The sequence below is a fragment of the Alligator mississippiensis genome, chromosome 3 (genome assembly GCF_030867095.1).
Source record: "Alligator mississippiensis isolate rAllMis1 chromosome 3, rAllMis1, whole genome shotgun sequence".
Classification (NCBI taxonomy): Eukaryota; Metazoa; Chordata; order Crocodylia; family Alligatoridae; genus Alligator; species Alligator mississippiensis.
Window position 1 is genome coordinate 88,170,917 of NC_081826.1, and position 288,358 is coordinate 88,459,274.

At 43.4% G+C, this 288,358-nt stretch overlaps 1 protein-coding gene and 1 long non-coding RNA gene across 10 annotated transcripts; both read right to left on the reverse strand.

Annotated features, from left to right (window-relative positions):
• Window positions 1-1,243: 1,243 nt before the first annotated feature.
• On the reverse strand, window positions 1,244-217,377 carry GREB1L (GREB1 like retinoic acid receptor coactivator). Of its 9 annotated transcripts, none has more exons than XM_014606644.3 (35): window positions 217,287-217,377; window positions 212,051-212,146; window positions 118,886-118,996; window positions 100,126-100,285; window positions 99,738-99,935; window positions 86,701-86,877; window positions 82,884-83,060; window positions 80,740-80,862; window positions 68,590-68,724; window positions 68,075-68,212; window positions 67,618-67,737; window positions 64,780-64,917; window positions 62,872-63,057; window positions 46,847-47,173; window positions 45,566-45,694; window positions 44,917-45,051; window positions 42,253-42,450; window positions 38,937-39,117; window positions 36,758-36,950; window positions 36,148-36,281; window positions 31,420-31,759; window positions 26,830-26,945; window positions 26,190-26,434; window positions 23,139-23,701; window positions 21,114-21,216; window positions 19,852-20,007; window positions 19,503-19,642; window positions 15,589-15,750; window positions 15,099-15,303; window positions 13,995-14,160; window positions 11,483-11,710; window positions 8,893-9,034; window positions 7,693-7,893; window positions 6,080-6,218; window positions 1,244-4,699 (listed from the first exon to the last, which is right to left on the reverse strand). In XM_014606644.3, exons 4-35 carry the CDS (start codon window positions 100,280-100,282, stop codon window positions 4,536-4,538), a joined length of 5,916 nt encoding a protein of 1,971 aa, XP_014462130.1. In that variant the 5' UTR covers window positions 100,283-100,285; window positions 118,886-118,996; window positions 212,051-212,146; window positions 217,287-217,377; the 3' UTR covers window positions 1,244-4,535. The 9 variants fall into 9 exon arrangements, with proteins under 9 accessions (XP_014462130.1, XP_019345966.1, XP_019345964.1 ...); XM_019490421.2 differs by having other exon boundaries at window positions 15,099-15,306; XM_019490419.2 differs by having other exon boundaries at window positions 15,099-15,306; window positions 80,740-80,877.
• A 34,591-nt stretch (window positions 217,378-251,968) lies between these two features.
• Window positions 251,969-254,930, reverse strand: LOC109283836 (uncharacterized). Its single transcript, XR_002091102.2, has 2 exons — window positions 254,755-254,930; window positions 251,969-252,407 (listed from the first exon to the last, which is right to left on the reverse strand). It is a non-coding gene; the product is annotated as an uncharacterized LOC109283836 (long non-coding RNA).
• Between the last annotated feature and the right edge of the window lie 33,428 nt (window positions 254,931-288,358).

The window sequence follows — 288,358 nt, forward strand, 5'->3', positions numbered from 1 at the left end:
GAGAGAGAGGGAAGGGGAGAGAAAAAGGAAGAGCCAAAATTCGGACACAGTTTTAAATGTTTTTTCTATGTACCTCAAGGTACCAAGCAGCTTGTGAATGCTGCAGTGGTGGGGCAGATGGAGCATCCCACAGGAGTGCAGGGGAGTCACCAGTGCACTTGGCAGCAGACCTGGAAGTGCACAAGAAGCACTTCCAGTCCACTTCTTGGTCCACCGGGGAGTTTGCAGGTGCTCCCCCCCACCCCTGTTCAGTGACTGGTGTCTCCTGGGTTGGGGGGGGCAGGGCGCGCACCCGTGGTCTCCCCATGGCTGATCATCAAGCGGGGGTGGGGGCCTGCACGCTCAGCGGCAGACCCAGAAGTGGACCGGAAGTCCTTTCGGTCCATTTCCGGGTTCACTGCTGAACATGTGGGGGGACCCCCATGCTCCTGTGGGACGCTCCATCTGCCCCACCATCGCAGCACTCACAAGCTGCTCCTGGTACCTCGAGGTATGTAGAAAAAGCATTTAAAGCTGTGTCAATGGCCGAATTGCTGATTCTCTGAATCGGCATTGAATCTACAGATCCAGATTTGGCCGAATCGAATTGGGACAGTGATCCAAATCAACGAGTCAAATCAATGTCCCCAATTCGGGCCGAATCCAAATTGAATAGGGCCAGTTTTGCACACCCCTAGTTAACATTGGAGTAGTTTTGCTACACTTAGCTGCATAATTCAACCACTGCATCAGTATCCTTTGATTTTTTGCAACAGTTATGTCTGTTTATAATCCTTAGTGATTTTTTTTTTCAATTGAGGGCAGGGGTAAGTAAAGAAAACTTAGAATAAGCTAGATTGTTAAAGAGCTCTTTTGGCTTTTTAACTAATACATTTGTATACAGTTGTTTCCATGTTTTTCCATTAATTTAAAACTCTAATTTCAAAACGTTCTCCTGTATAAGTTTTCCTGGAAGGTGATAACGTTTTTAGTCTTAATCTGTTCTACAGCACTTTCTCAAAACAGCAAGCACAAAGAGAGTGAGGCTGTCTTTATGGACAACACATATTGTTATGGGTAAGTAACTTTTGCTGTTAAAAGTATGTACACAAAACTAAGATATTTATGTACATGGAAAAGCCTACAAATTACATCATTTTTCATACTGCACAATAAAATCACTACCAACACTGGGAAGTTAGGGTGTATCTGGAAGAGGTAATGCTCCTTGTAATGAGTTACTGACAGCACAACTACTCAGTAGTGAGCAAATTTAAGATTATTTATTGAAAGAGTATAACATAAGGAAATCCTTTACACTCCTATTCTATCAAGCTGACAAGTCTGAAGAAAATGCAGACTTACATAACAACTTTAATATATTCAAATTTAATGAAAGCACATTATAAACATACTTGTAGCCACAACTGCAGACAATTTTAATCATAAACAATAAAATGTGAGGTAGACTGACTAGTGAAGCTAAATTCACCAAGTTTTTTAAGAAAAATTGTACACTAAGAAAGCAACACTTTTACCCCCTTCCAAAAGCCATAAAAAGCAATTGCATAAGTAACAGCAAGACATATCTGAATATGATTTTCATTAAAATCTTAGTTTACATTCAGTATTAACCTGTGAATGGACATTCATGTCTACAGGTAAAGTATAATGCTGGCCTATGTAATACATTCATAAGAGTGGCCTAGATGGTAAGGCTTAAAACCAAAACAAAATAGCAGTACTCTGGGTGTCAAATAACCGTCTCCTTCCCTTGTAGTCAGTGACAGCAAGCTATATTTTTCAGGCAGGCAGGCCTAGGATTCTTGTAACTATCTGGTGCTGTAGTGTTAACATATCAAGAATACAAAAATACGCTGCCAAAAAACCCTTTCTTCTGCACTGGAGATAGTGTTATGGAAATCAGTTGTTCTTGTTTGGTAACGGAAGGTAGATACACTGACTTTCTGATTTCATTCTTGACTTTGAGGGCAATTTTGCACCATGACTTCACCACAGGACTAAATCACATTAGTAGTCTTAGCACTGGAATTTTAAGAACTTAGTGCAAACATATAGGAAACAATTTAGAACATTTTATATCTTCAGGTTTGCAGAATACAGGTAATTTCTGAAACTTACACCATGCTATATCTCAAAGTTATTCAGTCAACAGTAAGCCTTTCTAGCAAAATCAGATCTACATTTAGGTGTATAACAAAAGCTTCAAGTAATATCTCTGGATCTTTTAATTTTGCCAAATTCAAAGTATATTTTAAAATCATAAGGCAGATCTTGTATGAAGGACAATTAAAAACAAATCTAAAGAGGGTGGGTCATTTACTACATTTACAGCATCACAGTTAAGGTATATTAAAACCAACATATGCAAAGCCTTTCCCTTCTGGCTTCAGTCTAAATATATTACATTTTTCATTATCTGTAAACATCTTTTCAAAAGACGAAAGAAGTTGCTTAACACTTTGTTCAAAATGCAGTTTTGGCAGGCCCTTCCTGGTTGAGTTGCAGGTCAACTATAAAGTCCGTCATAACTTCATAAAAATGTAAAGCAGGGAATGAGTATTACTGATTTACCATCTTACAAAATGTGCTATATATATCTTGGTAAGAGGATAGAAAGAAAGTGTATGGGGGGATATATTTAGAGAATGCAAAATATGTAATCATTTGAGTAATCACAAATAGGGAATACTACAAATGTTAATTGTACTAGTAAAACTGATGCCATTATGATGTAAACCCTGATGCCAACCATTAACGCACCAATTTCATTCTAGAACAGCCCAATAGTAAATTGAAGGGAGTAATGTTTTAAAATGAAAGAAATGTACAAATATCACTACAACCAATATTTACAGAAGTTCAGTATTCATAATAAGAGAGCAGCTTATTTCAGGCACTGTATTCAACTCTGTCATTTGGATTATGAGCAGATTCTCTTGCAAATGGTCCCAGCTCACTTGGAAATGATTTTTTGGTTGGTTAGGCAAAGTCCCAAGTTATCATACTCTACCCCAGGTGTCAGCAACCTGGGGCCTGCACAGCCATTGGATCCAGCCTACAGATGGGTGGGGCTCAGGTGGCAGGGGGCTTTATTTACCCCTGCTAGGACCAGCTGCCCAAGAGCTTCACCCATGCTGCAGTGTGGCCAGGTGGTGGGGGAAGCAGCAGCAATGACAGCTAGGTCCTACTGCTGGACTGCCTCGGCGCCAGAAAAACATTGTCAGCCATTACCCAACCCTGTTTTGGCTTGCTTTAAATACTGTGCCTGGTTTCTGTACCTTGTCACCCTGTTTGAATGCTTTATTCACCACTGGGTGGGCAGGTGACTTTGGACTTAGGTAAAACAATTTTTTAACCTCAGCATGTGCACTCTAAGGCAGGACACCCAGAATAACTGCATTGCAACCTGTGCTGACAGGAGTTGATGCATGAAGATATTTGCCTGTATTACGTAAATGGTGGTTTCACCAATTTTAAAGCCTTTGACATAGGCAAGTAAGGTTCTTTGGGTAGATGTGATAACTTTTTTCCAACTAGCAGTTGGTCTAATAAAAGCTCTTAGCAAGTTTTTGGGCCTACTCACCCTTCATCAAAGCTGGCTAAGAACTTTTTTCCAACTACACAGCTGGTCTAATAAAAGCTATCACATCTACCCAAAGAACCTTGCTGACCTGTGTCCTTAGATCAACGTGGCTACAACCGAAAACCCAGCAAAACCTTTGACAGTAATGACAATTTGAGTAATGTTGCTGGTGTTTCATGACTAACTGAAGGGACAATATGCATAAGAAATCTTTTTCTTTTCATTATCGTAGCCAGTTATTCTACCCACAGAGCAGACTTTTAAAGAGGTGAAATAATGTAGAGAACCTGCGTGTACAATACCTGCCATGCATTTACTGATTTGTTCGGGTTTAAGTAGTAAACTTTAACTCCTGTGGAAAATTTGCCAAAGAGTTTCAATACATATATAATTACAAATCTTAAACTAACACTGCACCAAGAGAACAAGACTATTCCTTTTAATACAAATATCTAAGTTACTTTGTAATTTCAAACCCCTGAGTATTACTGTACCAAAGTACAGATCTGAAGAGAAATGGAGGGCTCTCCTCAGCATGTTATCTTCAATGAATTCCACATGACTAGTGAGAGTCAGGTAACATTCAGGCTAGTGGATGCTGAAGGCAGTTTTTCCCCTAGCTTAGCATAGTACAAAAAAACCCCTCTTGATTAAGCAAAATATGTCCTACTCCTGTAATCACAGAACATAGCTGATATATATTGTTAGTCACATATGTCAATTGATGAGGAATCATCTCGACTCCAAGATCCTTTAATCATAACCAAAGTGATGTTTATGCCTAAAAAAAAACCTAGTTTAAATTTTTGGGGAATCCTTTAGAGTAGTCTAGATAAATAATGGTTGCACTTTGCTCCACAGTGATTGTACTTTAAAAGAACAAAACAAACAAACAAAAACCCAAACTGTCAAGTTCTTTTTCCCTTTGTTACTTGGTCTCCTCTCCGACTTAAATGTGACGCCCAGTCAGAAAATAGAGTGGTTTGTCATCACTGCTGTTGGCAGTTTGAAACTCATCTCTGAGACGGAACTGCCACTCATCTTCCAACTCTAAACGGACTATTGTTTGGCGTAATGAACTTCTGTCTTGGCATATGACACACAAGGTGGCACCTTTGAAAAAAAGGAGGGGGGAGGGAATAAGGTTTTAGGCTACAAAATTACACTTGCAAATGAAGCAAGAAAATGTAAGGAGACATTTATTTTGAAACCTTGCCATTAGAAACATTTCCTCTGAAAAAATACACTCTTGAGAGGCTACCAAGGAATCTAACAAGTAGTAAATAGCATAGCCAGCATGTTCAGCTTCAAAGCAGTCTGTGTCCTCAGAAAAAACAGGCAAGTATCTCTACTTGCAGTGTAATTTAAAAATGAATACCATATATAGTGGAGAAAAAGTTATGCAAAAGATCTGAAATTCAGAAATTTACAATGACACAAGGAGAGGGTAGTGGTATAACACACTTTTCTCTCTTTTACTTAGACAATGCTATGTGAAATTAGGGTACATGTGCCAAGGAGGAAAAACAGAATATGCAAGCGCAGCTTGTTGCACTGATGTTGCATTGGTATAATATAAAAATGATAGACCATACAGAATGAATGTATTCAGTAACCCTAGCTATTCTGTTATCAACTGTGCATCATGCACATGAAGGGCAGAAACTATACATTAGTCCTCAGATACTTTATTGATGTCAAGTAAGATCTACCACATTTTCTTTGGCTGGAAAATCGGGTTTATCAAGGGTGGATTAGAAATCAGACTTGCATTTATCCCAACTCCCCTTTCCTTCCATGTCTTACTGTTACTATTAGCCATTCAGCCTCTGCCCCCATATTTGACAGCACTGTATTTGACAGTTCTTATTGAAAACTGAAGTAAAATATTCAAATGAATGAGGATTTCCAAGAAAATAGGCAGGACTGAGGGAGGTGGAGAACTGTTATTTATTTGCAATGTAGTAGTACTTAGCTCCTTAATCTGGGCAAGGCATTGTCCAAAAACATAAAAAGACAATCCACGCCCAGCTGAGCTTTCTACTTGTACAACTTTGGTTACACCCACTCTGTAGCTATTCACTACTTCACTGGCAGGCTCATAGTTCTGAATGGGTGAACTACCTGCTCTACCCAATATGGCAACTTCTGTGTACTGAAATCTACTTTAAAGTCATACCTTCCTAAAGTGGTCAGCTGCCTGTTGCACTGAGTTAATTTTACTTGCAATTGTATCTGATCTGCCCACCTGTTTTTATTGACAGTACTTTCATTAATGCAATTTATTAAGGCTTCTTTTCATTTAACTACCCTTGATACTTTGGTGGGAGTTCTACACAACTCAAAATAGAGGGAATGCATTTCTTTCTGGAATACGACTAATTATAACAACGGAGTTGCTAATTAATCCATTTCTTTTTCCATATTTTAGTTTTGTAAGCTTTTACTTTGTGCCTCAAGCAAGAGACGTGTCCAACAGAGAAATCAGATTACCTTTCAAGAATCTGAACTTCTTCAGAAGGTCTGCACCTACAAAAGAGTCACAGAGGTACAACAGCAGTCCACTGAAAAACACCCCCTCACAGTTGACATTGACAGAGTGCGGGCGGGAACTGACATAGCATATGGCCACCTGAAACCAGAAAGCAAAGCACAACTTTTTGGTTAGAAAAAACATGCAAAATAGACCTTTATAGGGAGGTGGAACATGAAATAGCCCTAAGTGGCCAGAGTTAACTGGCTCAGGTGAAGAGGGAAAAAAGACTTTTTTTTTTTGGTGGGGGGAGGGGGGGGGTAAAGTTAAAACAAGGACTAAAACATGCAACTATCTAAGATTAATGACTATAGTCAGAGAAAGTCCTAAATTCATCAGGCTTATCTGTTACTTTTTCATGGTCCTATACAGAAATACTGCTGTCATTCTTACTCATTCTGTAGTTTTAAACCTATTTGTCAATTACTTTTGTGTGCTAAACTAAGCCCTGGGATTTTCCTTTAGTTATTTTTCCCTCAAGCAAACAGAATGGTACACAGTGGGCATGTCTACACGTTCATAAATGCACTGTAATTACAACATGTTACATTTAGTACCTGTAATGCCAGGTACTCAATGCACCATAATTGGTGGCCCTACTTCACATTACTGCAGGTGAAGGCATTTTCTGCAACCTTTAATATGCATTAAACAATCTATTTTGCACTGTTTTGCCTGTGGCAGTAGAATTACTCTTTTGCCTATTAAGTGTCTCATGTAGATGCGCTCACTAGTGTTTAATTCTATTTCCCATGAGAGAATGATTTCAAGAAGGGGAGTGGTGCCTGCAGGGGAGGGGAAGTTAAAATCTCCGTTGTCAAAATCATCTGAACACCAGAAAAATACATTCACCCTCTTGAAGGGACCCACTGTAATCTTAATTCCCCGAGTCTCCATGGGTTAAATTGTCTGCAGTTTGAACTTATAGCAGTTGTATTATTTGTTTTGTTTTTGCTTATCTGACATTTGAAGTATATTCCATGTAGAAGGGAAAAAAAGTTCTTGCAATGGGTACATTACAAAAAAAAAAAAAAAAAAAAAAAGAGTATGTATCATTGGTGTGAGCAGCCAGAATGGCATGCCAAAGTGGTATCAGAAATGGGGCAAGCAAAAACATGGTTGCAAAGACATTTCAAATGCATTTTTGAAAACAATAAAAATTTGGGGCGCACAAACAGTAAGGAAGTACATGGATGAAGAGCATTATCTAGAGATAGCTAAGCAGCACACTAAACTGTCTCAAGAATAATCCAACTGGGGCTGTTGCTGAAAAGAAATTATTACATTGTTATTTCTGATAAGCATCCTCAATCACTGCATAATCAGTATTGGCAGAGCACAGAACTTTGCTCCCACACCTAAGGTTCCCTGTAACTGGACCGCCTAAGAGTTTTACTGCTACTGCTTCCAGGCTAATAAAATTTGTCAAGCTGTAGAGACTGTTTGAGATCATGGCCCCAAGTTCAAAATCCAGGGATGATTCTAAGATGACATCATACAGAAATAGCAGTTGTAAAAATAAAAACAAAATTAAGAATTTATATTTTCTGGATCCTACTTTCCAATTCTGTACCTCAGCTCCAATGTTCAGATAGCAGTCAATTGCCAGTACAGGGTTCTTGAAATTATGGATCGCCTTTGGGAAAAGTTTGTAAGTTGCATGCTGAAGGAATTTCTCCAGGAGGAACTGAGCCGGGGCAGCCAGAAGTGTGTGTTCACTGTCTGGAGCACAGACATACTGAAGAGGCATTATTGGAGCCAGGCTTTCAGATACCTACAATGAAAATGATGGATCAGTAAGCACTCCACAGCTTCTATCTTCACTGCCTAGACTGTCTCTTTAGCAAGTAGCAATTACACAAATACAGCAACAAGAAAGTAAACGGGAAACTCCAGGACAGGCAACTCAGCAATGCCAAATGGAACTAGGATTTATTCCTCCTCTGATTATGTTAGAGACTTATCTCACTTTGAGGACATCCTCCATTCCTTTAAGTGACTGGTTTCATTTACATGGAATTAAAACTCAAGCATTTGCCTTTTCTGGCTTAGCCTGTGTCTGCTTCCTTCCCCGAAAAGATTCCTAGAGTAAGGCCATCACCAGCAATTGGAAGCCAAATATAGTTTCCTGACCACAGGTGAAATGTATTCTTCTGCTGAAACATCACTTAACAGCAACCAGCAAATTCTGTAACAAAGTTTCCAAGTAAATGTTAAAAAGTGTTTCAACATCTGTGTGGAATGGCTGTTTGTTCATCGATAATATCAATGACTGAAGATCACTACAAACTACTACTGACAGGAGATGGACCAGTTACATGTCTTGTCTAGTCACATCCAGTTTAAGATTTAGTTTAGAAAGATTTACCCAGTGCTAATTAGAATTTAAGACTAGGAGCCCTTAAACCAAGCAACTGCTCAGCCAAAAATACCAGTGAATAACTAGAAATTAAACACTTCCAAGATCCCAGCTGGCTCTTGGTGGTCCCATGTGATGAAACAGCTGTGTTTTCATGATTGTGATATCAAAGACACTCCTGGGATTGGTGCTGGAAACAGATATTTGCATTAATATTTATTATTTACTGTTTGTATGTACTGCAGTTGTGTTTAGGAGCTTACCCACAGACCATGGGTAAGCAAATCAAGTACTGAGCTAACCCAAACAGCTTCCAACATTCACGTAAAATATTCCATTTTGAGGGAAGAAAAAGAAAGCACAGGTTTTACCTCATGCCCATTGCTGATTTTCTGCCCACACCACCAAACTCACCATAATTTTTGGCTTAATGACAAAGTCCTTTTGCCCTCCAACTTGAATGTGTTTCTTCATGACACTGAAGTTGTTAAAGCGGCAGATTAGCAGGCCACTGCTGTTTGTTCTCAGGTTGAAATCTACATCTTCACAGAAGTACCTAGGCATTAAACACAGGGTTACTTAATCTGATTGTGGATCTGCCAAAAGTAATTTTCTGTCCGTGATACATACAGTTTATTTCAAGTAATTAAAAAGGGTTTTATGTTGTAGAAATGGTCTATAATGAGACTAACCAACCTTGCTAGTTCAGGTGAAGCTGAAACTATATTCCTTGGCCTGTCAAATGAACTGCACACTTGCATTTTGGACTGTCTTACCAGCTGCTTTGTTGGAAAAATTTGTATAACTCCTACATAAATCCCCTACCCAAAACTGAACAAATGTGTCTGCCAACATACTGGCACACTCCCACTGTTGAAAGACCTTCGCATACTAATTTTAAATTGAGAAACAGGTGTCCATCTTTTTTTTAGTATAGAGTTGGATAGCCCCTGCCATGTTCTGGCATGTAACACTTTATTTAGGGTTTGGGGGGTTTTTTAGTTTTATGCTTTATTTTTGACCAAATAAAAATCTACAGGTGAACAATCTCCCTTTCACAATGGACCCATTGTCTCTGAAATATTATCCAGGTGAAATGTTTTTGTAATTATGTGGCTTCTTTATGTTCATAGCCATACACGTACTAATCATAAGGGGCTATACTGCAGATAATAAAACCAGCTGCTACCAGTTTATTCTATTTGGGTGAGGTAAAGATCTAAAACTGCTGTGTTATGAAGGATGCAGACCAGAGAACTGCAATAGCAGTATCTTTGGCACCCATATAATGAACTGAGCACACCAGAAGGTGGTCACTCATACATACAACAGCCATGCAGATGATGGAGGCAGAATCCAGTACAAGCCACCTTGGAGTCAATGGTGAACACAGCTTGGTCGGCTAGTTATGGGGAAAAATTAAATTCTAGTCTTAGCAGGAATTTAGATTTTGCTTTGGGCTGTGGCCTTGAAAGGAAGCTACAGATAGGAATGGAAGCTGTCAGGTGAGCAGAAAAAGGAAAAGAAATGGTAGGTATCAGAGGAAAGTTAGTGTTCTTTATCTTTTTAAGCCCATATATAGATGGAAGGTGGAATATCAAGGCAGAAGGAAAGAGAACCTGAGTGCTTCCTGGAAAAACCTGACATAAAATTCAGAAGTGATTTAGCTCCAAAAGAAATACAGTATCTTTCGCTCCCTGTGTGCTTGATGCCATGCTTCAGTGGTTTCCCATTCTCTTACCTTCAGTCAGGTGAGCTTGGCTTGGCTTGCCTAGAGATTCCTGCCACTGGCTGGTGCATTGTGGAAGCAGTGCTTCCTGTGACTGACAAAAGGTGCCATCTCTGGCAGGGTAGACTTTCTGCCTCTCTTTTCATTTCTTCCTCTTTCTGTCTTGCAGTTTAGGTCTTCTCTGTTGTTTAACTGCAGAGGTTTCATCCCTCAGACTCACCACTCCCCTTACTAATCTCCTAGCCTATCTGCATACCCTGCTTCATCCTTCCCACAGGTGTTCACTCCTACACTACTCCATTCTTCCAGTTTCTGCTCCAGGGAGCCCTCACACACAATAAAAGCAGCACCAATAGGGAAAGGCAAATCCCTGCTTCTGGATTCTATGCATTGACTACTTTTTCCTGCCAGGCAGATAGCTGTCAGCCCCACTGAACTGCACCAGTACTATACCAGGGTACGTCAGAGCTATACCAGGGAATAGGAACAAAGATCCCAAACCATCACCCCAGTGCTCCTTTTGTTCTAAGAGAAAAACACCACCCTCTCCCTCACCCAAGGATAAATTAATTTACTAGAACTCAATCCAATTGCTGGCTGTAATGGGACATCAACCCTTACTGGCCAGTTAGGATTCCCCAGGTCTGAGAGCTACAGGAGTTGTAGTTTCACAGCCATTAAGACCCTTGCATGCTAATCAGCAAAGAATATCTAGTCTGTTCTCCCACCCTTCCCTTCAGGGTCCACAAGCTTTCTATCATAAATAAATATGTATTGATAGAACACAGGAAATGGAGCCAGAAGGCTAAAAATAAACACATCAAGCAGTTGTGATTGTCATGGCAGCCCGCAAGTGCAAAACCAGTGGGTTTTGTGATGACATAAGTGGAACTTGTAGTTGGTATTTTTAGAATTTAAAATCACAAAACAAGTCTATTCATATCATATACAGGATTCCCATTTGTCCCTTCCATTAGTTGAATAGGCCCCTTCTGTTCCTTAGAAAGAGATTCTTTTTAACTCTCTGTCTGAAAAACTCATTTTTGTATAGCAGGGTTGTGACAACAGAAGCAGCTCAGCCAATCATACGAATGATTTTCATGTGTTTGGCTGCTGCAGTCATTCATTAATATACTGCACATTTCTTTGAAAGTCCTATTTTATGGCTGTGACCTCACACCATGGTAACACCACTTTCTATTATGCCTACAAAACACAGAACATGAGTTAGCTGATGGTGAGATTTTTACTGTCTGTGAAATCTGCTTTGCCTACCTGTTTAGATCATATTGCACATTCTGGGTCAGGTCTATGTTGAGCAGTATGAAGTCATGCACATGGCACCTGGAGAATGGAGCTTTTGATTTCCTGGAATTCAACTTGCTGTTCCATTTCTGAATACCCAGGATTGCATAATGAACAATTTTTGGTGTGGCTTCAATGTGCTGTAGAACACTCTTCAAAGATACATTCTTACTGGTCGCCCCTGGCTCCATGGACTGGCTATGAAATTTAATCAGGTACACATATGATTCAGATCTCTGCTATCATTATAACTGATCTGTAAAGTGTCTATTATCACCATGCCAAAGATCCCAATCAGGAGCCTTTCATCCTTCATATTATGTAAAATACACTCTTTACATTTTTAATTACTAAAAATAGCTAGAAGCAAATGCTAATTAATTCCACCTCTCCTCTCAATCTGGCCATAAGCAACATGTATTAGAGCAGAGATGGGCATTAGAGAGACATCTGGAGAAGTAGAGAGAAGTAGCCTTTTGGATGAGCGTGGGGACAGGCATTGTGAAGGCACTGAGATCTTACAAATCTGGCAAGCCAGGATGCCCCATTGTCTCTGACATGGGCACAATCACAAGAGAATTTCTGGCTATTGCTGACTCTATCCTATTCCCACTGGAGCTGCCAGCTGTTTGAAAGACACTACAGATTTCTTAAAGAAACTGGGCTTTCATTGAGAAGCTTCCAGCAACATCATATTGGTTACCAAGCATGTCTCGCATCTCTGTACACCAACATTCCACCCTGAGGATGGATTACAAGCCATGAAGAACATTGTCCCCGAGAAGAATACTGCTTCTGTTTCCATCAAACTCTTCTGCTTTGTCCTCGCACACAACTGTTTCAGATTTGGGGACTCCCTACATCTACAAGCTAGTGATACCACCCTGGGCAAACGTATGGCCCCACAATGTGCCAGCATATTTATGACAGACCTTGAAGTCCGATTCCTCCACAGCTGCCCTCTCATCCCCCGGGTATGCCAAAAGGGCCTGGATGGACTGTATAGACACACAGGAAGGAATCTCTAAAGAAATTTTACCAGGACTTCAACAGCTTCAACCTCTCCATCAAACTGACTCTGGAATACTCCACCTCGCACATTTGTTTTCTAGACATCACAATGAAAGTTTGCAGTCACCACTACTTGGTATCAGAAACCCACCAACCACCACAGCTACCTTCACACCACCAGCTTTCACTGTAAGCACACCACTATCTCCACTATCTTTAGTAGCCAACTTCTACATTACAGCTGTATCAGCTCTGATTCCACCAACCAGGATACACAACTTAGGGGTCTGGAGCAGGGTTTCTTACAATTACAATACAATCCCAAAACTGCAGCCACTCAAATCAACAAACCCTGACTCAGACCGTGCACTTACTGGCTACAATACCAATCCTGAGACAAGGATAACAATCCTTCTGGTTGTCACCTACAGCCTCCAACTTGAACACCTTGGACACATCATTAATGACCTCCAATCCCTCTATCTCAAGGTAGCCGTGGACGACAAACCTGTCCTGGCTTGCAGGCAGCCCCCAACATAAAACATGATCTCTTAAGCAATAGGCTACCTAGCTCCTATTGTAACCAACACACCAGACCATGCAATAGACCCAAATGCAAGATGTGACCCTTCTTAAATACCTACCACATCATTACTGGACCAAACAATGCAGATTATAACATCCATGGTTCATTTACCAGCATCTAGACCAATGCCATATATGCTATCATCTGCCTACGGTACCCCTCTGTTTTTGACATTGGACAGACAGGGCAATTCCTATGTGAAAGAATGAATGAACACCGATCAAACGTCAGTTCCAAGAAGACACACAAGCCTGTGGCAGAAGAGTTCAGCTTCCCTGGATGTTCCATCACTGACCTCAGAGTAGCTGTTCTTAGACAACAAAGCTTTAAAAATGAACATGAAACTGCAGAACAAGAAATCATCCACAGTCTGGATTAAGTATGGTCTAAACCAAGACTACTGATTCTTATCCCATTAACTGCATTAGCTTTTGTGACCCCTTTGTCCCTCCCTATGGGTTTATCACTTGTTTGACTCTCAGCACTGCCCCCCTCCTCTCCTGGTCTTTTGTATTTAAATCGCTCTATCTGATAGCCTGTTCTGTGCATGTCCTTTTACAGCATGTGATGAAGTGATCTGGGACTGTCAAAAGCTTATGCATTTCTGATTTAGTCAGTCTATAAGGTGTATCATTATCCTGCCTTCCAACTGAGAATAGTGGCATCATGCTTCCCAAAATAAACTGCTTTCAGTGACAAGCAAAATGCACTTTAAAGATTCTGCTCTAACATGGTCAACGCCTGTTTTGAGTATTGCCAAATGCTACGAAGGGGCAAATTTTCAAGGAGTTGACCCAGACCATAATGTTTGAGGTGTCTGACCTTAGGGCTATGTGTGGAGCCCACCTGAAAACTCCAGTCATTGTTTGTGAAAAGTGAATTTACCTGGACTGTTCTTGGACACCTTGCATATTCCATAAGACACACGAGTCATCCATGACGACAATAAATGGCCAGACACATTGCCGTTTAACTCCTAGTTCTTCTAAGCGGTTTCTTTCCAGTTCTAGATTGTGGTAGGAAAGTTCCTTAATAAGGAATCTGGCAGCACCTGGGAAAGTGCATAATACAGAACAACCTCTATAAGAGATCCATAATAGACTTTTGCCCCATAAAAGATGCAGAAATTTTTAAAAGAGCTGCCTATTTTGCCCTGAACAACACTTTGTGAAAGTACTTCTTACCTCTTAACTTCCAATTAGTAAATGTTCAAGTTCATTTGAAAAACCTGGGCCTATTCCTGTGTGTATTATCTGACAGACAGATAATAAATCACTTTTTCAGGCACTGAGGAAAATATGACACTGAAAGAGTGACTTGAACCAACTACAACCAGCCTTTCTGAAAATGCTAGTTAGCAAGATGCATCTGCTACTGTAATGGCATTTGAAACTCAGGTGGGAAATGACTTATTTAGCCTGCAGTGCTGAGGAAGATGACTGAAGCATGTCTGTAAATCAGCTGCTCTCAAACTATGATCCCTTCAAAAACTATCAATTAACAGGAAATACAAAACAGGAGTGCCTAGGAGGAAAAAAAAATGATACTGTGGAAAAGTGACCAGACCACACATTCTGTGGACTCAGGCAAAAGGAGAACCCAGCAGCACAGAAACAGATACAGGGAGATAGGACAAACAGGCAACAGGGAGACATACAGAGAGAAATAGGAAAGGAAGTAGGAAGCTGGGGAGCAGGTGGACAGAACAAAATGGAAAAGATGGAGAAAAAATAAGCACAATGCAGATCATGATTAACCTGGCTCGCAAAGAACAAAATAATTATCCCATGGAAGTTAGAGCAGATACTTCCCTCACATCATCTTCTGAGCAACATTATATATACAGTGTGACAGCTTCAGCAATTGTATACATATAATCACAGTGGGAGGGACATGCATCAAGTTCTCCCTAAAGATATGGTGCCTATTATAAAACAGGTTTGAGTTTGCACCCTGCTTTCTAAATAATACATTGTTGTTTCCTCTTACCCACTCCAGCATTGTTGAACATGCCTGGCAGGACTAGCATGATATGATTGGGCCAGTATTTACGGTAGAGTGGCATTTCATACTCCTTGACCACTAGGAGATGAAGGTGATTGATGCCTTCCATAGCATGGTAAAGGTTCAAGAGGCCATGCTCATGGCGACCGCTAGAAGGAGTGAAGATAGGACTCTTTACTGCATTCAGATTCTGCTGAAAGACCAACAGAAAAATATTTTATAAACTCTTGAAAAACAAAGATTGATGCTGATTGACTTCTTTCCAGGAGAAAGACCATCTCAAAGATGAGTATTTATTGTAGTAGCTAAATATAGAAACCAGTTTACATCTATCCAAGGAGGCATGGGTCGTACCCTGAGAGACTCAATCTATGGAAATCAGAGATTACAGGAAAGGCTGGTTTGGTGTTTTTTTTTTAGTGAGTTAGATTCACCATGGGCAGCAAGTATGAGGAGGTAAAAAGTACACACCCACCTTGTCATATACAAGAGGGAGACGCATGCTTTCCAGATGCTTTCCCTGCTTGCTGAAGACAAAATGGTTCTCTTTGGACTTGGGGATTATAAAATGAAGTTGAACCTCTTCTCCTAACATTGAAGATGAAAATGTGAAAGCATGCAAGGTGGAGTCAGATATCTGTAAGCAAGAAAGCAATCAAACTGTAATCAGATAAAGAGGGTATAACACAAACACGAAACTCAAAGTACAGCAACTTTAACTGCACTGAAGAATGCTGGAAGCAGCTAGAAATGAACACTAAACATTTGCTTAAAAATCAAGTGAATCTTGATCAAAATCAAGAATCCAAATCAAGTGAATCCGATTCTATTACATTCATATTTTCCCTCCCAGAAGTGGAATTAGGCATGTAACCTGTCAGCTTTCTGTATCAATAATGTGATCTTCAGCCCAGCTATGCTCTTGCTTAAATTCATGTTACTTAGAAATACTGACACATTTATACAGAGCACTGGAGAATCTAAGTGCTAGAAAACAACATCTCTTATCAATATGTGCCACTACCAAGTGTTCTGAAGACTAAGCTTTAGGTCCCATATTATGTAGGCGTACCATAAATTACCACAGACTTGCACAATATGACAAAACTCCAGCAATTCATAGTTTACTACACCTTAATAGTCTTAATGTATATAAAATGAACATAAGCTAAAAAAGTTCAACTGAGTCTTTCCTGCATTATTCATAAGTGCTAGTGTATTTCAACACTCATTTGCCTAAAAGTCGTTTGAGAAAAAAAAAAAAAAATCAAAAGACAGACCTCAACGGACCTTACGTCCAGAGAACTTGGTGACCTTCTTCCACTTGTCTGTTTCTCCATTCAGCAGCTTTTGACCTCATTCTGGTAATGGGTTAGTTTACAACAGAACAGAGATCATTAGCACGAGTAAGTGCCCTTTTTATTCTGCATGTTAACTTCCACTTAAGTGTTTCACTTTATCAAAGGAAGAAGAAAGGCCCCAGTTCAGGAAAGCAGCCAGGGCCAGATTCCAATGAGTTATGTAGGCACCTAAATATGGGACTGAGGCAGAATTTGTCTGCTTAAGTCACAACCAGGGATTCAAATGGGCCCTGCACCAGCAGCCACAAAACACATTTGATGCCTAAAATAATGAAGCACCTCTGTGTTTCAAACTGTAAAATCTAAAGTAGGAGCATAAAAACACCTAACTGCCATGTATAGAGGTGCCTACACTCCACCTAAATCCCTGAAGTGGCACCATCTGGGCATGCTCTGAGCTCGCCTAAATGGCACCAACAGCATTTAATTCAGCTAAAAAACGCCCCCCCCAGTTGCCCACCATCTGCCCAAACTCTAGTAGTTAGTGGACTCTTCAGTGAACACCCTCAGAAGCTAGACTGAAAACCAGAAATAAGCCTGGAAAGCAAGCATGTACGCCTTCTTGGGGTGGAGAGTTCCAAGTCCCAGCTACTAGGGTTATTTTTGGTTTTAGCCAACAGCTGTCTAATATAAAACGCAGAAAGAGTCTGCACCTCTTTGTCCTGTAGGCAAAAAAGGGTTCGAGCACGCACCCCTGCAGTGGAAGACCTGGGTTCCAGGCCCTCTTTAGCTACAGGGGATTCACACCCACACCTATTTCCCAATTTCCCATTCCAAAATGGCAGTTATAAGGTTATGTAAGTGCTGCTTAGGCCACTGACAGACATTCTGCCTAGACACTGGGGGAGATTTCTGAGAACTTTCCTCTGGGAGAAATCCTTCTGGGAAAGGGAGCAGTACAGATATTCAGTCTGCAGCTGCCTCCTCTCCCCTGCTTGCAGTGCCTTCCTGAGACTGGGGTGATCTCAGTCTGGGGAAGGTGAGGGGAGCCATGCATGGCTGCTCCACCCCTCAGTCCAAAAGGAGTGCAGCAGCAGGGAAAGACTCCCTACACTTGCACCAGAACACTGTCCCCCAAGCTGGCAGGGGAAACACCATGTATCTGGGTCTGTGAAAGCAGTTTTCCTCAAGTGTTCACAGCGGTAACTTCTTCTGGCGTGGTTTAGTACCTGCCGAGGTGTTGGGGCTTAAAGCCCACTTTATGGAAATAGGAGGCTCCTCCCTAGCTTGCTTCTGCAGTCATATGGCTGAGGGCAGGTGAAACTTGGGGGCATCTGCACCCCAAGCCTCTGGGCTTGGGTCTGCATGTAGGATGCCTGCCAAAAGACTTTGGAAATATCTGAAGTCCCTGGTGGGGGTGGAAGATGTTTGCCGGTTGTAGGGCCACTTATGCTTCTGGACTGACTCACGGATTTGGACTTGATTTGTCTTGGAACACAAAAAATGTCTTTAAAAAAACCCAAAACAAACAAACCAGACCAGGCTCTTGGAAACAGGGTGGAGGCTACCCATTTTGACTCCACTCCCCAGTCTCAGGGAGTGGAGAGGAGGGAGCACTGGGATAAAGCCCCCAGTCTCTCTCTCAAGCCTGGCAGTGTCCAGCATGGGGCAGAGGACAGGAGCAGTAGTAGCTACTCCTCTCTCCTCCTGGATCAGTTGGAGAGGGGAAGGGACTGGAGAGGCCAGACACTTCCCTGGCTTAGAGAAGGGACTAGGAAGTGGGCTTTACCATTCCCCTTACCTCCCAGACTAATCTGAGAGAGGAGAAAAACAAAGCTGAGTGGGAGCAGAGTGGAGGAGGGAACACTAGGGCAATCCATGCCCACTTCTCATTCTGGACCTGGGGTGGGAGAAGCAGGCAGGGGACTCAGTGCTGCTCCGCCTGGTCACTCCTGGTGCAGGGGGTGAAGGGCACAGAGCAGAGGGGCAAAGTCCTCACCCACTACACACATCTGTGACTCCGCTCAGTTGAAAGTGTACAGACATTCAGTCTGGGAGCAACTTAACCCTGAATGTTTCTGGAGTAGCTATTGGGTGTTCCTGGAGTAGATATTTTTGCTCCATAAGAAAAAGCCTGAATGTCTGTCTGTACACTTCTGGTTTCTGTCCAGAGAACAGCAATTTTCCCAATAGAGACTGAATGTTTGCATGTAGCCTTAGACACATAGAGGTGAAATAGACATAGTGCTAAAGCCTATGTTGGTTCAATTTAATAACAGGCTGTTGGAAAACCAAGCACGGAGGAATGCAGTGACTTGCAATAAGAAACATCTCAGTAAACGCTTCACGGTGGCTAAAGAACAAAGCCCTAAATTCTTAATTGGGAAGATTTTTCAGGCTCCTGCCAGGTTACACACATTTGTACTGGTGGGTCCCAGCAAAACAAAGGGATATAAATAATTTTTGAAATGCCTTTCTGAAGGTTTGAAGAAGCTAAGCTTTCCTCAGTTCCCATCACATAGGGCAGAGGACTTATAAAACATACTAGTAGATGTGGAGTGTTGTTGCAGGTATGAAAATCCAGGCAACATGCAAGAGGCAAGGGTTTTTAGTATCATAGTGCTTAGAGTCGGAAGGGACCTAAATAGATCATCAGGTCCGACCCCCTGCCCCGGGCAGGAACGGGTGCCAGGATCATATCACCCCAGCCAAATATCTGTCCAGCCTCCTCTTGAAGACCCCCAAGGTAGGAGAGAGTACCACCTGCACTTGGGAGCCCATTCCAGAGCCTGGCAGCCCTAACTGCAAAGTAATGCCTCCTGATGTCCAGCCTGAACCTTTTCTCTAACAATTTGTAGCCGTTATTCCTAGTAACCCCAGATGGTGCCCGGGGGAACAGAGCCTCCTCCAATTCCTGCTGGTCCCCCCTGGTGAGTTTCTTTTGGGTGATATCTTTTATTGGATCAACTCCATAGTGGGGAAAGGTGCAAGGACAAGGGTGCAAAGTGTCCTTCCTTTGGGTGTAGACAGACAGATAGACATGCTATGCTATGCTAAGCCGTAGATATATATAAGTTCCAATACCAACCTGTGCAGCAGGATTAATATCCATGTACTGATGGCACTGTTCACAATGATGAAATGTATTGTAAGCTGCATATTTGGTCAACATCATGGACACTGTCTCTCTTTTTCTGGGCTCCTCAATTTTAGTTTCTTTATTGTTTTCTGCAAACCAAGATGATAAACAACAGATTTTTTAGATCACTGATACACTTGCAAGTCAAGTGTAATTTGAGTAACTATTTTAAAGAAAACCAAGCACATCAGCAGTTACTTTGTAAGTCAAACCTCACCTCAGCTGTACAGCTAGTCACCCCCTATGTCAGCCTCTAATTCTTAGCAAAAAATATAAAAACATAAAAACATTTACTGACCTTGTTTTACTCTTGACAGTTGCTCTGCATACACTGGACTTATGGAACTGTATTTGGGGTCATGCACACTCAGGTCAAAGGTCATTTTACTGAAGATTTCAATATCAGGCCAGTGATCATTGTTAGACTGAGTGACTTCACTACTTTCTGCATGATCTGTGCAAGTAAAAAACATACATTTGGTGCAAGCAATGGAAAAGAACAGGTGAAATGGGTTTCCTTGGCATTTGTAAGCCAACAAATACACAGAAACAAAAATAAAAGTTGAACATACAAACTGAAACTGGCATGAGAAATATGATGCCATTTGAAAGAATTAAAATTCCTTAGAAAGGGGAGAACCAAAGGAGCAGTCTCAGTAGCTGAGCTTCCATTTTATTCACCTGTAAGTATTTGGAAGGTGCCCATCACTAAAAGCTCTAGGCACTGGATAAAATTAACTAGTGATGCAGTCAGTTTTCCATCTCAGCTTCCATCTTTTTCATCTCATGTCATTAAGGATTAATCATCCTTGTAACAGCTTCAAACTAAAGAGTTACATTTTAACTCTATTACACCAGTCTTTGATAATAATTATACACTAGTTTGTTCAATGGATAGAAGATAACCACCCTTTTTCAGGGCTGGTGCCTTGGTTGTAGGGCTCATGTGTTAGGAGATGTACACAACTCAATTGTAATGGTTTGTTACTCCATAAAGAAGTATACCTGGTTATGGATTTGTATTCCCTAATAATGAGCAGATCCTACCCAGAGGTTTCATCCCCAACTGACAACTTTTAAGTTTAAAACGTAACAGAAGCTTCCACAGAAATTGGTAGCTAATTTATAATGAGCTTATAACTACTACCCAAACTGCAAAGTGAAAAAAACCTTTTAAAATTCATTTTGTTGGCTTAAACGAGGACAGAGCCAATACTGGGGAAAGAAAAATATATGAAAGCCAGGAAGAAAGGACAAAAGAGACAGACTGCATCTGCATGAATTTTACTGCCTTCATTTGCTTTCCCAGTACTGCCTAGATATAGTATTTCTTCACTTAAAAGTATTCCGCTGGTCCATGGATAATTGCATCTAACCCCCCTAAAAAGGAAGAATGTATTTAAAAACCTCCTGAGAAACATGTTAATGATATGTCATTTAACATACAAGACATTGTTAATTTTAATTTACAAAATGATTTTATTCAGTCAAAAACTTTCATTTTATTTTATTAGAGCTCATTTCTGCATGAGGTACAACAAAATACTCCTTCATACTTACTACAGTTAATTTCTTCTTCATCATACACATCAACCTCCAGTAACCTGATCAGCATGCGAAAGAGAATCCTGAGGAACTGCAAGTATGAGCCAGTCTTTCCCACCTAAACCGAAGGAGGAAAAACGCAGAAAATTGAGTAGAAAAATACAGTTACAGCTAACCTATTTGGGTTTCTTCCTCTTATTTTGCTTTCCAGTCCTGCCTGAATAATGTCTGTATATGGTAAGAGTGCACTATTAATAAATACTGCTCTCAGTTACACAATTGCACCAGCTTCAGTGGGATGTCACCATTGGAACTGGTTGAAAATCAGGCCCAACACCTTTCAAGTTGTTTTATATCAGTGTCTTGCAGAAGTTAAACAGATCTGGAGAGAGAAGATTAAGACAGGAATGTGTACCAGGCCTGACACAGAACCACCTCCCTTAGAGCAGGGGGCTCCTGAAATGCAGCCTGCAAAGCTTGTGAACATAGCCTGCAAAAGGTGGCTATCCTTGACAGGGGCAGCTCATGAGTGAGGCTCTAGCCATTGACCATTCATGAATAACTGCTTGACAAGCCTTAGCAACAGCCCAACTGTTCTCCTTGCTATAGATTTGTATGCGAGGCATATCGGGTGCCTACAGATGTGCTGCGGGGCTGCTCCAATGCGCTGTAATCCCAGCATGTCAGAGCAGACCCAATCAAGACTGCTGGAGTGTGGTAATTACCAGGGCTGTGTGAAACAGCACGGTTTCATTTCAACGGGACAGTGTTTCACTTCGAGTTTTGTTTCATTTCAAAACCACTCTTCTGTTTCATTTCGTCAAAATTGTTTCACTGTTTAGACGTTTTGCCTACAGGTTATAATGGGGACCCACAAAACTGCCCATAACTTTGTCAGTTCTTGCCTGATTTGGATGGAGCTTGCAGGGACAGTAGCTCCTTCTGAGGCCACGAAGCCTGCCAAGTGTCAAGGACAGAACAGGGGTTTCTGGGAAACCACCTCAAATTCTTGAAAGCAAAACTTGTGCCACATGTGTGTGTTAAGGCACAGCAGGGCGAAAACTGTGGGGATGGCAGCCCCTGCTAAGACCATGAAGCCTGCCAAGTTTCAAGGAGATAGGTCCAGGGGTTCCTGGGAAACTGCACCTCAAGCTGCTGACAAGTAAAACTCATGACGTGGGTGACAGAAAGCAGGTCAGTTCAAACAATGCTGCCTTTTATGCTGTTTTTCCGTCCCGCCCCCAGAGCACTGGGATTGGAAGGGACCTCAGGGAAAGATGACATCACTGGCCAGCTACACAGTCAGTATGAAAGCAGTCCTTCCCCCCTCCTCCCCCTCCCTCTCCTTACTTTGTTTCCCAGCAGGCAAGCCCTGCTTGAGTTTCGAAACGTGAAACATTTCAAAATGTTTCGACTGCCCTCATTTAGTTTCAAGGCGGTTTGAAGCCCTTAGTTTCATTTCGATTTTGCTGTTTCGAGCTTGAAACAAGTTGAAACAGCATCGAAACAAAACAGCTGGTGAAATTTCGCACAGCCCTAGTACTTACTGTACTCCAGCCAGGTTCTGCATCTTGTGTATTAGCATCCCCAAGCTTCAAAATGATGGCGGGGGCGTTTGAACTAAAGCTTGTCGGATGAGCTTTAGTTCAAGCACTCCTGCCACCATTTTGAAGTGTGGGGATGCTAATACAAGAGATGCTACAGCACTTTAATTAGAGCAGCTCTTGCCCGGAGCACATATAAAAGTGTGCATTATGTTACGCCAGTTGAACATAAAAGTACTGCACTTTAAGTTCATTTTGTTATGTGGCCCCAAACGTGACAACCCACACATTAAGTGGCTTTCCATGAACCAACTAGGGAACTCTTTATTTTTTAGATGAGTATCAATTCTAGAAGCATCGTACCACAAAGTGTGGCTTTAAACAAACCCAGTAAACAATGCCATTTGTGTCTTGCCATGTGCCTTGAAAAGAAAAAAGTGTCCTCCCTGTTTGTAGCTACATTTTGTTCCACCTCTACTGTGGGGAAAACTCATACCTGAGGGGGTCCTGTCAAAAGCAGTCGTCGTGGGTGGAAATTCCTGGAACCAGCAGTTTCGCCCTGATTACTGTAATCTGCATGATGTTGCCTGGCTGTGGTCCACTGTCTGTAGTAGAGAGACTGTTCGTCACTATTCATGTCCTTGTGAAGCACAGACCTCAAAGAGCTCAGCCAAGACACATCAGCATGAGGCAAGAGAGAAGAGGAGGAAGGCAAGTGCCCATTTTTCTGTGAGCTAAGGAGACAATAGGCAGCTTTAGACAATATAACAATGCGTGGCAGTGCAGCACGTAGGGTCTTGCCCTCCTTGGCAGACTGGCTAGGCCACCGAAATGTCTGGGATGCGGAGGACGAGGACGAGAACTTAGAAGTGGTGCTGCTTGCCATCTGGTTGCCCAGAGAGTCACATTCTTGTTTCAGAGTCTCCCCAGATGTAAAGCCAGGGTAAGTTCCTTCATCCACTGAACTATGGGCTACATGCTGAAAGTTAAGGGATGCTGGTTGTTTCTGAGACTTGTCTGCAGCACTGGAGGAGCTCACACCATTTTCAGCTAAAGAACCTGGTAGGAAAAAGCAGGAAATAAAAGGAAACAATCAAGCCCTGAAAATACCCAGACAATCTCATAAGAAGGGATCCTGATTGTCTCTGTTTAAAAATCACAAATACTCCAATATAAAAAAAAAATCATGTATTTTCTGAATAAAAAAAACCCAAAACCCACAATTAAAATGAAACCCCACTATACATATATAGGTATCAGTTGAACACAATGTTTTATTGATGCATTTGCAATTTTAAAGCATTTTGGAATCCTACCAGTGTCACTATAATAAAATAAAGTAAGTACCTATACATTTTGGTATTTGATTTTGGGTTTTTTTATCATTGAAAATCACAGCTCCCTCTAACCCCTTCGCTCACTAGGATGGAGGTCCAGTCCCCTCACTTCTCACCTCCCTATAGGGGCCTCAATCCCTCCCCTCCCACCCTACCTGACTTACCTATGGGAACTGCTCTCTCTAAGCTCCCTGGTAGCCATGTGCACATGATGCCCCCAGCCTGACAGCCTTCTCCTGCTCCCCCCAGCCCCTTGCAGGCTGGAACTCTGCCAGCCTGCACTGAGCTCCTTGCAAAAGTGGAAAATCCATGTGTTTCTCCGTTAAAATTAAAATCTGCATTTTCTCCGTTAAAAAGAAAAATTCGGGGTTTTTTTTTTCCATTTTTCCCTTGGGAACAGAAAACCCAGATTCCTGTCTCATAAAATACGAACCCAACTGATCTAAGTTTAATACACTAATGTTTCTGTTTAGTTAAACCCTGTGGTGTCGGGTCTTCACCTGGTATTAGTCAAGGCAGCTCTACTGAAATCAGTTGAGTTAGAGACGTAGATCAGCTGAGCCTATGACTTGCTCTCTCCACCAGAACCAGAGGGGAAAAATCCTCTCAGTGAACAGAAATCAACAGTAGTGCCCCCATTTGAGCATAAGGATCATTCTCAAGCTCTCTCTTACATTGAGACATTTTGGGATTTGGAAAGGCAAGGCAGCTTTAAGTTAATATATTAAAGGGAAGACAAAGTAGTAAGCAAAGGTCCAACTCAAATGATTAATAGCAGGAAAACTGGTGGGGTGAGTGCGATAAACAGTAGGAAACCAGGCCAAGATGGCTGCAGGGAAATTTGTCATCAGGGAATTTTCTAGATTTTATCCATTATCAAAATTCAGAAAAGAGGGAATGATTCTCCAAACTCTTGCATATGCATATTTTTAGGGCCAGCTCCAGGAGTTTTGCTGTTCTAGATGAATAAGCAAATATCCAAACTTAGTATCCCACGGTTACTGAGCATTTTGCTGTTCCTAATATTTTATACTACTTATTTTATTTGTTAAAGATTTTAAGGTTTTCAGTCTCTCCCCAAAATACAATAAATAGAAAATTACATTTCAAAAACAGTCCCAGCTGGTTCAGCTTGTGTTATCTAAACATCCCAAACCAGCACCTGCCCCTCACTCTAGTCAGGAAAAACCTGGGAACATAAAGATGCAACCTGAAAGTTTTAGCATGAAATTAGACGTTACAATTAAACATTGTTACGGGCACTTAAACCATGAAGGATTACACAGTCACGCTCATGAGGAAGTGTTAAGGGCCTTCTAAGTGTCTTAACCCTTACCTCAAATAGCATAATTTTATATTGTGCTGTGCTAACCAATCTGACTTAGTCTAACTTCCAATTGTTCATGGGAGATCAAACAACCAATTCACAGTTCTCCTGTATCTCAAGAGGCACTGCTTCTTCTGGTCCAGTTATCCTGGACTCCGATGGCTTCTCCCACCCAGCGACAGCCTGGGCAGCAGAAGAGCAACTAGTGACTAGGGAGGTGAGCTTCCAGGCTGTTGGAGGAGGGAGGGAAGGTACAAAACTGCATACACAGCACACCACTCACACATGAGCGACGGTGCGGGGGGAGGTGATGCATGTTCATATGGTGCACTATGGGCTGCTACCCAGAACTGACAGGGAAGCTCCTGGGCTCCTACACGGTCAAGGATGGCTGCTTCCTCACTGCCTTCCCCACACCCCAGCAGTGCTGCTTGACAGTAGCCAAAGGCAAGTCGGGATGGGGGTACGTGAGCTGTGGGCTGTGTATGTGAGCTGGTGGGGGGTGTGCTCTGCATGTGCTGTGCTGTGCTGGTGGGTGTGGGTTGCAGCTAGAGCTGGCAAACAGGGCAGGCATAGAGCAGACTTGTCAGGTCCTAGCCACACCCCCACTCGCCAACCCTCTAGTACTACCTTAGAGCTGTGCAACTTACAGAGGGTATTAACCCCAAACATATCACTGCTAGTGATAGCAGGGACAAATTGTAATGTGTAAACATGCTCTTCCACTCTGGAACGAGTACACAAATTTTACCTTGCAACCTGAAGTAAAACACAGCTGCCGGCTGAAATTTTACTACATGCTTTAAAAAAGGTTTTTATTTACATTCATACAATAGATAGATCAAGATGAACTCTCCAGGGAATAGCAAAACATGTAACTGACCTGATGTTCCAGTAACTGCACTGCTATTACTCTGGGGTCTCTCCAAGTCGATCAGCAGTTCATCAGAGTCATTTTCACTAACATTAGCCTTTTCGTGCTCCTTCTCACTAAGGTCAAGAGCTACAACAGGCCCTCGAATTGCCTCTTTTGAGACGTAGCAGCATGCCAGGCCCACTTCTTGCTCTAAGGCAGTGCGAGTTAAAAAGCTTGAGTCAATTAGTCGTAGGTCACAATATTTCAATGACCTAGAAAAGCAAACCCAAGAAACAGGATGTTTTATGGTTTTCTGGATTGTAAAGAGTTACTTTCACTATTAAATTCAAATTGTTAAAAGAACATCTATTAGCAATTCTGTCAGTAGAAATTAAATTAGTTTAGCCCATGAACTATGGGCCTTCATACTTGATACAGCTGTTCAATTAACTGCACAATATCTAACCCATTTCAAGCAATTTACTTTTTACATGCACATTTTTATACAGCTGAGAAAAGCTGTACCCAAAGGAAGGCTTCAAAACTCTCTCAGAAATTTGCACAAAATCAGCATGTTGTATCAGCATCTCTGACAGCTTTACATTTACTCTCATAACCATTACAACTTCTAAAAACAACATTTATATTGCAGTAGTTCAAATGGTACCTGGGGAAAGTCTCTCCTAGAGGGTCTTTGCCAGTTAGAATGACAATGCAAGGTAGACCTTCTAAATCCTGGTAGGTATGAGGAACCCAGTCATCCTGTTCACTGCCTCTCCAAGCCTGTGAAGAGAAAATGTCCAGGCAAGCATGGATTCTATTTTTTTATTTTTCACTTGCTTTTAACTTTTCCAATTCTATTTTTTTCCTCTGCACATGGTTCAGTGTATCAACACCTGACAGGGAAGGTAACCTATGGACTAGCATGCATTTTTCCAGGTAGCCAAATACTAGGCAAACAATAAATGCATAATAAGGTGCATGTTTTTGTGTTAGTAATGTCCAAGTGGCTGAGGTATTAGCAATGAATCATAAAGCCTGCAGTAAACATCTTTGGGTATTATCCACACTCCCTCCACCCTTTTATGCAACAGGGCACAATGATTCCAGCGGAGCACAGCTGTATTGTTGGGTACAGCTCCTTAAAAATCTTGCTACACCTTGAGCAGGAGAATCTAACTGATTTCACTGCACTTTTATCCCCCTTACCGCCCACCCCTCTTGAAGAGGCAGGCAGGTTTAAGTCACAGAATATCCTTTTAAAAAAGAAAGTCTCTCTCAGAGTAGAAAGAAAAATAGAAGGCCTTACTGCTTTCTGAATTAACACATATTAGTAGTTCAGAATATTATTGTATTTGAAGAATCTGCCTCGCCTTAATAATGAACAGGAATCAGTTCCGAATTATATTTCTATACTTCAGCCTTGCAAAACTCTCAGGGAAATTTACCATCTGAGGCACAAAATCTACTTTGCCAAATGAATCATGAATATGATTATTTAAAAAAAAAAACCAAACAAACCTTAACAGGTTTTAATTGCTCGTTGAAGATATGAGAATGTGCTACTATTTTGGAGGGAGAAGACTGGCAAAAATATGAAAATGCCTGAAGAAGTGTGTTTGTACCAGAAAGCTTGCAAAGAACATTTTTTTCCAGCTATTTAGTTGGTCTAATAAAAGATATCACATTTACCCAAGGAACCTTGTCATAATATAACCTGCACATTTGTGTCTTCACAGATTACTTAGATTTGTGCAACCTTTGTGACAAACGTGTAAAGCCAGGAAGAACAATGTTGTTTTTATCTCAGCTTGTCAATTCTCCACCTGTGTGCTCCATTTTCTCTCTCTCTCCTCCCCCACACCTCAGAAAGGTCACATCTTATGAGTCATTTCTTCTCAGGCAAAGGAGCAGGCTTGAAAAGGAAGACTCAGCAGCAGATCAATGACTCAATATGCTGTCCTATATTTAAAATTTTCCACTGTGAAAAACCAAATGACTAGCTCTTGGGCTTACAGGTAGCACTTTATCTCTTCTGCTATACACTAGACCAGGGGTGAGCAGTTATTTGGGTCCAAGAGCCACATAGGGAGTTTTGTGGAGCTGTTGTGCACCGCGTCAGCACCTGCTTCCCCACCCCCAACTCACCAAAACTCCCTTTGTGGGATGGGGCTGTGGGCAGGTGGGGAGCAGTATTCAGGAGCGGGATGGGCAGGCGAAGCTGGGATCATTGGGCAGGTCAAGGGCCAGTGACAGTGCAAGGCTGTAGCCCAGAGCAGAGCCACAATCTGTCCTACACATCCCTGCAACTGGTGCAGGTTCAGTGGGCAGGGGCATGCAGGGAGCAGATCGTGGCTGTCCCAGCCCTGGCCCCGCGCTGTCATTGCCCCAAGATCCTGGACCCGGCTCCAGGTGCAGCTCCCAGCAGGTCTTCATGGAGAGCCAGGGATCACGGCATAGTGACAGTGTGGGGCCAGGGCAGAGAGGCAATGCACTCCTCACACATCCCTGCCTGCAGAACCAGGGTCCTGCCCTGGCTCCAGCCCTGTGCTGTCACAGCCCCATTTTCACAGGGCACGCAGCTGGGGGAGATTTGCATCCAGGGCTGGGGCAGAGACCAGAGTCTTGGGGCAGTGACAGTGCAGAGCCAGGCCTGGACAAAGCTTCAATGTGCTCCCTGCGTGCCCCTGCCCATGGAACCTGCACCCGTTGCAGGGGCGTGCAGGCAGCGGATCATGGCTCTGCCCCAGGACACAGCCCCATGCTGTCACTGCCCCAAGATGCTGGAGTCTCCCTGGCCCTGGACACCTATCTCACTCTTAGACACTGCTCCCCACCACCAGGGCAGGCAAGAAATGGAATTGGCTGACAGTCCACTCCAGCCCCACTGTGCACCTAGGGACAACAAGACCAGCTGCATGTGCCACAGCCTGGGCAGCCCCCATGACTGGGCCGGACAGGGCCAAGGGACCTCCTATGGGTCAGGCAAAAATTGCTCCATGGGCCAGGTTTGGCACACAGGCATATTTTGCTTGCCCCTGCACTAACCCCTCACATATCAGGTCCCCACAGGACAGTCCCCTGTTCAAAAAGAAAAAGGAACATAAAAATTAAACCCATTCACAGCAGTCTAAAAACACAATAAGAATAATATAACAAAGTCTGGTACAAAAAACCTGTACATCCAGAGGTATATGCTTTTCTTGAATTTCTGGTGACCAAATTGGGAATTAATATAATCTCAGTGTTAATATAAATGCTGTTCAAATAAGCAAAGGTCTACTGTAGCCCTATTTTATTTCCCCACCCAAATAGTTTACTGATTTCTGCAGCTTGTGTGTAGCAGATTTTTGGAAATAATGCAAATGGTTCTGACTGCCTTCTATTCTCAGCAGGTAGGTTCAGTTAGCAGGTCTGCACTTGCTCAGTAGAGTTAATCTGGACACAAGAGGCCACATTCACATATCATCCAGAAGAGCAACTTTGGACACTTTTGGTACGTACACTGCTGGGAATGGAGACAGGATTTTGGTGCATAATTGTGAGCACGTGTGCATGCTTCAGTGCATAGGTTTTTTCCTCATGCATCTGATGTGAAATATGAAAACAAATGTTGGACCTGAAGAGAAGACATTGTGTCTTGTGTGGGAGAGTTGAGAACAGCTAGCTTCGGGGTTTCTCAATCTCTACTTGATTGTGGGGTTTTTTCACAGCTTCAAGGATTCCCTGCTATCTTAGTGGGTTTGATACCAGTCCCAACTCTAGCCCCTGCTGCTGTCCTGGCAATGTTACAGGGGGCACAACTGTTTAACAAGAGTCCAGTGAAAAATTACCACAGCACAATTATAACCTAGGATCACTCTTACAAGCCCAGAAACAGCCTATAGGAAATATCTTCATGCAAGGAAGCTCCTTGGGAAGCAGCTCTTTGGTACCCCCCATTCCCAGCATATCTGCAGTAGTGTAACAAGGGGAAAGGGGTGTGATGCCCATGCCCTGTTCACTGCCCACACCGCCCTATCTCCAGATATGGTAGCGGGCAAGGAGCTGCACCTCCCATAACAAAACTCGGCAGCAGAAAGAGGTGGGGAAGGTAATTTTATTCCACTCAACCCCTCCTGTCTGAACAGGACACAGGGCTGCCCAGCTTCTATGGCTGGGTAATGTGTGTCTGTACCTGCCATAGCGGAGACACCCAGATTCCCAGTGGGGAGTAGTATTCTGGCAGCCAGAATACCCTCTTGCAGCCAGGGTGCAGTGAGCCTGCTTCTTACCTGCAGCAGCAGTTGCTACCAGAGTATAGGAAGAGCAGGGGGAGGTAAGACTCTGCCCTGCACTCCTCTTCCTCTCCAGTGGTTGCACTCTGCCGAAGGTACTGCAAGGGCTTGCTACATCTCCATGTGCCCTAGGGACAAGGTCTGAGAAGTAAGGACTGGGAATGTCCCCTGCACTTTTCCTGTGCTGAGTACACCTTGGTCAAAATGAAGGATATGGCCCATGGGCTCCAATTTGTACATCACTGCGCATCTCATAAAATGGGTGCGAATAGGATAACTAGTCAGAGAACAACCCTCCAAGTGCTGCTAACTACAGACCAGTTAACCCAGAAAATGCCCTTCCACTATCACCAACCATTCCAGGAAAAGCAGTCTGTTTCCAGTAGTTTTGATATCCAGTAGTTTCACTAATGCTGGCAAGCTCACTGCAGAAGACAGCCTTGGCTAAGAATGTCATGCACTAGCAAAGCCATGCTTGCTAAAGGCATAAAAGTTCTAATCAAAATGTTCAGCATGGCACAGATCAGTTGTGAAGAGGAGGCCTTCATCATGCATTGGACTGAAAGAAGATGTAGTCCTATGCCAGGAGAATACTTTACCAGCTATCAGGACAGTAGAAGACAAACTAGACAGACACAGATGAAACAGAATTAGTTCACCTGGTGAGAAGCAAGATGTGCTCTCAAAGATTCAAAAAAGTAACCTATCAGGAATTTAACAAAGATTATTTCATGCTGTTGTTTAGTTTTGCAAGCAAGATAACATGCTGCACTTAGGTTAACAATGCCAAATTACTGTTCTGACCTTAAAGTGATTACAAAAATATACCATACCAGCACAGTGCTATACCTGTTAATTATGCCCCTTTTTCTACATAAGAATGAACATACAAACCCATAAGATCTGTAGGCAGGCACATAAGATCTGTACATTTACACAGGTAATGTAGTTGGATGCAGAAATATTCAACTGCTGCTAACCTTTAACCGTGTCACAAAGTGCTTGGCAACCAAGAGCTCCGAAGCAGGATTCCCAAGAAGGATCTCAAAACGATACTGCAGACCCAATTTGTCTCGCACTTCTTGCAATCTCTCTTTTGCCAGCATTGCCAGCTGCAAGGAAGGAACTCTAATAATAAGCATGTGGCCACAACCATTTTTATCCTTTCCTGGTGAAGTGATGAGATCATCCATGATGCTGAGGGTCTCAGGTGTACTATGGTCTCTAAGTGAGGCCATGGTTGTGAGGGCCATCAAAGCTTGTGAATACTGCTGAATGAGAAGGTAGCAGCGAATCACCATGCTGTGCAGCCTGGGGTACCTTTAAAGAAATACAGTTACACATTAGTGGATATGTTAAATAAAATCATCAGATGAAGATCTGGAAATAAGTAGGCCCAGATGGCAAAAGAGGAGCTCATTTTCTGTGTAGTGCATGGAAACTGAATTTCTCAACTTCTGCTTGAGGCTGGATGCATCAAATAGAGCTTTACATAGGTAAGCACAGCACTGTACAAGTAGAGAAGATTTTGAATGAAGACCTGGCAATACTGAAATAAATAGGCTTCAGAGGGATCAGGATTTCGCCTATAGTTTTTACTGAAGGAGGTCAATCCAACTTGAACAGAGTAAGCACCAGCAGATGCATACAATACAGGTGGATGAGCCCATTTCTCATATCTGCCCCAGGTTTTTTTCCTTCTATCAACTTGAAGGACCATCACTGGAAAGTTGTATAGAAGAAGCAAGTTTTAAGTAAGTCTATAAAAGTACATCACTCACCCAAATCATCAAGCTGTACTTACCAATGTACTAATGCAGGGTTTCAACAAGTTGAATTAACAGTTCAGCTTTTTGGCTATCCAGCCCTGTATATTTTGGGGGGGCTAAATTCAATGACAGTGGATCTGAATAAATGGGACTATATATTAAGTAAATGTGAAACTAGGGGTGCACCAATAAAGATTTTCTTGGCTGATACTGATGGCCAATGATTAACCAGCCATATCCGCCAACACCAATCCAATAGCCGATTTACAGGAATGCAGCTTGGAAAGCAGTGTCCAGCCAATAAGTCTGTGGGGGTGGGGATAAAAAGGGGCACAGGGAGAGCAGACTGAGGCCCCCACAGTGAGGGAGGGAGTGAGGCAGAGGCAGGGGCTGGCAGTGAATGTGACCCTACCAGGAGCATGATGGAACCACGGGCAGCTACCACCTGCTATTGCACTCACCCCTGGGGGAGGTATGGGGAGCATGTACCCTCCTGGATTTGTGTGGAGTGGGTGGAAGGCTCTGGGAGAGGAGGCTATGCCCTCCTGACGCTTGTCCAGCCAGGGTGCGGCGGAGCTGCTGCACTGCCTCCGGATGAGTGGTGCGCAGTGGCCAGAGCTGCTGCAGCCTCCCCGCGCCAACCCGCCCTGGCTGGGCAAGTGGCAGGAGAGCATTGGGGGAGGCCACACACGGATGTGTGCCCCCAGATTTGTGCAGGGTAGGCGGGGCCTGGGCTGCTCCAGGCTGTACTCCGAGCAGGCGGCAGGGGCTATGGAGAATTTTAGGGTAGCTGCAGCCCCTCCCCCATAGCCTCCACTCCACTGCCTGCCCCACCCTGATCTGGGGGCACACTCCCTCCCTCCCATGCCACTGCCGCTTGCCCAGCCAGGCAAGACATGGCTCATCCAGGAGGCATGGGGAGACTGGGGTGGCTAAGGCTGCTGCGTGCCGCTTGTCCAGAGGCAGTGCAATGGCTCCACCCCGCCCCGCCCCAGCTGGGCGAGCAGCAGGAGGGCAGAGCCTCTGCTCCCAGCACCTTCCACCACCTGCCCAGAGCACAGCCCAGGCCCCACTCGCCCCATGTAGATCCGGGGGCACACGTTCCCTGCCATGCCCTGCCAGACCAGCAGCGTACAGCAGTGAGAGCCTCCGGATGAGCTGTCAGACGAGCAGCTCCTGGACTGGTAAACTGCAGCAGCAGAAGCTGCCCACCCCCTCCCCATGCCCCCCCTGTCCCAGTTGGGCAGCCCTTGCCCCAGCCCCAATCCCACCCTTGTTTCCGGGGCGTTGATCTGCACCCCCACCACAACAGTTACCAGCTTGAGGCAGCCGTGTCCAGTGTGGTAAAGGAACCAATCCCCCTTTTATAACATTGTTCCTATAGGAAAACGGGTTCCGAGTTACAGTATTTCGACTTAAGATGCGGTTTTCAGGAACCGATTGCATCGTAAGTCAGAGGACTGCCTGTACCTGGGAATAGACTGTAGGTCATATCAGTCCCTGTAACACTCCACATTCCTCCAACTTAGCATGTATATTCCATTATATTTTGGCCTATATATGGGGAGTTTCCAAAATCTCCAGAAGAACGAGGATCATGTTTCAGTGTAACATGCAATCCTAAGTCACTTTGGCACTATTTAAAACAACACTACTGAGCCTTAGATACTAGTCTTATGTGGTACTACAGCAAAAAAAATCTTTCACAAATAAATTTCTTCACCCCTACGAATTCGTTGTCCATTCCTTGAATTACTTAATCATATTTATTAAACATGATGTTCCCTTTTATAAATCTGTGCTGACTGCTTTTGACCAGCCTGTACCAAGAGGTCTGCAAATAATTCTGTGGTCTTTAGCCCAATAAGTTTTAAAAGCACTCTTTGCTCAAATAAAGGAAAATTTACAACTGTGATACTAATAAAAAAAATACTAAAATGTCTGAATTTTTCCTTAGTAATGCTAAACTTGGACAATCTGTCTACCTCAGTACTCTGCTCCACCTGAAGAGCCTTGTTTCATAAAACAGAATGATCCCCACAACAAAAAATGAACCTAAAATTAGTAGGAAAAATAGCACGGAAACATAACACTACCATAGAACACAGAAATTAAGGTCAGTTAGCAGAATCACAAATGACATATATAGGTAATATACTCTGTAGAGAGATCAGCATTTTTTGAAAGATATGACTGCCCTTCTCACCATATTTGGCTTCTCTTAGAATATGTTAGGCAGAAAGCAAGGCAGAGTGGCACTTTAGGCCCCCTCTACACATTACAACAAAAGTGTGATTAACCAGTTAACCAATTAATGACATGATAAAATAACCACAGAAAATGTGTAGTGTAGCTTGTTCCAATCATGACATTAATGGAATGTGTGACCACGTGCTCCCCTACAGCTGGGAGTCCCATCAACTGTGGAGCTCTCAGCCACAGGGGTGTCCCATTCACTGCCAACCCTGCAGCTGACAAGGCTTGAAGTGGTTGCAGCATTCCTGGTGCTACCCCCAGGGTGAGCCTCATCAGCTGCGGTGCTTGCAGCTGGGAAAATGCTGCCCCCCTGCAAGCCTCATCCCACTCACAGCAGGAACAATACTGTGAATGATGCCACCACTGCAAGCCTCAGCAGCTGTGGGACTCACAATGGGGGCAGAAGGGAAAATGCTGCCACTGCTGCAAGCCCCACATCTCAGGAAGCTCACAGCAGCAGCAGCAGCATTCTTCCCACTTTTTTTTAAAGTCAAACCTTGTATCTCAGGCCAAAATCAGTCACATCCATTCCAAATTCCATCAACTGAGCAGAGCTCAGTTGTTCACATCCATGTGGCACCATCCCAAACTCCTCAGCCTGGTGCTTCCGATATCCTCAACATGCTACCACTGGCAAGTACCTTACCTCCCCAACTCTTCAGCCTGGAGCTACTTCCAAATCCATGGCAGGCACCCTACATGCAGGCCCAAGGCCAGAGGTCTTGGGGGGTTCAGATGCCCCTGATTCTCACTTTCCCTTCACCAACAGGTCAAAAGGCACAAGCTAGGGAGTAATCTCCCATCTCCATAAAATAGGCATGTAGCTGAGATCCTTCCATTGGGAGGCTATAGTAGATTCTCATAGAGGGCCCTGTCTACATTGCATTGGATGGGTCTGCACCCTTCACTACACAATGCCATTCAAGGTGATCTGATTTCAACAAGAAAACCACACCATGGCACCTGCTCAGGCTAAGTCAAAAGTGCTGCCCTGCACTGCAAGCCCCACAGCCCACATCAGCTGTGGGGCTCACCTGCTGCAAGCCTTACGAGGTGTGGGGCTTGCAGCATGGGCAGTGGGAAGAGCTTTGCCACTGCTGTGAGCTTTGTGAGGTGCGGGCCTTGCAGCAGTGCTGGGGAAGCCCAGGATTGTGATACTGGGCTCCTCCTACACCAACAAGAAGGTGTGATGGGATCTGATGCATGATCCCACAATCATGCCTCTGCTATGCACGTGTGGCATGTCAAGAGGTGCAATTGTGTAGATTGTAATTGTGTGGAGGCACAATTGTGTAGATGCCATTGTGCCTCTCTACCTGTGTGTGTAGAGGGGTCCTTACTATCCTGTTCAGAAAGGCATTAACTTTTATAGGCAACAGACTACTTCATCTCAGTATGTTGCAGTACATCCAGGCTTCCTGATTAGGAATATCTTATGGTACAGGACTGTCTAGTGCTAAATGAGGAGATATGAAGCAACTGTTAGTTAACTTTTGGTCTCTGCTATTTGAGGCTAGATTTATCGCCATGTGTCTATTTTTACTTTTGCTGAGTCTCAATCCAGTTACCAGTATCTATCACACTGTGATATCATACCTCCATCCAAAGTATATAAAATTGTAACCATCTTCTGTATTTGGATCAGAATTAAGCACTGTTCAAAATTCTCTTCTTACTGTTTACCTTTCCAAGAGTGTGTTCACCATTTTTTCAAATGTTTCATCACATCTCAGCAGGGGACTTGTGATTCCCCATTGTAGAGATTTGCTATATTCAGTTAAGCCAAAATACAGCTTTTCTTCACTGCCCACATCGTCCTGTTCCAGAGAGATCAGAAACATAACAAAGGTCAGAGATAGTTTACACTTGTCACACAGCCACAAACTCTAGTCAATACATTTTCACTAGGGCTGCAATCCACCTACATACTTAAACACACAAAAGCTGAAACACATGAGCAGATTTACTGAAGTTAATGGGCCCATGCACATGCCTAAAGTTATTCCTATTGTACAAGTGCTTTGCTGCATCAAAGCCTGCTTTAGCCTTTCTTATACCATCTGGCTTGGGTAAAGGAAAACACCATGTTCCTTATTCTAGATATCAGTTGCATTTCCAATAGCTCCAAGGAAAAAGGGTCAGGGGCTTGCACTGTCCCATCAGGTAAGAAATGAATTCCAGCCTGGAAAATAGATTTCTCCAAGATTTCTGTTTATACACCTGGGTTACACAAAACAGAATTTGACAGATGTAGAAGATGCTACAATTCAAGGCTCAGCAGTTAAATACTTACTGTATTGTCCAATTGTATCCAGTGTACCTCATTGTTAGAGCTTATCCTGGACTGCTGCGTTTGTAGAGTGTAGGGAAAGGAGCTGACCTGAAGAACAAGGAGATTGAAAGCCTCAAGAACCTCTCTGCAATTAATAACTCTATCTGCCAATCCATGACTGGGTTCCCCATGTGACAGTGAACTTGAGATGGCACTGCAAAAATAAAAAAAATGAAATGTCCATTTTGTATTTTTCAAATTCAACTGGTCAAAATAAAATCTCCAGATGAATAGCTCCAGATGAATAGGTTCTCTGAAAAGAGCAAGAGATGCCCAAACCACCTAGATGACCTGCAGAGAAAAGTTCAGGAGTGAGAGAGAAAAATAAAACAAATAATGGAGCAAAGTCTCCCACAATGATATGACTAAATCAGCCTGCCAATTTAAAGAAGTACCAGAAGGGAGGATATTATAAACAAGCTGAATACAGATTAACTGTCTTTTAGCTGCAGAGAGCTGTTCCATGTGTTTGCAGAAGGTGAGTAACTGAATTCCTCAGACAGAACCAGTCCTTACATACACAAGTCAAGGCAGGAGGACACTCCCCTGTGCTCACTTATTTCAGTGGACCTACAGGATACAATAGACCAAACCTGGAATTCCTCAGAGAAAACACAAATTTGTTTTTGGGAAAAAAATAATTGACAAGATGCTTTCATCTCCTTCAGTTGAGGGTTACTTCATAGACTGTGTTTTGTATATTATAATTCTACCAACAAAAGGAAAGAGAGAGGTAGCATGAGAGTGAGAGAGAGCACACAAGAGCATGAGAGAGAGCATAAGAGAGCGCGCAAGAGCGGCATACAAGAGTGCACGTGTGTGGTCACAGGGCTAAAGGTCCATGAGCAAGCTGCAACCAACAGATACTTTGGACAGATCAGTTGTTCTTGAAAAGGTAACTAATAGAAAATTACCAGTGTGTTGGGATGGCATGTTTAGCTGCTGTTTATGCAAGTTGCAAGTAACTGTTCCATATTGTTAACATTTTGCACAAAACTATTATCAATGTGATAGACAATATACTCATGAATAAGTAATTTTATGTTCAGGACAATATCAGGGTGAAGCTGAGATGCTTGAATAAAATGGACTTGACCAGTATATGTCCTTGCTGGACTTCCCAACAGGCAGTAAGGTTCTTGTCAAACTTTATATGCTGTACCCTATGATGCTGACAATATGCCGTCGTATGGCTTGTTCCCAATAAAAGGGTTGTCTCATGCAAGAACTCATTTTGTCAATTCCCTTGCCATTGAGAAGGGGGATTCATAACAGCATGTATTTGCATGCTTGCATTTTCTTTTCAGACCAAACACTGCCAGTTAACCTCCACACTCATGATGCTTTATCAATGTTCCCAATTTAAAAATCTTTGACTTAAAATTAACTATGGTTGCATTTAAAAAGAAGAAACACCTGTTACAGAAAAAGATAACAAATAACTCCCTCTCTTTGAGAGATCTCTGTTTCTGAGAGAAAAAAATCAGTTCTATTTTCAATAAACCTATTTAAATGAAAAACATTAACAACAACAACAACAACAAAACACTTTGGTTTAAAAAAATGTGGCTAACTGGAAACCTCCCAGTTAGCTAATCTAACCAGGAACATGGAATGAGCCTGAGGGAAGTGGTCTATTTTTGTAATATTGGATCACAGTTCTCTTTTCTTATCTTATTTGGATAGAGAAGAAAGGCAGTTCTTTTATCTCCAAGCACTCAAGTACCATTTTGTATGGCAAGGAGTACACCATCAGTTGTTTCTCTCTGCTCGCTGCCTGTTGAGAAGGAAAGGAAACTGGGAAAGCCCCAAGAAATTGGAGAAGGTTGTTAGGAGGAGGCTGAGGAGGGCAGAGGGAAGAGAAGAGAGACCATGAAGGACCATCTCCTATTGGAGGAGCTTTTTTTAGAATCTAAAAATCTCAAGTTAAGTCTATTTATAGTGCCTTAAATTGAATCAGCATTATAAATTTAGAAATATCTAGGATGGGTAAAGCAAGTGATATATGTTCACATAGACTGAAACGGCTCAGGTACAAAGTAAAAGCAAACTCCTACAGCACAGTTTTGATTTTGTTTTAAAACCCTCATACGAACAGACAAAGAAGAAATGTTTTGTCTCGTTATTCCAAAGTACTTACCTTGTTAAATCCACATGAGCATTGTCATGAACCAGCACAAACAGTGTGTATGGATTCTGCTTTACCCGCCTCATAAAAATTTCAAACTTAGCTTGGAGCTCATTGTCAAGGCGCACTACGTATTTCTCTGCCCTCTGATAGGCTGAACCATTGTCTTCAAGGCCCAAGTCTACAAGAACACCTGCCAAAAATAAAAATTAGAAAAGGGGGAAAGTGTACTTTCACTCTGGTGGTGACAGTGATTTCTCCATTTCTAGATTTTCTCCAGGAGAGAGAGATGTACGATCATTCCAGAGAGTCAAAACATTACTAGAAAAATGTCAGACCTACATAAAGATGCTCCAAAATTCCACTGACTTGGCTTTACACAGTGACAATAGGCCAAGTTTTCCCATGTTCTGCTAATGCATTATATCCCACTAGAAACAGAAAAGGTACTTTGCCTCCCACACCACTTCAAATATTTATAAATATACAGATTTCTTGCCAATACTGTGTCAATCTTTTCTGCTTTCCTGAGACAAAGCTAAAATTGCTGCCACCTCCTACAGCCTTTTCCAAACAGCAGGAAGTACAACATATTGTGTGCAGTTCTTGTAAACTGTCTAACAAACTGTACCTTTATTCATAAGGCAGACAAAATGTATTCCTTGGTTTGCAATAGAAACTGTTTCCAAGTAATACTGTTAACAGCAGTCCACAGTAAAACATTTATTCTGGATTGTCAGATTTTTAACTAACTATAAATCACTCAGTTAAAAAAAAAAGAAGAAAAAAGACCTGTACTTATAGTATCCAACTATCCTGTGGAACTCCCTGCCATAAAACACTGCAGACCAAAAGTTGAAAGGGATTCAAAATGGATTACAAATGTATATAGATAATCCACAGTTACATTACACAGGATACTTTTAAAGAAAGCTCATAAATCCTGATGTTTCAGGCCACAGAACAATCACTGACAGACTATGTGAGACAATATCTCCTTCAATAAGGAGAGATTTTTTTTTAGTCAATTTTTTTTTTATTGGATCAACTGTATAGCTGGGAGGGACACAAGCTTTCAGGTATGAAGTGCCATTCCTCAGGTCTAGACCTCAGAAGACACCTAAGGAAGTTTACTTCATACCCAAAAGCTTGCCTCTCCCCCTCCCAACTATTACTGGTCCAATAAAAGATACCACCAGCAAAAATCCTTGCCCCCCCATATTTTTCCTGGACCACCACAGCTGCAACACCACCAAAGCTCTCTCAACAGCCAAATCAGTCCATAAAAAAGGACACCATGAGCCTTCTTCTACTTCTCTCTGGCTATTCCAGTCACAGAATACTGGACCAAAAAGATTACTAATTGAGTCAACATGGCATTTCCTATGTTACAGTGTATGTAGATACAGGCATATTAAATTTAAAAAAACAAACAAATCTGGGTTTAATAGTATGAGCAATAACAAGGACTTTAGTTGTAATATAGGAGCACATAGACTGGAGACACCTGAGAAAGACGGAGACCTGGGTGTGCTGGTTGATCATAGGATGACCATGAGCTGCCAGTGTAATGCAGCAATGGAGTAAAAAAAACAAACCTAATGCAATTCTAGGTTGTACTAGGCAGGATATGTGCAGTAGAGACAAGGAGGGTATTAGTAGCATTGTATAATGTATTGGTTTGACCCCATTTAGAATACTGTATGCAGATCTGGTAACCAGTTCAGTAAAGATGAACTAAAACTGAAATGAATTCAATGAAGGGCCTCTAAGATGGTTAAAGGAATGAAAACATTTTCTTAAGAAAGAAGATTAAAGGAGTCTGGCTTTTCTCATATAGCTAAATGGAGACTCAGAGGGATATGATCCTATTTTACAAATGCATTCATGGGTGAATATTTAGGAAAGAAAAGGGTTTTTCAGGCTGAAAATAGGCCCGACACAAAAATCAAATGACTACAGACTAGCTATGAATACATTTAAAGTGGAAATTAAGATTTCTGAATATCAGAAAAATCAAGTTTGAAATGGTATTCCAAGCCCACAGGTAGTAGGCAAAAAACCTGATTTGCTTTAAGATGAAACTGGATACGTTTATGGAAGGATGGTATGAGAAGACAAGGAGTTCTGGCTGAACAACCTGGGTGTTTATGGTCCCCCAGGCTGGGACAAATACCTTATAGTGTGGGAAGTGTCTTGCAAACCTCTCTCTCAGGACTTCTGCAGGTCACCCGCTGAGACCAGGAAGACTTTTTTTCACCTCATGAATGCTATCGACTTCTGGGTTTGGGGGGTTATTGTTTATCTTTCGCTGAGGCATTGGAATATTAGCCACAGTTAAAGCTGGTGTTTTTTGACTGGGGTACATTGATGCTCCCACTGGCACTTAGAAAACCAGAGGGTACCTGGGTAGAGGGCCTTGTTCTGCTCAGGCTCATATCACTCAATTTTGAGGTCATGAGGGAATTTTCCCCCTAGGTCAGATTGGCGAGGACTGTGAGGTTTTTTGCCTTTCCTGTAGCATAGTCCTTTTCCTCAAAATTTCTGAGCGTATATTAACCAACTACTTCCTGTTGTAATAAAGGCACAGCATGAACAATACCTTCATCTCCATTTTACCTCTGCCATCCTCCAGGGTGCTCTTAATGTTCTGAGTATTGGGCTTTTTAGTCATGTGCAAAGGTTTAAAGTAGCGATTTTGGTGGCCCTTTGACTTCCAGCAAAAGCAGGGGATTAGATTCAAAGGCTCAGGTGACCCTATGTCCCTAAGAAAGTATGAAAAGACATTTGTTTATTCTTTCTTTCGCTTTCATATTGCTGGTTGTTGCCTCTGCTCAAAGATAATCCAACTGTTACAGAAACGTAGCAGGGTCCTTTACCAGCTATGCAGTAGATGCAATAGATTTGTTTTTATGAAAGGTGATCTGTTAGACCTTTTTAGCCTCAAGGCACCCCTTGGAAAATGCCAGCTCTTAGTTTTCACTCTTTGACTACAGAAAAATTAGAGCAATTCTTCTGTAGCAAAGAACTTATAAAAATCACTGCAAATCAGAAAATTTTTAACACTATGGATTCCTGCGAGAAAGCTCCTGGGTTTATCTTGTTTGCACACCTAACATGTGGCACACTCGACAGGATCTCAAGGTATCCCAGGATGCCATGGCACCCTGGTTGAGACTCATTACTTTAGACCTTATATGACACTAACTGGACAAATGTGGGATTTGCAAAATAGAGTCTGGAACAAGTTATTCAAGCACTGCATGCCAGGTGTACATAAATGAACTGGTTTGATTTAATAAAAAAACCTCACTCTCCATCGCTTTACCTGATTGTCGAATCCGTTGAAGAGTCTGCTGGACCAGGACCTCTGAACGAGGAACTACAATGATGAAGTCTACTTTACTAAAGTGGCCCAGATCCAGACTTTGATTGCCACTGTCTGCTATAGCACAGACTTGGGACAAGAGCTTTCTGGCAACAGTAAGCTGTGGCTGGTAAATCTGGAAGGTGTCAACATCCAAATCTAATAAGAAAAGGCATCAGATTTTAATTCAGTTTATGTTAAACAAATCTTCAAAATATTCTAGCCTATACAGTATAACCTCATAAATCCGGATATAAAAAATCCGGAATTCTTAAAAATCTGGCACTTTTTAAAAATACGCTAAATTGGGGAGTAGCGGTGGCCAGTCCCCGAGGAGCGGAGGGGGAAGCTTGTACACGGTGGCTGCTGCCACCATCCACCACCCTGTGCCGCCGCTCTGCATATGGTCACTGCTCCAAAACTGGCTGCTGCTACCCTCTACCGCCTCCCTCCTCCCTACCCGTCTGGTTTACAAAATCCAGAATTTTCACATTTCCAGCAGGTGCTCGGTCCTGAGCATGCCAGATTCATGAGGTTATACAGTATTATCAAAAAAAATTACTTAGCAGAATAAATCCACTTACTTCCTAGTGGCACTGTATAGAATTTACTTTTGCAATAAAAACATGGCTGAAGCTGGCGTACTGGACAACCAAGATTGCTAGAATCATGAGGCTAGAGGGAGAACAAACAAGAGAGAGCCTGGCTCTGTAGCTTTGTTGTTACAGCAGTTATCTGGGAAAAGGGAACCCTGGGTTCTGGTCCCTAATCCATCCAAAACTTATACATTTTACATTAAACAGTCTGGGTAAAAATCAAATATAATCCTGGAAGCAAGGAATAGATTCCTCCGTCCGAGCCGAGTGCCCTAATTTCAATGCTGCAGTCAGGTTCCTTCTTGCTTTTACTCCATTTAGCTTCATGACTCTTGCACTCTTGGCTTCAATGAGAGGGGTAGAGGTGCAGCCTCACAGAACATTCAACAGCCTGACGACTGGAGCACTCTCCTAGGAAGTGGAAAATTTGCTTTTCAAACTCCCCTTCCTGGATGAGTGCTGTAACCACTACAATCTGATGTTAAAAGATTGGTCCCAACCATACCTCCTCCTCAGGTCACATTCTTGAATGAATATGATTGTGGCTGCAGTATTCTGCAATGAACTCAAAGCCGTTCAGGTAAGTTAAGTGTGCTCTGGGTGCACCTTGTGAACTTGGCCCCTCCATGGATTTAGGAAGAGTTCAGGGAGTATCCCACTTCCATTCTAGATTGCTGCAGGATTTAGGTGTGAACTAGACACCTATTTGCTTATGGATATGTGTGGAAACTGAAATGTAAAGTCCTAAGAATCCAAAACACAGGTGAATAAACAATTTAGGTACCTATGGAATTTGGTGGCTACTAACACAGGGATAATTTGGATGAGTTAAGAATAGGGCCAGATACAGGGAGGGTGCAGGGGCGGGGGTGCAGTGGTGTACCCCGCCATCTTTGAGTGGAGCAGGTATCCCCTGCTCCATCCAAACTTTAAAAACAACTGCCTGGAAGGTCCAGTAGTATTTCTATGCAGGCAGTGCTGAGAGAATCAATTGAATGGATCATTATCATCTCCACTCCATGCATGTTAATGCTCCTCTATCCTCTTCTATCCTAGATGTTCCAATGTTCAAACTATCTTTTTTTTCTGAAATGTTTATGTCTCTAAGCTATTCCTAGTAGTGTCTCCTTTTTAACAGCCCTGAAGACCGCTTTTAGCTCTCCTAAAAAGCCTCAGGTGTGGCAATATTAACTTGGGTGTAGAAATGAGGAACAGTGAAATACTGGGAGTCAAAATGCTCAAGAAGGCTAGATTTTGTTTTATGAATCTGAATGTAAGAGATGTATATTTAATTATAATGACTACGGGACTAATGACACTATCTTTTAACTAGTTTTTGGATACTTTTCTTTTTTCTTAACTTAAATACAGAATCTAGGAAATTGTGCACAATTCCAATCATTATATTTGCTTTTGCTTTGATCTTAAACTGAATAATTTAGCGCTAGCCCCCTAGAAAATAACAGAGCTTCTAGTTTCTCTAACTGGAGAAAAATGTGCTGCGTTTTCAAAAGTGATGATGTGCCACACCATCTGCAACCACCTTTTCAAAATTTTAGATTCACCATTGTTTAAGGCTCAAAGTAATAATATCTGTAACCCAGACAAGCTACTTTATACAATGAAGCATATACAATATAAAGCTACCTGTAAAAGGCCACACAGGTAGTCTAAGCAGTCAGATACAGGACACAGATCTCCTTTGCTTTTACTTCAAGACAATGTTCTTTTTCCCAGGCATAAGAGTGTGAGAACAGTCCAGAATTTAAGTCTTAAACAGGAATTTCTCCATGTTCATGCATTGTACAAACTTAAAGTCATATATTTTAGATTAAGGATTGTTAAGGGTAAAAAGAAGAAGCTGTTTGTGATACAGGTTTTGTGGCAAGATTATTGCTTTGCTTTCTCTTGTTGATGCATTCTGCCAGAAATGCTAATTTTGGCTGAATGCCTTCAGAAAGCTCTGAGACATGCATTTTATGACATCTACAAATAAGTAGATCTTTACATCTTATGAGAAAAATATTACCTGGTTCTTGTCCTGAAACCATGGCAGCTGCCTCCTGAGATGATACACATTCATTAACATCTCCATTAAAAGGGATTACAACACTGTCTCCTCGCTGATGCTGCATTTTCTCTAGCAACTTGTCCAAATCATCACCTATTTAAGAGTTAAGAATAACGTGCATGAGTAGAATTTAGTATAATTGATGTAAAACTTTATACCACATATAGTCTAATATGATTTATGTCATATTTGCTATCCTCAATTTTACTAGTGGCTTACTATGAAGCTTAACTCCAAAAGGTAATCAGAACTGGACACTTTCTTTTCCTTTAGTTAGTAGTGATATTTGATAGTCACTGAAGAACAATTACAATGAAAATATGCTGACAGATCAGCACACAAGCCCTGTGTACTTCTGGATGCCCCACAATCAGATTCAGGACAAGTAGGGTAAGGCTAGACTAAAACAGGATGGTAGCTCTCATTGCACTGGCCTGAAAGAAAGAAAACTCCTTTATACTCAGTATGCCAAAGGCCACAGAAAGGAGAGGGAGTTATGGTACTCCTTACCCCTTTACTTCAACCCCTAAAAGAAGATATGCCAATACAAAGCGCATTAGGAAATTTCCTCTTTTAGCAGGAACTTGAGAGTCTCCAATTCACTCACCCAAAGATGTATTTTTGAAATGTGATGCCAGGAAACTAACTTTTCCTGTGATGAGCTCATAACTGATCTCTTTTAAAAATTCACTGGTTGTAAGCATACTCTCTGCTAGGGCTCTAGACTGATATTGACCTAAAGAATGCAAAGGACATATCAAGATTAGATACAGCCCAGTGTCATTACAAACTCTTCAATATGTCAAGACTTTATAGAGGCAAAGTTAATCTTCAGCTATAGGTTTCCACTGTCTTTTCAGAGAAGAGACTGGTAATATCAAGGAGTAAGATGTTCAAGCCTATTGCAATAGGAGGCAGGAGAATGAGTTATGTCTGTTTAGCACATTTCTTGCAAGTTACTGTCCACAAACATGTTGGCTGAGCTCTAGGATTAAAAAGAAATATGCAGTGTTAGCATTTCATCTATCCCTCAGAAGGATGGCAAACTTTGCTAAAATGTGTAGAGAAAATTATCACTAGAATCTAATTTGTCCACAGAGAAAGGGGACAAACCCAGTCACAAATTCAGCTCCTCTCAGGCACACAAGTATGCAATACAGAGCTTCTGTAATGGCCACTAGTGAAAAATGGTACAGCTGAAGTAGTGTCCTGTGTTTCATACTGTTAAAAAATTAGTCATTTGGAGGGAAGGCATGGTGGCAGAGTAGTTAAGATCCCTGGCCCATGAACAACAATAGTAGCCAAAGACCTCAGAGCAAGCCATGGGATGGAAATCATTTTGCTTGCTCTGAACTCAGGCAGAAGAATGCCCTCAGTGAATCGAGCTGTAAATGGGTACCTAGTCATTGCCTAGGGAATCAAAGTAACCAGAAATGATGCTGGATGCATTGCTTCGCGCCGCCACCAGCATGCCTTAGGCACATAGCCAAACGAGCTGCTTAGGCTCAGTTTTGGTTTCACCTAGATATTCACCACCATAGTGTAAAAACTATACAGTGCTGTATAAATTATATGAATGCTTTATATTGCACAGAGGAACTCCTTAAGCTATTTTCCAAGGCAGCTGAAGAAGCAAGCACAGTTTCAGGAATCTCAAGCAAAGGATGACTAAATAATCTGATTCAGTGTAGATGCTGGAAGCATGCAGCTATGTTCCATCACCTGCTGAGATCCCTGTAGCCACTAATGCACAACATCCTTGTGGAGCAGAAGACAGAGCAAAGTGAAAAAATAAAAGGGAAACAAAAAATGAAGAGGGAGATTTTAAACTTGAAGCACTGCAAACACAACTGTCTTTGTAACCAGAGAGTATTGTAAAGTTACTTACCTAAAACTACCACACAGAACTCATTTCCTCTAATCTTGGATGCGCAAATTGCAACAACATAATCTGGTAGTTTTTGCTGATGTTTCATTTCATTGAGGGATCTCAGAGTCTCCGAAATACCTTCAGCCAAAGAATTCTGGGTAATTACCACATGCACCATGTCCCGAGATACACTGGCAATTAACCTAGCAAGCCAAGGGAGCTGACCTGGTGACACTGAGACACACTGAGTGCTCATTTGCAAGGAGCGCTCTCTCAGTGTAAACTCCTGCATAGCTTTCAGCATGATCTGTTCGAACTCTTCCCTGAGTGGTATCTGGTCTGGACCTATAATTAAAATAGAACATCTCTTCATCACAATATTGTTGCATTAAAAATAATCAGTCATTTGCCCACCTGGATTTAAGACACTCGTTTAGACTAACCTAGCATTTTTTTCACATTTTTAATGGATACCTACCAACCTGAACACATTCTCACTGTTTAACTGTAAAAGTTCTATTTTTAAACAAAAACTGTCTCCTCCCTGCTTCTCTGTCCTCTACAATGAGGCTACTGAAAAGTAGATCAAGCAAAGGGAGAGAAGAAAATTTGTACCCTTTAGCTGAAATGGAAGCAATTTATCTATATTATAAATACAGCCTCCAGTGGTCCAGGGAACAGGAAATCCAATACTCACCCTTTAATCATGACAATGCAGTATGCCAAAACTTGAGGACTGGCCTGAATTATGCTTTTTCTATCACCTCTCCAAGTAAACTGAATTTGGAAATTACTGGGTAATTGAGTAACATGATTTAACAAAATATCAAGCTTCTGATCAAAAGAATTGTAAGCATATCTAACACTTGAAATGGACTTCTGACATTGATTACATTAGTTTGAATTGGTGAGTTATCTCAGTATCAATTCCCAGAATAATTCAGTTTTATTAGCATTTTCCCACTAGTATGAATCTAACAAGATTAAATATAGCTAGCTTCCAAAGATATCCTGAACAGACAAAACTGTACTCATAAATGAAAAAAAAGAAATACCCAAGTTACAAGTTGCCAATATTCCATATTAGCACCACAGGAAACTAATGGATAGTCTAGCAATTTGTTCTTCTGTGCAAATATATGAAGCATATGTAATACAAGTTTTCAAGTTATGCTTATGTCAGGACAAAAAAACAGGGGTGAAGGAAAGAGAAGTTAATGGAAAGGAAAAAGTCGACTGAGAAGTAGGAAAATGTGTAAACAAGTAATTCAACACACCCAGTTTAGGTCTACCTGGCTTACTTTAAGCTGTTAGGAACAGTACAGTCCTGGGGTTGTGCTGTGAACATATGCAGGTCCTGTGTTAACCCTTTGTAGATTTGGTTAACCTTTCTAGCTCACCTCAGGATGTGAACTTAGATCAGGCATGCCATTTTTGGGGCAATTTATACCCTGGGAACATCTGCACAATCTTGGTTATGTCAATCTAAACGTAATGCCTGTATGTATCCTAAATGTCAATGCAGAACCATCTTTTCTACTAGATTATGACCACCAACATGAGTAGGACAAATCTAATTTTCTGAATGCCAGGCAATTTTCACTTTTGATTTGAGGCAAAAGGTCCTGACAAGTACAATAATGACACAAATGACTAAAACTCTGTATTTTCCATTCCCCTTCTGTAGAAACATGTTAGTATCGTCAAAATTGTCTCAATACCTCAGCTATACCAAGGTATCATATCCATCTCTAAAAATCTGGATTAGCAGAGAAACGATGGCTGATGATCTGTAGTGAAAATTATTACCATCACAAGAAAATGTAAAAAGTCTGCAACATGATAAAGAAAGAAACTTAAATCTGCACAGAAACAAAAGCAAAACTGTGCTGAAAGTGGCCAATTATGTAGCCTGCAAGTTCTAGGCTGAAAGAGTTTGAAAACACCCAAAGAAGACAAAGGTAATTGTACAAATAGAAAGACACAAAATACAGAATGCTGTGAAGAGAGCTGAGGTGAAGTTACCCACAGTTCCTGAAGATAAGATAGTCAAATGCAAAATCTGTAAGAGCATAGGAAATAGACTGCAAGAACCACTGAAACCACATAAATTTCCTGATCACTCTGGTTCAGGAAAGATCATCCCCTATTAATGGACTACTCTCAAGTTATTTTAAAAATTAAGCCATCACAAAAAAGTGAGTGGCAATGTAAGAACCCACTGTAAAATTTCAGTTTGTTCTAGACAAATTAACAACAAGTATTAACGCACAATCCCAACTGGCTCATTTCTTCAGTTCTCTTGGCTGTCTGCTCAAGTACATCATGTAAAGTGCTTATTATGCACAGACAAAAGAGGTAGAAAGAAAATAATTAAATTACAAAAAACCTGGAGGGTTCCAGGGTTCCACAGTGCACTCCCATCTGCATCATGATGCTTTTCTCATTCACGTGTTCAGAGTCATAGGCAATAGGATAAGCATGTGAGAACCAATGTCTAACAAATCTCTCAACCTAAAGAAAATTAATCCTTTAGTAGCTAAATAAGATACATTAGAACAGAAGAAATATTCTGACAAGAATGCCAAACAACTACCCCACACTGCTAGTAACTGAAAATACAAAGTTTCAGACAGAAAACAGCTGGCAACTTGCCAAAGAGTAGTCAAAGCCACCAGGAGTGGCAAGCAAAAGGACCAGTGGCATATCTACCTTTGCCGCCAAACACCGCAAAAGGAAATGTTCTGAGCATGCTCTTCATCTGTGCAAGGGCTGACCCTTGAAATTCCTCCTAATTTTGATTCTTTGCAAATGCAGCCTTGTCTACATTGTATCAGGATAAGGCTGAGAATTCCCTGCCTCTGCTCCATACAAATAAGTCCTCTCTCAAGTACCAGAGCTTGAAGTTTGAAATTGAGTCTCCTCTGATCTTATTCCTAGCACATGCTGCCAGGCACATCAGAAACTGTGGGCTCAAGAGCAGATACCAAAGGATAAACTTGGAGTAGCCTCACTGGTGAACTTCTGGCTCTGGACCACATCAGCAGACTAAGATGAGCAGGGCATCCTCAGTCTCAATCTTGCCAGGACATTCTACTGCCACTATACGAACCAGTGATTCTCAACTGGGTGCTCATGGCACTTTGGAGTGCCATAAGATCCACTGAAGGTTATTGTGAGGTTTGAAGAGATAAACAGGTAAGCAAAGCACAGGCTCAGCTGTGTCTCTGCCTGGCCACTCACCTACTCCCACTACCCACCTGAAAGGAGGTAAGCACTGTAATAAATAAATCAATTTTTTAAATAGGATTCATAAAAAGTTATGAATTGAGGGGGTGCCTTGAGTCTAATGTAGGGTGTTTTGAGTCTAATGAGAGATGCCTTCAATATATAAAGACAATCGGTATAGATAAACTCTATATGATAAGAAATCCATCAATGTTCAGAGAGCTGTAGCTGAAAGACATCTAGATTCACTTTGGTATTAACCTTTCATAACCTGAACTCATGTCACGTGCCTCAGTACATAAAATAAAAGTTTATTCTCATAGCTTTGTTACCATAATCAGAAGAAGTACTGTATCATGCACAGCAACCAAGAGGGCTCATGATCTTAGCATTACACACACACACACACACACACACACACACACACACACACACACAAGATTTAACAAAAAGGCTTCAGAACTGTGGAGATGCTTATATTAATGGTCTTTTTTATAACTTGTAACGTTACAGTGAGACTTTGTTCAAATGCTTTCTGAAAACATAATAGATTCAGTCTCAAATCCAATTATGTGGCCATGATTTTGCAATAAAGTTCCCAGGAATGTGCAAAATCAATCTTCCTCCTAAAAGGAGCTCTTCCATAAGAAATGTCCTGTGATTTGGGCTCCAGAATAAGAATGACATGAAAAAAAATGTTGCAGCAATAGCGGGACCAGTAAAAATAACTCAGTCTCAGGATGGGGCTTTCTACTATCTGAAATTCTGCTCCTAATTTAGTCTTCTGTAGTGAGAAATAATTGCAACACATTCTGGATAAAGTATCTTGTTTTTCTTATACTTTAACTGACCTAGTAAAAAACTGGTTTCATAAGTAGAGCAATTTTTTCCTTAAAGTTAATTCCTGACCCTAACAAATCCATCATCATTTGTAGAAGTTAAAAAGGATGCAGTCAGTTTCAGGGAGGACAGAGTTGAGCATGCCAGCCCACAACCTGCCAAACTGAACTCCAGGAAAATTACTCCAATAAAGCTTGGTCATTCAGTAATTGGGAATATGCAGGAGTTGAGGGATGCGGTATATAGATTTTTATTTTTCAAGCATTCTGTAGAAATTTATACCAGGGAATATAATTTGTTTATCAAATACTGAAGCGTGGTTCAAAAAAAGAAAAACAACAACAAAAAACAAAAACAAAAACCCAGAAAGGCTGATTTTTCTACTGAATTTTTGTCAAGAGAAAGAAGCTCCAAGAGAAGGACTTTTTCAGATGTATGGAATATTCTTGGTAATTTTGCAAAAGGAGTAGTGTATAAAATATTAAATGTGCATACCATATTAAGTTTGGTATGTGCTTTCCAATTTTGCAGTGTACTTTAGAAAGCAAATAATAATTTAACAAATAAGTTAGCTAAAATGTAAAGGTCCCCTGGCCTATAAAGGATGCTAACCAAGCTTCTGTAAATTTAAAAAAAAAATTAGAAAATGACCTAGGTCATTTTGTAAATAATCAGTTATCTATACAATATGTGATCCTGCAAACACTTATGTCCACGGAGAGCTTTGCTCAAGTAAGCAGTTATGTTGAAGTCAAGTGGATATATTGAACTCTACATCAGTCTTCCCTTGCAACTTCCTTGTTTCACAGCCATATCTCCCTTGAAGCGGGTGGAATTACTCAAGTAGGCTGCCCCCTGTGAATGCTAATGCCTCTCAACTGGTTAGTCAGTCTCTCAGGTGCTACACTACACTACCTTCTGCCTCACCAGACTAAGCATCCACAAGTGTCTTCTATCAGTATGTTTTTGTGGGTTTGCCCCTGCAAGGTTCATGTAACTAGATGAACAATGCATTACTATCATCAAAGTACTTGTCTGGCAAAAGCATGTGCAAGTAACTTTGTATCTCCTCCTGTGTGCAAACAATATACTGAGAGCTACGTGAGAACTCCTATCATCATACAAAAACTTTAACCAGTACCTGAGTAAGAAACTTCTAAATCAAGAGAAAAATACATAACAATAATCATCTAGAAGAGATAACTTCTTGCCAGACATAGGCCCCCCCTTGACACATTACAGGTTTCACATAATTAACTGGTTAATTGTACAGTTGCCTTGAGACCATCTACACACATAGAGTACCTATCAAGTCATAAAAAGCTTCAACCAACTATAAAGTTAGACCTTGAAAATCATAGAATAATAGTAATAGAAAATTAGAGTTGGAAAGGACCTCAGGAGGTCATCTGGTCCTCAAATCAGGACCATCCCCAAACTACATAATCCCAGCAAAGGCTTTGTGTTTACCTGGGTCTTCAGCGCCTCTAAGGAGGAGCTTCCACAACCTCTCTGAGTAGCCTGCTCCAGTGTTTTACTACCCTCCTAGTGAGAAAGTTTTTCCCAATACAGTAAAATCTCTGCTATCTGGTACTTAACCAATGGGAATACTCCATTAACCGTAGTTTCCGGACAGCTAGGGGTGAAGCTTGCATGCAGCGGGTGCTGCTGCCACTCACCACCCTGACCCCCCCTCAACTCCACTGGCTGGATGTGTTGGGGGGGGGGGGGGGAGCTGCAGGGGAAAGCATCTACCACCCTGTGCTGCCACCATATCCCCCTTCCCCTAGCTCCACATTACCTGAAAACCCTGCCTGGTTATTTCAGATAACCAGAGATTTTATGTAACCAGCAATCCCCTTCCCCCAGAGATGCCAGGTAACAGAGATTTTACTGTATCTAACCTAAACTTCCCTTGCTGTAACTTGAGACCATTATTTTGTCATCTACTACTACTGAGAACAGTCCAACTCCATCTTCTTTGTAGCCACCCTTCAGGTAGTTGAAGACTGTTATTAAATTCCCCCCTTAGTCTTCTCTTCCCCAGACTAAATAAGCTCAGTTCTCCCAGCCTCTCCTCAGAAGTCATGTTTCCCAATCCTTTACCAATTTTCATTATCCTCTGCTGGACTCTCTAATTTTTCCACATCCTTTCTGAAGTGGGGGCCTCAAAACTAGACACAGGTGTGGCCTCACCAGTACCAAATAGAGAGGAATAATGACTCCCTTGATCAGCTAGCAACACTCCTACTCTTGCAGCCCAGTAAGCTACTAGCCTTTTTCGCAACAAGGGCACCTGTTGGCTCACATTCAGCTTAATGTCCACTGTAACCATCTGGTTCTATTCTGCAGAACTGCTGCTTAGCCAGACAGTCCCCAGCCCATACTGGTTCATGGGACTGTACCATCCTAAATCCAGGACTTTGTGTAGCAAATGCTCATCCCAGGAGTGGTCACAGTGCCCCTAGTAGCTGCTCAGCCCTTTCCAAAGTGGCTCCCCTGGGTCCCCCTCCGTTACTCTTATAACCACACATGCTTGTGGTCATTGCCTTAAGGGCTAGTTTTGTGGGCTCTATCCTCCCCATTACCCACTGCCAAGCCTCACAGGTGATCTACTAACACAACTTTGCTCTGTCCCTTGGCTTGGGCCCCTTTGGCCCCATACTCTGCCCTCTGGCAGGCCTCAGGCACTGGGGCAGGCCCCCATGGGCAAAGCCATCCCTAGGGGTGTGTGGCTGCCAGGGGGAGGGGCAGAGGGAGGCTGGCAAGCGGCCGGTGCACAGCTCCATGGCCAGCTCTGCAGCCGCAGTGAAGGATGGGGGGGCTTGGGCTTGCATGCGGCCGCTGCTGCCGCTTACCTGGAGGCCCGTGATGGCGGTGGCGGCTGCTGTCTCCAAAACCTCCCGCTGCCGCCGCTGAGCCGTGCTCGGGGCTGTGCGGCCGGCCGCAGCGACACAGCGTGGGGCGGTGGTGGGGATGGCTGCATGCCGCCCGGCCACCACCACGCTGCCGCCCGGAGGCTGCCCGCACAGCTCCGAGAACAGCTCCACAGTGGCAGCGGCAGGTTTTAGAGGCAGCAGCCACCACCGTCATCACGGGCCTCCAGGTAAGTGGCAGCAGCCGCCGCGTGCAAGCCCAAGTCTCCCCATCCTTCGCCGCGGCTGCAGAGCTGGCCATGGAGCTGCTGAGGGCTGCTGAGACTGTGGGGGGGAGTGCGGGCCACCAGCAGCAGTGGGAGGGGCTGTGGGGGGGCCTTTCATTTTTACCCCGGAATTTGGGTTTTTAATCGGAGAATTTGCAATTTTTAATCCGAGAAAACCAGGATCCCTGTTCATCACCAGCCTTTTTGGGCCATTGCCTCTGTCCCCAGGCCTGCCTCATCCCTCTCTATTCATTAGCTGGGCTTTGGGCACCTTGGCCCTCCACCCTCTGCTGCCCCTCTCCAGGAAATGGGCTCACCTGCTCCTGTTTCCAAGCCTGTCTGTTCCAAGGTCTGGTCGGTTCCTGGACTCAGTGTTACTTACCCCAGCTTGGCAGTGATCAGGAGCCCTGCTGCCAGGAGCTCCTCCCACACTAGCACTCATGAGTACACTGCCTGACCAGCTCAGGCCCTGGCTTTTATGCATCAAACCCTGCCGCCTTCCCATCAGGTGACCATCTCATCACCCCCCTGCCACACCCTCAGGAGGCTTCTCAGGCAGCCTCTTCTCTTAAAGCGACAGGAGTGCACCAAGTACCCTGTCACACTTTGGACTTCTCCTTATTGAACCTCATGACATTTGGCCCAGTCCTCCAATTTGTCTAGGTCACTCTGAATCCTAGCCCTACCCTCCAGCATATCTGCTACTCCCCACAACTTGGTGTCATGCACAAACTTGCTGATGGCACTCTATACCATCTTCCAGATTGTTGATGAAAATCTTGAACAAAACCAGCCCCAGGACCAACCCCAGCCCTGGGACTTGACACCAGCTGCCAACTAGACATTGAACCATTGATTATTGCTCTAGGCAAGCAGCAGACCTCCCAAGACAACAGGTCAAGCCGGCAGATCAGGGCAGCAGTCAGTACACATATATACAAGCTTTAATTTGCACATGTAGCAGGGTCTTCCCCTGCAGGGCTCCCAGCCTCAGGGGTGCACCATGCCCAGCCAGAGCTGGGAGTCCCACAGCTGAGGGGGCTCTCAGCCCCAGCAGCTGGTGACCGAGTCCTATCCTGTAAAACCCCCCAAGGCTCAGAGATCGCAGCAGCTGTCTCAGCTCCCCATGGGAGCTTGCTCCTTGCAGTAAGACACAATGGGAACTAATGCACAATCCCAGAATCGTAACTTAGATCCCCTTGCATCTTTACCTACACATGTAGAGGTGCCCTTATATATTCATAGATTCATAGATGTTAGGGTCAGAAGGGACCTCAAAAGATCGAGTCCGACCCCCTGCATAAGCAGGAAAGAGTGCTGGGTCTAGATGACCCCAGCTAGATACTCATCTAACCTCCTCTTGAAGACCCCCAGGGTAGGGGAGAGCACCACCTCCCTTGGGAGCCTGTTCCAGACCTTGGCCACTCGAACTGTGAAGAAGTTCTTCCTAATGTCCAATCTAAATCTGCTCTCTGCTAGCTTGTGGCCATTGTTTCTTGTAACCCCCGGGGGCGCCTTGGTGAATAAATACTCACCAATTCCCTTCTGTGCCCCCGTGATGAACTTAAAGGCAGCCACAAGGTAGCCTCTCAACCTTCTCTTGCGGAGGCTGAAAAGGTCCAGTTTCTCTAGTCTCTCCTCGTAGGGCTTGGTCTGCAGGCCCTTGACCATACGAGTTGCCCTTCTCTGGACCCTCTCCAGGTTATCCGCATCCTTCTTGAAGTGCGGCACCCAGAATTGCACGCAGTACTCCAACTGCGGTCTGACCAGCGCCCGATAGAGGGGAAGTATCACCTCCTTGGACCTATTCGTCATGCATCTGCTGATGCACGATAAAGTGCCATTGGCTTTTCTGATGGCTTCGTCACACTGCCGGCTCATGTTCATTTTGGAGTCCACTAGGACTCCAAGATCCCTTTCCACCTCTGTGCCACCCAGCAGGTCATTCCCTAAGCTGTAAGTGTGCTGGACATTTTTCCTCCCTAGGTGCAGCACTTTGCATTTCTCCTTGTTGAACTGCATCCTGTTGTTTTCTGCCCACTTGTCCAACCTATCCAGGTCTGCCTGCAGCTGTTCCCTGCCCTCCGGCGTGTCCACTTCTCCCCATAGCTTTGTGTCATCTACAAACTTGGACACAGTACATTTGACTCCCTCGTCCAAGTCACTGATGAAGACATTAAAGAGGATCGGTCCAAGGACTGAGCCCTGCGGGACCCCACTGCCCACACCCTTCCAGGTCGAGACCGACCCATCCACCACGACTCTCTGGGTACGACCCTCTAGCCAATTCACCACCCACCGGACTGTGTAGTCATCCACATCACAGCCTCTTAACTTGTTCACCAGTATGGGGTGGGATACCGTATTGAAGGTCTTCCTGAAGTCTAAGTATACAACATCCACCCCTCCTCCTGTGTCCAGGCGTTTCGTAACCTGGTCATAGAAAGAGACTAGATTGGTCAGGCACGATCTGCCCGCCACAAACCCGTGCTGGTTTCCCCTCAGCATAATTTGCCCTGCCGGGCTCTCACAAATGTGAGCCTTGATAATTTTTTCAAAGACTTTACCAAGGATGGAGGTGAGACTGACTGGCCTATAGTTGCCCGGGTCCTCCTTCCTCCCCTTTTTGAAAATGGGGACCACGTTGGCCCTTTTCCAGTCCTCCGGGACTTGGCCCGTGTGACACGAGCGTTCGAATATTCCCGCCAGTGGCTCTGCAATGATGTTGGCCAGTGCCTTCAGCACCCTCGGATAGAGCTCATCCGGGCCTGCCGACTTAAAGGCATCCAGTTCTTCCAAGTGACTCTGCACCATCTCAGGGTCTACGTATGGAAGTCTGGCGCCTTGCTGCTGCCTCTCTACAACCCCAGTGAGAGACTTGTCGTGTCCCTCGCTTAGGAACTCTGAGGCAAAGAACTCGTTGAGGAGTTCAGCCTTGTCCCCCCTGTCACCAATTGTTTCTGCCCATTTAGCAGGGGTCCTATTCCTTCCTGGGCCTTCCTTTTACTCCCAATATATCTAAAAATCAATTTCTTGTTGTCTTTTACTTGGGTTGCCATCCTCAGCTCCATGGTAGCTTTGGTCCGTCTAACTGCCTCCCTACAAGCACGAGCAGAGGAGGTATATTCATCTTTAGTGATCTCACCCTGTTTCCACTTTTTATGTGCTCCCCTTTTGGCCCTTAGGCTGCCCTGGATTTCTCTGGTCAGCCATGGAAGCCTCCTGGCCCCTTTCCCTCTTTTGCCTCGCTCGGGGATCGTCTTGCTTTGTGCCCGAAGGATCGTTTCCTTTAGGCACAGCCACCCTTCTTGGGCTCCCATCCCTTCAAAACTCCTACTCTGCAGTGCGTCCTTGACTAATTGCCTGAGTGCATTGAGATCAGCTTTCCTAAAGTCTAGCACTTTCACCCTACTAGTTACCTTACCCACTCAACGTCTTATGTTGAATTCTATTATTAGGTGATCACTGTCTCCCAAATGGCTACCGATCTGGAGGTCCCCTATCATGTCATCTCCCGTTGCCAATACCAGATCCAGTATGGCATTCCCCCTAGTGGGACCATGCACCTCCTGTGTCAGGTGGAGGTCCTGTACATAGGTTAGAAACCTGCGTGAGCGATGGGACCTTGCTGTCTGCGTCTCCCAGCAGATGTCCGGGTAGTTTAGGTCCCCCATGACTGCCGCCTCTTTAGCTTTTATGGTCTCCGAGAGTTGCCTCAGGAGCCCTGCATCTATTTCTTCCCCTTGGTGTGGGGGTCTGTAGCAGACCCCTACCACCAAATCCCTTTCTCCTTGCCCCCCATATATACATTTGTTTGTAACCAATTTATTGCACAAGACTTTTTATCATAACCCAACAAGAGAAACTACAGAAACTCCAAGAAATATCTGTCACACTATTACAATAATATTTGATTCTCAAAGAAAGGAATATCAGACTCCATATATCACATCCTATCTGGATAGCCAGGGTTCCCTTCTCCTATCCTATCCCCTCTGTAAAAATCAGCCTAGCTCCTTTCACCTTCCTCCATATCCAAACTTGCTGTGGAACTCTGCTTCATTCTTCTGCTACTGAGCATAACCTGTCCAATTATTATCTGCTCTGGTCTGCAGAGCTCTTCCCATGATCTCTGAGATGCATGTACAGCACACAGTAGACATTGCTGCTCCTAAATCCTCCCTGACCAATACATATCCAACCTCTTCTTGAACACCTCCAATGAAAGAGATTCCACAACTTCTCTAAGCAATGTATTCCACTGCCTCACTGTTATAACAATAAAGAAAATTTATCTGACAGCCAATCTAAACCTGCAATTTCAGGCCATTATTGAGTGTTCTACTTATTATGTTTGTCCATGGCATTCATAAATAAATTACGCCAGCCACAAGTGGGGGAAAGTACTGCCAGACTGACAAGTATGGAATATATTGTAAACCTAAAGTAAAACTATACATTCATTACCATTAGCAGATTAAACAAAAAGTAACTTTAGAGATACATAGCCAGATTCAACACATCTCACATCTTGTCCCCTCTTTTATAAAAAGGCTACAGCATAACACAGATTGCAAGATTCGCAGAGAGCTTGCATTCCCAGTTTCTGGGTAACACCCATCGCCTTTCTGATAGCTTCCCTGAGAATGTGCTGCACTGACTGCTGTGTCAGGTTCTTATTTATGTTTCCTTCCTGGGTAGTGGCTAAGGGGGTGACCTTCAGAGGAGGTGAGGAGATAGGCTTCCTTCCTCCATGTTAGATTCCAAGGTCTCCTCATCGAATGTAGGTTGCTCAGCATTAATAGGTCCTGGCTGGTCAAGATTGCCATTTTTTGGTGTAGCAGCAATATTGGTCATCACTATAGGGTACAAAACTGATGGTTCAACAAAAGGTGGGGCTCCAACTGTTGCTTCTGTGCTCTGTTTGGTAGTATGTGCCTCATAATTGGGTGATATGGCGGTACCAAACAATATTAAGCACCATTTGCACTGCATAAGACAAAGGACCTGTTTCTACACTCCCAAATGTAAGCTGCCATTTATTCAGTCTTTGGTAATCATGGGCCAATACTTTTTGGCCTTGATGTAGCTGCCAAAGGGTGTCTTTTCCCTTTGTTCCAGCCTTAGTTGGCAATTTCTAATATGTTGCTGCAAGTCCAGTTTTGATAAATCGAACAGTGACCTGAGATTCCCAACCCATAAACAGCATCGCTGGCAACTCATTCCTTGTAGCATGTACTGCATTCCAATACGTTAGCAAAAAGGCAGGCCATCTTTTGAGGTACAGGGCCTGCCCTCTTCTTTCATGCAGAGCAAGGCATTTTTGAAAGACTACAAATCATTTAGCCAGCCCATTTATGACTGGGTAGCATGGCGCAGAGGTGATATACCCAATATTATTTTTTTTCATGAACCCTTGAAATTCATCTGAACTCAACTGTGAGCTACTGTCAGTTACAACTTGTCCTGGCAATTTTGTCTTTTTAAACAGACCACACACTTTTTCTACTGCCTGTGTTGCTGCAACAGTTTTCATACAAAATATTTCTGGCCATCTGGAGTGGGCATCCACCAACACTAGGTACATCATCTCTAAAAATGTCCTTCAAAATCAGTATGGGGCCATTGCCAGGGAATGGACAGCCATTCCCAGCATGTAATGGTGCTGGTTTGGGTTTCTTCTGTACCTGCTGGCATCCCATACATTCCTTAACAAGATGTTCTATTTGTTGGTCAATACCTGACCCATCATACAAAGTTTCTGACTAATGCTTTCATTTTTACAACTCCTAGATGCCCTATGTGAAGCTTTTCTAAAACCCTTGTTCACAGTTTCTGAGTATAATACCACAAATCCCCTGCATGACACATCCCTGATATATAGTAATTTCATCTTTGTGTGCATAAAAAGGTGCTAAAACAGGATTGTCCATATATCTCCAACCTTTCAGTGTGGCGTCATACATCTGTGCCAGTGTGGGATATTTCTTTGTTTCTTGCCTAATCATACTGAAGGTCACTAGGGCATACTCCTGCTGAAATAAGTTAATGATTCAGTAGATTCTGTTTCTACTACAGAAGGCTCTTTTCACAGGTAAACAAGAGTCCATCAGCATTTCCATGTGCCTTTGCTCTTTTTTATTTAATGTCATAAGTGTAACTAACTAAGAAAAGACCAGTGTTGAATATATGCTGCATTTATCCCAGTTGACACTTCTTGACAACTGAGATTAAAGATTGGTGATCTGTAATCAATGTAAACTTTCTCCCATATCGTACTGGTTAAATGTTTTCACTTCCAACACCAGAAGTAAAGCTTTTTGTCTGTCTGTGCATAATTCCATTCTGTTGCTGTAAGGGATTATGATAGACAGGCTGTGGGTTGGTCAAGGTCATGGTATGTGATATTACAGCTCCAGTGCCATATGAAGATGTATTATATGCTAGCTTGATAGACAATGATAGGCCAAAGTGAACAAGTACCCCACTAGATATGACCAGCATTTTGCTTTGAGAGAGCTTTCTGACACGTGACCACATCGATGTGTGGTTCATTTGCAACAAACAATATAAAGGATACAGTACAGTTGCTGGGTTTGGTAAAAATCTACTAAAATAATTTCTAAATCCTAGAAAATATCTAAGTTGTGAAGCACCTTTTGGCTGTGGGGCTTCCAGAACTGCTTTAATCTTAAAATATATGTAATCTTAAAATATGTGTGTTCTTGGAATACCCTGTAATACTTGATCCATTGCTCACTGCCATACAGCAGGAACAGAGGCAATGCCAAACATTAATCTATTATACTGGTGTAACACTTTCTGTGTATTTATGTTAAAATAAACATTTGAATCTTCTTCTACTTCCATCTCTAAGTAAACTTTCACTAAACCAATTTTGCAAAATCTCTGTCCCCCAGCTAATGTGGAAAAGTATCTTCAATTTGAGGTAGAGGATATTTAGACATGATCAGTACAGGGTTTACAGTAACCTTAAAGTCCCCCGACACACTGTACCACATTCTTCTACAATTGAAAAAGAATGCAGTAAACAGTATGCCCCACTCACTCTGAGCTACTTTTGAAAGTACTTTTGAAACCCTTTCTAAGCTTTACAATTCTGCATCTATCTTGGCGTACAGAATGTAAGGAACTGGATGAGCTTTGTGAAACTTGGCCTGAATGTTTTCCTCTATCATTATCCTAGCTTGGAAATTTTTGAAGTTTCTATGCCTTCCCTGAACAATTTGCAAGCCTAGTGTAACATCCCTTCTAATTGTTGTTTAACAGTTTCTGCAGGGGTCTCTGAAAGTGCCTGCAGCATCTTTACACAATTCTAGTCCAGGGGAATCTCTTAACCATTCACAATCCCACAGAGCAGTTCCCCTCTTTCAATGACATGTAAGTTGAAGACATGCTGCTTATTGTTATAGTCTACCAACACTAATCCTTTAGTATAATTTTCTCTACTGTGTATGTTTTTAACAGCACTGGTATCTTCTTTAATTTCATATTTTTAGAAATTGTTCATAGCCTGAATACGAGATAACAGGTTCAGAAACTGTATTCAACTTCATTTTAAGGGTTTTCCCAGAAACCTGTGGTGGGAAAATGTGCTAACAGACTGGCAGGCACAAAATTTATTGTGAACATAAAATAAAACTATGCATGCACTGACATTAGCAGATTCAACGGAAGGTGACTTTAGATTTACATGTGAAAATACAGCACACTCGCATCTTATACTGCTCTCTGCAGCAAAGGAGAAAAGATGTTTTCCCTTTTCTTTATGGCAGCTCTTCAGATATTTAAATATTGCTATCATGTCCCAGCTTAATCACCTTTTCTGAAAGCTAAACATTCTTAGTTCTCTCAATGTCTTCCTGTATTGTACTCCTCTGAAGCCCTTTATCTTTTTTTGTTTGTTTTTTTGCCCAGCTTTGGACCCTCTCTAATTTCTTGTAAAGGAAAAGCACTTCATAGTTTCAGCCCAGTCCCTAGCAGACAACTGAACCTAGTCCAGAAATCAGAAATTAAAACACAGATCACGTTTATAAATTGTGGGACAATAGTGAAAGGATTATTCAAACTGTTGGGCATATTTCAGTCTCATACATAACTGTAGCACATCAGAGAGACGAGTACACTGGGAAATCACACAGTATCTAGAATTGTTCAGAGCAGATCTACCCCAAATTTTGGTGATTCTACACCAGAGAGAGAGAGAGAGAGTGCGTCTAATATGTGCTTGCCACTACTGTTTATGCTTATATTTATTATCACTAAATTTGACACCAATTTAGGGAGAAGGTCTCTAACAAAAAGTAAAAGAATCATTAGACTGCCTTAAAAGCCTATTTAGGAGTATATATAAAATAGACTAACAAGAATTAAATCATTTGCTTTAGTTTGCACAAGACAGTTGGTTTTCATGTAAATACTTAATCCCCTAAACAGTGGTGACATCTGCAAGTATCTGTCATGGAACTGAATAAAAGATGGAATGGTCTGAGAAAGATACCTGAAGGTTTGATAGCCTAAGCAAATGAGATATTTGCCTTTCAAAGCGAGTACGGATTTTCACAAAAGTGACCTGGTGAAACATCACAGAAGAAGGCAGAGACAGCATTATCCTTTTCACATTCAACTCATCTTTAATTTGATTCACAAAGTAGCCAAGTCACCAACTCTAGATGGAGCTCTGAATCTCTTTAAGCCAGATAGACAGCAGACTGCTGGCTGCCTACATAAAGCAGGGTTAATTTTGATATACAAGGTAAAAAACATAGAGAGTCATGAGTAACAATTGGAATTAATATGAAAAATGGCTTACCTAGCCGGACGAGATACTGGATAGTTAAAAGAATCATGTTCTCCACAGTTAGTAACTGACTGCCAGTCAAACCCAAAAGATCCAAATCCTTGTTCTCTAGCTGTGGACTCTTGTAACAATTTACCAGCAAGGGACTTACTACAATGTCCCCAACATTTCCATAGAAATAGGGTAAAGTGCCATAACCTTCAAAAATAAAAGCACTTAAGTTACTAAGCAAAAATCTTGTGACTGCTATATTCTGTAACATCTACTTCAAGCCACATAGCAAATCATTGGCCATCACCATGACCACACTTGACATTACAATTAAAGAAAATTGGATATATAATATAAGGCAAACCAGCATTGGCATTTGTTTTTGGCTGTTCTGAATTGACAATTGCAATTATCTTCTTCCCACCAGGAGAGTAATTTTTTTTTGTTATCGACAGACAAATATTTAAGTCATCTCTTCAGTTCTTATCATGATCCTTTAGGTACAAAACACTCACATTTCCAATAATGTAGTGTCCAAAATCTGTGCAACTATGGTACCTCAATCTTAATGTGATAAAAGCAGTGCAAATTGAAGCAGATATTTCAAATGCTGCTATATTGCTTTGATCAATATAATTTTTCATCTGCTTTTAAACTCTACTTTTGTGAACAGATTACACAAACATCAGCTACTGACAGAGGCTTTTCTGTATGGTAAAGAATGACAGACAGAAGAGACTAGTTCTTCTCTCCAAAGAACATTTCTCTTTTAAAAACATATTCTCGGCAGTGTTTGGTAGGCCCATCAATGCTGGTACATCTGGTTCTGTGCTATTAATAGGACACTATTTTCCAGGGACACTAACGTTTAGCCTAACAGAGGTTGGCCCTGGCAATTCTCCAGGAACCCAAAGGCTGTACTTAATTTACACTTAAATTGAAATGACTTCAGGCACTGACATCTTTAATAAGGAAATGCAGTCTTGGAAATTACAGACTAGTATTCTGGGGCCCAGGATCTCTCTAAATTGTGTTCCCATAAATGAAAAAATATAAATGAACTATAATCCTAACCTTGCATACTTTACTCATGTAAGGAGCCCATTAAATCTCATGATAAGGACTACTTGCTCAAGTAAGAACTTGTGTGAGTGCTTTCCCTCTACTTATTCATAATTCATTCTAGGGATAATACTGGCATATATGTTTCTATTATACTCAAGGAGCTTTACACAAGGACAAAGGATTGCACTGAATTGAACAGCCATGAAATTGCCTTTTGAAATGACACCAATTTCCAATCTTAGATTTTAAAATTTGACTTGGGCATCACATATCAAAAGGAGTTATTTACATTAGAAGTCATGTTTTTAAAGTAAAAGTAATATTCTTATACAGGCTACTAATAATGTACCTTGTATAGGTAAAAGGTTTTAAAACTCTGATTTAGGTTTTATAATTTGCACTAATTTTTATTTCTATTACTCTGTACTCTGGGGAAAAGCTAGTCAAGTTTTACTTTTAACTGGTCACTTCAAACTAAATTTTCATTTCTGCTTCTCATGTAGTGGCACAGAGCTGCAGAGTTGCAAACACCACAGAGGAATATACATTTGTTTTCCACTTGTTTTTATTTTAATTCCTTAGAAATATGTTTATTCTTAGATTTTTTTTTTAAACCTTTATAACATAAAACCAAAATTGAGGGTAAATGTTGACTCTTTTGTATGTCAGGTCTTACTCAATTATTCAAATTACTCTATTTTTCATCATAAGAATTGCACAATTAACACAGGATGTCACTGACAGTCTTAAGAAACACAATGACCCCATGCTGCACTGATGGGCTCAGCATAAAACAGAGGTTTCAGTGCTACAAAAATTCTATTTATTCAGGATACAGAGTGTTATTCACAGTGTGAGGCTTACCTATCAGAATCACTGGTCTGACTCCTGAGTTATTCAGCAGGTTTTCAGGAACTATTACAGTCTCCCCTGCAGGGATGGGTTGAGGCTGTAAAATTCCAGTTAACATTGATTGAGGAACTGGGACTGACAAAAGGGGCTCTATAAAATAAAGAAAGAAAAACTTCCATTACTGTAAGTCTCATACTGTGATTTGGCCTTATGAACAAATAAGGACACTACCACAGATCACTAACTGCAATAAAATTCAAAATACTTTCGCACTTCCTTGGATAGTTGCAAAGAATTTAAATTAAGAACCAATATCCTTCCTTTGCCTCATCCCTAAAGTAAAACTTTATTTCTTTCTGACTACTGTATTGTTTATGGAAGAGGGAGATGAAAACCTAGATTTGAATATGCATCACTAACAAAGCTAAAAGCTAGGCTAAAAGTATTTACACAGGTCATCTTTCAGTGCTACCTGTCAACACAAAGAAGGGAGAGATCTCGCTAACTTTTCACCTACAACAGGTTGATTAAAAAGCCAAAGCACAGGCCAAAACCTCAAAGCTATTTCTATACCATCTCACATAGTTCTGAAGTAATGAAGACAAAAACTAGGCTTTAGTTGTGAAAAAAGCAGCTGCATTTTTTCAAAAGGAAAAGGAAACACAATGCCTCAATTTTTGTAATCAGTGAAGTATTGGCTATAGCTACCTCTCTCACAGGAATGTTACAAGCTGTTTAAAGTAACAGATTTTGCAGTCATCTGATGAAAGGTGATATAAACTATATATTTTTAAATTGTTTTTGTTTCTAGAACCTTAACTCAGAACTTTCAACAGCAGAACAAAAATAACAGGGACCCACCAAAAATCTATGTAACTAATGCAACACGGGGCATGTAATATGCAAGTAAAGAGCAATATAAGTGGTAAAATGGCTTTTTAATGGCATATTGTTTGATCCTGAGAAAATAAATAACTTTAAAAGCAAAAATTCTTCAACAAGGACCACTGCTTCTGGATGTCCAAAAAGACAGGCATGCCCTGATTTCAGGTGCGGGCATGGATGGATTAGGATTTACTAAAAGGGGGTGGGCACACTGCCCTTCAGACCATGGATGGATGGGGCAAGGCATGGCTGGAGCCCCTAGGTAGGCAGGGGACACTAGGAAGCCAGGCAGGGAATAGGCACATAAAAGCAGGCAGGACTAGAAGCTGGAACTTGTGTGCCACCACCGCTGTCCCCAGAGGTGCTTGCCACCTTCTGCAGCCGCTTAACACAGCTCCCCGACAGAGCAGGGCAGGAGCAGTGTGGGGGGCTCCTCAAGCATTTATAGATATGCTCTGGGAGCGGGGTGCTTTAATTAGCAAGGCTCTAAGAGCCACGCTAATTAAAAACACCCAGGGCATCTCATGTATCAGTGTACCCATGCTGGAAAATGCTGGTAAGGCTCTTTGAACTAAAGCTCATTGAATGAGTTTTATTTTGAAGCACCCTGCTGCCATTTTTCAGTGTGGAGATGCTGATATACGTGACACTGGAATCTGCTGGAGCACAGTAATTACCACACTCCAGCAGGCTTGATTAATCGAGTCTGCCCCAACATGCTGTAGTTACAGCGTGTCAAAGCAGCTTCCCTGCATGTGTGTAGAAGCCCCTCCTGCACCCAGTCAACCATGAACAGTGGCAGCAGCAGAAGGGGGCTGTACCACAACAACTCCCCTGGATCTGCCCCTGGGGCCTAAGCCCCTGCCATTCCCACTGATTCTTTTCGGAGTTGTAGATACCTTGCACCTCTAAAACTTAGGTTCAAACTGAAAAGCCAAAAAACTGATGCTCTCAAAATCCTTGTTACTATGGACAATTTGAGTCTAACTTTGTCTCAGCTTCTTTCCTTTAAAATGAGATAAACCACTCCCCTTTGTAAGTACCCTAAATGCAAAATCTGAAAACTGTTATTGTGACAAGTAGTTACATTTCAAAATGTGAATATTTAGTATATAATCCCACCTCTTATCCCACCCACGGATAACATCACATGTCCCTGTCAGGTCTCTAGGGATTCACTAGATGCCTTGCTGTCAAGGCAGAATTGCACCTAGCTGAGGATGACTTAACGGGACATACAAAGCAGCCAACATTAAGTCTATATAAGGTCCTTTTTTCCTATGGGGAAGCTGAGCATGCTGTTTCTGCCACATGTGGTACCTGCCTGAAACTAACAACTCCAAGTTGAGGAGCAAAAGAAATTTTATGCATTTGTATCAAAAAGTCAAAAGTCCGCCAGAGCCTCATAGCCCAGTGGGCTAGCACAGTTAAGGCACACCACTTTCCACAGCCAATGGCACACAAGACAGTGCTGTGGTTAACACCACATCCAACTGATGTTGACCTTCCTGCCTGAATGACCAAGGTACTCATTTACTGCTCAGATGACTAGAGGCAGCCAGCCTTCAGCCCAGGTTTGGAGACAAAGCAAGATGCCTTAGTTGTTCTGCCTCTATACTCTTTTATATTGGTAGACATACATGCACATACATATAGCTACCCTTGCAACCTAGCATTTTTATTACTACCACTCTCATCATACCTTCTCCTGTCCCATTAATTGCTATGCTTCTTTTTGTCTCATCTCAAATTAGGGAGCATGGGGTTTAATAATCACTGCTGCTTGTAAGGGGTTGAACAAATTAAGGCACTGATCCTTAGCAAGGCCAGTTACTTCCTCATGGAAGTGATGAAGTGTTTTATGCAACTGTTCAGAGCAGCATTCCTAAGTCACTGAGCCAGCTAAGCACAGAATTTGTACAAAGGTTAATCAAAAGGAAATGTACAGAATTATTTAAGCCTTACCTGTCCTTGCTAGAGGCCGAATCGTAGGAACAGGTACAACTAAACCAGGAGGGGGCACCGGTGACCCAAGAGACCATCCCCTGTGTCGTTTCTTTGGTGGTCCAGAACTGGACATGGATGCTGAGAAGAATGAAAGGAAAACATAATTCAAAATACCTTCCCACACCCATTGCCATTCAGGGGCTTATACCCTTGGTTGGGTTCTAATCACAAGCTACTTTTACACTGGTATAGGTCTAATATTAGTGCTCTATTCTGCATTGTAATCTGAGGAATGCTAACAGCTATAATAAGGAGTCTATCATTATCATCCACCATCATGCCAGCAACCTACAGCATTCCAAAGCATGAGTTGTAAAAGTAATTATAGTGGAAAAGAAAACAAAGTTACACTTTTCAGATTCAATAGCAAATGCAGTTTAAAATGAAATAGCAAGAACTCGGAGCCATTCTGTACCCTGGTCTCCAGCAGCACAACCAGGGCTGGGGGAAGTTGAATGAGGTATAGGCCGAGAAAGTGTAGAGCTCATAACATTATTCCTTCCTCCACTGCTGTTTCCATTAGTAACGTCAGAGGCACGTAGTGACAGGGGAGCTGAATAAAACAAATACAGTACAGCTTTAGACAATCCTTAAACAACCCAAAGAACTGTAGAATATAAAAAAAATTAACTGAACAAAAAGCATAAGAAAAACAAATGAATCCACTTTTATCCAGGGACAAATCTCATATGGCTTTCAAGCAGAGAGGTAATAGTTTTCTTTTAAGCTCACTGACCAAATTGTCAGGTCTGAGGGCCAGAATAGTACCCGTGATGTGGATAGTAACAACAGAATGGGAAGTGCATGGAGAGAGTTGGGGGTATAGTGTTGCCCTCTTTTCCTTTCCTCCTGATAAAGGGTTCCATTAGTCCCAGCTACTGAGTAGACAACTCTCAAGCTCGCTAGCCCTCCTAAAAAGTAAATGATTACCTGTAGCAAAAGTCTTTCCTACAAGCTGCACAGACAAAGCCAGTGGTTTCACTATGTTCTTGTTCTGGGACAGATCTTGAGTTCCACTTAAATTAATGGCAGAAGAGGATTTTGTTGGACTAAATACAGAGGAATCTGCAAAAAAGGTTGTTTCAACAAAGTAACTCTGTGAAAAAAAAATGCATCTATTTGTACAGCCCTAAGAAATTATCGGCTAAGTGATTTTCTTAGAAATGTCAAATAAATAAGCTTACATTTATATACTATCTTTTCTCCCAGGAGCTAATGCTGCAGCTCATTATTTAGCACCTACATACCTTTCACATTCAGAGAACTTTTAAAATATCACCTAGTTCAGTGGTTCTCAACTTTTTAGACTCAAACCACTACTCCAAACGTTTCCAGAATTTAGCAGTACCCCCATTAAAAAAAAACCTATTATGAATATGTTTGAATACAAACATTGTACTGCTATTAATTAATGTGTTATTAATTGATTGGATAATTATATTATATTCACCCCTTTGGGCTGATGACAGGAAGTGTTCCCCTAGCTGTGCCTGGTCCAGCACGTTTGCACACAACACAGCAACAGACTCCCCACACACAGAACCAGGTCAGTGATGGAGATTGGGAACTAATGATCCAAGTTCTTCCTAACAGAGTGATCCCCCACCCCAAACTCCAGCTCTAGGGCTGTCAGAGATAGAATTGGGGGACATCTGGGTGGCAGGGAGGTGCCAGGCTACACATCTAGCACATAGGGAGTGCTGAGAGGGTGAGAAGGGCAGGGACTGGGCTAAAGGACACATGAGGTTCAGGATGGGAGAGAGGGCAGGCCAAGGGGGTGCTGTGGTGCAGTCACTGTCACTGCCACCACAGTCAGGTGGAACTGCACTGCATGCCTCCAGCAGAGCCAGATCAGGAAGTGGCTGTGGTAGAAGCACCTGCTCTTTCCATGGCCCTTTCCAGTCTGACCTGGCATGATGCCTCTCAGAAACAGAGGCATGCAGGGCAGGTGGAACTGTCCTGCATGCTTCTGTTTTCAGGAGGCGTATTGGAGTCAAATGGAGAAGTGGCTGCTGCAGAAAGGCATGCCCGCCTGCATTTCATTATAAAGGCAGGTGCGCCACTTTTGCTGCAGCTGTTCCTGGTTTGGCTCTGATGTGCTGACTAAAAATGGGGCAATTTCACCATGCCACTGCCACCAGGCAGAATGGCCTAGCTCCTCTCCATTTTCAGGTGGTGTGTTGGAGCTGAACTGGGAAGGGCTACAGCAGAAGCAGCATGCCCACCTGCACAACGTAAGCCAGGTCCTCCTGTTACAACCGCTTCTCAGCTCAGCTCTGACATACCTTTTGAAAACAGAGTGGTGGCAGTAGTGCAGCACTCATGTCAGGTTCTTTCAGCACCCCAGGATGCCACAGTACCCCAGCTGAGAACCTCTGGGTTAGATCTTCCTCACACTAACTCTCTGGATTAAGCAAGTAAACACAATTATCCTCTTTTACAAAAAAAACTTAAGCGATTTTCCCAGAAGATGATAGGGGGCCAATATCAGAACTAAAGCATTCCTGATTCTATGTCTTATCCACAAACTACTAGACACACCTCCCACAAAGCACTTTACAAAGGTGAACAACTGTTGCTATTGCTGTCTTGTAGCTGGGGAAACTTTGATGCAGAAGGATTAAGTGAATTGCCCTGTTCTATAGAGCAAATCAGTTGTACAGCTAGGAAATGAGCCCAGAACCTTCACATTGAGACCCTTGCTCTAAATATAAGGTATTTAATATCTGTAGTTGAATTCAAGTCATACTCCACACTTTGGACGTTGATGCACTAACAAACATAAATTCTTGTGACCTAACAATGAACTTTTCTTCTGAAAGAATATTAACTACATTTCACTGAGTGAATTAATCTGCAAAAAGTGAGCAGAGTATGCTAGATCCCACCTACAGATGTCCTAGTAAAATAGCCAGTGACAGAAAACAGAAGGTAAAGAATATTACCACCTTTATCTGCCAAAATAAAGTACCCCAAAGCAACACACCAATAGAAGAACAATGTGAAGAGAAGGAGGAAGGCTTTTTTGCCAGCTGGAATAAGCAAGGTAGAGAATAGGGAAAGATCTCTGCTGCTGCTCCAGCAGAATTACTTTTTCCACGTCCATAGTAAATATGCCAAACAGCTAACTAGTCAACAGAGGGTCAGAGGCTCCACAGAAATCTGATACTACATCATTGAATACAGGGTTACAAGCTCATCTCTGTCTCCTTTAGCCCATAGAGTTGTGTCATCCACTCTGCAGGGCTCCCCAAATTTTCAAACCGGCCCCACCAGTTTGAAAGTTTGACAGCAGGGAAGTAGTGGCAGCATTAATTGCTGCTCCCCTGCTGATTAAAATTTCTGGACCCGTGGGGAGCTCCTGCAGACCAGAGACTGTGGCCCTGCATACCAGATTGGGCATGCAGGACAGAAGTGATGTAGAGACCAAGCTGGGTGCACAGGCCCAGGCCAAAGCAGAGTGGGACCTGATCCAGGTATGCAGGACCCAGCCCTGCGTGGGATCTGACCTGTGGACTGGCCCTGACCACTCATCTGGCCTGTGGGAAAGAGCACCACTATCCTAAGGGATTTGTTCTATGACAATAAATCTATGTCTCTAGCTTTATATAAATTTTAGAAATAGACATGTCTATGTGTCTGTGTGTTCATGTGTGTACATACACATATACTTATCTAGCTATCTATATCTGTGTGTGCTTTTGTCTACTTAAAAATCCAAGTGTATGTAAGTAGAGCTGACAGCACCAACTATTAAGGCTGCCAAATGCTTCCCTTTTTAAACCCTATTTATTACCCTGGAGCTTTACCAGACTTTAACTGTTTGGACTGTAATTTTCCATGCTGAGTATCTGAATTATTATTTTTGTAAAATTTCAGCTAAAAAACTTGGTCACTTATGAGAATGAGGCAGGGGGGAGGGGGAGAAAGGCATGTTGTCTTGCCAGAGTTAGAAAAAACTCGAGGCAATTTTTTTGAAAAGCTGTAATGCTCCTTTCCTCTAGTTTGGAACACAGACTTCATTTTTTGTGTTTTTTGTTCTTGCCAGGGGGTGGAGGAAGGGGGAAGGGTGTGTTCTTTGTGTTAGGGGTATGCCTTTTGCTAGGTCTGCGAGAATTCGTCCAAATTTGAACAAGTTTTTGAAAATAAATTACTGTTGGCACAAGTTCCATATAGGCTTCTTCCATTTTTTTGCAGCAAAAATTGCTGGAGATTCTATTTTCACTGGACTTGTGTGACCCCATTACAGCTTCTGCAGCTGACTGGCTGTTCATGTGCCAGTCCTACAGAAGGACTAAATATGTTCCAGTCCAGAGAGGCTCAGCCGTCTTGGCTATAATGTTTGCTCCCAACTGCTCTGAGCCAGGCACCAGAATTGAAAGCAATGAGCCCGGCTTCTTCTGTGCTCCTTGCAGCCACCCACACAGCCTGAGTGAGGAATTCAAATGCAAAGGTGGAAGAGAACAATCTTTAGCTCAGTGCAACCTGTCTAGAGAGAGTGGGACTGGAGGGGTATACTAGGACTGGCTGGTCAAAGAGACTATGACAGGGAACTGTAGGGAGGAAATCCTGAGAATTGATCAGGAGCTGGGACTTAGGAGGCAGCAGCAGACACTGGTAGTTGGTGGACATGGAAAACAGGACACGGAACAATGGAGGAAAATGTGGATGAGGGAGAAAAGAGATGGATCTGGCAAGTAGTTAGGTTACTAGGGTAGAGAGACTGGCATAGACAAATGTTCACTTGGAATGGTTTCAAGAGGGAGCTGCTGATGTGGGAGCGCACAGCAGCTGTTACACTCTTAACTTCTACCTGTGTGTAAACAAGCCTACAGCCTTATAAGAGAGCTACAGATGACAAAGCAGGGTTAGAGTTGGAGTAGTTTTGCTACATTCATATCACTACAGGTCCTTAACGGTACGGTTACAGCATGAAAGGCTACTGCATGGTCCGGAGAAGTGGCTCTTACTCCCAGTGAATGCTCTGAATGGACACTACTCAGTGCTCTGACATCAGAAAGGGTAGGACTCAAGAGACATAGGTTAGATATCATGTGAAATGTATTGTTTTTTTTCATTTTTCCCCCCAAAATAAAAATCTATGAAATGATATACCAAGCTGCACTAAAAGAGGATGTTCAAGGCTGCAAAGTTAAGCACTCGGGGGGGGGGGGGGGAGTTAATACTAAAGGAAAAACATCTTAATGGTCCATGTGACCAGACTCTGGAATAGATTCCCAGCAGGGGTGGTGCAGGTGTCTACCCTGGAGATCTTCAAAAGGAGACTGGACACACACCTTGCTGCTCTGCAGAAGTCTCCAAATATTTCAAAGGATATATGAGAGAGAGAGTTTATGCATTTTTTAGAGGACCTTTTTATGACTAGAAATAATTTTTAAGTTGCTTAGAATGAAATTTAGCCTGAGATCACTTTTCAAATGTTGGCATTTGGGCACCATCTTTAAAAATGGCAGCCATGTCCATAGGCGGAGGGAGCAAAAATTATTTAGTGGGGGGGGGGAGGGTGAGTGCATGTGCCCTCCCCCCAGCAGGTAAGTCTGCAGGGAAGGAATAGGGGGAGGAAAAAGGGCCATTGTGGAGAGGAAGGGAGGGAGGGAGGGAGTGGGGCTGGCTGGGGCAGGCCCTGCATAGCTGGGGTGGGGCACAGGAAGGAGCCACGAGCAGCTCGTCTGGGGACATGGGGAGGTGGGGGGTGGCAGTTCCTGCCACTGCACACTCCCTGGGAGGGCATGGGGGGCTTGGCCTGCAGCAGCAGCCCGCCCTGCCTCACACAGATTCAGGGACACACACCCCCTCATGCCTCCTGGGGTGCATGCAGCAGCAGGAGCTGCACCCCCAAGACGAGCTGCTCATGGCTCAGTTGCATGCCCTGCCCCACCCTGGCTGTGCAGCACCTGCCCCTCCACCAGCACTAGCCCCACTCCTTCCTGTCACTGCTGCATATGCGCCTCTCTCCACCCCTACTGCAGCTGCTGGAAGCCCAGGGCCAGGCTGCCTTGCAGCCCTACCACTGCCCCGTGTTTGGAGGGCTAAGCCCCATTTGTCCCCCCTTCCACCAGCTATGACCATGACTAACACGATGGATAAACGTCAATATCTTGGTACCTACGAGGCTGATTTTGATTTTCTAAATTACTTTAAATAGGTATTGCAATAACCTACAAATTTCCTTTGTCTTTTGATGAGTAATGGCTCATTGTTTGGCAGCTTTAAGCTTTTAAATGCAAAATAACAATATCACTGACCACTTTTTAAGGCACAACATATAGCATACAAGAGTCAATGTTTCAGTAATCCTATCCTTTTGTTGTTACTTCTTATCTACATTAATTTTTAACTCATCCAAATCCTGAAGGAAATTAAACTGGGCACTTCTTATTACAATATTCTTGATAAACTTTCAGCATGGGCACTTCAGGAATGCTACAAATCTGACCATAGTTCAATATTTTTAGTAGATACACCGCAATCAATTCAACAGGGTCAGTTGCGTCCAAGTGAAATTGCTCTAGGTCAGCCTTATACTGTTGTCATGGATAACGATGATTTCAGTGAAGATGGGTTAACAGGCTCCAAAACAAGCCATTATACAAATGTAATTATGACACAAACAATTTAATTTAACCAAGAGTAAACTATTTTAGATACAACAACCATGGTTATACCAAAACCTGAAGTCTGAAAGATCTAGTCTGCCCAGTTATCACCAAAAATTATGAGGGTGGCAAATTACATGGTCAACCAAAACCATAGAGATTGGAAGTTAGTTTTGAGGGAATACTGGTGCCCCAGTCAACTGCCCATGCACTTATCCAAGCAATTCAACCATGTGGAAAGGTCCCAGCATTTACTGGATATCATTGCTCTCTTGAAAGCAGTGTTGTGAAGTGGGAAACATACAACATTAAATATTATACACAGCCTCCAAGCAAAGAAGTTGTTATAGACTTGATGGATTGTTGCCAAAAAGTTGCTGACCTGAGGAAGATGCCAGTGATTTAGTTGGCTGCAGATCAAGGAATGTAGATGAGAAGAAAAGGCCTTGTGTGAAAGGAGTACCTGGAGGGTTTCACACAGAAATGTCTTATCTCAATGATCTAGGAAAGAGATGTACAGGTAGTGGTCTTCAACAATTAGCTGTGGCTGCAGGTAGTACACATAGAGTGTTTTCAGATAAACATTACAACAGTGCCTCCATAAACTGTTAATAGAAGGTTTACTGAATATGTACATACACAGAGACCTCCAGAAGACTCCTCAAGCAACTGACAGCTTGAAACAGTTGGTAGATATCACTACAGAAAATGGACATGATAAATTCATCAGTTCAACTGCTTTTCAGGAATTGGTACATTCAACGTTTGAAAAAGTGCTCAATTGTGAATCAGATATGACCAAGTATTTGTCTTATATCATAGATGTTGAAATTGATGTGGAACGAATTTCAAAGAGTACTTATCAACTTGCCATAGAATACTTGCACTGTTAGCAGCTTATGGAAATATCAGGCATCTAAGATACCTGTCCTTGTATTACTGGTGAATGACAACATTGAGAGAAGGCAAAAAGGTGCACATGACTACAGTGTTTTCACTTTTGTTAACTGGAAGGACTTGCAGCAAACTACCTCCAGACCAGGTCATTGAAATGACCACGAACAAAGAATCCAAGAACAGAAGAAGTGGGGGCTGGATTTGATTTACCAAGAATCTATCCATGGTTGCAATCAACATACTCAGTAGACCAGTTATTATGCAGTTTACAAAACAACTAAAACAGGTGGCTCATTTCAAGCAACCCTTGTATCGCCATCCAGAACTGGGTCTGTCAAGCCTGAAGACAGACTGCAAGGTTCTTGATGCAGTGAAGACAACTCTGGAAGAATGGGACGCAGACCCATGGGATCTGAATCAACCAACTCTTCGCTCCCTTTGCTCCAGAGAGCCAGCAACAGAAGAAGTAAGGAAGAATCTGCACACATCCCATGATGAGGGTAATGTGATGGTGAAAAACATTTTGGAGACACTTTCCTCCAGAATTCAGTGAATACATGATACTATCACCACAAGGTAAAGCAAGACCTTTGCAATGAAGACAACTGCAACCAAGACCAAGCAAGAGTGTAGGAAAGAGTTACCATACTGCAATGAAACAAGTCATTGATTGACCCTCTAACCAGCAGAAAAGAGACTACCATGACTTCAGAAGAAACCATGCAATACAGAATTACTTCTATGAGCCTTTTCACTCTTCACAGCAGATAGGACATTCCACAAACCTGTCAAATCAAAGTTCGTAACATTGATGAACCTCTAGTCAACCTCACCACCACCATTATCATACAATAATACAGGGGTTTTCAAACATTTTTAGTAAGTGTGCTGCCCGTGGCCAGACAGAGTGGGGGGGGGGGGGGAAAGGAGGAGTGGTACGCAGTCAGACATGGAGCAGGGGGAGGGAGTGGCATGCAGCCGGATGCAGAGCGGTGGCAGCATGGGGTGATGGAAAGCAGCGGCGGCTGCCGCATGCAAGCTTCCCCTCCCCACCATGTCCAACCAGCCAGGCAGCACCTGCACAGCTTGTACAAGGGCATCACTGCCCTCACCATCCCCCGCCCACATGTACCCCCTAGGGCCCTCCCAAGTACCCCTGGTTGACCACTCCTGCAGTAATAGATGTTGGAATATGCCCCCAGTCTTTTCAAGTATGTTGCTGGCCGACACCCACAAGCAGTGGCATTTCACTTCATTAATGATGTTTAAAACCAAGAATTGTTGAAGACTATTACAAAACAGCACGAGCAGCGACGTCGCTCAGAGTCATTCAAGTCTGTTTTTGACCAGCATATGCCTACTGGAGCATCCTGGTGCTCATTTTGATCAAAGCATTAACAAAATGAGACTACAATGTTTCCTCTTGAATGAATGGCATTCTCACTTCCACCACGCTGAGCTGTACTTTACAATGAATCTCATCTGCTATGAGTTAAAATCCGGAGATCATGATGCATGCTTCGTATTGAAATCTACATGTGAGGCTGATACAAAGGAGTTCTTCCCTGCAGCTCAAATGGATAATTCCTGCACCATCATTTTTGATTTCAAAGATACTGATGTATGGGTTGTTGCTTCCTACATCAGTCACATGACTGAGCATGATATGTACATGTACAAGAAACCCAGAGAAGCACCATCATACTACTATTGCTGTTCATTATTTCCAGAGCATGCTGCTCTTAGAGTTTATGGATTCACTGGAATAGACACAGTGGGAGGTTTCTTTGGCTGTGGAAATGTGACATCAATTAGACAAATCTTACAATCAAAAGATTTGATGTACATGGAGACTATGCAACAACTTTTGGAAAAAATGAGGAGCTTACTGAATATCTGTTTGATAAACTGGCTTTATTCACTGTCAGAATGCTTTACAATGATCCTGTGAGCGATAATTTGTCCACTGCTTAGGCACATAAATGGAGGCAAATGGCACACAAGAATTCTGCAAGACTTCCTCTGGACCATGACTCCTTCAAACAGCACTGCCTCCAAGCACACTTGCAAGACTGTGAATGGAGAAATTCACAACATGCACAAACTCTTGATCCAACAAATTTTGGGTGGATGTCAATTCTGGATGTGTTGGAACCTGTGACGCATACTAAAACTAAACTGCCAGATGGAATGAAATTGCCTCGAGACAACGAAAATGGACATTCAGATAAGCCAATTAAAGCTACTGTTCTAAAGTAATCTGAGGATAGTAATACAGAAGAAAAATACTTAAATTAAGAGGATCCAGTGTACAACATATCACAGACTTGACTTCAAATTTCAGTTGAAGTGTTTGTACTTAAATGTGTACTATAACACATCTGCCCAGCGCAGGAGGTCGGACTTGATGATCTACTAAGATCCCTTCCGACCCTAAACATCTATGAATCTATGAAATCTATAATCGTCTGTACCTTTGTTATTATTATTATTAAATGAGACTTTGAAGAAATAAATGGTAAACTTTCCACCTGAAACAAGCACTCTTACTGTGTTGCCATAGTGGTCAATATTGACAGTTTTTGCATTTAAAGACTTAGAGCTGCAAAACAATGGGCCATAACTCATCAAAAGAAAAAGGAAGTGTGTTGGTTATTTCAATACCTATTTAAAGTCATTTAGAAAGTCAAAATCAACCTCATAGGTACTGAGATATTGATATTTATTCATTGTGTTAGTCATGGCCACCATTTTTAAAGATGGTAGCCAAGCGCCAAAATTAGAAAAGTGACTCCCCAGGCTAAATTTCATCCTATACAACTCAAAAATGATTTCCAGTAATAAAAAGGTCCCCTAAAAAAAAACACATGATCTATATATAACACTATAATGTGTTTCAGTTTTAGATTTCCATCTAAGACATATGGCCTAATTTGTGAAAACGCTTAGTACTACCAGTTGCAATTGAAGGTAATGAGCTGGGCTTGAGTGTGTGAAGTATTATTTAATACAAAGTACTCGGAAAAATTGGACACTAGACATCTCCAATTTGGCACCTAGAGTTAATGAATACTTTATCCTCCATTCAATTCCCAATCTGCAAAACGTGAATGAAAACTTATCATAGCAGAGGTTTTGTGAATTTTAACATTCATTACTATTTGAGAAGCACTCAGATACTATTGTGAAAAGCCTCTCACAAATCTTAGCGGGAAATGAAAAGTTCTGTCTCCACAGCAAAGTTTGAATAGTGTGTACTATACAAGGTCAAGGGCTATATGTTAAGCAATGAGGATAAAACAAAAACATCTAATGGTTGTTCATTAACTGAGCACTGGCCATCTACTGTACTAAATAAGGAAGGGATATTATGGGGGAAAAAAATCATGCAACTATATATAAGCACACAATAAGGAGATTCAACTGAGGCTGCACGGGCAACTTTAATTCTAGCATTTTCTGAATCTTAAGCATTTTACTTTACAATCTTAATAATCTTCTCTTAATGTAGTGTTTCGCATTCAATATGTGGGTAAATATATTTTTACATACATTCAACAGGCCCTTCTAGGGTGGCTGGGGGGCATTATTTTTTGGTTACAAAGACAGACAAAGGGGAAAACCTGGCTAGAGCACATTCATTTGAATTTACTATACAATAGAGAAATTAATTTCCTTTCAATATAGGACAGCAGCATTATACCACTAAAGGTGGTACATAGATTTATACAGCCTACAAAACCTGTGGGCTTTTCTTCCCTTGTCAAATGGAATTTGTATGCATGAATGTGATGTTATCTTCGCTGGAAGATAACAATGGTAGGAGATGAAAAGGGTTTGACAGCTGTGACCTGAGAGTGCAAACAGTGACAAAACAGAACAAGCGGAAGAAAATCACAATCAGCTAGCAGAAACCACAGTATAAAAAGTGTATCTATTAACTTGCAGGTCCAAATCCAAGACAAAGCTGTGTAAATATTAGATTTCTTGTTATTCTGACTAAAATGTGTTCTCCTGTTTTTGTACCAGGACCTAGAGTCCAAGTCATTACAGAATGAAAATGCAAGTGTTGAAACACCAGTGTCTTTCTACATTAGAAATACAGTTCCTTAACTAGGACCAAAGCCTGCTGCCTCTGCCAAGGTATTTTGGAACACACTGAATAACAACTGCAATCCTATAGGAATACTTATGTCCACTTTTTTTTATTGTTCATTTCTTTTAAGCATTCATCCAGAAAATAATTATTGGGATAAGCTTATTTTTTATATGCTTCACATTCTTTCACTGAAATCTATATTCTGGCCAGCAGGTGTCTAGCAAAACCAAAAGGTGTAAGACAGAGGTGTCATTCTTGGAGAGGGAGGGTTCCTTCCCAAAACAGCAATATGTACCTCTTGTCCTACTCTAGCTCTTCTGAATAAGTTTCATGTTTACAACATTTAAGAACCAGAGAAGAAGATAACATTATGACAGTAAAAAAATCCAAACAAATGAACACAATGAAAAATGCAACAAGACCACTAAAACTATGGCTTATAAATACAGAGAAGAAATTGCTCTGGGTAAACTATTTTAGTGATTTAAAAAAAAAAAAATCAAGGTGTTTCCTCTTGTCAGTCACAATTCATTTAAATGTCTTTACTTCTCTTTATTTAAACATGCAAGATTACCATATTGTGAAATGATGCATCCTAGTTCACTAGAAAAATCACTGGGTTTTATTACAACTAGTAATACAACTTAATAGTGTGAGAAGACAGTGAAAAAATATTAAATCTATTTTTTGTCCCACAAGGGAAAACACATCGATCTTAAACCAGATTACCCAATCCATTAACATTTCTTGTGAACATGTACAGGACAATAACGTAACTGACGGGGGTGACCTGGCCACAGTCCCAAGCATCATTATTGTGTGTGTTGGGTGGGGAGTGGAGGGAGGACAGGAGAGACAAAAGCATCTGCTACCATCTAGTCATAGAGCTGCCCTACTACATTTCTGGTATGGGGTATTTCAAGGGTGACGATGTATGTGGGGGGGAGGTGTGCATATGTTCACAGGCTTGATTCAGCCTGTGGGACTTGTTACTTCCATAGCCCAGCTCCAGACACAGCCTGCAAGGCTTCCCCCAAGCCAGACCCAGACCACAGTGCTTCCTGTAGGCCACTGGGGCTTTTAGTTGCCTCTGGGGAAGAGGGGTGTAAGTGGCAGTGGCATTAACTCCCTGGGTTCCATGGCTGCGCTGAAAAAGCAGCCCCAGCCAATACAGGGATTAATGTTGCCACTGCTTATAGTCATCTTGCCTATGGGAGGCCCAGCAGTCTGGGTCTGGCCTGCAGGAAGCCTCATGGTTCAGATTTAGCCCATGGGACCAAGGGAATTTGACACCCGTGTTCTGCAGCATAAAATTTGGAAGATGTCTTCCCACTTTTAAGTGATTGACTCATTTCTGACCATCCACTTACCCATTGGTCTCTCTGATGAGCAGCATCCGAGTTAATTAACCAGCACCCCACTGCTTCCATGGTTATTTCTGTAGCACATGGCACTTTCAGTTCCTACCTGTCCGAGTGAACCCTGATTTGTATCCATTGGCTGATCCACCCTCCGGGGTTGTGGATGGTGACACAGAAGAATTTGGTTTAGCAGAATGGCTAGCAGCAGATGATTGCCTGCTTCTACACTCTGGAAGTGAAGGAGCTACAGTACATATTAACAATGCTTAGCTTCCAGCAGGGTAATATACAAGGTTAACAAATACTGACAAGCACATACAATAAACAGCAACATTGAAATAAAACATATTTTTCAGGGTTTAAGTTCTTAAATAAGAAAACTTTTCCTTCAGCAAAGTGCCAAATAAATACAACTCAGATGCCATAAGGCACTAAGAGGCCTTGACTGCCAGCTTCTAGTAGAGCTGGAGGTGTGGGGCACCTGAGCATTATCCTTAATTGGATAGCATTATATAAATTACCATTTTTCTAAATATATGTTCTTTAGAACACAAATGGTGCTGACATCAAAATGTTTGGTTGGATTCTATGCACAACCTTCTGCAACATTCTGCCCCATTTGGGGTCTGTCTAGATCAGGGTTGACCAACTTGCCACATGTGGCAAGGGCAGCCTGTGTGGCATGCAGCAAATCAGGGAGGGGACAAGCAGCACAGCAGCATATAAACCAGGAAACAGAAAGCAGATAGGAGATCTCAGATCAGACAGGGTTAGGGAGCACAAAGCAAAACAGAAGGTTGGGAGGAGGAACAGTTTCAGAGTAGCGCTCAGGGAGGGTGCGGGACTAATTTGTGACACCTGCCAAAAAGGTTAGCCCCCACTGGTCTAGATAATCAGAACAGGGAAAAAGTGAGTTTTAAATTCAACTTCTAACTTAATTTTGAAGAAAGTGGAAAAATGGTTTTTTCCCCTTTTTGTTTATTGTGGATATAGTTGTAGGAAGGGTTTGCATACGGGTGCTTCAAAAATAGTCATTATCCAATCAACATGTAGCCTTATATCATACATTAGATTACCCCTGTTCATCACATATCTTACCCCAAATAGTATATTCATGCAAAATTGTCTGAAATTTTAAATGCAAAACAGTCAAGAAATTCAAATTAATTATTCCAATAGCAACTTTAACTCTTCTCCCACGCACATATGCATTGTGATAGAATCAACATTTGTATAATCACAGAATTTATATGGAATAAAATAAAATTGTGTATGCAAACTGATAAAGACTTTGTTTAGAATATTTTTAATGAGATTACTAAGCAGAATAACAGTCTATTGTGCAATTTCTAAAGGTATGCCAAATTGTCTAGTGTTGTTTTCCTTAAATTCTATATATATAAAGGGCTTAGTCTATCTGTCTGTGTGTCTGTAATGCTTTTGGCCAACTGCGTATGTGCTGCCAAGAGGGCAGGCCAAGATTGGCTGCTCAGGCCAGGGCTGCATGAGCCCAAGTTTGAGTTGCTGCCAGAGATGTTTGTGGCGGTGGCAAACACGCCCCAGCTGCCTGAGCAGCAGGGCTTCCCTATACCTCCCTGCCTGAGGGTGAAGGGGGGGGATCATGGTGGCAGTGCCCCAATGTTGCCCGTCCCCGACACCCCCCAGAACAGCCTACAGGGAAGGAAATGGGGCTGGAGGAGGTAAAGGGCGGGTCACGGTGCAGCAGCTGCCAGGGCTGGGAAGGGGGTCCCAAGAACAACTGGCAAGGAGGGGGAGGCTGTGGGGAAGGAGGGGGGCTGCACGGTTTTTTCCTCATTCCGAAAATTAAAAACAAATAAACAGATTTTTTTCCTTCAAAGTTTCATAAAATATCATTTATGGTTGGTTTCTGCTAAACAAAATTTCAGGGCATAATTAATTAATGTATACTTTTGACTGAGAATAGTCATAGCTGCAACTGATATAATGGCACTATAATCTTAAATATGGGTCAGCAGTGCAGTAGGGCTGTCTTCCTATGTATGATGGCATAATGTTATAGGACTGCAATTTATCTGGAAAGTCTCACAAGATTTAAGGGCTGATAAATCCCTGGGTGACATACTGACTCCACTGCAGTCAATGGGAATCTTCCCACTGTTTTCAATCACGCCAAAATTTCACCTGATAAATTTTTAATGCCTTAAAAACCCAATGCTCAATATTATCTAAAATCCTAAGCATCTTGCGAGAAAATGGATGACTCTTTACCTTTCCAACAAATAAGGGGTCCCTTTGACAGTACACCTTGGGAGCTTCTTACTAGGTAGTACTTTAAGTGCTTCTGCTTCTTTGGCTGAGTGGTTAGTTTCAGATTTATGTGGTTGGAAAATTCTGTGAAGTACCGGAATCCTCTTTCTCCACAGCCTATACAATTTCCAGAAAACCCTACAAAAAAGATGGGAAAAGATATGCTCACAGAAGAGAATGACAACATAAATAAGTAAGTAAATAAATAAATACATAAAATGACATATGACATGGACAGGAAATTAGGCTGTTTTAGCCTTGCCTGTATATTTTGTTTCTACTGATTACCTATCCCCGTCCACATATCCATCCACTGTAGACCTCTCACTTAGCACACAAATGGCTGGAAGATGGACAATCAATGAAGACAGACTTTTGGCATGCCTGATTTGTCTGAGAATGCCATCTCCCTCCAGCTATTACTAATCTAGGGTCAAATGCTACCCCAGTGTTCTGCACTGCAAACTGCACACAGGAGACCTTCAGAGAAAAAGAATGTACAATGGAGGGCTATGAAGACTGGGAAATCGGTAACACAAAGATACTCAAATCCCATCCACGTCACTAACTTTCTTCCTGATCCTCAACACATGTATCAAATGGACCTGCTTTCTTTCCTATGACTGTGGCTGATGCCAAGTATTCTATGGGAAGTTAGTGCTGCTTAAGAGAGCATAAATATCAACTATATTCTCTATGAGTGCCTTTGGCTATCTTGTAGAAACTTGCCAAGTGAGAGCAGAGGGGTAAGCAACGCTCTGTCCAATGGGGTTTGCTGATGAAAGAAACAAGACTTTCCCCCTTAAGGCCCTGAAAAGACCCTAATACTTTATACAAAATGTTTAGGTTCTACTGAGATTGAAATTAAAAGCTTTTAAAATCTAAAAAAAATGTTGCAAAGAACAGAATTAGGAATACAGACAAAAACCAGACACAGAACCACCTTACTGCAAAGTTCTCAAAACAATTTAATGGAGAGGGCTGAAATTACATTGAATTAGAATCTATGGGAAAGGGCTGCATTTTCGAGCTATATAATCCACAGTAGAATCCCACCAATGTCAGTGGGAACTGTACACAAGAACAGAAGGTATATTATCCCTGAAGGAAGGGACAGAGAAAGCTAGTGGCTTGTTCCTAAATGTATGAAATTCCTTTTCTCCATGTAAAGCATATGTTGTCTGAAGGAATCCAGATCATTCTGACATACTTAACATTTGCCAGTCCAACAATGTTTGAGTCACTGGCAAAATTTATCATCAGGGATTTTATATATCTTTATCCAGATAACCATTTACGGTTTTGAAACAACACAGAGCCTAAGTAGGATCCCATTAGGAACATCTTCTTTGATTACCCTTTTTGATATCTATGAGGGAGCTAGGTTTATACCCATTTAATAATGTGCTACTATTATAAAATGATATTTCTTAAAATCAGAATGTCATAGCTCTCTATTGTCAATATCTTTCAGAAATCTACATCAGCAGTCACCTTCATCAACCAAATTTGCAATTGTTAAACAATGACATATTAAAATTTTCTCTGGTCCTTTGAAACTTTCTAAGAATTCTATGATACCTTAAAAAAACCCCCCAGACATCAGTGGTTCATAAGACCCCCAAAATAGTTCTTTAAAAAAAAACCCCTCCTGGCTATAATTTATCTAGTCTTCCAGCTATTTGAATATTTAGATCATTACCAGAGCAAAAATGGAATTTGTTGGACTCACCACTAACTAAGAGATGAGAGGCAGATTAAGGCTAAGTTTTGAAGGGCTTTACAAGGGAAGACAGTTTATATTAAGGCAGTTAAAAAGGGAGAACCAAAGATCATCAGAGGAATGAAACAACGGGAGGAGGGGTAGGGAAAGTAACGTAGCTGGAACAGTAAGCTAAGTGGGCAGTCTTTGCAACAGCGTTTTGAATGGGGAACAATATATGACAGCTGTCAAGGACAAAACAGAGCCAAGCGCAAGATTTACGTCAGATTATTGATGGACCAAACCAGAATTTTAGCTGTGAATCTAAATAAAGGTGCTTAGGCTTTATTGACATTTCCTGTCTGTTACAAAGTGTACCTGAATGCATTCCAGGCAGCACAGTAACTAGAGACAGAAAGGAGAGGATCCAAGACAGACACTGAGGATGCCAAAAAAAAAAAGCCTTAAATTACTTTTACTGGTTTGTTTACACACCAACCATGAGGCAAAGTAAGAAATCCAGGTGCACAGATGATTGTCTTATTACTAAGAAACACTAATATATCAGTTTAACTTTACAGGGCACTGCTTATACAGAAAGTTATCAAATAAATTATTTTTACTTATTCAGAGTTTTGAGGGCAGAAATGCCTTCTCAAGCACACCCAGAGCCTCTACTGAAAAAAAGAATGCATAGTAGATTCCAAGGGCAGAATTTCACCTTTAGAGCAGAGGTGTCAAACAGAGCCCACAGGCAGGTTCACCTACGGAGTAGCTTTACCTGGCCTGCTAGACTACCAGTGTGGCCAAGGGAGAAGGGCCTGCTGCAGAATGATAATTGGTGACGAGAGGGTGAACAAGGGCTGATTCAGCCAGGGACATATTCCAGACGCTCCACCAGTTGCCACTGCCATGGTCCTACTTCCCAGGCTGCCAAACCCCACCACATGCCCCGAGTCAGAGCCAGAGTTGGAGCTGCTACTGCAGCAAGATACAAGCAGCAACAGCAGCTCTGGGTCCGGCATGGGGTCTGGAGATGCTGCGCATGCTCTGGGGTGGAGCCAGAACTGTCACTGCATGCTCCGGTCCAGAGCCAGAGCTGCTTCATGGTCAGTCTGGGGCTACAGCTGCCACTTCATGGTCAGTCTGGGACCAGAGGTGCAGTCACCATGTGAAACTGGTGCCATCACAACAATTTTTTTTTTTGTGCCCTGGTTTGGATCCACCATTGCAAAGGCAGTTTCCTTATGCCCCACTGCAGATCCAATTACAATGAGTTCCACTGTCTGAATCCCGTGCAAAGCACAGCAGGATCACAAGGCGAGTTTGACACCCCTGTCTTAGAACATAGAAACAGAGCTGGCCTTAGGGAAATGGTGCCCTGGGGGACCTTGTATTTTGGTGGCCCTGCCCCTGCCCCTGGTGCCCCTCCCCAAGTCAGCAGCACTGCTGTAGGCAGAAGCAGGCAGGGAGGGGTACAGGGCAGAGTCTGGCAGGGAGGCGGAGTGGCATGGTATGCTGGACAGGCAGGAGGGCAGAAACAGCCAGCCAGTCGCCTCCCCAAGCAGGAGGAGCAGTGTCCAGCCCAGCTGGAGGTAGGGGGCAGGATGAGCTGGACACTGCTCCTCCTGCTTGGGGAGGCGACTGGCTGGGATAAAGATCGTTGCTGTGAGCGTGGGCTGCTCATGTGTCTCATGTTGCCTACCCCTAAGGGTGGCTCCACGTATAAATTATTTAGACACTGAAGATTAGTGGCATATGGATACTTCTCAGTCATTCAATAAATATATAGCATAAGCAGCTTTAGAATTAAAAACATATTATGCTTCACATTTAGGGCCCGAAAGCTTACTTAACATGCTGAGCCCCATTCACTTCAGATGCAATAAATTGCAGGACCAGGTCTTATTTTAAAAGGGCTTTTAAAGCTGAGCTGTAGATTTAATGCAAGAAATACTGACTTTCTTCAATGCACCATTAGTCAAAATTCATTTGCCAAACTGATGTAGTATAATGTTGGGCCAAACTTTAAATTATACATTTTTTGTTACAAAAGGAGTAATGAAAGCCATTTACCTAAAAGTGCATTTTTTCCATGATCATCTGGCAAAAACCGCTTGTCAACAGCACACACTAGAATGTGCTCAGGAAGATTTGGAGACTTGGCTCCTACCAGCAGGAAGCCTGCTGGTATATCAATTTGTTCCATACACAAGGATACTAACCGCAAATCCTTGCCTGCTTGACAAAAACCTAAAAAGGAAAGACACATGATGAAACTTTATAAGGTTTGTGTTCATTATGCAAATTAAATTAAGGAAAATACTTACTGTTTTGAGATTATATCTACTTTTTAAAAAACAGGCATTTAAGAAAATACGTAAATTCTGTACATGTTTCATTATCCTACTTATTTGAGGTCTAATTTAAGTCAACAGAAAGATTCATACAGGCCTCCAAGGAATTGGGATGAGGCCCACAGCAAGGGGTTCAGATCTGCTAGCCGAGAGAATATAAATAACTATTATTTGGCAGGGCACCTGAAATGCTTCAAAATGAAGATTAACAAAACTATGAACAAATCACATGGCTAAAAAATAGAAAACATTTCACTGTTCATGCCCAGTTTTAATAGCACAACTCAGAAGAAGTTGTAACACACTCAAAATGACAAGAAAGCCCCATAGTAAGTGAAACTGATTTAGTATTTCCTTTCCCCCTATACAATGTATATCATTTCAACCCACATTTAAAGATATTGACAATTCATAACAACAGAGCCCTTAATTTATTACCAATAATTTTCTACATCTCAGTCTTTATATTGCAAAGTTTTCAAAAGATTCTCTATCTTGGTGTCTTGTACCATGTTGACCACATTATTGGTACTAAACAAAATATATTAACTATAGGAAAAGAGGTAGGCATAAATCCAGTGTAATAAAAAATGCTTCAAAATCAGTTTTGACACTTCACCGTAACATATACCTTTAGTGAAGAACACCCAGATGAGAAAGGTTTCAATAATACATTATTCAAAAAAAAGTTTGGGTATTTTTTCATCTTTTATTTTCCATATATATTCCATCTAGGTATGGATTCGGTTTATATTACTATATTTTATGCTGGTGCTTATCTGATATGCTCCATTTATTGAAATTTATAATTTGGCTGTATAAATTTCTTATTAAGGGAAAGACTTAAAACACACTTTTTTAGCTTAGTTATTCAGGAGAGTCTGTGCTTTTCTCTTGTGCTTTTTAAACAACATTTGCTTAGTTGTTATCTCTTAGTTAAAGGTATTTTTAGGAATTAAAAATCTGCTTACTTTACACATTCAAGTAATGCAGACTGTTTAGGTCTTCACTTTATTCATTTTTTCATATATTACAGGGAATCTAAGATAGCCAAGGTTTTGGATGTTAAAATAATTTTCAGCACTGTTTCAATATGACTTATCTCTAGATTTCATAGACATTAGGGCTGGAAGGGACCTCGGAAGATCATCGAGTCCAGCCCCCTGCCCAAAGGGCAGGAAGTCAACTGGGGTCATAGGATCCCAGCAAGATAAGCATCCAGTTTCATCTTGAAGGTGTTCAATGAAGGCGCTTGAACCACCTCCGGTGGCAGGCTGTTCCAGACCTTGGGGGCTCGGACAGTAAAGAAATTCTTCCTTATGTCCAGTCTGAAACGATCTTGAAGTAGTTTGTGACCATTCGACCTCGTCATCACTTGGGGCGCTCTGGTGAACAAACGTTCCCCCAGATACTGGTGGTCACCCCTGATAAACTTGTAGGTGGCCATCAGATCACACCTGAGCCTGCGCTTTTTCAGGCTAAAGAGCCCCAGGGCTATCAGCCTGTCATCGTAGGGTCTGCTTCCCTGACCTCTGATCATGCGCGTGGCTCTTCTCTGGACTCTCTCAAGCTTCTCCACATCCTTTTTGAATTGTGGAGCCCAAAACTGGACACAGTACTCCAGCTGCGGCCTCACTAAGGCCGAGTACAAGGGGAGAATGACATCCCAGGATTTGCTTGAGAAGCATCTATGGATGCAAGCCAGCGTTTTGGTCGCTTTACTAGCCGCTGCATCGCATTGCAGGCTCATGTTCATCTTGTGGTCAATGATGACCCCCAAGTCTCTTTCTTCCATAGTGCTAGCCAACACAGCACTGCCGAGCCTATAAGGATGCTGTGGGTTTTTCTTCCCCAAGGTGGAGAACCTTGCATTTATCGGCGTTGAACACCATCAGATTCTCGTCTGCCCACTTGCTGAGCCTGTCCAGGTCACCCTGGATCATCCGCCTGTCTTCTGGTGTGGATGCTTTGCCCCAAAGTTTGGTGTCATCGGCGAACTTGGCCAGTCTGCTTCTGACTCCAGTGTCCACATCATTAATGAAGATGTTGAACAGTATGGGTCCAAGGACAGAACCTTGGGGGACCCCACTGGTCACAGGACACCACGATGAGTGACTTCCATCAATTACTACCCTCTGGGTCCGACCCCGGAGCCAATTTTCCAGCCAGTGGATCATGGAGGACCCAAGGCGACAATTGGCCAGTTTCTCCAAGAGGCGATCATGGGACACCAGATCGAAGGCTTTTTTGAAGTCAAGATATATGACATCAATCTCTTCTCCTTTGTCCAGGTGATAGGTCACCTGGTCGTAGAAGGAAATGAGATTGGTCAAGCAAGACCTACCCGCAACAAACCCGTGCTGGCTATCCCTTAAGATGTTGGCGTCAGCCAGTCCATTAAGGATGGCCTCCTTAATAAACTTTTCTAAGATCTTCCCCGGGATAGAAGTCAGGCTGATGGGCCTATAGTTAGCCGGATCCACTTTCCTCCCTTTCTTGAAGATAGGCACCACATTGGCCTTCTTCCAGTCTTCGGGCACTACACCAGAGCACCAAGAGTTTTCAAAGATCCGTGCTAGAGGCTGGGCTATGATGCTCGCCAGCTCCTTGAGTACCCTGGGGTGAAGATTGTCAGGGCCGGCTGACTTGAAGGTATCCAGCTTCTCAAGATGTTCCTTCAGAAAGTCAGCATTTATGGAGGGCAGGGGATCACCCTCACCCGGACTTCCCGGCCCTGTAGTGGGCATGGGCGTCCCATGGGGCTGATGAAAGACTGACGCAAAGTACCTATTTAATAGGTTGGCTTTTTCCTGGGCGTCAGTTGTCAGTTGCCCCATCTGGTTCAGCAGGGGTCCAATGCTGCCCCTGCTTTTCCTCCGGCTCCCCACATATCTGAAAAAGGACTTTTTATTGTCCTTGATGCTCAAAGCTAGCTGGAGTTCAGTTGCAGCCTTGGCTTTCCTGGTCTGCTCCCTACAGGACCGGACCAGCGCAGAATAATCCTCCTTGGAGGTGACTCCCATCCTCCATCCTTTGTAGGCCTTTCTTTTTAGCCTCAGGAGGTCTGCTAGGTCCCTGGAGAGCCAGGGGGGCTGCTGTGCCCTCTTGCTGCCTTTCCTCCGAGATGGAATAGACTTAGTTTGTGCATTGAGGATCGCTCCCTTGAGGAGCAACCACTCTTCTTGAACGCCCCTCTCCCTGTGGTCACGGTCCCTTAGGGCTTCACTGACAAGCCTCCTGAGCTTGTCAAAGTCGGCTTTCCTGAAGTCAAGGACTTGCGTGTTGCTGACCGACTTGCCAGCTTTTCGGCGGATGGTGAAGGTGATCAGCTCGTGGTCGCTGTCACCCAGCTTCCCATCGATCACTAGGTCGCTGACTAGGTCATCCCCAGTAGCCAGTACCAGGTCGAGCAGCGCTTTGCCTCTCGTTGGCCCATAGACTTCTTGAGTCAGGTAGAGGTCATCCACGCACGAGAGGAAGCTCTGCGACCGCTCAGATTTTGCTGAGCGATCCTCCCACGAGACGTCCGGGTAACTGAAGTCACCCATGACAACCATGGTCCTGGAGCAAGCTGCCTCAGCCAGTTCCTGGGCAAATTCCTATTTACTCTACAATGAGTAAATAGCAGAAAATCATGTTGGAAGCTGAAACTTCATAAGCACAACAGCTCCTCATGTTCCAAACACCAATTCAAGTGAAGTGAGGTCCAAAGAAGTTGAACGTTTCAGACACAACTGTAAGTGACCCACCAACTTGCACTGAAACCATGGCAGCATGCTATTTTAAACTGTATATCAGGGGTGGGAAAAATGCAGCCCGCCAGGCCATTCTATCCAGCCCACGGGGCCCCTAAGAAGTTTAGAAAATTAATATTTATCTCCCCTGGCTGTCTCTCATGCGGCCCTCGATGGCTTCCTAAAACTCAGTAAGCGGCCCTCCACCCAAAATAATTGCCTGCCCCTGCTGTATATAGAATAAAGCCACACCAGTAGTTTTGATGATAGAAGGATCGAATAAGGACATCTTAAGCATTAGTAGGAGCCTCTGCAGGTGGAAGGAGTAGTGAAAAACTGGTCACAACATTCTGGCAGTAGTATTTTGAACACACACTAATGTTTCATGAGGCAAGGATTACTTAGGCTGATATATTTTACTGGACAAACTGCATGGTTGCAATAGAGTTAAGACAAGTTTTTGAATGCAAGAACATGGTGTTTTAATAATCCACACTGAAACAAGCCTGATATCACAGATACCATCCTAGCCTGATACCATCCTATTAGGCAAGATGGTTTATCTGAATAAATTCCATGTTTCTTGCTATCTGGATAAAGACAACTGTACTGTATAAATGCCACACACGCATTATCATAATACATCTAACTATGTAAATATGACTTTTAGTATTTACACAAGAAAACAGTAGCTGGGAAGCAGCTATTCCTTTCTGCTTAGATATTCAAATCATAAGTAACATGATAAACTGCAAACCATACTTAAGGATTTGTCCCAATATGTCTGCTACTTAACTATTAACTGTTCTCTTAACAGTTTTCCTGGGGGGGGGGGGGGGGAAGGGGGGTGTTTGTTGGTGCTACTAAAATAAAAGGGCCCACAACACAAAAAAAGGAGATATGAACATAAGATCTGAACAAGAATTAAAGAATAAAATCCTGGAAAAATAGAACTGAATCAAAAAATACACCCTTAACTCACCTTTAGCCCAGTAAAGGACAAGGCTTGAACTGGCAGCAACTGGTTGTAGCAAGGACAGAATCTTGCCTATTTTCCAACTACTTTCCTAAGTTCCAACTACTATTTAAAACTAAACCAGAAGATCACATACAAGGGTCATACTGCTTTTTAGTATGATGTTGTGTTGATAAGTAAATATCAGCTACAGGTATATCCATTTAAACATCACTAAAGGAAGATGAGGTGAAATAAGACCTTTGTCTTGTAGTTGCATACAAGAAAACCTCATTAAATGCAATGTCTATTATTAAACTACTGTCAAAAGTAATTGGTAACAGAAACCAAGTATAAAGCTGATTAAATCCAGCCAATACTGAGCATGAAAATAAAACACAGCCTACACGGGACGAATATACTGATGGGGAACCTACCACAAGAATAGGAACCTACCACAGTGCAGCCCATCTGAATAAATTGCATAATAGTGCCCATTGAGCTTAATCTCCGCTTAAGCACTGACTCTTTTTCAAGTCATGGTGGGCTACTACATTGAATACATCCTCTTCACTCCCACAGCTGAGCTGCACCTTAGTTTCCCATTTCCAATTATTCCTATTTCTTCACCAGCCTTAAATGTCTGGCAAACACCAACAAACGGGGCCCCAAGCAGTTCACCCAGTATCCCTCTCTGACCCCATCTCTCAGCCTGTTGTATATTAGTGTGGCCCAATCCTCCATGAGGTACAGCCAAACCAGGTTGCCCTATTCTTCATCTGCATATATATTTTTGGAGAATCCTAGGACTCATAACAAAAACACCCAGTTTCAGTCATGTGGCAGGGGTGGCTACTTAGTACATGGATCCTTTGTTTTGTGGGGGGGATGGAGTATTCTGGAGTACACACACACACACTGAGCAGTGCTGAGCTATGGGGTCACCATGGCTTGAAATGCTTCCGACTCTGCTGGGGCCCAACCCAATGTACTGTATGGTAAATCATAAGCCTTTTGGCTTTGGATTAATATCATGCATCATTTTTACTGTAAATAAGTAGGTATAAAAGTGCTACTTAAAAGTGTGTTTTTGGCGTATCTATGCTAAAACTTTCAGCAGTTTCAAAAAAGGTCAAATGTATCCATTCTGTATGAATTAAAGCGATGGGTACCTATAGTAATTTGCCTAAATGGTAACTTACATTTATTTCAAGATCAGCGCTTTCAAATTTACCCCTCACTTTGATGTGCTCAGGGAGAGAGGGTCTGACAGTAAGGATGAAGGGAAGGGAGGGACTGCAGGGTGATGGGGAGGAGGGGGATAAAGGGGCCAGGGGCTTCCTGACCTCCCACATTTATTTTCTGTGCTGTAGCAATGGGAGATGGACAAATTCAAGAAAAACTTCCAATAATTAGATTCCATACTTTGAAAACTATAACAAATTTATAAATTTTCCATATATGGAATCTAATTATTGGCGGGGTATTCAAGTAAATACAGTAGTCACTTTAAAAGGAAGAATATGTTGCTCAGAAGCATACAGCAGCTGATACAATGTAACTTCTATCTATAGGATCCTAGAGCAATACAAGTTAACTAAACTATCTTATCTTTACCCCTGAATTTAGCAGGGTTAAAGGTGGAGCAGTTTTGCTATATTTGTATCCTACAGAATCATGCTGACATAACAGTTGTATCATAACAGCTTGTATCAGAGTATTGTCTACACTAATACTATTGTTATGTCTGTCTGTACCCTAAGACATTTTCAAAGTCTGACTTCTATCTCAGCATGTATAATTTGTGCACATATTTTCTATATTCCATTTTAATTAACATGGGAGTTTGTACATGAACAAACTTCTGAACTGTCACCTGCTCTTTCCCCCCAAATTATGCTGTATTAAATGTTTACAAAACATAAATGAGAAAGAATACTGCTTAGCTGGTTTTAAAAATCCTAAATAACAATTTGCGAAATGCTAAGAGCAATGGAAAAGAGGATGAATAAATGGCTCTGGCAGACACTATCTGTATTTCTTTGGAAAAAAAATCAAAATTTTTTTCTTCCTACAAGTGATTTGCATTCTCCAATCATCTCTCAAGTTCAATGAAAGCAGATGTTTGGCCAAATAAAGTGTTTTGTCTGTACAGCTGTGGAAATACAAAAGTACTGAAATCTTTTGAAAACAATGATTATTTTCCCCCTTCCTTAACACTAATAAACAGCAACCTCAGCATGGGGTACATGCATCTTTTTGTACTCCAGTAAAATAGGTATTTGCATAAGAAATTAGCTTCCACAACTTGCATGTGAATTGCAGCTTGCTGTTGCTGCTACTGTAACTTCACAGCAACTGATCAGGTGCTAAATACCTGCTTACCTAATTGCCTCTGAAATGTGTGTAGCCTCCTTTCAGCTCTCAGGTAAACTGACAATTCACTGTTTTGAGTTTCATACACCTTGCCTACAATGCTACTCCACAAATTAGAAAAGGCTTGCTTGAAAGCTATGGCAAACAAAAATTAAAAATGGTTTACTATATCATCTTGAACATTTGACGTCACTATGCAAAGAGCCATCAATACTTTTTGCAACTTTACTTCTATATATGTTTAAAAATTGATTATTAAAAGTTCACTTAGAGCTGACACTTCTGCAGAAGAAAATAAATTACACTTACTACTAAAATGCTTTATTTTTGCACACAAAATTATTATGTAGGCTAACTGAACATGTGCTTACCCAAATGTGCATAAACCTGTTGGCCAATCAACAAAAAGAAAAGTCCACCACTAATGTCAACTAATGAAGGGTGGCCAATCAAAAATGGTACTTATGACAGATGAGCTTTTTCTTCATAATGATTGATCAATATAAACTAAGTCCATGTACAGTTTTTTAGTTTCTACCAGGAAAATCACCATGCTCTTGGTAGAAACCAAAAGTATGCAAACATTCAAGCTTTTCTTCCCAAAGCAAAAATGGATGCTCCTGGACAAAATTAACTCAACTACAACAAGGTAGAAATCACTCTTGGGCAAGTTTCTGGGGACCAGGAGGAGTGGAACCAAGGGAAAGGCTCCTGTGCCTTCTGGAGACCAGGGCCACCCTGATCTACAGAAAGCTTGGGTGGCAGCTGCTTCTGCCCCTCCCATGAATCAGGAGGTGAGGAGGAACAGTCACCAGCTGCTCCCTGACTACTTTTCATTCCAGAGTTCCAGTCTGAAAATCAGGCAAGAGTTTTGCTTCACTGCTCCTTCTGCTCAGCTGTCTGGCACCAGGAGCTGAGCACAGAAAATAGCACAGCCCCTTGCCTGCTTCTCACACCAGGAATTCTGCTCGACTGAAGCACCTGAGCAGTCTCCACTGACTTAAACTTTTAATTGGTTTAATATTTTTTAAATATTTTCTCAATATTACTTACCTATATAAGCAACTGCTGTTAGTTACTCCAGGGATGTCATGCAATGGAAAATACAAGGTTGGGTGCTCTGTTTGATCATACATGGGAGGATAGGTAGGTGCCACCAATTCAATCTTTTATTAAGATACGGCCTTCAGAATGAGCCTGTTTGCAAACCTATCCACTTACAGCACAAATACATATATTACACACAAACTAAAACTATATTGACAAAATGTCTTTAAACTTCTTCTCGCTCCTTTTCTAACAGTCCAACTATAGAAACCATCCCCATTTTAATCGGCACAACAAAGAAAAACCTGGTAACCTTTGCAACCCCAAAATCATTAAATTTGAGTTCAGTCAGACCAGAGTAAAGCGAGTCCAAAAATCAAGAACCCTCCATTGAGACTATGCTTCTCTTCACTTCCCTTAGACATTCATATCTAAGAATTTGTCACCTCCAGCCCCTCAGTTTTATAATTAAAATGGGATGCAGGCAGTTTCTTCAGAGGTAACAAGAACCCAAAATCTGAAATGGTTTGTAGGTTAAAACAAACATACAGAAACACACATACACACCCATACACACCACCCCCCCCACACACAAAGTGAACCTAAAACTAGAACAAATGGAAAAAATACTACAGATCCATGTGTGAAATCTGTTATGTTCAATGTGCAGGCATACCACAGATGTTTCTATTGTACTCAGTTCTGTGGTATCTAGACACCTACCTGCACTACCTGAATTTCTGATGCCTTCAAGTATAGCCCCAGATACATTTGTGTAATCCACACTGAAGGTCACAATGTTATAATTTATAGATAAAAGGAAAGATCTAAACCAGGAAAGATGAAAAGGATCACTCTTGACAACTGTTGCTGTCTGGACAACGAGAAACCATCAGGGATAATAAGAACACAGCAACACTGGACACAGGACTTGAAGGGAACTCCCCAGTCACTAAATCTACTCCAATGTGACAATACAGTGATATAATCTTTTTTTTTAGGGATTCGTGTGCCAACACTGTCCTTTAGCCTAAATAACTTCTCCCTCCTTAAGGTAGCCCTCCCCCTTTCACACCCCCTCTTTGTTTTGGTAGGCAATACCTATATGCTCTGATAAGATAGGCTCTCTATTACCCTTATCAGTCAACTAGGCTTTCTCTGTACCTATTCAAGTTTGAATTCATCTTTCCTGACCATGAGTAATCAGAGCTGCATGCAGCATTTAGATTAGATATTGCCAGTTCATGGTACAATGGAATTAATACTCTCCTATCTTGCTTGTAAACACCTAATTTGACACATCTCAGAATGATATTTACCTTTTTTGAGATCATATCTCTTTGATGGTTCACTGATTGACTAATACACTAGGTCTCTCTGCTGCTATGCCCTTTCCAACTCATAAGACTCCACCTTCCAGCAGAAATTCTTATTAGTTACCATATATGTGGTCCTGCACGCTGTACTATTAAACTGCTATAACTCCTGTCCTCAAAAGTCATCCTCTTCTTCCAACAGGATATTCTGATCGTTTTCTTTACTGGTAACTCCCAACTTTGTATCATTCCGAAATTTCACTAAAATCAAAATCCAAATAATTTAATTTCATTAGCAAACCCCTATTTTTGTGCCAATGGCCTTAGTTAAAATATTAAATTCCAGATTCCAGATAAGATTAGTTTCTTTACTGAAGAACTCATTATTGAGAAACTCCATTAGCAACATCCCTCCAGCACAATTATTCTTTTTTCTGCTTAACCTATTGTTCTCTTTTTAGGTAGTTCCTTTAGCTACATTACAGTTTTTGCACTAAAATCTACAGTCCCTGATATATTTCCATATACATTCTAGATTAGATCAACCCAATATCCTTTAGTGAACTGATTTTCTAGACAAGGAAAATAACAAGTTAGTTTCGCAGCATCTACTTTTGCTACACCTGTGTTGCCTTTTTGCCCCGTTTTACTCCACATTTCTCCTTCCAAATTTGTTTCTAAAATCTTGTATAGTACCAGCCATGTAGTTGCCTGGATGACTGCTTCCCCTTTCTTAAATATAGATATTATACTTACTCTTCCCCAATCAGAAGGTACCACATCTGATTGGACATATTCATCATAATCCTTGCTGCTGAACTTGCAATTTCAGGTGCTAGTTTCTTCAGCAATATGAGATGGAGATTATCTGACGTCATCAATTTGAGTGCATAAAGTTTTTAAAGTTTTGTTTATACCTCCGATGTAGTAAATTTTTTTTTTAAGTGTTTATTCCCATTAGTCATCCTGCCTTTATTCCCATGGTCAACATCATCATCCTGACTGGAAACTAAGGCAATGTATTCATTTAGTATTTGGGTCAGATCTAGATCCAACAGATTGCCTACATTAAGCAATTTAGTAATTAAAAGGCTGGTACATTACATATCTGGGAGGGAGAGGCAAACTCACTTGCATGATCTCTTTTGCCTGTTTATAACAGCTTGCCAGTATCATTTTATGTCTTTAAATGAACTTCTACCAATTAGCTCTCATTCAAGTCCTAACCTTGGCCAATTACTAAGTAATAGAAACAAGCACTTCAATGATACTGGAGCACAGAACTAAGTTCCAGAACCACATTGATGATATTTCACCACAGTTTCACATCTCCATACTGAATTGCAAGCTAAAAGACTAAAGACTTGGTAAGAACCCCAGTGAGTAAACCTTATGAGTAGGCTCCGCTAAGTTCTCTTAGAAAGAAGAACAAAGCTACTATATCTATTCCTGCCAAGATCAATAGATATGGTAAATGGTATTTATATTGCTACAGATCCAAGTGAATTAACAGAGACAACAGGTTTCAATCTACTGTTGTGAGGCAAAAGGCAGAGTTGTTTTTCACCTTATAGAGCAACTAAATTAGAACTGCTTAAGCTTTTATAAGCAGTGATAGCATCCAATGAAGTAAGCTGCTTATGAATGCTTATGCATCTGATTCAGTTAGTTCATAAGGATCAAATCTACCTTGCCTTCTGCCTGACTTCAGACTAACACAGCTACCTATCCTTATTATGAGAACATCAACCAGTAAGTCAGTGTCCATGTAATTCCTGTATTAAGATCTATCCCCAAGTAGTTCTAAAAAAACAAAAACAAACTCAGAAAACAGAAGAAAATATTAAAACAACATAACAGACTCCCAACAACCTTCCCTAGTTTCTAAGAGACAGCTGCTCCCTTCCCTTCTTACAATTTGATAATAGGTTGCTAATATTCTAAAGGACAAAAATGCCCATCTAACCCAGACCGAGAGGGGCAAAAGCAAAAATCAATATTTACCACCAATTACCATGGAAATTTTAGGGCACAATGGGGAATACATGCTGGCAATATTGTCTACATATGCAAAGTACTTGTTGGTAAATATTGACTTTTTAATGGCAATCACTGCAAAAGAGGCCAACAACCTAGCAGAAATCTGATGTTAAAGTCAATTATTAAAATAGAAATGCCATATAAGAGCTATTATTAATATTTTCTTTTAGGGGTTTATAGATCTGTAGGCTATACTCATAATGTGAGCCAACAGTTTAATGCTCATTCTAACAGCTGTTTCCCTAACACACTCTCTTCCTACCTTTTATATTGAAATCACTTTCTCCATTCTATACACTGCTCTGTGCACATGGTCTCACAGCATCTGATGAAGTGAGATCCTGTTCACAAAAGCTTATATCTATATCTAAGTCTACAAATTGCAAATCTACCCTGCCTTCTATCCTCATGGTGTCAAACTCTTGCTTTACAGCTTACATTTAAAACAGTTTGTATTGGCAACGTTTATGTTTAACAATCATTTATGGATTGGCTGTGAACCTGTTACAGTACTGAACTGACAATTATCCACATAATTCCTTTGAACTCAATCCCACTACTTTTGTGAGCATATGCAACGGGCTGCAATCATCTGTAAGGAGCTAATAATGGGCCATAATGAGCCTCAATCAATGTTCCCAAACAACAATTCTCTTTTTTCCTCTGTAATATAACCCTCCTCCCTTTATTCAATTGCTTCCCAAAGTTTTTTAACTGAATTTTTAGAAGGTTTACAGTTCATCAAAGATTAGGAATGATAATTCCAGATTTACATTAAAAATCAAGAAAAGAAAAGTTGAAATAAAGAACAAACAAATTTTTATTTCTGTATGTTAGAGTTACTTTGAATTTTATGAATTCATGTAAGTGTTTGGGGCCAACTGTTCCATATTCTTACTTATGTTGGGAAGTCATTCCTGTGCAATTAGCCCTATTCAAGCTGGCCTTTAAAAATAGTTGTAATGTTTGAAAAACTATCCAGTTAAATTGGGTTTGGAATGCAAAATAAAGTATCTTCTGGCCTAAATCTGAAAGGCAACATTTTAGTCAAAAGCCAAAAAGCGTGGTCACCTTTCTAGACTCTTGAACAAGACCACTCATGTGAATAAGTACTTTCCAATATGAGTAAAAGTTGGAAAACTGGACCTTTTATTAATAGCTCTCATGGGAACAAGATACTATCAATATTCAGTATGGTAATTCAGTCAGTTTTCATTGTTACTCTGAAGACTAAACATGATACTGAGAATTCATTCAATTCATTTTAGGTACAGGGATGGAAACCAACCATCAGTAGTGCAAGACCCTTCTGGGGCAGGTTTTTGTGAATATGGGATTGGTGGACTACTTGAATCTGACATGTCTTCATCTTCCTCTTCATCTTCCATTTCATTAACAGTTTGGTTATTAGAAAAATCCAGGGTTCCATTCTGTGAGTAATGATGCACCAACTCTTTGTCCAGTTCTTCCACCTTTGGTTTTACATCTAAGCAAAAATATAAAATAGAACCACCCTTGTATTAGTTCAGGTCAGAGCAATGGCAGACAAATACCACAACTCCCTTCCAAGAGGCATATAAATTAAATATGGATTTTATGTCCAAAAATTAGTTGAGCTATAATATATTCTTTAGCAAAAAGACGACAACAGAAACGTGCCATACTTGCATGGTTACCTTCCGACAAGAAAGGAGGCTGATCAGGGTCCAGGTAGAGCTGTGAGAAGATTGGCCGTGGGACAACACTGCTACATCTCAGAGAGGCTTCTATAGAGTTGTGAAGAGCTTCTTCAAAGCGGGCAGATTTCAGTTGCCCTGCATATGAATTCCCCATTATCTGTAAACAAAAAAATACAAGAAAAAAGAGAATAAGTTAATTTGTTAAGGGGGTGAGGAACTGGATACACAGACCCTTTATTCAAACAGGTCATTTATGAATTAATAAATATCCGGCAGGATAAACATTAGCAGTGGCATTTAGTAGTTAATGAAAAATGCAGTGAAAACAACATCTTGAAATAGTACTGTTTGTTCCTGTTTATGTCTGAGTTTGGAAGCTTCTGTGTCTGCTTGTTTCAATAAGGGCTCTTACTGCAGTTAGCAGAGCTCATAAATGCTGGTTTGTTCACCATTTCTCCCCATAATATTAATGTCAACTGCTTCAAAAACCTATCTGATATAGAATTTGTTTGAGGACAGATAAACACATCTAAAGCAGGGATGGGAAAAATATGGGCCACAGGCCAAAATCAGCCCACCAATTGATTGCATATGGCCCATGGCAGCCCCTGTCATGCTCTGCATTGGGCCAAGCCCTACAGACTCCTGCCCAGGGCAGCCCACACTGCACTCCCACATCTGCCCATCCCGCACACACTGCCCTACCCCAGCCCTGGCCAGCATGCACAGCTTCCCAGCAGAGCTGCTCCTGCTTGGGTACTGCTTGGTTCCCCCCACCTGCAGGAGGTCCTCCTCCCCCTGCCCCTGCTGTGTTTTGAGCAGCAAGTAGTGCAGGGAAGCTGCAGTGGCCATGGACATGCATGCCAGGCACCTCATGCCCAGCCAGGCATCAGGGAAGCTGCAGCCAGGGGGCTCCTGCCCCAGCTCACAGGCCTCCAGCTCCAGCTCCCAGATGCCTTCCAGCCACTCGGTTGCCTACAAGCGGTTGTTCATCGTGCTATTGAGCTATTATGCAATTGCCTCTATATACACTACTCAAAAAAACATAAATCAGGAAAAAATATTTTTGGAATGAAATATGTTAATAGTAAATGCTTTATTTTTAATATTTTTAATCTATAATTTGTTAAAATGATGTCTTCTGAAAGATTTAACATGTGTGACCCTTGACAGCTAACCAAAACACAAGTGGCCCACCAGCCAAAATAACTGCCCACCCCTGATCTAAAGAGATGCAAATGCAGTTTTAGCATACAACACATATAGTCTAGTCTTTATTTTCTTATCTCTTGGAGATTTTTTGTATAAGTTACGGCAGAAAACATACAACATACTGAATTCACAGATTAGCTTACTTCAATAATTGTCCAAAAACATTCCCACAAGATTTTATCTAGGGCAGGGTTGTCAACCTATGGTCCATAGGACACATCCGTCCCACAAAGGTTTGATCCAGCCCCCAGTGGCAATCACCAGCAAGTGGAAGTGGCAGCAGGTGGCAGCATTCAGAGGTAGGAGGTAGAATTGGAGGCACACAGCCAGCAGCTCACCAGTATGGAAGCCTCCTGGAGAGTCTGCACTGCTCTATTACAGCTACAGTTTTTTATTGCCACTGAACCCTCCCATGGCAATTGGCTAACAGGAGGAGGGTGAGAGAGTGCCCACCAGGTTTTGGAAACATTGGCCAGAGTGATATTCAGTGGCAGGCAGCAGGAAAGAAATGGGAAAGGAAGCAGCTGGATTGCAATAGTGGCCAGCAGAGTTCCCTCTAAGCTGAGTGGTGTGCATGGCTGTGCAAGTGCACCTGGTAGCATGGTATGAGCGCACCTGCTCATGCCAGGCAGCTTAGAGGGAATGCTTGTGGCCAGCCTTAGGGCCAAACTTCATTACTTGAGCCTGCCTGTTGTAAAACGTTGAGGACCTCTGGCCCAAGGGGTTGTTATGTTAGCCAAGCACTTGTTTGCAGAAACATCTAATAATCTTGTCAGCTGCCATTGTTGAAGTCTAGTAAAAATAGCTAAAAGGCCAGTATATTATTATTATATTATTAATAACCATTTTCCCCTAAATGTTTCACTTCTAATACCCTGCTTCCTCAGGGTTTTGTTGCATTTCTCCTATAATATGCCAGCAGGAACTACTAAACTGATACCTCCAGTAGCGTTACATGGTCTTTCAAATTTAAAGGCCAAATGACAATGAAGTCAAAGAAGATTTTAAAATGAGCTGAAGACAACATGCTGGATTTTAATTCTACTGTTGTATTGAGCCATTATCACATACAACACATATTGAACAATGCAATAAAAATCTAGTATCCACCACAGAATACAAATGATTGATTTCTCGTAATATGTTATTCCAGTAAAGTTAATTTGTGGCTATTTATTTAATATCGGGGGGGGGGGGGGAGAATAACACAGGAACCAATGCAGTATATATAAACTGCGATATATAAACATGACCTTAGCTCATGACTCTCTTTCACCTTCCTCATGTCTTCTAATATTATAACCAGGGAAGCAGTGTGCCAAGTGGCTTGAACACAGGACTAGAATTTGGGAGACCTGGGTTCTATTCCTGACTTAGTCATTAGGTTGCTGGGTAACATGAGGAATCTTGCATCACCTCTCTCTAACTCAGATTCTCTAACTATAAAAAGGGGACAATGGTACTGACCTCCTGTACAAAACCTTTAAAAAAAAAAATCTACGATGACATTCATTATATGAGAACTAGGGATCATTTGTTCCATTAGCAGGGACATTAAGGCAGGCAGGATGGTTAGGATGCCAGATTAGACAGACTGACTCTTGTCTCCATTCTACATGTAAGGTCTCATATATGCATATAGAAATGATATATGCATTACAATACAGGTGTAGCAGGAGGCTGAGCTCAGACCCTGCTATGCTCACACCTTGAGGCGAGTCTGGCCAGGAGAGACAGTCACTAAGAGTGGTGGAGCCTGGGGAAAATGCCATCTGGCACCAAATGGGTTAAACGGCATGTACTGCCAGCAGGCAGAGCTGGGACCAGCTCCCATAAGACTGAAGGAGTTCTGGTCCTCCTCAAAAAGGAAGTGGCCCAACTTACATGTGCCATGGAAAGGGGAGACAAGTACCTTGTGGAAGTGCAAATGAGACAGAGAAGGGAGAAGGACTCTGGCTGTGGAAGGATGACAATGAGACTGCCGCTGCACAAACTTCTCCCAGCCTAGTAAGAAGGAAATCTCTTCTGATAGAGAGCAAAGGGAATCCTGGTCTTTGCTGAAGGTGGGCAATTAACAGGCCTGAATTGATTATGCAAGAAAAAGGGAAGTCAAGAAACTGATGGACTGTATTGTGCGAGATGCTGAAATCAATTAAAGCCTGATCAAAGCAGATAATTGATTAATTAGAGCATGGACTCTATTATACAATGTGTTAAAATTAATTAGGGGCTGATAGAGTAAGAAAACTGATCGATTAGGGGGGGCCTACTGGATTGAGAAGGACCCAAATAAACCTGGAGGGATATTTATGAGTTACTGTCCCTAAGGAAGACTCAGGTAAGATAACTGGGTCAGGAGACAGTTAAATTAATTCAGAACCTAACTGACTCAAACCTAACAAAGTGCCTGACTGGAGAAGGACCAAAAAGTTCACATCAACAGGGAAACACAGGAGACACCTTGGAGTTACCTCCATTGCTCAAAGTAACGCTGACTGGGAGAGTGTCACATCAGGATGTAGGGGAGGAAGAACCTTGTAAATATACCTGGAGAACTTAAATCGTTCAACCCACTAGCTGGACATCTGCCTCCCCCTTGTTCATTTTAATATCATCTCAGCATGGCGAGTGAAAGAAAACAGCAGAGAGGTGATAAAAGGGTCGATTAACGGCTAAATGGGTGACCACTGTTATAGTGGACATCTGACAAATTACAGTTACAGTAGCAGCATCTATATGAGATGCTTACAGTGGAGTTGCCTAATTAGCTTCGCAGTAAAGCATCACTAGTCTACATATGTGGAGCTATTAGGCCGAAGTATACCAATTAACTCTGCCACAGGTTAGTACTGCAAGCTACAAGAACTAATCTATGATGGAGTTATTTACTCCACCACAATGCATGTATAGATGCTGACAAGGCTGGCTGGGGCATGAGGGTGCTTCTATTAAGGGGCTGTTTGCTGACTAGCCCAGCACTGTAGCACCCTTGTGGCCCAGCCAGCCCCTCTGCAGCATGTGAAGCTGGGTCTGAGCAGCCCCGGGCTAGTAGATTAACATCAACAATGCATGCACCTGGCCAAGAATGCAGCCAGTCAGCATGGAGCGCAGGTACATCTGTGAAGGGGAAAGGGCATGGGGGAGGGAAGGAGCATGAGGTGGGGCAGTTTGAGGTCAGCATAGTGAGGGAGGGAGGGGGGCGGGGCAGAGGCTGAGGCTGGGGGTGGTGCTCAGCCAGGGTAGTGAATGGGACCTAGGGCCGGGGCAGGGAGCAGGAAGAAGCTGCAGGTGGCTTAGCCAGGGGGCAGGGAGGGGGAGCAGTTCTCTGCCACTGTGCACACTGCCCAAGGGAGGCGGGAGGGAGGGTAGCATGTGCCCCCAGACCTGTGTGCAAGGCAGATGTGGGCTGTTCTCTGTGGGATTGGGGCTCTCTGCTCTACTGTCTTTGTCCTGGGAGCCCCATGGTGGCTGCGTGCCTCCCATGCAGCAGAGGGGTATGTGGTTGGTATGGGGCTCCCAAGGCAGCAGAGCAGAGAGCCCTGAGCCTGCAGTAGGCAGCTTGCATCTATCTACCTTTGCCCCACTCAGCTTCAGTTAAAGGTGTCCCCAGATTAAAAAATTGTGGAAGTGCCACCACCACCATTTTTAAGCACCAGGACGCTGATCCCCTGGACGAGCTGCCCGCAGCTGTCTCACTCCCTGCCCTGGCCCCAGGCCCCCTAGCTGAGCAGCGCCCCCAGCCCCAGCCCCACTACCTCCCTCAGTATGGGGGCCTCAATCTGTTCTCCCATACCCTTTCCCCTCCACAGACTTACCTGCAGGGAGCTGCTCTCCATGCTTCCTGGCTGCATTCCTGTAAATTGGTTACCATATCAGTATCGGCTGATATGGCTGTTTAACAATCAGCTATCGGTATCAGCCAAGAAAATCTTTGACAGTGCACCCCTAGTATCCAGTGCACCCCTAGTATCCAGTGCACTCCCCAGATCCCTAAAGGTATCCATCCCAGTTGATGAGATCAGAGCAGATATGTTATCATGTAAAGCAGGGCTGTAAACAGTGGATCTAGTGGTGTGCTTAGAAGGAAAGCTGGTGACATGGTGGTAGCTGCAGTAGACAGTCAGTTCCCAATCCAATGTGGTGTTCATATGGCCATTGCAAAGGTTCACAGTTGTGTCCAAGAAATACGTTTGCTGAGTGGAGTATTCCAGAGTCAGTTTGATGGAAAGGTGGAAGTTGTTCAAGTCCTGGTGGAATTTATCTAGAGATTCCTTCCCATGTGTCCATAGGATTAAGATATCAGTGTACCTCAGGTATAAGGGGGATAAGAAGGCAACTACAGAGAAAGCAGGGATAATGTCAGAGCCAGGCCATGCCCTCTCAGCCCCTCCCTGCATGTGGGTAGACTGGCCCTGGGCCACATGCCTTTCCCCTGTGCAGCAAGATTGAAGCCAGGCTTTCCCCCTGCCCCCTCCTTGTGACCAGGTCAGGTCTCCCAGATGGATCTGGCCACCAGGCATACCAGACACTGCTCATTTGGCCCACAGGTGAAAAAGTTGACCACCAGCAATGTAACAGAATGAAACCACTCGCACTGGAAAGTTCACTGTATAACACGTAAAAGTCACGAAATTCCTCTGTAACAGAGCAGAATGCTAGGAATCTTTGAGATTCTATCCACCTGCCCTCTAACAAGGGCATTTTTCAACTATGGGATAATTGTAGTAAAATAGATTTACTTAGTAACAACCCAGGATTCTCCAGAGCCTTCACCATTCTGGCTTTCTTGTCCTCTAAGGCAGGGGTACTTGGGAGGGCCTTAGAGGGTACATGCAGGCAGGCAGGCATGGAGCACTGCCACCCCTCACCCTGCACCTCTGCCTCCCAGGAGGAGGGCTGGGAAAGGGGGGGGGCGGGCGGGCGAGGGCAGTGGCGCTCTTCTGTGGGCTGCTCAGGCACAGCCTGGCTGGCTGGATGCAGGGGAAGAGGAGAAGCTTGCACATGGCAGCTGCTGCTGCCACCGCCACCTCCCACCACCCTACTGCACTGCCACTGCTCTAAGTCCAGCTGCACGCCACTCCCCCCCCCTCCCCCAATCTAGCCACCAGGCATACATTTACTAAAAAAGGTTGAAAACCCCTGCTCTAAGGAGATAAGCAGAGCTAATAAATTGTAACATGTCAACAATATTCATTTTTAGGGCCATCTCATTGAACACCTTCAGTGAAGAACGCAGGAAAAAAGTGATGGCTCATCAAGGATGCTGAACAGCTCCTTTCAACTCTTAGAAAACCCTTGTCAGTTCAAAGTATAATCTCATGCTGTCCCATTGCCTTAAAAAAAAGATCCGTATAATAGAGTCAACACAACTGACAGTGTGCAAGGAGGAAAGGAACAAAATAGCTCATTTGGCTCTGCAATGTCAAGAGAAGTAAAAAGCAGTAAAAACTAATTATTATTAGGAAAGTAGGTAGACATGGCCCTGAACACACAGAGAAAGGTCCACTGAATAGGAAAGTTCAGTAACTTCTCAGAGTAAAACTATACAGTTAGAAAAGTAAAAATAAGTTACATTATTCAATATAAAATTGATATGTAAATCATTAGCTTCCAGTTGGGACCTAACTTAAACTTTAAGGAGAGGAACTTAACTAGGGTTTTGTTGCTGTTTATAAAGCAATTTCAAAATTACCCTGATAGTGAATGCTGAGCCTAGCAGTGACATCTTAGTTTGGCTACCACTATACCCAACTTTGCTTTTAGCTTAACTAACACAGCTGTATTTTCCAAAATTCATGATAATGAAATCTAATCTAGTTTAGCCCTGGAGGAAAGCTTCTCTACAAAGAAACAAAGATGTTTACTTGATAAGTCACTGTGCTATTGCTGAGCCTTCAGCAAGTTTTGTATCTCTAAGGAATACCTTAGCAATGAGATATAAAAAAACTTGTTCATTTGTAACACTGCTTAGAATGTGTTATTTAGCTTAAATGTAACATTTCTCTTGTCTATTTCCTCAATACAGTATCATCCTTCTTACCCAATTCTGACCTGCTGTGGTCTGCATTCCTTGCTACAGGAGAATTGCTTTATTATTTTTCTATAGTGAAAAAATAAGTGAAAGCTAAGAGCTGGCATTTTCCACGGGATATCTTAAGTCTGTGAGTGGTTCCTCGAGTGAAAGAGGTTAAGAACAACTGGTCTAAGGTCATGCCATTTTCACCCCCTACCTTCCACAATTATCCATGGTGGGGGCAAATATTTTTTATTCCTAGATTATCAAAAAGGCAAAGAAAAATTGTGCCAGCAAAGTCTGGTATGGCAAAACTTTACAGTGGCAGGTCAAGCCTGCCTTATCTTTGAGCAAAGTGGAGTTTCTTCTCAGTGAGAATTCTTTCTTTTACCATATTGAAAATATTGATTGCAATAAAACTCATCAGTCTGTTATCACAGATATGGTATCAAAAGTGATAGGCTGGAAGAGACCATCATTTATTCAATAAAATGTGTGTATTTGGGGGGCAGGATAGCCTTCCTTTGAATAGGAAGATGCATTTTTGCAAAGGTATGTGAACAAATGATAGAAGAGTTGAACTAAAATTCAAGATCCAATCTTGAGTTCACATCAAAGTTAGCAACTTGAAATTATCTATATGAACGAACAAATCAGAACACCCCAACCCCTGGACAAGTTGAGTTTAGATCAAGGTTTTGAATTCACAAACTTGGGAACATTCAGATACAGGATTTAAAAATCATCTCAGTACAAAAACTCAGAACATAAAAAGGTCTGGGAGTTTAGTCTCAAATCTAACCTATTCAGTTTATGACTTAAAAATACGCTGCTCCTCATTGTTTGTCAAGCAAATAAAATTTGACAAAACTTATGCCAAGCACTATAAAAGAATTTACTATATAAAGAAAATGTTATAATATAACCATATATATGTACAGTATATTACAGTACAATAAATATCTATTTTTAAACTTGACTTGATTTTAAACTTTTAATAATGTCTAGAAAAAGAAGGTCAAGTTTTAAGAAATTTTATTTTGTAGTTTCAAAGGTCTGAGCGTTTATACATCCAAAACTGTCCAAACATTCTCTACATTCAATGCATCTTCCGAGTGTTAGGATACAGCCCCCCAGAATCCCTGCCTCTACATCTCAGAAATCTCCCAATTTCCCTTCTGATTTAAAAGAAAATGTCACTATAGTCAACGTTAATGTTGTATAGCTCAGGTTGTCTCATACAGGACTGCACAAAATTAGATGGAATTCAGGTAAGAATCAGATTTCTCAAGTTTTCATACCTCAGCTGGGAATCTTTTAGCAAATTTTCTGTATCTTCTGTTTCCTGATCAGGATGTGCTAGCTATACCAATATTCTCAGTTATAGTCCCAGTCAGAAGCCAGCTCTTCTGAGCTACTTTTGTAGGAAAGCTAATAAATCAACTAGTCTGGCATTCTGAATATTAGATAATCACTAGCAGATGAGAGGTGGGGGAAGCACGTATTGCAAGTACTTAAGAATGAAGATTCACCTCATGTCATTTTTATTAAAAACAAGAACAAAAGTAAAAGGAACAAAAAGGAAGCATTAAATCTACTAATTTATTTTAATATCTACGTAAGTCATTACAGGGCAAAATACCAGGCACGATTTGTCTGGAGGATGCTAGTAATATTTGCAGAGGATTTATGTTAAAAAATCTTAAGACAGATACAGAACATTTTGACTTAGAAAGAAAAAAAATTAACAAGTCCTATGTCAAACCAGATTCTGTTGTCTTTAATGAAGTAAAACCATTGCTGGGTTCCAATCACCAGTGGGGGCGCAAATTAGGACATGGATCCTTTGGGGAAGGTGGGGGAAAGCCGGTAGGGAAGAGGTATATGGAATACACACGCATACTAAGCAATGCTGAGCTATGGGGTCACCATGGCTTGAAGCTTGATTCTGCCATGAGCCCAGCCCAATTAAATATATGGTAGATCATGAGCTTTTTGGCTTTATACTAATATCATGCAGTTTGCATAAGTAGATACAAAAGTGCTGTTTAAAACCTTGCTACCTGTGCTAAAACTTGCAGCAGTTTCAAAAAAGGTAAAATGAATCAATTCTGAATGAATGAACTAAATTATTGAAGGCATGTTTATTTCAAGGTCAGCATTTTCACATTTCACTCTCGCCCTCTGCCCTTCACTTCCATATGTTCAGGGCGAGTAGGGTCTAACAGTAACGGGGAAGGGGCTGCAGGGGGAAGAACTTGGGGCAAGGGGTGGGCAGAGAGCAAGGGAACCACCTGAGCCCCTCCAGATTTATTTTCTCCGTTGTAGCTCTGGGAGGGCAAATTCAAGGCAAATCTCTAATAATTAGATTCTATACCTGGAAAATTGTAACAAATTTATAATTTTCCCATATATAGATTCTAATTATTAGGTTGCCTTACATTCAAGTAAATATGATACTCTGAATTAAAATCAGATGGATAGTTTACACACACACACACACACACACACACACACACACACACGTGAAAACTATCCTTCTGCATATACACACACAAATATCCATTGTATGTACACAATACCGCACATACTTCATGCTCTCAATCTCTTTGAGATGCACATTCCCCTATCCCTGATATCTAGGAGACACCGCCCTTTCCCCCCTCATTCATAATGGTGGAAAGAGGAACCTAAACTATAAAATACTCGTACCAAATAAACTGCATTTTGTATTTTAATTAGCAATACAAAAAGGCATTTGTAACAAAGGATAAATTTGGTCTTTCATTTTGCATCTTTTGTGGATGAAGGTTAAGGTTTAGAACAAATCAATTTAGTCCATGATAGGCATAAAGTCAAATGAAAACAAAACTCACCACAACCATTGTAAGGTAGTAAAACAAACCCTAGTGAATCAAGGATGAATTGATCAGGAACTAGAAATAACGATGCATGCTAAGATATCAGCGTGAGGAGTGTTGAAGGGTACATGTCATACATCACTAAGGGCATGAGGTCAGTTAATTTAACAGCTTCCTAATAATGCAAGTCAGTGTACATTTTGCTTTTTAGTCCTTTTCAAGAATTAACCCTGTACACTTAAACCATTCAGACCCAGAATTTAAAAACTCCTCCTAAATGATATTGTGAAAATGGAGAAAAATTATAGTGCAAGTACCATTAGTTCATCATTTTTGGGGAAGTGCTGGAGAAATAGTTTGTGTACTGTTACTAGGCACCTTGACAAAAATTAAAAACAATGGGAAGGGAAACAAAATAAACACATTTTGACAGAAAATCTGAGAAGAGAAAAACTATTTCAATGTATAAAAATTCTGATTTTTTGTTAGAAATGCAATACTGTTAGAGGGCTACACTGAAAAACTACATTCTTGTTCTCACACTAAATCCAGAGGCAGCAGAGTTGAGCTGTTGAACTGTTGAAAATCCTGCTCAGACTCTCCAAAGCAAATATGCATCTTTACTCATGTTGTTAGCAAGCCCCAAAACATTTTTAAGCATCTGAAAGATCAGGGCTTAACTGTATAGTGTAATTTTAAACCTGATTAATTGAACCTTGTAAGTAATTACTTAGGCCATGTATAGACATTGTTTCTACCAGAAAAGTCACCACTCTCCTGTAGAAACTAGGAGGTTACAAACATTCATTTAGTTTCATCAGGGGAAGATATGCCGCCTCTTGGAGAAAGGTCTCCTTTGCAAGAGAAACTCTCTCATGAGAATGAATTCCTGTATGTCCCCTCCCAGCCTGGTCCAGCAAGGGAGAAGAGCAGTGGAGCAATGCTCCCCACCTCTTCCCCCCCCCCCCCCCCAACCAGAAACTGCCCACTTTGAGGAACTTTGCCCTCAACTGCACTCCTTGTATCCAGGAACAGCACAAAGGATAAAAAAAAGAAAACATTAACAATAAAAAGTCTCATATCTGTAAAATATGTAAATGGGCCCATTTAAAAAATCATTACACTGTTGCATATTCATAATCTTAGGTTTTCTGATATTGATGTTCACTGCGCTGTGTTTTCTGTTTATATGTCAAGTCAACACCATGGTAACCTACATTATCACCTCTTTTAGATCTTGAGCAATTTATGTAATTAGTTAGAAACAGCTTGTTAAAATTATTTCTACTTTAACATGCACACCCTATAGATCCATTTCCCCTTTTAAAGCTTTGGCTTTATTGAAAGTATGCACACTAGCAATAAAATTAATCTGGTCACTTTTGAAAGAAATAATATTTTTTAGGATACATTTTGACAAGTTAGCATTTTTACCTTCTCAGAAATAGAGTTCAATGAACAACGTTTGTCTGCTCTCTCTCCATGTACAATATAATTACAAATCCTTCTCTCTCAATTTTAATACTGATTTCTGTTACTGGCTATCTATTTTCATTAATAATACCTTTTTTAACAGTCGCATTTCAGACCCAGGGCCTGCGGCCTGGGAATCATATGAAATTACTTGATGATAATTACCAGGTAGTTATATGAAAACAGACACCTACTGAAGAACTGTTTTGTTTTGTTTTTAAACTAAGACCACCAATTTAAATAGAAGCCATATTATTAAAACAACAGCAAAATAAAAGCAAAAGCTGTGGAAATCATAAGCTAAGTTTACATAAGCAGACAGAAAAAAATAAACTGCCAGAAATCTGAAAGAAATATTGCCTATCAAAGGCTGTGGATGAGGTAAATGAGGCCATACAAGAAAATTCTGTCCGAATACTTGAGTTTTATTATTGCTATAGTTCTCCCTGTTGTAGATCTCTCCATACACTGGGCTCCTTCCAAAAACAGAGAAAGCCATGGTCCTTAGCAACATTCTATCAGTATTGCTTTTCTTTTAAATTTTCAAACTGAGCTCATTTTGAGCACTTGCCATTTTTGTTCAGACCTTTCAAAATGGCCATAAAACTATTTTCTCTTCTTCTAATCACAAAATTTTCATATGAAAAAGTCAGAAAGTCAAAAATAACGGTTTCATGACTGCTTTAACTAAGAAGCCACAACTATAGCCTCCTTATACAAGCTAGGTTAAATCTTCAAATATCAGAAAACAACAAAGCTAAAACTGCCAATCTTACAATGACAGCTGCTCTAATCACTCCAAGGTTAGGGACAGAAATTACACAAAGTGCAATAAGTGATCAGACACCAGTTCAAATCTGTACCACAATAGAAGTTCAGTGCACATAAACTGCTTTCAAAATGGCTAAAACCAGTTTAAGATAAACCTGGATGGATGTAGTATCAGACTTAACTGATTTAGGTTAAATTGATTTATCGCACTTCTGTCTCAGCTCCCCTTCAGATTCAAGTTAACTCACAGTCCCCCAGCACCTCCCTACAAACCCTCCCTCGCAGGATAGGCAGGCCAAATTTTGGCCCAAGCTGTCTGCTCCAGCAGAACAGGGAGGCGGGCTCCAGAGCCCACTGGCTTCTGGCCAAGTCCACTGCAGGCATTTCCCAAATCAAAAGTGAATGTCTGTTCACTTGTTTACTGGTACAATCTACGCAGCTTAAAATAACCTGTGAAGATTGAATCGATTCAGCCTCAGGCTTTTTGACTGTCTGTACTTAGCTCAAGACTTTGGCTGGTCTATAGCAACTAAAAAGGGATAAACAAAAATACAGCAGGATGAACAATGAGGGACAAGCCCAGCAATAGGCCCCCCTCCTTTTTTTTTTTTCCTGACTACCTTTCTTTCACTGTCATGGTGGCATCAGGTTGGGTTCACCACAGGAGCACAGGATACATCATGCTGTGTCACTTTAGGATTACCCACTTACTGGGGCTATTCCCCCAAGAAAGGTTGGATTTTGTGGCCAAACTATACAAAGAAAGACACAATCAAGTGTATCCCCTACCTTACACTTACCCCAAACTTATTTTCAGAGGGGAAATCCACAAGGTCATTCTTTAAATTCGAGGAAAATATACAAAATACATAGTGAAATCAAGTTTCCACAGTTAGAAGACTTGAATAAAACAGGCTTAATTTTTTGTTTTGCTTTAAGTAACTTCTTACTTCCTCAACATCCTATACAAAGCTACTGCAGGTCTGATACATTTTTCTTCTTGTTTCTATAAGGTTAAGACTGGCCATCCAAAAAGTAATACTAAGGGAGTTAGGGGGTAAATACTGACCTTTAACTAAGTGTATGAGACAGAATATTTATAAATTCCCTTCAGATTGGGACCACTACCATTTTTTATTAAGAACTAATTCAGTAAGAATTCTCTTTAAATAAATAATGATCATCTTTCTTCACAATTGGATATTTAAATATACTTTAAAATGTATGAAAAAAGTACATTTTGTCTAATCTGAAATGCCACTGCAGTCTTCAGATTAACAGTCACATTAACAAGCTACCCTTCTCCCATCATTTTCACCTGCTGCTGCAAATATACAAAATAATAAAATAATTGAACATCTGCTTTCATGGCCATTTCTATGCCAAAAAATAGTGTACTAATAAAACAAACAAAGAAAATATGGGTATGTGATATTTTTAAAGCCAGATAAAACTACGTCAAGGTTAACAATGAATTAGAATTTTTCTGTGAAATTGTCCCAGACAATTGACTAACAGTGGCCATGTTGTTCATCAATATTTTATTAAATAAATCAATTTTTCATATTATATTCTGGTGGAAATGATATTCATCTCAAAATGGGGAATGTTTTGTGCATTTCTCCCTCATTTTTTTTATGTAGCACATGTTTATCACATGTCAAGGCTGAGTCCCTACTTTCTCTCTTCACAGAAATACCAGAAATTCTTCTGCAAAGCAAATAAATCTGTCAAGAACCTCTGGAACTACCAGAGGCAATCCCTGTTTCAGATCAAAGATGCAAATCACTAATAGGCATTGCATGACCTCCAAGGTGTCACAGGAGACCAATTATTCAACACAAAGGCAACCCAACAGAATAACACTGAAACAGTAAATTCAGGTAGGCTTCTAAAAAAAACCAAACCAGTAGTCGTCAGGATTCATGTTACCTTTCTGCATCAATGGTTCCAAGATAAAACAATTATTTGGGGAAAGGGAGGTGTTATAGATATAAAATGTCATGGAATGGCTCAGGATATGAAAAACAGTTATAACTAAAATTTTTTTTTTCCAACTTACAATCGAGTAAAAAAAAAAAAAAAAAAAAAAAAAATTGTCTGTATTTCTCATTCATTCATTGCCCTAACTAAAGCAGTGTCTGCGTGTCTCATTCATTCACTACACCAACTAATGCATTGGGGGTTTATGGAGATGAATATAGGAATAAATTATTCAGTGTAGATAACCACTGTACTTCCGTACACTAGCCCAGATACAAAATTTCCTAAGGCTTTTTACAACCTGGACATAATTAGCCTGCAATACAAGTACAAACAGACATCCATGATTTCCAAAGCCACTATTTTTTCTGTTTTAATGCAGTGATTTCTAAAGGGTGTGAGGCAACAGATTAGCAGCAGAATTGTCTAGCAAAAAAAAAAAAATGTGCAAGATTGGGGCTCCTGCTACACTGGCCCTTCATGGCAGGATTGGGGCCTGGTTGGGTTATCAATGCATACAAGATTGGGCTCATGGATTGGATCCAGCATGCACACTGGTGAGTGAAGTGCGCTGTCATTTTAATCCAGAGAAAGTGTGTCCCAGGTATAAAAAGTTTTGGAAACACGGGTTTAATATAGTGGTGCTCAAGCTTTGGCCTCACAGGCCGCATGAGTGATGCAGAGCTGGTCCACAGGCCAAATTGGGCACCGTGTGCCAGAATTAGGCCTGCACCTGATCCAGCATTCACAGCCATGTTTTCTGGTCCCTGGGGCTCCCCCTGGGTGTGGAAGTTTGACAGCAAGGCAGGGATGCTGCCACTCCACTGCCACCATATTTCCAGACCCAGTGTGAGCTCCATGGGCTGGATGACAGGGGCTGGATCTGGCCTGAGGGCCCTGGGTTGAGCACCCCTGGTTTAATGAAGCAATAATACAGAAACATATGGGCTGCATGCACTAAGGCAAGAGTATCAAATATTTGGCCCATGAGCCACATTCAACCTGCAACATTCCCCACCACCCTCTTCTAAACCACTGGGCTGCCAGCGGGCCGTGGACAGTTTGGGGGAGCCACTCATGGTGGGCAGGGCCTGCCAGAGAATCCAGGGTCCCCGTGGACACAGCCCTTGGTGGCAGGAGGGCAAGTGACGGATTTGCTGACATAGCCCCACTTGCTCTGCAACCGCTCAGCCTCCATTACAGCAAGCAGACACCTACCCCCTTGCCACCATCCTCAGCCCAATGGATATGGCCCACCAAGAAACCTAGTGGACAAGATCTAACCCAAAGCACAGGATGATTTTGACATCTCTGCACTGAGGCATGTGGATAAAGCTCCCATTCCATTAAGGAGTAGTGCCCACCCACAGGCAGTACAATGGCATTTAAAGGCAGCAGGGCCAGGGCCTGGGGCAGGAAAAGCCTCTCTAAGTCTATTCCTACTTGTACTGGGCAGCTTAGCTGGGTGATGAGACAGTGATTTTTTTTAAGCAGGTAGAGCTGGGAACCAGGCTGGGAGGCTCTCTTCAAGCCCAGTTCTCCGCCCATTAAAAAAAAAGCTCAAGTGCCACCCAGCTGGGCAGAGGGGACAGCAAAGGAAAACTGGCAGCAGGGACTGGGCTTCATGAGCATCTCCCTGAGCCCAGTCCCTAGCTCAGCCATTGCTACCCTGTTGACAGTCTTTGGTTTGAGGACCAGACTGCAAGGGGAGCATAGGGACTTCTGAAAGATCTTTCTTGAAGGCAGGATATTTTCCATAAGAAAAACTGAATGAACGCTTATACGCTTGCAGTTTCTCCTGAAAAATCAGCAGCTCTCCTGGCGGAAATGGAATACCTTTATGTAGCCAAAGACACCAGTACAAAATTGAAGATGACTGGTCCACCCAGCTTCTGTGCTAAACTGTGCTTCAGTCTTATGGGTAAATTCAACACTATAACTTTTCCATTACAAAATAGTTCTATTTGTGTTTGTTGTACAGAATTACAACACAGAACAGTGAAAGTCTGGAAAGTCAAAGTTAAGGCTAGTAGTGTTAAAGTAATGTTACATAGTCTCAGCGTGATGTCTTGAGTTAAAACTGGCATTCAATCTTTATCTAACTTCCCTTCCTTGTGCCCCTGACCCCTGAACATCCCTCATACACACATTCCATCATTTCCTGATGAATTTCGAATTGGGTATCAAGAGAATTTTATGACGTGTCAGTTCTGTAGCAACCTTAATGTTATTTAAACAGGTTTTGTGTTTAATAAGCAATTTGTATTTAATCACGTTTATCCATTTCCAAGTTATTTGTTTAAAGATGCTTTAACCTTGACATAAAATCAGTGCCAAGCATGTGTATACATTACATTTAAAGGGTTTAATAATTAAGCCCTTTGGAGAACCATGATTCACAAGTAAGTTTCATACAGAAAGAGGAAATGCTTGCCCTTTTCTTTCTATTTAATCCCTATTCCTCCACAATTTTATGAATTATTTCATCTGTACTCTAATGTGTTTTTGTAAAGATCACCATGAAACACCAGTATAATTACTATAACAATACTACCACCCCTTGTCTCCTGAATGCCTATTTCTTCCTAATGTGACTATGATTGCTTGTATAAGATGGTAGGGTCAAGGAATCCAAGACCCTGGTCTGTGTCCTGTGGTAAAAACCTTCTGGACCACATGCACATTCTTCCCTCCTCCCTTTCCTCTGTAGAAGGCAACCATTATTACACTTAAGACCTTGTAAAAAATAAGAAATGTATTTCAACACTCATTTCCACTCTGCTTTATATAAAAGTACTGAGAATAGCAATTTTGTGTAGCTTATAAAAAAATAATGCTAAGCAAATTATAGGCATTACCTACTTTTAAAAACTGATTTTTCATCTTTAATTTAATTACACAAAACAACAACTAAAAAAATCTGCTCCAGACTCAAAGGCAAATTTCAACCTTTACTAAACAAGAATTAACATATAACAAATAAGCTATGGTTTAGATTGGATTCTATCCTGATAATTTAACATTTATCTGTTTGAAAAAATTGGTGAGACCGTGTACTTAGGTTAAGCTCTCTAAGAAATACAAGTTTTTAACTTAAAAAAAAACTTTCAGCTTTTTTAAATATTTTTGGCATTAACTTTACAAACAGAGGGAAAAAATCTCATAAGAGGAATAGTTCATAATTCTTTTCACATACAGAAACATTAAAATGATACATCTGGGAAACCAAAGTACACTTCAACCCTTACTGTCTTTTCAGGCCTGTATTGACTGCTTTATAATAGCTGCCAACATTTGGTAAGGATTATCCTTTCATTTAGACAAAAGAAAGCATTCCTTAGCTAAATCAGCACTTTTGCCATAGACTCATAAAACCTTTTCACAACACAGATTTTCAAGAGAATCCTTTAAGGTTTTAGGATGCTGCTCCTTTTACTAAGTAACAAAATACACCCCATGGTGTCTCATTGACCCCACTCAGCTCTCCTCTGACCTCTTCAATTGTTGTAGCCTAACTTCAGGGGCCACAGAATTTGCCTCCCATATCAAAAAGCCTAATGTTGCTTCCTCCTAGCACCTGGTGAAACAAAATGCAAGAGGTTCCCCACCCCCCACCCTGACTACTACTATGTTCCAGATGTCCCCAACTACTAGGTTACTGAAAGCAAGTTTTGGTATCTGCATGGTAACCAAGAAGCAACGAATTAGAACCTGGACTGTGGCAATGACCCTCTTGTTCAATTGGGCCTCAATGCTGCCCCTGCCCTAAGGATACAACAGGTCATAAAACAGGAATAGATCGTCAGCCTCCTAGAAATGCTTGCCCATTACAACACAGCGAGAAACCATTTCGAGTTCAGCACCTATTCAGAACCTCCCCCAGTCACCAAAAATATTGTTGAAAAGCTCCCAATTTGGAATGCACATCTATTTTTAAATCACTGCAAAATTTAATGACTCAAATTCTTTTCCAGACTTGCTTTAACTTTCTTGAGATGCCAACCAAATAAAACACTTCATGTGTACCCATGTACATACAGAATAAAAGTGCATTCCTAAGCATTTGTTTAGTTTTTGCAGAACAACAAAAGCTACTCCAGATTTACAGGCAAATTTCTATATTTATCCCAAGTTTGGGTGCTGGCAGAATTTAAGGTAACATCAAATTAAGGATAGCAGTGGTATCAAACTAAGTAACAAAACTGAAAGTAGAAAAGAAAGCCTTCAGTAATATTGATCAGCTTTATTTAGTGAAAGTAGTTTAAAAATTAACCAGTTCACTTAATTAAGGATATTTGTGGTGTTGAAATATGTACATTAAATAATTCAAGAATAAGAGTGTCACATGCAGCTCCTCCTAATCCTAAAAAACACCAGACATTACAAAAGTGGATGTTGAAAATAAAATTCACATGTTCTATATTAGGAATACCAAGTACAATACCTTCCTGTGTTTCCTTTAGCCTTTTCGAAATGCATTCATTTTTAAAGCTCGTAGCTAAGAGTTTGAGAAACTTGCTGCCACGTTATCTAGATTTTTTAAGTTCTTCTGCACCTGCAAAATAATGAGGGAGAAAAAAAACAAAATAAATGATACCAGTGAAGATTCAACATATGATATGGTTTGCAATAAGTCATTAAAAATCACCTATCAAAGCTCATATTTGGCAAAAATATTGGACAGAGTCTCTGCACTGACTAACTCTTCTTTCCAATTTCTATGTCTGCAGAACTGGAAGCACTTTTTTTTGTTTGTGTAAGCTGACAAAAAAAGAAGAAAAAAGCATTGTTTAAAAAAAAAATAGCTGGTGAAAATGTAAATTATATTACATTTTCTGCAGTATTTTCTCCTTCTGTGCCATTAAACAACAAGACAATCAATTGCTTTGGATCAAATGGCAAGAGGCTTGACTATATGATCCAACCCCACTGGAGTCAAATGGAATTTTGCTACTAATTTCAATGTTTGCAGAATAAGGACCTAACATATCGAGAACTTGCTTAAAAGATAAAAAAGAATCTTTTTTTGCAGCAGTGTAAATACTAGGACAAGTAATTAAGACAAGTAATTTTCATACCCTTCCTTTTAAAACATATGTATCTTCAGAGAAAAGGTCAAAATTATTTCTAGACAAAAAATAAGAGGGTGGACTGCAAATTTTTCCCCTCCTCAACACCACAGCAGCCATCAGAAAAACAGTTTCATTTCCTAATTCCCAACTCTAATTCCTAAAAAGAATACTTTTAAGAGAGCTATGAATATGGCAACAGGGTTTGCTACAAACAGAACAGATGTCAAGTTCTTAAGCACCTAGAGAGTTGAAAAGATTTGTAAACAAAAGAGAAAGGCTTAACTTATCGTTGGACAAATTATATTTAATATACAAGACCTTCCTAGTCAATACAGGCAATCCATGTCTCAACAATGAATAGGCCATATTATGCCTGCAAATATTTAAAAAATTCACCCATTGATTGCAACTGCAATAAGTACTTGCTAGGCAGTGTTCACAGACATTTGTGAAAGCATGGCAATAATGCAAAATAGTCTGAATTTAAAAAAAGATTCTCTCCAATGATATAATTTTGTTTCCCTCTCCTTTTTCACAATCCAAAAATTAAAAAAAGTCATTGAAGTTTTCCCTTACCTCTTAGACGAGAAAGTTCTTTCCCTATAACACAAAATACCCTGAACTAAAACATCTAAACACAGCACATCAAGATCCATAGTCATTGGGAATACTCTGAGTCACACAACCTCGCTGTCCTAGAAACAGTATGTTTATCATGGTAAAAAAGGTTAAAGCGCAGAACTTTTGACCACACTGTAAAAACTCCACAAAGGCTTTGATGACTGAAAAAAATCCATAATCCAATTCCAACAGCTCCTGGGTCTGAAATTGCTATTTTTTAGCCACGTGCTGAACATTTCACCTGCTAGTAATGACATTTTTGTATTTTCTTCTAATTACACTCAAAGTTAAGACCTTTGGCCCTAGGCCACAGACCTCTATTCAGGCTGCACACATTCTCTTAAATGCCCTGATCCTTTGTTGTCACTCTGAGTCTTTCATCTATTATTTACATCCATTGAGAAGGGAGATACTCTACCATTTGTGAAGCTTTAAAGCTTCTAATCATCTTAATTTCTTCGCCTTTCAACCCATGCTTCCCCTCATGGAGCAATGCCAAACAATGTGACAAAATCATTTTTCAAGCCAAGATCCCCATCTTCCCGAAAACCCCTCCCTAAACCTTGACATAATGTGGCCCCTCTGTGAGTGAAGACTCATTTTGTTCTTATCTGACTCAGACCTCTGCTGCTTTAAAAAAAATCATTCTCTTTCAGTTCAAGAAGTCAACCCCACTTACATACAGCTAAATTAGGAAATACTGTATTACTTGTTCCTTTTTATTCTGAGCAAGATATGAAATGCAGAAATCACTATTTATTTAAAACAGCTTTGTTAGCTTCCTCAGACACAGATTTATCAAGTGTACTTGGTCTTGGTTTTATATTGTCACATAAAATTAATTAGCATTCATTAAAATAGAAGTGATGGAAAAAAGACATGCTTGCATGCTTGCCTATCCAAAATAAAAAGACACAAGGAGTAATAAAAATAAACATAGAATAGTGCCATCAACATGCAATTTTTAGTATTGCAAAGTTAATTTCTCTTAAAGTTAAAATCAAAGGAAACAATGAAAAGCACAATTTCTTCCTCAGATCCCACAAATACTCTTCTGACTGTGCCTCAGATACAAAGAACAACAGAAAGCAAGCAATAACATTTTTACCATGACAGAAGAAATTCTCAGATCACTGCAGCCACCAAAAAATCTTAGCTTCCAACACATTTGGAATATGACAACACGTGATTCATCTTGGTTCTTTCTTCCAGTGTTGCTTGGCTTACTTTTGATTTTTAACAGTGTTTCCTTGTTGTTTGTCCCCTCTGAGGACCCCCAACCCCCTTGTCTTTTCTTATTTTCACCATTTGCTTCAACTGGCAGTTCACTTGAGACCCATCCATCTTACAATGCCTAAAGTGACAGATGCTCTTAGGAATGACCATACTGCTGAGTGAACAAAAGATAACATCACCTCTAGGAACTCAAGGGAGAAATACAACTGCAACCTTAAGACAGGGTTGTCCTAACGGACACTGCACCATAAACTTCTCTCAAGTGAAAAAAGAAAACAATTCCAAAAAAAGGAATCTGCCACAATCAAAGGCAGAAAAAGAGTGGGGTTGTGGGTTTTTTGTTGTTGTTGTCACTGTGATGGCCTTTACACTCTTTGTTACCTCCATGGAAGATTCTTGTCGAATTAAAACAGGATGGAATAAAGAGGTTTAAACAGAAGTTGAAGACGACTACATATAAATTGTATTAACTTCTGCATGGTTTTTACAGCACGGTTCATAGCCTTTCAGTACGATTTTAACACAATGCCACAAATTCTTCAGCAAAAAATCACAATTACTTGTTGATCCCATTTTACAAGATGGTTAAAAGTTTCTACAGAACAACTATCACTCAATTCAATTCTACAGGACTGTTCTCTAGAGATAAAACACATGAACAGAGGAAGTTCCAAGGCATGGGAAAATGTACGTGTGCATGAGTTATAGACAGACAGATCTGCTTCAACTGTCACCGTTTTAAAACCATAAATATATGATAACATGTGTGCTTCATTAATATCTAATATTTACTACAGTTCAATGGCATCTTGACACCGCTGACCTGAACATTCTAGCACAGGTTTATTTTAAATAAATGAAGAAAACTTAATTTAAATGATACATTTTCAAACAGAGAGCATAACATAGCCTGCAATTTCAGTCAGTAGTATTAGCTTCAAGTCATAACATATACATAACATTTATTATGCAATCTGTAAGTGACCACACTTATAAAGCCTGGGAGGGAGTATTTTAGGTGGTGCTATACATCTCTTACATAACAAAGAAAAGGCCATATTAACATCTCCCAGCAACAAACTAATGTAATGAGTGAGGAGCTACAGACACTACAGCAGGGAGCTGTGGATGCGAAGCTTCTCTCCTTTGCTTTCTCTCTCCTCCTCCTCCCCCCATCAAGGATCTAAAAGGGATCTTGCCTTCAGTTTTCAAACAATAAAAGGAAATAAGCTTCACTGCAGAATTCAAAATTGATGTCATATGAGCATACAGGCAAAACTAGAAACCTGGGACAAAAACAACCAAACAAAAAACAAATCAAGAGGACTAATGAATGCAACAACTTGAGTTCAGTGTTAGTTTGTTATCCATAATCAGATATACATTTCTTAATCTATATTTATTAGTTGCACAGTAATTTCTTCACCATCCATAAATAATTAAAAAAAACCCAAATCTAGAGACATTGTCATCAATCTTCACATACAAACTAATCCATTTCTAATGTACTGCATTTTTTTTTCATTGAGCAGAAAAAAAGTAAAACTTTTTATAAAGACTAGTACATCCTCCTCATTTTTAAACACTGTAGTAATTTGGGAATTTTACTTTACTCTGAAATGAGGATCCATCAGTTTAGATCCCTATGTCACACAGAATCCTACCGACTTTAGCAAGTGCAAGGGTCTGGACAAAGAAGAGCTGGATGCAGGCTCAGGGTCTTGGTATCATAAGTTCTTAAATAAATAATTAAACCCCACTGCAAGTCATGTAGTATGGTTACCATTTCTTCATGGTTCAAGATGTCCCAGGTGTAGAGAATTAAACCGCAGAAAACATAGATTGTTTCTTCTGCAATTAAACCTATTACATAGGAACCTAAAAGGAAGACTACTCTGATTATCCCCCAAAGGATGGCTCTCAATTGTGCCTCCATACCATCATCTGGACACCTGTATCCACTCAGCTTTCTATGTCTACCATGGAGTCATGCTGCTAAAGCTTACATTTCTGGCTGCTGTCCCTCAAAAGTTTTCATTTAGGGTGAAAAGAGGTGTGCCTGAAGAAAAACTATGCAGATCCCTAGCCTGTCATAGCTAACAGTTCTAGGAGGAGAAGGGAGGAAAAACACCTTAGTTATGTGAAGGGTGACCATACATCCAGTTTTTTCCCAGGACAGTCCCATTTGAAACACTTATCCTGGATGCCCCATTGCTTTAGTAAAATGAATTATTTGGTTCTGTTTTCAGAAACCTCCAGAGATCTCCAATGCTCGGCAACCCCCCATGGCGCTCTTATATTTTAAAATCACAGCTCCTGGAGACAAACAATTAGTTAAGAAATCTCAGCTTTCTTTAAAAACAGGGTAGGGAGGAAAAGAAAATTTCCAAACTAACCCCTCCTAGACAGAAGTTTGGAAAACATGAAATATGAAAGATTAAATAAGAAGCGGTATATACAAAATCAGTTGGGGGCCAACTCCTTTGGCAGGAGTGACACAAGGTAAAGCCTGCTCCCTCCCCAAGTGCTATTCTGATCCCCTTCTCCTGCCCAATCCATTGCTCTACTCTCTCCTGCCTCTCCAATCTGTTGCTCTGCTTTCCCCTGCCTCCCCTATCTGTCGCTGCTCTCCCTGCTCCGTGCCAGATCTACTGTCACACAAAGCAGCGGAGCATGCAATTTGTGGTGCATGTGCTGCGGGTTAGCCACCCCTACTCAAAGCAATTTGTTCAGCACTTACCTACCTTCAGTTATAACATTTGTCCTAATATTCAACCTAAATCTCTCTTGTTTCAATCTAAGTTATTATTTCATATCCTGTCTCCTGTAGACCCAGAGAAAAGTCAATATCATTTTAGTATTTGAAGAGGGTTTGATAAATCTTCCATCTTATCCTCTCTAAACTAAAGAATCCAAATTCTTTCAACCTTTTCTCTTTAGTCATGTTTTCTAGACCACTAATCATTTTTGTTACTCCCTTCTGGACTCTTTCTAATTTTCTTATATATTTCTTGAAGTGTGGTGCCCAAAATAAGACATATGCATCTTGAGGCTTTACCAGTGATGAACAGAGTGGAAAAAATCACTTCCTAGGGCTTACATTAACACGTCTGTTAACATAATTTAGTATGCCATTGCCTTTTTTTTGCAATACTATTCTGTTGACTCGTATTAAACTTGCACTCAACAGCAAAACTACCAAAACTGACTACTTAATATAATCTCATTATTTTAAAATCAATCTTTTGTTTTGTTCTGTTTTTTTAATTTTTTTGCCTGACTCATTAACACCAGGGCTTGTATGTACTATGAACCTCTGGACAAGATGTGAACCAAATTGAAGTAGATGATAACATTTATTTCTGATTAGACAAGACAGGCTATATTATCCCATAGATATAAATCTTACATCTCAAAGTTATCAGCTGTAAGTTGAAACACAATAAAAGAGAATCATCTTCAGTTAACATACAATCCATTTTCTCCACATTCCAATTTATAAATATTGCAAAAGCAAAATACTAGATCCTAAACCAAAACTTAGTCTATGAACACTGCAAATATTTTGTCAGGAAAGGGAGATTAGAAAGTAACCTACTGGAATCCAAAATAGTTTACAACAGGGTGACACCTAAAATCTGGATCCATGACTACTAGGATGTCTGAAATCTAGATCTGAATTTTGTAGCTCTTACTTATTATGATAAAATACACACAGATCTTTCATCTGCAATGCTTTGTAGAAGACGTTCCAATTATATCGTGGCCCAAAATCCACTATTTAACCTTTAAATGGAGGTTTATATTATGCACACTTTTTAGAATATTTTATTAAGCTGTCTGTTTACCAACAAAGAACTAGTTATAATCCTTACATAAAAATTTTAAATGCAAGTGGATAAAATATTTTGAATAAATTATTTTTCCCAGCTGATATATTATAGCAGTTTAAGCAGAACTAAAAATAGGCAGATATTTTGCTTTCTTTCAATTTTTGTCTTAAAATACATACAAGTAAAAAGAGGGTTAAGTGTGTTTCTGTTCTTATGCACATCTCAGCCATAAAACAAACAATATACTTTTCAAAAATATCTCACATTAGTCAAGACTAATTAAAAGATGTTTCTGAAACCAAGCCAGATAGTCTGAACCTCTAACTATATGGTATTTATTCACAGTTTATTTCCACTATTTTTTTGTTCAAATCATATATTTAAACCTGATCTCACCCTAACGCAACTACCTACTATGAAATAAGTAAAATATTGTTAGACTATTACAGTTACAGGTAACTTTTTTTTCATTAATACTAGTTACTGACACTGAAACATGACCTTGAAATAACAGCTCCATTAATGCAAGTCTTATTGAGGAAGGTTTCAAAAAGCCCGATTAAATTAACTACTTCTAAACACAATAGGATCAATATGCATACAGAGAATGTACACCCCCATGGCAAGTTCTTTTTGCTTGATTGATCAAAAACAAAAAAACCTGTGGCCTTCCAGATCACAGTCGGTGCCAGAAATCCACAAAGAAAAAAAAAAATCCATCAAAATGAAACTCTGAAAAGGTTTACTCTTCACCAACCTATTTGCACTTCAAAAACTCCTTAAGTCCTTCAGCTAAACCCTGGGGTTGAACCATTTCAAAAATGAGAGAGGGGGCTGGCTGTGATTTATCTTCCTTTTGGCCTCTGGACAGAGCTGTACGGTCTGCCAACGTTTTTTAAAATTTTCTTTAGCCTTGCTTGGATATGTACCATATTACAAACACCACTGACTTGAATTCTTTCTTGCATCGTTTGTCTCTCTCTGATGTGAACCTACTTATAAATCAAAAATTTTGAATTCAGCTCCTTGGCTCACAAGCCCATACTATTAAGTCAGCAAAGCAATCAAGCATCAGAAACCATCCTGTTGAATGTTTATCTTTTAACATAAAGCACAGAATAACGGGCCTTATTCTGATCTTATACATGTGAAAACCAGTGCTTATTGTAACCGATTTAAAAAGCAGTGAAATCAGAGTCTAGCTTCCACATCAGCTGGCACAAACATATTTAACTACATACAAAATTCATTTCCTATGTACTCTTTCTCTTAAAGCTTTACACCATATAATATGGAACTTTCAGAACACTTCTCAGTTTTTTGCTTTGCAAGATACATTATCAATTCCAAGGAAAATGGAGATTTCATGGGTCACAAGCCTCTAGGTCACAAGGACCTTTGAAACTGCTGTCAGACTACTAAGACTCAATCAATTTATTCTTAGTTTATATGTTTTACCCTCATTATTAAATACATCCTGTAACTGCATTCTTTACACAGTAACATTTTTCTTTAGTAAAACAAACACAGAACAATGTTGCTGTTATTCTTTGATTATAAATTCCCAGCTTCAGTCACCAATTGTGATGCATAAAAAATACGGCAAACATCAAGGATAAATTCTCTCTGATACCAAGCCTCACCAAATGACACAATGAAATGACCTCAACTCTTAATTTTTTCTAATATGTTCTTCTGTTCTAAATACATAGTTCTATACATGACACGTTTTGTTCAACAACAAAACTTCCAACAGCTCAAATGATATAAGGCTCCAATTTTTAATGCCATTTATCCTATTCTTTTTTCTTCAAATGAGAAAGGGGACATTTGTTTGCACAATTTCCACAATTCACTCAAATATGTTCAGTCTTCAATGGTAAAAGTGTTTATCATTACTATTCCATTGCTAGAAAAAAATTTAAAGGTTGTATTGAAATAAATAATTAAAATTCTTAGTGACCGATAAACCTCTTGGCTCTGTACTTGCCCTGCATTCTACAGCCACCTTCTAGTCTCTGCATTACTACAGGCCTAATCCTGAAAAGCCTTCAGCACTCTAAAAACCCTATTCAAAATCAACGGTTTAACTGAGCAAAAGTTTGTAGGACGAGATCAAATGTCTATTTAGTCAACATACGTTTTCCCAAACCTAAACATCCAAGTAGCTGAGTCTCCCTCATATGAAAAAGAGTGGAAAAAAGTAAGATAACATTAAATCACTACTATGATAGTGTTTCTTTTACAATTAAACAGTTGACAAAGAAAATATTTTTTTCCCCCCTCAGTAATTTTTTCCACTATTACAACCAAAATTGTTGCACATTTACCTAGTCTGTAACAGAACATTCTGTTTTCATCCCCACCTATTTCTTTCTCTGCTGGTTCAAGATGGCAAGTCAGTAACACAGTAAATTTTTCCAAATTTACTCCATGCTAGACTTCAACCAGCTATAATCTAAATGGTTAAAACTTTTCAATTATACAATAGCTAAGTGCCGATTCCTTTTTTCAGCCTTGTTATAAGAAATTCTTCTTCCAAGAGTGAGATCCACCACTCAGAATTACATCCAAAATTTTCAGGGATAGATACTGTTTAAAAAACTCAGTAATAAAGATTTTTTTTAAGATTTAAAAGTAGCAACATATCTTTTACATATATTTATAAAATCTGGGGGTAAAAACGTACATGTGTTTCTATAATAAATTGCATTTCCTACATTTCTCTTACTGTTGCCAATAAAAATACTGCTGTCAAGGCAATGTGGGGGAGAGAGACTCCTGAGGACACAAACAGAAAGTAGTTGTCTTCAAAAAGAAGTTGGGACAGTGCAACAAAACAAAAAACAAGAAATACCTTGTGGAATCATTAGCAACCAGGGTGGCGAGCCATAGTCTAATTCCCTTATAAAACTCATGACTACCTGCAGAGCATGGGAGTGCAAATCACATTAGTGGAGACACCAGATGACCAAAGAAAGCATTTGAGGCCTGGTAAAACCAGTAAACAAAAGGAAGCATTCCAGATGAATGCCATTGCTAGAGTCAGCATTGCAAGAGGCCTGCATCTGATAACCCAAAAGCAGATTAGCTGCAGGCAACAAAAGCGTAAAATGAGAAACAAAGGGGTCATTTTGACACATGAAGAAATCATCTTTATTAAGCCATCTTGCATTTACTGTGTAGTTATAAAAACTAAACTTACTTTAAATGACATTTGAGGCAATGAAGCTGTGACAGCTGACAAGACAAGCTACTGAATGAAGGTAAACACATTCTTGACTGCAACTAATTCAGCAAGCAAATTGCCCTCTTTCCCTTTAAATCCTTCGGACATTTTACAACAAATCTTAAAATCATTATAGGTCTTTACATATCATTTCAGCTGCTTATCTGATTTGAACTTTTGAGTTTGATGGGCATAACATTGAAAACAGATAAATAAAAGCAGAGGTCTCCTTCAGGGTTCTTTGGGTAAATCTGATAACTTTTATTAGACCAACTAAAATAGTTGGAAAAATTCTTCTTTCCAACTATTTTAGTTGGTCTAATAAAAGATATTGGATTTACCCAAAGAACCTTGTCTATGTCCTCAGACTAACAGAGCTACAACCGAGGTCTTCTTCAAAGAAAGCAAATATTTTTTGATACAATATGTAAATGTAGGCTTACACACACACACACACACACACACGCACACAGTTGTCTATATACTGTGCAGATTTTAAAAGTTTTAAGGTCAGAAGTGAAAAAAGGTTCCCACAATTTTGACTTGCCAAGCACAAAGCAAATAACTCAGAGCAACCAAAAGCAGGCAGAGACTTTCAGTATGACCCCAGAAGCTCAAACACCACTACTATGAAATAGCTGAGAGCTAAAAAAGTATTTTGTGTAACGACAGGCAAGACAGTAAACTTTTCCATTTGCTTTAGATATCCTATATTGGTCACAGTATTCAATACAAGCATTATGAAGGTGTGTGTTTGAAGAACTTGTCTTCGTCTACACAAAGAATTTTCTTACCTGTGTTTATATAACAGTGCTACCAAGAGCACAAGTCCATCCCAGGTTTTATTAAATACCTCATCTACATCCTGCCTACATCCAGTCCAACGCACTGGTCATACTGGCATAGCTGTTTTCCAAAAAAGGTAAGAAATATCCAAGCATAGATGCATTCCAGGTGTGCTTAATTAAGATTAAGCCCTGGAGCACAGTTGACTTGCAATGGACTTGGGGGGATATGGGTGAAAGGGTGGGTTAAAGGTGAAAGAAAACGAGAACAGATCTTAGTTCAGACAGGCAGGTATGAGGGAACACAAGAAAAAGAGGACTGAAAAGTCTAAAGTGTGAGATTTACAGACTTGACTTTTTAGTCCCACTAAGTAATGCTACACCACAGTCACTGAGGCTAGGAACAGAAATTACACAAACTCAGGGACAGGCAAGATACGGTGCAAGGGCCGGATTTGGTCCCCCAGGCAATTTCATTTGGCCTGCAGGTGCCCACCAACTAATTGTACCCCACTCAGCTCTTCTGCCCACAAGGGTGGGAATGAGGCACCCACATATATGCAGATTCCCCACAACATACCCTATTGTACCTTTCTCCCACACTTGTGTGTGGGAGGGCCTGACCCAGCCAGCATGCAGATTCCGGACATGGCTGCTGCTGCCACTGCTGCAGCTGTCAAGGGACCTGCTCAACTTCCCCAACTTCCCGTTTGCTCCAGGTGCCAGGTAGGGAAGCAGTGGGGGTGGGGGCAGGGGAGCGCAGAGCTCAGGTGAGCAGGGTGTGGGGGTATAGGCACACCCTACACACTCCCTGCCATGATGCACAGTCTCCACTGGCAGCAGTAGTAGCAGTCAGGGGCACTTGGGGCACTCGTGGCTGGTGTAGGCGCTGCTGCTAGTGGCACACAGCTCTGGCCAGCCCTGCCTATGGAGGCGAGGAGTGCAGCCAGGCCAGCCTTCCTCTACCATGTAAGGCTCCGTATGGTGCACATACACTTGTTGCACTCATATGACACTGGGAGAAGCCCTGTGCAATGGAGCTGGCTGCCTTCACCGCTCCCTGCCACACAGGTCCCAGGACTCCAATGGAAGTGGAAAGTAGGCCCAGTCCCTGCTACCCTGTGGAGTCCTGGAACCTGCACTACACGGAGCGTCAAAGGCATCCAGCTCTGTTGCGTGGGGCTTCCCCTAGTGGTATGCAAGTAGAGGGAGCTGCATGTACACAGAGCCCCATGCAATGGAAGTGGGCTAGCCTGCATGCGCTCCTTACCCCCACGTGCAGCGTTAGCCCGAGCTGTGTGCTGCTGGTGGCAGCGCCTGCGCTGGGCCCAAGCAGCCTGAGTGCCCACTGCTGCTGCCATCAGCAGGGACTGTGCGCTGTGGGAGAGGAAGTGAGTGGGAGAGTCCCCACTCCCTCCCTGACACCCTACAAACACCACACCATGCCCCTACAGTCCCCCACATATAAACACCCTCCAACATACCCTATTGCCCCCCCACACATACAGACATACCTCCTCACAAACCCCCATACATAACCCTACCCCAACCACAACACCACACACAATGTACAAGAGTGAGACTTTATTTTTTAGTTATTTCTTATGCAATCATCTCTATATATACTATGCAAACACAAATCATGACAAAAATATTTTTGTAATAAAATTAAAATAATGTTATAGTAGGTGTATGACTTTTAGTATATGATTTGGGTTTTTTTTCTGTATCCAAGATGGCAACCTTCCCCCTCCCAAAAGGAGTATTTCTGGGGGACAAGGGGAGGGACTTCCAATGGCAAAAGTCAGGGATTAGGGGAAAGCCTTCTGGTCCCAAGATGGTGACCAGGAGGTGGAGCACTTGTCAAGGGGCAGGGCTACCCTTGTGGTTCTTGGAAGCTCATCAAAACTCATTAAGCAGCCCTGCAGCCAAAATAATTGTCCACCCCTGCATAAACTGGTATAAGTGGTCGGAAACCAGTTCAAATCTGTAACACAACAGAAGTTCAGTGCACATAAACTGCTTTCAAAATGGCTGAAACCAGTTTAAGATAAACCTGAATGGAGGTAGTATCAGACTGAACTGATTTAGATTACATCGGTTTATTGAACTTCTGTCCCAGATCCCCTCCAGATTCAAAGTTAATTTACAGTTCCCCAGTATCCTAGGATGCTTTGCACCTCCCCCTCAAATTCCTCTAACAGTGTGGGCAAGTTAGCCTTGACCCAAGCTGTCTACTCCAGCTGAGCAAAGAGAGCACCTTCCCCCCTCAAATTCTGGCCTGGGCCACTGCAGGCATATGGCTGCATTCTCAGAATCAAATGTGAATGTCTGTACACTTGCTTATCAATTCAATCTACGCAGCTTAGACTAACCTGCAAGGAATGAATCGATTCAGCCTTGGGCTTTTTGACTGCCTGTACTTAGCTGAAGCATCAATACCAGGCCGGGGTGGTAGCCTACCTGTGACAATACACAGCTTAGCTCTGGCTCACTTATCTTGATTCCTGGCAGCGACAACGTTAGATATACCCTGAGAATCAGGCCCACATAGTCAAAGCTAATTAGAACAACATGAAAACCCCAAACAGCAGTTGTGACCAAATGTATACAATGATATACTTTGTTGGCAACTGCCCTGTGTCCAGAATTGATGGAGGTCTGATGACAGTAGACAGAGGACTGACTACTATCAAGAACTATCTGTACTGCAGATCTTTGTACCAATATATTTGCATGGGCACAAACCCAGATATGTTCCAAAGGTGTGAATTGTCTTCCAGTGTAACTTACTCCAGGTTTCAAACATTTGTACCCTAGGGGTTGACAACTGTAGCCAAAACATAGCAGTATTTCCAGTAGAGACAAGGCTTGAGAGTCAGAACTAGACAGATGGATTGATGAAGTACTCGCAGAGGAACCTTGCCTCAGGGCTTGTCTATCCATGAATATATACCAGAATACCAATCATTGCGTAACATCCTGTGTGAACACTTTTCTTCCACTATAATGCTTTAAAGTCACATCTCGACATAACTTCCAAGCATAGACATGTCTTTACAACTCGAGAGGAGGTAATGGAAAACAGGACACATTAAAGAATGTTGAGGGAATAAAATACGATTCAGCAAAAGAAGGGAAGACGTCTAGCCCTGCTTCATTTGTGTGTGAAATAAAGCCTACTTAAGGTAGGCTTAAGTTAGAAAATATTTGGAAACATCCTAACATTTAGAAAAAGGAGGAAATATTTAAAAAGGCTATTTTCTGATGTTTTAATATATTTTAATAGAAACCCCAAATACATAAATATTTAATTGCAGGACATTCTTCATGAAAGACTGGGAACTGATTGTCATTGTCAGGGCTATGACCGAGACATAGGTGGTCAGGGCTTAAAACTAAAGTTTCAACCCAGAGCGTCAGGAGCAGGCAGGTCAGGACGCAAGGGTTCAAATCAGTCATACGCCAAAGGATAAAGAGCTAGAAGCCAGGATTCAGACAAGAGTCAGGAGAAAGAAGGTCAGGAAACAGACTTGGACTGGAATCAGAAGCAAAAAGATTTAGACTGCAGCTTGGCTAGATACAGAGGAGCTACCCCTCTGAGGCATCTGTGCTGTTGAATAGCCTCCTGACCACTCAGCTGTACCGAGCTATTGCTCATGTAAAGACAGCCATACCTATGGGGCCAGCTGGAACTATTTAGGTCACCAACAACTAGGTTCAGTGACTACGGACAGAAGTTACATATAAACCACTCTAAGTGATAGGAAACCAGTTCAAATCTGTAACACAATAGAAGTTTGGTGCATATAACCTGATTTCAAATGGCTAAAACCAGTTTAAGATAAGCCTGGATGGATGGATCAGACTTAACTGATTTAGGTTTAATCAGTTTATGGAACTTCTGTCCCAGATCCCCTCCAGATTAAAAAGTTAACTCACGATCCTCCAGTATCCCAGGATGCTTTGCATCTTCTCCTCAAGTTCTCCCTCGCAGGATGGGCAGGCTAGCCTTGACCCAAGCTGTCTGCTCCAGCCAGGCAGGGAAGCATGCTCTAGCACTCCCCAGCTTCTGGCCTGGGCCACTGCAGGCATGTGGCCTCATTTCTGGAATCAAAAGTGAATGTCTGTTCACTTGCTTATTGGTTTGATCTATGCAGCTTAAACTAACCTCTGGAGATTGAATCAATTCCGTCTCAGGCTTTTTGATTGTCTGCACTTATCCATTAAGGTAGTCAGAGCTAGCTAACTAGTCAGAGCTAGTCAACCTACCAGATGCTCTGACTCCTGAAAGCCATCATCCAAATCGACAAGTTTTGTAAACGCAGGTGCTTGCTTACAGTAACTTATGCTGATCCAACAGGCAGTAACCAAGATGCCTACTGGTAACTCTTTAAAACCAATGACAAAAAATGGATAATGTTTACTAGTGAGGTCTAACCCTGCCATTGCATTTCATTCCACAAATTTGTAAATTCTTCACCCACCACTGTTTTAACTTTAAAGTAGTCCAAAATAACTTAAAATACATAAATAAATAAAAGGACAATTCTATATTATAATACTAGATACCAATGCCATATTAAAGTCACAAGCGACTAAATGCCATTCAGGCATTTAGCTTTCAGCTTTGTATTTAACAGCATGGAACTTAATGGACACAATAGACTTTAAGAACCTCCACTTCAGCATAGTTAGTTTTTATATTCCATAGACAAAAATTGGGGTGACTTCTGTCTCGCAATAGCTGGTGGGGATTTTGATTTTTTTTTTAAACGTATAACTTGTAATAAGTCTCAGTTCTTATATCACAAGTCAGTCTGATAAATTTTGCAAACTTGATATAAGAATTTATCTTCTGACTCTTCACCTAAGCAGACCCTATATTCCAACTAGAAAGGCTCTTCTAAACAACATTACTATGTGTATCTGTTTGCCAGAATGCTCTGGATTTCTTCACTATTGAGATATTCCAGCTAAACAGACACCCTGGCAGAACTTGCTGTCTAACTATTATATGCTTGAGCAGCAACCCACTGCAGCAGACCCTGCAAAAAACACTGTTAAAAAGCTTTCATCTTTTTCAGGAATTCTTTTTATTTTAGATAGATGAAAACACCTGATTCACAACTGCAACTGTACCCTTTCAGTTTGTACTGTCATGAACTGGTCCAGTGTACCTGGCTGAATGAGGAAGGGGCAAAGGGAAGGAGTTGAGAGTCAATCCCCTGTTGTGAGGATTACTAAAAAGCAGCATAAGCAGGTAACCACTAGTTGAAGTTATTTGTTCATCGGAGAACAGATTGATTCCTATATGCACTATAAATCAGCACAACTAGTGCAAACAGGAAAAACACAAGAGTTCAATGCATTCACACTACCCATGTTGAATATTCTCAGTTACAGCAGTTCAGCCCACACAATCACTAGCACCATTTAAACTATTTCAGTTGCAACACTCTGTGCCTGTCCCTCAGCTCCCTGCAGAGCTTCTACAAGCAGTGGAAGTTTGGGAAATTTTAAAGCCATAAGTAAGCCACATCAGAAGTACTATGATTTCATGCCAGCGTCCTCCATTCAGGGTAACAGCAAAACAATTCACACTGAAATGGTGTTTAACCTGGAGTCTGCCATGAATAAAGTGCTGACACCATTTTTTCAGTGGTCTCATTTTACAAAATAAAATTATCAAGTGTAGACAATGGTCTAATGGCAAAGGCAAGAAGAAAGCACTCAGTCAGGGGTCTCCTGCAGCCTCTGCACTGCTGCTGAAACATCTTAGTTAATGAAACATCATTCTCCATAATGATCTGCAAGTAGGAGAAAGAAGACGCACATACAAAGGAACAAGGCACAAACGGTTGGTAAAAGAATTAGGATTTCAGGAAGGTGGAACTGAAGAAGGTTGAAAAACTTTTCTGCAAAAAAAAGGAAGTTTCATGAAACTTGAGGGAGGAAAAGAAAGAAATGTGCCACTCTGACATAAAGGTACAGGGATGGGCAACACAGTACCTGCCATTTCTCAAACATGTGCACAGGGGTGCCTCTCCCAAGGACACAATTCACAGGCAAGGAAAGCCTGATGAGGATGGTCCATAAAAGGGGGAGGGAGAGAGAGGGGGACATGATATTACAGGGTGTGATTTTCTTAGTTAGAATCTTTTCTGAACTGAGGAGTTTTGATCTTATCCTACATCAATAGAGTCCTAATATTTTGTAGTCCTGTTACTGGGGTTGGGTGACCTCTAGGCCACAGGCAGGCAATTATTTCGACTGGAGAGCCACTTAACAAGTTTTCATGAGGTGTTGAGGGCCACATCGGTAACCCTGCCCTTTGAGAGTTGCCCCGCCTTTTCATTGCCATCTTGGGACCAGAAGTGTCGCCCCCTAACCTTCACCACTAGAAGTCCCCCTTTGCCCCCAGAATTTTTTTTTTTTTTTTTTTTTTTTTTTTTTTTTTTTTGAGAGGGGAGGGTTGCCATCTTGGAACCAGAAAAAAAACCAACAAATCACACATGAAAAGACAGACACCTACTATAACATATTTTAATATTCTTACAAAAGTTTTTTTAATCATGATTTGTGTTTGCATAGTGTGTATAGAAGTGATTGCATAATTAAAAATAAAGTGTTACCCTTGTATATTGTGTGTGGGGGTGTATATGGTGGGGGGGGTTCATGTGTGTATGTATGGGGGGGTGTACACACAGTAGGGGAGTGCACATAGCGTGGCAAGTGCATATGGTGGGGTGCATGCATGTGCATGCGTGTATATGCAGGGTGGGGAGGTTTGCATGTGTATTTGTGTGCAGTAGGGTGTGTACATGTGTGCATGCATATGTGTGGTGGGGTGTGGGGAGTGTGTGCGTGCACATGTGGTGGGGTGTGGGGTGTACGCATGTGCATGTGGTGGGGCATGGAGTGTGTGTGCATGTGGTGGGGTGTGGGGTATGTGCATGTGTTTGGTGGGGCACTGGGGGAGTGTGTGCATGTGTGGTGGGCATATGTGCATGTGATGGGGTGTATATGTGCGCATTAATGTAGGGGGTGTGTGCACGTGTGTGTATGGGGGGTGGGCAAGAGTGTATGTTGCGGGTATGTATATGTGGGGGGTTGTGGGGACAGGGCTTGGTGTGTGGCTTTTGTGGGGTGAGGGATCGTGGCAGGATGTGGAGACCCTCCACACCCTCCCCCCATGGGACACAGTCCCCACTAGCAGAAGCACGAGCACCAGCAGGCAATGGACACTCGTGCCCAGCACAGGTGCTGCTGCTTGGTGTGCAGCTCCAGCCAGCACTGCATACAGAGCCCAGGAGTGCTGCCTGGCCAGCCCGCCTTTAACGCAGGGGCTCTGCACAGCACACAAGCCCCAGGCACTTGTGCAGCACTGAAGGGAAGCTCCACACACTGGGGCTCGCTGCTTTCCCTGGCTCCTGCAGCACAGGTCCCGGGACTCCGCAGGGAAGCAGTGGGCAGGGCTCCCCTCTACGTCTGGTGGAGTCCTGGGGACCAGGGTCTGCAGCCATTTGGGGAAAAGGATGTTGTCCATGGGTGTGGACATTTGGTGGCAGTGGGGAGAAGGGAAATGGGGAGCAGAGGCAACCTTTCTGGTAGGCATGCTGCAAATTAGCCCCACAGGATACCTGAGTGCCACTCCAATTCTCTTCCCCTGCCCAGTTGGCTGCTCTGCTTCCTGCTCCCTGCCCTATCTGCCATTTTGCTGCTTGTCCCTTCCATGATCTGCCACATGCCATGAAGACTGGCCATGCCACTTGTGGCACTCATGCCACAGGTGGCCCACCACTGCTTTAGGGTATCAAGTCTCTCTGTGATCTTTAGCTACCATAATGTTGGGAGAAGGGAAGATGTGGACACTGGAACTCTTCATTCTCCCCATCCAGCACGTCTATTTCTTTTGTTGTGTTGCTTCATCCTGGCCTGCCCTTGGCTGCTTTTTGAAGCAGCAGCAGCTGTGTTGTTATTGCAGCCTTGCAGTCTGCCTAGTGCTGGTACAGCTGGCCCTCCCCTCAGCTGATGACATAGTGACCAGCTGTCAGCCAGCTGCAATGTACTATGGGGCTCTGAAAAGTCTACACTAAACGCTAATAATGGCCACTTGTTCATAAGGCTTTTTTTTTTTTTTTTTAAATGAAGGTCAGCAGAATAACGATCCCAGATATGCTTTAAGTGTGCACACACAAAAGGAAGTAGGAAGGGCAGCTGATATATCATGATAAAAACTGTACAGGTAGTGACCTCTGTTTTTTGCTCCCCCAAAGCTAACAGTGCCGGTTATTGCACTTCTCCAACGTGATCTGGAAAGAATCCAGCACAGTACTGATTACATTTCATCCACAGTTAGTTTAACCTTTGAAACATGTCAGTCAACGGAACGGAACAGGCCACTAGGTAAGGTCAGTGCAACCTTGTCAGTCCGCACATTCTCTCACTATTTGCATAGAAAACAACTGTGCTGAGGTACTCTTCCTCCAATAAATACAACATGCACAAGATGATGGCAAGTAAACCACTAATCTTATGGTAAGATGTAGCTGGCTATCTACATCTGTTTATCTTACAAAAATGAAATTCACCCTTATGTTTGCAAAGAGAAAAAAAGGTTTATTTCAGAGTGATGCTTACAAAAACAGAATATTTCCTTGCAAGTAAAGATCACCTAGACTTGTTTCACCCAGGGCACATCTGTCTGATGACATTGCTATGGTACCGTGCTTTAGTACTTCCTTTTGGTACGGGTGGTTACTGCACCATGTGCATGGTGCACGGGTAAATTTCACCGCTACGTCACCATAGCAGTGTGCTATACCCAGGGAGCATGCCACTAGGGCAAAGTAACCAGCGATCATGTGTAGACACATGTGATCACTACGTCACTGTAGCGCACCATGTACACACACTCCTAGTGTCACATATTAGGCACTCACTTATTTGGAATATTGGAAATAAGTTATAACTTTTTTTTTAAATCCAAATAAAAAACACTGAACAACACCAAAAGAGCCTTTGGTAAGGTTACAGATGTAACACACATCCCTATGAGAGGATAGTAGTATAAACTATATTTAAGTAACTTAAGTCTGTGCGGTCCCATGGAGATATACGTAGAGAAAGAAAATGTATACGAACTTTAATCCTTTAAAACTTTAAAAATTACATTGATCTGACCTGAGGAAGTGAGCTTGATGCCTGAAAGCTTGTCCAACAGCTCTCCCAACTATGCACTTGTTCTAATAAAAGACATCACAAAACAATCCTTGCTTCTTAGGCATTTCCTGGACTATGACAGCTACAACAACACTCCAACCTTGCTATGCTGATCTGACTCATTTATGTCACCACAGGAACCTGAACTTCAGCTTTCAATATCAGAGCTGATGCTTATTCCAGAGCAGCAACTCCATCTCCCTTTCTAAAGCGATTAGAAATTATATATCTGTCCAGGGCCTAACAGTTTAAAACATCAGAACACTTATCAACACTGGAGAATATCACTAGGGTCAAAATATATTTTCCATTATAATGCCCCTTTCTTCTAAAAGAAATTACCTTCTCCATAATATTTACTATTGAAAGCTCAGGATTCTGTTAAAAAACCTAATTCTGTAAAGTGCTGAACACGGTTAGCTCCTTGTGACTTAGATAATGGTAGTTTGCTTCGGAATCCATAGGATTTGGAGGGTTGTGTTTTTGGGTGAGTGCTGCTGGCTGGGTGATTGCTCCCTGGGTCTCAGAAAAGCCCTAACATGGGGCAGAACCAGTCCAGGGCCAAGAGGGTGTAACAGGAGACTCCCTGAGCAACCAGGGAGTGCACAAATAGGAGCAAACAGGGCAATTTTCAAGCCAGTTTGCTGCCCCCCTCTTTGAAGGGGAGCCTTTCAGGAAAGCTCTTTCTTTAATTAAGAGCAACTAACCTACATACATTTAGTATAAGTAACTAAAACTCAGCATTTAGACCAATACTTAAGCCCCTGTTTAAACAAGAGTCCAGAGCAAGGGAGAGTTTGAGGGGGCTTTCACTAAGGCATTTGCCCAGGAACTCTCACCTTCCTTCACTATGAGGTTGGTGAAAAGAAGCAGGTTAGCAGGGAAAAGAGAACCTTTCAGGACCCAGGAGCAGCAAACAGGTCAGCTTACAGGGGAGTTTGTTAGGGAAAGTCCTCTGGGAAAGAAAGACAGGAAGAGAGGTGGCAGATTAAGAGACCCAGAGAAATGGCTGGAGGACCTTGCAATGCCAGAGCCACTGCCACTGCCAGCTCATCCACTGTTTTTACTTGTAAGGTGTCTGTCCAGGCAGGACCACTCACCATTGAGGCTTCCCCTTAGGTCCTAGTTTGGCACTGTGCATACTGCAGCTTGCAGGTTCCTTCCAGTGACAGCCAGGTAGGGAGAGCCTGCAATGTGAGTGGTGCTTCCTGGTGGGGTCCCTCAAGGAGTAGGCAAGAGAGCTACAGAAGGTGGCAAGGTTCTGAAGCATCCTCCACCACAAGGACTTCTTCAGCATCAAATTGATGGAGACATCTAGAACAGTGAAGGAAGGACTGCCAGAGGCATTGTTAGAAAAGTAAGAGGACATGGACTTCCAGGAAAGTGGAAGCTTGTGTCCTTTGACATCAAGTGGAAGTCTTCACTTCCACATGCAGCAGTTTGCCTTAAGAACAGATATGGAGCCCTAGAAACAGCAGACAATAAACACATTCCATCCCCAAGGGCAGGAGGATCAAGACCATTGTCATGAGGAGAAAGCGGTGGGTGGTGATGTTTGGATACTCCCTTCTGCAGGGTGACAATGGCATTCCATTGGCTGGCCTCACCTGTTGTCCCAGAAGGTCTACTGCTTGTCTGGAGTCCAAATCTGAGATGTCACAGAGGAATTAGCAAGACTCATCCAGCTCTCTGACTACTACCCCATGCTGCTCATCCATGTGGGAATGAGTGATACTGCCAGGAGTAACCCTGAGCAGATCAAGACCGACTACAGAGCTCTGAGTGCAAGGGTGAAGGGGATGGGGGGTCAGGACGTATTCTCCTCAATCCTTCCAGTCAAGGGGAAGGGCCCGGGCAGGAGTGAACACATCCTGCAGATCACTGCATGGTAGGGCTGTGTGAAATGGCAGCGTTCCTTTTCGACCAGTGTTTTGACGGAACAGTGTTCCATTTCAAATTTTGTTTCGATTCAAAACAGCTGTTCCGTTCCGTCGAAAGTTTCACCATTTAGACTCCGTTTCGACATTTCGCCCATACGATATAATGGGGAATGTCGAAACAGCCTATAACTTTGTCATTTCTAGCCCGATTTGGATGAAACTTGCAGGCAAAACTCATGTCATGGGTGCTTGTAGGACTGTCCATTTTGGGGCAGAGTGGGGTGAAAACTGCAGGCCTGCTAGGCCCTGCTGCAGTCACAACACCTGTCAGCTGTTAAGGAGATAGGTGCAGGGGAGTTCTGGGGCCCTGCACCCCTAGCTGCTGACAGGCAAAACTCGTGACATGGCTGCTCGTGACATGGCTGCTGATGAAAGGCAGCAGGACTGAAGATCCCCCATCACTAGCCACCACAGACCTGGAGGTAACAATTGATCACAGTATGAACATAAGCCGGCAGTGCAATGCTGTAGCTAGCAGGGCCAACAATACCCTGGCATGCATCAGTTGATGCATCTCCAGCAAAACCATTGGAAAGAAGTGATTCTCCTGCTCTGCTTGGCATTGGTGAAACCGCAGCTGGAGTACTGCATCCAGTTCTGGGATCTGCACTTTAACAACAATGTGGTAAAGCTTGAGAGAATCCAGAGAAGGGCTACCCATACAATCAGAGACTTGCACAGCCAGTCATATGAGGAGAGGCTGAGGGACCTGGGACTCTTCAGCCTGAAAAAGTCATCTAGGGCTTGGTGAACAATTGTTCAACAGGACACCCTTGGGGAGAACTAGGAGTAATGGTCACAAACTCCTGGAAGATCATTTCAGGCTCGTTTCAGGCTCAACATTAGGAAAAACTACTTCACAACTAGGGTGTCCAGACTTCCTGCTTGGTGCAGGGGGCTGGACCCGATGATCTTCCAAGGTCCCTTCTGGTCTTACAATCTATGAATCTATGAGTGGCTGGAGCCTAAGTCTTAGGAGATATGGGTTTGAAACAGTTCTTCCAGAGATTTCCATAGCAAGCTTGGTCAGCTTCCTTAGCCTCCCTGAGCCTCAGCTAATCACCTGTAAAATGGAGTAATTACACTTTCCAATTCACAGGAGCATTGTGAGAATAAGTTCATTAAACAACTGTGAGGTGCTATGGCAGGCTTCGTGGCCACAGCAGGGCCTAGCAGGCCTGCAGTTTTCACCCCCCTCTGCCCCAAGACAAACACAGTCAGTTGCACAAACATTTATGTCACGAGTTTTGCCTGTCAGCAGCTAGGGGTGCAGGGCCCCAGAACCCCCCTGCACTTAATCTCCTTGACAGCTGGCAGGCTTTGTGGCTGAACCAGGGCTTAGCAGCCAGGCCTGCAGTAGTTTCCCGCCCCCATGCCCTAAGACAGACAGTCCCACAGGCACCCATGACACGAGTTTTGCCTGTCAGCAGCTAGAGGTGCAGGGCCCCAGAACCCATAAGGCCCTGCACCTATCTCCTTGAAAGCTGGCAGGCTTCATAGCCTCACCAGAGGCTAGCAGGCCTGCAGCTTTCACCCTGCTGCGCCTTAACACACACTGTCACCCATGTCACAACTTTTGCTTGTCTGCAGCTTGAGGTACAGTTTCCCCCAAGCCCCTGCACCTATCTCCTTGAAACATGGCAGGCTTTGTGGCCTCAGTAGGAGCTAGCATGCCTGCAGTTTTGACCCCACTGTGGCTTAACACATACATGTGACATGAGTTTTGCTTTCAAGACTTTGGGGTGCAGTTTCCCCCAAACCCTCTCCACCTGTCTCCTTGAAACTTGGCAGGCTTAATGTCCTCAGAAGGGGCTACCATTCCTGCAAGTTTCATCCAAATCAGGCCAGAAATGAGAAAGTTATAGGCTGTTTCAACCTTCCCCATTATAGCCTATGGGTGAAACAGCGAAACATTTCAACTTTCTATGTTTTGTTTCGAGGATGTTTTGACGATATCCGTTTCATTTTGATTTTGCTGTTTTGACCTCAAAACGAGTCAAAACAGTGTCGAAACAAAACTGGCGACGAAATTTCGCGCAGCCCTACTGCATGGCTGCACAGATGGTATTGCCGGCAGGGCTTTGGCTTCTTCACAATATGTTGTTCCAAGAAGGTTTGCTAGGAAGAGACAGGATCCACCTGGCAAAGACAGGGAAGAGCATCTTCATAGAAACTCAATAACCTACTGAGGAGGGCTTTAAACTAGATTTGCTGTGGAATGGAGACCAGACCCCTCAGAAGTGGGAAAGCAGGTGACCTGGAGGAAATGGGAGCCCTTTTCATTCTTCCTGAGAAAGTAGGGTAATCAACTAGTTATCTCAGAAGTCTGTACACAAATGTACTGAGCATAGGAAATGACACAGAAGAATTGGAAGTCCTCACACTGTCACAGAACTATGACATGATTGGAATAACAGAGACTTAGTAGGATAGCTTGCATGACTTGGAGCACTTTCATGGATGGGTAAACTGTTCAGGAGGACAGGCAGGGGAGAAGAGGAGGAGGAAGAGTAGTAATGTATGTAAAAGCTGTATGATTTCTTACAGCTCCAGTATGAAACTGGAGACAAACATGTTGATAGTCTCTGGGTTAGCATCAAAGGAGAGAGCAACAAGCATGATGTTGTGGAGGGCGTCAGCTATAGACTGCCAGACCACGAGGATAAGATGGATAAGGCTTTCTTCAAATAGCTAGCAGAAGTTTCCTGATCACAAGCCCTGGTTGTCATGGAGGAATTCAAATCACCCTGACATCTTCTGGGAGGGCAATACAGCTGTGCAGAGGCAATCCAGGAAGTTTTTGAAGTGTGTTGGGGACAACTTCCTGGTGCAAGTGTTGGAGAGGCCAACTGTGGGCTGTGTTCTTCTTGACCTGGTACTCACAAAGAGGGAAGAATTGGTGGGGAAAGTAGAGGTAGATGGCAACTTGGGCCCCCAGTGATCATGAGCTGATTGAGTTCAGGACCCTGAGGAAAGGTAGAAAGGAGAGCAGCAGAGTAAGGACCCTGGACTTCAGAAAAGCAGACTTTGATTTACTCAGGGAACTGATATGCAGAATCTCCTGGGAGGCCACCCGGAGGGGGAAAGGAGTCCAGGAGAGATGGACATATTTTAAAGAAACCTTACTGAGGTGCAGGAATGAACCATCTTGATGCACAGGAAGACTAGCAAGCACAGAAAAAGACCAGCTTGGCTTAGCAGGGAACTCTTCAGGGAGCTGAAACACAAAAAGGAAGAAGTGGAGATGTGAACAAATGACTAGGGAAGAGTACAAGAGTACAGCTTGAGCATGCAGGGATCAAATCACAAAGGCCAAAACATATTTGGATATTTCTGCTGTTACACCAGGTCTTAGATTTAATTCAATAAAATGCTAGGAGGGATAAAACCACTGCAAATCTTCATTAGCTGGCACCACGTCAAAACCCTATCTATATGTTCATCATAAGAAAACCAGGGTTCTTAGAACAAAAATCCTGGAACTCTTCCCTCAATCTGTTGGCAACAATCCACATAATGCAGCCCAAGATGCCATTAGCTTTCTTTGTAACAAGGACATACTGTTGGTTTATATTCAGCTTCTTGTCCACTGTAACCTCCAGGTCCTTTTCTGCAGATCTGCTACTTAGCCAGTTGGTCCCAAGCCTGTATTGGTGCATGGGATTGTTCTGTCCTAAGTGCAGGACTTTACACTTTTTATTGAACCTCATGAGATTTCTTTCAGTCCAGTCCTCCAATTTGTCTAGGTCTCTCTGAATCTTAGCCCTACCCTCCAGCACATCTTGGTACTATCTGCAAACTCAATCCTCCTTTCCAGATCATTGATGAAGATATTGAACAAAACCAGCCCTGGGGCATGCCACTTGATACCCACTGCCAACTAGACACTGAGCTAGTGATTTGAGCCCTTTGAGCCCAATGATCCAGCCAGTTTTATGTCCACCTTACAGTCCATTAATCCAACCTGTACTTCCTTAGCTTGCTTGCAAGAATGTTGTGGGAGACCATATCAAAAGTGTAATATCCACTGCTGTCCCTGCATCCAGAGAGCCAGTCAACTTGTCACAGAAGGCAATCAGGTTGGTCAGGCATGACTTGCTCTTGGTGAATCCATGCTGACTGTTCTTAATTACCTTCTCCACGTGCTTGGAAATGGATTCCTTGAGAACCTGCTCCATGATTTCTGCAGGGACTGAGGTGAGGCTGACAAGTCTGCAGTTCCCCAGATCCTTCCCTTTCTTGAACATGTGCACTATATTTGACCTTTCCAGTTGTTGGGGGTCTCTCCTGATTACCACAAGTTTTCAAAGATAATGGCCAATGGATCTGGAATCACATCAGCTAACTCTCTCAGTTCCCTTGGGTGCATCGCATCTGGCACCATGGACTTGTACATATCCCCCCTACTCAGCACTGGTGAGGCAGCATCTGGAGTATTATGTTCAGTCTTGGGCCCTCCACTATAGAAAGGATGTGGATAAATTGGAGGGAGTCCAACAGAGAGCACCAAAAATGGTTAGGGGGCTGGGGCACTTGACTTCTGAGGAGAGGCTGAGGAAACTGGGGTTATTTAGTCTACAGGAGAGATGATTGAGGGGGGACTGAATAGCAGCCTCCAAGTACCTGAAGGGTAGTTTCAAAGAGGATGGAGCTTGACTGTTCTCAGTGGTGGCAGATGACAGAACAAGGAGTAATGGTCTCAAGTTGTAGCTTGAGGGAAGGGAAGTTTAGCTGAGATATTAGGAAAAACTTCCTAACTAGGAGGGTAGTAAAGCAGTGGCACACATTATCCAGAGAGGTTATGGATGGAAAACCTCCATCCTTGGAGGTTTTCAAGAACTCGCTAGATAAAGCTTCAGCTGGGATTATCTAGTTGGGGATGGTCCTGCTTCAAGCAGTGGGTTGGACTAGATGACATCCTGGGGTCCCATCCAACCCTAATTTTCTATAATTAGGTTCATAATCTCTACTCAAAATATTTTTGGGAGACATCTGAATACAATCATTTTGGACATTTCTGAATAATAGGGGGAAAAATATTCAACTTTGAACAAAAATTCTAGGTACTCTTTTAAGTTTCAATATAATTCTGTACATGCTAGGATGTGCAAAGTTTTGGAAGGCTGGAAACTGTCTCTAATAAGAACCAGTGCCTCTGATTTAGTCAATATTATGAGACTTTTTCTTTTTGTACACCAAGGTAAATTTAAAAAATAAATCTGTTCTTAAAAGATAGACACAAATGTGTCCATGTGCTCAGCTCAGCACACATAATCAGGGCACCAATCAGGGAGTGCATGCTTTTCAGACGAGGAAAACAGGTCAATTTAGTAGAATCTGTTTTCTCTTAATTGCTCAGAGGGATAGTTTATTTTTAGCTCTCAAACCTGCTGGAAAATCACAAAGAAAGGACTTTTGAAAAGTCTTCTGCTTTTGCTAATTTTGTAACTTTTCATTTACAATTTGAGCAATTTCTTCATGCTTCATTCTGGATTGCATCACTAAATCCTATATTCACATGAAGGTTTTCATTCCCATGGAAGATCAGACTTCTTGTGTTACACCAGGTCTTAGATTTGATACAATAAAATGCCAGAAGGGATAAAACCACTGCAAATCTTTATTAGCTGGCACAAAGCCAAAACCCTACCTATATGTTCATCATAAGAAAGCCAGGGTTTTTAGAAAAAAATGAGATGGTTTTGTACTACAACAAAATGATACAGATATATAGAATCAATTCCCTGAGAAACTAACTTAGAAAGGTTTCTATCCTTTGATTCACTGAGATGAAAGCTATATTTTCAGGGTGAGGTATTACTACAGTAAAGTAAAACTCTTTCCTTTCATGTAAATGGAGCATCAGCAGAAAGCTTGGTTCACTGCTGCTGCCCCGAGAGCTCTTCCCCAGATCCATTCGTCAATTGACCCCTCCTGCTGTCAACCAACCCTCACCCCAGGACCCCTCCAGCGGTGGCCTTCAGACCCACAACTGCCACAAAACCCCTTGCTGCCCTGGACTGGATCTGGTCCATGAGAAATCCAAGTCTTGATCTGATCTGGGGCCCCAGGTAAGTATGACCTCCCTAGGCTAAGTTCACTATCTTTGCACTCTAGGTGGGTAAAATTGCATTTGTCAAGGCTAGAGAAGGGTCTGTACTAATCAAGATGTGAAAGGAGGTGGGCGAAGGTTTTAGTTATGTAGATGCACAAAGAAAATAAGTGATGTTTGTGCGGGCCGGGCCCCGAGCCCGCCCTCGTCGCCATGCGCGGCGGTGATTCCGATCCCATTCTGGCCGCCATGGGCAAGCCGGGGATGAGCCGGGGTTGTACCAGACCCGTCTCCGGTGCACGCGGGCTGTGGCTGTCAGCCCGGACACGCGGGGTGGGAGAAACCGCAGGATGGTTTTGTGCACGCGAGTTAGAATTAGTCACGGGGGCGTAACAGTTGATTGAAAAGATTGTTTACTTACACCGAAGATGGTATCGGTGTAGGCTGGACAGGTTTCCAGGCACAGCTCCCGCTTGAGCCCTCGTTGGAGGACTCTGACAAAACGATTGCTCCCACGGAGTTTGCTAGGCTCCGCGGGTCCGGTTAAGTTGAATTCGAAAAGTTTCCCCGGAGCTATTCAGGCTCCGCGGGTCCAATAAGTTTTCCCCGGAGTTTGCTAGGCTCCGCGGGGTCCGAAATTATAGGAAAGGGATACATCTAGGATTGTGCTCGGTGACGGGGAGAGGCGAGAAGCGAAAGCTCCGTAGGCTCGGTTCTATTGCCTCTCTCTGCCTGCTTAGGGGAGGAGCGTCAGGTCTGCGAGGGTCCACAACGCTTGGAGATCTTCACACAGAATCTCTCTCTCTCCTCCCTCCTCCAGCTTGGGCAGAAACTACCCAAGCCTTATGTACGTCGCTAGCCGCCACATATGCCTAAATTAGGAGTCGGCCTATAACATGGCGTGGACCCTAATACAAATGGCGGGAACTTCTTTACAGCCTGTATCACTACGATGCAAAAGAGATGCACACTGCAAAGAAGCTGTAATTTGGCGGGAAATCCCCCATTGCACCAGAGCTCTCTCTAGCAGCAGAGAGCTCTACCGTGCAAAGAAAGCAACAAAAATGGTGGGAAATAATTTAGCGGTGCCGAAGCGCACACAAACAAAAAATCACAACTTTGGGTTGTGACAATGTTATGCAGATAGAATCTGCAACATTTGGACATAATCTCAATGCAAGGACCAGGAGAGACATCAGATTGAGAGAGGACACCCATTTATGAGCCTAAGTGGTAGTGTCCACAGTATAGACACCAAACTTATTTCTGCTGGAGGGGTGGCTATGGACATGTGGAAAGTTTCATACATTTCAGGTGACAGCCCTCTTCCTGAGGAAGACCAGGGCCCTCAGGCCCCTACATACCCAGCTCCTCTGGTTCCACAGTAATTGAGGAGAGGCAGAGGGAAGACAGTTAACATGGTGGTCAGAGCTGTGTTATTATTCCCAGATATGGATACTACTCTCAAGGTCTCGTCTGTTTCTTTTCTTCTACTTTTACTGTAGACTCTTTGGGGCAGGGATTGTCTTTTGATTACACAGATGGGGGAAGGTTAAAGAACTCTCTTTTAGCCATGATGAGCTTCAATGGACAGCTAGATATCCATGAGGAGATGTCAGAGAAAAAGGATACATGGTTTTAGCTCAAACAGAAGGAGACAGATTATTCATTTTATGGTTTGTCGGTACTTCTCACCAAGGTTTGCACAGGAAGAAAATGTCATCTCCAAACAAATTGGTACAGACAGTGGATCCTATGAAAACACTTTAGGTCCCAATCAGACAAAAAACAAACACTACCCCATGTCCTTCCCCTCTCCTCCCCCATTTAAGTAATCCTTACTCATGGATGTTGTTCTATTGATTTCAATGGCATAAGTATTCCTTGGGTGTGCTAAGCCTTATAAGCCCAGCCCATAAAAGTATCTAAACATATCCCATTGATATTTTACACATACTTCAGGTTACACAAGCATTTAAATGCTTTACTGGATCCATGACCTAGCCAGCTTTTTTTTAAAACATGATAAAATTATCTGAATCAAAGAGGACATGAACCTGAGTGGCAGACAGTATGGCAGTGATATGGTTATTGATTATCATTACCTATTTAATGTAACTCTAGATATATTTTAATGTGTTTTTCATCCATGTCTTTTTAATGCCAAGAGTTAACCTGTAGATCAAATCTAAACTTTTATAACATTGAAAAATATGGTCTGAGAGTGAGAGTTTCAAAATAGAAGAGAAAGTTAAATTGTTGTTGGAGTCTAATCCACAGTGGAAAAACTGCCAATGGAACTACAGATTTTGGAGCAGACTTAATCAAAAGGGAGCTGGAACAAATTACAAAAAAGCTGCCAGACCAATTTATTTATATTAATATAATAATATTTATTCATTTATTAATATGAAAAAAATTATTTAGTAATCTCTACTTTGAAAAAAAAAATCACAAGCTGAGTATTTCAAGATATGAAGTTATCTGCCTTATTTTGTAATCAGGCAACAAATAAAAAGTTATTTACTGCATACTCCATTTTGTAAATTCCCCCCCCCCCTCCTCTTTTTAAATAGGTCTAGAAATTTCTTCTCTTTCCAGTTTACTAAACTTGCTCTTCATACCCTTCTGGCATGAACTTGCAGTTCCTATCAAGGTTACAGCTGTATGAAATGAAATTTCAAACCAAAAATAAATACTTCCTATGTACCAAGACAGTGTATAATGTTGCATATTCATTCTCCTAGGTAAGTTACAGCAATGTATGAATGCAAATAATAACATCTGAGTTTAATACTGTTGAAATGAGACACACTCCACAATTCTTAGATAGATGCTGATTTGATTATTATGAGTTTTTGTAAGCTTACAAAAAGAAGTGTTATTTTGTAGGATCAAAGCTTAACCAAAGGAAGCATACACAAAGCAGTTGGAAATGAGGGTTAATTTAGCATGCAATGTAACAGCATTAGCTTTTATCAGCTGCCATCTCAAGATCAGGCACATTCACATTTTAAATATTTGTTTTTGTTACAACTGTTCAATTATAAAACTCATTGTTCACCAGAACTTAAAATGATAACAATTTAATGGCAGTTTTTCTTATAGGTTCCACAAAGAACCTCAAACACTGCATTATGTGCGACAGTACATTAAAATATACTTTAAACAATATTAACATTAAAGAAAAGGGTGTTGTCCCTTAATCCAAAGAGATCATACCACTAAAAGGAAAATGGCTACATAAAGCCAATGGATCATGCTAAATACAACTTGAAATAATATTTAATATCAAAATATACAAGGACACATACCAAGCTAACAAACTGAAAATATTTTAACTTTTATTCCTGTATAATGCTTAGGGGGATGGGTTAAATAATTGAATCATATTTTGAAGCAGTTCTTGATTATTTTTTATAATTAATGAAAAATTTAAAGGGGGTTAAGGCGCATTGTAATTTGTAACTTCGGGTGGCTAAAATTTTTGAATTTTCAAAAACTGTTTTCATTTTCCCACCAATTCAACTTTAAACCTTCTTGAAGAAATCTTTATAGTAATAGCAGCAGCATGACAGCAAAAGAGTCTTTAAGTTTTGTAAAACTTAAGCATCTCATTTTTAATAGTCTTTTTCTATGCAGAAATAACCTGTTTGTTAGGACTTTTGATTATCTACCAAAATTTTTCAAAATGTGACACTACTTAAATTTTTGTCACTCTATTTCTTTTAGTTGATAAGGACTAGAAGTGTTAAACAAAACAAAAAATAAATTAAAGCCACTGTCTGACTCAGCTGCAACAAAACAAACAAACAACAAAACTTACTAGTTTTTTGCCTTTTGCTGAAGACTCTGTGCTGAAGGCATCCGTGACCCATTTGCAGATTTGTGGTTCTGATGATTACAATAAGTATTGTTTGGAAAAAAAATCTGCATTTCTTGCTCATTTAGCACCTGATCTCTAGATACGCCAAGCACCTCTAGCTCTGATACACTTCAACAGGAACAAGTGATGTTCAGTAACCCTCAGGTTTAGGACATTACTGTACTTGAAACAAACAAACAAAAAAACCCACACAAGTTTTGATCAATTATTGATTGACCCTTACCATGTCATGGATATACTCCAAAGATCTTGGAGAATACTTAAAAGGCAACAAAGTAATGGTACTCAAATTTTTTAAGCCTCTTTCTTTGGAAATTGTCTATTAGGGGTCAGAAAAATGCCATCCTATTACACCAAAATGAAAGAAGTTGCCCTGACACGATCATAATTAATCTTCTGACAACTTGACAAAGAAGTTCCTTGATTGCCACGTAAAGGATCTTTCTGATTTCCTCTCAAGACAGGAGACTGTCTTTATCCATCATCCACTCTTCCTGATCTCTTCTTCCCAAATATCCACATCAGCAAAACTGTCTATCAGACTAGACAGCAGGAGGGAAAGGTCCAAATGACTGATAGGACACCAGTATTCTACAGTGCTATTTAAGTGCAAGAATCTGTTGTTAGAAACTTACTTTACAGCAGTTAAACAAATATAATGCTAACCAATTCAACCATTGTACAGCTTGACTTAACCCAAACTAATAAGTGAAGTTTAGTTAATCATGACAATTTAGTTGTAAAAATCCAGATTAGTTTTACTGGCATATATTTTCTATACATACTGAAGACGAAATGGTGAAAGAAAAAAAAACTTCATACAAGCAGGATCCCATATGCACCCAAATTCTAGCCTTAATGAAGGCAATAGCAAAAACTCTCTGACTTCAGTAGACTTCATCCTTTCTCTTTCTGTATTTTCAGTACAGACATGAAGTATTTCCTTGCAGGAAATAAGAGGCCTGTTCTTTGAAAGGAGAGTATTGAATGATGCCCCTTAAAACAGGAATATTTACTATATACAAAGCACTTAATTCTGTCCTCTATTACACTAACACTGAAGAAACTGCACGGATATAACTCTAAAACAGATCATCTGATAAACAGAGGAAAGTTCTATACACACATAGGTGCTTAAAGTGTAAAATGCCAGCTGCTTTCTTATTTGTAATGCACACACAAGACCCACCCAGATTCCCCCAAAAAAGAAGAAAAATGGCATTGGTCATGATCACATGCACATTTCTGTTTTTTCTAGTCACAAATTGTATTATCCACTTCGGGCTACTTTTAAAGCACCACTTCTTCGTTGGGTGTAGTTCATGAAGCAAATCAGCACAGGTCAGATAGGAGCAGGGCATAACACTCTGGGAACTGATCCCAAACAGTGTAAGTGAGAGTCTGGCTCAGTTCTTAGTGACCTGTTTCAAGTATAAATCAGGTTAGATTCTGTACAGAGCTACAACTAGCCTATCCAATAAGAGCAGCAATAAGTTACAGCATTCTGTGTGTTCTTTTGTTGAGGTTGCCAAGAAAGACTGTTTCACTGGAGACACCAGAACTCAATGACCCCTTATGTTTTTCTGTGCCACTATGATCTTAGCTGCTTAGTTCTGGACTCTACCCATAAGAGTGTTTATTCATCCTCCATCACTGAGCAACTCTCCAAGTCAGTCATCTTCTGCAATTAGAAGCCAAATAAACCAAAACCTTACCATGAATGTTTTGTCTTATGTGTGGCAAATAAAATTCCTAAGTTAAATTCATTAATCAAAGTTTAAGTAGACTTCTTTCCTAAAAATCCATAAAATTGTGATTTCAATCTAGTTTTAAACTATTTTAAAGCTACCCACAATTCTTTTTAAAACAGAAATACAAAATAGTTTGTCTGTTTGCATGATACAGGGTTACTGTAGCCCAAAGACTAAAATAAATACATGTATACCCTCTCTCTTCTCTGGAATGTATGAGCATGTAAATAAATATTATTCATCTGAGGATATTTGGGCTCTTATTTTATGTTCAGCTAATGCAATGGCCAACCTTCAATGGGACAGAATTAGAGCTTGTGTCACCTCTAACTCAACTCCTAGTTAAACACCTAAAAAAATCTCACAAAACTTATGTCTCATGAAATTTGTGTAGTTGTACACTATTACAGTCATTCAGGTGACATCACTGCTATTAAATCCATGGTATCGGAAGAACTGCTCAGCTTCCACAATCATTCATGATTTAGTTATCTGCTAATTTCCAGGTAAAAACCAAAAGCCTTTACCCAGTAGGGAGAGGTGTAAGAAATATAGCAGGTTATGTATTTGATTCCTGGGTAGGGGAATTAAATATTAAACAGAAAAAACAAATAATCTTGCAATGTGTCTGCCTGCTATTTGAAGTAGATCTTAGTCAAACAGAGCAACAATGCATTATAACTTCCATACCTCTGCTGTGTTTTTTCAACATGGTAAAACTAATATTTCAGATTAAATACACAGCAATTTTATCAGACTATTATTAGAATAAACCAGAAATTTACCAAAAAATTCTCTCTTTAATTAATTCAACTTTTATGGAATGAAATGTATAAGCATTAAATGCTATGGTATCTGGCTTATTCTCAACTAAAATGTTATCCCCAGCCTAGTCCCAAGCATCAAATTAAAATGCTAATAAGCAAATATTAAAGTATTTTCATTCATGCCTTAACTTAATGCAGTTAACGATAAGTTTTTTTTAAATCAACTAACAATTTTAAGTATATTCTAAAATTATTTTAAATAAAATGCCTACAAGATAAATTGAATGCATATACCAAGTACCTCCAGTTCCAAGGATGAAGAAAATATAACCATAGAATTGATCATATTTATTCCAAAAGAAGGAGTTTTTTCCCCATTTAACATGGGGGAGGATAAATCCCTCATCTTAGAATTGAGTAGGAGCGTGGGGCAGGCTATGCCTGTGGCCACAGCCCCAACCTGGGGATGCAGCCACAGCTGTTGCCTGGCCCCTGTTACCTCTCCCCACCCTTATAGCCTTGGTCTCCTGCCTAACTTCCCCCATTTCCAGCCCACCTCACAGCTTCAGGCTCCCTCTCTCCCATTTCCTCCATAGCCTTTAGTTCCCCTGCCTACCCCTCTGCCACCACTCACTCTTGCTACAACGTAAACAGGCTTCATCCCTGCTCCGTCCTGGTCTTGTAAGAGCAGTTGTAGCAGTGCCACTGCTGCTGCACTTACCAGGCTGGGCTGGGGCCATACTCTGTCCCCCAGACAAAAGCAGGGATGGATCCTGCTGGCACTAGAGCAAAGGCAGGGGACGCAGAAACTGCATGTGTTGGAGGTGAGGAATGGGAGGAAGGGGGCCCAAGACTGTGGTAGGGCAGAGGCAGTGGAGGGGCAAGCTGCTTAACCACCTCACCACCTGCTCCCCCCACTACCCCCACCATTGCCTGCTCCCCAATTCCTAGCCCCTACCACCTTCTCCCCACTGGTTGTGCCCTCACCACCTGCCCCCTGCCACACTTTCCCCATTGTAGTGATGGGGGGGGACAAATTTAAGACAATCCTCCAATAATAAAATTCTAAACATGGAAAATTATAACCAATTCATAAAATGTCCATGTCTAGAATCTAATTTTAAGGGGTCATCTTAAATTCAGGGTTGTATTGGATTCAGGTGAATACAGTACTTTTTGCTGATGTTTAGGGGCACAGCTAATTGGCGGGTTTCTTTCCATCCTATCCTAACTGGTATCAAGAACCAGTGCTCATACTCTGTGTGTGCTCATGAAAGCGTCTCATAAGAAAAAATTCTAGGTCACTTTCTTCACATTATTTTCTTGGTTTAGCTGCTCTTCCTTAGACTTGAAGGAGTCATTAGACTACATCTATCAAGAAACTGAACAACGTGTAACTAAATTAGTTGAACAGTAGTGGTATCCACAGTAGACGTGGATGATGACTAACGAATTCCACAGTTCCTTCCACCACTATCTGAAGCAGTGGCTCATGGAATTCCTTTTACAAGGCCTGGGAAACTGTGGGAGAAGCCAAATCATACACTCAGTTCTTTCACTCCTTCCTCAACAAAAAAAAAATTCTGGTACAGCTCTTGAAGGTAGCTATGAAGCATCTAAATCAGTGACCTCAATCAGAGTGCCAGAGCACCCAGATCCTTTGAAGGTTGCCACGGAAGTGTGAGAAGGAGATAAGCACATAAAGGCCATGGGCGACTGGTGCTGCCTTAGTCAGGGGGGGCGTGCCCCCCATGACCAGTCCCGCCAACCAGGGAGTGGGGGATCCCCCGCGGGTGATCCTGCAGACTAGGTTGGGGGGGGTCCTCCCTGGGCAATCCTGTGATGGCCGATCGCTACAGCCAATCGCTGTGATCACTGCAGCCACTTCCGGGAGCGGTTGCAGATGCTCCCAGAAGCAGCTGGAGTGATCACAGTGATCAGCCAGCACTTGCAGGGGGCACCAGCGCTCCCACCTGCCCCCCCTGCCCATCGCCTAAAGCAGCCAGTCAGGGGGTGCACTGGCACTCTCAGGGGGTGCACGTTCACCCCCATGCAGCCCCTATACATTGCCACTGATAAAGGCAGTCACAGTATCTAGGTGTAAGGGAATAAACAGAGTAGGGTAGACTCAAGCTCTCCCTGCCTGGCCCTCTCCTGCAAGGAGGTCAACATTGAAATAAATAAATTAGGTTCTGAAATGGGGTGCCACTTAATTCACAAAAGTTATGGAGGGATGTCTCAGGTCAAACAAGGGGTGCCTTCATTCTCAAAAATGAGAATGACTGGCCTACAATAATGACAGTACATAGGGTTACCATATTTCCAGTTTCAAAAGAGAAGACACCTGTGGGGGAGAGAGAAAGGGGAGGGAGGAAAGAGGCAAGAAAGGACATAGGAGGGTGTATATGATTGTGGGGGGCAGGAGGGCAGCAATATGCCTGTGGCTTGCCCCTTCCTCTCACTCCCAAGCCACTGCCTCCCCAGTCCTGCTGCTGCCCCTCACTCCTGATCCACAGTACCCTGCCCCCCAAACTATGCTGGTGCCCCTCACTCCCAACCGGCAGGCCCCCCATCCATGCTGATAACCCTCCTGACCCACAGCCCCCTGCCCCTCCAAGCCCCGATGCCTATTCAGCTCTCTGCTGCCCCCAAAGAAACCCCCCACTCCCTTCCCCCACCTCCCCACCCTGCTGCATCCCTAGAGCCAGCAGGTGCGCGTGCACGCACACACTTACCTGCCTGAAGCTACCAGGGCCTGCACGCAGAGCATGCAATGCCCCAGCCTCTAAATCACCTTCCCCCACTGCCCCCGCAGCACCTTGCTGGGACAAGCCAGGAAGTGCTGGGAAAGCAGAGGCACAACAAAATCCTGGACATTTTCTGATATTTTAAAAAACCACCTGGATGGAAATGGGAGAACCTAAAAAGAGGACATGTCCAGAAAAACCCAGACATATGGTAACCCTAACAGTACGACAATGAGGGATGTTTCTTTGCATCTCTGGAGAGACAGAAATCAACCTTGAGAACAGCAGCTCATATTTGACTGCTGCAATAATGACTCATAACTCCACCTGAAGTAGGCAGACCCCTAATGTACAAAAGAAAGATGTTCACTGGCTGTCGTACTGTTTAATTCTAGACCACAACCACAAACTGTTGGCATAAGAAGTTCTTAGGATGTGGGATGAGTAGCAGAGACTAAATAAAATGCAGAAAAGGAAAGACTCAGATATAGATCTGTGTCTAGTACACCCCTATACCGTAGTGGCCTGACCAGGAGAATAGATGTGCCACAGAGCAGAAGTTTGGCCATTGCTGTAAAGCTGTCTCCCCACAAGGCTAGCAGTCATTTGGGTATTAATTTGGTGTCGAGTCAATAGTCTGCACTACTGTCAAGGAGATTTGCAACATAACAGAATATTACAGGGACATGAACTCAAGGGATCCAAAGAGTTATCATACCCTAAAGGTGCAATAACTATTAACACAGGTCAGTTTGCAAATTGTGCTATCTTCATCAAAAATATCTGAAAATAAGAAAAAAACAGAAGAAACAGGAATTCTACTCTGTGGTCTTATCAAATTACAATGGCAGGTTCCTAGATGCCTAGGAAATGCATGATGCCAGAATTTTCAAAAGTCTTTGAACTGAAGGCCACCTGTCAGATCAACCTGGTGGCCTTCTATGACCAGGTCACAAAATCCTTGGATGCAGGTGTCGCGGTGGACGTAGTCTTTCTGGACTTCAGGAAAGCCTTCGACATGGTCTCTCACCCCATACTCATTAAGAAATTAAGTGACTGTGGCATCGATGCCTACACAATCAGATGGGTCGCAAATTGGCTAGAAGGCCGCATCCAGAGAGTGGTGGTGGATGGGTTATTTTCGACCTGGAGGGATGTGGCAGTGGGGTCCCCCAGGGCTCGGTCCTCGGGCCCACACTGTTCAACATCTTTATCAGCAACTTGGATGAGGGGGTGAAAAGCACCTTGTTCAAATTCGCAGATGACACTAAAAATGTGGGGAGAAGTGGGCACGCTGGAGGAGAGGGACAGGATGCAACTAGATCTAGACAGGTTACAGGGGTGGGCGGATGAGACCAGGATGGGATTTACAACTGACAAGTGCAAGGTACTGCACCTGGGGAGGAAGAACCAGCAGCACACCTACAGGCTGGGGAACTCCCTTCTAGTCAGCACAGAGGCAGAAAAGAATCTTGGAGTCATTATTGATTCCAAAATGAACATGGGCCAATGTGGGGACACGGTCAGGAAGGCTAACCTCACCTTGTCATGCATCCATAGATGCATCACGAGCAGGTCCAAAGAGGTGATCCTACCCCTCTATGCAACAGTGGTCAGGCTGCAGTTGGAGTACTGCATCCAGTTCTGGGCACCACACTTCAATCAGGGATGTGGACAGCATCGAGAGGGTCCAGAGGAGGGCCACTCGCATGATCAGGGGGCAGCAAGGCAGGCCCTATGCGTGGAGGCTATGAGACCTGAACCTGTTCAGCCTCCACAAGAGAAGGCTGAGAGGGCATCTGGTGGCCATCTACAAGCTGGCCAAGGGGGACTAGCAGGCTATGGGAGAGTCCCTGTTCCCCCTAAGCACTACCGGGAGTAACGAGGAATAACGGCCATAAGTTGACCAAGAGTTGATTCAGGCTAGATAATCAGGAGGCACTACTTCACAGTCAGGGCGGCTAGGATCTGGAACCAACTTCCAAGGGAAGTAGTGCTCACTTCTACCCTGGGGGTCTTCAAAAGGAAGCTAGATAATCACGTAGCCGGGGTCGTTTGACCCCAGCATTCTTTCCTAACCATGGCAGGAGGGCGGACTTGATGATCTGCTCAGGTCCCTTCCGACCCTACCTACTATGAAATTACATTAATTGAAGATGAGGCAGAGGACCTTTCTTCCCAAGAAAAAGTACAGATGATGATTGTGGACCCAAAATTTAATAAAAAGATTTTAAGTAAGTCACCTCAATATTGTGGTCAAGCGATGGAATCCTTGTCTGCCAAGTGGGTGACCTGGGTTCAATTCCCAGATACACACAACTACAGCCATCAAAGCACTGAACATCCAGACTCACTCCGGCCTTTGGATTACATCTCAATGGTCTCCACTCCTCTGCCTCAGTGTATGTGCCAATGGTCTGGGTGACTTGTGTGTACACCATGATCCAGTAGGATCAACAACTGCCTAGTGAAATAAGTCAGTGGGAATTTTCATGCCCAGATGCTTTGAAAATGCATGAAGAAACCTGTGTTCTTAAAAGTCTGAATACTTTTGAAAACTTATCCCCATGTTTGTATCCACAGTTTTATTAACCTGCATTGCCATTTTTATTCCATGCCCCACAAAATCAGTTCTAGGTAACACAAGCCCAGAGAGATATCAATTCAAATCTATATTCAGCAGGTAAAGGATGTTTTGAGAGACTCAAAGCAAGACAGAAAAGTCTCTTGACCTGAAATGACAGTTCCAACACACATTATGATATTGTTAATCTTGTAATTTGTATAAAAATTGTGAATGCAAAGAAGCACAATAGCAGCTGACTGAGGAAGCACTGAAACGTGCAGAATTTGATGCGCAAATAAACTGTTGAATCTGACACAGTTTCTTGTGTTGACATAGCACATAAATGTTGCTCAATTTAGGATATAACTATGCGAAACACTGTACTATAGCACAGAAATAACCAAGCTACCTTTAAATGGAAAACAGCATAAAGTAGCCTGCATGGAACTCCATGCTACCCATAGCTAGACTGTTTCTGGTACCCAAGCGAACCTGAGTATCTCTACACTTGATCTTATCCAAAAGGCCAAGAAGCGATGTTCCGCTCTGTGTTAACCTATACTAAGTAATACCAAGTGCATCCTCTTTCAAACTGATTGTGTGTTCTCTGGGGATAAAATATTCCTTTTAAAAAATCTCTCTATATAATTCTTCTTTACTGTGCTCATGGTGGGTACCTGCTTATGTATTATATATGACCATTATTATTGCATTCACTTACATTTTGAGCTTTTGGAGTGATTTCATAGAATGGTGTTTGTATTAATAAAGTAGTAATTGTTCACAACTGCAACTACAAAGCATTTGTCTTACTGGGGACCTGGATGCCCCAAAAAAGCCTAATAGCTGAATTCGTCTATACCTCATCTCGCTAGGTGGTCATAAGCACTGATATTATGGCCACCAGAATCTTTAATATTAAAGCTACTTCTGTGACATGCAAGGGTTTTAAGTGTAATGGATCACTACTGAAAAGACTTGTTGGGAAAAAAGCTCTAAACTGAGCTTTGCTGTATACAATGTGCAAACTGAGCCCTCTGCTAAAGGTAGACAAAATAGTCTACCTAAAGCAGAGGTGGGCAAAACACGGCCTGCAGTCAGATCCAACCTGCCAACTGACTGGATCTGACCCATGGGCTGGCACCCACCAATTAAGGGTGCACCAATAAAGATTCTTTTTGCCAATACTGATGGCGAGTTAATCAGCCGGTACTGATCCAATTGCCGATATGCAGTCAGGCAGCTTGGAGAGCATCCTCCACCTGGAAAGTCTGGAAAAGGCCATGGGGGGACACATAGAGGCTCATGTGATGAGGAAGGGAGTGGGGCAGGCACTGCCCAGCCAGGGCACGGCACAGAACCAAGTCACAAGCAGATCATCTGGTGGGTAGCTCCCGCCGCTGCGCACCCCCTTGGAAAGCATGGGGGGGGGGTGATCCCCGTGGATCTGTGCACAGGGAAAGGATGGGCTGCTGATGTGGGCTGGGGCCACACTCTTCTCAGTGGGAAGGGGGGGCTGGGGCGGCGCTCAGGGCAGGCAGCAGCAGTGCTGGGAGTGGGGGCTACGGTGAATTCTTGGGGTGGCTGTAGCCTCCCCCCAGAGCTGCCCCCATAGCCCCTCCATCACCACCTGCCCTGAGCGCAGCTCCAGCCCCACCCTCCCCACCAGGAAGAGTCCGGTGCTGCCCCTGGCCTCACCCTCCGTCCCCACCCTCCCCACCAGGAAGAGTCCGGTGCTGCCCCCAGCCTCAGCCTGCCCTCACCCCGCACACATGCCTCCATGCCTCTCTTAGGTGTGTGTGCAGCGGCAGGAGCACACACACAACCCACACCCCCCAGATGAGCCACTCATGGCTCCATCTGGTGCCCTGCCCTGCCCCAACTGGACAGAGCCTGCCCCTGCACCAGCCCTACCCAGTCCTTCACTGCAGCTGCCTTGATCCGCCCTGCCCTCCCATGTCCATTTCTCCACAACAGACTTACCAGCTGGATGTTGCTCTCCAAGCTGCTGGACTGACCACATGCAAGCTGCAGCTGTGTACATGCACGTGGCATTTATCAGTGACATTCAATCGTCAGGTGGGAGGGAGGTGGGGAGCTGAAGCCAGAAGGCTCCTGCCCCAGCACATGGAGCTCCAGCTCCAGGCTGCATTCTACACACTCAGCTGCCCTAGGGAGCTGCTCATCATGCAGAGTGGGTAGAAGGCAGCTGGGAGTTGGAGCTGGAGTAGGAGCTGCCCAGCTACAGCTTCTTCCCTGCCTGGTTGGGCATACAATACGGCAGGGGCAGGACAAGGAGGAAGACACTGGAGATGGAAGAAGCCAAGCAGCACCTGGGCAGCTGCAGCTGTACCGAAAGCAGCCCCTCCAGGAAGCTTTGCATGCTGGCCATGGCAGTGGTGGGACCATACAGCAGGTGCGGGTGGGAGCGCAACACAGGCAGGACTCAACCCCATGCAGAGCACCACAGGGCAGGTGTAAACCAGATGTAGGGAGGGAAAAAAGAACGGAATACACCAGCACCTGCACTCTCTGATGCATGCACTGCTACCCCTTCCCCGCCCCCCACAGCTCCTGGGACTTAGCTGGTGGGCAGCTCCCCCCCAAGCACCCCTCCATACACAAACATCCCACATCCACCCACTCACCCAATATACAAGAGTTAGACTTTATTTTGAGCTATTATGCAATTACCTCTATACACACTACTAAAAAAACAAAACAAATCAAGACAAAAGTTTCTTGGAAATAAAATTTCAATATGGTGTAGTAGATGTTTGATTTTTAGTATACAATTTGGATTTTTTAAAACTATAATTTGTTAAAATATCTTTTAAACGATTTTCTGTGCATGGCCCTTGACAGTTTACCAAAACTTAGGTGACCCTTCAGCTGAAACTGCCTACAGCTTAAAGTAAGCTGAAGAAGGGCTTCTAAGCCAGAGATTCAATCCTCTCCGTGCTGATTCTTTATCAGATAATGGAGAAAAGCAGTTATTCAATTGGTGGTTTGGCCACCACTGTACCAGTACATAGGCAAATGCACATAAACCCAGGGTGTGTCAGGGCAATTTTAAGCCACTGCCCTCAAATAATAATTAAGTTTTTTACTTCATTACCTTTTTTGGAGCCCTCTGGCTTCAGAATTTTCCTAAATATTGCTACCTAGTACAATGGGTTCCATCTTATGGCATCAAGTCTATATCTAAAGATAAAAAACCCCAAAAGGTCAGGCTGAAATAATGGAAAATGTTAGCCACTACTTGCTTCCCTGATTAATGTCAGATACTTTCAGCCATAAGCAAAGCTAAGCACAGTCGCATCTCCAATCTCAAATGGGTCTAGAACATTTCTTACTGTGTACTAAAAAAAACACAGGTTCTGGAATATCTTCAGTGGCCAATTTCATGACTTTTCTATCTGAGTGGGTTTTTACCAGTTAACTGTCCTCAGGATAGAATATAAAAAGTCTCTTCCTCTGGGTCATAAAGGTTGCTGGTGCCTATGACTACTTCAGCAAGCAGCGTACTGTGCTGATTTCTATCCTAAGAGAAAGGTTCTAGGATCAGAGTATAGATTTATCCAATATGATATGGAAGAAGTCTTGACCAAGCAGCAGCCTTGCTTCACAGCAAGGGCTGGAAAACTTTTACTCGCCACAGGCCACTACTTGCAACCTGGCTGGTGCTGAAGGTTTCCCATCCCGTACTGTTCCCCAGTTATTCTTGCTCTTTGCAGAGGGGCTGATCTCTCACTCTCACCCCCCACTCCTTCTATATAATTTATCATGGCATCTTTCAGAGTGGCTAATTCAGTGAGCAGAAACTACAACGTGGAGAGAGAGAGCAGCCCTCTTCATGGAGCTGGAATCCCACAGAGCCCTCTGCAGGAATCGGCAGCAAGCCGATTAGCTGGCCATTAGTAAAATGCAGACTGAGGAATCCCGGCCAGATCTCACAGCTAGGCTTTAACAAGGTTTCAGTGCTCCACTGGTAAAAACAGAGATCAGATTGTAGACCAGAACCAATCTCTTTGCAGGCTGAATCTGACCCATGGGCCATAGGTTGCTAACCTCCATTTTACAGAATTGTGCAAGTAAACACTTGTTAGGTTTCAGGAAGCAGTTTCTGGAGGTGAGAAACTCTGAAGCTAACACATTTTGTGATAATTTTTCCCCATGTTTTCACCATTTTATATGCCCCTAGCTTTGACTCTGTTTTCCAAGTTGTGTGCAGAGTCATTAAATGGAAAAAAAGGGAAAAATTGTGTAAGACACAAAAGGAAACTACAGAACTAAAACACTAATGCAAAGTACACATACACACACATTTTAACTTAGTACCTGTTTATATTATACACGTGGGACCAGGAAATAGAGGTAATTGGGGTTCCTGTGTTACAATTCTTTCTTTCACTGTGGTTTGTTTGTGTATGTTTCTCTTACCTTGGAGATGAAAGGTGCCCTCTCAGTAGACGCCTAAGGATTTACAATGGAAGGAACAACCAAATAAAAATAACATTTCTGCAGAACGTAACGAACAAATCAAGGCTAAGGCAAGGCAGAGTAGCACCTTAAGTTGCTGACAGACATGCAGCCCCCCGCTCCAATTCATGGTGGTAAAGTGCCATGAGTTAAAGCACTCTCCCCTGCCCCTTGACCCAACAGATGCTCACCTGCTGAGTCAGGGGGTGAGATTGAGCCCAACTGCAGGAGCCACCTCTCTCCCCAAGCCCTGCCCACCCTCCACCCCAAAGGGAGGAAGGAAAGAAGAGGGGGAGAGAACTGCTGGCTGGGGAGTGAGCTGGTTGGAAGATGGGGCAGGGGGATTCAATCCACCTGCCCCCCCTCTCCAGCTCAGGCCAGACAAACCCCAGCTGACAGTTTACTCTCCCTCCTCCTCCACCCTTCCCTTCCTGCATCAGCTCAGCCCTGATCATGTGACAAATTAACCCTAGGGAACACAAGACACCTAAGGAGCTCTGAAGTGGAGCATCTTTATCTGATCCCTCATTTGATGAGGGTCAATTTGCCGTGCAAATCGGCCCCTTTAAAAGCACTTTGCAGCCGTGTACGTGTGTCACGGTATGGCTGTAGAGCACTTTCAGGGGGCCAATCATGTGACAAACATAACTTCTGTCTGCACCAGGTCAGAGAGAGGCATAAATTTGAGATTAGCACGGCTACTAAATTACCCCTCTAACAGATTAGCACAAATTTATAAATTCTGGAATAAACAACCTTAAGTAACGGAACACATGCTAGTTATAATACAGAACTCTGTTCAAAATTTCAGCTCCAGTATAGCAAAGAACAACAATGTAATATGATTTTAAATCTCCACAGCAGTAAAGTATCAGAACTTCTAGAGATGAGAGACACTTACTAGGTCAATTAGTCCATCTCCTAGGTAGGACTGTTCCTTTTGTTAAAAGTTACTAGAGATGTGAATCAGAACAGACACCATTTCAGAAGTCCTTTCCCTACCACCTATGCTTTCAGAAACAAAGATGTGCACAGAAAAGAAAACATGGAAATTTAGGTTTTATAAATCAAGTTTGTACAAATTAGTTTTATGATTATTATACAAGTAATTTCTACTAAGAGATGACATTACTGAACTTCTAAAACCAGCATATAAGATTTTTTTCACTACTGTAATTGGTATAGAAAGTTTTAGTACTTCAAATCAGATTTTCAAGCCAATCTTAAATCAAGAATTTCAGGACTTCAAGTGTCAGATAATTTATCATATAGATCCTAAAAAAAGGAAATTCAGCAATATGCTTGTAAAATGACTAATTAGACTGGCATTGGGCACCTTGTACTCTGGTGTCCAGTTCTTATATTCATGATCCGTCCTTAAACTAGATTAGAAAAGCAAAACTTTAAAGTTTTAAAAGTAAAACTTTAACATAAAAACAGACCCATCAAAGAAAAGTTTATGATTACTGTCACTTGTCTTAAAACTCTGAAGGGACTAAAAGATCTCTCAGCAATAAATGAAATTAAGGGCTATTGTTTTAATTTTACAAGTACATAGCCCAAATCTTTGCTACAACTAAGACCTCTTAATGAACACGTAGAATGTTAGAATCTCTGGACCAGTGATTTCTAAGAGATGCATTGCCAACAACAGTAGCAAAAGCTGATGCTATAGGCTCAAAATTACATAAAGAGAAACCTGGTTTAGAGGAATAAATATATTTTAAAAACTCTCTATGTTAACCTTGTCTACACTCCCATTTGTGGGGGAGAACAAATTGGAAATGATGAATCAAAAAATTCCAGGAGATCCAGACTGAGGCATCACCCAGTCTTTCAGAATTACCACCAGCTGCTTGCCATTAATTTTTAATCAGGCTTTTGGTGGGTGGGGAGGGGGAAGGAGGCATATGGGAGGGAAGCTACCTGTACGTATGATGTTACAGACATTCTGTACGGTGAAAAAACCAAGACTTGAACCCAAACTTCATCCTCTTGTATTCAACAGCTGAGGCTTAAGATGCGTTTGAATGATTCGTATTTGTCCAGTGCATGCTGTTCTCTTCATAAACGTTTAAAACAATTCTTATCTTCAAGGAGTACATTTTGTTCAGTGCTGCTCAAGTATGTACTCCAAACAGTAAGTGACAAATGACAGCAGACATGCTGAAATGAATTATGATTGTTTTATGTGGATGAACTACATCAGAAAAAAAAGAGAGTCAGCCATGCTGTTATATTTCCACTTTATTTTTATTTCCACTTACTCCTTCTCTGTAGCTAACTTAGAGCCAAGAAAGTATTTAAGTCATTCCATGCTTTTAACCAGACTAAATATTTTGTGCTTAGGAAGGTACGTTCTCAAATAATTTCAATATTAGAAAGGCAACATAGTCATAAGTCTGAAGCTTATGTTTTTTGGGTTTTTTTACGGTAGCAGTGACAGTCCAGTAATTATGCAACAGGTAATTTCTTAGGGTCATATCTTCTATTGGATCAACTGCATAGTCGGGGTAGAGAGTTAGACAAGCTTTCAAATGCAAGATGTTCTTCAAGGGTTCTAAGGAATGATTACACATTACTGTCCAATTAACACCCCTATCAAAGCACAGAACACAGCCGAGTCACCAGCTGCCTCTTCATTTAAGAGATTACGGTAATTGATGTTATTTCTTTATAGGACATCACATATTACAGTATAGCGAGGGTGTAAAAAATATAGCCCGCAGGCCAGATGCAGCCTGCAGAATCTACTGTCTGGCCCATGGGTCTCTGACTGGACCCACCCACCACATATGGCATGTCCTACACTGGCTTGTGCACCACATACAGCATGCAAGGCCAGGGCATCCACTGCCTGTGGCTCATGGGACCAGTCTGTGGGCACAATCCAGCCTTTGGAGTGGTCCCATACCACTCATCCAACCCAGGAAGTTGGATGAGTTTGATACCCCTGCAGTTCTGGAACTACCAGTAATATGAAATCCATTAGACCACACAGAGTATACTTAAAAGATCTTTACTAATTTTACACTATGTTCACTTGCTCCTTGATGCAGAGAATCCAATCCTCAGAAGCAAAACTATATCTGGAAGGAATAGAAACTTAAAAGGAGGGAAGACAACATCAACTATTACGATGTTGCAACATCAACAATTGTGGAAAGAAACAACTGGATAAAATAAGTTTGTACGAAGTGATTTTAACTGGGAAAAGGTTTGTGCTCCAAATTGTACCAATTCAAGAGTTAAAATTGAAATGCATGTGCTGCATTTTCTGAAGAATCATTCTGAAGATTTGGAGTTTGAGTCCATCTACTGCTTGGAGTGGAAGTGGGCTATGTGAAATATTTTACAAGTACCCATACATAGCTTCAACAGCTGCACACTGCAGCTGCATATATAATTATTCAGATAATTTTTCAAAAGTAAAAAGAAGAAATGGAAATTAGAGACTTACAAAGCTGAGGAACACATACTTAACTTGCATTCTTTACAGTAGGGTTTCAAACTAGAAAACCTTTTAAAGTACATAACAATAAAAAAGGAAACAGCGAAGTCATAATCAGCAACCTTAGATCTTTTTCAAGTCCAAAGCAACCAAGTGACAGCCTACTGAGAAAAACTAACATCACACCTCTACAGACGTAAGTGATGAGAGAAAATCATTAACTGCTGTGCTATTGTATGACAAAAAATTCAAAACCAATTACAAGTTCCCTAGAATAGAATATATTTTGACTTAATAATTAGATTCATTTAGTACACTCACAATTCAGTTAACATTTATCTTAGTGTCAGAAAATTAAAGCTACATTGCTGTTGCTTTCAAAAACACTCCACCCAGAACTGTTTTATTTTTATCAGCAGAAAAAGTACACTGTGCCTCATTTTTTCAAAAAACAAATGGATGTTACATTTGCTTAAAAAAACAAAAACCTGAAAAAGTACTGAAATATTGGATAAAGTAAGTGTACAGTATTGATATGTATATGAGTGTATATAGGGTAAAGGATGTATTCAATCAAATGTAAGTTCTTGGACTTAAAGAAAAGACCATTACAGTTTTGTTTATTGGAAAGGCATTATTATTTCTGCTTGAATTACTCTAATATCTAAATGCAAAAAATATTTAAACAAATCTTATACGTTTTATTCTGGGATTGCACCGTTTAAGTTGAAACAAACAATTTTTAAAGGCAAATTAAAAACTTGAAATCCAATGACTTTTAAGATCAGGTTTTAGCTATTACATATTTTCTTGAGATACCCTAGTAAGTTTATGATTTTGTATGCCATGGTTCCCACAGCAAGATGAGGGACAGCAAAGAATCCATGAAGCCCTGAGGAAACTGCCTATTACAGGAAAAATGGCTGAACAAACCAGATAAATATGGGAAAAGGAAATGGGAAAACCTTTTATTGGGACAACAGTAACTTAAAAAAAAAAAAATAAAAAAATCAGCCTCTGCCTTTAAAAACAAAACAAAACAAAACAAAAATGAATCTCTCTGAAAATAATGTGGCAGCTCTTTCAGTATACTTGTTCAATTAATTTTACTGCCACTTTTGTTTGATACTAGAAAAGGTAGGTAATATGATATTTAAGTACTTTGTGGACTGACATGATGACAGTAGGACTGTAAAATGGAAATCTCTGTGGTGGCCTCACAAGCAGGGGTGCGAGTTTGCAGCAGCACAAATCTGTGCTGCTATTTGTGCTGCAGTGTATGCCCCTGCTTGTGTGCCCCCTGCAGCACATGTGCCCCTCCACGTGCTGCAGGGGGGGGCTGGCTGGGCCACAGGGGGCACCTATACATGAACGCTGTAATTACAGCGCGTCAGAGTAGACTCAATTAAATAATTAAGTCTGCTGCAACATGGCAATACTGCGCCCCAGCAGCCTCCTGTGTCTTGTGTATCAGCGTCCCCGCACTTACACATGGTGATCGCGACACTTGAACAAAAGCTCGTCAAATAAACTTGAATTCAAGTGCCTCCGCTGCCATTTTTAAGCATAGGGATGCTGATACCCAAGAAGTGGCAGTGCTTTAATTAGAGCATGTCTCAGAGCCATTGTAATTAAAGCACCACCTGTCCCCCACCCCTGAAGCATGTGTAAAAGTGCCCAGGGTGCCTCAGTGTGGGGATAGCCAGTAGGCAGTCTGTGCCTCAGCCAGTCAGGGATCTAAGCACACAATCATACATTGGTGTGTACATGCAGTTTCCTACCTTTTTTAAAGTAAACAAAAAAAGGCCAAACAGAACACGTGGCATCACACTGACACCTACACAAGGTTATCAGCAAGGTTGGAGCTTTTAAATAAGTTCCCAGACCTCTGTCACTTTTGCTAACAGTATCTGATAGCAATAAGAGGCAAGACCAGTGTTATGGAGGGCAAAATGCTTAGCCAGCAGGTTTCTTTGAAGTTAACTGACAGCAGAAAGAAGTGACATGCAAGAGTCTCAGGTTGCTTTACACACAGGGGCAGGCAAAACGCGACCGCGGGCTGGACACAGCCTGCCAGACAGGGCCCCTGCCCATGGGGCCCCTAAAAAAGTTAGAAATTAATATTTAGCTGCCCCTGGCTGCCTGTCATGCGGCCCTTGATGGCTTGCCAAAACTCAGTAAGCGGCCCTCCGCCTGAAATAATTGCCCACCCCTGCTTTACAGGCTCCGAAGTGAAATAAGTGCGTGCGGGCATACTCTCTCGCCCAAGCCCTTCCCCTCAAGTTTGAATCCTTCTGCTGAAACCCCTCCAACACATCTCTATCCCATTCTCCTTACTTGGACGTTCCCAATCTCCACTCCTCAAGTTTCTCACCAGCCCATGTCTTCTCAGTCTCCAGTCTGCCCACCCTGTTCAAATTCCTTGCTCAGCCTTTCCCCTTGCCCCCAGTTCCTTGTCCCAAAATCCTTATCTAGTTAGTTCCAGTTTCTCTCCCCACTTCCATCTGATATGTTTCTGTCCTCTACTGATGTGGAGTCACATTTTTCACCCCTTCCCATGTTTGCCACAACCCCCTTCCCACCCCCAAGCTCCACAATCTCAGTCTTCCTCCCTGGATTTCTTGTCCAGTCCCAGTCTCTCCATTCCTCCAAAGCTTCTTGTTGTCCCAATCTTTGTATATCCAGATCCTGTTCTTGTCCTGCAACCTACCTCTTGCCAAATCCATTTCAACTCCCTCACCTGTTTGCTCCTACTCCACTACTGTCCTAATTCCTTAGGTCAGTGGTTTTCGACCTTTTTTTCATTTTCAGACCCCTAAAAAATTTTGAATGGAGGCCTGGAGCCCTTTGAATTGTAAGTGTGGATATTCACATACTTTTGATTGATTGATCATAGCCATCTTTCCCTTAAGACAGTCTGCAGACCCCCAGGTGTCCACATGCCACTGATTGAAAACTACTGCCTTAGGCCATGTCTAGATGAAACAGGGGCCCTAAAACAAAGCGGTATGTATTTAAACTCACCACTTCAATTTAGTGTCCTTTAAATCCCCATATTGTGCACACACCCCACCGAGTTACCTGCCTCTTCAGCAGGGAGGGGAGGGTGAGCTGGTGGTGGGCAGAGAAGTCCCCTGGGTGCAGGGTGGGGCTGGTGCTTCCCTTCACGGCAGCGGCAGTCCCCCTCTCCCAGGTGGCACCTGCCCATAGGCACCCAGCTCGCGCGGTCGCTGGGGGGGCACCGCAGCCATGGAGGGAAGCACCAGACGGGGAGGGGGGGGAGGGGAAATCAGGTTCACTGTTTTTCTTGGGCGGAGTCTGCCTTCCTGGGCTGCTGCCATGCTGCCTGCAGGACTTCCTGCAGAGTCCCTGAGGTACACAGAGCCCAGTGCTTTGCTCTGCAGCTATAGGGGCAGCAAACTAAAACTCCTGAGAGGAGTTAAGTGAGAGGAGTTTTAGTTTGTTGACCCCAAGTCATTTAAGGCACATTACACCGTCAAATTTCCTACAATGCCTGGAATTAATGAGCGATATGCCACCAATGCATGCAAACACCAACACCATGAAAGCAGTGCAAAAGCATTTAGCCTGCTTTAAAGTGTCATGCATATACACTCCTTGTTTAGTCTACACATGGCCCTAGGTGACTGTAACAAGCGGGCATCCCTGGGCCGGTTGAGTCATTGGCCTGCCCACTTGTGTCAGGGCTAACCACCCACCTACCTCACCTGCCACGCCTTTGATGTTATTACTTGGATGATGATAACAAGGCAGGAGGCTGCCCATTTACTTGCCCTGATGCCAAGGGCCTATACAAGGCTCTGAACCTTCCCTTATACTGTGTTGCATACCTCATAGATGGCATCCATGGCCTAACACTTGGCCTTAACTTGTTTGGCCTGACACCCAGCCTATCAGCCCGTGCCCTCACACTGGGACCTGCACTCCAGTGCCTCACAATGGGACTCTCACTCCCATGCCCTCACACTGGGCTCTCACTCACTCAATCAGGGCTCCCAGCCCTCCCTTTTCCTTGAGCCCCCTGCTTGGCTCTGGAGCCTCTTGGTCCCCTCACACCACACACTGGGCCTCAATCCCCTTAATCCCCTTGACCCAGGAGTTTCACACTTGGCTCCCTCATAGGCTTAAGGCTCCACCCCCTGGAGTCTCGCACCTGGCTCCTTCATTCACCTCAGGACTCGCAGCGAGCCTGGGCACTGCCTTAGGTCCCTTCACTGGACCTGGGCACCGGACTTCAAGATTCACTGTGCACCTGGGCCCTTGCTTGGTCTTCAGGGTATGCTCCCCTAGCCTTTCCCCTCCATGGGTAACCCACAAGGCAGTGGGGGCAGAGCCTTTCTGGGGCCCCAGACTCGCCCTTCACTGGGCAGGCACAGGTGTGGCATTTCCTGGAGACTGCCCTACCACAGCAGTCCCACCACACCACACCACCCAGTCCAGCAGGGTGTAGTTTTAGGTCATGCCCCAGCTATGGGGTGTTCCCCCATAGCTCCTTCCCTGTACCTCCAAGATGTTATGAGCAGCAGCTCCAGCAGGGGGGTGATGCTCTCTCTCCTCAGCTGCTTGCAGCAAACTGCTGGCTACACTGCTCAGAGCCCTGTTCTTATAACAAACAGCTGGGCCCTGATCCCAATCAGGTAATTGTGCCTGATTAGGAGTGCAGCCACCCTGCACTGTTGTTGCCCCATTACACTTCTGCCCTTCCCCTTTCCTCATCAGTTCCAGTCTCCCTTCTACTCCAACCAATGTCTAGTTTCTGTTTTCCCCTCTCCATTTCTCCCAATCTACTTTAACTACTACCTCTCCCCTTTAACTTTTTTTGTTTGTTTGTTTACTTGAGACATGCATTCACTGAAGGTTAGGTTGGAACAGACCTTGTGATCTTCTTCCTCCATGGTACCTGGGTCCAGCCTCATCCCTCAATTTTGGTGACTGGACTTGAGCCTGAACCCAGTGTGGTCTGGAGCAGTCCAGAGCTCAAACTGCAGAGACAGTTCTGCCTGGCACCTTACAGCCATGAATGCAATATGCTCTCACTAAACGCATCTAAACACTAGCAGGCACTGAGCTTTTGCAAACTGCAGTTTATAAAGACGTATAACTTGGCCAAATTCAGGTGAATTTTCATGAGGGGGGACAAAACATACCCCCAACCCCAAATCTACCTCATGCCAAAGTACATGCCTCTGCTACAAATAATGAGGGATACTGGGTATTTCAACAACAAGGTTGCTAAAATGGGGACAATGAACAGTTTTTTCCCAGCCCTGGTCTCAGAAACTGCTGAAGAGTTTCAACTGAAATTTTCCAAAAAATAGAAAACCTCAGGTAGACACCAACATGTGGAGTTTCAGTACAACGGATTGAAGTCTGGGAAAGCAAATAGGTTCTGATAATGGAAAGTGCTGAACAGCCTTACCAGCCTCTCATATAGTTATAAAATCACAATCTGCTTGCCATTCTCACCAATTTGTTTCTAGAAGCCACTGTTTTTTTGGCTTCTACCACCGTTCTTTGTACTCTCTCCTAACATGCATTGCTTTTTTCACTCTATCAAAAACTATCATGATGGCTTTTTTTCCCCCCTCACAATGCATAGGTGTAGTAGAGCTGGCCTTTGACCAATTCCATGAGACTGTGACCAAATTGATATCAATTTGCTTCAAATTTAGATTATCATTTGCAGTGAATACTATTAATTTTATTTCTTAGAGTGGTTTACTGGCAAGTGTTCAATCTCTTTTTGGACAAAAAAAATCTCATTTTGTCATCAAGCAATGTAGTAAGTTCCCAATTTTCAGTAAATAAAATTAATATATGTATGAGGTCAGTAAGGGTCATATTCACACAATAGTTAATGGATCCAAAGGCAGTCTCAACATTTATCATCCACATTATTAACAAACCATTACTGCATTGGGAAAAAGATTGCCAAGACTAGGTGGAGGACACTAAGTAACTTTCTTGGAAAATATAATCCCACGAGTAGAAATTTAAGATGAAAGAGATATTGGATCATATAATCCATCTGGTCTTCTCAGGGTTGTTGCCAAATGCATGAGTGCTGTAATCAGTCTAGTTTTGATTCACTGTGATGGGCCCTTATTTCTTTTGGAACAGTAGCCCACAGTCTAATACAAGTCCTCTAATAATAATCTACGAACTTTTTGGACACAGTGCTGCATATCCTCCCCTCAGCCATCCACCATTTTTGTCTTTTAAAGAGTTAAGGACCTGCTAAAATAAACTGAATACCAGATTTTCAAAAATTTTCGTGCATTTTAATTGTTTTGCCTCCTGATTTTGGTACTTCAGAGCTATTGTTCAGGTACATAATCATATTAATTTCAGAAAATAAACCTTTTTTATTTAATTGCTGGCAGGCAACATATCACACAGAATAAGAGTCAACGTGCTTTTCAAAGTCCAAAGTAACTGATTTGTGCAGTCACAAGTATAAATTTTACATCAGAAAGAAAATAAAATGACTCTAAGCACAAAACACAATATTATCTACGTTTTTCACTACAACATGGTAAAGATACTGGTTATGCAACTGTAGTTCAAAGAACAAAGCTAGTAAAAGCAGGTGCTCAGTGAATCTTTCTTTTCACAAAAATTTCAAGGAAAATTTCCAAGGCCAAAACACACGCTGCATAAAAGCCAAGCAGTCTGTAGAATCCATCAGCATTCACAAAGCAGGAACAATAAGTCAATGAAATGACCCTTTAAGATCTGTCTAGTTCTGTAATTGTTGTCGGTATCCAGTTGGCATTAAATAAAGTAGTCATGATCATGACCTTTGCATTTCTACAAACATTAGCCATTGTCATGAACGGGACCTCTTTGGCCTCATAATGCAGATGCTGTTAACAACCAGCAAGAACACAGCATGCTGTGTCAGTCACCAAACAAAAGAAAAATTGACATCACACACACTTCTCCCAGAAATGTATATAATTCAAAACTGAACAAGTTTCATTTTTAGGAAGTTCAAAATAAATCTATTCATATTTTCAGTGGTTCAGGTTCATTATTTAGTTTTATCTCTTTCTTTCTCTCTCTTTAGCTTTTGCTAATTAACAACCCCCACCCCCCTCAAAAACCCAAACAAACAAACAAACAAACAAACAAAAACCCACCATATGCTAGACACCAACAACTCACACAGACTTGTCAGTGAATAAACTTGCGTGAAAAAGTTTTGAGATGTTATGCAATTTTTATTTTGTTAGTTTATCTTGTTCCACAATGGTTCACACCTCCACCACACAGTTTCCATGTTAAAATTCCTTTACAAGCTGCAGCTGAGTAAATTGAGGGGCAGTTCTTGGAAACATTCAGTCTCAAAAGAATTTTAGAATGTGCAGTGCTACCATGACAGCATAGTATGGCTCTCATACCCCCTGTATGCAAACCAGCACTGCACAGTAGTCCAAGTATGAGCCCTGGTCTATCAAGCAAGAAGGGGTCAAGACCATGCTTCCCACCAAAGAGGAGGTGGCATGGGCTTATGGCAGGAGTGGGCAATTATTTTGTTGGAGGGCCGCTTAAGGAGTTTTAGTGAAATGCCGAGGGCCACGAGGGTAGCCCCGTCCCTTGATAGGTGCCCCACCCCCTGGTCACCATCTTGGGACCATAAGTCCCATCTCTTATGCCCTGACCTTGGCACCAGAAGTCTCTCCCCTCCCCTGGAAGTACTCTTTTTGGGAAGGGGGTTTGCCATCTTGGAACCAAACCCCACTCCCCCCGCGCTAATTATATACTAAAAATCAAACACAATATCATATTTTAATTTCATTTTAAAAAGATATTCTTGTCCTGATTTGTATGTGTTTGCATTGTGTATATAGAAGTGATTGCATAATAGCTCAAAATGAAGTCCTACTCTTGTATATTGCAGGAAGTGTGGAGGGGTGGGTATAGGAGCTTTTCAGGGGGGTGGGTGCAAGTGTGAGTAGCAGTGAGCAGGGCTCCCCCCAGAGGCACATGGGCTTGTGTGGAAGGGGTGTGTGCGGGGAGGGGTGTGGAGGGTGTGGGTGGGTGCTGTGTTTGTGGGGTGCGTTATTGTGTGCAAGGAAGGTGTGGTTGTGGAGTTTGCTGGGGAGGGTTGGAGGGTATGCTGGGGTGTGCATGGAAGCCCCCCCATCAGTACCCCCTGAGCTAGTCAGCACCCACCCCTGTCCCACAACAGCCCAGAACCCACACGCCCTGTGACCTCTCCCCACCACCACCAACAGCATGCAGCCCCAGCCCCAGCATGCCCTGCACCTGCTCAAGACTGACCCCAGCAGAAGTGGATCAGTCAGACACACGCACAGCCCCAACCCAGTCTACCCCATGCCTGCTCCACACCAGCCAGCCATGGTCTGTCCTGCCACTGCTTGGGCATGCAGTGGGGCTGGGGCAGCTCTGCGCTGGACTGCCTTTCTAGGCAGCCCAGGTGGCAGCAGCCACTGGCCCCAGTTAAGTCAATAAACCTTTCTTACCTTTCTACCCCCCAACCACTCTCTCAATCCCGAACCCTCTGCATGCGGCTGGGCCAGTGGCAGCCACTGGCCCCAGCCCTGTGGTACTGGCGGGGACCCGCGTGAAGCCTCTATCCACCCTGCACCTGCTGCAGACTCGCCTGCTCCCGCTGAACAGCTGTAGCAGCAGCACTGGCAGGACAGAAGTGTGCTTGGCATGGGGGAAAAGCGCCCTGCCCCTCACCACTGCCCAGCACTTCGTGCAGCAGCTGCTGGGAGCCCACGCTGGGATGCCCAACATCTCCTCTGCACTGACCCTGCTACCCCCCTGGGCAGCCTGGAGGTGGCGGTGACAGCAGCGGAGATACAAGACAGCCCAGCGTAGGCTCCCAGCAAATACTACAGGAAGCACTGGGCAGTGGTGAGGGGGAGGGGCCACTTTTCCCTCCTGCCGAGCACACTTCTGCCCACCAGAGCTGGTGCTGCTGCAGCTGTTCAGCAGTAAGAGAGTTTGCAGTAAGAGTGGGTCAGCGCTGCGCACGGGTCCCTGCCAGTACCATGGGACTGGGACCAGCAGTGCTAGAAAGGTAGTCTGCTGCGGAGCCACCCCAGCCTTGCTGCATGCCCAGGGGGTGACAGGATGTGTCACGGCAGAATGATGCCCAGCCCAGGCAGGACCTAATGACTCGCCATGAGCCAGACAAAGACCCTCCGTGGGTCTGATCCAGCCTGTGGGCCATATTTTGCCCAGCCTGACTTATGGAGTTTATTGCCCAAGAGCCCTCCTACTTGTGCAAAGCCAGGAAAGGAACAGTCTGATTACAATTCCTAACTCAACTTAGACCAAGTTCAGTGAAAAACTAGGCTAAGTGAATAATCATGACATATAGCAAACCTTTTGGTGAGCCTAGGCTGAGATTTCTAACATTCATTTATTTATGTATATGGTGCCTTTGATCCCAAGAGCAGGGCATTTTTTATCTGGTATGGGGTTCCATTATGAAAACTTTCAGAGAAGCACTGAAAATAATATCAAATCTTTCATTCTCCCCTGGATGCAAAATAAATATAAAAGTTTTAAAATGTTGCTTTTCCCTCAGTTTATTCAACATGCCAACACTAATTAGAGAAAAACTTCAGCAAAGATAATATTCACAGTATATATTTTAGCCTGTCATTCAAGTCATGAAATTCTTATTTTTCTGAGGCGAGAAATGATGTGTCTTACGAGTTTTCAGCAATTTGAAAATGAACTTCCCTTTGCATAGGCATCTAATCATCTACATATCTTGTTATCTACTGACCAAATCAAAGGAGCTACCACACTTAAGCAACAGCTGAGTGCACAGTACATTAAAATGATACTACTTTTTGTTGAACTCTAGCGAAGATCAATGAAATTAAACACCTCCTCCGGCAATTGTCGGGAGCAGTTTGGCCATTAATGTCATGTCAGCTGGTGACCCAACTGACCTACATTAAACCCAGGCTAAAAAGGGCAATGCTATCTTTCTTTTACTTCTTTGAGAATGATGTTCAGAAAAGATAAGGACAGCTCCCCAAACCTTCATTATTCTTAGTGTTTATTACCTGCTATGAACCAAAGCTTTCTGAATGTACATCTACTATCATGTAAGACAACAAGCAGTGCCCACGTAGTTCATTCAGTAGTATTCTTTTGGGGATGCATAAACTAACAGATGGGATCTCCACTTGAAGGTTCCATTACTGCATAGAATACATCACATTAATGGGCACTGATGAACAAAGTGTATATGTAGCGATACATACAACACAACATGTACAGCAATATATATCGTGTGTATGTGTCTGTGTTTCAAAAGGATGCAACCTTCAAGTGGAGGTCCCATCTGTTAGTTTATGCATCTCCAAAGGAATACTACCTAATGAACTACTTGGGCACTGCTTGTTGTCTAATATGATAGTAGATGTACATTCAGAAAGCTTTGGTTCATAGCGGGTAATAAACACTAAGAATGATGAAGGCTCTAATGAGAGACATTAAGAAGAAAGAGACTCACACACACACTCACTGTAAAGTATTATTATATATAAAATGGCTATTCTGAATCTAATATAAAAAAGTTCAAAAATGGCTTGTAATGTTAAGGGTCATGCCACTGGTCACTCAAAAGATTGAAATTTCAATAGGTCTTGGATTTGGCCTATAGCCTCTCCATCCAGATTTAATGATCCTCATATAAGTAATGTGAGCAAATAGTACAGTCAAACTTCATTGATATATTCCCAAGAATGTTAGTACTTCACAAGGATCCAAGTAATTTACATTGGAAAAAAACTTATTCCCTAAGTAGCTCCATTTAAAAAAAATACTCTCCATGTTATTGCTATCCAGATAGGAGTGCTATAGAACCAATGCATTCACTTCACACTTAGGATCCCTCTAAATGCACAGGTAAAGGCACAATGGGAACTAATGTACGATCCACATAATCGCACCTCCTGTCATGCCACATGTGCATGGCAAGACGCACCATGGTGGGATTATGCAGGGCTTGCAGCGGCAGCAGCAGGGAGAAAACTGTCATTGCTGCAAGCCCCATGGAGGTGCTGGGCTTGCAGAAATGGCAGCACTGCCCCCCACTGTGAGCCCTGTAACCCACTGGCATGGGACACAGGGAAATGCTGCTGGTGCTGAGAACCCCACTGCCGCTGCTGCAAACCTCACAGCAGCACAGGCTGCGGGGCTCACAGCAGGGGCAGCACAAGGGAATGCTGCTGCAAGCCCCACACCTCACAAGTCTCGCAGCAACGCAGCATTCTTCCCACTTCACCCCTGTGGCTGGGAGTTTCTCAGTCGATAGGGTTCCTGGACAGAGGAAAGCGCTTGGTCACAGGTTCAATGCATGCCTTGATTAGAACAAGCTACAAAGTTATTGCATATTTTTTGTGGAATAACTTTGTAACTTATTGCTTGTTTTATCATGCCATTACTTGGCTGAACATGTACTTGGGTCACAACTTACAGTTTGATTATCTGGTTAAACATGACTTAAATGTAACGTGTAGAGGGGCCTAATTCTATGACACTCTCAAATATACTCCATAAACAAATCAAGGATCAAGTAATGACGTGGTCCCAGTAGGAACACATCCAGCATTCCTTGGTCCGAGGGCAAATATTTTTCCTCTCGCTATAAATTAAAATTACATTTCATATAATAAATTCATGACTAAAGTACAGAGTATGTACGTACCGTCAGACTGGAAGACTTGTATTTAAATCACTGCTTGTCCTTTTGGCTGGGAATGAAATTAAGGCAGTAGTCGTCGTATGGCATGAGGAGGGAGGAGTGAAAGTAACTTTATACTGTAACTACAAACTCCTGTGATCAACTGACTAGTTTTGATGGGAGTCCTAAATCACACCCCCTAAGCTGGCAAAACTGTCCCCGTTACCTGGAGCTTCAAAGAGATATAGCAGGGAAAATGTTGTGGCTGTCCAACAGTATTCTCAACCTCCTGCTCCTCCCGGTAACAAGTGGGTATCCCGGGGCTTGTCTGATTGTTGGCCTACCCACTCATATCAGGGCTAAGTGCCCACCTACCTAACCTGCCATGCCTTTGATGACATTAAATTAGAAGAGGATAGCAAGGCAGGAGCCTTCCCATTTACTTGCCTTGATGCGAAAGGCCTATAAACAGCTCCAAACTTCCCCTGATACCATGTGCCATGCCTTGGTATTGGCATTCATGGCCTAAGACCTGGTCTTAGCTTCTTTGGTCTAATACTCAGCCTATAAACCCATGCCCTCACACTGGCATCTGCACTCCAGTGCCTCACGTTGCGACTCTCACTCAGTCAATACCTTCACATTGGGCTCTCACTGGGCTCAGCACACCTACTGGCTGGGAAGTGACCCTCTCAGCAGCACAGAAGCAGAAAGGGATCTTGGAGTCATAGTGGACTCCAAGATGAACATGAGTCGTCAGTATGACAAAATCATCAGCAAAGGTAACCGCACTTCATCTTGCATCAGCAGATGCATGACAAATAGATCCAAGGAGGCGATACTTGGACAGCAAAGTGTTAGTCAGACCACAGTTGGAGTACTGCGTCCAGTTTTGGGTGCTGCACTTCAAGAAGTATATTGATAGACTTGAGAGAGTCCAGAGGAGAGCCCACTCATATGGTTAGGGGCTTATAGGACAAGCCCTATGAGGAGAGGCTGAGGGACCTGGATCTCTTCAGCCTCCCCAAGAGAAGGCTTAGAGGTGATCTTGTGGCCACCTACAAATTCAATAGCGGGACACAGCAAGGGATCGGAGATGCTCTGTTCACCAGAGCACCTCTTGGGGTAACAAGGAACAATGGTCACAAACTGACAGAGATCAGGAAAAACTTCTTCATGGTAAGGGTGGCCAAATTTGGAATGGGCTTCCAAGGGAGGTGGTGCTCTCCCTTACCTTGGGGGTCTTTAAGAGAAGGCTAGATAGGCATCTGGCTGGGGTCATCTGACCCCAGCACTCTTTCCTGTCCAGTGCAGCGGGTCAGACTCGATGATCTGTTGAGGTCCCTTCTGACCCTAGCATGTATAAATCAATGAATCTATCAATTGGGGCTCCCAGCCCCTCCCTTTTCCCTGAGCTCCCTGCCAGCTTGGGAGCCTCTTGGTCCCCTCACACCACACACTGGGCCTCAATCCCCTGCCTCAATCCCCTTAATCCCCTTGACCCAGGAGTTTCACACTTGGCTCCCTCATAGGCTTAAGGCTCCACCCCCTGGAGTCTCGCACCTGGCTCCTTCATTCACCTCAGGACTCGCAGCGAGCCTGGGCACTGCCTTAGGTCCCTTCACTGGACCTGGGCACCGGACTTCAAGATTCACTGTGCACCTGGGCCCTTGCTTGGTCTTCAGGGTGTGCTCCCCTAGCCTTTCCCCTCCATGGGTAACCCGCAAAGCAGTGGGGGCAGAGCCTTTCTGGGGCCCCAGACTCGCCCTTCACTGGGCAGGCACAGGTGTGGCATTTCCTGGAGACTGCCCTACCACAGCAGTCCCACCACACCACACCACCCAGTCCAGCAGGGTGTAGTTTTAGGTCATGCCCCAGGACCAGGAGTCTCCACCTTCCCCATATCTCCTTCCCTGTACCTCCAAGATGTTATAAGCAGCAGCTCCAGCCGGGTGATGCTCTCTCCTTGGCTGCTTACAACGAACTGCTGGCTACCCCTCTCAGAGCCCTGTTCTTATAACAAACAGCTGGGCTCTGATCCCAATCAAGTAATTGTGTCCGATTGGGAGTGCAGCCACCTACAAGCTGCTTGGCTGTTTACTCATGCCCCTTTGAATAACAGAGCACACCCTTCGCCTGTTGCAGGCAACAAGGCCCAGGAGCACTCCTGTCCCCTCTTCCCAGTGCAAGACCCCCCAGGGCTGCCTAGCACGTACTGCTGGAGCCCAGCATCAGTGGCAGCTGGCAAGATGCACCGGGCAACCTGGATGGCTTGCACTGAACAGCGGGGGTGGGAGCGCTCCATCGGGGAAGGGGATGGGCCCCTCAAAGCCAGGTCCTTCCTTCTGCAGAGCAGGGCCACTCCTGATTGGCTGTTGGGACACATGCCCCTGGGCCCTTGCTTTCACTGTGGGCCCTCCCCCATGCCCAGCCCTGGATTTCAGGGTTGCCATGGCACACCTAGCAGCCAGACCAGCTGTGGTGGGTTAGGGTATGCTATTGTGGCCCCCTCTGGGGCTCTCCTAGAGGCCAATAGCTGGGCACAGTGGGGTGGAGGGGGGCCACAGTGGCAGTGGGGAGTTGGGGATGTGTGCCTTGCAGCCAAGTAGGGATGGCCCTCAGCATTCTCCAGCACACTGGGAGGCATGCAAGAGTGCCTCACATCTTGTCGCCATGGCCAGTACAGGCATTTCCATGCCCCCACACTGAAGGCAGGACATGAGTGAGCTTAGAGAAACCCACATATATTGGATTCTGCCTCAGGCTTTTTGAAGGTCTGTACTTAGCCTTATACTTGCAAGTTGTCCTTGTTAATGTTAGCAGTTCCACAACTTGACTGTTCAGTCATACAAGTCTTACTCATATAGATAGTGTCATTAATACATGCATTTTGACTGATCTAAACTCAGAAATAGATATACTGTAAAGAGAAAGTGCCTTTTCCCAACTATGTTTCACACAGTTATTTCTATAAAGATGAAACACATGTCTAAAATCTGCATTGTTAACATCTCCCTGCTAGCTTATTTCCCCAATGAATAAACACTGGTGCAAGGACACTTGAATTTTGTGGGCAAGGTCATTTAGGAAATTTGACAGGTGAAGATTTTAATTTTCAGAGTGTTTTTTTAATTAAAGATAGTGATCTGTATTGTTTGCACAACTACATACATTGAAAAAGCACACTTATAATTAATGTGTTAAAAAGAATGTCGACAAAACAGCCAAATTTGCTCTTTAACAGATGGAGCACTCACAGGATTCATGCTGAGAAGTGTTTGTAAACAAGCAGGAAGTGTAGCAAGTTTTGTTTGACTGGAATAGCAGCATACATCCATATTAAAAACAAAAAAACACCCAATTGTGCAATTATTTGGAATAGTACACTGAATGTTTTTGCTGAAAGAGATCAAAATTACATATTCAGGCAATAATAAATAGGATCCAAATAAACAGTAGAGTAAAATGATTCGGTGGACAGCCAAGCTACATAATAAAAGCCAAAAGTAATTCCAGACTTGCCATTAGAATCCAACAAATGCAACTACTACCCAAGGCTACAGCCACTTCCAGGTTAGTATCTAGACATTTTTTGTGAGCAGTCCTGTTCTGCCTATTGCATGGGTGTTGCATGCTCCACTACTGGAAAAAGGGGAAAGAAAGTAAAAAAAGAACCCTATGACTAAACATTTGAAAAGAAGTATTCAAACTTCTTCCAATGTAGTTTTGAAACCTTTGAAAAACACATTACAACCAACTTGAAAAAAATACTCTACACTAATGCACCCATCAGGGAAACAGGTTTCTTTTGAAAACATTTGAGTAATGTGTGTGCTGGGTTTCTCCCAAACCACATTATTTATCATGAGAAAAGGAGGCAAAGTTCACATAATGCCCATGCTGGTAGATTTTCATAACTTAGCATAACTGAATTAATGTACTTCATCTGGTTAAAATGTTGGATACTTATAATAATATGCCTTTTAGAAAGCAAGATGCATCTAAGCCTCCATTTTTTATTTCCTTAATGTAGGTATGTTTTTAGAAATAATTCAAATTTGAAAATAAACTGTGAATCTGTGATGGATTACCAGAGAGAGCACATTAGACATATGACGCATCCAGATGAGTGTGGCCATGTGGTATGTGGCGCTGCAAACATGTTTGCAGCGCTATATACTGCTCAGTTCAGCATTCTCCTTGCTACAAGGGCACACTGCCCAAACATGCGCTGCTCAGGGTTTTTTTTCCTGCAGTTTTTGACCGTGGATATGGAAGGGTCAAAATAAACCACCCCCCCCCCCCAAAAAAAAACAACAAAAAAAGCCCACCATCGAAAAAAAATGGAGCAGCGCATGATTGCGCAGCATGCACTGCTGAAAAGCAGAGCCAGGCCACCCAGAGCTAAGCTGTGACTGCTGGCCAGGCTCTGTAGCCCCCAGGCCCCACAGCCTTCCCTACCACCCCTGGGATAACTTGCTATGCACCAAAGCGCGCATGGCACAGACATTCCCTGGAGACAAGTAGCTGCAATGCAAGGTCCACCGCTACTACTTGTCCCCAGGGAACCAAATATCCATGCATGTCTGGATGTGTCCATTGGTGATATTCCTCTACAGTCAAAAATGTTAATTATGAACACATTGAATGGTAAAAGAACAACATCTCTCTACCAAGACAGCTGTAGCTTCCTCTTGTTGTAAAACTGCACCATTATACCAACCCCTTAATTAAAAAAACACAACCGAAAATCAAAACATACAAAACTTCCTTTTAACGGTTTGTTTTAGGGTAAATTTGTTCCAGGAAATATCAAGCCACCCAGTTCCTTATTTCTGTATTTCTATGGACAGAAATAATTTTAAATTCTAATACCATATTTCTCACATATAACACCTCCCCTCCAATAAGATACTTACCCTGTTTTTGAAAAGTAGAATGAAGAGAAAAAGATATTGGTAAGTACAGTATTTTTCCAAGACAAAAATAAAGGCAGCTGCAGTATGATAGGGAGAAAGGGCATTGTGGTTGCTCTGTTAAACCCCGAGCTGTATGCTGCTGCTGGCTCTCCCAAACAGCTTAACCCATCTTCTCTTCTTGATCTGAGCTGGGTGGGCAGGCAACAGTGTCTGACAGGTCAGCTGAAGGTCTGATCCTAACTTTTGCCCTGGCATCCAGGGCTCAGCTCTGCTTATAGTGGAGCCAAGCCAGTAACCACTTCTGTAACTCAAGCTTCTGCTAGGGGAAAAAGGCTCCTACTGTCTACACCTACTAGCTATAGACACTGTGCTGCCCTCTGTCCATTAAGTGCAGTGTAACTTCCCCCCACCCAGCAGAGGCTCATTTTGCAAAAGCTATTATTACCATGTTTCCTTGCTTAAGATGTGCACTTCAATTTCAAGGAGCTAATTTTTTTTTTGTGTGTGGAAAAGGTGCATACACTGTAGTACAAGAGAAAATATAGCAGTCATTGAGTCTTCAAATAGCAGTTGCAAAAAATAGAACCTGCTAAAAGTAATCTTGTAGGGTGATGTGGGAGAGTAGGAAATAACAAGCTTCTTATGATGCCACATGTGTCTACATAAAAACAAACAAATCATTACATTTAATCTATTAATATTTTGTCCAATAAACATGATGGAATATCTTGTCTCAAAGATGACGACTCTTTTTAGAATACCCATCTAGACGAACCTAATCCTTCAATTCACCTGTGACTTCACTCCATAGGAAAGTCTTAGAAGTTACACTGTAAACAGGAAGTGTTTAAATTTTGAAACTGTGAAAATAAAATATCTATTTTTTCCCCTTTCTCCATCCTGCTTGAAATACATTCCAGACTATTAGCGTTGCCCAGCAATAAGGCAACACTGTAATTCAAGAAGAAACTGCAGGAGTCTAGGTCCAACATGTTTACAGAAACCTATAGAAGGCTATTATAACAAATGTGAATGTCAGAAGTTCTAGTTAGGATTTACTCACTAGTTTTAAATGACAAGGAAGAGGCACAAAAGGGACTTTTAAGAAAAAGTTGTAAATGAAACTGCCTTCAGAATTGCCATCCAAACTGTGGCATTTATTTTTTTCTAAAGGAATTTTGCCATCAACTTCATCAGGACTAAATTTTTGCTGAGGGTGGCTACAGAATAGTCATTAAATTTATGGTAGTACATGTTCAGATTTCTCTCATCATTTATTGGGATTAGATATTTTATTTGAATTACATATGCTTCCATACCAATCTCTCATGTTATGCCCATTCAGAGGTTTGTCTTTCTAGAGAACTGAGGCCTGATCCTGATCCATTTAACTTTTTAGAAGGGTTGCTATGAACTTCATACTGACAAAAAGTGGGCCCCAATGATCCTTTCTCTTCTTTATTTAGGTTGCAAGGTCTTAAAGTTAAGGTTCTTCTCTTATGCATGTTTGAACAGTGACTATAGTTCCAGTCATGGCACCACTAAATTAGGAATAAATAATGTGACGTTGTGATCTTTTCATATAGCTCAAAGTATGATTTTTTGATAACTGGATACATCAGAATTAAGGATAATGGCTACAAATTCTCATTTACTGATCTGTTTACTTTTTCCATATCAAAAGAGAAGCCCCAAAAGACCTATTACTAGAGAAATTTCCCCAGAGAAGACATTGTGGAAAATAGCATCAAAACTGCCTTCTGAGGACACCTCTGCCATCCCTTCACGTAGTATGCATAAGAGAGCATCAGTTGGCAGGTCAGAGCATACAAGACTGCAGCAGTTCAGGCTATGCTGTGACCAGTAATTTAGGCAGGACCCCCAAGGCTTAAAGTCACATTTTCTCTTCTCCCTGCGCATATTTCATGCCAACATCTAAATAGGCACAGCACAGAATCTTAGCCAACATTAATTGTTATCTCAAAAAAAAAAAAAATCCTTGAAGCAGTTTTATAACAGAGATAAACTCTCAATTTCCCTTCCTACAATTAATTTCAGAAGGTGTAATTTCTATAAATAGCAGTTCCTTTTTCAAAGAGGTCCAGTGTATGCATACACACACACACGGGACTTTTTTTTTTTTTTTTTTTTTTTTTTTTTTAACTAGATCACCATTTTCCATGCAAACTGGATTTTCTCATGGTTCACCTTATGTCATTGGCTTAACTTATGTTCATTAATTTAATTTAATAGAAATTAGTTTTGCTCTGCTGCAAGGCAGCTTTTTCTGACAGATGTTATCTCATTGATTTGTGATATTTTAGTTTTCCATCCATTGAATGTAAAAGTATCTGCCTCCATTGTACAATGTTGACCTGTGTACCACAGATGGAACTGGAAACACCTGCTGAAGTTAAGATTTGAAAACCAGTTTCTGGCTCCTAATACCAGATGCTCCTTCATTTTTTCTGTAGAACTTAGCCTTATGTATGTTGTCTGCCTAATGAGGGATTCTTTTGTAGTGTCCAATCACTGCTAAACTAGGAATTAAAATACATTCTACTTTTTAAGGCACCTGTTGATTTTTAAAAATTGATAGGAGCTGCAGCACAACTGTACAATGTATGAAAATTGGTTTTGACAAGGATCAGAGGAATTGTGACATTTTTGGCTACATTTACAGAATACAAAAATCCCTCGAGATCCTTGTGGATTCTGGGGTCACAACTGTTTATTAGGGCCACTCATTCAGAATCCTACACCTCCACCACAGCTCCAGTATGTCCTGTTTAGCATCCTAACACTGGTACAGACTTTTCCCTGCATACAGCCACTTCTTGCCTCTTCTCCTTGTCCTCTCTGGGATTACCCTGAAAGAAAGCGAGAGCCTGCAGGAAAGATAATATAGCTCCAAACTGTATTAACTTTCAAGGATTATCTCCAGAGTTGATGCAAGGGGGATTTGCATCACTTCTTCACATACCAGTTCATGTGGAATCCTGCAGATCTGGAGTCATGAAAACACCTCAGTGATTGCTCTTTGGGATAAGAAATTTACAAAGTTGCCCCAGTAAAACTTACATCTGTTACATGCTAAACACTGGTACCTTTGGATCTTAAAATCTCCTCAGAGCAGAACAAACAGAGATTTCTCCCCATCCCCTTTCTTCTTTACAAGACAGATTTTCCTTTTTAAAACTTTATTAACTATTGTCACCATTTTAGGAAAAGGTCAAAGTCAAGAAACAAAGGTTAAGATTCCACCAATGTTCATTCTGCAGCATAGACCATGGCAGTATTTTCTCTTCTTGTGTTTTGATTAACTCTATACCTTATTTCTGTTTATATCAGACATTATATAAAACTAGGAAAAAAGAAAAATGCAAGCGCCACCAATTTAGCACTGTTTCCAGAACCTTACAGAAATATCTGTATTTCCTACCTTTCTCTTTTAACATGATGTTTTGTATTTAAATACAGACCTTAAATTTGTTCATATTCCACTGTCACTGGGTGCCTGATAAATGTATAAATTCATTAAGAATCTGACTTAACCAAATTAAAGACTATAGATTCGGAGAGAATCAGAAAATCCATCCTAAGTGGATCATATTTCTTCATCTGCAAGCATTTTGTTCCATAATCATGATTTGTGCAACTTGTTGGGCGAGCACTTTCTCCATCCATGATTACAGAAGGTAATTCAAACTATGTTCTGCATTCTACCTTATTTTAATGTCAAGCACCCGGCATACCCAACTAATCTGGGATCATCTGCTCTACAGTCACAATTCTTGCTAGCTAACTTAATAAACCTCATCAATTCCAAGAATGAGGTGGGCATCAACAACTTGATGCAGCTTAACTTGACGTAACTGCAAAAATGAACAAGGAGAACCTGTGGTCAGCTCAGTTTCTGAAACTATCAAAATATGGTGGTGACCAGGGTTTGTTCTGGTCTATGCTTCTAATTAAACCATGCCCAGCACCAGTTCACCAGGGGACAATTCTCATAAATTTACACTATCTTTAACAGAAGAAAAGTGAAATCATAGCCCCACTGGAGCCAACTGGAGTTTTGCTCTCAACTTCAATGGAACCAAGAACTGACTTCACTAAGTTTGAAGAAATGTTTTTAAATAATATGACAAGTGTTCAGGGGAAAACTTAATAATGGGATTTTATGCGATGTATTTATTAGCTGCACAATTGGTGATGAACTCAGGGAGTGTACATATAGATACTATGTTGCAAAACTCAGGGGGATTCAAGGAATTAATCAATCAGTCTAATAAGTGATCATGGAAAAGGCTCAAAATTTAAGCAATTTATTAACTTTAGAGAGATGACTTGGAAACCACAATAGCTTCTACATTTCCCCAAACTCTTTGCTTCCAAATTGACAGCATCTTTCTAGCTCCCAAAGCCAAGTAGCTCTGGAGCATGTAGCTGCTGCCTCATGATCTTATAAACTGCACCAACCAAACATCTATAAAATTCTATAGATACATGCTTGAACAAAAATGTATTATAAAGGAAAGAAATACTATGTGCTAATTTTAACTTGTATCTTAATTTACATGGGGAAGGAAGGAGAGAAGGCTGAGTATAAATTCAAATTTTAGATTTTGTATTCCTTGACTTGAATATAAGCTTCATATATCTAGTATCTGAACTTCCAGCAGCTCTTCCCAGACATTCCCTTACTAAGTTTTACAGTTCACCTTCAAAGAAGACCAGTATTATGTATATTTTACAAAAGGAAAGCAAAGGCACAGAAACTTTAAATGACTTGCACTAGGTGAAACCACAAGGCATAGCAGACATGAGTTCAAAAGAACTCCAGTTACTTCCAACAGCTGGAGTGTCTCAAAAGGAGTAAAAAATTATACCAGTTTCTGAAACAGTAGGTTTAACTTTGGTTGTGCAAGTACTCTTGTATGTTTTTTAAAGCTGTTTGAGGTCCAGCAGAAACCAAATCAATAAAAGGTTTTCTGCTTGGAGCTATTCTAACAAGTCTGACTGCTTTCTCCACAACCCAATATTCAACCGCTTCTAACAGATGGGAGTAAGCATGTTTCTGCTTGAAATCACTGCTTTCCAAACAGCACCTATAGCTTTTAGGCTACAGCAGGGTTCTGGACTGATTTAAAAATAAACCAGTGTAAAAAAAAAAAAAAAACAACCCAAAAAACAAAACAAAACAAAACAAAAATCAGGAAAAGTGGTTACATTTTTACTTAGAAGTATTGCACCACAGAGATATTTATACAGTTTAATGTGATTTTTAAGATGAAAATAACTGTTTAATTTCATAATAGAGATTAATCTAAAAAGAAACAATTCAGATACAGATTTGGACTCAAATTTTCCCCAAACATTTGGTGCTCTGTTTCTCCATGAAACAAATGCATGCTTTCCTCCCATGTTAGGGACACAGTACATTTTAACTATAATAAGCAACAGCAATCACCACGAGTTACAAATTGCTAAAATCCTCTTAACACAAATGTTTCTTCCATTAACATCATGAACATAAGATACTTCCATCAAACTTCATGTTTCTTTACAGAAGTTGACTACATTACTAAATACAGCAAATTCCATGTTGTTATATCCAAAGTCTTCCATGAAAATTGAAAGGAAAATATACATTCCATAGGAATTACCTAACAAGTATGTTCTTAGTAAACCACATCTTCAATGTCGAATTCAAAATGTTTAAAATTATTACTTTCTCATTCTATCCCATCCAATACAGTATGAAAAAAAATGGACCCACGCTCTAAAAAGTATACACTGAAGTTAAAAAGGAAAAAAAGAAAAGAAAAAGAAAAAGAAAGAAGAAGGGGGGTGGAGGAGTAATTGATTCATTACGTCTATTTCCACTATATTCCTTTTTGTATTTTTTAGTCCTCATTTCAAAAGGCATTGTTTGAATTGCCCTAATCTGCAAACAGCAACAATAGGTGTAGCAAATACTTGACAATGAAGATGTAAAGCCTCTAAAAACCTGTTACCTTAGTAACCAGGAGAATGTAGGAGAATAAGAATACACAGACTGTCAGGACACCATTTCAGATTCCACAGGGTTTGGGTTGAAATACAGTCAGCTTTCATCAGCTTTTTGTTTTTCCCAGTAGGTCCTTGGACTTTGAAACAAAACCTGAATGGCAGCTATGAGCAATTCCAGCCTCACTCCTGATTAGCCATGCCAAACAGAACAGCTCTCTCCAGTGTAAACTTCCCAAACATCTGCACTCAACAAGTTTGATAAATGAACAAAATTTACATTCCTGAACCCCAATTTATATAATCAAAATACAGTGACCCTAAGTGTGGAGTAAACTCTGCTGAACTCAAATGTGTTCCGTGCACAGGTTCTCTCTAAATTAATTTACTAGAGGAAAAAGCCAGCATACCCCTACAAGAATTTTTTCACCCAAGGAATGGTATTCACTGGCTCTTCTGTACTTGTAGGGTTAACATTTCCAGTTCCAAAAAAGAGGACACCTGTTGGGGGGACACCTCACTTCCAACTCACAGTCCCCTGGCCTTGCCAGTGCCTCTCATTCCCAACCAACAGTCCCTTGTTCCCCCCGGCCCCTGCTGGTGCCACTCACTCCCAACTCGCAGCCCCCTGCTCCCCCCAGCCCTGCTGGAGGGAGCCCCCAGCTACCCCCATCCGGACTGAGCTGGAGCAGAGACCCAGACATTGGTTCCTATTTCACAAAACCATCCAGACAGAGATCAAAAGGAGGACATGTCTGGGAAAACCTGGGCATATGGTAACCCTAGTACTTCACTTCATAAAATATTAATTAATTAAACTTTCAGTAATGACTTATTCTAATTTTACAGATGGAGAAACTGAACCAACTAATTAAGAGGATCTGTCAGATTTGTGGCAAACACTAGAACAGTGAAGAGAGCTTCCTATTGCCCATAGCCTACCAACAAAACCATCCTTCCTTTTCTTGACAAAGAAATTGGGAAAGCATATTTTAAAAAAAACAGCAGAAAACAAGTTAAAACAAGTAAATGAGTTATACTAGATTCAGTTCCAAAACTCAGGCCACCTTCTTGAATTTTGTGTGTGCATGCAGAAATTACCTAAGGCAGTATATGTGTGCAATTACAAAAGAGGCATGTACAAGGAATTCACCATTTCAAAATATCAGCCAACTCACCCACACTAGGAATGCTATAAGCATGGTAGATTTGCACCTTATAGACTAATTTAGAGATGTATTACTTAATTTTTTCATGCCTCTGAGCTCACTTTGATATCAGATACTGCGGAAGGATCTACACAAAGCAGTGCATCAACTGGTATAGTCATATATGCACAATCAACTACACGTACACGCTCACATGCTCCCATGGCAAACCAAAGCGATTATCCTTTCAGATCAATTTTGGACATAGAAAATTGATTTAAAAACCATAAAAACGAAATCTAGCAATAGTTCTGGGGGGAAAGGAGACAAGTGAGAAGAAAGAGTTACTTTATGAAACCCTTATTTTGATTCTGGGGTACAAGGTGTGCAAGGTGAAAAATCCCTGATGTTTAGGAGTAGTGGGGCAGCAATGAAGGCAGATGTTGACCTTACTCCTCCCTTTGCTTTCTGTAAAAATTAACTGTGAGGACTTTTCACTTGAAATGCTTTACCATAACAAGATACTGTTGGTACCAATTTGAACTTGGGCCAGATTCTCCACTTATTTGCAACCTTCTGCAGTTATTATATATCCATTTTACACAGGTATACATATTACAAAATAAGTCACTGGTGCCTACTCAGCAGAAGCAGCATATAAAACCCATTTTACACTCTGTAGATCCTCTTCTGATGCCATTTAAACTAGTTAAACCTGATTTCAACAAAATTATTCCTAATCTATGCCATCAGGTTCATTTCGACCAGGTTTCAAGGTGAAGAACTGCAGATAAAATTTTATCAAACTAATCTAAACTTTGTAGGATCTGGGAGAAGTCGTCATTTTAAACTATCTCGAAGTAAATTAAATGCGTCAGAAGTTCCAAGTAATCTTTTATTCACACATGTTTATGGGACTCCCTTACTTATAACTATAAAACATTTCTGAAGAAGTGTATCATTAAGATAGCCAGAACTGACCTGAAAGTACATTGCTGAACTCCTGCATATAGTGGATGGAGCATGCAATATCTAGCCATGTACTAAATAAATCAGGACTATTCAGACCTCTTGTATTTCAGACACTGGCTTGAGATTTTGGAAATCAAGTTTAGATTCCAGCTCAACCATAGGCTTTCCTTATAGCCTTCATTTCAGTCTCCAGAAAAAAAGGCAATTTTTTTCACCACAAATCTTATTTTGTCAAAACTTAAAAACAGTGATAATTTGTACTAATGATTTTGAAATGCAGTTTTACAACAACTCTGGATTGGAAAAAAAATATACAATGTTCCAAGTTTTTATATTCCAATTGGAGTTTCCCAGTAGTCTATCATGTTCTGTCCTGTGTCTGACTGGCCACGTGCCCATTATGGGTTAGTTTTAAACTATATGACACCATGCTGTAACCCTCCCTCTGTTGTGCAAAATGAAAAAGAGACTACATAGCAGCAGTTGCCTCAGTCCTGAAAAAAAGAATCAAACTTTTTTATTTAAGCAGTTCAAGCAACCACATTGTCCCTTCACTCCCACAGCTACTATCTGAGAGGCTGATCAGGACTCTACCATCACTCTACAGATTCAAACAGTATGTTCAGAGTAGTCAAAAATATTAAGTTAGCCACAGAATATGAAAGGGTGCTCGTCTTGGACATGCTTCCTTTCTCCCCCACACACAGAGCAAGGGCTTGACATGCTTTAAAACTGCAGCTTTCTTCAGGTGGTAGATCCCAGGCTGTTCCTATTTTGCAAAAAGGCCAGCATCAACTCTCTGTGCTACTATGGGAAATGCAGTACAGCAGCCTGGGTAATTGTGAAGATGGGCAAGCACACCTGACCACTACTTATGTGGACCAATAGTCAGAAAATTGACTGTATGTCTAATACATTACGACCAGGAACAACAGCCTAAAGATCAGCAGCAGGCCCTCACTCAATGGCATGCCACATTTTGCATGTCAATTTGAAAAACAGCACACATCTGGAACTTCTGGGACAAAATCCATACTGTCATTCAGAAATGGCTTCACACTCCTCAGCTTCTCTGCTGGATTTGTGACAACAGACAATATAGTAAAGGCCACAAAGGCTATGTATTGTAATAGCTTCCCTCACATCCCTTGTTTGATTCACTGCCTCAGCCTGCTTGTGAGGACAGATGCAGAGCTGCAAACCCTGTTGTCATCAGCCAGAAGGCTCTACAGCCATGTCAGGCAGCCCTCTACAATGCACTGCAACCTAAGGCAGCTACAGAAATCATTCAAACTGCTGTGCCACAAAGTGGCATAAAAGAGTACCGCTTTTCATATTCTGGAACATCTATCTGTAGGTCCAATGCGGCAGGTCCATGCTTAAAGGTCTATGGCGCCACACATGCTTCAAGGAATCAAGGTCCATAGCTCCATGGACCATGTTCCACACAAGCTTCCTGCCAGTTCCCTGTCACCCTTCCACTGGCCACTCATAAGAAACTAATTTCAAGTACTCTGATGAGGTTGGGTGGCTGAACAGCAAGGATGACCTAGATAAACAGCCAACACTAAGGATGACCTTAGATATTACAGGGAACTGTTTGAAAGCAATACCCTTGCTGTGGCTACTGGAAAGATATATGACAATACACTTCTAGGAACAGGATAGTGACATTATAGAATCTCTGGAGCAAGTTGCACTCTTCTTAAAAACTGTCCCTTCATACAGTAAGTTTTCCTTGGAGAGGGGTGGGAAAAGTAAGAGAAGAAACAAGGAGGCAGGGATCATAACAAAATAGAAAAACAAACACTCCTTTGTTCCCATTTAATCTCAGGGTTCCCCCCCCCCCCACAAGCGACTGTAAAAGGGTAAGACCTTTTTGCACCACATGTAGTTTAATAATTTCTTGCTGCTGCATTGAACATGCTGGGGGGTGGAGAGAAGTTTTTGCAAGGAAAGATACTTTTCCCTCTGCTTGTGTTTGGAACTGTTCTGTGAACATCAGAGGTGTAGTAGTACAGATCTGCTCTCAAGGCTGCCATGTGCTGCTTGGGACAGCGCTCACTTCTGCCATGCCAATTGTGGCAGCACAATCAGCCACCACCACTGCAGAAACAACTGCTTCTGTAGTCCCACAAAGACAGCACCCAGGGCTGCTGCCCTATTCAGTTACGCTACTGGTGAATGTAGCACACAGAAAAGTAAACGAAAAATACTGCACAAGGTCTGCTTTCGTTAAATACTGTGAACGTTTATACAGACTTTTTTCTCTCTCATCTAGTCTCTGGTTTCAGCATAGGTAGGAGCAGCAATCTAGGTATGTGGAATGTATGCCTGGGATTTGTGTGTGGCTTGGGGAGCATGGGCAAAGGAATTTCTGGGAAGATATTGGATAAATGTACTATAAACTCACTCATAAATCAATAGTAGAAGTTATGCTGTTGCTGGAATTGCTCTTTCATGATAAGTTGTTAACAGGAGGGCAGCCAGTGAACTGCTTTGTGTCAGCCCCTACCCTTTGACCTGTCCAGCTTGGGCAAGCTCACCAGACAGTCCCACCAGCATAACTATCAGGGTCATTGGTACATATAACCCCTCTCACTTTGCCCAAGGCAGGAGTAAGTGCAATGGATATAATAAACAATGCCCATTCCTTTGTTTTAGAAAAGAGGGTTTGTTTAAAATAAATAAATAATAAAACAAAAAACAAGGTTTTTGAAAATAAGTCATTACAGATTCCATAACAGTCTTGGAGTCAGTGATGATCAAGACCCTTCCCCTCCACAAACTCTGCCTCAAAGGAGGAAGAGACAGCGAAGGAGGACATCATAAATAAAGCAAAAGGGTTGTGGTTGCCAGAATAGGCAGTAGTGTATAAACCCCAATCCTTGCCCCCGCCTCAAGCAACAGGAAGAAGTAACAACTAACATGGTAAAGCCTGAAGACTCCTTTACTTGCTCAGTGCATTGGGTAAGGGCCCTAGATACCAACAGCTGCAGCTTGACCTAGAATCAGGGAATATTTCCTTCTACTCCTCCAACTTGGCATTGAAGCACTTCCACAGCTCCCTGCATTTAGCCTGCACCTGCTACCTCTCCAGAAAGCAAAACATCTGCTTCTTTGATGTTCGCAGATACCTGTTCACCCAGTCCCATTCTTCCAAAATAAAGAGTTATGAACCTGCACTCACAAGGCAGCAGTGGAAAGAGAAACAGTCTGATACTAAAGATGATATTCATGGGTCTGACAAGGCAGGAAAAGGACACTGGGTTCCACTTCAAGTCCTTGTGGGCTGCCACTTCAGGTGGGAGAATACTGTTGTAGTCCCCAACTCTATTCCCAACATGCTGAGAAGTTGCTTTCTTAGGCTAGGGACAGACATTACACATAAATCGGTTTAAATGACCAGAAACTGGTTTAAACCTGTAACAGAACAGACATTCAGTGCACATAAACCTGTATCAAAATGGCCAAAACTGGTCTGAGATAAACCTGGCTGAATGTAGTATCGGACTTAACTGATTTGGCTCAAGACCCCTTGCTGGTTTAAGATAAACCACACACCCCCAGCATCCCGGCATGCTTTGGTGGGGAGGGCCTCTCTGCTCCAGCCACAGGGCTAGCCCCTACCCTCTGCTCTCTATCCAGAGCAGGGACCAGCCCTAGCAGAGACACTGGCTGGCATGGCCCCATTAAGGAAAAGTGGGCAGGGAGGGGGCTAATTCTCCCCTCCTTCTCCCACCACAGCCGGGGTCAGCCTGTCTCCTGGGGAGCAGAGGAGAGGGGGCTGCAGCGATGGCCCCTGGACCTGGCAGACCCTAACTGCAGGGAAGGGAGGGAGGGAGGAATTAACCCTTCTCCTTTCCTCCTTCACCTTAACAGGGCTATGCTGGGTTGGTTGTCCTGCAGGGTGGGGAGGGGGCTCTATTCCATGCTGAGGGGGATTTTTCCTCCATCATCTGCTCCCAGGGTGAGGAGGGGGACTCTGTGAGACACTGGATGGGGACTCTTCCTCCTCCTCCCCTGCCCTCTGCCACCGTGGGGCTGGGAGTGGGTGCTCCATGCAAATCTGCCCAGCCCCAGAGTAGGGGCTGAGGGAGGCTCTGTTTCATGCTGAGGGGAACTCTTCCCCCTCCTATTCCTCCCCCCAGAGGGGCAGCAGGAACACGCAACTCAGCTGGGCAGGGTGTGGGTGTGAGAGTGGTGGGAGGTGTAGGGACCCCACACACTCCCCCCATGGCGTGCAGCCCCTGCTGCTTGGCAGCAGCAGCAGGCAGGGAGGTCAGAGCGCTCAAGTCCAGAGCAGGCGTGGCTCCAGCCAGTGCTGCACAGAGGAAGGGGTGGAGCCTGCCTTATCCCTGGGGCTCTGCTCCCTGAGCCTGAAGTGGAGGAAACCCCGCACTGGAGCCAACTGCATGCCCCGCTCCCCACTGTGCAGGTCCTGCACTCTGCCGGGAGTGGAGGGAGCCCCGCCCCCTGCTTCCCTGCAGAGTCCAGCATGAGGTTTCCCCGTGTGAGAGAGGAGCTGCAGGCACGACTCAGAACCGTGATAGAGGCAGCCAGCGCTGCGCTGGGAGTGAGAAGTGCAGCCCTGCACAGTCTGCTCAGCTGCTTCTATCCCTGCAGTTTCACGCCTGCAGCTCCGCATTCACACAGGAAGCCCTACATTGGACTCTGCAGGGAAGCAAAGGTGGAGTTCCCTCCACTCCCAGCAGAGTGTGGGACCTGCACAGCGGTGAGTGGGAAAAGCAAGTGGCTCCTGTGCTGGGCTTCCCCTGCCGCAGGCTCAGGCTCAGGGAGCAGAGCTGTGGGGAAAGACCAGCTCCACTCCCTCCTCTGCACAGCATTGGCTGGAGCCACGCCTGCTACAGGCATGAGTGCCCTGACCTCCCTGCCTGCTGCTGCTGCCAAGCAGCAGGAGCTGCACACCATGGGGGGGCGGGGGGGGGGGCGGGAGAGTGTGTGAGGGTCTCTACACCCCTCATCCACCCTCATATCCACACCCTGCCCTGCTGAGCTCCATGTTTCTGCTGTACCCCAGCATGGAACAGAGCCTCCCCCTGCCCTGGTGGGGTGGGGGGGGGGGGGGGAAACAAGTGAGGGGGAAGAGTCCCACTCTGGGGCTGGGCAGCATCCCATACAGCCCCACTTCCCATCCTGCAGCAAGGTGGTAGAAGTAGAGGGAAGGGGCCAGGCAGCCCCACAGAGCCCCGCTCCCCACCCCACCACAGGGTGGGAGAAGAGGAAGGAGAAGAGCTCCTCAACATTGAACAGGGACCCCCTCCCAGCCCTGCAGCAGTGAGGAAGTTCCCCTCTGAAGCCAGGCAGCTCTGTGTGCCTAAATTGCTCCTGGCTGTCAGGGAGCCCCTGGGGTGGGCCTGCCCAGGACTAGCCATGTCCCTCCTCCTCAGCTCAGCTTCCCTGGGGAAGAGACGGCTGCTCTAGCGTGCCTGGGCTTCTGGCTTGAGCCACTGCAGGCATGTGCTGAACATTTATCCACTTGCAAGCCGGTTCACTCTCTGCAGGTTAGACTAACCTGCAAAGACTGAATCAATTCAGGCTCAGGCTTTTTGAATGTCTGTCCCTAGCCTTAATGATGGCAGTCATGTATGGTTGCCATGTAACCACAGAGAAGTAGTCCCAGATGCATCTCATGTTTCCCACTTACCCTTCTCATTATCTCCTTGCACTGGATTTAGTCATTCGTGCTATCTTAAAATACTTGCCAAACTTAAAAAAGAAACTCACACACTTTTAGATATAACCGGGAACTGTTTAAAAAAAATACTGTCCAACTAACTTTCATGTTATGTCTAGTTTGTTAGATGTTTTATAGACCTTATAAATTACAAAAGGCATGACCCAAGCTGCATAGAAGTCAATGGACATTTTGTCATCATCTTCCACTGGAGCTGAATCATTGCCAAACCCAGAACATCATTAAAAAAAAATAAAAACAAAACAAATCAAAAGTTAAAAAGAAAAAATGTAGGCCCTCACCAAGAAGAGAAATGATCCAGGAGAGCGAATGTGGAAAAGAAGGAAGAAACAGAAAATTCATATTCCTCCTCCTCTCCCCTGCCCCTGCTCCCCCCAACATCATTGCATGGGAAGAGAATAGTTTGGCCTTATCTCAAATTTTCATCTAAATTAGATAAGTAGGGGGTCTTTCCAAACCACAGACTGGCAAAAGACTACTGGCACTGAGACCAGTTCCCTCCTCCATAGCTTTAGCACCTTCAACCTGACTTTTTAGTAGTAAAGATCCACAAGAATTCTTTACAAGGGAGAGTTTCACAGCATGGAGTTCAAAACATTGAATGCATACTACAATATGAGGTTGCATTGACTTTATTTTTTTCAGAGTCCCCATGCAATCAGAGAGGAAAGGGAACATTATGCATCCCTTGGTCTTCTCTCTAATACATTCTTAAAACCAGGAACCTCCCTCCTCTTGGAACTTAAGCTATGGCTGGGAAGGAAGAGACCCAACCAAGTGATAAATCATGCTAAGCAGGTCCACCCACATTCGCCTCCCACCCTTGCTGTGTGTGGTAAGAGTTCTGACCCTTTGTGATAAAATCAAATGATTAAGTCATCTTAAGAGTTCAGCAGCATAATACAAGTATGAAAAATAAACAAGAAGGGAAATATTTTCTTGCAACTCCAGTAAAAAATGGCAAATTTTCCAGTTGTAATTAAGAATTTGTTGATTTTAAAACATGCTGGGGGAACATTTTCAATAGTGAATTCATTTAGTATGTTATATGCCTTTTCTGTATTGACATTAATCATTCCTCCAATTAGAAAGGGATCATTAATTCAGTTAAATTTAATTTCATTTACACTGAGGGGCCAGTGATAGTGACCTCAAAAGAACAAACAACATTTAATAGCTCTATTTTGTGCTGCCACAAACCAACCTGCTGATTGAATGCAACGTCACCAACAGTATTCTTATCTGTTGAGGGTAACAACCAATTGTTTGACAGAAACAAAGAACAGCTCAACAGGAAATCAACCAATTCAGGACAGATGGTCACTGATTCAAGTTTCACCCCTCCTCATCCAAAATTAGGTTTAAAAGGCATTTTCTGTTACCAAGCAACAGTCCAAAGGAAGTCACAAATTTGACTGTGTTATTCCTCTTCTCCTGTGTGCACATGTGTGCACACACATGCATGCACACTTTTAATCTATTAGAACAGTACATCCTAACAAGTATTTTGCACAAAGTGTTTGCTTGTTGTTCTTTTGTTAAATATGAAATCATGTGTGTGCTGCTCTGCTGGCCATTACGTTTGTTTTAGGCAAATAATACTTACATTACAAGGCAAGTAAACTACCACCAGATTCTTGAATGATGTACTATTACAAGGTTAGATAATTAACTATAGAGTGTTCAACTACTGCTTTATAATATTCCTGATAAGCGACTCCTGAGACCATTAGAATCTCTTTCAGTGGTTATACTGTTTCCTCATGTTTAGAACCATTTTAGCATCATTATTCAGTTTATGAAAAAGGTCATAATGAAAGATATCTGCTTTTAAAGACCCATGGCCTCTGCCTGAAGAAAGGTGACTGCGCCTGAAACTTTTCCCCCAACTACTGAGTTGGTCTAATAAAGATATCACATCTAACCAAAGAGCCTTGCCTGCCTATGTCCTTAGACCAACACGGCTACAACCAAAAACCCCATTTAAAGATCTACCAAATTCATAAGCAATAACTATCTTTGCAATGAAATATCAGTGTTCTCCCAAGCATCTCTTCTATATTAAATGTGTATCAATGAATATGCATTAACGATACCGATTCCAATCGTCACTTTTTTGTTTTGTTTTGTTTTGTTTTGTTTTGTTGGGGGTTTTTTGGGGGGGGATGGGGGAGAGGGCAAGGGGGGAGGTAATGATTTTCATAAAAATTTGAAACAAGTAACAGAAGAAAAGCATTTCTTATAAAGCCTGCACATTTCCTGTTTAGACTGACAGCATGGGCAAATGGCTCTTATATGTCTACAACCTGAAGAGATCCAAAAACACAGATATTTTGTAGGAGATGGGTGGGAGCAGAAAAGATATGTAAGGAGTTAGAAAAAATGATACCAACGCAGCTTCCTTACTCAGGCTCAGGGAAAAAAAGGAAGAGAGTAAGTGCATCTGTTTCAGGAAAGAATGTAGTAGGGGAAGGGGCAAAGGAGGCAGGTTTAAAAAAAAAAAACAAAAAACAACAACCAACATTGGTTCTTAAATTCAGATTAGGATCAAAACAGAACAAACCAGCTTGTTTGACCCCGTATCATGCAAACTGGTAATAAGAGCTGACATGCAGTTAAATTTATCCATAAAGATTTACTGCAGTGAAAGGTTTACAGTTGTGACCCACACAAAAATTAAATAGCAAAAATATATCACTTTGCCAACAAACTGATTAGTCATCCTTTAGAAGTGTGGACCCCTGGATTACTACTGACACATACTCAGGCTACTAAAACATATGGCCAAATAAAACAAGGGGAGGGGAAGAGTTGTGGCAGCATCTGGTCTGCAAATACTTTATTTACTCACTCATCAACTTCTGCTTGCCTTTACAAACTTGTTTCTGAAGACCTTATGCTAGAAACAGCCTACCTTATTTTCACCACGTATTTAATATAATCATTTAACAATGAGTTAGATAGTAGCAGTGCAACAACTTTTGGTAAACAGAGCCCTGGATACAAGCTGCTTAGCAATAGCACACAAAGAGCCTTGGACTTTAGAATCCTTTTTACTGAGAAAGAATGTCAGTCAAGACATTGGATGGGCTTTACTCTAAATACTGCTACAAGAACAAAAATTAGACAGACAACACACACACATAAACCTCATTCAAATTAATGGAAGTTTTGAATGTAAAGGATCTGGGCCTTAAATGCCAAATTAATTGTTCCGAATGGAACTCCAGGGGTGAAAATTAAGGGCACGTATTGGCCCTTTTTGACCCCTTGAAAATTCAGCGACTTCAGTCAGCACAGGAACTAACCTGAGTCCAAGGTCCTGATGGAAAGGCCCAAAATAAGGAGCCTCTGCCTCAGTGATAAAAAACAACATGAAAATATTACTTAGCTCTTTTATAGTAATGTATAAGAGGCCAGTATCATTTTCACCATTTCACAGATGGGAAAATTGGAGCATAGAGAAGTGAAATGACCTTCCTATTATGACCTAGCAGCAGAGCTGGAAATTGAACCAAGATCTGCAGGTCCCAGTCCAGTGCTCTATCTATACCACACCACCTGTCCTGACTGAAGCCAACTGGCAGTAAACAGAGATAAATTAAGGACAATATCAACATGTTTTCATAACCTTGAAATTTTTCTCTTTCCAATTGAATAATCTTGTAACTGACACCTGTTCCTTTATAGATATTCCTCTTTCTCCATCATGCAAAAATGATTTGTTATTCAAGGGTTATTTAGGATAAATGATTGTTTACCAAAAATGTTAAAAGAAAAAAACCTCAATACCCATACTTAAAATGCCCTTAAACAGCCACAACAATTTTACAAAAACATAATAAACTCTTAACAACCAAGTTAAATGTTAGGCAAGTTAACCTGGCAGTTTATTTTAGCACTTATATAAACAGTTTGAAATGTATAATTTGATTCAGCAACAGCGCTCCAACTCCCTTAATGTCCTAATATGCAAGACATAACAAAAACTAAACTACACTATTACTTGTGCATTTACTGTAGTCTTTAAACAAGGATATTTTAATGGATATCAATCTCTTAATTGTGGGGCTTCTAGAAAAAGAATAGCAAGCTGTAAATTAACTTTTGCAAGTCATTAAAAATAGCTATATCTAGATTCTCTCCCTTTAGTGCATCACAGAACTTCAGTTTTATATGCAGACAACAAAAATAAGTAACTTGGTTCAAATGAAAATCCACTGTCTATGAGCCTCCAGATGCATTTACATTTAAGTAACACACACTGAATATAGCTGTGCTGTCATAACATCATACACTCTCCAAACTAATGTTGCTCTAAGTCCTGCCATGGAACAAAGCTGACTATACAGAACATTAAACAAGCTGTTGAAAAAAACCAAGGTTTAATCACAGCTCATTTGGTCTGTCTAGATCATGCATCACTATTAAAAAAAAAAAAAAACCATGTCCTTTGCCCCAGCCAAGGATATTTGCTATAATATGACCCTCTACCCTGAACTAAGACATTCTTTAGGGAAATAAACTGAAACCTTTAATTGACCCAAACTGATAGTAGGCAGACTCCCCTCTTGCATGCCAAACAACATATTATCAGCTGATGAAGTCTAGAACAGAAGAATGTGAATCACTCTGTCTGGTCTAGTCTGGTCAGATGAACTAAAAGTTACCACTTATACATACAAATAATTGTTCCACTAAAAGCATTTCAATGGTAGCAGAGTTATGACTTACGTGTCTATCTAAAGTGTCAAATTCAAGATCTCAAGAAGGTTTAAGAAATGAAACCATGAAAAGAGGTTAACTTCTTTTTAAATCAGCAGAGAGAGGGGAACAACAGGAGACGAAAGGGAATAGTGTTCATCCTTTAAAAAAAATCTACTCAGTAAAAATGTAAACAACTTTTATTTGTGAACAGTACAGAAAGGATTTTATTTACAGCTGAGATTCAGCCATTAATAACCAACAACTAGCATAGCCCTACCAGTGAAAACCCCAACTGTAGACATAAATCAAGCTGTTTATAATCAAGACATAAATCAAGCTGTTATAAGGGGTACAAGTATTGTTTTCAACAGCAGTTAAAAAATTTGCACGATCTCTCCTCTTACCTGTTCAAATATGTTCTATTCCATGAGAAGGCAGTTTTCTTCACAGAAACTAGATTTCCTACCATTCATTTACAAAATTTCTTGCTGTGAACATTCGTTATGATATTTGTTCACTGATATTATTTTTTCTCTCACATCCCAGCAAACTAGATAACAGCTGTACAGACTAGTCACATGATTTGTCTCAGCTCTCACAAGCAATCCGCAAATGTTGGGAAAAGACAAACTTCCATGTATCTTAACTGAAAAGTCATCTTTCCTGTCATGAGCAACATAGTACCACTGCTCAATTTGGGTGACAGTATGAAGCATCCATTTTAGGAGGATTGTTCATAAAGTCATCCTGTGGAGGACAATTAATTTTCTACATAAAATTCTTTTATGTCTTCTTTTGGTGAATTTACAACTGTAAGCCATAATAGTGTGTTCCATGATACACTCTCTAAACCATGTGACAGCCTCTTTGAGAAACTGATCTCAAAGAAACTGGGTGAGCCTGGAGCCAGCGCAGGGCCCAGGCTGGCAGCGGGGGTGGGTTACAAGCTGGTGCTGAGCGCGGGAAAAGCGGCCCCTTGCCCACCCCATGGCCAGTGCCCTGCACTACAGCTGCTCACAGCCTACATGTGGCTGACAGTGCCTGCTGAGGACAGCCCAGCGCAGGCTGCAAGCAGCTGCAGCAGGGAGCACCGGCCACAGGGCGGGCAAGGGGCCACTTTTCCCTGCACTCAGCAGCAGCTCGTCCCTTACCGGCGAGCGCGGGGTTGGGGGTGCACACTGCCCCCGACCTGTACCGCAGGAATGGGGGCACTGGGAGTGAGCAGGTGCATGGGGCCCACACTGGGGCCAGCGCTGGCGGGGCCCAGAGCAGGGCGGCAGGAGTACAGGGGTCGTGGCCGGCAGGAGCTCTATGGAGCTGGGCCAGCTCCCCACTCCCTTCTGGTGCAGCCCAGCCTGGCTCCACAGACCCCTGCCAGCCTGCGCCCTACTCTGGGCCCCACCAGCGCTGGCCTTGAGACATTGGTCCCAAGATGGTGACCAGGGGGCGAGGCACCTGTCATGGGGCAGGACTACCCATAAGGCCCTCCACAGCTTGCCAAAACTGGGTAAGCGGCCCTCCACCTGAAATGATTCCCCGCCCCTATTCTTAATCATGGTACCTTGGGGTGCTGTGAGATCATTTTAAGAGTGCTGGTAGGCAAGCACCTACATAAGAGTCACAAAATAAACCCAGAGATTTCAAATTAGTATCCAAACGGTCAATAACCTGAAGTGGCTTTTCTGAGTTTTTTGCATCACAGAAATTGCTGTAGTAATTTTCTGTAGGCTTTTGCTTGGTTTTTTGTTGTTGTTTGTTTGTTTGGTTTTTTGTTTTGTTTTGTTTTTTTACAAGAGCTGGCATTTTCTGAAGGGTGTCTAGAGTCTAATGGGGGGGGGGGTGTCCCTGGAGTCTAACAAGGTTCAACCACTGCTCTAGAGATGAATTTCTGGTCTCTCCTCTCTAGCTGGATACCTTACCCAAGTCTCCTGTAAAGTATCATCATCACATCAAAATAAGCATCAAAATAATTAAGTAGCCAGTACTATTATGTCTTGTATGTTACATAAAATGACAAGAAATGACAAGTGCGTCAAATCACTGAATTATAAAATAGTAGGGCTAGTAGGGACCTCAGGTGATCATCTAATCCAGGGATGTCAAACATATGGCCCTTGGAGGCATATGATTTGGCTGTAGGTTGCTGAACTGGCCCCAGCACTGCCCACTGCATGTGATACATAGGCTGAATCCAGCACAACATACACTGCAGGCAGCACAGGAAGACAGTTTAGGGCACCACATGTAGCCCATGTCCCAGAGCCCCACTGCTGTGTGCAGCACCAAATCCAGCCTGGGCACTACAGGCAGCACACACCCTGTGTCAGCCCAGTGGCCATGCACAGTTAGCACACATGCTGTAAATGTCACATGAGGCTGGACCACCCACATGCACTGCACATGGCACAGGAGACTACCACAAGGCACATGGGCTACATGTCCTAAACTGTCCTCCTGTTCTGCCTGCAGTGTGCTGTTGTGCATGAGGCACTCCACCAGACCCAGAGCTAGCGCACAGGTCTGGTTAGTGGAGCATCGTATAGAGTGCGCACCCCATGCCAGTCCCCTGTGCCAGGTGTAGTGCGAGTGGCTGGTCCAGGCCCATGCACTCCATGCTGGACCAGCCAGCCCCAGGGCTCACAGCTCCCCCAGGGTGTCACAAAATGTGTGCTGCCCAGCACTGCATGAAAGACAGGGGGTCGTAGGCATGGGCTGTGTGCAACACCCTGGACAGACCTCTATGCTGCCTGCAGTGGCAGGTCCAGCCCATGCACTGGGGACAGCACACATCAAAACAGCCCTGGGGACTGGTGCAGCACCTGAACAGGACCTGGCACTGCAGTTGTTCTGCAGGATGTCAGCCCTGGTCCAACCTGCAGACTGGCTCAGGTATGTTCATCCAGCCTGTGAGGCCAGATGAGTTTGACACTCCTAGCCTCCCTACTTGAGGCTGTATCATTAATTAAACCATCCCAGCCAAATATCTATCCAACGATCGAGATTTCAGCAACCAATCTAGGCAATTTCCTCCTGTATTTATTTATGTCTACAATTAAAAAGTTCTTCCTAATTCCCAACCTAAATTTCTCTTGTTGCAATTTAAGATCGGCTACTTTTATCCTGTCCCCTGAAGGCACAGAGAAGACTATCATTATCTTCTTTGTAGAAGATTTTTATGATTGGAAGACTCATCAAATCACCCCTCATGCCTTCTCATCTCCACACCAAAAAATCCCATTTCTTCTAACCTTTCCTTGGACATCACGTTTACTAGGCCTCTAATTATTTTTGTTGTTCTGCACTTGACTTCCTTCCAATTTGTCTACTTCTTTCTTGAGCTGCAGTGACCCAAACTGGACATAGTGCTCCAATCAAGTGCTGGAGGGGGTGAAACATTACTTGGCTTGCAAGTGACACCTCTATTAGTACATTCCAACACACTATGGGGGGTTGTTTTGTTTTGTTTTGTTTTTCTCAAAAATAGTACACTTTTGACTCATGTTCAGTTTATGGTCTACTGAAGTGATTTTCAACAAAGGTGCTGAAGCACCTTAAGGCGCCACAAGATTCTTTCAGTGGGAAATTAGTGTGTATGAATGAACTCCAGAGCTTATTTATGTAATTGGAGTTTACTGCTCCCAGGTGTCCTGTCTGCACATGTGCTCAGGACTGCAGCATGTTGAGATGGTTCAGAGTAGCCCCAGCTGGTAAGGGGTCCAGGGACATCAACCCAGGGCTGCTTCCCCAGCAAAATGTGCTGCAGAGGAGCTGGCTGGGGCATGAGGGTGCCTCAGTGCAGAGCTATCTGGCAGGCAGGCCCTGCACTGAAGCACCCTCATGTCCCAACCAGCTGGGGCAATGTCCACATGTGCACTGCTGTGGAGTACAAAACTGCAGCAGGATAGAATTTGTAAAGTACTTCCAAGTGTTTACAAGTACTATCCTGTGCAGAGTTACTTACTTTGCTCTGGCCTAATAGGGGCACACGTGTAGATGCATGATGTTTGCTGCACAGCCAACTAGTTTACTGTGCAGTAAACGTCTCATGTAGATGTGCCCAGGGACATGCAATGTTAGTACTATTAGATGTGCAAAAATGATTCACAAAATAAACCCAAAGATTTCAAATAGGAATCTATAGTGCTACAAGCATTCTGACCTGTTTGATCCGAGTTCTTGGCAACAAAAGAATTGTTGTATCATTTTTCTGCAGTCAAAACATAAGTGAAAACTAAGAACTGACATTTTCCAAGCACTGCCTTAAGTCTAATAAGCAGGGATCTGGGTTTTCCATTTCCCATGGAAAAACAGAAAAAAAACTGCTCCCTTTTTCCATGGGAAATGGAAAACCCAGATCCCTGCTTATTAGACTTAAGGCAGTGCTTGGAAAATGGTTTTCAACAAGGGTGTTGAAACACCTTAAGATGCCACAAGATCTTTTCAGTGGGCAATTAGTGGATTTGCCCTTTTAACTGGAAAAAAAATGCAAATTTCTTATTTTAATGGGGAAACACACAGATTTTCCAATTTTACAAAGAGCTCTCTGCAGGCTGGCAGAGTTCCAGACTGCAAGGGACTGGGGGTGCCATGTACATGTGCACACATACATATGCACATGGCTGCCAGGCAGCCTGGTGAGCATCTCCTACATGTAAGTCTGGCACTGGGGAGGATGGGGAGATTGTGGCCCCCATACACAGGGAGGGAGTGAGTTGGGTAGGGCTAGGGCTGCTGCCCAGCTGGATGGTGCATGGAGCTTGGGGCCAGAATGCATGGCCACAGGACCCCGGCAGGGAGGATGGAGCTAAGGAAGCTCATTTGGGGGGCAGTGGGAGGGGCTGGCTCCCCACTGCTGTGCACACTCCTGGGAAGGACGGGCTATGCCCTCCATAGCCCAGCAGACTAGCCTGGCACAGCAGGACAGAGCCTGGCCAGGCAGGAAAGCTCCTTCCTGCTCCGAGTCCTACGTTGCCCTGGCAAACTGCCCCCTGCCTACCTGAGAGCAGTGCAGAGTTGTGCTCCTTGATGCTGGGCTGGCAGGGGGTGCCTTGCCATGGCAGCGTGGGGCTTGCAGTGGTAAGGAGCTTCCCCGCCTGGCCCCACTCTGCCCTGCTGTGCCATGTCCTGCCTGCTGGGCTGCAGAGGCCCTGGAGGGAGGAGAGCAGGGCAGGGAGCCCCAAGCCCACAGTGGGCAGCCCGCATCCGCCCCCCACCCCTGATGGGCTCTGCTCTGGCCATGCTGCCTGTTGGGGAAGGGGATCCAGGCTCTGCACTCTGCTCCACTGCAGCAGCCAACGCCTCCCACAGGCTGCAGCTGGGGCTTGGGCGCTGCTGTGGGGGGCAGGTGGTTGCAGACCCAGGTCCCCGGGCCCACAGCCCTGGCAGCTGGGCCCCCTCCAGCCGGGCTGGGAAGGGGGGGGGGGGGTCTGGACCTGCATCCTGGTGAATGAAGGGGGCAGGGGGAGCTCTGCTTTTCCATGATAAAAACCTAAAATCAAATACTAATATTTACAAGTACTAATAATTTATTTTATTATATTGATTGAGACACTGGTATGCTTCCAAATGGCTTGAACATTGTAAATATATCAATAAAACATTGTGTTCGACCGATACTAGAGATGCACCGATACGTTGGTCCAATATCAAATCAGTACCGATATAAAGAAAATTTGCTGTATCGGATATCGGCCTGATGGGGACTGATAATTTGGCTAATAAATGCCCGTGCTGCACTCCAGTGGCAATGTGTAGGAGATGCACAGGGGTGCACCCCCCCGTTTGCTGACTGGTTGCTGGGGGGGACACATGCCCCCTCACCCCACCCCGACTAAGGTGGCACCAGTTGCCCATGCTGTGCCCAACCGCAGTGCAGCATGGATCAGAGCTGGCAGCATGGAGAGCTGTCTCCAGCTGGTAAAATAGGAGGGGGAGGGAGGTGGGAAGGAGCGTGAGTGGGGGCAGATCAATGCCCCCTGAGGTGAGGGAGGGAGGGGGCAGGGGCAGGCACTGCCCAGGGGGGAGGGAGCAGGGGTGCAGGACGGAGGTGCGGCTCATGGGGGGGAGCAGGCTGCTTGCACCCCAGGAGAGTGTGCAGGGGTGCCCCCTCAAATCTGTGCAGAGCATGTGGGCTGGAGCCAGGGCTGCGTGGGGCTCTTTTCAGCAGGGGCTGGGCCCAGAGCAGGTGCCAGTGGCGCTGTGAGGGGCTGCAGCCACCCCAAATTTCGCCGCAGCTCCACTCCCAGCCCCATGCCACCAGATGCAGCCCAGCTCCATGTCCCACCTCCACCAATGTGCTGGGAAGAACCAAGGTGCCGCTGGGCGGCTGGCAGCAGTGGTAGAGCTGGGAGTGGAGTTGCGGCGAAATCTGGGATGGCTGCAGCCCCTTCCAAAAGCCATTGGTGCCCGCTCCAAGACCAGCCCCTGCTAGGAATAGCCCTGCACAGCCCCAGCTCCAGCCCACCTGCCCCACACAGATCTGGGGCACACCCTGCCCCCCCCCCCCCGCCCTCCTGGAGTGCAAGCAGCAGCAGGAGCTGTCCCTTCCCACCACAAGCTACATCTTTGTCCCACGCTCACGCCCCACCTGGGCAGCGCCTGCCCCTGCCCCCTCCCTCCCTCACCATGGGGGGCATTGATCTGCCCCCCACACCCCTTCTCTCCCCTAATATATAGTGGTGTTTTATTTTAATCAGATTTGGCAGGGGGGATGTTTAATAAGAGAATTTGAGATTTTTAAACAGAGAAAACCAGGATCCCTGCTAATAAGGTTAAGAAACACTAGTTTACTGTAAACCGCAGACCCTCTTCTGCAGTACTGCAACCTAGACAATCGTTTCCCAGTCTGTACTTGTGCATTTGATTGGTTATTTCTAAGTGCAGTACTTTCTACTTGTCCTTGACTTTCATCTGATTTTTCTCAGAACATTTCTCCAAAGTACCAAGATGATTATGAATTTTATCCTATCCACTAAAGTGTCTGATACCTTGCACAGCTTGGTATCATCTGAAAAAGTAACTACTTTAATATATTTTGGTATGCTGCTGGTCAACATTCATGGTTTCCCTTTTTAAACCCATCTTCTCAACAGAAGTTACTAAGTTGCACTCTGTTGAATTGAAGCTCAAGTTCACCACCACGTGACAGTTCAATCAACTCTTCGGTTTTTTGCCCCCCCCCCCCCTTTTCTTTTTTGCTGAGAATCTAAGCAGCCATGAAGCAATGCCATCTGAAACATTATCAGGAAAGTAGCCATTGAACTGGGTGATCAAATTGAGGCAGGATTCTTTTATGGCAGCAATAAAATCCAGATGAATTTTCTGCTATTCTGAAACAGCACAGCATATATGCACCCTTTTGGATGACAGTAGCTCTCTCAGCAAAATGTGGGATTTCATAAGAACATCTCAGTAGCTTATACTGTCCTACTTAGACTGAAGCCAGGACTAGCAAAAAAACAGCTGTACTCACATGAAAACAGAGCACCCCAAGCTACCACTAAATAACATGAATCCATTACAATCAAGAAGTGTAAGTCATTACTATAGCTAAATGTGGCCAAAAAAGTATATTTTGCTGCTTGAGAAATTTCTGAAGCATTGCAGTCTCTATTACGTTGGTTTGTTTGAAAACGTTTTTTTTTTCATAGATTTCGTAGACATTAGGGCTGGAAGGGACCTCGGAAGATCATCGAGTCCAGCCCCCTGCCCAAAGGGCAGGAAGTCAGCTGGGGTCATAGGATCCCAGCAAGATAAGCTTCCAGTTTCCTCTTGAAGGTGTTCAATGTAGGCGCTTGAACCACCTCCGGTGGCAGGCTGTTCCAGACCTTGAGGGCTCGAACAGTAAAGAAATTCTTCCTTATGTCCAGCCTGAAACGGTCTTGTAGTAGTTTATGACTGTTCAACCTAGTCGTCATCACTTGGGGCGCTCTGGTGAACAAACGTTCCCCCAGATACTGGTGGTCACCCCTGATAAACTTATAGGTGGCCATCAGATCACCCCTGAGCCTGCGCTTTTCCAGGCTAAAGAGCCCCAGGGCTCTCAGCCTGTCATCCAAGAGGGTTTTCTTCCTGTTAATAACTGCTATTTATATATATCAGTTATAAATAGCAGTTATTAACAGGAAGAAAAAAAGAAAACCCTCTTGGAAAAAAAAGTGTGTGCGCGCGCGCACGCACGCACGCACATATATATCCCTGCTAAAACAGTCACCTACATTAAATAACCACAATTTTACTTCTGTAACTCGTATCCCTATTCTTCAAGATAGACTCCCTAGTCTTTCAAATCCACTATTAATATTGTAAGCTCTGTGGAGCAGGGAATTGTCTGCATGTTTACTGTGCACTGCCCAACCTACCTGTGGGCACTTTAGTTTATTAAATTTTTTAAAAGTCCAAAAAGCATATGGGATTTTTCTTTATGTACCACTTGATGTTTCAGTAGACGTACACTACAGCTTGACAGTCTGCTGACACAAAAGCTTGGCAAAACTAACATGTTTTGATCTTACTACCCTTGAAATCCTGCCTACCTCCCATATCTGCCAAAACTGAGATTATTTTGTCTTCTCCCTCCAGTTCTACAGTCTGCCAGGGATTCTATAACCACCACTCCAATAAGAGATTTGAGAACTGAGAGGTCATTCTCTGCAACAAAATAGAAAATGGGGAAGCAGTTAGTTTGAAAAGCCACTAATTCTACTTCAGTCAGACCTGTGAGGTCATGCATATACTGGTCCTGGAGATGGCTCATGCTCCTTTTGGTTTTTTTAAACCCACCCTTTCCCACCCCATGTACACCTCTCAGTTTTTCTCTAGACATATGTCAGACATGAAAGTCTTCTCAGTTGCCTTCATTTTTACTTCAGAAGAACAATTTTCAAAATTGTTACTCTGTCATCTGGCCTATCAGCAGCTATTGTATATCTGACTACTCCCTCTGCTTTAGCTGTCACAACTCAATTTTGTTCTCGAAGGAAAATAAAATATTAATAAAAATATCTTAACATTTGCACAGCATATGCTTAGAAATTCTTCTTCTATCATTAAGATACCACCCACATACATGCATGCAATATGATCATCTCTAACAGGCAGCTGTTTCCTAACTACAAAGGACATCACCTGAGCTATAAATTAAGATCCACCTTTCCAGCATGTGAAAAAGAACCAGCTAGTTTCACTAAGAATTAAATTATATAGAAAGAGTTTATTAAATAGAGTGCTATATGCTTCCCTTATGAAACAACTGCTATCAATTTAGACCAAAACCTGTCAAGAGATGGGAATGCACTAAATACAGTCTGCTTCCCCTGACCCCCATTCAGCAACTACCTATCTGAAAGCATAACATATTGTTGGGCGCCCTGAGATACTGGAGAAGATAGTCAATTAGATGGGACAGAGCTAGGAAACAGGTATCCCAATAGGATGATCACCTAAGCTACTCCATACTATGGAAAAGAACACTCCACACAAAATAATATTATAATCAATGGCTTTAATGCCCTTTCCCCTAGCAAGAGCATGCAGAAGTCTATAGCCATGGCAGAAGGATTAGTGATAGCAAGACATTGTACCAGAAGGTTCAAGAAGTTGAAGTTAAAGGAAGGCACTCCATGAGGATGATCCCAAAATCCAAAGCATTAGCAGCAAGGATTTACAAAGTCTGTTCCTCACCTGGAATGGTCAATATCATTAAAAAGTGTCAAAGATGCTTAAAAAAAGCAATCTATCCCATGTATGAAACCAGCTACCATATCCTCCATTGTGCAGACAGCAGCTATGCCCTATCTATTCGAAACTACTCCTGTTTCCCCTCAACCATTTTTCCAAAATGGGTGCGTAATCGGAGAAGCTCAGAGAGCTCTTGCTCCATTAAATCCACAGCTGCAGACAAATTCCTTTTTTAAACAGGTGATCAAACTTTCAATCCCTTTCCCTGCAGAGAATCTTAATTTCATCTTTACTGAGAGAATACAGAAGAAGAGAAGCGCAGCCATCTCTCAAAAATGGAAACATATGCTTTAAGTGCTGTCTTTGGAAACCTTGCAAATTTATTCATGGTAAGTGACACTATCAAGACATGCAACTGAATTCTGTCCAAAAAGACATAAAACTTTAAAAACAAGAAGCGGTATGGACAAGCCTTAATTATTAAAATTATTAAAATCCTTACTTAAACGTCATCCATTCAATGCATTTCACCCCAGAGGGTAAAGTCAAGAATTAAAATGCTGCTTCACATCAAAGAGCCCTAATCAGATACACAACTTGCATAATCACTTTAAGAAAACCACCAAAGGTGAAACAAAGGCTACAGTTGGTAGAATCTGAGTATCTTTTCACAAGATCTTTCTAAAGCTCAAGTCACTTAAGACTCTTCATGGAAACACTAGGACAGATGTCTGATAATCTCTCATGTAACACTATCTTAAGTCTACCCACACTGTTATTTTGATTTAAAATCTATTTCCAAAGTCATGTCTCACAGCTGGAGTATTAAATGAAAACTTTGTCACATTTTGTCACGTTGACTCAGGAATACTGCCTGCTGATTCCTTTCCGCTATATACAAAACCTATCACCTACCATAGAAATGTAGCAAAAGTTGAAATATGGCAAATCATTTCATTAACTGCATCTAACGTACGTGTTCACTATCTCAAATTTAAATTTCAAAGCAGACAAATTATTTCCATTACATCTCTGAAATGCAATGAAAGTTATGTTGTTATACAAGTGTTAATTGATAAGATATTTAAATATAAAGAAATTTCTTACCTGGTCTCTTATAGTCCAGCATGTCCCAAAGCAGTTTCATGGAAGCTGTGACATCACAGCATAACAGAGTAAGGCAACACAAATCAGAGCTCGTGACTTCAGAAGATGTCCAAAATAAAATGAAAATAACTACATTTTAGAATCACATATTCTCATCACTGACATAATTCAAAATTCTACATACATCTGACTTGCATAAGATGTTTGCAAATTTCTGTTAAACAACTGCAATTTTCATTGGACTAGGCATGTCTCAAAACCAAGTAATAAAAATGACAAGATCCTTAAAGATGCTGTAGGGTGTCGCACAATTCTAGCACTGCTGGGCATGTAGACACTTACACATAATTCACAAAATAAACCCAGAAACTTCAAATAGAAACTCAGTGTCAAAAAACAGGGTGACCTGTTGAGTTCTTTCCGAGTTTTTCACAACAGAAGAATTGCTCTATTTTTTTTTTAATTTTTGTTTTTGACCATGGAAAAATAGAGTGAAAGCTAAGAGCTGGTATTTTCTACGGGGTGCACTGAGTCTAATGAGGTTGAGGACCATGATCGTAAACTAAATGAATTAAGCATCTCAAGTTTCTCATTTTAAGACGTGTTTCCATTATTGCAGCACTTTTTTAAAACTAATTTTTCAACGTCTCTTCTAAACTGGTGACAGCAGCCCTGGGCAGTTTTCCAGTAAGTTTCCCATGCCAAATAATGAGTTACCACAAGCTCACTATTCATACTCGGTATTACCAAGCAATCTAAAGGGTCTATATAACTGACCTGTCCTATTAATATCCGCCATTGCCCCAATCTGTCTTATCTGCAAGTTTTACTAAATATTATTTTATATTTTCTTTCAGGTCACTGACAAAAAGTTCTTGGTCCAGGGCTGTTATGAGTCAGGGATGCTGGTTTTCTCCAATTTAAAAAAATCCCCAATTTTCGGTTAAAAAACAAACGAACCCAAATCTACATTTTTCCATGATTTAAGTGAAACACCACTAGTATATAGATATATATAGTGTCATTTCATTTAAATCATGGAAAAATGTGGATTTGGGGATACTTTTTCTTAACTGAAAATTGGGGATTTTTTTTTAAACAGAGAAAACTAGGATCCCTGCTTATGACTCTACTAAAACACCCCCATGGAATGACAATACAATTACTCTTGTGCAACTATCCACCATTTTAATCCATGCAATACAAGCAACAATGACTTTGTTAATTAGAATGCAGTCTTGTTCTAATCTTGTCTTGGAATGCAGTCTTGTTCATGGAAAAATGAGTTTTTGTGCTTATTCCAACAATCCCCCTCTCCTTATCAGGTTAGGATCATACACAGCATTCTGATATCAAGGAATTTAGGAAGTAAAAAAATGAAACCATGCCCTTAATGTATCTGTATGAAGAATATTGTATTAAATATTATGCCATTTATGGAAAAAGCTATTTCAAAATACCTAGACAGTAGGGCTGAAGGTGTACCATTACTCATATCAGTGTTTGTTTTAGAGCAGGGGTTCCCAAACTGTGGTACATGTACCCCTGATATGCAAGACTTCGCTAGGGGATACGCAGGAGAAATTGTATAATGGCAGATTTAATTTTCATTATAATAATAATTGGCATTTAAGGGTTTATAATATAAAGTGTACGCAGGTAGAGGTACACAGGCAGCTGGTAAATCTGGAAGGAGGTACGCAATAAGAAAAAGTTCGGGAATCTCTGTTTTAGAGTATATTTAAAGCAAAAACCTGATGAAATTTGATATTTTTCAAAGGCATGTGTCAAAAAAAAAAAAATCACTCAAGAATGAAATTTTGCTGTTATTTTACCTTTTCTAATGTATCCTGACTATGCAAACTGTTGCAGAATATTAGCACTATTTTGCTTGTTAGTATCTAAAGTAGGAGAGGAATTTACAGCACTAACTGCCTTCTCAAAGGACTGTCAACATGTGGAGGCCTATTTCTCCTGTATTTGTCAGATATGCTTCACAAATCCTCCTTTCCAGGCTTATCTTCTATAAACAACTGAAAATGGCTCTTCTCTGTTCAACCACACATTATGTAAGAGCTGATGGTGCAAGAGCAGACAAAATTTATTTAAAGTCTTGAAGGGCCATATGTTCTAAAGTGTAAAGCCAAGGTCCTGATATACATTTATAAAGCTTTCATGACGCTTTTTACAACAGTAAAGATTCAGTGTCCTAGTATCTTGTCCAAGTTTCAGGTTTTGTTAATTATGTCCTACACAAGTGCCCCCTGTAGTTTCAATTAGACATGGTATTATTCTTCACTTCCTGTCCTGAATTATTGTGCACTGTTGCTAAGCACTAGTTAACAGTTGCCACATTCACCCAGAGTCAGCAGAACTTCAGTGGTAGGTGAAACAATTAGATGCAAATCATAGTGTAGGAACAAGCAAAACGTAAAAAGTACTTAAGATTTTTCAGAATGAAATTGATGCTCCAGAAATAAACCAAACAAAATATAATTTGTTCAAACCGAAACTTCTATTTTCATCTGTTAGATAACAGAGGTTCCTATAGCTTAGTACAGTTTTGTGAAAATACAAAAAAAGGGGGAGAGAAAAAAAAGGCATCACCTTGCTTATCCCAATATTAAATGGTGAATCGGGCCCCTCCACTAAACAATCCTTCCCACCCCTGTGTTTACAAAGTGCAACAACTTCAGTCCAACAAACTTTCTGAAGCAGGACTGAAATTTAGTCATAAAACCATGAACCAACCCTGACTTTGCTTGTTTGTGGAATTCTATGCAAACATATCATGGTCTTTTTCTTTCTACTTGTCTTGCATGGAAGTATTATAACATGCACTACAGGAATACTTGAATAACTTATTTTAACCAGCACAACAAAAATTAATAATTCAGTTTGTACATTATCAGTATTATTATTATTAGTTCCCTCTTAATATTAAGTCCTTGCAAATACAGTGCAGCTACAGCTTAAATTTGCTACTGCTTTATTGCATATAGCTGTAATGCTGAAATTTGGAGTCACAAAAGCATCTCTCACATATTTAAATCAATATTTACTTTATTTCACATTATGCAAAATATTATTTGCAAATATAGCAACATTTCAATGCTGCATGCTACATTTATTATGTTATATTAACAACTGAACATTGTACTTTCAGCTTTAAAACCCAACCATGCTTAACAGCTAGGGCACACTAAGCAAAGTACACTGTGCTTAACTGTGATACCCCAGCAAGTAGTCCATAGTTTCAGCGGGACTACTTATGTAAAAATCACATACATACATAGGTTTCATGCACCAATGACATAGCTTTTTGTTGTTGTTGTTGATTTTAACAGTACATCATAAGAAGTTACTCCTGAATAAGGGTACTTTCAGAGAAAATATACTTTATACAGACCCCCAATTCCATCATGGGGCAGTAACAGTGAATTAGTGCTCAGATAACAGGTTTGGCAATCAATAGAAGGCCTTCATGTTTCTTTAGAGGTCACATACCACACAAGGATTAATAAAGCAAACTGTAATGCATACTTGTGTGCAGCAGATGAAAAACTACTCAAAGCCTTTTACCCGTCCTTCAACCTGGCAGGCCTTTGTGAAGATCTACCCAAACAATCTTTTATCAGGTCAAGTACAAGAATCTATTGTCAACGGGACTTAGTAATTACTTGTGGCTCTGAGCTTTTAATAGTAACCGTAATGAAAACCCTATGCTCCATTTGTTCAATCTACTAACCTTAAATGAGAAAACAAAAAGTTAGTTTTCTATTCAACAGGCCACTCTTGATCATTTAAGTAGTATATGGCCCTGAGAGATACACAAGAAACTCAGATCTAAAAAAAGATGTCTTCCACCCCAATGCCATGCATGTTAAAGAAAGCCAAAAGGCACATGTCGAACTCCCATCTCCAAGGTCCGTGCAGAAAGACTGCAAATACAGATCCTAAAAACTTACATCTCTGCATTGCCCTTTACAGGACTGATACCATTCACAATACGAGTGATACGGTTCATGATAAGTAAGTGCAGCACTGACATCTATGTTTGCAGGTTTGGGGGCCTGAGAGAGCAAGAGCAAGTGGTCTCCCTTCCCCATCAAAATCCCCCTGAAGGTCGAGTTGTGCAACCCTGGAGGCAGGGCCAGTCCAAGTGTAATTGGTGCCCTAGGCGAATGGTGTACCTTGGCGCCCACACCACTTCCAATGTAGAGGAAAAGAAGAAGTCTAGAATCAACTTTTACCTCTGAGATCTTTTCAGAGGTCTTTCTCCCCTTACCAAACCAAAGGTCTTAGACTAAGGTAGAGCTGTAGTCAGGCAGGGCTGTTATTTAGAATGACGTTCCTGTTATTTTGTTCTGCATATAATTTTAGTGCCCCCCCCCAAATCTTGGCATAGTTCGCCTAATGGCTGGACCAGCCCTGCCTGGAGGTTTCTACCAGAGGTGTCGCAACCTTTTGCAGATACCAGGCACCCCTCATTAAAGGCACCCCTCCACATGTTCAGACAGTCGCCTAGAAGCCGGGCTGGTAGGGACCTCCAGAGGTTCATCCAGTCCAGCGGTTCCCAACTTGTTTTGTACCAGGACCCCTTCGTAAACAGCAATAGCTAGTGCCAACCCAGTGCCCTTACCCCCAGCCTCTCATGTGTGGGGCAGGACCCCCAAGGACCCCCTTGAGGCTGGAGCTGTGCCAACCTGCAAGGCAAAAGCCACAGTTCCACCACGTTTTCCTCCTTTAAAGGAGAATCCTTTTTTTGGTTTTTTTTTATTATTATTTCTTCGCGACCCTTTCATATATTTATTCTTAATTGGGTCGTGACCCACGGGTTGGGAAACGCTGGCCTAGTCCCACCCCTTGCCTGAGGCCCGCTCAGCTCTACCCAACCATCTAAACAGCCCTGCCCGCGACCCCAGCCGACCACCCCGGGCGCAGCGGGGCAGCCCACGTCCCGTGTCTCCGCGCCCGCGGCCGGCGCCAAGCTCTTTGTCCGGCCCCAGGAGCCCGCGCGGCGCAGGGGCTGCCACGCCCGGGACACGCTCCCGCGAGCGGCGGGCGGGCAGCTCCCCGGGCCCGCTGCATCCCCCCCCCAGTTATTGCAGGGTGACAAAAGGGACCCCCCCGCCAAGCGCCGGGCGAGGAGGAGCAGGCGGAGAGCTCCCGCCTGCCCGCCTGCGCCGCGGCCACAAAGGGCTGGAGGGCGCCGCTGCCGCTGCCCCTGCCTTACCGCCGCCGCTACCGCCGGGCGCCGCCTGTGGGAGCCGGTCTCCGGGCCTGGGGGAAGGGGAGGGAGGCGGAGGCTGAGGCGGAGGGGGGAGGAGCCGCAGGTGCCGCCCCCTCCTGCTCTGACAGCTGCTGCGGCGGGAGAGGGGCCGGGCCGAGCCGAGCCCCCTGGAAGGGGTGCGGGCACCCTGGGGGGGGCAGCACAACTGGTGAGGGGGCTGCGGGAGCGGGGCTGGTTTAGTTCGGAGAAACGGAGCGGGGATTTGACAGCAGCCTGAAGGGGGCTCCGGGGAGGATAGAGCCGGACTGCTGCTGCTGCTCCTTGGTCTGTCGTCCGCCACCACCCAGGGCAGTCTCAGGTTGCAGCAAGGGAGGTTTGGGGTGGGTGTTAGGAAGGACTTTCTCACGAGGAGGGTGGGGAAGCACTGGGACAGGTTACCCAGAGAAGTGGTGGCATCTCTGGCCTCGGACGGTTTTAAGACGGGGTAGACAAAGCCTTGGCTGGGATGTCGTAGCTGGGGCTTTGAGCAGGGGGTTGGACTAGATGCCCTCCAACCCTCCTTGTCTATGATTGTCAAGTGGAGCCTGAGGCAGGGTGAGGATGGGGCTGGGCTGTGTGAGGGGATGGGCAGCTGCAGGGGTGAACCTGGAGCTGGGGGTGGGGTTTGCCTGCGGGCAGAGGTGGAAGGCAGTGCTGAGGAGGTCAGCGAGAGCCTGCAGGAGGGACAGATTCAGCCCAGCAGAGGGAAGGCAACCTAGGCAGCAGGGGGAGGGAAGAGGATCAGGGTGTGTTGGAGGAGGTTGTAAGAGCGGGAAGAGTCAAGGGGTCAGATGGGACCAGGGCTGGCAAGGGCAGGCCCATGCATATGGAAGTGTTTGAGTTCAAAGGAGCAGGTGTTGTTGTGAAAGCAGGTAGATGACTGAAGGGTGTGTATGGAGGAGGACGGTAGGATTGCAGCTCAGGGAGACAATGACTTGGAACCAGCGTTCCCTCTAAGCTGTGTGGCCTGTGCGGCCACGCAGGCACACTTGTGCCACACTGCCAGGTGTGCCTGCATGGCTGCGCACACCACACAGCTTAGAGGGAACGCTGCTTGGAACCCTTGACAATGGACTTGCCATTGAGTTTTCTCTCCTTGGCTGAGTTGTGCTACCCCAGCACCTATTGCTGGTGTCCTCCTATCTCCTTTTTAAGACTGTGTCCCTAGCCACCTTCTCTCACCTGCCCTCAGGGACACAGATATCAAAGAGCTCATCCTGGTCCTTGCCTTGGTCTCTTCCCTTCAGAACAGAGGCTAATGGAAACAGTGATTATTCTTACTTCATAGGAATCTTCTGCGGGCTCCAATGGAATAAAAAAAGATGGAGAGAGGTGCTATAGGATGTATTTAGTACCTCTTGCTTAGTCCATTTCCTTTTCATTCCTTGCAAGTAGGTTACGTTATGATATCAGAGTGACGTATAAACATGCATTTGAACATCTAGGACTCTAAGGCACTAGGCAGCCCTGAGATTGAGCTGGTCCCTTTTGGAGTAGGACCTGCACATATGCACAATTTGTAAGTGCCCATCACTCCCATTTACCTATTAGTCAAGCTTCTCAACCACTTGTTTCATCTAGGTTCTCAGCTAGTAAGGTACTTACGGATGTGCATAATTTTAATTATGTAAACTAGCTCTAATGTTTTTAATAGGACTACTGTACTTATACTTCAAGCTAGCAGGAGGCTAAAGTACCTCCTGGGTCTGTGCCTTCTTTTATTAGTTGTAGCTTAGCTGAACAATGACAGAACAATGTCAGTCTACTACACGGCAATTATTATTATGTTTATTAAGTTGATAATAGTCTGTTGTTAAACATTGTACTAAGTTTTTAGATGACGCTAGGTTTTGAGGGCTTCAATTACCTTTGAAATCAATAGGAAACTGAACAGGTCCTAAAGCTTTGCTTTAGAAGGAAACAAGATGCACACTATTTTTTTGCTAACTTCAGCTAAGTTCTATTGTTATCTCTGCAGAAACCTTGTTCCTCTGAATACTTTATGTCCACAGTATTATTGGCATTCTGCAAAATGTGCGCGAAGAGGCTAGTATTTGCTTCGGATTTGGCTGATTTGGGGGACAGTGATTTGATTCGGTAATTCAAATCACCATCCCGAATCGATTCAGCTGAATCTGATTTGAAGCTTGGGCAGCTGCTGAATCAGCTGAATCTCCAAACCACAAGGGCCCCATACCCCGCCTGCTGTCCCAGCCCCAGCAATGGCTGCCCCGCCCACCTTGGCTCCTGGCACTTTGAAAAAAAAAAAGCCCCCACTCACCGAGTGCTGTCAGGGGGGCGATCCCTGCTGCCCCCCACTGCCCCACGCTGTATGGGAGGCTCTGCCATGAGCCCCCTGACCCCCAGCTTGCTGTCCCAGTCCCCCTGTCCATACTGCCCCCCCCCCATGGCTGCCCAGTCCACACCAGCTCCGGCCCTTTAAGGGAAAAAACACCCCCAAAACCCCAGACTCACCAGTTCCTGCCTGGCAGGGTGCGATCCCTGCTGCCCCCCCACTGTTTGGGGGGCTCTGCACAAGCCCCCAGAAGCCCTGAGGCCAGTGCAGTAGCTGATGAGTCCAGGGATTTTGGGGGGGGGGTTTCCTTACAGGGCCAGGAGCTGGGGTGGGCGGAGCAGCCATGGGAGGCTGGGAGAATGGGTGGGGCTCAGGGGCTCATGACAGAGCCTCCCCACACAGCCTGGGGTAGTGGGAATTGCCCCTCCACCTTGCAACACGCAGTGAGTAGGGGCTTTTTTTTAAAGCACCAGGAGCTGGGATGGGTGGGGCAGCCATGGGGTGGGCTGGGGGAACGGGTGGGGGTGGGGCCTGGTGGGGGTCTCCCCATGGTTCCCTTCCCCCTCCAGCCCCACCTCCCTGTCCCCTTACTTACCAGCTCGGAGTCCAGGTCCAGCTCCCTGCTGCAGTGGGCGGGGACTGCCTGAATCACTGAAGCTCTCCAAATGTTTTCCGAATTGATTCTGAGAGCTTTGAATTGAATCGGACCTTTTAATTGGTCCCTGATTCAGTTTGGATTCAGAGATTCAGCCGCCGAATCGGGCCATATCTCCTCCAAATCGAATCAGCACCTGAAGCTTCGCACAGCCCTAATAATGAGGCGATGCAGAACCAAACAATGTCACTTAGAGAATGATTAGACTACAAATTATATTGATTTCAAAAATCAGGTACACAGAACCTACTGAAAGAATGTTACGGTTCAGGCAAAATATCTGTCATTCAAAGTAAAATAATAATAAACTACAAACACTTGCAGCCTGTCTAATTCTATACCAATATGCATAGACAATACAGCATAAATTTCACTTGGCCAATATTGACATGGCCCAGTGTTTACTTTCACTGACAAGTATTTACCATACAAATGAGAATTACTTTTGCAGCTTTTAACTAGTATTTTTTCTTCTTTTCTAGAATTCTTCATTTTGCTTTTGTTTGCAAACAAGAATATAGATGAAAACTTATGGTGAAGGAGATACAACTACTTTATTATTTTCTATTCCAATTTTTTCCAAAAATTGATGCTCCTTTTCTGAATGTTGACAGTGGAGAGTAGAATAGGGAGAGGACAAAAGTAATATAAGATATTCAGTCACAATGGCCTTGTGATTGGATGGGTTTTCCCTTCTTATCTTCTCCTTTCTTTCTCCATGTATCTCTCATACCAGCCCCACGCTTATAAAGGAGAAATTAAAAGTACTAACTTTCCAAATAATATTGACAAGTGAAGGTCAAGCCTGATAGAAAGAGTCCTTCTTTCCCTTTCAACCTGAGATTGGGAAACATTATGGAATTCACAATCTTGGTTTAGGAAGTGAAAGTTCAGTTTAGATTCTTCCCTCAGGTAGGACTTGCATTTGTATCTCAGCCAGAGATGCAGTAATATCCATTCCATCTGATACATGAAATTATAATTAAAACATTCACTAATAACATGACTCACCTGTACTCTAAAGAGGGTAGGTTAAACATTGCTATCTTGTTAAAAATGGTGTCTACCCTACTTTGTTTTCTGCTCATGAAGTATAAAATTTCCATACTTCCATACTTTCCATACTAAGCATGTAGACATACTAATGTTTTACTTTAGTTCTCATCTCTAGCTAACTTTAGTAAAAATCTTTATCTGCATGAAATACTGAAATCAGTGCTTTGTAACTAACTATTTTTTACTATCCTCCCTTTATTATTGTAACAGGGACCTTTTTTTATTAGTAGTATTAGTACTGGTTTCTAGGCCCCATTTAAAATCAAGGTATCCATGTGGTAGTGATTATCCAAATACTCAACAGCTATTCCCTGACTCACAATGCATAATTCTAAACAGAGAAACCCGATAAAGGGGCTGGAAAAGGAAGTGGTACTAGCCACATTTTGGAGACAGGGAAATGAGATGCACAAAAAATTACATGATTTGCTCAAATTCATGAGAAATCCTTAGTATTTATTTTTAGCTATTTTCAATCATATTTATAAAATGAGTGCTTTTGTTTGCATTCAGATTTTTGGCATCAGCATTCACCACTAGTGTCACAAAAGAAAATAACTAGAAATAGAAGATAAGACTTCAGGTGAAAGAATGTTTCTTACAGCTGATGTTAACATACTTTCTTTATCTCTCTTTTCACTGAGTCTGTCTCCCTCTAAATCTGAAATTGAGCAACTAGCCTGCAAGATATTTTGCTGTTGGCTTTGTAGTTGCATGCAGTTAAACTATCTGCAATAGGCACATAGAATAGATATTCTATCTTCGCTGCTAATCAGTAATTCAGATTTTGCAGAATGGGCAGAGTAAATGGCAATATTATTTCACAGAAGGAATAAAGGTCACATCTTTCTTCATACACATGCTAGAACCAGTCACTACCCTATCAAGGGCCCAGTTCAAATGACTAGAGATTCCATTTAGATTTTTAATTTTCCCTACACATACTTAGCTAATCAGCACGTTAACAGTTCTTACTCTCAAATTGGCAAGTTAAAACAATGTATCCAGAAGAGTTATTTTTGATAGGGTATAAGCCAGTATTAGGAGACAGCCTCTCACCGGCAACAGAAAAAAAGTATTGGCATGCCTAACTCAAGATGGGTTGTTGAACAAGAACAACCTGTAGTGCCTGTGTGACTGGGCTCCACAGGAAAAACTGTGACCAAATATCTCTTTTGTACTTTTCCTTTTAAGTTTTTTTTCTTGATTATTAAGTTATACTGTGGTAAATATCTGCTTCTTGAGCATTTTTAGAACTGCTTTGACAAAAGGACTGTTTATGCAGTATTGTGTACATTAACATTTGTCCAAGTTGAGCATAAAGCTTTACATTGCCTGATTCTTGTAGAAGTTTTATTCTGAAGGCTTTAAAAGTACATTTCTTAGATTCTCTCTAACCAATCTGCAGTACTCCATTTACCGCAGTGCCTAATCTAGCCATGACTTTTCAGTTTTTTAGTTTAAGTCAGGCCTTAGGACAGTCAAAATGGTTTCAGCTCACAGAAGAGATGTATCAAGATTCACTTTGTCACATACACTCAGTTGCATATTGCCTGTAGTTTGTCTGTTCAGGCTAAAATTGTAGTGGGAACTACTTTTTAGTTCACCTAATACAGTATAACCTCAAGTCTGGTATCCTTGGGGCCTAATACCTGCTGGAAATTTGAAAATTCCAGATGTTTGAAACATAAGGAAAGTGCATAGCCTGGCGCTGCCCGGCCGGACAGATGCAAGGTGGGAAGCTTGCACATGGTGGCTGCTACCACCATGTACCACCCCATGCTGCTGCTCTGCGTGCTGCTGCTGCACCCTGATTTAAAATAGAAAATTCTCAGAAGTGAGGACTATGCCTTTGCTTTTTTTCCTATAAACCACTCATTATATTCTGAACACTATATTAAATTTAAATGTTCAAATGGTGTTCAGAAAATTGAGTAGAAGTCATTGGAACTGACCAAGACTTCCTTAACAAGAGTTGAGGAGAGGTGCCATGCATAGGAGAAACTTTTAGGCAGATTTTAGCTTAAGAAAACAAAAATTAAATATTGGATTAGTAAAGCAAATTTGAATGGTGTATTCTTCTTTGTATGCCTTTAATTTAGGCACTGATTTTGGAAAAAATAATTGGTATTTCTTTGCACTAAGCTTTATGTTGTATAACCGTCATTATTTCTCAAACCAGCTAGAGGTGCCTTTGTCATGCCCCAAAAACCAGAGGAGGGTGTGGGGGAAACACCAATCCATGTCCCATGAAATATGGAATCCAAATTAACAGTCTCTTAGATTGCTTAGTATGGACTCTTTGGATAAAGTGCCTGCAAAACCTCATGGCTTAATAAACATTGTAAAATTATTATCACTATCCTCACTTAACAGCTAAGAAAAATGGATTAAATCAGGAGTTTTCAACTTTTTTTTAATAAGTGTAACCCTGGCGGCCCCCTTTGTAGTAAATGTATCGGGGGGGGGTGGCGAGTGGCTGGACCCTCAGCGGGGGGTAGGGTGGGGTGGCAAGCAGCTGGATACTGAGCATGGGTGGGGAGGGGGAAGGCGGGGGTGTTGTGAGCAGCCATATGCGGAGCAGGGGTGTGGCAAGCAGCAGTAGCACAGCATTTGTGTGGGCCTGCTCTTGCCCCAGCCGTGCTGCTATGAGGCAGCAGCATGGGGTGGCTGCGCTCCATCCCCACCCGCCCCCTCATACCACCTGGGATCTTTCAAAGTATCCCCAGGAGTACACGTACCCCTGGTTGACAACCTCTGGATTAAATGATTTTTTCAAGGTTTCATGGGGAGTCTCTGTCAGAAATAGAAATAACATCACCTGACTCCTAGAACTATTTTCTAGATCATCTTCCACCTTTTGTATTCATCTTAACCCTCAATCCTGCAAGGGTTTAAACACATGCTTAACTTTTAAATTCTGTCACACTACTCAGATGCTTAAATAGGACATCACATTTGAATTAAGTTCCATATACAGATGTTTACAGGATCAAGTCCTTCCATTTCTTAATTTGTCCATTTTAGATGATTAAATGTGGAAAAGGATAACTACTTTCAGTTCAATACCGCTGGAACAAAAAAAATTGAAAGGCAAGGATAAATGTTGCTCTATACAATACTGGCATTGGTTCTGGAAACTGTTATGACTCTTTCATAATGGTTTAGCTACCACTTTCTCCTATCCCTCCTGATTTGTGCCTCCTGAAAGCACCACTGAGTCAAAGCCGTTATCTCTAAATCATATACTTTGTTGGCAAATACTGGGTGCGTCTACACATTAATGCATTGTAATTATGACGCATTACGTTTAGTACTTGGTTAACCAGCTACTAAATCAACGTGTAGTAACTCTCGGTACTGCAGTGTCGGTGCACAGGTTTTCAGTGATGCTTACTGTGCAATAGCTTAATACGACTGTGCAGTAGTGTATTAGCATGGGTTCTGCCTGGCATGATACTGCACTGTGTTATTAGGCTACTGCACAGTTAGTATCTCATATAGACATGCCTACTGAATCTTTAAAGAAACTGCATTTGACAGTCAAAGGATGAAATAAGTGATTCTGATTGAACTTATTTTGACACTAGTGATCATTTACCATCAAGGCATAAAAGAATTCTCTTTACTGTTTCCTATATAAGATATACAGTAAAATTACTAATGTAGTTTGTATTCTTCATTGACAAGAAAATAGAAAGTGGCTTTTAAATAAACTTTAAAACTAAGAAAATTCCCAATTCTTTAAAAAAGTAAAGAAACTGATGAACACCAGATGAAAAAGAAATGTTTTGATATTTCAAATTTACATGGTCTCTCTCCTTAGTTGTTTTCAATGCCAGATAAAAATAGGGAGTATCATATGTAAATTCATCAATCCTGATAGTATTTTTTCAGATATGTATCCTAAGCCTAACAGGTCAATGACAGTTAGTCCTCTTGCTTTCCATTTTCAAATTAGATTTTAAGCTGGTTTGCTAGATGGTCTCTTTATTAAATACTTATTTGCTATTCTTAGCAGTGTATTACTAATAAATTCAAGAGAATGTACAAAATGTACTAATAGCAGAGAAGACAGCCAAAGATGTATATTAGATTTGGAAAATAGCAAGTGTGCATTTTAAAGCTGAAAAGCAGGTATCTCATACTCAAAAGTTTTTAAATGACTGTGAACCTTATATTGAGGCATTTTTTCACTATCTTAAAAAATCCTTTGCTTTTTCACTGTTTACACTAGCAACTACACTTTTTGTTCCTGTGTAGTACTGACCTGACCACATGTATATTTTTGGGTTTGGAGATTTCTTCTTGTTTTTTACATGGAAATAAGCATATTTAGATAAGTCATAGCATCCTGCTTTAAAAATGTGGCCTTCAGTTATACGTGCTCCAACAAAATATTTACATCTCTACTTCACAGTTATTTTCTGTTCTGTGTTCAGAGAAGACTTTATATCTCTGGTGTGACTATGAATGCACATTATTTGTCATCTGGACTGTAGAGAGGAGAAGAGGAATGGTAGTCTCAGGCCTTAACACCCCATCAGCAAACAAGCCTGGGTGTTCACAGGTAGCAGCATTCTAGTCTTTGGATTAACTAGTGAGGCCAGTAGCATAACTAAAGTGGAGTGACCAGGACAGCAGCACCAGATGCTGATTTGGGGATGTGGGTTGGAAATGGGGGGAACAGAAAATAATATTTGCCTCTGCTGACATCTGGTTGCACTCCAAGAATTGCTCTCTCAGGGCATTTTTACATGTTCTCCCAGAGTGAGGGAGGAATGCACTTTAATTAGAGTGGCTCTTGGGAGCCACTCTAATTAAAGTGCCCACAGAATCTCATGTATTCAGCATCCCTGCACTTCAAAATGGCGGCAGGGGCGCTTTAACTAAAGCTTGTTCAATGACCTTTAGTTAAAGTGCCCCTGCCGCCATTTTGAAGCACACAGATGCTGAATACATGTGACACCGAGGCTGCTGGAGCGTGCTAATTAATTAATTGAGCGTGCTCAATTAATTGAGTCTGCTCTGACAGTATTGGCCTCTGGACAAGAGGCCTTTGGTTGTTGGTGAAATAGAAATCTTTAGTTTTTATTCAGTGGTATAAATTTAGGGATAAGCATATGAAATATTCATATACCAGGCTAGGTCAATGTACAAACCCTCACCTCTAGCTCTGCCAATGTTCTCTTTGCAGAAACAAAATCTAAGTTTAAGTTTGTTCACTGTTGTAAAATTTAAAGGCTCCGTAACTGTTAGAGGTGGGGATTGGTGGTAGAGGTGACCCTACAGTGGACCAAATGTAATCTCCAGTGATGCTCACTTGAACGCTTTGCCTTTTCAAGCCGATCGGACACAGCTGCTTACTTTCGGGTCAACAGCTTGCCCTCTGGTGAGATTCCCTAAAACGTCCCCAGGGGTTCTTGCCTGCTGCATCTTTGTTGTTATGGATTATTGTTGGGACGAAGTTCTGTAATCCTGCCTCTCCTGGCTTCCTCTTCAGTCTCTTGCTTAGGTCTTTGTCTTGGGGCTCCACCTCCCCTACACCCCACCTTGCACCAACCAGTGATGATGTTAGTCTTCGGCTGAGGCTAAAGCAAAGCCAATCAGCCACAGCTAGGCTTCTGCTTAGCCCAGGTTCAGACTTCAGACATCTTCAGACATCCTTCTTCAGGCCTCATGTTGGCCTGACCTGTTAATGTGCTCACCCTGAGATATCTTCCCTCAGGACACTCTGTCTTCCTTCCCCCTCCCCCCCTGCCCCCCAGGTTACTCACAGCTTCAGCATCCTTTCTTTTTTCTCTCTCTCTACAGGCTCACTGCTGCCCCAGTCCCTGCCAGCGTTGTCCGGGATCCACAGCTTTGAGAGGGGTAAGTACCCTGGCTCCTCTTAGCCAGTCTTAACTGGGCATCCCAACTCTCAGGGTTGCCACCACTCACCCCTGCTGGGGACATTGTTTGTTTCCCACCACTCCAGGCTCTCAGGAGGCCTCACTTCCAGTCCTCCTCGAATGTGGGTCTGTGGAGCTTTTATCCCACTTTCCGAGGGCCAGCTGACAAACCAGCATTGGCACACAGCTACAAAACATGCCCATGCTGGTCTTGGGGAGCGTGCCTGATCCCTAGCAGTGTTTGGCTGCTGCCGCTTTCCTCCTCTGTCCTGCACTGGCGCAGCTTGCCTTCTGGAGGCGGCCTCTCCACCACCATGTCTTTGATCTTTGGTGACATTCTGTGGCTGCCGCTTCTCCCTCCACTCTGGTGTCGGAGGTAGTTTTGGTTCATGGCATCCCTGCCACATAGAATTTTATCTTAATAGAAAACTATAGTAAATAAAGCTAGGATAGCACTCGCCCTTATCCAAAACAGCAAAGATACTGGCAGATACTTCACAACAGATACATCTCTGAAACCTACATGAACCAACCATCAAATCAATAGGAATTGATAATGCCTATGTTTATGAAGTAGTATAAGAGGGATATTGTAGCCATGATGGTCCAGAAATTATGTAAGGTAAGAATTTCTTAGGGCAATATCCCACTTTATCCTAGCTACATAGGTGATCCAGTAAAAAATATCACCCTAGGAAGTTCATGCCTCTGACATCTATTTATAAATTTTTCCACACATACATATTCTGGTTGACTCAGCTTGAAGGGGAAAGGAAAGGGAATGACTGGGTACAATCTGTCAGACAGCTTCCCCACCATTAAAACTTCCCATACTTAAGAAACAGCACTTAGGCATCTCCAATAACAGTCACATTCTATTTCTCGATATTTCTGGCATTTTCTAATTGACCATTCTTGTCCTACATTCTTTATAAGGGCAGACACTTAACATTCCAGTGAAAGTCTCCATCTCCCTTTCATTGCTCCTCTGTTTCTGGTGAAAAACCCAACAGTCAAATGCTGCAGTATCTACATGCTTTTTAATTATCTTTATACCAATTGTGGAAATCATAAATATGTTCTCACCTAATTCTCCTTCCTTGCATCTTCCTTTTATACATCTTTGAATTTTCATGTATTTGTAGGTGTCTTTTGTAGATTGGATCATTCGCTGGCTTGCATTGAACAGAGCAAAGTTCAGGCAGACAGTATTCCGCTACAAGTGCTTGAGTACTAATCTTTAACAACTCTTGGTATACTACTCCTTGATTTCCACTGGCCAGGGCCTCTTATGTCAAAATGTGACAAAGGCATAGATTAAGTAGCATGAGAGTACTTTCTTCCCTTCAGTAGCAACCATTAGTTTGGATATTAATTCAGGTCTGTCATGAAGGAACACAGTTGTACTAATCCACCGTAATACCAGACCCTAAAAGCTACAACAGTTGATAAGTAATTATATCAATAAATGTGTTTGATCTTTGTGGCTGCAACGTTAGGTTTTGGGTCATGTTTTATTTACGTGCCATTTTTTGTGCCAATTGCTCAGTGTCTCCTGCCAGCTGAACATACAGGACTATTATTATTGTCTGGAGGGAAGGAAACTTACCTATTTGTACTGCTGGTTAGAAATATTTCTGGAAGCAGCTGCAGTTGTGTCTACTAAAATAGAAAGGGAAGGGAAAAATCTGTGATAATACAAAAACTAGTCATGCTGTGCATTTTTTTCACCTAAAATACTAACTGGCAAAGTAATTCTTACATTCTATTCATCTAACAAGGCCAACATCTGAGCACAACAACCCCTCTGAGTTTTCCACTATTATGAATTCTCAGTGGCATAACTAAGGCGGAGTGACTGGGGCAACTGCCCCAGGCACCAACTTGGTGGGGGGAGGTAGAAAAAGAGAAAAAAGGCTTCTGCCAGTAACTGTGCATTTGTGCCAGAGACATGGCAGCAACTGGAAGTTGCCACTGCCCCTCTGCCCTGGGTGCCCAACCATATCACTACACTGCTGTGAGTTCTTGTTCAACTGAAATTACACAAACCAGTCTCTGGCTTGATTACCTTCATGTCATTTATGATCTGTAAAATCTAGAACAAAAACCAACAGAAAACTAAACAAAATATAAATAAGGGTGTGACAGGGGGCAAGCTTGGGTCGGATCTCACGTTGGCCTGGCCAACCTGTCTAAATAAGGTGGTCCGCCCAGATTTCTAACACAACTTGCTGTTTCTTAAACTGGTGTAAAATGTGGGAGGCTGCTTATTTTAATGCTCCGATGCCAAGGGGTGCTATACATGACTCCGACCTCCCCTCATCGTGTCTTAAGGCTTGCAGATGGCATCCAGATTGTTCTCAGAGCTCTGGCTTAAGGCCGGACCAAACTCAGTCCACTGCTGGGCCTCTCACACACTGCCCCTTTCAGGGCCACATTCATACTGCCCATGTCTCACTGGGGCCTCTTCCACTCTGCCTTCTCTCAGCAGGCCTCTTGCACACTGCTCCTCACTGGGCCACTCCCAACCTGCCCTGCTCCCTTCAGTGACTCCCTTGGGTCATCAGGATTAACTATTTTCATACTGGCCAGTCCCCCATGCAGCCCTTCAGGTCACTCCAGCTTCCCTACTCTACATGGTAATGGTCTTGTGCCTCACACTGGGCTGACTTTGTCCCTAGTCCCTTGCTGGGCCCCACTGTGTATTCAACAACTCAAAGTTCTTAACTTCTGACCCAAACTTGGCCTCACCACATCTGAGGACTTACTGGGGTCTCGGCCTCTGGCCCAACTGCAGCCTCAGGCATCCGTAGACTCTGCTTGGCTTAACTGCCCTCTCTCTGGGACTTCAACTCATGCCCTCTTGCTAGGGCCTTCCAAGTATGCCCTCTCATCAGGGCCTTACATTTATGTCCTTTCGCTAGGGCCTTCCACATATGCCTCACTTGCTGGGGCCTCCAGGGTCTTATACCCCATGAGGCTCAGGTGTCCAGAGACATGCCTGGCCCCCAATCCTGTCACTAGACTCTGGTATCCTACAAGAATGTCGGGGCTGGGGTTTTCAGGTGCACCTCCATGCCTTTCACTGGGGAGGTAACTGGCCTGGCATTTCTGGAGGACTGTCCCACCACAGACAGCCCCACCAACCACCGTTCCCTGGTAGGGTGCAGTTTTCAGTCATACCCAGGACCAGTGCAGCCCTACCTGCCTTGGTCTCACCACTACTGGGCTATGTGTTATTCTTTTGGCCTGATGTCTCACTGAGCCTTCTTATTCATAGTAGGTAGGGTCAGGAGGGACCTGAACAGATCATCTAGCCTGAACCCCCTGCCACAGGCAGGAATAAATGCTGGGTTCACAAGACCCCAGACAGGTGATCGTCCAACCTCCTCTTTGTCTCAGACAGCTAGAGCCGACTTGAGGGGTACGAATTAATCAGTCGTCAGGCGGGCTGGTGGATGGAGAGGCGAGACACAGCGTATCGGTTTCAAAGATTATTTTACTTACGCCGCTGGTGGTCACGACGCAGGCTATGAGGTTGTTTACGTAGTTACGGATAACAGAGGTAACGCAACGAGTCGACGAGACGAGTCTGTGGACGAAACAAGCATGCAAAGGAAAGGGGTACGTCAGGGCCGGTCGATGACGGGGAGAAATTGGTGGTTGATCAGGCTGCCAATTCACTCTGTCACGTGTCCAGAGCTCTCCGAGGTCACTCTGCAGTGTGCTCAGAGGTCTCCGACTTGGGCGGAAGCTGCATGGACTTTTGTATGTTAAGAGTAGCCAATGACAGACTGCCAGGTGGGAATAGCTAATGAGGCGGAACGTGACCAAATTTTGGAGATAGCGGCAGTTGCTTAGGGTGGTTCTATTGTGGCAGGGTCACTTAACTGACTTGGTTATGACACTCTTGAATTTGCTCAAGGTAGGGGAGAGGACCACCTCCCTGGGAAGTTGGTTCCAGATTTTGGCCACCCTAACTGTAAAATATTGCCTTCTGATCTCTAACCTAAACCTGTTCTCCATCAGCTTATGACCACTGTTCCTCATCACCCCAGGTGGTGCTGGGGAGAAAAGAGCTCTGCCTATTTGCTGTTGATCCCCCTTGATGAGCTTGTAGGCAGCTACCAGGTCCCCCCTCAGCCTCCTCTTGCTGAGGCTGAACAGGTTCAGGTCCTTCAGTCTCTCCTCGTAGGGCCTGTCCTGCTGCCCTCTCACCAAGCGGGTGGCCCTCCTCTGAACCCTCTCCAGGCTGGCCACATCCCTTTTGAAGTGTGGCGCCCAGTACTGGACGCAGTACTCCAACTGCGGCCTGACCAAAGTCGCATAGAGGGGGAGTATCACCTCTCTGGACCGGCTTGAGATGCACCTTTGGATGCATGACAAGGTATGGCTAGCCTTCCTGGCTGCGGTCTGGCATTGGCTGCCGTCTGGCATCCTTCCCTGGATGTTCATCTTGGAGTCAATAATGACTCTGAGATTCCTTTCCGCCTCTGTGCTTTCAAGAAGGGAACTCCCCAGCCTGTATGTATGCTGTGGATTCCTTCTCCCAAGGTGCAGCACCCTGCATTTGTCTACGTTGAACCCCATCCTATTCTCGTCTGCCCACTTTTGTAGTCTGTTTAAATCTAGTTGCTGCCTCTCTCCCCCTTCAAGTGTGTCCAGCTCGCCCCACATCTTAGTGTCATCAGCAAACTTAGACAGCGTGCTTTCCACCCCCTCGTCTAAGTCGCTGATGAAGATGTTAAACAGTGTGGGCCCGAGGACCGAGCCCTGGGGTACCCCACTGCTCACGTCTCACCAGATTGAGTACAACCCGCCCACCACTACTCTCTGGGTGTGCCCCATAAGCCAATTTTTTACCCATCCAACTGTGCAGGCACCAATGCCGCAGTCAATTTATTGATGAGGATGGGGTGAGAGACAATATCAAAGGCCTTCTTCAAGTCTAGAAAGACTATGTCCACAGCAACACCATCATCCAAGGATTTAGTTACTTGGTCGTAAAAGTCAATCAGGCTGGTCTGGCAGGACCTGCCTTTGCTGATTGCCCCTGAGTATGATCTCCCCTGCAGGCCCCCCACAGATATGCTCCTTGATGATCCTCTCCAAGAGCTTCCCGAGCACCGAGGTGAGGCTTACAGGCCTATAATTACTTGGGTCCTCCTTCCTCTCCTTCTTAAAAATAGGGACCACAATAGCCAGTTTCCAATCCCCCAGCACCTGGCCAGATGACCACGAATGCTCATACAGCCAGGCCAAAGGCTCTGCGATAACCCCTGCCAACTCCCTCAACACCCTTGGGTGGAGGACATCTGGACCTGCAGATTTAAAAATGTCTAGCCCTTCCAGAAGATCCCTAACTACATCTGCACTGACTGAAGGCTTAATAGAGCTATCCCCAAGATTGTCCCTACCTCTGGTAGGTGGGATGTCCCGGTCCCTGTTGAAGAAAACAGAGGCAAAGAAACTGTTAAAAATATTAGCTTTCTTGTCTGGCGTGGCCACCAGATTACCGCTTGTGTCTTGCAGGGGCCCTGCATTGCCTGGTGCCCTCTTCTTGCTCCTGATGTACTTGAAAAAGGACTTTTTGTTGTCCTTAATCCTGGATGCTAGCCTGAGTTCCCTCTCTTCCTTGGCCTTCCTAATAGCCCTCCTACACTCCCAGGCCAAGGAGGAGTACTCCTCCTTGGTGATAGTTCCTCCCTTCCACTGGTTGTACATCTCCCTTTTAGTCCTCAGGCATTGCTGAATGCCCTTGCTGAGCCAAGGGGGTTTCTGAGCACTCTTACCCACCTTGCTTTTCTCAGGGACTGTCATCCTTTGGGCCTGGAGGATCGCCCCCTTAAGATACGACCATTCCTCGTGGCCTCCCATCTCCTCTACCTTCTGGGCCCTTACTGCCTCCCCCACTAGTCTCCTAAGCTCATTGAAGTTGGCCCTTCTGAAGTCAAGGGCTTTAGCCTTGGTGTGAGCCCTAGACGCGCTGCGTTGGATAGTGAAATCCAGCAGGTGATGATTGCTATTGCCCAGGTGGTCAAGGACCTGCAGTCCCCTCACCAGGTCATCCCCCGTGGCCAGGACCAGGCCCAGCAAGGTGTTACCCCTAGTGGGGCTGTGCACTTCCTGGATAAGGTGAAAGTTCTGTAATACAGCCAGGAACCTACGCGAGCGGTCTGCTTCTCTCAGCAAATGTCTGGGTAGTTTAGGTCACCTATGACAGTAACATCCCTTGACCTAACCGCCTCCATAAGCTGACTGGAGAAATCCTGGTCTAGCTCTTCCCCCTGGTTGGGTGGTCTGTAGTAGACACCCACCGTAAGGTCCCTTTCACCACGCCCCCCTTGTAGTTTGACCCATAGTGTCTCTGCCCGACCCTCCTTTAACCCGAAGCTAATCCTTGATGATGTGAGGTGCTCTTTGACATAGAGAGCAACCCCCCCCCCACCTTTCCTCTCTGCCCTGTCTCTTCTATATAGGGTGTACCCCCGAATGCCCACCGTCCAGTCATAGGTAGGGTCCCACCAGGTTTCTGTGAGCCCTACTAAGTCTGGGTTCTTACTTGCAATCAGGAGGCATAGTTCCTCCTGCTTACACCCCATACTACGAGCATTAGTGTAGAGGCACCTGAGGCCTCCTGAGGGTGCTCGTGACTTCCTCCCACTCCCAGGACAGTTGTGGCCCTCTACTCCTCTGATGTTGATACTTACCTGTGCTTCCCTTCCTCTTGTCACCCTGCGTGCTGGTGAAGCATCCTCTCCACTCGAAGCGGCCCCTTCCCCCGGCGAAGCTAGTTTAAAGCCCACCGTATGAGATCAGCCAACCTAGAGGAAAAGATACATCTGCCATTAGGGGAGAGGTGAAGTCCTTAGACCATGATATCCCCACCCATTGAGGGGACCTTCAGCCTCCTTAGGCCCTGGCTCCACCTCCAGGCCAGTCAGGGTGTCAGATAGCCCATCATGGCTCAGGACTGCCCCTCATTTTGGGCTTCATTGGCCTTCAGCCTTCTGGCCCTGGCCCTCTTGCATTGATCAGTCGGGTTGTTCTGGGCCCAGCACCATAGCAGTTGGCCTCCTTAGGCAGCAGGGGCCCCCTCCTGAGTCCCACCATACAGCCATCTCACTCAGGGCTTACTCAGAGCTCCAGAGGTCTTAACATGGCTTGGTTCTCCATTGGGCTCACTTGAGCCGTAGGCTTCATCTCTGTCTGTTCCACTTCATGGGCTTGCCTAGCCCCTGTGTAGGCTTGCAACGCATAAGCCCCTTCCCAGATTGGGCCTTGTTCTATTTAGGCCCTAAGCCTTCTCTCTGGGGCTTGGGACCTCACTGGGCCCCTAGGAACCTCTTGCCATCCCCACAGTTGTTCCCTTATTGCCAAGGTGTTTCAAGCAGCAGCTCAGCCGAGTGTTGTTGCTCCCCAGCTGCCAGCAACAGACTGGTGGCTCAGCCCTGTGGGCCTGGATCTAAAATGGCTGCCAAATCAGGACTGGCCTGCACCTGCCCGCTGCCTGCTCTCAGCCATGAAGTGGCAGGCACCAAATGTCCTCTGCCACAAAGGGATCTTTGGTGCTTCCAGAGCTTCTTACATTTTTTCCTGACAATTTCTTTTGAGAGAATTTAAAAAAAAAAGAACTCAGCCCTTTTTCCTAAGATTTTTAACAAGGCTCAGCTCTATCCACTTGTTTTCTGGATGGAACTCTGAAAATTTCTGCTGAGTTTAAGCATCCCTATAACAGGACACCCACTCCGGTGCCCCTTACCAAAACAAAAGAAACATGCTACCTGGAGGAGGAGAAGGGAAACTTACCAGGGTCCAGGCCACTGAGGGATTACGTGAGTCACAGGGAATGCAGCTGTTCCCCATTGAGTCCTGCCCTGGATCTGGTGAAAGAACATGTGCAGAGAGGAACATAGGATATTGGCTCTTGGGGACAGAGCTGGAAGTTAAAGGGGGCACAAGCCCCAGGACTAATTTCCCCAGGGAAGGGATGGCTGGGCCAGCAGGGATCATGCAGTGCTGCAGCACACAGCATGGAGCTTACAGCCAGCTGGGGAGCTGGAAGAAACCCTGAGAGAACAGGTACTTAGCAATCATCAGGAATCGGCACCAAAATCCACTTCAAGGTGAAGAACAGTGTGACCGGTGAGTGAGGAACTGATGGGGGAGCTTTTCCAGAGGGAAGAAAGAAAGGAAAAGCCAGTTGCTGGGCAGAAGGGCTTGGACTGTTGTCCCACCCACTCTGAGGAAACCCAGAGAAGGACAGACCTAGAAAAGGGATTACTGTGAAGGCAGTGTGGATTCCCGCTGGGCAGGGCAGACAGGCACAGGAACCCTGAATAGATAAGAGCCCACTAGTAGGACCGCTAACTGACAGCTGGCAGCTTTGCTAGCAGTACTGGGCTGTGGGAAGAACAGCTTGAGCCCAGAGAGACAGCGAGCGAGAGAAAGAGCACCAGGAGAAACCAGCATGCCTGGAACATCACAGGTGTAGTCAGGACAGGGTGTAAGGGCTGGAGAAGCCCTGTGAAGATGCCTACGATCACTATACTGACTGTAATTAGGAGATACCACCTCCCAACTTCTGTTTTCTTTCTTTCTGTATATTTTATTTCAACACATGGAGGTGAGTAAAGGTGGACAATGAGACAGGGAGGCAGATAGCAACAGCACCAGCAGGGATATAGGCATGGCTTTACAGTGGTGCACTGGCCTGGAACCATGGAGGTAGCCAACTTGATGGTGGGGATTCCCAAGGATTGGCAACAGGTGCACAAGCTAATATTACAGTTACTCCAGGGACAACAGGTCCAGATGGAGGAATTGGTCAAAGTGAGGTCACAGAAGGCTGAGGCAAGGACTACCCTATTAAGCCAGCAGCAATAACTCAGTAAAAAAATGGAGGCACAGCAAGTCTTCATATTAAGGGCCTCAGAAATTTTGAGGGTTCCCAAGATGACAGGGGAGGATGATATAGAAGCATATTTGGAGGCCTTTGAGAGGGCTGCACTGGCTGCCACCTGGAACCAGAGCAGGTGGGTACACCAGTTAGATCTCTTTCTAATCAGGCAGGCCTAGGCGGCCTACAGGGTGTAACGCAAGTTGAAGCTAATGACTACCAAACTGTGAAGAAGTCAATCCTATACCATTTCAAGATAACCCCAGAATTCTATTGGCAGCAGTTCAGGACAAAGTAGTCAGAGGAGTGATGACAGAGGCTTTTGGCCCAGATGCTTAGAGATTCAATTGAATGCTGGGTCCAACCTGAAGGTAAGATGGTAGGTGAGGTTTTGGACTTATTCATGCTAGGGTAATTCCTGGAAGACCTCGAAGAGGAAACACAATGTTGGGTGAGGAGACATCAACCCAATGGCATGGGTTAAGTCCTTCAGCTGGCCGAGGCATTCATACCTGCAGAAAAAGCAGGGGCAAGAGGAAAGGGCCACAAGACTGCTGGACCCCTGACCTCAGCAGGGGTACAGGCCAAGACCATGATCAAGAGGATAGAAGAGTTTAAGACTGCTGGAAAAACAGGGAAGAATGTGGAGTAAGGGAAGTAACCTGTTACAGGTGTGGCGCCTCAGGGCATATTGCTTGGTATTGCCCCCATAGGCCCAGGGAACATAGCCCTTGGGATAGGGGACCAGATGCCTTGAGGGAGCAAGTAACCAAACGCAGCCCCAGATGGACTGCAGCTTCTGAGATTGAAAGGATCAGGTCGGATACCTAAACCACTGGTAGATGTGAAGGTGGGCTCCCTGATCATTCCTGCCACAATTGATTCAGGATGCACCCAAACCAGGAGGGAGTAGTTGACCCCCATGTAGGTGAAGAAGATGCAGAGATCAGTATGGTTTGCAATCCCCAAAATAAAATACACTGCTTGCTGGATTAGCAGAAACTCATCAGTGCATCAGGACAGCAGGATGCTCCAAAAGATACTAAATGTTCTATATGCCGTTACATACATCAGTTCCAGTGGCTGCAAGAATTCTTCCTTCTATCTTCAGTTCATTCAGTAATTCCCTTGTGGAGAAACTGCTCCACAGAAACGGGCTAAAGGAGACATTCAACTATAAAACTAAGAGAAGGTGGTTTTCTTGGGATATTTCCTGATATTTCCAGAAGGCTGGATGGGGACAGATCCTGGACTTCAAAAACCTTAACAAATGTATATTAATTGTAATGTTCATGCAGTTAGCATGAGGAGACATTATCCTGTCCTTCTCCAAGAGGATTACTATGCAGCTCTCAACCTAACAGGTGCTTGCTTCTATATGGCAATAAAACTCACCTGCATTAAGCATCTCCAGTTCTATGTAGAGGCTCCCTAACAACAGTCAGAACTCAACCTGGGAAGATGACAGTTTTTCCTGAGATTCCAAGGTTTTATGATCTCTTATCTATACTATGTCTTTTGCCTGTCTCCGATTCCCATACTGTATATACTCAATACTGCCAGTCTGAAAACAAAGTCAACCAAGTGCTCCCAAAAGGCTTCCAAGAATCTGCTGGTAGAAAAATCAAACAATGTTGCCCAAGGGATATTGCTGGTCCTCTACCCCTTACTGTTACAATCATTAAAAGGTGTTTCTACCATGTATTAGGGTGCTTATTCTCACAGTCTCCCTGGACATAGTCTCGGGAACACCTGGGAGTCTACTCTCCACACAACACTCTGTGAGGGCTAATAAGCAACAGCCCTTCTCCACTCACCCACTCCTCCTCTCCATGCAACAAACCCTGAAATGAGGTGGTGAAGTTGCTGTGTGTGTTCTCTTGTCCCTGTGCAAATGTCTCAAGATGGTAACAGAAATGTAATGGACATACCTTGTGTTCCTCTGGGAGCTCAAGGTCAGCTTTTATCCTCCATGACCCACTGCCTTTTTCCAGAGTCATCTCCTGGTATCCTGTAGGCATAGGCACAGCCTATGTTCTGTGTTTCTAGGTGCATAACTTTATACTTGGCTGTATTAAACAATATGCATTTCATGTACTCAGGGTTTATCAAGAAATCATTCTGTATCACTGACACCACTGACACCTCTTCATTATGAGTCTCCCAGTTTTGGGGTAATTTGCAAGCTTTATCAATAAAAACGTTATATTTATATTTTTTCATATCATTGATTTTAAAAAGTTAAATAGCACAGGGCCAGCAGCCAGTCATTGTGGGGCTCACAAACAACCCCCCTTGATGATTGTAGCTGCATTTTGTGAGCTGTTAGTCATTTTAATCCTTTTAGTGTTAATTTCAAGTGTTCATGGTTTCTTAATCAAAAGTTGTGTGGTAATATATCAAATGCCTTATAGAAGCCTATTGCATCAATAATATTGCCTTTGTAAACTAAATCTGTAATCAAACTAACCTGATATCTTTTTGATTATATAAAATCTATTTTCCATAAACTTATGCTGATCAGCATTAAAAATATTTAATTCCTTCAATTATTTTTTGGCAATCAAATCCTGTATTGCCTTTCCATTATTTTTTCCCCAGGCTTTATGTTAGGCTGGCACCCCTACACGTACCTGCATTACACAATTTTGGCATAACATTAGCTTTCTTCCAGTGTTCTGGAAATTTCTAATTATTATGGAACATCACCTTTAATAGTCTGGAAAGCTTCTCAGCCAGCCTGTTAAAACTCCTAGATCTAGATGTTCTGATTTAAACACATCTGAGTTTAGTAACTGCAGTTTAACATCCTCCTGAGGTACTGTTGGAATGCAAAGTATTTAATTTTCATCAGCAATATAATTTCATCATCTGGCTATTTCCCCAAAATACAGAACAGCAATATTTCTTGAACTTTCTTATATTTCCTTCTGGTAATGGATTAATGACAGTGTTAGGATTCCTTTTGTTCCTAATATAATTTAAAAACTCCTTATTGCCTTTCTTGCTGTTGGTCATAGGTTTGTATTTCTATTCCTCTGTTTCCTTTATCAACTTGTACAGTTCCCAGTGTCCGATTTATACTCCTTACCATCAATCTACCTTTTCTTTCATGTGTTAGATACAGCTTCCATGCTTGTACAGGTGTCTTCACTTCCTCTCTAACAAGTGTGGCCTTTTTTCTTAACTAGGGCTTTTTGGCCACTTAGTAAAATGTTTTTAAATAATTCTGTGATCAGTAACATATTTCTGAGCACATGTACATGTTCATTAATGTGCCATCATTACGGTGCATTAAGTTTAGAACCTGTAATAATGGGTTCTAACTTATCATGCCGTAATTAGTGTTACTGTAGCACTGGAGCACACTTTTTTGTGATGCTAATGCTCAATAGATTAATTCTACAGAGCATGCTACATGAAGCACAAAGTATATGTATGTATACATACACATAGGTATCTATGTGTGAGCATGTACACACACAGGGGGCAGGATCTATGGGGGATGCAGCAGTGTTGTCACAACTTCCTTCTACCATTGCTGTCTTTGGCCAAGATCGGCACTCTACACAGCCTTTCCCTGCACCTGGAATCCTAGGGCTGGCAGGGCACACTGTGGGGCTGGGCAGGGAGCAGCTACAGAAGGGGGGAACCCATGTACCGCTGCTGCTATCCCTGGCATATGGGGAGCCCCAGAACCACTCCTGTTTGCTGCAGGGTGTGGCTGTGCAGAGTGCCAAATTTAGCCAGGGACAGCAGCAGCAGCAGACAGGTTTCCTCTTTGGAGCACCAAATATGTATATATGTACAGGAGCAGATCTAAGATTCAGTAAAGGGGAAGGGAGCACACCAGCCCTCAGATCATAGGGGGGGGGAATGGGGGCTCCTGGCCCAGCAGGAGAGACTGGGGGTGGGGCAAGGGCCAGATGTAGGAAGGGGGAACCTGCCCCCACTGCCAGCTGACCCAGGCACATGGGGGTGCCGCAGAGTTAGGGCCGTCCCTAGGGGGGGGGTGAATCGGGGCAACAATCCCAGGCCTCACACTTTGGGGGGGCCCCACAGAGCTGGGCTCTGTGTCCAGCTGCTTGCAACCCCCCTCCCCCCCTGCTGCCAGTGCCACCACCACTGATGGCGGTGGCAGCTTCTTCAGGTCCAGGGCTGTGGGATTGGAGCAGAGGTGGGGCCCCACATGGGCTGATTTGCCTTGGGCCCCACACCCTGCTCAGGTCAGCTCTGCCCAGAGTCACTCCTCTTACCTCAGGGGATGCTGCTCAGCAGCAGGCACAGGAAGAGGATCCCTCCCCACCACTGTACATGGCTGACCCAGGCAGAGGGGGAGCCCCAAAACTACTCCTGCTCCACTCCAACCAGATTGCAGGAAGGAGCTGCATGGAGCACCAGGTTCAACTGGGGACAGCGACACTGACCTGGAGGTAGGTTCCTCCTTCCAATAGCCCCTCTTGGCCACCGGGCTCTCCAGGGGAGGCGAGTGAACAGGGAGCAGGCATTAGAAGGAGGAACTTGCCCACTGATGCCACTGTCCCCAGCTAAGCCCAACACTCTGCACAGCTGCTCCTCACATCTACCCCTCTGCCCATCAGGTCCAAGGAGAAGCAGTTCTCCTATGTGTTTGGGGGTGGGGAATCTGTACCTGCTTTCTACCCTGCTTCCCAGTGTCCTGCACTGGCCTATGGCCTCCAACCACACCTTGCCCCATCACTCACCACAATCCAAGGGGTGAAGTGGCCCAGCCCCCTTTACTAAATCCTGCATCAAACCCTGCTCACACCCACACACACCTGGTGCTTCAAAAAGACCGGTATCACAGAGCTGAAAACAACTTTAAACAAAAATATGCTACTTAACAGGAAATTGTTTAAAAACATTTTGCTAGGTGCCCCAAAAGCTCCAACTGGGGACCAAGACCACACTGGTTAGAAAGAAACTGGGCTTAGAGGGGAAGTGAAGGCAGCTGTAAAAAAATATGAATATATATGACTGGTTTAGAATAAATTCTGAAGTTGATTGGTCTTCCTTCTGAGCCCCTGTCTTAAGTTCTCTTAGAACACTTGTCTACCAAAAGGACATTTTCAATAACCTTCATTTTTGTTAGACCTAGAATCATGGTGCCCTGATAGTGTCTCCACCCAACACAACTTCTCTACTCAGTACAACCCAATAAACTCTGTCTCTTACATCAAACAAATTTTATGCCTAAAATGGTCTCAGTTTTCCATCTGTTGTAGCATATCTTCTTCCTTGTTTTTCTTTCCTGGACCCCATGCTCACTTAGAGCAAATCTTAGCATGGGACTCTTCTTACACCCAAGGACTGTTGATACCGAGAGAAAACTAAACCTTCCAAAAGATCAAGCATTATTTGGTGTTTTATTGGGAGAGCTGTCAGGGGGAATGTATTCATCCCAATCAATCATCCCAATGAATTCACCCCAATCAAGAGTGTCACACTTGAGGATAGGCTGGTGATCCAGGCCTACCTCGATAGGCTTGCAAGGTGGGTGAATGAAAACCTGATGGCATTCAATACGGAGAAATGCAAGGTGCTCCACCTCAGGAATAAAAAGCTGCATCACACTTGTAGGCTTGGCAATGGTACACTCACTAGCACCATGACCGAAAGAGACTTGGGGGTCATGATTGAGCACAAGATGAATATGAGCCACCAATGTGATACTGCAGCTGGCAAAGTGAACAAAACTCTGGCTTGCATCTACCAATGCATCTCGAGCAAGACCCAGGATGTCATCCTCCCACTGTACTCAGCCTTGGTGAGGCTGCAGCTGGAGTACTGCATCCAGTTCTGGGCTCCATAATTTATAAAAGACGTGGAGAAGTTTGAAAGAGCCTAGGGGAGAGGCACGCGCATGATCAGAGGGCATGAGAACAGGACTTATGAAGACAGGCTACGAGCTATGAGACTCTTCATCCTGGAGAAGCACAGGCTCAGGGATGACTTGGTGGCAGCCTATAAGTACATAAGGGGTGTGTATCAGGATCTGGGGTAACACCTGTTCACCAGAGCACCCCAGGGGATGACAAGGTCCAACGGTCACAAACTCCTGCAAGACCGTTTTAAGCTGGACATAAAGAAAAACTTCTTTACAGCCTGAACACCCAAGGCCTGGAACAGACTCCCCCCAGAGGTGGTGCAAGCACCTACTCTGGACACTTTCAAGAAACATTTGGACGTTTATCTTGCTGGGATCCTTTGACCCTAGCTGAATTCCTGCCCCTTGGGCAGGAGGCTGGACCCAATGATCTTACAAGGTCCCTTCCAGCCCTAATGTCTACGAAATCTATGAATTAGGAGATGTATTGAGGAATGTTAGTTTTTAGCACCCCCCCGCTCCAAAAAAAAAGTACACGTTGGTTTAGTGACACAGAAGCCACAGCTGCCTCTGCAGCTTGTCTGAAATCAATTCCAAAAGCAGATTTGGACAGCAACCATGTTAAGATCTGTTTGTACTTTTATTCGTCATTACTCATCAAATTTGGCATTGAACGTTGAGGCTTCATTTGGTGAAACAGAGGTGCAGTCTGTTTTGGCCTAGAACTCATTGCACACCATCCTATGATTGAGAATAGGATGCTTGCTAATCTCCCATAAGTGGAAATGTACAGCGTCTCCTGCCAAAGAAAGGGAGGATTACTTGCTAATGATTTTTGTTCTTGTGAGTAGTCTAGGTTCATTCAGAATACCCACCCACTTCCCTGCTGTCTCAGAATTCTTTGTAACTCTTGAAGAACTAGAGTTATTAGTCAGAACTATTTTTTATTAAAGTATCTAGATTGTATAATTAGAGGCCTGTAGGACTGAAGTATTTACTTTGCACCTAAATTTGAGATGAGAGCGACACCTTGTGGTCCTTCACAGTAGTTGACCTTTTTGTTCTTTTCAACATGGAATTTATTGGTGTCATAGAATCATAGAAAGTTAGGGTTGGAAGGGATCTCAGGCGATCATCTAGTCCAACCCCTTGCTCAAAGCCCCAACTAGATCATCCCAGTCAAAGCTTTGTTTAGCTGGGTTTTGAAAACCTCCAAGGATGGAGCTTCCACCACCTGTCTGCGTAACCTGTTCCAGTGTTTTACTATCCTCCTAGTGAGAAAATTCTTCCTAATACCTAACCTAAACTTCCTTTGCTGCAACTTGAGACCATTGCTCCTTGTTCTGTCATCTGCCACCACTGAGAACAATTTAGGTCTATCCTCTTTCGAACCCCCTTCAGGTAGTTGAAGGCTGCTATTAAATCCCCTCTCAGTCTTCTCTTCTCCTAGACTAAATAAGCTCAGAAGTGTCAAAAAAGAGTGGGGAATATGTAGGGTGGCCATATGTTCCATTTTTGCCAGGACGGGGTTCTTTTGATCATCTGTCCGAGGCAGATCACATCTGTTTCTTCAAATGAAGACTTTTGTCCCTTTTCCAGACACCTTCTCACCACTCCCTCATCAGCACACCAGGCTGAGAATTGAGCTCAGAAACAGCTGAGCATGTAGGAGCTTGTCACATTTTCAGATTTCAGAACTATGGTCACCCAAGGCATATAGCCAGAAGTAAAACTGCTTCTGGAAGCGTTGTGCTTCGTTATTGAAGGAATAGGGTGTATTCTGGAGAATTGTTTCATTTCACTCATTATTTCTGTTAAAAAACCACAAAACTTCATTTTGATAGCATACAGATTATTATCTATGGAAGCAACAGTGATGGTGTACAATGTTTCTTTCTAGTAAAGAAAGTGGTTGCAGTTTACATTTCAGGTATTGAAAAAATACTGGGGAGGAAACTTTTTCTAGGCTGAGAGCTAAACAATTAAAACAAAGCAAATACAGATCTGGTAACCTTTTCACATTTCTGAGAGTTTTGGAAAAGAAGACAGATCCTATAAATTGAAATATATTTTTGCTTCTAATCCCTAGGCATTTCAATATATTATGCTGCATTTGTTAATTTTAGGAAGATTCACCTGGCTTCCAAAAAAGTACATGGATTCTGACACCAGAAAATCATTTTAAGAAGAAAATGCTTGAGTGACCCATGCTATTTTTTCCCCCAACAAGATTTTGAAAATCTAGAGCAAATTGAATGGTCTACTTGGTTCATAACCTAAAAAAGAGAGAACGGTAGGAAAGTAAGTAAATGGATTGGCAGGCAGAGATTTCCTGACTATATTGCAAAGAAAAATACAGCCCACTTAACTATCTATATATAGTAATACAATGTAAAAAAAATATTGGGTTCCTATACACGTGCAGGGAGGCTGCTCCAACACTGTAATTACAGCACATTGGAACAGACTTGATTAATGGAGCCTGCTAGAGCGTAGTAATCACTACACTCCAGCAGATTTTAGCATCATGTGTATCAGCATCCCCATGTTGAAAAATGGCAGTGGGAATGCTTTAACTAAAGTTTGTTTGACAAGCTTTAGTTAAAGTGTCCCCACTGCCATTTTTTAGTGCGGGGACACTGATACACGTGATGCTTTGGGCACTTCAGTTAGCATGGCTCTGGGAGCTGTGCTAATTAAAGCACCACTCCAGCCTCCAGGAGCACATTTATAAATGCCATTCTATCCAATTAGTTTGTGTTAAAGCAGTTCTGAATGAATCCCATAATGTCCTGCATTTATACACAGGTGTGAAATGTGTATTGATGAAGTGTTAAAGAGCTATTATTAATTACCTTATCCTGGATTTGAGCTAGGACAGTGGGATTAACATTTTTATGAAAAATATATAGAGAATTTTACAATTTGGAGGATTGAGTGCCACATAGAAAAATCACTAGCACAACTACCTAAAGAATCTAGATTATTTTTCTTTACATTTCTCAACCAGGTAGTGGCCTGACTCTTCTTACATTATACAGTTGGAGAAGTCATTGTCAAAAGTGATACAATTTCAGGGTATGCAGTGGAGTATGTCATACAAAGCAAGTGAAATGGCATCTTCACCTGAATAAGAAAGATCATCCATTAACAGGTATTGTAACAATAAAAAATAGTATGTATATAACACTTTTCATCTGGAGATGTCAAAGTGATTTACAGAGGAGGCTAGGCATCACAAGCAAAAGAAACTGAAGCACAGAGAGAAGTGATTTGCTCATGGTCTTATAGCAAGGCTCAGGCAGATCTGGTTGTAAATTCCAGATCTCTTTGCTTTTAGTATATCACCCTTTGCAGTAGATTACACCAACTGCTGCCACTATACTGCTGAAAAAGACCACAAGGTAAAGTAATGTGATTGTAATGTGAAGGTGGAAAAGAGAATTCCTACCCTATCAGTCTTTGGTGGGGACCAACATACCAGGGGCTAAATCCTGTTTTGCTTTACTTGCCTAAATGGCACACTCAGCCACCTAACTATAGTTGTTAGCACTTACGCAGTTTGGGTTTCTATTTACTTTGTCCTGTGCACACACATCTGTTGAAAGTAAAATGGAGGAGTAAGAAAAGGAACCTACCATCTTTCAGCCTAGTGACCTAGTTGTTAGGACATGGATAAGGAGCAGGAGACTACCCTCTTAGGTCCCCCTCACCCATAAGGTATTAGAAATTGCATCTCAAAGTGCTCTAACCACCAGGCCCCTTTCCAGCCCTCCAGCTGCACTTTGCATTTAATATTCATTACATAATTCATACTAGTAGTATCAATTGGAAGCAGGGCTCTAGGCTAGAACCCAGGACCCCTTCCAGGACACTAACTATCTGAATAAGCCACAAACCCTCTGGCTTGTAGTCTTTCTCTCAGCCCCATGTAGCTCCATGTTTTAGTTCCCCAGTGGGTCAGCCTCAAGAGTGGGATTTTGTGTTGTGTGTGTCATGGTGGTTTGAGTACTTTGCCAGAAAGCAGAAGATGCAGATTCAAACAACCTCCAAATGAGACATACCTGGAAGCCATGTAACCTACTTCCTGGATAAGTGCTTGTGCCCGCGTTTGCTCTATTAGGCATTCCCGAGCGGCCTTTGCCTGGGCAGTTGATCTGGTTTGTTCCAGGCCTGCAAGTGGACCCCAGAGGGTACCTCGGCTAACATCAGAAGGCCCCCTTGACTCGCCTGCCATGACTTTGGATGGATCCTCAGTGGAGGGGGTCCCCTTCGAGGGAGCCTCTAGGGTCATCACGCTTCTCGGTGGGTACTCACGGGGCTCCAACCTCCCCTACACCCCAGCCAAATGCTACCTTCTGCCATGGGTCTTCAAGCCTAGCTTTATCACTGGCCCCGACTGGTTTCTTCTCCCGGACTTCCTGTTGTCCTACAGCAGCAGGACCTGGTGTCCTGGGCCGGGCTCTGGTGTGAAAGCTAAGAGGCCCTTGATTTCCGCTGCCCTTACCCCTATTCCAACACCCGCCATGACACCATGTGAAATACCCACCACCGTGACTGCCAGAGGTGCAACCGTCAGGCAAGAAGGAGCCTAGAAGGAAAGTAGAGTGCCCCAGCCCGTGGGGCCCTGTGCTTCCCCGGTGCCTTGGTGTCCCCAGGATCCAGGTGCTTGTCCCTGCTCGGGGCTCCTCTCTCTCTCCCCTAGGTGCAGCTTCTATCCGGGGATGTAGCTATGGTCACCTGAGGTCCTATAGCCACGGATGGCTCCTCTTGGAGACACTGTGGGCCTCTCTGCTGGCACCCTAACTCCACTGGCCTTCCCAGTTCGGGATTTCCTGCCACCTCTACCGCAGCTATCCCAGATGGGGTTCCTGCCAGTCTCGTTCCCGTCGCCTTTGCTCCTCACTGTACCTCAGCTCCGGGCTTCCCCATAGCTGCTCCAGCTTTCCCAACACTCGCTGCCTTCACCGCTTTCACTGCTCCCTCTGCTCTCGTCGCTCACGCTGTCTCCTCCGTTCTTGCTGCTTTCTCTGCTGGCTTCGCTACCGGCTCCTTCACCAGTTTCTTCATCGGCTTCTCTGCCGGCTCCTTTGCTGGCTCCTCCGCTGACTTCTTGGCTGGCTTCTCTGCCAGTTTCTCCATCGGCTTCCCCGCCAGTTCCTCTGCTGCTGCGACTCTCGCTGCTGCTGCAGCTGCAGCTGCCCCCACCGTCTCGGGCTGCCAGATGCCGCTGGTGTGTCCTTCTGGCCTTGAGTTTCCCTGCAGGCTCTCCGATAGTCTGCTCGCTGCCTGTGCCCTTGGGGCTGCCCTTTATTTCCACCAGGTGGTGTCTCTTGCTGACATCACCCGACCCCAGCTAAATATGAGCGCGGCTAATGAACCGCATGGGCGGTTTTCCAGCGCGTGCTCCCCTGCTCCTTCCGGCCCCTGTGAATGGTAAGTAGGGGCTTTCTTTCCTTCTATTTTGGCCTGGGGTTCCCCTATAGCCCTGGCGTCCCCCTCTTCTAAACCGGCGTCCCTGGGACAGTGCTCTAATCACTAGACCAGTGGTTTTCAACCTTTTCGCATTTGCAGACCCCTAGAGAATTTCAAGTGAAGATGTAGACCCCTTTGGAAATTTTGAATGGATGTGCAAAATCCTTTGAATTGTAAGGTGGATATTCACATACTTTTGTGATTATAGTCATCTTCCACCAACCCCTTAGACATAGTCTATGGACCCCCAGGAGTCCGTGGACCATAAATTGAAAACCATTTCACTAGACTATTGGACTAAAAGGCTTTTAGCCCCTGTTGCTGTCACCGCTGCCTCCTTCTCCTACCCAGCCTCCATTCACAGTTATTCTTTGGCTAAAATTTCAGGATTTACCAGCCTTACATGCATAACTACATGGCTGGAGTGCAGCTCCACAAAGCTTGTTGAGTGGCCATGTGTGGGTTTGTGCATGCACAAGTGCTAAAAACTGTAGTTGTGTGTCTCCATACATGCCATTCAGGCACAAAAAGAAAATATTGATTTAACCTCTGAACTCCTTTAGTCAAATGAGTTTCATAGCTCCCTTAAAAAAAAGCTATCTTATCATTAGTAAGCTAGGAGACAGCTAAAAAATGTTGATTTAACCTTGAAAAATTATAAGTTTAAGAAAAAATGGGTTGTTTTTCAGAAGTAAAAATAAAGCAAGTTTTTCCTCAACAGTGTTCTGCATGTCCTAGTCAAGTTGTGAGACTTTTCCATCCTTACTTCACCTCATGCATACTTTACAGACTTTTATCACTCAGTACCCCATTATTGCCACCTTCTAGCTTAGGAAGAATGGACTCACTGGGTGTGTCTACACATGCTATTGATACAAAGTAGGCTTACTGCACAGTAAAACCCAGAGTAAAACCCACATGCAGTAAAAACCAGGTGTGGTCTCAAGTATCTTACTCCATACCATTCACTGCTTCATCCACCAGGCTCTGTCAGCTTGTGCACAGTCCATTGGGCTCTTTTTTTCAGGTCCCCAAAATAAGAGTCTTCAGACTCTCAGGTGGACTCTGCCTCTAGCCCTCTTTTAATATTACTCATTCAGGGCTCACACACTAGTCCACTTGTTCACACCTCTGATGATTCACCAAGCAACCACCAGGGCCTCCTGCCTTACCTTCAGCAACTCCCATGCCTCATAGCTTAAACAGTAATATAAATAACTTTATAATATAAACTACTTAATTCTATGTGCAGTACCCTGTAGACTTCTCTCTCCAGAGCTCCTTCTCTTCAGTTAAGCATGGGCCAATCTAAAGCTCCCTTCCAGGAATCAGATTTATACGGCCCTGTGTTCCACTCTCTTCCAGTCATCTGACCTCTGATCCACAAAGCAGAACAGAGGGATTTCTTTTTACTTAATCAACAGGTGTATTGCTTCAAAACCTGCCTGTCTATGGTTCTATGCCTCTGTTTCTCTGCAACCAGACTTATAGCTCTCCAGCCAACTTCAGTCTCTCTAGTAACAGGCCCCCCCCGTTACTTCTACCAGAATTCACAGTACTTCTGTTGTTTTTTTAACATAATTGCCACACTTACAAATAATAAAATAGAACAACCTTCTCTTTGATTAGATTGGCTGACAGCCAATACCTTTTATTGAGAGATGAGTTTAGCCCCTGTTGACATCAGCAAACATCTACAGTGGCTGACCGCTCAATGGCAAACTTTTATTCAAAGGCCCTATTTATCCCTAGGTTAAGTAGGGAACAAAGGTGGTTTACCTATGACCTGGCCAACATTTCTTCTTTCTTAAAAATATATTCTAATATCCAAGGGTGTGGGTGAACACTTTTAAATGCTTGGGAGTCAATTGAACACAACTGTAATAGGAGCCATCTAAATACTTAAAAAGACTAGGACCTAACTCACTTGCTTTATACAGCATTTCCAGACATCTGAAGCATGAAGAGCACTATATAAAGCAGAGATCCATTCCATTCATGTTAAGTGTTCAAGCGTCCTGTACTTCTGGAATCTCTTTTTCTGTTTGGTTTTAATCTGAGATCACTCCCCAATATGTGCTTAGGGAAGGACTTTGGAATTCTGGACATCAAAAGAGCTTTCAGAGAGAATGTCAGGAACGTCTCATTCACAGCATGGTTCTGATTCTGATCGGTGGCACCAAAATATGGTGTACCCTCAGCTATTATTGACTTCCTGTTGAGGGTGTTTATCATCTCACAAAATCTCATCCTGTGGCAATGATATCCAGTAAATGCCTAGCTTTGGTTTTTCCTTCCATTTTTTCTGTTTCACAGTTCCTGTTCTAGAATGATGCTGAAACATGAGCCATATTTTCCTGAATCAACGTCACTGCTAGTTGTTTTTAAACAAAAAGTGAAGTAGATGTTAAATTTGGCTCTCTATTAAACTTAATCCCAGGAAAGAGCAAATAGTTAATTTTTTTTTTTGGGTGACCCAGTGTGACCCCCTGTTCCCATTGCTTTTGAAATTGCTGCAGTTTGCTCAGCCTGAAAAAATTACAGCTAGAGAAAAAACTTTGGGATTCAATGTTCTATTTAAAAAAGAAACAGGAGATTTTTTTAAAAATAGAAGCGCCAGTTTCTCTCTGTGGCAGCTCCAGCACAAGTATGTTGATGCAATTTCCAAAGCAATAAGAAATGTCATGGGTCACATTTAAGTCAGGTCAGCCAAATCCAGGATCAGTGAAAAAAAAGAGCTGTTCATCTGTTCTGGAATGAAGTCTTTCTTCACATTATTCTTATTTGTAAAGATATCTTTGTGTGGTCAGATCTAAATTTAAATCCTGGATGAAATGTGTTTATGTACTGTATATGTATGTTTTATACATCATCAGCAGACTACTGCTAGCATGTCTCACATACAGTTAAGGTTTTATGATCTTTGCAGCTGGTTAATATGATGAGCTTTGTATGTTCATAGTAATAAAAAGTCCCCAAAACTATATGTTGTTTAAATCTAGGGTCTGATTCTAGGAAAATATTGTATCCCACTTATTGCAATGAAGTTGTTCCTGTCTTAAACCCATTTCAGTGCAAGGAAGTAGAAAATAAGGCTCCTAGTATATGGCTACTCTACTGTGGGTATCTTGCTAGTCTGTCGGTACTTGAAATCCCAGTCCCACAATGAGAGGAGTGCAAAAGTAGAGAGCAGCCTTTGCTACAACCTTTTAAAAGACATAGATAGCATAGGGGTAGGCAAAGTTTTTGGGCAGTGTGCCAAAAAACCCACAACCTTGACTTGTAAGATGTTGGCATGCCAGGGGTGGACAGCGGAGGAGCTGCAAGGGGCCCAATCCTTGTTGTGGCAGTGCAGCCCCAGTCTTTTCACTGCCATCTTCCCTGAGGCATAAGTGTACAGGCTCTAAGTTGGGCCAGGGCTCTGCGGACCCCAGTGCAGACACTTGCAGCCTCCCACTGCCTGCTGTGAGCAACCCAGGCTCCACAGCTCCTGCCCAGAGCCTGTCCAGATGTGGTGTGCTGAGTAAAATGACTTCACATGTGCAGGGGGTTGCTGACCCCTGGCACAGCATGTGCTCTCCTCACAACATCATACACCAGTGTGTGTTCAAGATTAGAGTTTTGTGTAATCCTAGAAAAGGATGCAGGGAGTAAGCTCAATAAATTGGTTCACAGACTTTGTTAACCAATGGGCCACTGTCAATCCTCAAAAGTTTTCAAAGAGCACAGTGTACCTTTATCATTAAACTTTTGAAAAGTGGGGGCTGGTACAATCTGAGGACCAATTTATCATGTAGTCCATGGATAACAGTTTAGGACCACTGCTTAATGGGCTCATTTTTCACCCCTTGTCTCAATAATGTAACTAGGGTGAAGCAAGCAAGTCCCAGGTGCTGACTGAGAAGGGGTACCAATATGGTTGCCTGGCCCCAGTAGTTTTTGCCATGGCAGGTACAGTATGGCCATAGGACCTGGACAGGCACAGCCCCATGCCCCGCAGCGTATCTGGGGAAGGAGGGGGGTGGAATGATGCCCTCCCCCAGAGGTTTGCCATGGGAAACAGCCTTGCTCCTAGGGATGGGTGGTGGGGCTGGGGGACAAACAGGGCACCAGGAGTATCCCCCAGGAAGCCCATGCCACTGACTGTCCCTAAGCAGTAGCAACCCAAATCTATGTTGCTATAGCAGCTGCCACTCAAGTGAGGAGAGCCCTGGCAGGTAAGACTCTTCTTTCCCTTCCCTCTGCTGTGTGCACTGCCTCCTCTCCCCTGCTCGTCAGTGGTCAACATAATTCTACCCCCACCCCAACCCTGAGCACTGAAAGAACTTGCTAGGCCTCTGACTTATCTCACTTAAACAGAAAGACATTTTAATCCTTGCTAGATCTAAAGCAATTAACTAACGAAGGCTTACCATCTTTGCAGCAATGGATGGAATGCAACTCTCTGAGCAGATGGGAGACTAAAAGAAGGGAAAATGGAGGGTGCTGTGGGATCTAAATGGAATAGAAGGGACAGTAGGGGAGTCTTGGAATTGATATAATTTAATAAAAGAATGATTATACATTTAAATGTGTATTTTTTTTACAACAAAATAGGTCTCTGCCTTGCCAAAAAATCTTTAGCTATTTTTATTAAGACTAAACAGCAAAATAGTTTGTGCCTTGCCAGTTCTAAAGCAGTTAACTAACAAAGACAGTCTCTGTCTGACTACCAACTAGCCTTGTAGCAGCATCTGAATGATGTTGTATAAAATACTTGTTTTGTTTAGTGTACATTATCAAAGCCATTGACTTCAGGCAGAGATGGGTTCGACACTCCAAGCTCAAGTCCAAAGTACAAACTGAAATGTCTCTGAAGTTCCAGGGTAGCTGAATCTGTGAACTGGATTTAAATTTAGTCTGGATATTCAAAAGAAAATATGCTGTTCAATTTTCTCCTTGCTACTGAAATCTTCACCCCTTTTTCTGTGCAAGAAAGGAACCAAAGGCAAAGTTATGTTTACTAAAGAGTACACAATAAACTACAACACAGACTTTTGCAAGATAATGGGGCAGGGAGAGGGGGAAAGAAAAGTCCATTATCTGAAAAGGTGCTTTTTCCACCCCATCGGATAGGGTTATCACCACTTAAACTTTAACCGTTGCTCTTCTATTGCAGTGAGCTTGCCCTTTAGATGTTCACAGGCATAGAGATCAGCTTTGTTTGCTATCCCCAGGTGCAAACCTCATTAACCAATGTTTGTTTCCTTTGTGTTTTCAGCTTTCAGATAATGTCACTAGGTTAATGGATAATGAAGGTGGGGAAATGGGGCTAAGAAGTTAAGGGGAATCCGGGAATCATATTACATCTCTAACCTGAATTTTAAGGTTAATTGGAAGAGTACAGCTATCCAATTCAAGTATACCTTGAATATGGGGCTGCTTTGATTTAAAAAAAAAAAACCTGACAGTGGGAAACAATGCATGTGCAAATCCCTGTATTTGCAAGTTGTAAATGTTCTACAAAAATTTACTTTTGCTGCAGGAAAAGGCTTCCTTCTGTTGCTCAAAGTGCTCCAGATGCTAGTGTATTTAATATACAGCATAAGTAACCAAGCTGGACAGAGAAAGCAAGGTAATGTAAGTTTACATTCATTTTTCAGTATTCCCAAGGGACAGATTGTTTGGTCTGCCAAATTTCTCTGCTTACGCAGTGCACAGTAAACTTAAACTGACCAGAGTTTCCCACAGTAGAATTTCCCTGTGCAGAGGAAAATTCTGCTTGTTTAAATCTAGCTGAGGTACTGCATCTACGTCCACCAGCTGCTCCCTCCTGCGACATGGGAAAGGGGGGGTGGGAGGAGGGCTGACATTTTGTCAGGGAATGAAACAGAAGGTTGTGATGGAGCTGAGCTTCAAAATGCCTCATCTGCTGCTGGTGTAAGCTCCAATTTAAGAAGGCAGAATTGTTAATTTCCTTATGGACTTTTCTGTAGCACTTATTATTATTATTGTATCTCAGTGCCTCACAGATAAATGAATTTATCTTCTCAACACCCATGAGAAGTAAGGGTGTCATATCCGCATTTTACAGATGGAGAGCTAAGACACAGGGACTATGGCCCAAATCTTATTTCACTTATTTGGCCCAGATCCCATTTTAACCTGGTTCACTAGACTTGTCTTCTCGTGCATATTTAGAAGTATGACCACTTGGACATTTAACTCCACTTACGCTCTGTTGTGGTCCTATCTGCCTGGAAAATGCATACATTCAGTGCACAATGCATAAACCTCATATAAGTCTCCAAAACACGCATCAGAGAAAAAATAGGCCTAATGACTTGGCATGGAGAAAGCATCCAAGAGCCTAGTCATTAGGTTATGTTACCCAGGAAGCAATAGAAACCCAGGTTTTTAACCCTTCCTCAGTCAGGCAGGAGGTTTGAACACCCATCTCCTGCTTCTCAGTTAAATGTCCTAACCATTAAGTCAGAGCTTACCCTCCATCCCTGTGACAGGGTGCCATCTTTGGCTGCTTTTTAATTTTTTTTGGTAGGCTGGTGAGTGGGCACCTGTCAAGTCTTGCTGTATTTTCCTCCCCTGGGGATCAGCTTCCCCTCCTTTGCTCATCTGCCACGACTTGATGTTACTTGGTTCTTAAAAAGAGGGAAGCTGACCCAAAAGGTTTCCAGACAGACTCTAGGCTCACCATCTGTAGGATAATGTGTTGTTGCCTTAAGGGCAAAATGCACAATCCTACCTTCCCTTGACATGCCCCATGCCTTGCAGATGTTTTATAATTTTCTCTTTATGTTGTGGTCTTGGCCACTGAGGGCTTACTCCCCACCTCTCTCTAGCTAGGCCTGTCAGTCAAAGTCCACTAAGCAGGGCTTAACTCTGAGGCTCAAGCTCTCTAGCCTGCTTGGACTCAAGGCCCTCTATTTCAGACACCGGGCCTACTGGCCCTTCTACACAGCACCCCTGTGGCACCAGGCTGTTGGGGCCTCAGCCCCCTCCGGCTTTGCCTCTCTTTCTGTAGCTAGGGTCGTTCGCCTAAGTCCACCCACTAGGACCTGGCTTCAAGGCTCCTATCTTCCCTTCAAGTGACTCTGGGCTTGTGGCCCTAGTGCTGCACCCCTAGCACAGCAGGACTTCTTGAGCCCTCTATCACAACACCCCTCAGTGCTAATGAGGCCTCCTCCTCTCCTACAGCCTCAGCCACAAACCTTTAACATTAAACAACCACAAACCTTTAACATTAAACATAAACCATAGACCCCTATGGCCATATAACAAAAATAGAAATAAGAGAGGCAAACTGCCTGCTTACATGTGATTGTGCTTCTGTCTCACAGCGTGGCACATTCTTCCCAAGGCGGCTGCTACAGCTGCTCCATAGTCATCGGGAATCTCCCTCTCTGCTGCCCCCTGGCCTTCTCCGCTTGAGGTTTATATGGTTCTGGCCTCCCCCTTCCTGTCACCTGACCAGCTGGCAGGGCTCGATCCTTAACCCCTGCTCGACTGGACGGCTGTGCTCAGAAGGTTCTGGATTTAAAGGGCTGCTCTGCTTCCTGATAACAGGGCTAGGGTTCCCTGTTACAATCCCCTATTTTGAAGGTGGTCCACTGGGCAGCCAAAAGGAAAAGATATGTAGGGCAAGAAGGAGATCAAGCAAAAGGAATGATTACTCTGTGGCCAAATGAGATGGCACTGCTTTGGGAAGGAGAATGGCCTAGGATCTTCCAGCTGCTCCCAATGCCATTTATCCTTTTAATCCAATGATTGGTTAAAGCAAAATATAAACATGACAATGGGAGCAGGAACAGGGGGAGATGTCTATGTGAAAGAGGCAAAAATTAGGAAAGATATAAAAATACATTTTATGCATCAGTAGGAAATGTTTAAACAAAGCTAAATTAAAAATAGCTAAAGAACGCTCCCCCCTGCCTGTACCAGAGGATAGGCTCTGTCAAGGAAGCATGTACAGAATTTTGTGAAACTGCTGAGGAGTTCTGCAGCTGTTCTAGACAAACAGTAGTTCTATAATCTTTCTTGTGTACCCTAAGAAAATGTGAAAGAGGACTAAGTATTTCCTGCTACACCAACAACCTTTTGGAAAGTATGGGGTTCTTTTCCCAGACTTGCACAGTGGGTCACGATGCCCTAACTATTGGTCCATCAGTCCCAGCTAAGGGGAATGCTTTGGGTCATCATGCCCTAAAATCCAGGTTATTGTTCCTAGCTTCTGTTGTGTGTTGCCACACTTGACCACCACCTTCACATCCTCCAGCCACAGCAGAGGGCTGAAGACTGCTGAGAGGAAGAGACAATCAGATGCTCAAGAACCTGCAGACAACAAAAGGTACTAATTGTTTCTTTTTAACCCAACCTTCAAAGCCAGAAGGTTTCTCACTGGGTACTAGTCCAAATCTAATTATATATAATTACTAAAGAAACATACAGCTATTTCCCATGGTGGTCAGGGACTCAGCATTTCTAACAGGGAGACTTTTCCCTGAATGTATGCATTTATTCTATTCAGGCATTTCACAGATAGGCACCACCAAAAACCTTTCCTTTGGATGTAAAGTTCTTTGTTGTGTTAACCAAAATCTATAAACAAATATGAATTATCATCAGATACCTAAGGTGCCTGAACATGCTTTCACATATCTGTGTTAACAGTGGCCCTTCCCCCTAGCCTTTCCCTCCCTCTCTCTTGTCCTTTGTATTTAAATTACTTTATTCTCTTCTATTTAACGCTCCTAATCTCTGCAGGTCGATTCAAAGCATCTGATGATGCCTTTCTGAATGAGTTAGTCTTTCAGGCAGGGTACAGACTTCAGTTTTCACCAGGAGAATGGCCATTTTCCCAGTAAGGCTAGGGACAGACATAAACCGATTTAAGTGATCAGAAACTGGTTTAAACCTGTAACAGAACAGATGTTTAGTGTACATAAACCAGTTTGAAAATGGTTGAAACCAGTTTGAGATAAACTTGGTTGAATGTAGTATCAGACTTAACTGATTTGGGTCAAACCAGTTTATGCAATGTCTGTGCCAGACCCCTTGCTGGTTTAAGATAAACCAGACACCCCAGCATCCTGACATGCTCTCTGGGCTGGGCAGGGCTCTTTGCTCCACAGCAGGGCTGACACCTGCCCTCTGCTCCCTGGCTGCAGCTCAGCTGAGACTTGCAGGCACAGCAGTGTCTGCCTGGCTTCTCCCTGGTAGGAAGGAATTATTCCCTCCTCCCCTCTGCCTTACATAGACACCTCAGCATTAGCTAGCAGACCACATACTGGCTACAGTCCGTGCTGTGGGAGACAACCAAGGCAGACAGGCTTTTTGGAGCTAATCAACAGGTAGCTTAATGTTCTTCCTTGGAAAAGCTGTTTAAGAAGAGCTGTTTGCTCCCACACTTCCCCTTACCGCTCCTGGCTAAGCAGGAATTCCCCCCTCCCCTCTGCCTTGCGGAGAGGTGTCTGTGTTTTAGCTAGCAGACCACATGCTTGCTACAGTCCTTGCTGAATCAGCAGGGAGAATCAACAGAAATTTCCCTCTATTGTTTTCTTAATGGGATGATAAACACTGAGTTAGGGGGTGACAGATACTGCTATGAATTCCATGCTGGGCTAATCAGAGCATCCTGCCAGGTCCTGGCCATGCCTTCCCCCCTTCCTCAATTCAGTACTGTGTAAGGGAAGGGAGGACTGTTCTAGTGCCCCCCAGCTACTAGCCTGAGCCACTGCAGGCATGTGCCTGCATGTCTTGGATGACAGTGCAGTTACAAAGTGATTTAACCTAACCAGGTTAGACTAACTTGCTAGGATTAAATCAATTCAGGCTCAGGCTTTTTGAATGTTTGTCCCTAGCCTAAAAGCCAGAAGTATATAAGACCAGGGGTTCTCAACCTCTAGTTTACAAGTCAAATGTGGCTTGACAAGCCACTGCATCTGGCTCCCCATGGGTTGGGAAATTTGGCAGTGGAGGAGCAGTGACCACTCTTCCCAACTGCCAATTTCCCATGTCTTCTCTCCCAGCATACCCTACTGCCCAGCTAAGCAGTGGGGTTGTGATTTAAAAGCCAGGAGCTAGGAGTGGGCCTCCGGGACTGTAGGATAATACTGGCTTTAAAATCACTGCTCTCACCATTCAGCTGAGTGCCAGGGGGCAAGGGCAAGCCAGAGGGACTGGGAACCAGACATATGTAGGCTTTCCCTAGTCCAACTCCTAGCCTCTGGCCTTCTTGCTTTCCCTTGCCACCTGCAACAGACAGCTGATCCAGGGCACAGTGGTGTGAGGCAGGCTGCTGTGCTTAGCCTTGGGAGCCTTGCCACCACAGTAAAATGCCCTTGCCTTGCTCCACATTGTTCTGGGTTAGCACAGAGCAGCACAGAGTAAGGTAGGCTGCATGCCCCTACCTCAAGTCTCCCAGAACCTTGCCACTGGGTCAGCCCAGACGACTGCAAGGATTGGAGGAGAACTAAGAGAGTTCACACTTGGGGAGGATGCACTACTCCTGACAATCTGCCAATCAGCTGCCAATCTCCTGGGCTAGGAACAGACATTCAAAAAGCATGAGCCTGAATTGATTAAATCTTTGCAGGTTAGTCTAACCTGCAGAAATTGAACCAATTTGCAAGTGGATAGATGTTCACTTTTGATTCAGGAAATGCAGGCACATGGCTGCTGTGGCTCAGGCTAGAAGGTGGGGGGGGTGCTAAAATGAACCCTCCCTTCCCTTTTTTAGTGCTGAGCTGAGATGGGGACATGGCCAGGCCCTGGCAGGATACTATGATTAGGGAGGGGTTTAAACCCCCACTCTGGCCTGCACAGTTCCCAGATGGGGTGCGCCTGGAGGGGGAAGGGGAAGCAACCTTTACCAGGCTTCCCGCCCGCCCCCCCCGCTCGCTGCTTAAAGGGTGGGGAGTGTTGCCAGACCCCAGTAGACAGCTAGCACTCTGAGGCAAAGGGCAGGGGGTGGGAGGGAAGACTGCTTATGTGGACTGCATGCATCTGTTGATGATACTGAGCTTTTCAGTCTCCCTCTTCTTGCTTCTTCATACTATCTGCAGCAAACTGATAGGCACGCATTCATGGCCAACCAGGTCATTTCTCACACCTCACTCTGTCCCCTGTTGAACACTGACTGCAAGCCAGCAGACAGCAGGAAGCTTATTAGAACACAAAGCTTATCAACCCATCAAGACAACAAAGCCTCGCTCTCGTTAGTTCAAGCTCTTCTTAAACAGCTTTTTACAAAGCATTTGTAAGGAAGAATGGAGGGACATTACTAACTGACCTATTAACTAGCTCCAAAAAGCCCTAAGCAGACACTGTTCTGTCTGCCTTTATTCCTAACATGGCGGTGGTGTGACTGTTACCAGATGTTGGCTGTGATCTGTGCCTGGGATCCGGGGTCCATGCTGTGGGAGAGGGGAGGGAGGGAGGGAGGGGGAGATCTGTCCTTGAGCGGTGAGGGGCGGGGGGGATGGGGCAGGGAGAAGTCAGGCAGATGCTGCCGTCTCCTGGCTGCAGTCTCCACCTCCTTATCAGCCAGCCGGAGCTCCGGTTAGGGAGGAGTGGGACGGGGCCAACCCTGCTCTCTGGAACAGACAGCGCAGCCCAGGACTGAAAAGCATGCTGGGATGTTGGTGGACTCTGATTTAACTTAAACCAGGAAGGGGTATGGAACAGAAGTTCCATAAACTGGTTTGACCCAAATCAGTTAAGTCTGACTACATTCAACCAGGTTTATCTTAAACCAGTTTTGGCCATTTTGAAACTGGTTCATGTGCACTGAACTTCTGTCCTGTTACAGGTCTAAACCAGTTTCTGATCACTTAAACTGGTTTATGTTTAGCTTCTGTCCCAAGCCCTGGAGTGGGAAACCTCCCCAACTGCCCTTAAAGTCTGCTTCTTCTCGGGCAGAAGAGAGGGCAGGCTGTCAATTAATGGGTTTCCCTAAGGATGGGGATGGACTAAGGAGCAGCCCTTTAAGTGCTCCCAGACTGGAGAGGTTGCTTCCAAAGCTCTGTACCATACAGCTTATACAGCTTTTTGACCTATTAACTAGCTCCAAAAAGTCCTAAGCAGACACTGTTCTGTCTGCCTTTATTCCTAGCATGGGGGTGGTATGACTGTGACCAGATGTTGGCTGTGATCGGTGCCTGGGATCCCGGGTCCAGCTTTTGGGCTATTTTTCTACCAGAATAAATGTATTCTGTTAGAAGTGACCATATGTACACACTCTAAGGTGGTGATTCTCAATCATAGTGCCTTGTGATCCTTTCGAGTGCACTGTGGGATACAATGCAATGTTAGTACTGTTTGGTTATCTTGATTCACAAGATAAACCTAATAATTTCAAATAAGAATCCATGGTGTTAAAAAAATCTGACCTGTTGTGGTTTTTCTCAGTTTTTTGCAATACGAAAATTGCTCTCTTGTTTGTCCATAGTTGCAGAATGGGTGAATACTAAGAGCTGGCATTTTTGAGGAGTGCCTTAAGTCTAATGAGGGGCGCATTGAGCCTGAGGCACACCTTGAGCCTAAGAAGGTTGAGAACCACTACTCTAAGGTGCTACCCTACCCTGCCTTACACATTCACACGCAATACTACATAGTTGAGATAAATGGTATTACAATACTGTCACTTGCAGCTAAAAATCACATGGTTCAAGGGCTTCACCTTTGGGAAAAAGTAGAATTAAAATCTATTTAATTTAGTAATGTGAGATCTTGTGAACAAATATTCAGACAAATTAGTTTGCAGCTAGTCTAGTAATATAATGAGAAATTATGAAAAAGCAAAGGTTATTCAAAATAACAAGAAAAGACCAATTACTTTTTCAGGATGGGAATACAGTTCATATGGCCAACTTTCAGAGAAGCACAACAGGAGAAAATGTCTTTTTGCAAGTGTTAGTTAGTTCAAGTACAGGGTCACATGTTCTTTTTAACATCAGAAGTATTTGCAGGTTTGCCATCCAGGCCTATATTGGAATAAGAACCTTGATTGGTACCAATCTTTCACAATTTGTAAGCAAAAGATCAACCTTTTTAGGCTCAAGATACCCCTCCTTAGGCTCAAGGCCCCCCTTGGAAAATGCCAGCTCTTAGTTTTCATTAACTTTTTGACTACAGGAAAACAACAGAAATATTTTTCTGTTGCAAAAACTCAGAAAGACCACAGTAGGTCAGAATGTTTCAACAATTTCTGTTTAAAATCTTTGGATTTATCATGCGAATCATGTCTCCACACCTAACAGTGCTAACATTGTGTGGGACCTTTGAAAGGATCTCAAGGTACCCTACCCTAGCTGAGAATCACTGGCTGATAGGTTTGATCAAATGATGTCACTAGGCACTGTACAGAGGGTCCATTCTTTCAGACTAAACTTCAGATTATTATAATTCCATGTAGTTCTTTTTTATATAAATGTTTAGGTTGCCTAACACTTCCTTTAATAAAAAATATTTGTGACACTCTTTTGGGAAGCTTTAGCACCTCCACTTTTTTTTCACCAGATTTCTGAAATTCAATGGAGGTAGTGTCCTGAAGCCAGAGAAGAGCCCTTCCTTTTTTCTATGATTTTTTTCTTAAGGTTTGCCTAAGATGGAAACTACTCAGAATCATCATTTTTATTTTCGTAACGGTATATCGCAAGACAATTTTGTCAGTATGCCAAAATAATAATCAAACAACGTAAACATTTTAAAGAGTGACACTATCTCTGTCATTGAGCAGTAGTAGATTAGGTAGCAGCAAGAAATGCAGCACTGGAAATGCCCAGGAGTCCCTGGACCAGTTTTAGATGAGGCGTGGAAAAGAGCCAAATCAAGCTCCCTCTAATCCTCCTCAAAGACACCACTCTTGGACCCAATGATATACCGCCATCACCACTACTATCATCTCAGTAATAACAGTTGGTTAGCATAGTTATTCCTGTTGTTTAAATGGAGGAAATCTGTGCTTTGATGCTGAAAGTTTAGGATTCAAACTCTTGGTACGAATTTAAGTTTTTTCCTTTAAAAAATATGAACTTTCACTAAAAAAAAAAAGCCTGTCCTTAAAATCATGTTACTTAGGTTAGAGTTAAGCACATAAAAGTTGGAAGATGTCAGATTGAAGTGCAATGTGCATATGTATTCTGGTACAATCTTTCTTACACAGCTACATACTGTTTTTTTTTCCCACAGGACTCCCTACTTTATTCAGTACACAGGATTAGACAGATCCAAAGACAGAAACAAGGTTGCACAGCAATTTTAAATCTGGTGCTTCCTCACCACTATGCTATGCTAAATAATATAATTTTTGTGTAGCATGTTGTATATTATTATATTTCAATATGTTCATATATTTGTATCTTCATATATAAAATAATTGATGTACTGGTAAATAGAAACAAAAGCTAAGAAGTTGCTTGTTTTTAGTTCTTTCAGAGCTATTTGGTCTCTGCTTACTTGTTTTAGCAGCTGCCTAACTGTTTTTCTTGGCATGTAAACTTCAAAGTCAAGCAGAGGTCAAACTGGATGTAGACCATATAATGAAAACAATGGTGAATAGGGTTTATAATGTGAAGAAGTAGAACAGGTTATAGAATATTGATCACCCATTTATAATGAGGATAGAATGGAAGGATGAATTCTCCAAACCTTGGAGAATTCACAGTTCATCCTCATTTGGCCTGCACATTTGATATAAAAGTCAATGTTGAAAGCTGGTCTAACTCTATCCCAAATATAGTGTTGGTCGTAGGCAGAGGGAGAAAATATTATTTGGGGGGAGCTGAGCACACACACACCAGCAGGTAAGTCTCTGGAGGGGAAGGGGTGAGGGAGAGGGAAGGGGCAGGAAGGGTATAAACCAAGGCCCCCTCAGTGAGGGAGGGAGTGGGGCAGGGGCTGGGGTGAATGGGGCCCCGGGCAGGTCATGGGATGATCACAGCCCAGGTGGCTTGTCCAGGGGAGCAGAGGCATTCCCGCCTCTGCGTGCATCCCAGATCTGTGCATGGGGTGGAGGCCGGATGCTGCTGCGGTTTGGGGCTCTGCACCCCGCTGCTGCTGCCTCAAGAGCTGCGTGACACCATGTGTATCCCCAGGATGCACACAGTGGTGGGAGTGACCCTGCACCCCTAGATGAACCGCCTGGGTTTCTATCATCCCATGATCCACCCAGGGCTCCATTCACCACCTCCCCTGCCCCACTCCCTCCCTCACTGTGGGTGCCTCGATTTGCACCCCCTTCCTCTTCACAGAGTAGACTGAGGCTTGCTTGCTGTGCTGGGCAGTGATTCCACATGCCAGGCTGCGATCCTGGCTACAATCTTGGCTGTGTGTCTGAGTCCGTTTATGCCCCTCACCTGACCCACTACAGTTGCCCAGAGCCCATGGCCAGGCTGTCCTATGGCCCTACCGCTGCCCCATGTTTGTGCGGGCTAAGCCCCATTAGCCCCAGCCTTCCACTGCCTCTGTTGCTGGTCCAATAAAAGATATCACCCTAAGAAATCCTTGCATCTTGCATAATTTCTGGACCACCATGGCTACAACATCACTCTTAATCTTCCATTGTTGATATAGCACGTTCCCAGTGCAGCTGGTGGAAATGGAATATAAAGGAAACCAAGGTAGAGACTGAAGTAGATTCTACTCTTAGATACTCCAATGTGAGTCTTTTGATTTGGTATGGAACTTCTTAGTGTTTACAAGGCTTCCCTCAGGAAGGGCAGCACTGCAATCAAGGCCTGCCTTCCTCCTGGTGTGAATCTACTTGTTCTTCTATGCTTTCACAGTGGGGAATGAAATGAAGCATCCAGTATTAGAAGGAATAAATCACTATTGGCACTTTTACACATGCTCCGATGTGTTCCGATTAGAAAGTGTTGGAGCAGACTTGATTAGCGTTCTAATCAGAATGCTCCAGTGTGCTTCAGCATCACGTATTTTCAGTGTCCCCCATGTTTCAAAATGGTAGTGGGGGTACTTTAACTAAAGTTCATCGAATGGGCTTTAATTAAAGCACCCCTGCTACCATTTTGAAATGCACGACACCAAATACACAAGATGCTGCAGGTGTTTTAATCAGAGTTGCTCCCGAGAGCTGCTTTAATTAATTACCCCCATCCCCACCCCATCCCCCGCCCCGAAGCACATGTGTAGGTGCCTTATGTGATACTGTGGTAGTAGAGGTCTGATATCTTTTGATAAGTACTGAACCATGTTGGAAAGATGAAGACCCTGGATTGTTTGAAGTTCTTGCTTATAGCACTCATGATGATGCACTTTGATAATGTCTCTGAGCAAGACAGAATAATACCTGCTTGTCCTTCAGTTCAGTGTAATTTTGAAAGAAATGCCACATTTATAGGGGGGAAAAAAGGAAGCAATTTGTGGTTGTGTTTTGTTGTTGTTGTTTCTAAATAATAATTTGTTTTAAACTGCTTATAGTGGAAATGAGTCAGTGAGATCAGAATGCTGATGGTTTAGTTCATTGGTAAGTGCAGTTAATCATACGGATATCACCCTTAGATCTGCAGTGAACATACATCTAATATATATACACTGGGTCTGTCTACACATGCATTTACACCTGCTTAAATTTACTGCACAGTAAGTGGGAATAGGCTGACATCTACAGTGCAGGCATTAAGGGGCATTAACGCTGTGTGTGGACTTACTTGGGACTGAAGTTAGATACTTCATGATGCAAGTATCAAATTTATTCTCAAGTTGAAGTAAGTCACCATATTTACTATGCAGTACAGGTGTGCATATGAAGATGTCTGCCTGTACTGCATAATAATTTCAGTTACTGTGCAGTAAATGTTCACATATAGACACAGGGTGAACCCACTGGGAAGTACCCTTGGTCCATTCAGGATTGGGGCAGTCATCTATTCCCTCTGTGCCTTGGTTTCCCAACTGCAAAATAGGAATAACTACTGTATTTACTCAAAGATAACCCCCCAATTATTAGATTATATATATGGAAAAAATATACATTCCTATATAATAAAGGGCTTAGTCCATTTTTCTGTCTGGGGCCAGTGGCAGCACCAAGCTTCCCAGTGCTCGGCATGGGCTGTGCCCAGTGCCAGTCCCAACCGACAGCAGCAGCCTGGTATCATCCCACGTGCAGATCCGGGGGCCCGCACCCCCTGGGAGGAGTCTGGCACAGCCCTGCAGCCCTCCCAGGGGGCACTTACCCCTGGATCTGTACGTGGGATGACAGCAGGCTGCCACTGCCAGCTGGGGCCAGCAGCAGCCCCAGGCTTCCCAAAGCTTGGCACAGGCTGTGCCCAGTGCCGGTCCCAGCTGACAGCGGCAGCCTACTGTAATCCTGCATCATCCAGGGGTCCGTGCCCTTTGAAAGAGCTGGCAGAAGCAATCGGAGAACTGGGGGAAAGATCAGGGAGCTGGGGAATCCAACTGGGAACGGGGAATATTCAGGGACGTGAACATTTCCCCAGCCCCTGGTTCGATTCCTCAGCTCCTGGTTCAATTCCCCAACCCCCTGTTTGATTCCACAGCTCTCTGATCACTTCCCCCAGCTCTCTGATTGCTTCCCCAGCTCTTCCTGGGGGGCACGGGCCCCCGGACCTGTGCACTGGGTTTCATCAGGCTGCTTCTGCAGTTTCAGTGGCAGCAGGCTGAAATTTCGTGCGGATCAGGGGCCTGTGCCCCCTGGGAAGAGCTGGTGAAATGATCAGAGAGCTGGGGGAGTTCACAGTTTCATAGATTGTAATGCTGGAAGAAACCTTGGAAGATCATCAGGTCCAGTCCCCCTGCACTAGGCAGGAAAGACAACTGGGGTCAGGTGACCCCAGCAAGGTGACCATCCAGTCTCCTCTTGAAGATTTCCAGGGTAGGCGATTGTGCCACCTCTGCAGAGAGCTTATTCCACAGTCTTCACAGTTAGGGTGAAAAATTCTTCACCCTAACTGTGAAGAATTTTTTCCTAATGTTGAGCCTGAAATGGTCTTCCAGGAATTTGTGGCCATTACTCCTGGTTCTCCCCAAGGGTATGGTGAACAGTTGTTCACAAAGCCCTTGATGTACTCCCCTGATGTAGTGGTAAGCTGCTACCAAGTCCCCTCTCAGCCTTCTCTTTTTCAGGCTGAAGAATCCCAGGTCTCTCAGCCTTTCCTCATATGGCTTGTTGTGCAAATCTCTGATCATACGGGTGGCCCTTCTCTGGACTCTTTCAAGGTTTACCACATCCTTGATAAAGTGCGGTGCTCAGAACTGGATGCACTACTCCAGCTGCTTCTTCACTCTGCTGATCCCAGGATCTCATCTGAGCCAGTGAACTAGCGGTTCCATCATGCATGTGAACAGTATCAGGGAGAGTGGGCGGCCCTGCTGGATGCCTGACTCTATTTTGATCAGGGTGGTCAGAAAACCGTTCACCAGCGCACTGTTGCTTACACCAATGCACAGCATCCTTATCCAGGTGAGAAATGTCAGAGGGACCCCTCTCATCTTTAATGTCTTGAACAGGAACCAGTGAGACACTTGGTTGTAGGTCTTCTCCGGGCTAAAGTTCATCATGGTGATGTTCATGATCCCTCTCTCTCCCTTTGGTACCACAGCGCATCTTGCAGCAGCAGGGCTCAGTGTATCTGTTGCCCTGGCACTGCACATGACTCATCTTCATGAATCATGGGACCTATAACAGACTTAAAGTGGTCAGCCAAAACTTTGGCCATCAGTTTATAGTCGAAGTTCAGGAACATTATGGGTCTCTAGTTCTTCAAATCCTGCCTTACCCCTTTCTAATAAAGAAGGGTTATGAGGCCCTGAGCCATCCTGGCCTCCGGGTGGCTCCCCTGCAGCTTCTCCCTACACACCTTTAGCATGTCCAGGACTACCTGGCCCCAGAAGGTGCCCTAGAAGTCTTAGGATTCTTGAAGCTGTGGAGCACCTTTTGGCTGGCATGATCTAGTTGGGGCTGGTCCTGCTTTGAGCAGGGGGTTGGACTAGATGACCTCCTGAGTTCCCTTTCAACCCTAATTTTCTATTCTTATTTTATTAATATTGGTGATCTGCTCCAGAGTCCACTCTTCCAGCAGTCTGGCCTTGGCCCCCACAAATGACCTGGGTGAGCTCCTGCAATTAGTCCTGCATGGCCCCCAGGTCCTTTGGGCATGCTGTGTACAGCTCCTGGTAGAAGGTCACTGCCAGCTTCAGCATCCCTTCTTGGTGTTCCAATCCTGCTCTGTCTACTAAGTTGGTCATGGCCTCCCTCTTGGCTTTCTTTAACCTGCTGAAGTAAGCAGACAATTCCTCCCCCTCCTCCACTGAGGGGCCCAGGGCAGGAAGATGATCTTCCTGGCCTGTTCCCTGTAACTAGCCACAATCTGCCTCCTGCATGGCCTCCCTCACATCCCAACCCCAAGCTGCCTGATTGTGTTCACCACCTGCTAGCTTTTTGGAAAAAGGCTCCTACTCACTCTTTAATGCTGGCCCATCACTCTGTGTTGCTGGTAACTGGCTCTGAGGGTCTTCCACCCTGTGTAGCACTGTCTGAACTCCTTCTGAATCTTTTCATTATCCAGGAGGCTCACATTCAGCTTCCACAAACCTCTGCTTCTCATGGGCTGCCCCTTCCCCCAATCTCTGCCTTCACTTTCGGGAGGTAGTGGTCCAAGAAGCATATAGGCATAGTTTCGGCTTTCACTACCATCCACTCCTCAAGGTGGAAGATGAAGTCTATGCCTGACCTTGTCAGCCCCATGGGGTCCTACCAGGTGAAATTTCCTCTGGGCCCTTGCGCTTCCTTGCCCAAATCCACTAGGCTGTGGTCACAAGCAAGCTGCTTCAATAACTTGAAGGATCTGTCCAGGCCCATCTTTTGGCCTCCATTTCTTCTGTCTCCCTCTTCAATGATATAGTTGAAATATCCTGTGATCACCACTGGCTGGGTACTGGGCACTGCCACAGCCATGTTCTCTAGGAAGGCACACCTGGCTTTTTCTTTGTTAGCCATGGCATAAATATTTAGGAGGTCAAATTTCCCTCCCTTTGTTTCAACCGTGTCTTGTAACAGCCTGCCTGCAATAATCTTTCTGTGCTGCAGAGGTCTCACTTTATCTCCTTTCAGAAGGATAGCCACCCCTGCTGATCTATGGTCCTTCCTTCCTGACCACATGGAGAAGCCATGCAGCCATCATTTTTTAAACAAAGCATAATATTTAGAACTGGATAAGTCACATTCCTGGAGGCAGATGATATCTGCTTGCAGCTGGTCCAGGCACTGCCATATTGTTTCCCATTTCTTTTTCTTTAATATTGTCATTACATTTACTGAGGCTATTAGGATCCACATGGTAAAAGCTGTGATTTGTGGGGGAGGAGCAGTTGCAGCCCTCCCTTTCTCATGTCCTTATCTTTTTAGGGTCTTTGTTTTGGCTCAAGTTTTTGACAGCCTGCAGAAGTCCTTTGAGGAAAGTGGCTTTCTTATCCAGATGCAGGGGACTCATGTTTCTCCTGTGCTGTGTGGTTTCCCAGCTGCCCCTGGGCCTCTTGGGTCTTCATGTCTGAGCTGAAATTTTCTCCATCTTCTGGGGTACCTTTCGGGTCCCTTCTTGGGGATCCAGCTTCTCCCTTTCCTTCTTATCATCCCCCTCCATTCTTCCAAATTCCTTAAGTTCTTTAACCATCTGCCTTAGGACTTGCATGCTGCCCTGGGAGGAGGTTGGGTTTCCCTTTTCAGGGGAGTCCCCCCGTTTTGTTTTCTCCCCTTTCTCACCCTTCTCTGCCCCCTTTTTCTCTGTTGCTGCCAGGGGGACCAGGGTCAAGGCTGGTTGGTGGGGGGGGGGGGGGGGGAGGAGCGAGGACAGGGTTGAGACTGTGATCGTATCTTCTTCGTTTTTCATCTTGTTTACAAAGGAGATGGGAAACCTTTAAAGACATGCCCCTCCTCCCCACATAGATTGCAGTGCCAGTCCTACTTACAGTATTTGCCCTCATGACCTTTTTCTTTGCCCATGGCACAGATTTTATTTGGGCATTGTGCCACCAACTGCCCCTGTTTCCCACATTTTCAACAGAGCTTAGGTTGCCCTGGTAGAAGATCTTTGTCTTCTGTGAGGGCCCAGGGACATCAATGTGGGGAAGTGTTGCACCTCACTTGGTTTCCCAAGCTCGCTATTCAGCATTGCTCTGGTCCTGCAGGTTCCAGTCCACACCCTAACCTTGTTCTGGAACTCCAGCACTTTCCCCACTTCCTCCCAGTGTCTTTTAAGCCAAAATCTTATGTCCTCTTCTGTTATTTTACTGGAGAACATCTGGATTGTAATCAATTTCTCTCTTCTTACGTACGTGTATATATATATATATATATATATATATATATATATATATATACATACATACATACATACATACATATGTACACACACATATATACATACACACACCCCTATATATATATATATATATATATATATATATATATACACACAGGGTTCAGTAAAGGCAGGAGCAGATCCAGGGGGGATGCAGTGCTGCAGTTACACCCCCTTTGATCCCTGGTCCACACAAAGTTTAAACCAACCACCTGGCAGTGGCAGTAGCATTTTTATTCAGGCAGCAGTGATGGAGTCAATTGACTTGGTGGCTCATTACAATTTACCTGATCCATTCTAAACTCTTCATTCAACACATATTAAGGCCCCTCTCTTCTTTTAAATGTTCTTGGTGTTCAGCTAATCAATCTAGACTTTCCTCCACATTTCTGCTGTCTGTTAGCTGCTCCTGGTAAAGTAGCTCCTATTTCATACCCCTGAAGACTGTTTTAAACTCTAGCTAAAACATTAACTCAGGTGTGGAAATAACTTTCAGTGAAGAACTGGATGCACTGTCAAGAAGCTCAAGAAGGCTAGATTTTACTTTATGAATTTGAAAGAGGTGTCAGTTTAATTCTAATGACTTCAGTACTAATGAAACAACATATTTTGGTTATTCTTGGCCTAGTTTGTAGTATTTTATACATAATATATGACATAACAAATGAATGCACATTTCAGTAAAGTTATAGTTGTTTTTGCTCCAAATGTAAACTGATTAATATAGCTGTAGGCCTCTAGCTTATTACTAAAGCTTCTAATTTATTTAACTTGATAAAAAATATGCCTTTTGTTACATGTGATGATGCACCACACCATCTGTACCTCCCTTCTAAAAATTCTAGATCCACTCATGGGTAATGGCTATAGGAGGTGGAAGAGGGGGGCTAATGCCTATGTTAACAGGGCTTAGCCCCCCCCAAATGTGGGGCAGTGGTAGGGCCACAGGCAACCTGGCCGCAGGCTTCCAGTGGCTGCAGCAGGGGTGGGGAGGGAGTGGGGATAAGGCTAAAGCTGGGACTGGGGCTGGCACAGGCACTGCACAGCTGGGGTGGGGTGTGGGACAGACCTGCAAGCAGCTCATCTGGGGGGGCACAGCTCTTGCTGCTATGCACACCCCAGGAGGTGGGGGGGGGGCATGTGCCCCCGGATCTGTGCGTGCAGTGGGGTGGGATGCTGCTGCAGGCTGGGGCTGGGGCTGCTCTAGGCTCTTCCCAGCGGGGACGGGGGGGGCTGAACTGCCCTGTGCTTAGGGTGGGTGGTGGCAGCACTGGGAGTGGGCTATGTGGGGGCTGCAGCCACCCCAAATTTGCCATAGCTCCCCCATTCCCCCTCCCAGTGCCACTGCCACCTGACCTGAGCGCAGCCTGACTCAGCCCCCCTCCCTGGGATGAGCCTGGCATGGCCCCAGCCTGCAGTGGCAGCCCACTTCATCCTGCACACAGATCCGAGGCACATGCCCTCCATGCCCTCCCGGGAAGCGTGCAATGGTGGGAGCCATCCCGCCCTCCCCACATCCCCCGGATGAGCCGCTCACAGCTCCATCCCCAGCTCCACCCTGACTGTGCAGCACCTGCCCCAGTCCCACTCCCTCCCTCACCGCCATGGGGAGGGGGCAGATCGAGGCCCCAGAGGTGAGGGAGGGAGCAGGGCACAGGCAGGAGCAGGGGTTGGGGTAAGTGGGGCCCTGGCTGGGCCAGGTGGTGGAACAAGCAGAGGCCTAGGCAGCATGTGCCTCCCCATCTGTGCACAGGGAGGTGGCACACTGCACTTTGCTCCCTGCTGCAGGTGCACCATGCCCCCTGCAGGACACATGTGGCATTGCATGGCTCTCAGGGCAGCGGGGCTCAAAGCACAGTGTGCAATGGCAACCACGTCCGCCCATACTCAGATCGGGCGGGGGGGGAGGGGACATGCCCCCTGGGCCTCCGTTTGTCCCACCACCTGGCCCAGCCATGGCTCCACTCATCCCAGCCTCTGTTCCTGCCTGTGCCCAGCTCCCTTCCTCACTGCTGGGGCCTTGATCTGCCCCACCCCCATGGCCCTTTCCACTCTGCTGCCCCTTACCCCACAGACTTACCTGCTGGGGGGGGCATCTAGCCCCCCCAAATATTTTATTCTCTCTCTGCCTATGGCAATAGTATGATCATAGCATCTCTGACATCCACATGTATAAGCTCCAGGAAATACTGTGCTTTTTAAAGACATATTGGTAATGCCTCCTTCACTTTATCTGGGTTGATGCAGTTCTGTGCTAATGCCAATATTAGCCTATGCCTTTAGGTAAAACATTTAGGCTGCGCATTATAATTTTAAATTCAACTTGGGGATGGGCAAAGGAAAAATACAAGCTAATATATTTGAGGAAATTAATTTTAATTATTTCATAATTAAAGTGTTCTCTGGAAAGGAGCTTCATGTTGTCTTTTCCACTTTCCAAAGCTCTGAATTTATTCAGAATTCTGAATAAATGTAAGTTGTTACTGCCAGGCTCCCTGGTTTCTGAACTCTCTAGACAATTAATCTTTTTAACTGGAGCCTTCCCAGAAAGATAGATCTCATAAGAGAACCCTGATACTAGATCTCATAACTGCTGACAGTCCACTGGTTATATTGGAGGAGTTTATAACTTGGTGAGAACTCAAATAGAAGTTGAAAATGCCCTAATATGACAGCTGCATCTTCATAGAAGTCCTGACCTCTACTAACAAAGCCTGTAGAAATTGGAAGTCTTATGAGCTTCACCAGTGAAATCAAGCTAAGGATATGTCCAAAAATATTTTCAACCATGCTTATATACTATTCGGAGTATTCCTGCTGAGGGAAAAATAGATATGATAAACAACTCCAGATATAAACCTCAGGGCTAGGGTTTTCTAACATACTAAGTATCTAAGAGCTCCCAAGTCAGACAATTTACCTAAAGGGTTTTACTTCAGGGCTGCAAGTTAACCCCTTGTGGTCCACATGTGGCCCACATACTGCAAGTTGGACAGCCCTGCTTTAGACAGCCATTTTGGAGAAATTTGCCCATTTAAGATATGGAAAAAATATACAGATCACATAATAGAAATGCTAACATACTCTGAACTGTCTATTGTAAGAGTGACAGGGGGCCACCCCGGGACTGGGTCTCATGTCAGCCCGCCCACCTGTCCAGGGCAATCTGCCCCATCTTTCCTGCCACAACTTGATGTACTATTTCATATAATAAGCTGGAGGCATCCCATTTCATTTCCCCAATGCCAGAGGGCAATATCCATAGCTCCATACCTTCCCTACACCATGACCCATGCCTTGCAGATGGTGTCCAGTTTATTATTACAGTTCCAGCTTGAGGTGGGGCCAACTCAGTCCATTGTTAGGCCTCTCACATACCACCCTGTTCTGGGCCTCACTCATACTGCCCCACTCTCACTGGGGCCTCTACCACTCTGCCCTCTCTCACTGGGCCTCATGCACTCTGCCCCTCACTGGGACACATCCACCCTGCCCTGCTCCCTTGAGTGACCAAGTAGGCCATCAGGCTTGCCTCTTCACTAAGACAGCTAACAGACAGCAGAAATGCAGAAGGAAGTCTAGTTTGATTAGCTGAACACCAAGAACATTTAAAAGAAAAGAGGGCTATTAATATGTGTTGGACAAAGAATTTAGAATGGATCAGGTAAATTGCAATGAGCCATGAAGTCAATTGACTCCATCACTGCTGCCTGAATAAAAATGCTGCTGCCACTACCAGGCAGTTGGTTTAAACTTTGTGTGGACCAGGAATCAAAGTGTGTGTAACTGCAGCACTGCACCCCCTGGATCTGCTTCTGCCTTTACCCAACCCTAGTGACAGTAAACAAATTAGGGGATTAATAAAAAGAACAACAGTTGTCCCTTGTCCCTACTTGGGAAGTACTCAGGGAAGGATGATTTTCTGAGCCTCCCTTTTGCCTTGTGTATTCATGCAAGAGTCAGGCATAGTCTTAGTCATCACAGGTGTTTGCAACACATACCTTATTTACTCAAATCCAAAATGAGGTTATTTTTCCCATTCAGCATAGGGAGAAAAGCCCTTTGTCTTGGATTTTAGTAGAAACAAGGAGCCACAGATACAGTTCCCTGCTACCTACCCCCAAAAGCCTATGACCCCACCCTTACCTCTGCTCACTATTGCTGCTTCCCTTACTTCCATCACCTCTGTCTCTGCTGGATCCAGGGCCAGGGTTGGGGCCAGAGCTGCCACTCCTGCAACAGCCATTACTGCATGGCTGGGCAGAGGCCAGAGCCAGTAAGTGCTATGTGCCAGAGCAGAGCTGTAGCCAGAACTGGAGCTGCAATGGGAAGGTAAGTGACAGTGGAAGATGGTGGGGGGGATGTACTAACAAGAGGGGTAGGCACCAGGGGGTGCAGGCACTGGGGAGGCAGGAAGGAGTGGGGGTCGAGTGGTATGGACAGGTACCAAGGGGTGCAGGCACAGGGGGGAGGCAGGTAGGATGGCAGGGCAAGTGACAGAGGGAAAGGTACAGGGGAGGTACAGATACTGTGGGGAGCAAGTGGCAGGGGGCAGGCAGCAGGGGATACAGACACTGTGGGGGAAGGCAGGTGCAGGGCACATAGGCGCTGGGAAGGGGGCAGGCAGCAGGGAGGGGCAAGTGGTGAGGGGGACAAGAAGCAAAGGGCAGAGGGCAGGCATTTTGACTCACCTGCCACCTATCCCCCTGCCAATGCTTGCCCTGCTGTTTGTCCCCCTGCTAGGGTCAGAAGAATTTAAGGTAACCATCCAAAAATTAGATTCTATATATTCTAAAATTATAACAAATTTATACATTTTCATGTCTATAATTGAATTATTGGGAGTTGTCATAAATTCGAAGTCTTCTTGGATTTGGGTAAGTATGATATTAATTTAAGATCACCTGCAAATTTAATAAACTTGCTGTTTGCCCCCTGTGAACATGATGAGAAGCAAAGCTATCCCTAGTCAACCACCATTTTTCTGTTCAAAACATTGCCATTTGTCGTTACCCATTTTTAATGAGCCTTTGGCCAGATTTCAGTCTATTTAATAACATTAATTCAAAATGGTTTGCAAGTTAATGTCCCAATTTACAACAATTAAAATCATTCCTATATTTTCATTTATAATTTTACAGCTCTAAATTTATATAGCCCTTAGTAGAACAAGAGCCATTAAATGCTTCAAAGCCTCAAACACAAAGGTTAACAGAGACAGAATGCACAGGAAAAACTGAGATAAGGAAAGAAAGGAGATGAATACAATATTAAAGAGAAGCATCATGGGAAAAATAGAGAGGAGGAGCTAAATGAAGGGAAGAGAGAGCACTTGGAACCCCGAAAAAGAGAAAGAACCTTAGACCCTTAGAGAAGGATGAGTAAAATGAACAGAGAAGGCTGAAAGGATAGTGGAGAGCCTGTGTGAGGTAAGAGGAAATGAGAACAGAGATGTGTGTGGCAGTGAGATTACAGGATCTTCAGAGAGGAGACGGGAAGATTGAAATGATGTAGAAAGAGACAGGAAGGAAGTCAATTAAGGGATCAGAAACACTGAGGATGACAGCTAAAGGAGTCAGAGAGGAAGATAACATTAGCAGTAGTATTTTGGATTAGCTACTGGCATGCCTAAAACACAATTAGCTTGAAGCCTGTTTACAATTTTTTGTTTTTTGTCTGGAAAATATATATATAGTAAGCTTATTTTTTTTAAAACCAGGTCTAAAAAGTAGGAGTATTCTATTGCACTGAGCCCTTACCTGGAGATTGAGTGTATTTTGTGTTTTTATGTGGTGTCATTCATTCTAGCTGCCACATGTATCAATGCATGTACATGCATGCATGTGAATATAATGATCCAGTATTACAAATTCTATTTTCTGTGAAGTATTTATTAAATCCTAGGAATAAAGGCAGCGTACAGGCACAAATGGGAAAAGGAAGTGTATGAATTTGTAATACTTGGCTTCTATACCTATACCTGGTTTCTATACTTGGTTAATAGAGAATGCTTTAACTTACCTTTTGTGTGATGCAAAGAGATGACACATTTAACAAAGTTATTCCAGGTAAGTGCTACAGATATTATTCCCAGAAAGTAAAGTTGCTGCCCAAAATGAGACTTGGGACTAGAATGCTCAGAAACAGAGTATGGAAGCACACTGGCTAGGGTGGAACTATTTGCTGAATATAGCTTTAGTCCTAGTAATTTAGTGAACATAAATTGTAGGCCTTGAAATAGATTGAGTTCCATGAAATTTTCTCATAGTTGCTGACAACAAATGGCAAGCAAGGAAATTCCAGTGACTGGTAACACAGTGGTAATAAACTCCGTCATAAATAACATGAATAGATTGTTTAGTTCAGGAGTTGTATGTGTATCCCTGGGGGTAGTTGAGAAGGCCCTAGGGAGTATGTGTGGGCGGGCAGGGACAGAACACTGCCACCCACCACCCTGCGCTGCTGCCTCTCAGAAGCAGGGCTGGGATGAAGCAAGGGCAGCAGCGCCCCTCTACATCTGGCCACATGCCTCCCCCAGCCTGCTCCGGGTCTGGCTGCACACCACCCCATTCCCCGCTCCACATCCAGCCATCAGGGGTACACTTACTATAAAAGGTTGAAACCCCCTGATTTAGTTAAATGCAGCATAGTAGGTCACAACAGCCATTTGTTAGAAGTTTTTTGCCTGTTTGCTGTTGATATTCCAGCTCTACCTTGCCCATCATGTAAAAGAAGCACAACATTTACAATACACTGAGAACTGTTTAGAGATGACCCCCTCCCTGCAACTTTTACTGATAATGTTTTTATTATTGGATAAGACTACTGCATGTTGCCATAAAAGCAGAAATCTGTTTGAATTTTGCCATAAATAAAATTATCAAGGATCACATCTGTGAGAGGCCAGCAGGGGAAATCATGCCCTGGGAAAATCAACATGGGTTCATCAAAGGCAGGTCTTGCCAGATCAACCTGATGGCCTTTTATGACCAGGTGACTAAATCCCTGGATGATGGTGTCGCTGTGGATGTAGTCTTTCTGGCCTTTAAGAAGGCCTTTGACACTGTCTCTCACCCCATTCTCATTAATAAATTGAGCGACTGTGGCATTGATGCCTACACAGTTGAATGGGTCAGAAATTGGCTGATGGGGCATACCCAGAGAGTGGTGGTGGATGGGTTGTACTTGACCTGGTGGGATGTGAATAGTGGGGTCCCCCAGGGCTCGGTCCTGGGGCCTAAACTGTTCAACATCTTCATCAGCGACTTGGATGAGGGGGTGGAAAACATGTTGTCCAAGTTTGCTGATGACACCAAGATTTGGGGAGAGGTAGGCACGCTCGAAGGAAGAGAGAGGCTGCAATTAGATTTAAACAGAATACAGAAGTGGGCAGATGGTAATAGGATGGTGTCGCAGGGCACCTTAGTGCCTGCTCCTAAGAGAGGAGAAACTGCCAGGGAGAGAGCCCTGGCAGAACCAAGTGAGCACAGCTGTGGGTTGCCGGAGCAACTAAGTGGAGCCAGCTGCCTGTAGGGGGCAGGGCCTGGCCCTTATAAAGCCCAGGGCCGAAGCCAGGCTGGCAGTTCTCTGCCAGCAGCCTGGGAGGCAGGAGCTCTGAGAGTGAGGATGTGGCGAGTACAGCTCATGATAGCCCTGAGAGGATGGGCACTAGAGTTTAGCCATGCAGCTTGTATTTGTGTTACAGCCTAGGGGCTTGTGGTTTTGCGTTGTGTTATTACACCCGGAGGCTTGGGTGAGGCTGTAGGGGTTGGAGGAGGCCTCAATCACAGGGACCCCAGAGAGTGTGGGGTGCCCTAGCGCCAAGAGGGCGCATTATCTACATAGCGCCAGGGAAGGCGCAGCTCGCACGCCAGTGCATGAGCGACTGGCGGCGAGGAGCGCGGCCAGTAGGTCGCGGGCGCAACCCGTAGGTTGCAGACGGGGACCTAGACCCTGGATTGCGTGTGGGGGAACATATACCCCGAAGGCGCAGCTCGCACGCCACTGCACGAGCAGCTGGCAGCGAGGAGCGTGGCCAGTGGGTCACGGGCGCAACCCGTAGGTTGCGGACGGGGACCGAGACCCCGGATTGCGTGTGGGGGAACATAGCCCCGTATAGCGCCAGGGAAGGTGCAGCTCGCACGCCACTGTGCGAGGAGCGCGGCCAGCGGGTCGCGGGCGCAGCCCGTAGGTTGCGAACGGGGACCGAGACCCCGGATTGCGTGTGGGGGAACATAGCCCCCGGCCCCAGGAAAGGGGCGGTATTACTGTGGAGCCCAGTGTGGGCGCGGCGAGCCCCAGAGAGGGGGAACGCCATTGTGTATTATTGAGTAGCCCAGTGTGGGCGCGGCGAGCCCCCAGAGAGGGGGAACGCCCTTGTGTATTATTGAGTAGCCCAGTGTGGGCACGGCGAGCCCCAGTGAGGGGGAACACCCTTATGTATTATTGAGTAGCCCAGTGTGGGCGCGGCGAGCCCCCAGAGAGGGGGAACGCCGTTGTGTATTATTGAGTAGCCTAGTGTGGGCGCATGGGCATAGCGAGCCCGGCCGCAGGCTAGTGCGGCAATCCCCCTCAGACCAAGGCAGGGCGCTGCGGTTGCCCCTGAGAAGACAGGGAGTAGCAGCTCAGGGAGCCAGAGTCAGGGAGAGTATCCGTGCGGTTGGCCCATAGGACTGGAGGCCCGCTAGAGAGTCCCGGAGCGGAACCACACTGGCAGGGGAGGCCCAGAGTGGGCCAGACGAGAGTCCTAGCAAGAGGCTGGGCATGAGAGAGGGAGCCCAGAGTGGGCCACATTAGAGAGGAGGCCCAGGAAGCGGGCGTAAAGACCGAACAACGTCCATTACATCTGCGAGGCTTGGGGCGTGGTATTAGGGGCTGGTAGGAGCCACGCATAGCCCATAAGGCTAGGGCGCTTGGGTAGCGCCCATTGTACGGGGAGACCCACGAGGGGTCCAGGAGCTGACAGGCCCGAGGAAACACAAGGCAGCCTCCCTATTACATATTCGATCAAGACGTGGCGGGCGAGAATGGAGGGTGCCCTCGGGCCGGAGTAGCGCGGTGAGAGGGCCTCAAGGAGATCACCCTCTGTGAGGACCCCGCCGTGACAGATGGGTTTCAATGTGGATAAATGCAGGGTGCTGCACCTGGGGAGAAGGAATCCACAGCACACATACAAGCTGGGGAGCTTCCCCCTTGAGAGGACAGAGGCAGAAACGGATCTTGGAGTCATTATTGACTCCAAGGTGAACATGAGCCGCCAATGCCAGACCACAGCCAGCAAAGCCAACCGCACCTTGTTGTGCATCCAAATATGCATCTCAAGCTGGTCCAGAGAGGTGATACTCCCCCTCTACACAACATTGGTCCGGCCGCAATTGGAGTACTGCGTCCAGTTCTGGGCACCGCACTTTAAGAAGGATGTGGCATGCCTCGAGAGGGTTCAGAGGAGGGCCACCCGTTTGGTTAGAGGGCAACAGGGCAGGCCCTTTGAGGAGAGGCTGAGGGACCTGAACCTGTTCAGCCTCAGCAAGCGGAGGCTGAGGGGGGATTTGGTGGCTGCCTACAAACTCATTAGGGGAGATCAGCAGCAAATAGGTAGAGCCCTATTCCCCCCAGCACCACCTGGGGTGATGAGGAACAATGACCAGAAGCTGCTGGAGAATAGGTTCAGGTTAGAGAGTAGGAGGCACTATGTCACTGTTCGGGTGGCTAGGATCTGGAACCAACTTGCCAGGGAAGTGGTCCTCACTCCTACCTTGGGTAAATCCAAAAAGAGGTTGGATGAACACATGTCTGGGGTCGTGTGATCCCAGCATGTGCTCTGGCCAGTGGCGGGGGGTCAGACTAGATGATCTATTTAGGTCCCTTCTGACCCCTAACTACTATGAAGCTATGAAACTATAAACTAAGTTATTTAATTAAAGCAACAATAAAGTAAAATAAACAATAGAAAAGATGCAACTGGAAGTTGTAAATCCATAGATTTAAAACAAAGTCACATGGATATCTTCCTTACACAACCTCCACGCCTACGAATCCAATATCCTTCAGTGGAAACTTCCACTCCAAAAACACAAATAAAGAAGCTGTCCCCTACCTGGTAATAATGTATTATGTTCTTCACTTCATTAATGGGCAACATTACTGACATAAAAAGTCAGTTTGCTAATAGAGTACTTCCATGAATATATTGGACTTCAGGCATTATCTTTTGTTCAAAATTTTCCTGTTCTGTAATTTGCAGGTGTACTCAGTTATGCCGGGTACCTTGCTATTTGAGAGATTTCCTCCCTGGCTTGGGTTCCTCTTTGCTCAGGTGCCAAGGTACATCGAGCAATATGCCTGCCGGAAGTTTCCCTCAACTTTCATGCCACACCTTGATCTTAAGTAGAAAGGAGGGTCCTGGGATGGTACAGACCACCCGTGAGCCTGCTTGTGTCATTGGTGCTTTTTGAGGCTCCTCCTTTCCTATACCCCATCCACTCACCAACCATAGTCTGACTGATGTCAGTATTTCTGGCCCTATGCAGACATGGCCCAATGCTTCTGATTCCCTTAGAATTTGGGATGATACCACACCCATAAGCAGTTCTGGAGTTTACCTTTGAGGGTCTTCGATTAGTCTAGCCTTAATCCAGATTTTCATAAATTAACACAGTCTGAAATTCATTTGTTAAGTTCTTAAGTAAATCAAGTTGAAAATTAATTTATAGCTTATGTGATTAACTAAAGTGTATGAACTCCCCAGCTTTCTTAAATAAATCAGGTTCAAAATTAATTTGCAATGAGTGACAATCAGGTGCTCATTCCTAATTAAATCCTAAACATTCAGCCGTCCTGGCTCCAATTAATTCACACTTCCAATTCAAATATTTCAAGTCTGATTTACCTCCAAACCTGGGGCTCTTTGCTCACATCTCAGTGACCTCTGACCTTTCAAATTAATGTTGACTGCTTCTGTCAAAGCATGGAAAGCTTAAGTGACATATAATGACTTTGCCATGCCCAAGGTCTGGGCCACAGCCACTGTTGCAATCATGTTCTCCTTATTCCAGTGTCAGGGTGCTGGGGTCTATGAAGAGCCCTTCTCCGGGCAGTCCTGGATCACCGGGTTGCTGGATACCCCTCCAGGTTTCCAGACTGGGGAACTGGCTTGGTTTCTTACCACTCTCGTCACTGCAGCATTGCATGCAGTTGTGGTACTCTGTTCTCCTCCACAGCTCTGCTTCACTTGCGTTTTTCTAGCTGGCTCTAGGACCGCATCTATGACGTCATATCCTGTGCACCCCCACAGCCTCACAGAACAGGTGTGTGGAAGACCCCGCCTAATATGAAGGATCTTTTGCAGACTCCCTTTAACATTCTACATAAAATTAGTGCCTTGGTCAGAGAGTATCTCCTGAGGTATCCTCACCTGGATTATCCATCTAATTAGTTCCTCTGCCACTTTTGGCACAGTCACTGTCTTCATTGGGACTGCTTCAGGGTAACGGGTAACATAGTCATTTACCACTAGGACAAACTGATACCTTGCTGTACTCTTAGGAAAAGAGCCTATGGCATCAAGGACTACCTTATCAAATGACTGCTCCACCACTTTCTGCAGATCAATTATTGCTTCCCTGATTATGGCCTGGGCACATCCTGAACTGAGAAAGGCTGGAACAATCACAGAGCCAATCTATACTTGTATCACTGGCTTAGGAACACAACTGGGCCCCTTAAGTCTCCTGAAGCTGCAATTGATTTGTTCCTTGCGTGCTGGCTCTGATGTCTTTCCTTTCACTATCTCTGGCTCTTTTCCCTAGGTACATTGTTCACCTAACTTTTTGGAGCATTGCCAAGGTACATGACCTGACACCCCACACCTGAAACATATCGCATCCTAGTCTGCCATTGTTTTTCCTACCCAGGTCATACTTCTCGTGCCTTCTGGCTTCTTCACCACTACCCCAGGTTTGGACCTTTTCCCTTTCATTCTGATCTTCTCAACCACAGAGAAGGCCACTGCAAGCTGCTGGGCTTGCTCCATCCCCTGTGGCTGGTGCCTCCTCACCCAACTCTGTGTCTCTTCATCTAAATCTTCCAAAAATTGCTAAAAGGTAAAAATGTCTAACATCTCAGTCACAGTTTTCCCACTAGGCTGAATCCAGTGTTCTATGGCATCCCTTAATATTTGGGCTAGAATCCCGGGCCACTTTTAATCTTGTCACCTACTACTGCCTGGATCTGCTGGCAATAAAATTTGGCACATATTTCCAGCCTATACAAAATTGCCCTTTTCAATGTCACAAAGTCACTGGCCTTTGCTTTGAAAGTGCCCTGTAAACTGCTTGGGCTTGGCCTACCAATAAGGGTCCCAACAAGGAAGCCCATCTGGCTAGGTCCCACCCTGCGGTGATGGCCGTTCTCTCGAAGGCCTCTAAATAGGCCTCTTCATCACTGTCCCGTTATCTTGGGGACCCGAAATTTTTCCAAGGCACCCAACACAACTGCCTGCTGTGTCTCTGTCTTTTTGCTTAATTGCTGTTGGTGTCTCAGTATTGCCATTCATGCTTCAGTCTCTTGGGTCCTTACCCGCACCAGTTCTTCCATCTGGAGTTGTTGGGCTTGCATAATTTGGATCACTAATTGGTGAGCCTGCTGCCAGTCCTTTGGAGCTGCCATCCCGGCTTGTGTTGTCATGCTCTCCATTTTCCGTTTCCCTGCATCTGGGTCATGCTCTTTCCACTCAGCCGAAGGAGTCTATCACTTCCCAGCCAATACACCACTGTGGAAGACCTCACCTTATATGAGGATCTTATTTTAGAAAGTTGTAGTCAATCTGCCAGGACCTGATGGTCCCCTTTGGAACTTTCCTGCCACACCTTTGATGAAGAGAAACCAAAGAAAGATGTAACCTTGGGAGGAAGATCAGTTGGCTATTTCTGCAACTTAATAGGCCATCTCCTCTTTGCAGGGCTCCTCCATCCCCATACCTTGCCTTTACTACTCCAAGATGTTTCGGTATAGATTCATGTTTCTCACTATGTCAGTCCTTCCCTGCAGGGGCTGTCTATCTGTGGACCTCAGTCTTATAAATCCTAATTAACAATCCCTCTCCATCCAGGGTTTCTCATTAAGTTCTCCATGTCCAGCATAAACTGTCAATATGCCATAAGCATGGAGCCTATCAGGCACCTGAGGAGACAGGTAATGTTGGACCTTGTCTCAGCATCCTCAGGAACTCTTTCCCACAGTTAAGTCCTTCATCAGAGAGAGATTCCTCCCCCATTAACTCTCTCTCAATCTCTGCTTTCCTCCTTGTCCATTAGGTACCCAGTACGGAATGCCCACCCTCACTGTTCCTGATCTCCACCAGACTCTGAGTGGCACTCCAGTCACATACCTTTCCTCAGGTAAGTCAATCTCAGTTCTACAGCCTTTCACTATCTCCAACAGTCATAAGCAAGCATTGCACATCTGTGTGATCATGCGAGCCTTTGCTTGTCCCTCCCCCTTCTCTGGGGACTTGACTTCTTGCCCGTCTCTGTTTTAACTTCCAGGGCAATCACCTGTGCCACTTGGCATGGCTTCTAGCTTGTCACCCTGCTGGCACATCCAGCTGGTCTTCCTAATTAACACTCCGATCCTCCCACCCTTCTCTCTGATTCTTTGGTCTTGCCAAATGACTAAGTTCCGTTGCATTCATTGCTTTTTGGGTTTCACGTGGCAGGGCATATTCACTGCCCTGTCATAAGGTGCTTATGGACTGTGGCTGCAGCTCTGCTTGCCACTCAGCCTTTTCCGGCTCCACATCTCCATGTAAGTACCAGCCATTCCCCGCCCTTACCAGGCATTCTATTACACTTCTCCAGGATCCTGCCATGCCTCCCAGAGCTCCCATGTCAGGAATGGCACATGTGGTGTGCCATGCTGTGACAGCAGGTAAACTTTTGAGGTGGCATTTGGCTATCAATTTTTTGGTCTGATCATATGCTTAGAATTATCTAGAAAGAAACAGTTGTAAGAGGAGCATTCTGATTAGAATACATTTTTGAATCAAGATTGGAGGGGAAAATCATTTTATAAAGCTAGAAATTATTTTGTTAAAGGTAGGAAGAAAGAGAGAGAAAGAAATTGGCCATTTTCATCCAGCTTTGAAGCTATAAGTACTTTGACTTCCATGAGTGCCCATGAAGCCACAGGATTGCATGTACAGAAAACTCATTGCTGAATCAAGGTCTAATAGACATATGGGACAAATGAGAATACAACATGCACTACTAAGGGGAAGGGTGATAATAGACTAGTGAATAGTAGTAGAATTCAGAGATTGAAAAGTTCCAGCATCATGGCTAGCTTATGGAAAATGCCATTCAGAGTCTTCTCCCTTACAATCCAGGTATCTATCTGCAGTCCACAGGTGTGGCAATATTTTACAAGGAGGAAATCTCTAGGGCAGTCAGTGTAATAGTGACAGGACGTTTGAAGCAGGATTTGTACAGAGTAGATTTGTATAGGGAGGGCAGGAGAAGTCAATGAGGTGTCATGGCTAGCAGGTCATGAAGGCAAGGCTAGCCACCTGTGTATGTATATAATTTAAGTTAAAATTTTAATAAAGTGTCTAATGTTAATTAAAACGTCACCTGTTACAGTCAGGACCTGGACTTTTTAAGTCATAATTAAGACTTTAATTTCCATGTAGAGAAAAGGCAGCCACTGCATATCCCTTAACACCTGTCCTGCCCTCTGTAAGCTCCTCTGTTTAATAAGTAAGCTACTGCATTCTGTACCAAAGTCATTGTACGAATGGTTCTAAAGTTCCATGCTTTGCAATAGGTTGATCTTGACTTGACAACAGGGTGTGTAAGAGTGGTAAGCACTGTATTCAAAATAAAGGCTGAAGCTTACTGCTATAATATGATTCTCTAACAGCATCTGAGGAGTTTAGAATTTTCCTCTATTTTGAGAACTCTGGTGATAAACTCACTCAGCCAAAGACAAGGATATTGCCTCTTCAATTTCCTTGGGTTCGCACCATTATTACCTCGATCTTATCTAGGTTGACTTTCAGCCAGCTCACTCATATCCATGATCCAGTATCTATTCGACACTAGGGCTAGGGACAGAAATTACACATAAACCAGTATAAGTGATTGGAAACAATTTCAAATCTGTAACACAAGAGAAGTTCAGTGCACATAAACCCCTTTCAAAATGGCCAAAACCAGTCTGAGATAAACCTGGATGCATGTAGTATCAGATTTACTGATTTAGGTTAAATCAGTTGAATTGAACTTCTGTCCCAGATCCACTCAGCTGCCTCCAGACGAGAGCCGCTGTGCAGTCTGTGGTGCCACATACCACGCATTCAGATGTTCTCCACACTGCAAGGAAGCGCTGCCCATGTGCATACTGTTCCACTATTTTTTCCATGGATATCCAAGGATGAAAAAAATCCATGGGAAAAAAACAAAACAAAACAGAGCAGTGCATGCACTGGCAGTACACACTGCTCAAAAGCAGAGCTGGGCTGCTAGGAGCTACTCTGTGGCTGCCAGCCAGGCTCCACACAGCAGAATCACCACTGCTGCAGCCCCAAGAGGCTCCCAGGTAAGTCTTTTGGGTTCAGCCCAGTGCTGGCCCCAGCCTCCCCTATCCCACCTGGGGTAATTTGCCATGTGCCAAAGTGCATGTTGCATGGGTGTTCTCTGAGGTCAAGTAGTGGTGTAAGGTGCATAGCACATGTGGACGTGGCCCTCCAGATTCAAGTTTACTCACAGTCCCCCAGGATCCCAGGATGCTTTGCATCTCCCCCTTAAGCCCCCCTTTGCAGGGTGAGCAGGCTAGCCTTGGCCCATGCCATCTACTCCAGCTGAGCAGGGAGGCAATTTAGCACCCCCTAGCTTCTGGCCTGAGCCACTGCAGGCATGTGGCTGCATTTCCAGAATCAAAAGTGAATCAGTTTCAGTTCACTTGCTTATTGGTTCAATCTATGCAGTTTAATTTAACCTGCAAAGATTGAATTGATTCAGCCTGAGGCATTTTGACTCTCTATACTTAGCATAGTAGTGGTGAATTTTACAATTCAAGACTGATGAAATGGAGATACACAGATGGGTATCATCACCAGACTGAAAGCACCACCTCCTAACCTTCCTAGTGGACCAATATAAGAAGGCCTTATAAGATTATCTGATTATTCATTTGAGACATGCATATGTTCACAGATTCACAGAAGTTTAGGACCTTGTCAGATGATCTGGTCCAGCCTACCAGCTCTAGGCAGGAAAGACTGCTGGGGTGAAATAACCCCAACAAGGTATGTGTCCAGGATCCTTTTGAAGATCTTCAGGGTAGGTGCCTGCACCACCCCTTCTGGGAGTCTATTCCAGAGTCTGGTCACATAACCATGAAGAAGTTGTAATGTATCTTCCATGTTTTGATGGCCATAGATATTAAAACCAAAGTTAACCAAACAAATCATAGCAGTCCATATACTCTGCTTTTTATGGGAGATGTTAAGGAAGTGGCTTGTCAAAAGTGATTTTCAAAGGATGTCAGTTAATGTTATTAGAACTTCAAAATTCTGGTAAAGCTGAGAGTAAGTCAAGAAGGAGAAAGTAGTGGTTATGTGGTAATAAAATATCAGAAATATATTCACAGCATATCATTTAATGGGTTCAAAAGGAGTATTTACCATATTTACTTGAAGTACAATTAACTTAAATCACTGGATGTTCAAGTCTGATGGATATATATGCCTAAGCAGTATTTTCAAACTATGTATTGTTAGAGGGATGGGGGAGTTTGTTTTGTTTTTTTGGTAAGAGCATCAATTCACATTTTAGGCAGTTCCTATTAATTTTTCACAAAGAAAATCCAATTGTTTACTAAAATGTAAGTGCATCACAATTGTATGAACCACACTATAAAATGCATAGGGATACAGGCCCATGTTTGCATTCAGGAGGTGTAATCTAGCTAGCTCATGTACCAATAACAATAAAGCTGCAACAAGCAGGGTGAATAAGCAGCCAGGGGTCCAGATGGGATCATTCAGCCCTCACTGAGGTGCAAGCTGCTGTGGTTTCCCTGCTATTGGTACCCAACCTAAATGAAAACCAGTTGAGTAGATTGGAATGTGCTACAGTCACACTCCAACTCTAGTGTAGACATTGTCTCAGACATAGGTAATAGGATATACTTCTAGGTTTACCATGTTGTGCTAGAGGACAGTGGATTTAATTCAGACCTGGGGTAAGTGGATACAACTGCAGTGACTTCAGTGGAATTGCACCTATTCATTCTAGGTCTGAATTATTCAATATTTGTAAATAACCCTGACACAGACAGAAGACAAGACTTAATATACATGTATGAAAGCTATACTCTTTGCAGACAGTTACCTCTGTAGACATGCTATTTCAGACATACTTTTTTCAGTTCACTAGCAATTTAAAACATAGTTGGTAATTTAATAAAGGCTTCTCTTTCCACAGCACCTTTTGTTAACCTTCTGCTTCTCTGTGGTCTTTGGTATAAGAGTGCAGGCAGGAAGCAATTTTGCAAGCATTTATATGGCTATGGGCCATGTATGAGTCAACTAGATCACACTTTTCTAATCCTCTCCAAGAGTTTACAGAGCAGTCTAACCCCTTTCTCATGCTTCATTATAACATGTTATGAGTGTCATTACAAATTTATTATACAGAAACATGTGAGCAAGAAGTTTTAGAAGATGACAGGTTTGGAGCAGAGGAATTTATATGAAAGTTTGCCCTTAAAAAGCATCTCTCTCTCTCTCTCACACTGTGGCTCTAGATATGAAAAGTATAAAAACAGGTTAGTCTATACATTGAGATGCACTGGGAAACATTGTTTTCTTTCTATTTGCCTCATTTTCAAAAACAAAATAAGATAGATCATTGTGGAGCTAATATGCCTTCCAGTATTATCTGATGAATAATATTTATTATAATTTTTAAAAATATTCTGCCCCGCTCACTTTGGTTAACATAAAATTTTAAATATCCATAACATGGCAATGATCACAGGCTGTTCTGGATACTTGGGAGTATATGTTGGTTCTATTAGGTCTCATCTATACATGCAATTAATGTTCCTGAATTTTCTGTGTAGAAAATTCAGCAGCATTAAACTGCAGCCCTGCATGCATGAGAATAGGATGGGGTTCAACGTAGACAAATGCAGGGTGCTGCACCTTGGGAGAAGGAATCCACAGCATACATCCAGGCTGGGGTGTTCCCTTCTTCAAAGCACAGAGGTGGAATGGGATCTTGGAGTTATTATTGACTCCAAGATGAACATGACCTGCCAATGCCAGACCGCAGCCAGCAAGGCCAGCCATACCTTGTCATCCAAAGATGCATCTCAAGCTGGTCCAGAGAGGTGATACTCCCCCTCTATGCGACTTTGGTCAGGCCGCAGTTGGAGTACTGCATCCAGTACTGGACGCCGCACTTCAAGGGGGATGTGGCCAGCCTGGAGAGGGTTTAGAGGAGGGCCACCCACTCAATGAGAGGGCAGCAGGACAGGCCCTACGAGGAGAGACTGAAGGACCTGAACCTGTTCAGCATCAGCAAGAGGAGGCTGAGGGGGGACCTGGTGGCTGCCTACAAACTCATCAGGGGAGATCAACAGCAAATAAGTAGAGCCCTTTTCTCCCCAGCACCACCTGGGGTGACAAGGAACCATGGTAATAAGCTGATGGAGAATAGGTTTAGGTTGGAGATCAGAAGGCAATTTTTTACAGTTAGGGTGGGCAAAATCTGGAACCAGCTTCCCAGGGAAGTGGTCCTCACCCCTACCTTGGGCAAATTCAAGAGGAGGTTGAATGATCACCTGTCTGGGGTCTTGTGAACCCAGCATTCATCCTGCCTGTGGCAGGGAGTCAGGCTAGATGATCTGTTCAGGTCCCTTCTGAGCCTAGCTACTATGAAACTATCTGAACATGCATCTGTCAGAAGCAAATCTGCTCCCAATGGCCGTGTCCAGATGAGTGAGCATGTGCCTGTTGTGGTGTCTCAAAGTAATTTTAGATGCCTCAAAATGCACTCTGGGAATGAAAAAATGTTCCCTGCACTGCATATCGCAGCGCAGACTCTAATTTTGATACCAGGAAATCCTGGTATCAAAAAAAACCCAAACAAAAAAAAAACAAAAAAACCCCCACACTTGGAAAAAAGCAGGGCAGGGTGCACTGCTGCAGCATGCCCTGAAGCAACCACAGGCTGGGTCCTCCAAAAAGATCTTTCAGCACTGTGAGTGGGTGCCCCTAGATCAATTACAAAAAGAGACTGACTTCAACTATAAGATTCCCACCCATGTTTTTCTCTCCTGCCACAACTTGATGGGAAGTTTTAGTTCAAGAAAAAAAAGGAAATACATGGGTGATTACACGTTCTTACTGCTAGTTGTAGGTTAGTCTACTTTCCATTTTATTTCCCTTTGTTAAGCACCACTGCGCTAAAGATCAGCTTCCTCATTGTCTTCATCCTGGACCCAGGACATTTGAGGGTACAAAATGCCCTGGGTTAATTTTGCCTTAATAAGGGAAAACACCTCTGAATTGCT

What these genes read in the sequence shown, in the direction of transcription:
- GREB1L (XM_059724182.1), bottom strand. Translation starts at nt 100,282, where the DNA reads ATGGGGAATTCATATGCAGGGCAACTGAAATCTGCCCGCTTTGAAGAA. An exon ending in CAGACCAGTGATTCTGATAG is followed by an intron (nt 63,058 to 64,779) that starts GTAAGCCTCACA and finishes TTATTTTTGAAG; the next exon opens with GTTATGGCACTTTACCCTAT. An exon ending in GGATACAATTGGACAATACA is followed by an intron (nt 36,282 to 36,757) that starts GTAAGTATTTAA and finishes TCTCTGGAACAG; the next exon opens with GACGATGTGGGCAGTGAAGA.